Genomic DNA, 288,358 nt, shown 5'->3' on the forward strand with positions numbered 1-288,358 from the left:
ATTGATTGTTGAACTTTGTTGATGTTGGTGGTATTGCTTGTTGAACTCCTCTACCATGGCCTTAACTAAAATGCACCCTTCACTCAAAGGAAAATAATTGGTTAGGCATGCGAAGCTCTTTCTACCATACTATAAGGTTGAGGAGATGAACCCTTCACTCAAACCAAAATCATTGGTTAGGCATGTTAAACTTCTTCAATTTCTACCATATTATAAGGTTGAGCAATCCAAGCCTGAAGACTTTGAGCTAGATGATGTTTATGTAGCTCTTGTTGATGATCCCATTTCTAGTAGCGTTGAATCAATGATTTGTAGTTTTGATGTCTAGTTTTGCTACTAGTACTGCTACTACTACTATTGATGTTGCAGAGGAGTTTGAAGAGTCCTTAAACTTTGACCCAGATGATGTTTATGTAGCTCTTGTTGATGATCCCATTTCTAATAGTGTTGAATCAATGATTTGTAGTTTTGATGTCTAGTTTTGCTACTACCACTACTACTACTGAGGTTGCAGAGGATTCTGAAGAGTCCTTAAACTCTGACCCAGATGATGTTCATGTAGCTCATGTTGATGATCCCATGTCTACTAGATGATTGATGTTATATGGTATAATCCATGTTTTTATGCTTTTTATAACTAATTCATCATTCTACATGTTTTTGTTGACATATATGCATCAAAATATATAAAAATATATATTATATAAAATTCACTCCCAATCCAAAAGCCTCTGAAAATTGTCGCTCCCCGCTCCTGCTTCCACTCCTCACTTCCAAGCGGCCTTTTCTTCCTAACTCCATCCTGAATGGTACAGTTCTTATCCTTCGACTGCCTTCTGACTCTTATCACCAATTTTCACATGTAGATTAAACTCCCATTCGATCAGCCTCTCAAATACTTCTTGTGATCCTGTCATATGCTTCAACCCTCTATTATCTATGAACCAAGCACCTTCACGAATGGTGCTCCCTGAGAAATGACAAATCAAAAAGAACTCCTCTTTAACCCTTCTCCTGAAATCATCCTATTCGACCATGGTTGGCGCAACCATTGTCATCTCCTGCCTCTTCTCATTCCCTCCTTTCTTCCTAAGTGAACACTTGCATAATGACCACACTCACCACATGTAAAGCAATTCATTTTACACAAGTCTTTTTTCTTCTTACCATTGTCAAACTTCCCTTTGCCCTTCTTAGCTTGTTGGAAAAAGCCATATTCTCTTCATCAAAATTCTTCTTCTGAAGATCCTCATCCCCAAGTTCCTCCTGGATAAAATCATCCCATAACCTATTCCAATCTGGTAACTTCTCTCGTGAGACTATTCCTTTGATAATTGGCTTCGATAACTCGCCCTTCAAGGCAACCCTCACCAACTCAGGTTTTGGAACATCATTGCCAGTGGCACTAAGCTCGTCACAAACTTGTTGAACCCTTGTAAGATACGAAGTTACGTTCTCTCCATCTGTCATCCTGATTTACCTGAGCTTCTCTCTCAATACCATCTTTCGGTTCTCATTGTTGTTATGAAAAAAGTCTTGCAGAGCCTTCCACATATCCCATGCAGTGTTCTTCCTGGTGAGATGAGGTATCAAGTGGTCCTTAACTCCATCAAGAATATCAACTTGGCCTTCGCATCTGACTTCTCATACCTTGCCAACTCAACCACATCGGTTTGCTTGGCAATCTAGATGTCAACAAACTCCCATAGATCATTAACCAACAACAATAGCATGATTCTTTCCGTCCATGGACAGTAGTTGGACCATAGTTTTAAAAACTGGAACTGGGCAACAAACCAATCGCCTATCTAACCATGATTCAAACTGAAACCGGATCAAACCGGATTTAATAAACGGGGAATTGAAAAAAATACATAAAATATTTATTTTTTAATGAAAAAACTTATTTTTAAGATTACAAACCATGATTCCAAACCATTAGAGACAAAATATGGAAATTCTTCTCATCTATATACCATGTAAGGGTGCATATATCAAAATGGCACCGAGTGCAATACATATCAATGATATCATCCACAAAATATATAACCAATGAGGCTCTAAATGGCCTCTAGAGTCCAAAAACAATGCTAAAACTCAAGCTACTAGGACACTAGCCTACTACAAGTACAAAATACAAACTCAAACTGAAAGTACAAATCATTGATCAACATGATCAGTGATCAAACTCATCACCACTACTAGAGATGGGATCATCAGCAGGAGCTACATAAACATCATCTGGGTCAGAGTCTGAGGACTCCTCACACTCCTCTCCAACCTCAATAGCAATACTAGGCCTAGCAGAACTAGAAGCACGAGTTGGCCGAGTTGCACGACTACTACTCCCCTCACCAATACCATGTGCCATGCTTGGTCTTGGTGGTTCGCTTCCTCCAGCTACTGGTTCAACTACCAGATCTGCATTGGGATCAACACCCCCAACTCCATGGCATCAATATCAAAATCAGCATCAAACTCAGTGGATGAGACTCCACCCATTTTGAAGATGGATAAATATCATCCAAAAACAATGCCAGAACTCAAGCTACTAGGACACTAGCCTACTACAAGTACAAAATACAAACTCAAACTGAAAGTACAAATCATTGATCAACATGATCAGTGATCAAACTCATCACCCCTACTAGAGATGGGATCATCAGCAGGAGCTAGATAAACATCATCTGGGTCAGAGTCTGAGGACTCCTCACACTCCTCTCCAGCCTCAATAGCAATACTAGGCCTAGCAAAACTAGAAGCACGATTTGGCCGAGTTGCACGACTACTACTCCCCTCACCAATACCATGTGCCATGCTTGGTCTTGGTGGTTCGCTTCCTCCACCCACTGGTTCAACTACCAAATCTGCATTGGGATCAACACCCCCGACTACATGGCATCAATATCAAAATCAGCATCAAACTCAGTGGATGAGACTCCACCCATTCTGAAGATGGATAAATATCATCCAACACAATGGGATCTGTATCATGTCTTTTGTTCAGTAACTGCATGAAGACAAGATCATTCAATCGTTTTTGTTCCAAACAATTTCTCTTCATGTGAATCCATTCAAAAACAAACCCGCGCTCACACCCAAAAGCATTGCAAGTTTAGCTGAGAACTCTAACTGCAAACTTTTGCAGTTGAGGGTGTTGGCTTACAAACGACTCCCACCAATGTGCTACAAAGACAAAGACTAGAGTTAGTTCATTTTTCAACAATTTAGATGGTAAGTTTGAACTTTGAACAATTTACAAAATACAAATTACAGCTTCAATTTTAAACAATTGAACTTCACAAAAAAAAAAACAAAAGAATTGGAATTGCTTACCTGGTTGATCCACATCTCTTGCAATATTTGCCAGATTTTTGACAAATGTGCCTATGGCCCTACAGAAAGCAATAAGTTGTTGATGTATTTCCAATTGTTGCAACTCATCAGGTACCATGCGCTCCAAACACTCATACAATCAATCTCTGACCTCCCCAGTATGATCTTCTCCTAGCTTAGCTTTATAATGATACTTTGGGTTCAGGAAATACCCAGCTGCATGTATAGGACGATGGAGCTAATTGTTCCATCTGTTATCAAAGATCTCCCAAATAGGCCCATATTTACTACTCTGTCTTTGTAGGCTACCCATATCTGCTCCATTGCCTGATCCATAGCCTCATAGATGTAGCCCATGGCCAATTTTTCCCCATCTACCAACCGTAACACCTTAACAAGGGGCTCATCAATTTTCACAACCTCTGCTGCTTTTTTCCAAAAAAAGTTGTCAAAAACTTTCTTTTCGGTGTCTTTTTCATCTGCTCTGCGAACCCACCGAGATGAATTCCATTCATCACTGGAAAACATTTTCTGCAAGTTTTGTTGTTGGGAAGCGAGAGATCGCAATGCGAGGAAGTCAGTTGCAAATCTTGTGATGGCGGGCCTAACAAGCTCCTTGCCCCAATGCTTTTCCTCATTAGGCTCAACATTGATGAGTGGTTGTAGATGTATTTTGTGATACTCTTGGCATGCTCTACAATGTTCTTCAACCACTCCACTTTTCCTATGTCCTCAAGCATGAGGTCTATGCAATGTGCAACACATGGGGTCCAAAATATGGTCTTGTATTTGGACTCTAGCATCTTTCCAGCAAGAACATAGTTTGAGGCATTATCAATGATGACCTGCACAACATTATGTACCCCCACTGATGTAACAATGTCATCTAAAAGCTCAAATAATAGGTTGGCATCTTTCACCTTATCAGATGCATCAACAAATCTCAAAGACATGGTTCCTTGAGGGCAAAAGACAAGGAAATTTATGATAGTGCAGTTTTTCCCATCAATCCATCCATCTAACATGATGGAACAACCTAATTTGGTCCATGATTGTTTATGTTCATTCAAATATTCTCCAATGGATGCAATCTCTTTTTGCAAGTATTCCCTTCAAGTCATGCATGGTAGGGCCTTTAAATCCCTTTCCTGTAGCAAAAGCAGCATCCCACATAGCTTGGTAGTAAGGTGAGCGAGCAACATTAAAGGGGATATCTACATCATATCACCATCTAGCAATGTATTCAAAAGCAACATCTTTGCATTGTTTTTTGCAATGAGCATCCAAGGTGGGTTGACTTAGACTTGGTAGGGAGGCAGTGGCACTAGCAGAGGCTGAGGTGGAGGAAGGTGTGAAATAGCTCTTAATGTTCATCATTTTTTTACTTTTGGCTTGGTCTTGAGGTTGAGACCTGTTAACCCTACCACCTACACCTACCTACAAGTCAATGAGAAAAGCCTTCAAGCCCACAAGGTGTGGTTAGTGGAAGGGAACTACGAGAAGGGGTTGTCACACTAAATCCGCTCTCTCTGTTTAAGCTATCTCCTAGGTTAGCTATGGGGGGTGGCCCCTAATATGGAAAACTAAGATAAAAGAAATGTGAGGTTTTAAGAAAGATGTTAAAGTGAAAGTGGATTACTTTTAAGAATTATGAGCAAAATATGATATGAGCAATAAAAATCATTATAATATTAAAACCATAAAACCAGTGCCTTAAGATAAATTGCTCAACAGGAATGAAAGGTATATTTGCTCAACACAAAAGTAGAATGCTTCAAAAAATGAAAGCAAAGCAATCCTAAAATGGAGACAAAGATGTTAGCACGATAATCAATACAAAATATAAAATGATTTTAAAATATAATCAATGCCTAAATCAAAGCATATAGAGATATCTTGCAAAAGGAAAATCAATTAGTGTTCTACTTGCAAAAGGAAAATGAAACAATGTTTGCCAACATAAAATATTCAATAATGACTAGTAAAATGGACAATTGCAAGTGAAATCATAAGATGTATTAACATGATATGCACCTATACTAGATTTGAATGCAATTAGTCTTGTTTATTTTTAATCTAAAATGTCTAATCTAAATAATAAGTCCTCCTCTTGAGCTCTTACCAAAGGGTAAAAATTGGGGTGACTGCAAGAAAGAGGAGCAAGGGCACGGAGGGGTCATTAACGATACCCATCCCCTGAGTCTTACGATCTAGCGTGTGCCTTCGTTCCTACAAGGGGACAAACCACCTTCATAACTGCAGGGTCACATCGCTTTTACCTTACTTCGTACCAAATGGAATAACTTTCCAAGAAAGTCTTTTTCCATATACTTTCTATAAACCAAGCTTATGTTTGGAAGTTAATTTTAGTGAGGCTTGGGGCCTGGCTTGGAAGCCATCTTACACTAAAATTCCTAGATGAAATGCATGAGTGAATGCTATTGCTTCCAAGAAAGTATTGATACTAATGCTCAAAATAAAAGACAATGCTCAAATAAACAATACCAATATCTTTCAATGAAAAGGGAAAGTGAAACAATTATGTTGCTTTGAAAGTAAATGAAATCAATGCTAAATTGCTTCAATGGAGTGACACAAGAAAGACCCAACAATAATGATAATGCCACATAATATAAATTGACAATGATAAAGTAATGTGCTCAAGAGACTTGTGAAACCAAAGTAGATGGATAAATTAAACTAGTTTAAGCTTGCCCAGTAAATATAAAATACTTGCTTGCATCAAAAGAAAAATTGCATGTGTTGTAGTAGATTGCCCAATACAAGTATTCAAGAAATGAAAATGGCAAACATAAACCAATCTCAAATGTATGCTAAAATGAGAATGGATGTGAGTGTTATGTTAAGAAACTAATCATGCATCAGCTTAACAGTGAGATTAACAAAGAAAATTGGAGTAACTAAACTAAGAGATTAGTCCACCCACAAGCAATGATCCTCCCTCTAAATGGGGATAAAGGATACCATGGGAAAAATCCCAAACTCCCTCACAAGAAAAATAATCTTTTTATTAGAGATTGGTTACAAAGCGAGAAAAGAAGAGCCTTTTGAGAAGACTTCCCAAGGAAACCAAAGGAGTCTTTTACAACATGTCACTTACAAGGGCTATATCTCTTCAAGTAACAACTACAGGAGAGTCTTTGACAAAAACTGAAAATACAAGAAACAAATTCGCAGCAATCAAATTAGCCACAAAGAGAGTTCTATTCAGTGTTAAGAAGAAAGGCTAAGCCTCCTCTAGCCCACAGCCTAGTGAGAGAAGGATGTTGCCCTCAAAGTAGAACTCGGCCTTCCAAGAAATAATGCCTCAAATACTCAAAACCTCCTTGAATTTTCGTCTCAAAATGCTCCAAAGGTCTTGCAAACAACTTGTTAAATGTATCAAATGAAAACTCCCTCAAGCTGCCACAATGATTGAATTAGTAAATCTGCTCAAAGGGGGCTGCAAAACAGATCCAAAATGAGTGGAAGATGACATGAAAGAGTCAAAATGATAATCTACAATTAGTGTAAAAAACTAGATCAAGACATGCAAGTAGAACTCCATAGTTGTCTAGTTAAAACCATGCTCTAGGTAGCAAATAAAATCCTTGAAAGCACAAGATATTGATCAAGAAAAATATTGAATTTAAATTTATGTGATCTTAGTAAGCTAGAGGAAAGGAAACTCCCTCTTTCAAAATCGTTTGATGAGATCCTTGAGGCAAACCAATTGGGTCCTTCTATTCTTGATCTTGGGAGTTAGATCGTCTATTGGAGAGTCACCCCACGCCCAAGTAAATCCTTCAACCAAATCTAAAGATCTCTACACACTTGGAAAATGTCGGCAATCATAAAGGGATTAGATTATACAATGGAGGAGAAGATTAGAGATTTCACCAAAAATCTTCTAGTGCTCCTCTTCCTAGAGTATTTCTCTAACCCAAAAACCATACAAGATAGCTTGCATATGTTAATCCAAACAAGTGGCAAAATGATAACTAGCATAATCCAACATACACGTAGAATGTAAAGCACAACAATTAAAATAACATCACCTCAAGCAATGAAATGAGAACACCAACACAATAGTACCCCAAAGTCTTTTTATTATATGAAAATGAATATAAAATCCAATAGAGTCTCTGTAAGCCCAATAGCTCGTTCTAAAGATACAATATGAGAGCCAAAGGCTCATTTAAATAGAACTATGGGAGCCAATCAAAATGAAAAATGAAATGACAAGTGTAGCAATGGTGAAGATCCCAATGTAGAAGAGAAATGGCAAGTGGCATGCTAATGATGATCCAAAGGAAATTCGAGTTTGATAAGTGGAGCTCCAATGGCAAGTGTGTAAGTTGATTTCTAAGATGTGGCAATGTTTTTCTTAAGGTTAGACAAGATACTCATGTGCCAAATTCGAATTTCCTTTGATGGTTGCCATGTGTGGAGTGTAGGAGTTGAACAGGGAGCACATTCCCCTTGATTTCTCACCAAATCCATCAAAGGAATGACACCTCTACTCAAACTGTTGTTTGTACCCTGTTCTGGACTGCATTTAGCTGTGGGTATGGGCTGCGAGACATGCTCTATGTATCCTCTAAAATCTGAACTGTAGTGGACTGCCTCTTAATTTGTTGTGTATGATTGAGAATGAGTGCCAGCATGGGATCTCCCTCAATCATACGCACCAAATTAAGAGGCATTCCACTATAGTTCAGATTTTAGAGGATACGCAGAGCATGTCTGGCAGCCCATATGCACAGCTAAATGCAGTCCAGAATAGGGTACAAACAACAGTTTGAGTAGAGGTGTCATTCCTTTGATGGATTTGGTGAGAAATCAAGGGGAATGTGCTCCCTGTTCAGCTCCTACACTACACACATAGTAGCCATCAAAAGAAATTCAAATTTGGCAAATGAGTATGTTGTCCAGCCACAAGAAAAATGTTGCCACATCTTATAAATCAACTTACACACTTGGCATTAGAGCTCCACTTATCAAATTCGAATTTCCTTTGGATCATCATCAACATGCCACTTGCCATTTCCCTTCTACATTGGGATCTTCACCATTGCTACACTTGTCATTTCATTTTTCATTGGGATTGGCTCCCATAGTTCTATTTAAATGAGCCTTTGGCTCTCATATTGTATCTTTAAAATGAGCTAATGGGCTTACAGAGACTCTACTGGATTTTGTATTCATTTTCATATAATAAAAAGACTTTGGGGTACTATTGTGTTGGTGTTCTCCTTCCATTGCTTGAGGTGATGTTATTTCAATTGTTGTGCTTTACATTCTACATGTATGTTGGATTATGCTAGTTATCATTTTGCCACTTGTTTGGATTAACATATGCAAGCTATCTTGTATGGTTTTTGGGTTAGAGAAATACTATAGGAAGAGGAGCACTAGAAGATTTTTGGTGAAATCTCTAGCCGTCTCCTCCATTGTATAATCTAATCCCTTTATGATTGCCGACATATTTTTCCAAGTGTGTAGAGATCTTTAGATTTAGTTAAAAGATTTACTTGGGCGTGGGGTAACTCTCCAATAGACGAACTAACTCCCAAGATCAAGAATAGAAGGACCCAATCGGTTTGCTCCAAGGATCTCATCAAACGATTTTGAAAGAGGGAGTTTCCTTTCCTCTGGCCTACTAAGATCACATAAATTTAAATTCAATATTTTTCTTGATCAATATCTTATGCTTTCAAGGATTTTATTTGCTACCTAGAGCATGGTTTTAACTAGACAACTATGGAGTTCTACTTGCATGTCTTGATCTAGTTCTTGTACACTAATTGTAGATTATCATTTTGACTCTTTCATGTCATCTTTCCACTCATTTTGGATCTGTTTTGCAGCACCTTTTGAGCAGATTTACTAATTCAATCCTTGTGGCAGCTTGAGGGAGTTTTCAGTTGATACATTTAACAAGTTATTTGTAGGACCTTTGGAGCATTTTGAGACAAAAATTCAAGGAGGTTGTGAGTATTTGAGGCATCATTTCTTGAAAGGTCGAGTTCTACTTTGAACATCCTTCTCTCACTAAGATGTGGGCTAGAGGAGGCTTATCCTCTCTCCTTAACGTTGAATACAACTTTCTTTGTGGCTGATTTGATTGCAGTATATTTGTTTCTTGTATTTTCAGATTTTGTCAAAGACTCTCTTGTAGTTGTTACTTGAAGAGATCTAGCCCTTGGAAGTGGCATGTTGTAAAAGACTCCTTTGGTTTCCTTGGGAAGTCTTCTCAAAAGGCTTTTTTTCTCTCTTTGTAACCAATCTCTAATAAAAAGATTATTTTTTCTTGTGAGGGAGCTTGGGATTTTTCCCATGGTATCCTTTCTCCCCATTTAGAGGGAGGATCATTGCTTGTAGGTGGACTAATATCTTAGTTTAGTTACTCCAATTTTCTTTGTTAATCTCATTGCTAAGCTCATTCATGCATAATTAGTTTCTTAACATAACACTCACATCCATTCTCATTTTAGCATACATTTGAGATTGGTTTATGTTTGCCATTTCCATTTCTTGAATACTTGTATTGGGCAATCTACTACAACCCATGCAATCTTTATTTTGATGCAAGCAAGTATTTTATATTCACTGGGCAAGCTTAAACTAGTTTAATTTATCCATCTACTTTGGTTTCACAAGTCTCTTGAGCACATTGTTTTATCATTGTCAATTTATATTATGTGGCATTATCATTATTGTTGAGTCTTTCTTGTGTAATTCCATTGAAGCAATTTAGCATTGATTTCATTTACTTGCAAAGCAAAATACTTGGAACTTGTGGAGCTACATTGAGCTAACTGTTTCACTTTCCCTTTCCATTGAAAGATATTGGTATTGTTTATTTGAGCATTATCTTTTATTTTTAGCACTAATATCAATACTTTCTTCGAAGCAATAACATTCACTCATGCATTTCATGTAGGCATTTTAGTATAAGAAGGCTTCCAAGCCAGGCCCCAAGCCTCACTAAAATTAACCTCCAAGCATAAGCTTGGTTGATAGAAACTATAGGGAAAAAGACTTTCTTGGAAAGTTCTTCCATTTGGTACGAAGTAAGGTAAAAGCGTTGTGACCCTGCAGTTATGAAGGTGGCTTGTTCCTTTGTAGGAATGAAGGCACATGTTGGCTCATAAGACTCAGGGGACGGGTATCGTTAATGACACCTTCATGCCCTTGCCCCTTTTTCTTACAGTCACCCCAATTTTTACCTTTTGGTAAGAGTTCAAGAAGAGAACTTCTCATTTAGATTAGACATTTTAGATTAAAAATAACCAAGACTAATTGCACTCAAATCTAGTATAGGTGCATCTCAAGCTAATACATCTTATGGTTTCACTTGCAATTGTCCATTTTACTGGTCATTATTAAATATTTTATGTTGGCAAACATTGTTTCATTTTCCTTTTGCAAGTAGAACACTAATTGATTTTCCTTTTGCAAGATATCTATATATGCTTTGATTTAGGCATTGATTATATTTTAAAAGCATTTTATACCTTGTATCGATTATCGTGCTAACATCTTTGTCTCCATTTCAACATTGCTTTGCTTTCATTTTTTGAAGCATTCTACTTTTGTTTTGAGCAACTATATCTTTCATTCTTGTTGAGCAATTTATCTTAAGGCACTGGTTTTATGGTTTTAATATGTTAATGATTTTTATTGCTCATACCATATTTTGCTCATAATTCTTAAAAGTAATTCACTTTCACTTTAAAGTAATTCACTTTCACTTTAGGGACCACCCCCCATAGCTAACCTAGGAGATAGCTTAAACCGAGAGAGAGAAGATTTAGTGTGACAGCCCCTTCTCTTAGTTCCCTGCCACCAACCACACCTTGTGGGGTTGAAGGCTTTTCTCATTGACTTGTAGGTAGGTGTAGGCGGCAGGGTTAACATTTTTGGCGCCATTGTCAGGGACAAGCTTTCTTGTACCTGGGAAATTGACCAACCTTTTGGTTTTAGCATTTTTGAACTTTAGATTTAGATTCTTGCTCAAGTGGTGACTCCACTCAATCCAAATTTTGCAAGAGTCTCTACTAGGAGAAATTCAAGTGGTCTAGTTAGCCCCTCTCCTGATCTTGCAAGGGTTTTTAGAGAAAGGTTGAGTAATCAGGTTTTTAGAGAGAGGTTGAATAGACTTTCTCATAGTAGAGCTCTTGCTGGTCTTGGGCAAAAGGCTATTTCTGATATTCATTTGTTTTTTCAAGAACAAGTAGAGCCTAGCATCATGAATGATCTTTTTGCTCCTTGTGACTTCACTAACATAAATGGCTATCCTCACAATATCCCTGACAAGGATATTGAAAAGTTGTCTTCCTTTCAAGGTAACAATGCCATTAATGGTACATCACATGTGAAAAACTTTAATGTTTGTATCTTTAAATGGTGTAACACTGCTAATTATGAGGATGTGAAGATGAGACATTTTGTTTTATCTTTAGAAGAGGATGCTCTTGATTGGCTCACTGAGCAACCTGCTAACTCATATAACTCTTTACAAGCCATTCTAACTGCATTTTTAGATAAGTTTGGAGAGAAGGAAAATAGGCATTTGATCAATGCCATTACCAATATGAAGAAAAAATGAGAACGAAACCATGGAGGAGTTTAACAAGAGATTCAATGGATTAGTAAAAAGCATGGCTATTACTATTAAACCTCCTGATGAATTTCTTTTATTCTCATATCTGGATGTTTTTGGTGTTGTCACTGCTTATGAGTTGAGGAGGAAGGAGCCTGTGAATTTAAACTCAAACTGAAGCCTTAAAAATGGAAAAGGCTAGAAAGCAATCAGGAAAGTCTAAACTTCCTGGTTTCACTAGAGGGTCATCGAAACCGAATGATTCCAAAGGCAAGGCAAAAGAAGAGACTACACATGATCCTATTAAGGAGTTAACCCAACTCATCAAGAGTATGGAGGCAAATCACACTAGTCAAATGAATGCTATCCAAAATCGATTAGTAGCCATGGAAAGAAATCAAGGTGGGAGATTCCCAAATAGAGGAAATGACAGATGGCAAAAGAGAGGACCTCCCAATGACCATAGGCCACCTAATCCACTTGAGTCTACAAACTTAGTTGATAATTCCATGCCTTATTGTAGACCTTGTGATGACATACATGATGAACTCACTTGTCCTTATGCAAGAAGGATCCTAGAAGGAGATATGATGGGAACAAGTGAGCAAATCAATGTAGTTGGAAAAGAGCATCATTTGTCCTTGGAAAATTGGATGGGAGTAATGGAGAGTAGTCAGAAGCTAAATAAAAAGACTCCATCCTCCTATAGTATAAACAATTTTGAGGATTTGGATAAGATCACTAAGTTATATGGAGATAAGCCTTCATCAACTCAGATTTTAGAGATAGCCAAGGATAAGGAAAGGGGAAAGAATAAAGAAAGAAATCATAGTAAAACTTTCACTCCACCCACATCGAAGTTGAATATTGACTTGGGAGGATGGATTAATAATGCTGAGATTTTAGTTCCTGTCACTGAAATCATGAAGATTCCTTCCCAGAGATATAAATTGTTGAAAGCCAATGATGCTCCCAATGGAAAAGAAATGTCTAATTTTTCCAAGGATAGATATGAGGATGCCCCTATCACTCTGCAAAGTAGTGATATGTGTAGAGATAACAGAGACCACAAACCTTTTTTCACCACTATGTTGGTCAATGGAATGCTTTTACACAATTGTATGTTTGACTCTGGGGCATCGTCTTGTGTCATGACTAAGAAAGTCATGAATCAGTTAAATTTGAGGATTTCTAAACCCTACCACGACATTTGTGCAATGGATTCAAAGATCATTGAAATTTGTGGTTTGATAAAAGATCTTCAAGTCCACTTGGTTGTACATCCTAACATTGTGATCACCATGGATATTGTGGTGATTGATGTGCCTGATGCTTGGGGGATGTTATTGCCTAGAAAGTGGGGTTGAAGGCTTTTCTCACTGACTTGTAGGTAGGTGTAGATAGCAAGGTTAACAAGACCCAAGGGAGGGAGGAACATAACGGAAGGGGTCTTGGGGATTGGAGGAGTCTTCAAAGTCAAAATCATCATACCCACTTGCTTCTCTCTCTCTCCTAGCCATAACTTCCTCAAGTTCCTTCTTCCTTGCAATTTTATCTTGAATAGCCTTTTCCCTAGCCTTTGCCTCCTGATACTTCTCAAACTTTTTAAGGTATTCTTTCCTAATAGGCCCTATGACTTCATTTGGTGCATCACAAGGGGTTATTTGGCCTTTTATACCAGCCAAGTGTTGTTTCAACCTATAAATACACCCTCCTCTCATTGGGTGCTTGCAATATTTGCACAACATTTTGCCATCAACATCACAGTGAACCCATGCAACATCTTTGGCTTTTGGGGCCATAATGGATGGTGAAATTTCAGATTTTGAATGAAAGAGATCTGCAAATAAAATAGGAAAATGCAAAACCTATGATCAACTACTATCCTTCTAGTTCTTCCTTAATGCATTTTAACTTGAAAGTTGAAACTTGAAAGAGGGGAAAAAAATTAAAAACAAAGACCAATAAATCTGGAAATCTTTTAGGGAAAAATCATACCTGGAAGGTTGGAAATGAAAACTAGTTGATGAAGTCTCCTCCCAAAGATGCCAACTACACTAGAAAGCTCCTCCAAGATGACAAAGAACCTCCAAACTTGTTGTTGTTGCTCCAAAACTCAAGGTTGTTGCAGCACTGCCCAAGCTCTCAAACTCTCACAAACACTTGAAATCAATTGTGTGAGACAAATGAGAGCTTGGGCTTGCTTTTATAATTGTAAGTGAGCAAATTTGGAGGGAAATTTGCCCATGGTTTGGGCAAAACCACCTTAAGAAACCATCTGTGGGCCCCACAAAACAGCCCAACTCCACGCGTGTCGACCCGGTCGGTTAGTGTCGGGATTGGCTGGTTTGGCACCTAACCAGTCCTAACCGGCCAACGAATCGGGTTTTTTATTCCAGTTTCATGCCAGGGCTATCTAACCGGTCGGTTTGGCCGATTTTCGGTCTGAACCGGCTGATTTTTAAAACTATGAGTTGGACAGCCCATCCAACCGGTCCTCATACATCAAGCCAATAACCACCTTTGACAAGTTTGTCCTTCAACAAGAAGTCAACTTAAGGTTGATCCCTATGCACACTTTGATCCAACTACCCTTCAAAGTAGCTCTGATAGCATGTTGAAATTTCCTTGCATCCTAGGTCAGGTCTATGACTTAACCAAGCACATAAACAAACAAGAGATGCTCAATTATGAAGCACTTTGCACAGCAAAATATAACAGCAAAGAAATCAATAAAGTACACAAGACTTATTGGCCCAAATCATGTTTCTCATTTGTCCATTAACAAGAAAACTTCAGGGCTCTCGTCCTAGGGATCATGGCCCTTTACAAACCCTATACAAATGTTGATATACAACAAAATACAAGCATTTCCTTTGACTAATACAACTACGACTGAGGCCTAATCCTTCAGGCCCTCATATGCCCATAAAAAACACAGACAAAACAACTCAGCATACTTGTTGTTTGCATTCCTTGGCAATTAGCCCTTTCAGTACTCTTTATCCACAGAAATCAACTCCTTTAGACCTCTGTCCACAGTTGTATCCTTCAACAAACAACTCCTTCAATCCACTGATCATAACAGCCACTGATTAGCCCTTATTTGTTGTCCTGTTCTTGTTGTCCTCAGCTCAGCTTGTTTTGTTTACAACTTTACATCAAAAAGTTGCTACAACAGCCTTCAACCAACTTGGCCAACTTGACTCAGGCTTGAAGCCACTCGGTCCTCCTCAAATACCCTTCAGCCAACTCCGTCCACAATTACTAAGGCCCTCACCCTACTTGGGATGCCCTGTGACCCTTCTCCTAGGGTTAGGGATGACCTATGCGTTGATCTTTAGGCCTACAGCGAGACCTATCTAGATAAGGCCTCTTATAGAAAACTCGGCCTTCAAAACAAAACCTTCTTCACTCATAGATCACATAGAACAGTCTTGCAATCCATCCCTTACTCACTCACAGAATTCGGTTGGTCTTCAACTATTGGCAGCATCTCCCTTTAGCTCACCAAGACATAGAAAACTCGGCCTCTCTCAGTTGTCCCTTTGCTCCTGAGGCTGTACTTTTAGGCTACGGTTCTCTAGGGCAGATCTCTTGCTTACAAAAAATGAGTCCTTCCACTTTTGAGTTGGCCACTCCTTTGGCCTCTTATTTATATCTCTTGTCTAATTGTCAAGGGGGTCTTCTTTGTCCTTCAAGAAACCCTCACTTTACCACTCAATAACAAATTAGGAGAATAACATTAGTTATCTTGGGTTCTAAGCCAACAACTTTGGGTGAAATCCCCAACACTTGGGTACTTTGCCCACAAACATGTCCTTTTGTGGGTTTTCCCCTCACAAACTAGCACCCAAGGCTTGTAGGAGTACCTCCCAAGCTACCCAATTTCAACAACTTGAAGAATAAAGGAAATTTGACTTTAACCTGTATTTATTTACATGAAATTATAATATGGTTTTATTTCCCACTTTTACTAAGTGGTCACTAGAAGTTGTCTTGAACTACTTCTCGCACATTCACACCTAACATGTGCAAGAAGCCCCTGCTCGAATTATATTTATCAAAACAGATCATATTATATGGTTTCCACCGATGTTGTAATGTCCTCTTCTAACCAAATTACCCAACAGAGAACGAAGTAGCCTATACAACCCCATAAGCTACAGTCATTTGTAAAGGGGGAAACCCATTATTTAACATTTTTGGGGTACCATTAGATAATTTGGGGTAAATGGAGGGAAACTTGCAATAAAAGCCAAATTTGGGGTAAATGGAGGGAAACTTGCAATAAAAGCCAAATTTGGGGCAAATGGAGGGAAGCTTGTTAGCCCCTCAAATTAAAATTAGGAGGGAAGACCCCAAAGGGAATCTATAAAAATATGGGTGGAGATTCATTTTAATCATCATGAAATGTAGTTCTTTCTGATTTGTGAGCTGAGGCTCTTGAGGGTTTTAAAACCCCTTTTCTCTGATTGGTTTCGGTGGTGAAAGATTCCACCCTAGCCAATCTACCTTTCTCTTTACTCCGTTTAGCATAATTTTTGAGGCAGCATTCATCTATCTTGTGGCAACAAGGGTTCTGAGGCAACAAGTCTGTGACAGCAAAGATTATAAGGTATTGTATGGCAGTGAAACCTTACCTGAGACAACGGCCATCCTGGAGGTGTCTTTTCTGTGGCAGTGAGGAACTAAATGGGCAGCGAAACCCTACCTGAGATAGCAGCCATCTTGGAGGTGTCTTTTCTATGGCGAGATGAGGCACTAACTGGGCAACGAAACCCTACGTGAGGCAACAGCCATCTTGGAGGTGTATTTTCTGTCGCAGCAAAATTCCCTAAGGGATATTATAGTGTCTTTGTGGCACTGTAGTGGCAGCAGATCATTTCTCCAGCCTTGGCTGTGGCAGCAAATACCATATGGGGAATCTCCTAGGCCTGGATTGCTGGAAGCAAGAGGTTGCTAGCAAACTGGTAATTAAATGGACAGTAGCAGCAGGCAGCAAGACAGTGCAATTGAGGCAGCAAAGAAGTGAGAGATTTCAGGCAGCCAACAAGATCATAGTTGGCTGTAAGGTCAGAACAGTAGTATAGGGACAGCAAGGACTACTGGCACAATTAGTATTAGATTGTGAATTTAAACTACAGTGTGTTTTGGATGGATCATGTACTTGTAACCTACTGTTGAATTGGCTTACTTGTATAAGTTGTTGGTGTAATCAAATACTTGTCTACACTGTTTGTGCATTTAATATTATCTATGTTTGCAAAAGTTGAAGGAATACTGTGATACTAGCTAGAATACAAAATTTGTCATGTGTTATTTTCAACTCTAAGGGTAAATTCCCCTAAGGGATATTACAGCGGTATCAGAGCTGGCTCTCCTGCCAGCCTGGAGAGCTTATTTTAAAAATGTTGAAAATGTTGCATCAGGAATTAGTTTCCCCGTTGGGAAAGGAATACACAGAGTTTTGGCAATAATTCAAAGATCATAACAAGAAGCTAACAAAAATGATAGATCAAGTTGGAGCATAGGCAAAGACACATCCAGATTATTTTATATTAATAGCGCCTTCTAACAAGGATCGTACGAAGACCTGCATAAATCAACTTGGGAGGCCTTCTGTAGAAGACCATAGCCCAATCCAAACTCAGCCAAAAGAGATGCAAAACATTCCAAAAGAGTGTACCTGCAAGTCTGTTCGTGAAGATGATAAAAAGGGCAAGTATTTGGCAAATGGAGTTGTTGTACAAACATATCGAAATGAGCATCTAGATCATTTAGTAAAGAATGGTAACCTCCAAAGAGGACAGATGATTGTTGCTAGGGGCTCAAGTATAACAAGGGATAATAAATTCCATCAGAACACTAACATAGGCTCCATTTCTGCATTGCCTCCATCCACGACACTGCAAAACGAGAAGTTTGTTGCATTTGCTTCTGAAGGAAGCTCTCTTCCAGCACCTGCTAACATAAATCGTAATTTATCGAATGGAGATCTGGCATATGTGCACCCCTCTCAAATGTCAAGAGGAAGTTGGCTGATATAAAACCAACTAGTGCATCATGTATTCAACACCTACTTCTCAATCACTACAAGAACAGGCAGTATACATTGTTGAGCGGCATTCCACTTCTTCAAATTGGTCCAATTTCGTTTCAAGAGTCTATGTGTGCACTTCAGATCATGTACTTGTGCCATCACATGACCATTATATTCCAATTTCCAGGTTTACATGGAATGATTAAACATGATGTTGGAATGGTTGGAGAGTGGCAACAATCATCCGAATTTTCAGGTGTGGCTGTTCCCACTGACAGTAGCTTAGTTTTGTCTAATTTAATGCAGTTATCACAGTTGATTAACTATATATCACATGAGTCTGCTGGATCTATGGTGAATTCATCTCTGAGTGATAAGCCCGCTCCAGCAGTAACACATTCTATTTTGCATGACTTTGAAGTTTGTTGTGAGCCATCTTTTAGCGTTAGATGAGGATAGCCTGTCTGAAGCACAAGCGTCACCATCTTCTTTTGACATGCTTGGAGTTTCTCCAGCCAGATGTTCTGTTCTAGGAGGTCACTTCAATAGCAGGTCTCAGCAACAGCCTGTTCGTCATCAAAAAGTTGTTGGATCTAACAAGGATTGGAAGCCAAAGTCCACTGACCAAAATTCGCTGCCTATATGTGGGGCCGTTGGTACATCCACTAATAACATTAGAGATTTTGACGCTAGCATATCGCCTATCTCTGCAAATTCGGAAGATCAAACTGCCAAGTTGCAGGAGAAACTTGAAGAGTTAAATGTTAGGGATGAACAACATGTAATCATTACCAAATCACCTTCAAGTTCCTGAAGTCATTCGTACAGGGATCAGTTTTGGAAGCTTTGGTGCAGGCTCTGCTACAAATGGCAGTTCAAGCTTTGCTAATGATAAATATGATAAAAACAATAAACTATCTTCAAAATGGAAGACTGCACTACAACTTTCCAGCCAAGGAGCTTCCAAATCCAGATATCTGATAATGTTGGGATCCAATGTGACCAACACTGTGACGATGATTTTACTGATAGAAAATGCTCGTCCTGTATTCGAAGAGAATGTAAACATAGATAGCAGATTACAGAGTGGATTAGATAGAATATCTATAGATGATACGAAGGAAATACCTTCCAAGAAGGATCAATGGAGATTAAGAATCAGTAAAGCCAATAAAGGAAAAGTACCCTGTAACAAAGGCAGAAGGCACAGCCCAGAAACTGTTGCACTGATACAGGAAAGAACTAAACGGGCAATGCAAGACCCCATGGATAGAAAGAAAATTATAGCCTAGGGCAGTCATCCTCGGAGAGAGGATACAAAGATGACGATTGGAATAGCAATGAGAAAGGCCATCGAAAAACGGCATAAGAGGAAGAAATTACAAGAAACATGTTTGCTGAGTGGGAAGAGAGTATTGCAGAAGAAAAGATGCATGAAGATTGGTTGGTTGCAAGTTGACAAGCAGAAGCGTGAGGACAAGAGGGCCCCTAATCAGTTGAGCAGAAGAAGAAAACATCAGAGGCAATCAAAGCCAAATGGGCAGATCCTGATTACTGGCAAAGGGTGTGCTCTAGAATACAAAGGGTATATAGAAACATACCACACTCATCTGTCAGAAGAGATGTTAGGAAACAAACTCTAAAAAAGGGTGCTCAATCAACTACAGAAAAAACTTCTAAATTTTCAACAGTACTGACTAAATACAAAAAGATGTCCCCAACTCCTTTTTCAGACCCATTGGCAAGCGAAAAATTGGACAGAATAAAACAACTCCAAGCCAATCAATCATCCATTGAAAGGATGAAAAGATAAGCAGCTGAGCGGGCACGATTACTAATAGCAGAAGCTGAAAAGGCCGCAAAATCATTAGAAGCTGCTGCAGATACAGATGCTTCAACACACTCTTCTCTCTTGGAAACTAGGAAGCTGTTGTCAGAAGCAAAATGCGCAATGCAAAGTGTTGAATCTTCCAGTTATGCTGATGCGCATGTTTTGCAAAGAAACCCAGGGACAAATGATGATGCAGAAACCTTGCAATCAAATTATTACATGGACAACTCTTTCATAATTCCATCTGCAAAACCTAGACCATTTGACATTAACAGCATGCAATACTTGTCTTTTAGCAACATTAGGAAAGCAAATTAGCATGATGCTTATAAATCCATAGCAGTGAATGCCTTAAATGATATGTTGACTAGTGACATATCTCAACATGCCTGCAAATACAGTCATTCTGCAGAACCAATAGGCAGAGCAGAAGTCCTCAGTTATGGAACTCCTGATCTCACAACTGAAGACACTGCTGAAACGTTCAAGGCAATAACCAATGTGACAATCAAAAACAACACTGCCACATTCAAAGAAAAATTATCTTCCCGTTCAGTGAACCATTCTAGTATGGTGGGTGAGCATGCAGATTTAGAAAATACTGAGGAGTTTGAAAAGGGGCCTGTGCCAAACCTGGAAGACGTTACAGTGTCTGGACATGCAAAGTCTCTTGCTTCTAAGGGCCAAAAAGCTCTCCAATCCCTTGCTGCAAATGAGAGATCATATGTTGGGATATTTACAAAGGGAGTTAATGTCAAGCTTGTAGAACATTTATTAACTGAAGCTCAATCAAAATTTACTGATAGTGTTGCAACTTTAGAAGATGTCTCCCTTTGGCAGAATCATGGAAAAACATTTGAGGAATGGATTTCCCATCTTGTCTATTCTCTTATACATCATACAATGATATAACCCTACACTTGTGTCAAAATATAGTACTCTTGAAACCTTCACTTGCAGGACTTGTTTTTCCTCTTGTCCTTGGAAATCTAGGTGGAAGAAATGATACAAGCTTCCAGATCTGCCGCGTTGAGAAAAATAATTTTATTGAATCCAATGAAACCTTATGGGCAATTCAAGTGTTTTTGGATGCAACAAAATGAGCTACATGTTTGCTATGTTTTGGAGAAGGCAGGATCAACACTAAATCCATCCAGAGAGAGAGAAACTTCAAAAGTCTAATGGGTGCATTTTGAAACAGTCCTAACCCTAAGATTCTTCAAACGATTGGCTGGTCTCTCTATTTCCTGGCAAGATACACAAGATGCAGATTCATACTTGGATTCAAGTTGCGAGAAAATATTGGAAATGGATTTAGATATTCTAGACTCAGATCTATTAGGACTCATGTTTGTAACGGAAGTTGAAGAACAGGGTTCCCAAAAGGTCATGCAACCTTATCCAGGGGGCAGGGACTTGATTGTAAATAGTGAGAATTAGCATCGATATGTTAAACTGCTGATTCAATGTCATTTTGTGACACCAGTTGCAGAGCAAGTTAAATGCTTTGTCCAGGGGCTTTCTGATTTGCTTGGGAATTTGCCGCTCCAACAGTTCCTTCAAGCTTTAGAACCTGAAGATCTGGATCTACTGTTGTGTGGAAAGGGTCATGATTTATGTGTAGAGGTGTAAAGTCCCAAATGAAGAAAATTTGGAACAACCCTTCAAAAAATTATCATTCGCTTAACAAAAGATTGCCATGTAAAATATAACAGATCTACAACAATGCCATAATTGGCCTCCATAACAGAACTAAAAATCAATAAACAGCAGTCTGTGAACCCTGAATGGATCCACCAAGGGAAGAGATGGGTGCTCGCCCACTCTCACTGAATCACCCGACGGTTTCTGTCCTAGGGCAACTGCTAGAGTAGAGAACTCAGTTCTCAACCTCTCAAACAAGAAACAATATCAAATCTAAGATGTCTCCAAATGACCTTCTCCTCCTCTTTTATAGATCTCATGGATAGATCTCCAAGCCTCTAGAAGCATCTTATTTTATTATTTTATTATTATTCTAGAAGCTCCTCTATTGACTTTATCAAGTGACCTTTAATTTTATTTTATCAATGAAGTCACTTTTGGCCCTTTTTCTCCAATTAATTAATTTTCCTTAATTAAATGATTATTAAAGTCGTTTTTAACTAAGGAAAATGGAAAATCACCCACCATACTCTATTCGGCCACTGGAAGTCTCTTCTCAGCATCCCATCCTGTAGATCTTCTTGTTCCGGTTCCAACGAGATATTACACTGAGGTGTTCCATCAATTAATCTCCCTGGAATGTCAACTCGAGCATAATTAATTAAGTTATGCCCAATAATAACGCTGATTTTTAAAGTTGTTGGAATGCAACGGAACGAAAGGAAAACTGTGCGGATGATGGAATATGCCAAGCGAATGCCATAAAATCCCATAAAAGCTCCTCAAAACTCCATCGGGACCCCTGATGACATAAACCTGCTCCACTGACCTAGCCATCACCTGGAAATCCACCCTGGTTGTATTATGAAGAAGAATAAAAATGGGGACATAACAATCCTCCCGCCCCAAGATTGCTTGCCCTCAAGAATTCCAAATCTGTAGACCAATCTAGTGGCCCGACGCAACTGAGACCCAATGCCAGGTTCCTATACGAACCACTGGGTGATGCTCTGCTCCTGTGTCAACCCACCATGAACGGACTCCTCGATGCTTGGATCCCAGACCAATCTCCGACGGAGCCTGTCATCAACAAATCCTCCTAGATCCCAATGCCACCAAGAAGGAATATCAATGCTCTACGGCTCTTGTTGTGCTATAGCTCCGGCTGCGAATGTTGCTCCATCCACCACGTACCAACTCATCACCTCTCTCCAATCCAACCTCGGGCATAGGTTGAGGTCAAACCTACTTCGCTGATGTTGGGATAGTGCTACTGAAATAATGATGAACTGTTGGTCCACATCCCATTGCCCACTGAAACATATAGTAAGTCCCGCATCTAAGCACCCCTGTTGTACTGTGCCCCGAGCTAAGTTTGATACTCCATCAAAAGGATACCAACTCATGATCTCTCGCCAATCTAAGTCATGGATTCCAGTGTAGAGAACAAGTCTATTATGCTAATGTTGGTCCATGCTGAACTCATGTTGCTCTACCTATTTGGACGGCCATATCCATCGAGAAAACCCTACCTCTCTCCATGTAATGGGTACAAGTGGCCAAATTGTACTGCAAGCCTCGTCTATGTACTCCTGGAGAGGGCTGCTACCTGAAAATGCTATAGCTCGGTTGGTTGCCACTACATCTGTTTGCACCTCATCAATGGGTAGACCCAAAGATGGATGCATTGCCATCTCCCTCGCCTGATAGGAAACTCCACGCTCCTCCAGTCCACAAATCTCTTGCCAAACTGTCCTGTTATACTTCAGCATCTCCTAAGGATAAGTGTCAGCGAATACCGTCACCCTACCAGTGGTCTGTACATTTATCTACTCCTCATCAACAGTTGACCCCAAGGGTGGGTGCTCATCCTCCTTCATCATGATTTCAATATGAACCTCCAACTGGCCCTCCCTAGAAGGCTCATCATGCATACTATGCATAACTGACTCATGCTCCACCATATGCTGCTCTTGCTGAATCATCATTGGTGATCCACCATCTCGAATGTCTCTCCTAAGACCCACTGACTGCTCATCATAAGAATTTGTCCTGCTATCAACAACTCTACATGACTTGTGCCCCTCAGAGGCATCCTCGTACGAATCCAAGGGCTTGTCCAAAGAAGAACTCTCATCCTAAGAGTCAGAAGGAATCTCCTCCTGATCTGACTCATGCTCCTCTATGTGTTCTCCATGCCAAACCCTCACTGGGAGCTCATCTATCCAAATGTCTCCTCCCCTCACAAGGACAATCTGATGTGCGTCATGTTCACCCATTAAACATGGATGCACCTCAAGGTTGTTGTCAACATTTCCATATGATGGTTCAGGAGAACCAATGGAGTCCTCTATAGTAGACTCCTATTCAACTAAGGACCCTACAATCTTCTTCATAATCAATTGACTTGAGTTCCTTGTCAGCTCTGCTTCAATTTTAGCAGTCTCGTCTGCTTCTCTATTCCCTCTAATTTCGCATTTGTGATCCAATGTCCACGCTCCCTGACATGTAAAACAGATCCGCTCTCTTCTCATTTGATTTCTACTCTTCATTGGGGATTTTGGAGACTGCTCTTTCTTTGGCTCCTCATCTTTTCCAAATCTGAACCCTCCAAAAATTCTCTTTATCAAATTTATTCTTACAAGAGGGTCAGCGCTAGGGGTTGCAAGCTGCCTCAGTGACTCGTCCATGAGCCAATAAATTTGAAAATTTCAAGCCCCCTATAAAATTCCCACTTGATATTTTCAGTGTTATATGAGTTTCTTTGCCAATAGTTTTTCCAGCAACCTATGATTGTATTGTTGTAGGGGTAGTCTTGGTTTATGACATGTAATTTAATTTCAAACTAGTAAGTCAGATATTACATCATTCCCAGAATTAACATGAATCACTGGGATACATATTCCTTTGATGACAAGTTGATATATACACAGAATTATTTACTTGACCAAGGAAATATATAGCAACATGGATTACCTGGGATGATCCTTTAGCTGTCGATATGTATAACAAAACAGCTCGTCTCCTCTGAGGATATTGACTAGTGGGCACCTCCAACAAGGCAAATATCAGCAAGGAAATGTAATCTGGAATAAATGTAGAGGTTGAACATTTGCTTGAATGAGTTCATATCACTGAGTGTTCTCCACTGAGAACAAGTCGCGGTATTGCCTTTGTGGCAGCAAACGCACAACGCCTTTCCAAACCCGTACACCTCTGGAGTGTTGTTGTGGTACTCATAAATAAGCTGGGAAATACTTCAGCAAGGCAACTCAGCGAAACAGTGAGGTCTAAAATGGACTAGAAGAATGTTCAGCTCCTTGAACAAGTTCATTTCACTCTATTCTCCCAACCAAGCAAGCTTCCACGTCTAGTTCTAGCTTTTCCATGTGCCCAAATATTTAAACTGCAATCCGACTGTACCATGCATTTTATCTCAGCGGCAAAACATATGTTGGCACCTGAATACACCGCATGTGATCCTCTCGCAACCCTTTTTCAATTACAATTGCGCACTTTAACGTTAATCTAGAAAGTACACTTCAACACTCTGCAGCGAACTGCTTCTCGACTCCCTTTTTTTCACACACTACAATCACCCATGCATAGTTGTCATACTCCGCCCTCAGTCCTTGACTCGACCCAAAGAAGATTTTTCCACAAGCCTCTTAATACATCCACAAATCTTGGCAGCCTCCCTGTCTTTGATTTGATTTGTAAGTGATATCACGTTCCCCCAGCTGAAGAACTCGACTCCCACCAGCCATCCACGAATTGGGTCAACACTCAGTTTACTCCATAACAGACAATGCACTAGAAATGTTTTGATTGGATCACCATGCGCACACTTTCTCCAGACATTCGATCCACTCCATATTGGACAAACGCACTAGTGGTAGACAAGAACATGTACACATATCATTCAGGTCTACAGGGTGTATTCATCAGCTAATCACACACCATTGATCCTCGAACTTTGATGTGAATTAATCTACGGGCAAAGATATATCACACATGTGCAATCATAAATCATAAAGCTCTTAATCGCACCACTCTAGCTCTGCAACTGGCACAGGATCAAGGTAGTCATATTGTTTTTCCTTTACACTTCAGGAGAACATATAAACACCACAGTGAAAGTAATATATATTCGACCATCACACTTCAACCTCGATCCTTTCATCAGGCAATGACCACGAAGAATTCAACTCTATTCTGGGCACATATGCATTGAGTTCAGGGATGCCTTAATCACAGAGGTTATGTCCACAGGAATCGGCCACACCAAATCGACCCAGGTAGAATTATGACAGGGCCCTGATCCCACTGCCTTTGATTCGTGGCGCCTGTAAAAGTCCAACCTACCTTAAGTTTCTTGCAATGCAACTCTTTGTCACTACAGAGAAAATTAACACCTGTCATGCACGACCACAGGTTGACGCATTTTAACTCTCCCTGTGCAGATAAACCATTTGTGCAACCACGTCACAAATGCGATTTAATTGTTCACAACCACGCTCAAAGCTTTCCCAGATGAGCGTCCACAGAGATTAACTTATCCATGCACATGATCAACACGCGTAGCACATCCGCCTTTGTCCGGATGCAAAAACAAGATTGTGCTTTCGTTTGACTTTCAATGGAAATTTGACATGTATAAAGATTCCACAAGGCCCACCGATTCCTCTCAGCTGACAAGTCTGTCAGCGCTGCTCCCTCCAACGGTGGTTCTAAGCACCAAGTCGACCATATTATGGGATCAACCGCCAGTTGGCCCCCACAATATAATGTGGCTCTCCATTACACCATGATTCAGCTTTATAACCACAATTTGTGCACGAAGAATTCGGCTCACATAGCTTTTGACCCAACCGATGGATCTACTCAACAAATTATGCACTAGATATGATCCCCGGTTGCAACAATCTACTACTTAGATTTAAGCATTGTGTGTCACCAGAGCGTCACAACAAATGCGCTAGTCACACGACTTTCGTAAAAAAAAAAACTTTGAGCAGTCATAAAAGAGACGACCCCCTTTCAATAACTCGATCTTGGCAATGTCCCGACTAGCGGGCCCTTCAATGGAGATAATACGGCCTTCAAGCACTCCACGCAGCCACAAAATTAATGGACTTGTCAAATGATTTATTCAGCCCCTCTGAAATTCTTCGATGGCTCCATTAGAATTTTCACGAAATGAATCTTGGCCAAAAATAACAATTGTCGAATACTCACTAATGAGTGACAATCTCACACGGCCTGCAAGAAGATGTCTTCAGCTAATAATTTAGTTATTCAAAAAATTTGTAGAGCAATTAATATTGCACACTCTTAATATAAACCCTTGAGCAATTGCGATTGAAACCTTCAAACCATAATAGCCATAACTGAGAAACCCGCAAGTTGAGCCAAGAACTTGCCTCTAATACCACTATAATGTCCCAAATGAAGAAAATTTGGAACAACCCTTCAAAAAATTATCATCCGCTTAACAGAACATTGCCATGTAAAATATAACAGATAAAATGCATGCAATTCCATAACACGATAAGCAGAAAACAATCTCAGCTTTATTATAATATATAAACTGGGGTTTTACATGCTAGAATAACAAAATAGCTGAGATAAACTGGCCTCAAACAAATCTACAACAATGCCATAATCGGCCTCCAAAACATAACTAAAAATCAATAAACTGCAACCTATGAACCCTAAATGGATCCACCAAGGGAAGAGATGGGTGCTCGCCCACTCTCACTGAATCACCCGACGGTTCCCGTCCTGGGGCAACTGCTAGAGTAGAGAACTGAGTTCTCAACCTCTCAAACAAGAAACAATATCAAATCCAAGATGTCTCCAAATGACCTTCTCCTCCTCTTTTATAGATCTCATGGATAGATCTCCAAGCCTCTAGAGGCATCTTATTATATTATTTTATTATTATTCTAGAAGCTCCTCTATTGACTTTATCAAGTGACCTTTAATTTTATTTTATTTCACTTAAGTCAATTTTGACCCTTTTTCTCCAATCAATTATTTTTCCTTAATTAAATGATTAATTAAAGTCATTTTTAACTAAGGAAAATGGAAAATCACCCACCATACTCTATTCAGCCATTGGAAGTCTCTTCTCAGCATCCCATCCTGTAGATCTTCTTGTTCCAGTTCCAACGAGATATTACACTAAGGTGTTCTATCAATTAATCTCCCTGGAATGCCACCTCAAGCATAATTAATTAAGTTATGCCCAATAATAACGTTGATTTTTGAAAGTTGTCGGAATGCAACAAAACAAAAGGAAAATTGTGCGGATGATGGAATATGCCAAGCGAATGCCATCAAATCCCATAAAAACTCCATCGGGACCCCTGATGATATAAACCTGCTCCACTGACTAGGCCATCTCCTGCCCTGGAAATCCACCCTGGTTGTACTATGAAGAAGAATAAAAATGGGCACATAACAACAAGATTGGGAAGACCATACAAAGTATCATAAATACACTGAAGCTGACGATCAAAATATTTGGGATCATGGTATTGTGCAAAATCTACAATTGCTTGAGGGCAAGCAATATCGGGAAGGGGGAACTGTAATGTCATCTTCTAACTAAATGACCCCCAAGGGAGGACAAAGTAGCCTATCCAACCCCATAGGCTATAGTCATTTGTAAAAGGGGAAACCCATTATTTAATGTTTTTGGGTAACATTAGATAATTTGGGGTAAATGGAGGGAAACTTGCAATAAAAGCCAAATTTGGGGCAAGCGAGGGAAACTTGTTAGCCCCTCAAACTAAAATTAGGAAGAAAGACCCCAAAGGGAATCTATAATAAGAGGAGAGAAAATTCATTTTAATCATCATGGATTGTAGTTCTTTTTTATTTGTGAACTGAGGCTCTTGAGGGTTTTAAAACCCCTTTTATCTTATTGGTTTCGATGGTGAAAGATTCCACCATAACCAATCCACCTTTCTCTTTACTCTGTTTAGCATAATTTCTAAGGTAGCATTCATCTATCTTGTGGCAACAAGGGTTCTAAGACAACAAGTCTGTGACAACAAAGATTCTGAGGCACTGTATGGGCAACAAAATCCTACCTGAAGCAACAGCCATCCTAGAGGTGTCTTTTCTATGGCAACGAGGCACTTACTGGGCAGCGAAACCTACCTAAGGCAGCGGCCATCTTGGAGGTGTCCTTTTTGTGGCAGCTAGGCACTAACTAGGCAGCGAAACCCTACCTGACACAACAGTGATCTTGCAGGTGTATTTTCTGTGGCAACAAGGCCCTAACTGGGTAGCGAAATTCCTTAAGGGATATTACAGTATCTCTAGGGCACTGTAGTGGTAGTGAATCATTTCTCCAGCCTTGGTTGTGGCAGCAGATATGATCTGGGGCATCTCCTAGGCCTGGATTGGTGGAAGCAAGAGGTTGCTAGCAACCTGGTAATTAAATGGATGTTGGCAACAGGTAGTGAGACAACGCAATTGAGGTAGCAAAGAAGAGAGGGATTTCGGTCTGTTGAAATATGTAACTAGGTTTGGTCTTCATAATGACATATGTAATCATGATTTTATGTATTTAATGAAAAGAGAAAAATAAATTTATTGTTGTTATTCTTGAGGCATGGGTTTCATGCTCAAGGGAAATTTATTTTTAGGTCAAGCACCCATTGAGTGCTTCTAGGTTTGTCATAAAGTCAATTGAGTCATTGTCATGCATTGAAGACTTATTTGGGCATGTTACATATTGTAAAGAAAATTTATTTTAGTCAAAAGACCCTCCAAGACCTTGTCATGGTGCAAAGATAAGTCGGCCTACGTGAAGGGACGAATCGACCTAAAGATAGGTTTTTGTACCCCTCACAAGCCTATAAATAAGAATGACCTCGACCTCATTTGGAGACTCATTGAAGCAAGTTCAATCTTCTCAAGATAGAAGCGGGAAAAGAACGAAAAAGGAGAAGAACTAGATCGAAGTTTTTGGGCCCCTCTCTCTCTTGTGTTAGGGTTTCTACATTTGTTGGGCAGAAGAATTTGTTGGACGGGAGAATTTGCTGGGCAGGTCGAAGTTGCAGAAGAGTTTGTTGGGAAGATCAAAGTTGCAGAAGAATTTTCTAGGAAGATCGAAGTTCCAGAAGAATCTATTGGGTAAGTCGAAATTGCGGAAGTTGCTAAAAGTAAGGTTTGACTTGGTCTTCAAGGGTCTTGGTCAAAGGTCATAGGTCTTGGAATTTGTCAATTGAAGTTCTATAAGAAGAGAAGAATTCTTGTGGGTTTTCCTCTCAATTGAAGAGGTTTTGGCCCTAGTTGATCGCCTACATCTTGTGTCCTATTGTCTCCTCGATTTTATTGTTTGATAGGTGTTTGATGATAAAAAAGCACTAATAATAATCAAGTGTAAAAAGAAGTTAATCAAGTTAAGTAAAAATACATCACAAACAGTTATCAAAATAAGAGAAATAACCTAATCTAGTTGCCCCTAGATTTCTCAACATGGTATCAGAGCTAAGGTAACAAGACAAAGAAAGGCAGCTTAAAGAAGGACACTCAAGGGTCGAAGCACTAGAGAAGCATCAAGAAGAGTTTAATCAAGATAGAGAAAGAAGCCTTATACCCAGCAAAGGAAGAAGGAAGAAGGAAGAAGAGCGAAGCATTTTCTTATCCGTTTTTGGGCTAAATCTTCTCTACACGCGCAAATCTTTGGGCATCATTCTGCTGCAATTGAAGCCGAAAAATTGCAGTCACTCAAAGGAGCCAAAGTTTGGGTTAAAGAAGGACTATTTAGCAAGTCGAATTTTCAAGAGAAGAAGTCAAGGTCAAGCAAAGTCAAAAGGAGGCAAATTTGTCCATATTCTAGCCACACTTGTGACCTAGGGTTTCTGCAAAAGAAGCCTAAATTGCAGGTCTGCAACAGCTAGCCAAAATTGCAGGTTTGCAACAGCTAGCCAAAAATTCTGAGTTAGGGCCGAAATCTGAAGTTGTAAGTTTGACAAGCGTAACTGGAAGGAACTAAGAAGACCTCAAAACCCTAGCTCATCCATAGAAGAACTACACATTGAAGCATCTAAAAATCTCTACATTCTAGAGAAGCAGGAAGAAGCGTAATCATCATCATCAAGGAATCAAAGTGATCTCTCTCTCGTTGAAGGATCACTTTTGAAGGAAGACATCTTCTATCATCATCAAAATCAAGAAGGCATCAAGTTGAAGATATTAACATCAAGGAGCATCTTCACTTGACAAGTAAGTATCTTTATATATATGTCTGAATCTGTTAAAATGACTTCATTTTGCAAGGAAAGCAACAAATTGGTTGGGTCATCAAACTTTCTTGCATGGAAGAAGAGGATAGATTTGATCCTCATAGAGAATGAAGTCGTTGAACATGTTAGGGTACAATAGCTAAACCTCCAAAGGACAAAGCTCAAGCTCTAGCAAAGTATATGAAAAGGGAAGTAAGGGCTCAAAGGATTCTCACAGTATCCATCAAGGATCCCCTCGTACCTTATGTATCAAAGTTGGAGACATCAAAAGAAATATATGACAAGCTTGTAGAATTGTTCTCCGTAAGCATTGCAGGAGAAGTGATCTTGTTAAGACAATAACTCTACAAGATGAAGATATCAAAAGAAAAAGGAATCTCCTCATACTTTATGAGTGTTTCTGAAATAAGGGACCAACTACAAGAGTTGGGAGAGATAATGTCTAACAAGGAAATGACTACTATAGTGCTCAATGCATTGTCGGAGGAATGGGGTAACTTTACATCAAGCATCTATGGGAAGAAGGAAGCTACTCCATTCAATGAACTATGGTCACTATGCAAAATTGAAGAAACCAGGTTGAAGGCAAAAAGTGATGTAGGATCAAACGAGCAAACTCAAGCATATGCTACCATGGCGAAGAGGAAAGGAAAGTTTGGGAAATTTGGTCCTCAAAAAAGGAAGAAGAATATGGCGAAGGTTCAATGCTATGGATGTCAAGAATATGGGCACTACAAGAGAGATTGTCCCAAACTCAAGAAGGACAACAACAAAAGAGGAAGAGAAGCCCATGTCACCGAAGAAGTGGAAGAAGCTGAAAAGAAGAAATCCAAGAAGGAAGAAGTAAAATATCTCTACTATGATTGAGATAAGTCTTTTTCACCTAGTTCTTTTTAGTTTTTTGTAAAATATAGCTATCATGGTAGGAGACATGAGAAGCATGATAGAATGCATCTTAGTAGAAGATGGCATCATATTAGAAACATACCGTTAAAACAAGAGCTCATTAGAAAAGCTTGAAAGGATAGTTGATGTAGAAGTCTACATGATTGTAGTAGTCATCATAAAAAGGAAGTATCTCTTGGTAACCTCATTGAAAGCATAAGTAGTACTTATGGGAAAAGAAAAGTCATCTAGCATAGAAAGAACTCATCATGTATCATCATCATTAGGAAGGAGCATTTGCAGGATGAGGATAATCAAGATCCTCCGTTGGAATCTTCATTGGAAGGTTCACCTCTCTTAGAAGAAGCAAGTGTCTCGTTGAGAATTCCATCTTGTATGGGATTCATGGGATGATGGTATGATGACAAAGAAGTACAGCAGGTCAAGATGGTTGAAGTACTCTCAATCAAGGAAGTTGTTGAAGGAAGTCTAAATGACCAAAAAGAAGAAATGAGGTATGTATGCATGTATTTGATAAATGTCATCATATAGTTGTAGATAGCATGGATGAATGCTCTACCTCATGAGCATGATCGAAGAAAAGGGATCTCTTTCATTGGAAAGATGCATGAAGGCATGGTTCACATATTGACTAGATGAAATCAACATAATATGTCCTCATATGGAATATGAGGTGGTTGACAAAGATGAAGGAACTATGGATGAAAGTTCCTGGGGAGCAATATGTGAAGAAAGAAAGAAGAGATCGTGAAAGATGCAACTATGAGCATGTAGAAAAGGAAATCAACATCCGATGACTAGGAGAATTGACCATGACATCTCCATGGAAAAGGTATGAAGACTTTAATGAAGTCTGGAAAGAAAGGAGACCCTTGACATTGAATATCTTGGAGATGTGTCAATATGTGTGCAAGATGTTGATGTTGCTACAAGCAGATGTCATGATGAAGGGCCATCACAAAAGGTAACTTTGATTTGATGTTCATTTTTATTTTTGAACAACATCTGGATGGGTTAATACAGGGCTACTGGAAAAAGGGTTGTGGATGTCACCTACAACTAGCACTCATGTGGTGGGATGGAAGATCCTAAAGAAAACATGATGTGGAAGAGGTAGTTTTATGAAGGAAAGCCAGATGTGGACTACAAAATCACTTTTCGATAAGGGGAAGGATGGCATGACAGGATGGCATGACTGAGGAAAATGATGGATGGCCAATGCCCTACCAGATGAAGGCTCCATAATAATGAAGATAAAATTCATGGCATTGAAAAGAGGAGCTCAACAAGCAACTAAAGTCTCGTGATCTCCACCTAAGAAGAGAGAGTTGCTACTGGAAACAGGTCTCTAGGTAAGAGGGAGCCTGGAAGCAAGTTTTTGGTTAAGAAGAAATTTGGAAGCAAGTCCCTAGCTAAGAGGGAGCTTGGGTACATTCCTTTTATAGGAATGGGTACATTCCTTTTATAGGAATGGGTACATTCCTTCATTGGAATGGGTATATCCTCCCTAGTTGAGAGGGAGAGATAGACACATCATTATTGACTTCACTTGGGAAGAAAGAATGGAGGATTGGGTAAGCATTTGGCATCTGATACTCTTTGAGGATGCGATAGGGCATCCAAGATAAGGGTAGTCTTAGAGGACCGATATTCTTTGAGGACTGGGAATCCAAGATAAGAATAGTCTTGGAAGGACATACCCTGTGAACACCCAGGGGAGGTATGCTCCTTGAGAGACAATGATGAAGGTGTCTATAAATCATTGGTCTCGCTAGCATTGTGCTTTGATCTTGTGGAGCGATAGAGTTGTTAGTCAAGGCCTTGCTATGTGACAATGTTGGATGATATGATGCTATACAGATGGGTTACCAATCCGACTCTTGTGAGAATTCTTCAGATTGATGATGTCCAAGTACCTTGTCTGGATTATGAATACCTCCCTAATTAAGAGGGAGTGTTGAAATATGTAACTAGGTTTGGTCTTCATAATGACATATGTAATCATGATTTTATGAATTTAATGAAAAGAGAAAAAAAAATATTATTGTTATTCTTGAGGCATGGGCTTCATGCTCAAGGGAAATTTATTTTTAGCTCATGTTAAGATTAGGTATGTTCTATGCTAGAGCAATTTATTTAAATTTTCACAGTTAGCAATCACATCAGCATTATGATAAACTGCAGATAGAACATAAATATAAAACACAGAAGACAAGCCAAGACAAGAGGACACAAGATGTGGCGCAAGCCAGGGACAAACCCCACAATGTGTGGGGAAACCCTTTGATCAATCCTTCTTTTATCTTCAAAGTTCAGCAGAGAAAGAGAGAGAGAGTACATTTACAACAGAAGTCAACACTTTGACTTGTCTAGATCTGAGCATAGATCATCTCCTATAACGATGAGATCAATTGAAGACATTCTGCTTCAACTGATCCTCCAAGGTGACTCCTTCACCTATCATCATCCTACATCAGGTTCTCAAGCTGCACCGCTGCATATGCATCATGCTGCATCACACATCATCATGCTGCTCTTGATCTCATGCATCACTGTGCAGCCCATACATCATGGTGCCCATGATTATGTTGCCCATACATCATGATCTCATTCATCATCATGTTGTCCTTGCCACTTCTTCGAAACATGTTGAGCTAGATCTGATCGCAGTGATGATACGTATGCCAAGGATCTTCTCATTGAATTCTTATAGCAAGACTGTAACAAGTCTGCTATACGACTGCCACCAAAATCAGAACTGCTCCTTCTCATATCAAGATTGCCATGCCGAGAATGGATAGGCTTTAGTTCCTTAATCCATCCGAGGAGACTGAACTCACTATGGCTCCATGACCTTGATTGTAACTCCATTTGACTATGACTTTGCCTGACTGCGGCTCTCTGTGGCTTCATGCCTTTACAGTGATTCCTCTTTCTCACTGCGACTGTGTATAAAGAGTTTCCATTGCTACGTGTAATGACAACGTATAGACTGTCCACGCTGTGTGTATAGATTCTTTATTACAGCGTATGATTGACTCCCATTACAGCGTATGTAGATCATCTTCCTGCTGCTTACTGCGGCTAGGTTATCATGACTGTGGCTTTGTTACCTTGGCCCAATTCGTAGATGACTGCACCTCATACATCTCCATTTGTCTGCGTATATGGTGTCTTCATTTACGGTGGATAAGGTGTCTCCACTTACAGCGGATAGGGACCTTCATGACCTGCGTATAAACTGCTTCCTGGACAGCGTAATATCCTCATTGTTTGCTACTGTATATGTGTCTCTATTAACAGCGTATAGGGTTGCATGAACAGCGTATTGAACAACGTATCATGCTTCTTGAACTGTGTGTATGAACAACATATCATGCTTCCTGAACTGCGTGTATGAGCTGCGTATAGTTACCAGATATAACTGCGGGTTGCATATGAGACAGTGTTCCAAAAAGATTACTGTTTGCATCCCCATAAGCCTGTGGCTTACTGCGGCTAGGGCTCCATGAACAACGTTACCATCAATAGCATATAAGAGAGTTTCTGTGTGCAGCGTAATAGTCCTCTTCTTAGCAATGAGTTAGAGAATCATTTGACTGTGTATATGTGTCTTCATGACTACGTTGAAGGAGTCTCCTTGTCCCTGTGTTGGATCAGCATACGTTGGCTAGGGCATCATCAAACAAGGACAGCGTATTCTTTTTGTGACTCTCCTTCTCCAAAAACCCAACACGTGGAGAGGAGATCACATCAAGAATAAGTGTGTGAATGATATCAAATCCTCATCTATTTATACCACAATGAGGATGATGAATAGACACGTCGGTTGGGCTTCTAGAGCCTACATAAGAGCTGGTCGGCTTGATAATAATTACATAAACAAAATAAATTCATATCTCCATAAATACTTATCAGAATCGGATGATCTTTGGATCAATCCTACACCTCTCGACGAGAGGGATCCAATAAAAATATTAGCTACCATAAATAAGCCGACCCACATGGAGTTTGGCCCTAGTTGCCAATTTAACAGCTCAAGCACCCATCGAGTGCTTCTAGGTTTGTCATAAAGTCAATTGAGTCATTGTCATGTATTGAAGACCCATTTGGGCATGTTACATATATTAAAGAAAAATTGTTTGAGTCAAAATATCCTCTAAGACCTCGTCATGGTGCAAAGATCAAGTCGGCCTACGTGAAGGGACAAAATCGGCCTAAAGATAGCAATTCGTACCCCTCACAAGCCTATAAATAAGAAGGAACTTGACCTCATTTGGAGACACATTCAAGCAAGTTTGAACTTCTCAAGATAGAAGCTAGAAAAGGACGAAAAAGAAGAAGAACTAGATTGAAGTTTTTGGGCCTCTCTCTCTCTCTCTCTCTCTCTCTCTCTCTCTCTCGTGTTAGGGTTTCTAAATTTGTTGGGCAGGTCAAAGTTGCAGAAGAGTTTGCTGCGCAGATCGAAGTTGCAGAAGAATTTGCTAGGAAGATCGAAGTTCCAAAAGAATCTGCTGCATAAGTCGAAATTGAAGAAGTTGTTGAAAGCAAGGTTTGACTTGGTCTCGGTCAAGGGTCATAGGTCTTGGAATTTGTCAATTGAAGTTCTATAAGAAGAGAAGAATTCTTGTGGGTTTTCCTCTCAGTTGAAGAGGTTTTGGCCCTGGCTGATCACCTACATCTTGTGTCCTGTTGTCTCATCGACTTTATTGTTTGGTAGTTGTTTGATGATAAAGAACACTACTAATAATCAAGTGTAAGATGAAGCTAATCAAGTTAAATAAAAATACATCACAAGCAGTTATCAAAGTAAGAGAAATCAACTAATCTAGCTGTCCCTAGATTTCTCAACAGTCAACCAACAAGATCATAGTTGGCTGTAAGGTCAGAAGAGTAGTATAAGGACAGCAAGGACTGCTGGCACAATTAGTATTAGATTGTGAATTTAAACTATACTGTATTTTGAATGGATCATATACTTGTAACCTACTGTTGAAGTGGCTTATTTGTACAAGTTGGTGTAATCAAATACTTGTCTAAACTATTTGTGCATTTAATATTATCTCTGTTTGCAAAAGTTAAAGAAACACTGTGATACTAGCTAGAATACAAAATTTGTCATGTGTTCTTTTCAACCCTAAGGGTAAATTCCAGTAAGGGATATTACAAATGTTTCAAGGACAAAACATGAGAAGGGGAATGGATTCTAATGTACCTACTACCTACGGACAATAATATGGGGTACCTAGGGAGGTACAAAGAGGAATAATGCATGTAATGTGGCCAAAATCATGGAACAGACCCATTGTGTCGTTAGAGGAAATAAAATAATAAAAAGGGGTAGCTGGCATAAACCCCTAAGAATACTCATGAAAAAAGTATAAATGCACAAGTATCATTGTACAAAGACATGTTGAGTATTGTATTATAGTAGCAAGTATGAATTGCGGAGTGATCTCATGAATGGATGGTGTTACCATACCTTAAGGGTTTTATCTATATTCTTGTGACTATTATTGTGTGGATGTATTTTGGTTGTTCTCAACTTTAAGGGTTTTTATCTTTATCTAACAAGGTTTCCTATAGCCAAACGGCATCTTCGAGCTTAAAGTGATTTAACAAGGTTGTTATTAAGGCAAGAGCGTCAAGATCAACAAGAGTATAAATCACACAAACCAAGAATCATATTTAAGTTGAGTAATCTAACAAAGGTCATGCATCCAACATCAACAAAAATGCTTCAATAAAGGAATCAATTAGAGCTGACCACACATATTTTAGGGCAAGATGGCCGAAGCTCAACAAATGCTCCAAATAACACGAGAACCAAGATGGTCTTCTCATCAGAAAATGCACATGTACAAAAGAAGCAAAAGAGGTTACCATCATAAATTGTCAAGAGAATAGTCTGCATAATCAATGATCAATTAATATGAAAAATGAACATTGTATTGGTGGATATTGGATGACAAAATTGGATAATATCTCCTCAAGCAAGTGCTCAAATGTCGCCATGACCAATTGTTAATCCAATGACAATAGGCGCTAGTAGTTGATATGGATCCAAGCTTTTGCCTTCTACACCTCTTCACTACAAATTGGTAAGAAGCACTGCTAGCATACCAATAAGACTTTTGTTACTTCGATGGACAACAAGAATGCTTCCCATCTTGATGATTAGCATGTCGATACAGCTGAGATATGGATGGAAAAAAAGTTGTTGTTGGCTTAACATAAGGTGCAAGATATGAGTCCTACGACTCAACAATGGAAGAATTGTCTGAAGAGTCAAACTCAAGCTCTCACATAGATGTGCAGATGGTGCAAGATTTGGTTCCTCCAAAATAGTGGTAGATGAATCAGATTATGCAAGATCTAGATCTTGTGAAACAATATTTGCAGAAGAATCAAGGTGTATTGCATCTCATGATGAAGTCTCAAAATATCAAAGGTCTTCTCATGTTAGTCTAATCCCAAGAACAATTAGAGTAATAGTACCATATCTCTATTTCCCCAAGTCCACCGTCTGCATAACCGATGCCTTTAGTATGCCTCTTGAACTCAAGAGAAGATTGTTTATGAAAGGCCAGCAATGCCTAAGAGAGTGGCATCAAAAGAAGACTGAATATCTTTTTGCAAGGTGTCAAGCACCTCTTCCTTCTCCTCTGATTCATCAAATAGTTTTCTTTAACACACGAGCACGAGTTTATTTAAGCTTATTAAGACAACCCAATCAATTGTCAAAAATATAATTATGCTTCTCAAAAGCAGAAGCAGCCAAAATTTGCATTTCACTTACTGAAGGCCCTGATTGAGATTGTCGCAATTCCTGGATGGATTTGTATCTCTTCCAACAAAGGAGCAGATCATAATCAATTTTCAAGTCTTGATACTTATCAAAAAAGTGACATTATCCTCCTGAAGTGGAACAACCTCCTCGGGAAACTGGGAAATAGAGTCCTCCAAAGTATCAACATCAGCTTGGAGCCAAAGATTAGTTTCTATCAAGGCTTGGAAAACTCGGAAGCCAGAATCACATGAAGAAAAAAACTCAGAAGCCATAATCACTCAATTGGGAAAACAAAGAAACACTAACCAAGATGGTGTTGCAGGTTATGGGACAAGGTACAAGAAGGAAGAACGTACTTCAGAATCTAAGTATGAAGAGGAGCATGTTATGCATGAGGATACTGAAGGAAAGAATCCTGTCATATTTCTAATTCCTGTCTAAGATATAGTTACTGCAATTTCTGGTGCTCTTGCTGTTATTCCACTTAATCCTTAATTGGGCTCTTGGAGCACAAATCAATCACGTCGGAGACACTAAAGGCGACTGATTGCTATGATATCTTTGTGATAGTTATATTATCTTTAAAGGCACATTTTAGAGCTGCTCAAGCTAGAATCCAAGCTTGCAACCATCATGTGATTAAATATAATGGGGCGTCAACAAAGAGCACAAGGGGGATCGAAAGGAGCAGCGATCCTAAAGTAACGAAAAGTTGCTATGTTTTCAAGTTAAGCCTTAGTAAAAGCCACCAACAACATTGTAATATTTAAGCCAATGCCATGGGACAAAATTTCTGCCTCATACCAGTTGGCAGTAACCAAATATAATCAGAGTTTAGGATCTGGGGGATTGGAAATGGGTCAACTACCACAACAAGTAGAGGTCTCAACTGTTGTAATATCAAATCAGGGTACTTTCTTGTTTGTAAAGCAGACGGTCATTATATGGTCGATGCATTATTTCCATCGAGGCAATAATAAACGAAGTAACTTTCATAATTTCTCAAAGTTGGCAGAATTATATTTAATATCCGATCACCCCATGTTACGAGGGAAAAATATCTGCGCAAGTAGGGAAACTCAAATTAGCTTTCATGAAATGCCGTAAGGAAGAACTGATTATCACTTACCCCGCCTGGATCTAAATCGTCAACAGCAAGGAGATGGCCCTGACTAGAGTTAGTTCTTAACTTGCTAAAATCTGTCCTCGCCCTAAGGCTTGGCTAAATTGGTCGAGTTCTTGTTGCTGAAGCACTTCGCTATTGGGAGATCACGGGTCAATTTTCCTGGAGCCTCTCGGGGTTAGGGTCTGCTAATGGATCTGCCCAGATATTTCCTTGAAAAAAAACTTGCTAAAATCTGTCTTGCAAAGCAAACCCGGACAGGGTGTCCAGAAACCTGACAATAGTAGTGTGAATGCCCGGGAGCTTTTCTTCTAAAAGGACTCGAGAGCAATTTGGAGAAAATTAAAGCTGAGGAAACGCATTAGCTGGTAGAAGAGGATATGTTTAGACTGCAGTTATAGCTAGCTCCTGAATGTGAGCGGGTCAATTTGGATTTATCATTTGGCAATGGAGGAGAAGTCACAGTCAAAGAAGCTACTTTTTTTATAAAATTTCCAGGTCTAGGTGCCCATATTTGCATTATATATTTATTCATTCTATGATGTATGTCACAGTGACAGTCAGACATCCATCTGTCCTCTGGTCTGCTCAGGTCTAATAGCTTCATTTTATTTAACATTTTGTAATATCTAAAAACGGGCACAAACTGACTTGACCGATCATCCTCCTACCTTTTTTATTTATGAGATAATATTCCGTTCTTATCCAAGGCGCGAGATAGCAGCGTTTTCGCTCTGTTATTAATCCTCCTACCTTTTTTATTTATGAGATAATATTCCGTTCTTATCAAAGGCGCGAGATAGCAGCGTCTTCGCTCTGTTATTAAGGGGGCAAGATAACAGATTTTGTAATGCAATCGGGTTTAAGTAGAGCTACAGCATGTTTCGGCAAATCATTGGCTTTTAGCAAATTCACCAAAATTGTTATATATATATATAACCGCATCAATGTAAATTATCAGTATTAACAAATTATTCCATCTATAGGATGCATGATATGATTCTCTTTCATAAAAATAAATAAACAAATACTCCAATATAAAAATCATAAAAATAAATAAATAAACTAGGAAAAAAATTCGAATTCTTCTGTAACAGATATTAATTGTCTATGCAGTTTCTCCATTAAATTCATGCAGCGTGGCGAAAAATAGTTCGATTATTACAGCTCAAACAAGCAGACATACATAACGATTTTCTACCAAACAGATCACATCTTTCTTAAGGAAAAATAAGGGTTTCGCGGAGAGAACGAGACGTAGTGGCATCATCACCTATACAATGCAATGCATCGTTGTCAAAGCAGTAATGATGAGGAGGAACGTTTGGTGCAAACAAAAACCTGGGGAGGCAATCTCCAAGCTTCTGAACTGCTGAAGCATGCATCGTCAATATGTTCGCTCTTGCACCACTCACAACTACTAAAATTTTGCCTCTTCCTTCTTTTTCTGCTCGAGGATAAGGATGATGCTGCAGAAGCAGCAGCAGAGTAGCATTCCTCCTCCGATGTGATTCCTCCGCAATCTTTTATTATGATTGCTTCCTCATCCTCCTCCTTGTCCTTGACCTTGACCTTGCCCTTACCTTTGCCCTTCTCATCCTCCTCCGTCGCCATCATGTTTGCTGTAACTGAAATAATCATCATCATAACAATGAGTAATAAGAATATCCGTAATGCCATCGCCAGCGTTGCCGCTGATTCTTCTGGTTGCAACCCTCGAATGATTCAACCCAAAAGCTGCAGCTTCAAACTTGCTCAAACGTCGCTCGGTGCCATTAAGTGGCAAGTACAATAAAAAAAAATTGGACAGTTTCCGTGTTTAGTAAGGTTGCACTCTAACAAGTTTACCATGCGTTTGATTTTTAACTTTAATACTTTTAAATTTGGATATATAAATTTTGATATAAGAAGAAAAAATTATTTTCAAGTTTATGAGGCTAAAGATAGCCTATGGGACAGATTGCTTCTTCATTGCTTGATGCATTTGGCCCTTTTTTTGGTGAAGCTTCAAAATAAATGTTCCCAGCTTCTCGACAAGCCCCTCGCTAAATAGATTATCCCAAGAGCTCGTTGTCAGCATGTCTATTAATTTTCTATGTTGTCTTTAAAGGCCTCACATACTAAAATGAAATGTTTTTATGTTTCCACTTTTTCGGAAGAACAAAAAATGCATACTCTTTCCTCCCACACTTCTTTTGGCCTTTTCCAGCGGCGCCCTATTTCACAACAGAGTTGATGAGAATTAGTCTTTAACTGAGCAATAAGAATTTTGGCTCTCTGAGAGATATTAGTCTCTATGTATGTTTTTGGTTGATGACTATGAGTGGGATTAAACACTTCAATATAGTACATTTTATTTCTTCCTAGCTCCTTATCCCAAGTACACTTGTGGAACTTTTCCATAACAAAGCTTTTATCTCTTTGCTATTTATGGAACACACGTTCAAGCAAATACCCCATTTACTAAAACATTTGTTATTTTGTTGCATCCAAGTTCTTTTGCTTTTGCACAGTCTATCATTAAAGACAGCCTTAGGCCATCTACCCTCTTACATTTGCTCAAATTTTTTTAAATACCTTATGACTCGCACCATAGCAATTGCTTCAATAGGACTAGTCCTTGTTTCACTTAACAAAATAACATAAGGAACAACACTTTTAATCTTGAATTTGTTTGTAATCAAACGCTTCTGAATTTTCTCAATTTGTCTCCACTACACGTCAGATGTACTGTTGGCCCATAGTTCACAACCATAGATAATCACCGGAATCACTAGAAGACCAAAAAGAGTTTGAGTGGTTTTCCAGTCCCATAACTCTACCTCTCTACACCTATTTTGAAAAACATAAAATGCTTTCCAACCCCCTAAAGTTCTTTTCTTTGTACAACCATTCAAGCTTAGATTTTTGTTGAAGTCAATTCTGAGGTATTTGTAATCCGCAACTTCTTCCACAATGTTGTCTTCAAAGTAGAACTTATGTTGGTTATGTTTTCTTTTCTTAGAGAAAACCACTACTTTCGTTTTGCTGATATTGACTTACATCCCCACACTTCTACAAAAATGCTCAAGGGATAGTATGTGCTCCTGCAAACCAAGAGTCGATTTAGCAATCAGAATAAGGTCATCTGCATACAAAAGAAGCCTTATAACAAACTTGCCCAAATAGATACCATCACCCCCTTGTGAGTTTAACCACTCCTCAAGCTTGTCGATATATAAACCAAAAAAGGTAGGAGACAATGGGCAACCTTGCTTGACCCCGATATCGCTTCTAAAACTTTCAAAAATGCATGTTGAAGTTCTAATTTTGACTTTCACCTCTTCATACAGCATATGCACAGCTGCTCTCAAATGTTTAGGAACCCCAAGTTCCTCTATTCCGTGTCAAATCTTATCCCCAGGAACCAAGTCAAACACTTCTCTAAAATCAACAAAGCAACAAAAGACTTCTTCTTTTTTCTCCCAAAATTTTCAATGATGTGCCTTAAAGTTATACAATGATCAACTGTGGAATGTTTAGGTCTAAAACCTACTTGTCCTTTAGCACGCTTACTCTTTCTTCTGCCCACTTGCTAATTTTGTTTTCTAACATGCTTCCAAATAGCTTTGCAAACAAAGGGTTTATCATGATGGTCCTATAATTGGAGGGATTATTGACGTCACCGCTCTTGAAAAGAGGTATTGTAAGACTAGTTGTCCAATCTGTGGGGAGCCCCTGTTGTATGATGTTGTTGAAGATTTTTGTAATGTGAGGTGCAAGAATCTTTGAGCCCCACTTTAGATATTCTGCTTGGAGTTCAGCTAAGTCTTTTGCTTTTCCAACACCCAACTTCTCGATATCCATCACTACCTCTTGTACCGTGAAGAGTTCAGTATCAGTGTTGACCAAGGGGGGAGGGTCAACCTTGGGAACTTGCTCATAGAGTTGTCTTGCATAGTCTGACCATTTAGAAGTTGTAATACTATTTCCAGTTTGTATCTTTTTGAGTTGGAGCTCCTTCCAAAATAATTTGGGATTATTTTTCCCAAGGAAGATTAGTTCTTCCCTCCTTGAAACCATGAAATCAGTCTTTTTCTAGCTTAATAATTGCTTGTAAATTTTGAGCTTTATGTTATCCTTGTTTGACTCTTTCCACATTCTCCTTGCCTTTTTGCATTCCTCGTCAAACCAAGCATTAACCGGAAAGCAATTTGTTTCAGACTTCTTAATTTTTTCTCTTTTACACTTTGCAAGTGTGCATTGAATTAAATGTGTTAATTCATGACTATGAAGGCTGTGAACTGTGATTTTCTCCTTCTCGAAGAGCCTCTCTAGCGTCATTTTGAAGGTATTACAATTTTCTAGGGTCAAAAGAATTTTGCTGTGTGGGAGATTTTGTTAGACATGCTGAATTTTTTACTCTAATTGTTTATTTCCAATCCAAGAGAAACATAAATAAATTGGCTTGTGATCTAATTTTAAGTCTCACAACTGATCTCCAATCAAAACTTCCACCATTTTCTCACACAAACCATGCGAGCAAATTACATAATCTACTACACTTGCTCCATTGTAAGTATTGCAAGTGAAATTACCGGACTTTGCCCATCTAGTCAAGCCATTACAATTGACTAAATCAAAGGCCCCACATAAAGTAAGCAATTGTTCACCAAAGAGATTGCAGCCCTTGTCCTCTGAAGTTCTTTCCCACTGATGATTACTCTCTTATGTAAGCCAAATAGGGTCGCAATCATCTTTACAACAAAGAATGCTAGCTTACTCACTTGCAGTCCTAGCATTGAAATCATCCACTATAAGGACTTCACCTAGCTGTGAATATGTTACAATATCCGCTTTAAAGGCTGCAAATGGATCTTTGTGGTCCAACCCTCTACCTTTGTAGATTTTGAAACTTGTGGCGCAAAATAGCATGCTGCAATTCTGATGTGGTTTCCATTTTCTGATATTTTAAACCAAATGAATTGCTTATTTGAGTCTTCTTTTTCTAACTGAATGAGACGACCTTCTTTCCCCCTTACTAAAACCATGATACCCCCGTGCCCTTTGCCAATCCCTCTTGCCTTGTTCCACACTGCCATCTTCCAGTATCCTTCAAACAGAGGTGTCTTGCACCCTTCATGCTCATGTGTTTCTATGAGGCAAATTATGTCTCTATCTTCCGCAATAGGCCCTAACCCAAGTCCTCGTCTCCATGGGTAACCTCTGTAGTTTCAAGAAACTAATCTTAAGGAAACATGGGTATGACTTGATTGCTATTTATTTTGACATGCAAGACTCACATTTGAGTCTTTGTCCCCTCTTTCCCATACTGACCTTGCTTTCTGATTTCCTGTTGAAGAGTTTGTTGCCTCTTCTTTATTACCATCTTGCTGATCTGTTTTGGAAGGAGGTCCAAATCGCGCTATGACAGTTTTTCTTTTATAAATCCGTGATCTCTTGCCTTCGTCTCTTGCTGCCCTAACCTTTAAAATTTCCTCCTGTTGTTTTATAGTTAAATCTTCTTCTAGGAAAAAACGAGAACCCCTCAAGAGATGTTTCTTGCTTAGAATGATATATTTATCATGCAAGCTAGGCATGATGACTTTTATGGGCCTGGCTCTCTCCCTGTTAAACCTACCCACCCTCCACGCTTGGCATATTTGTCCTTGCCATAACAACTTGTCTTTCAAGAAGTCTCTTGCAAGGTCAAGAGTACATTCATTTTTCCTATAGTCCTTCACCCCTTTAATAATTATGTTCACTGCCCTATTTTGTCTTTCCTTGCCTTCATTATCTTGTATGTTGTCAACCTGAATATTTGTTTCTCCTTCCTTATTAGCAGAATTGCTAATAACTTGAGGCCAAGTTTTGGAAGCTTTGGTGGAATCTCATTTTGTTTCTTCTCTTTCTTTCTCTTCATGGTTGTTTATTTGGGCAATCATTTTCCCTTTTTCCTCAAATGATTTCACATTCACCACCTCTGTACTTTCCACTACATATTTCTTTATGTTTTTCACATCCACCTTCATGCATTGCCATTCTGTCTTCCCTATCAGGAGAGCTTCCTATAGCAATGCCACTTGTTCTTTTAAAACTTTATTGTTTTCTGCTAAAGCCTTGTTCTCAATTGTTATTATATGAATTTTATGATCTCTTTCCTGCTCTTTAGCTTCTAAAACCTCCAACCTTTGTTTTGCATTTAACAATTCTTTCACATAAAGATCAGATGACCAGGTGAGAGGTGTGGATGTGGGACTATATAAGGCAGAATCATCAATGACTTTTCCTCTGGACTTTTTGTTGCCACGTGCTTGTAGAGGGGACTTGTTTGAGTGCTTCTTGCGAAGGGCTCGAGTACTTTCCTTTTTAGACCGTTTTTTCCTTGTTTACTCCCATTTTAGACGGGCTAGTCTTCGTTTTAAAATGCCCTGATATTGTTTGGCATTGACCCAAACCCACTTCCTAGCTTTGGCGGATGAGGCAATTTTCACTTGTCCTAAATCATTTGTCTCCACATGTTCTGAAATTTCTTGTCCCTTTGTCATGTTTGAATGCATTTGTTGTCCAACCTGTTTCGAGAAATATGTAGGTCTATAAAATGCCAAGATTACTTTGCACTACTCCCTGTTGTTCAGGTTATCGCTGCTCCTTGCTCGTTGCTCGATATTTCTGCTACATAAAAGCTCCTTGCTCTCACACTACTCACTGTTCATTGCTCGTTGCTCTCATTACTAACCACACTGCTCAGACAACAGCATTGAGCAAACGAGAACTCATTGTCACTCCAAGAGAAACCTGTCGAAGAAAGTTGCAGCATAAAAGTTCCCACAAAATTCTTTATGCAAATTCTTAAAATAATTGTTGTCGTGCTCTCCTTTTCTGAAATTCTGCAAAGATCTTTGAAATGTGTTTGAACCATGTCTTACATCGGGCAAACTAGCTCAATTCTCAGGAAATCGTGTGCCATTGCCCGTTCTTACGGGAAAGGCCTCTAGTTTGTGGACTAGCTTAAGTCATGGTGTTGCCCAGGTTTGAACTATTTATCCTTTGCTCAGCATTCCGCAACAACATCAAATCAACCTACTCCAATTCAAACAATCACAATGATGGTGTCGTTTAAGCTTGTACGAAATCCCTCTGTTCATCCTCAGAAACCCGTGAATTCAAAATGTAGATGAAAAACGTATGCTCCCTTTCTTAACTGTTTGGTGTGGAATGTAATTTAAAACCTTGAGACACAACTCCCCAACTTTTAAGTATTTTAAATTGGAGTTGTCTTTAGTGTCATTTTTTGGACTTTCCGGTGTCACGGCAAAAAAACTTGAGGTGAAATCTTGATTTGTGTTATTTAAACTGGTTTTTTGACTATATATGGATTCAGCACCCTCAAAAACCCTAGGGCACTTAGATTATGCATGGGTTCTCCATCAAACTTGTGATTTCGATCAATTCCGCCCAGATTTTAGAGAAATTAGACCAGAAAAACCCATCATAAAAGTATCAAACTTGTGATTTCAATAAATTCCTCCCGGATTTTAGAGAAATTAGACTGGAAAAACCCACCGTAAAAACATCAAACTTGTGATTTCAATAAATTCCTCCCAGATTTTAGAGAAATTAGACCGGAAAAACCCACCGTAAAAGTTTCCAAAAAACTGCACCAAAGACAACTCATTTTAAATTTGGATTTGTCAAATATAAATCAAGTTTGAAATTAAGATAGATTACTTTTATATTTTATAATAGATTTCCTCGCATTTTTAAATAGTCGACATCATAACAAAATACTATGGGTGGGTAAACCTGCAATCTAAAAAAAAATCCATCAATAAATTATTTATTTTATTTTATTTTTGTTTTATTTGACTGAATCAAAATATTTACACAACTTAACAAAGGATAGCATAACCTCAGACTAGATCTATCTTAACTCTGGATCCATCAAGCACCAAAAGGGATCAAATCTCTCATGGTGTAAACATCATTTTTTTAGTGTAAAACTTGAGAGATTTAATCCCTCTCGACACTTGATAGATCTGAAATTAAGATGAATACACACATACACACACACACACACATATATATGGGCGTTGTCTAACTTATAGACAAAATAACCTTTTTCACAATTATTTCAAGGAAGAATGTGATTTCTTGATGCTTAAAATACATTTTTGAATGCATAAATGGATTAAGCACTCTGAAAAACCCCCAAGACATTCGAATTCTACAGATTAAATAACTTAAACTCAAGTTTTAAAAATCTCTATCGGATTTTGGTTAAACTTTAACTACAAAAAATGTCGTGAAAAATATCATTTCGTTTATAAGTTTATATATATATATATATATAATATATATATATATATATATGTATATATATATACATATATATATATATATATAATATATATATATATATATATATAAATTATATATATATATATATATATATATATATATATATATTATAAACTATATATATATATAGATAGTTTAATTTAAACTATATATATGTAAACTATATCTATATGTATATATATAAAGAAAATTAAAACTATATATATGTAAACTATATATATATAGTTTAAATTATATATATATATATCCTGGTTCATTTTAATCAAATTTCGACAAAGATTTTTAAAAACTTGAGTTTAAATTGTTTAATCTGCATAATTCTAGTGCTCCATGGGTTTTCAAGGGTGTTGAATCCAATTATGAATTCAAAAATGTATTTTAAACAACAAAAGATCTTGAAATTGTATTGTGGAATTTTGGTGAATTCCAGTGAAATAACACTTGAGTTTAAATTGTTTAATCTGCATAATTCTAGTGCTCCATGGGTTTTCAAGGGTGCTGAATCCATTTATGCATTCAAAAATGTATTTTAAACAAAAAAAGATCTTGAAATTGTATTGTCAGATTTTGGTGAATTCTAGTGAAAAAGGTTATTTCATAGTTAGACTACGCGTATATATATACTCCATGTCTTTAATTATGTTATATTACTTAAGAATACCATTGGCAAAACTATGGATTGTCAATAAATGGAGCCCAAAAACCACCAACACTATTTTTTTTTCTTATTTTATTTTTATTTTTATGTAATTTGACCAAGTCAAAATATTTACATAACACCATACTGGGCCAAAGAGCAACTTTCGGCACAAAAACATAACATTACAACTTATCTTCTATATTAGGTTGGAGAGCGCCCAAAGCACGACCAAGAGATTGAGGATAAAAATGCTTCATTGAAACTCTCGTCTATATTATTTTCCTTTCTTTATATAGTAAGTTTAAATTGTATGAGATTTGTGGCGATGGAATCACTAAATATATGGAGTTATGGAGCATTTTCTAGGTTAGGTAGCGATTAAGTGTGTTGCACTTAGTTATGAATAATCTTATGAGAAATGTATATGTGGTTGAATCAAAATCCATTCCAGACCTTCATAACTTTTTTGCTTTTAATGAATAAATTGATTTGAGTATATTGAGTTTTTGCTAATAAAAAGGTTGGTTCATTAGATCACTCTCATTGAATAATGTTGTAAACTCCAAACGAGTTGCCACTTTAAATGTGTGTGTGCTCGAAAGATTAACTCAATAATTGAGTCAACTGCCCAACATATTTTGTCACAAGAATCCATAAGCCATTGGTTCAAATCTAATCAAGTCCTCAACTTTATTATTCATTGGTAATTGAGAGAACCTCCTCCTAAATATCAAGGGGAGAAGGGGGATTATGTAAGATTTTACTTCAGGGAAAAAAGGTGTTCACCTAACTTGTTGATGCTAATGGGCATTTGTCTAATTTTGTGCCAACATGTGCTCAATTTGAATTCACGTGGGTGAGATGCACTAGTTTATTATGGTGAATTCAATAAGAAAGTTATCCACCAATGTGGGGAAGCATCCCTTAGGTTTTCTAAGGAAGTTTTCTCTGGAATATATATATATGTATGTATATATTTTAGCATACTCTCAAGGTGAGTTAAAGGGAATGGAAAAGTGGATTAGGTGATGGACATGTAAGACAAGGAAAGAAGGAGCTTGTGTTATCTTTGTTACAGTGTTATTTAGGAAAAAAAATTGTGGTGAAATTTCCCATAAAAAATTAATATAAATAAATAAATAAAATCATCCATTTGGTTTAAAATTCACCTATGTTTTACATATATATGATTATATTAACGATATTCACCAAAACTTTAGCATTTTTGAAAGGTAAATTACAAGTTTTTTAATTGAATCTTCGTCTATATTCTGTATGTATGATTTTCAATCCTCTAATGAGGGTGAATCCCAAGAATGTTGATGGGTTGGGGGAGCATGCTTGCCACCCCGATATGACGTAGGGAGTTGACAAGGGAGTGGCATGGTGACCCCCTTGATTGTTATTGCAAGTGCATGGGAGGCATGAAAATAGCAAGGGACTTTGCAAAGATAGGAATTTTGAGTAGGAGTTTTAGTATTTTGGGCATCGTTGTCAAGCCCCAAAATGTGCTTTCGCAGTAGAAGCGTAGGTTAGCAAGGAAGGTTGAAGTGTGTTGTTGAAAGACACTTGGGCCTCGGTGCAAATGATGGAGATGGGTATGAATTTCCTTTAAGTGCACAAGTGGTTGGATTATCTCCACTTTTTGGAGTGATATTTCTCTAGTGGAACAAGACGACTATGAAGGAAAAGGAGAATGCCAAACTAACTTGCATTGATTGTTGCTCCTTGCTTGCTAGTCTCTACAAACATTGGTAGGGCATCCTTAGACCTGTCTGAGGAGTTTCTTTTGGCCAACAACTCGTATGTTACTTCTTTATTTGGTATTTTATGTATCCATCCTCAAGACTCTTTTCTAATAGCTTTCTGGTTTGATTGTGCCCGGTTTGAGATTAGTTATTATAACCTCAGTTTTTGGTTTGGTGTGTAACCTAGGAGGTGATCCAGGTTTAGTTACGTGTAGCTTTAATTTGTTGAGACTTATCACTATCCTTGGTCATCCTATTCAGGCTAGTGGCCCTTACTGCCCTCTGATACCCTGGGGTTTATTGGTTATTTGGGCATTAAAGGGTCAGGGTTATGTTTGGTGTTTCCTTTCCAGATGTGGTAATTATATTGAAAATTTTGTGCTCCCTTACTAGTGCCATGGTTCTATCTGTTATTTGTCATTTGGCCTGTTGGAACATGTGCTTCACCCAGGGTGAGAATTGCAGTTTTATTGAGTCAAGTTTGTATTTGGGGTGTCATTACTATAGAGGTTATTTCTATCAATCAATAATGCAACAACAAAGTATGCATAGCAAGCAAGGAGGGGGAGTTCATGGCCCCCGAGGCCACAACCAAAGTTAATAGCAAGCCCAAAATGCCGTTGATTCCTACCATGTCGTTTCTCCACCTCAAACTCAAAGGGATATTCGCTAGTTAGAGACTCTTATTTTTCGAGATAGGCAAGCCCTATCAGATTATGAAATTATGGAAGACAAACCACCATGGATTCTTGACTTGGGGACCATCCAGAGAAGCACGAAGCACTATTTCTTGGCATTGGCTTTATATTGGCAGACAAATACCCTGTTAGGGAGGGTGCTAAAGGAAAAACAAGAAGAAAATTACAATGTCTAGCTTGCCAGATGTCAAGAGAATTCAGCGTAACTATCAGACTTTTTTAGAAAGCATTGATGTGAGGTTAGCACACATTGAAATCCACTTGTGTGGACCTGTTGAAAATATGTTGGCATTGATGTCAAAGAAGTGGCACAACCCAAGTGATTGCAAGCATATTGGTGAACAAGTGATTTTATGGAGCCTTATATTCTAACCTACTTTTGCCTTAGACAAATAGTCAAGTGATTGTGCAAATGGCCTAGATGGATACTACTCGAAAATAGTTTTCCAATGGTATATTGAAGTCTAAAAAAGGCCTCCAAGGTCAAAAGCTATGGTCGGTCAAAATTCTAAAGGTAAAAGTCAAATTTTGGTGTTTTTGGCTAAGGGCCTCATAGTTGAATCAACATACAATTCGTAAGAGCAGCCACGTGGGCACAAGGGTGGACCAATCATAAGATCAAGAGGGAAAGCACATGGTCCAGCCCGGGACATGTAATCTTGGTAGATATTTTCCCCGATAATTTATAAAGTGTGCCCAAGGTCAAAGTCCTCGAGACTGATGCAATGGGACGGTGTGACAGAGCACGCAAGTGTTGATTGGTGGGGGGACTCCACTTGACATATCACCCCAAAGGTTCATCCCCGGCAGGATATGGAGGACATGCATGTTTTTTTCCAGGGAGACGGTGTTGAGGAGACGAGAATGTTTTTTTCGTTTGCAGCATAAACTTCCCAACTCAGTCAAAACTTTATAACATGAAATCAACGGAAAAACCAAGGATCGGTAACCTATTTTTGTCATACCCTTAATAGCATCGACCAGTTAACGGAGGATAATTGGCATTGTATTATTAGATGAAGGAGACATAATGGTAATGTGATGTCAACACAACATGTACCTATTAGAGGGTGACATGTGGAATGCATTTTTGGTGTTTTTGGGTGTCCAAGGGGGTCGAAAATGGGTGGCACGTGGCAGTTGCATAGGGACACATTAGCCCAATGAATTAACCCCAATAGTTATCATGTGAGGCAGAAGTTTGAAGTTCTGGGGTGATGGGGCAGCGGGAGGAGGTGGCAAACAAGCTAGCACATGCATGGAGCGGCGGACCAATCAGAATGGTAGAATGAAAGTCTAGTGGACCCCATCATGACACATGACCCCAAATTTGGTGGATTCCACCATAACTAGAAGTGCATCAAAATGCGCATGAACGAGTTAGAAACTATTTGGAAACATGAGCAGATTTTGTGGCTTATTTGGCAGTTCAACCAAATTTAGGAGTTAGCTAAAGTTAGAACTGGAGACAAATTCAGCGCTAAATCTTGTAGTGTACCAGAATTGTAAAAATTAGCAGAATAACTCATAGTTTGAGATCAAGAGAGCAGAGTAAAGATTTATGACAACATGAAAACATGAAGAAGTCTTAATAAAAGTGAAACATGAGTGAAAATATGAACTCATGCATGTTAAAGCGCTGAACTTAATTAAAGTTCTAAATCTAAAAATATTAGCTCTAATTCTTTATACGCAGGAATTCATTTACCAAGAAGGTTGTTTTTGTTAGTGTTGTAGCTATTGTTGTCGTTGTTTTTGGTGTGTGTGGTGAACTGATCAGTGACCAGAGACTGTTGAAGGTGGATTTGTGGTGATTAGGATGTGTGATTGAGGAGAGTTTTATGTTTTTTATGAAAGAGAGTGACCTTCATGATTTGAGTTTGAAAATGGAAGGAAAGATGAATCAAGGAGGTCAAGCAAGTGGTAGCTTGCAAATCAAGGGTTGTAGTTCCTTCCATTAGTGGATGGCAAATAATTAGGAGTTGGAGCTCTTTCAGTAGAAATTGATAAACTAGGGGTAATAGCTTTTTTCAGTGGTAGTTGATAAACTAGGGGTAGTAGCTCATTTCAACAGTAGTTGATAAATTAGGGAACAATAACTTGCTTCTAGTTGGAGCCAAAGAACATTGTTAAAGCAAGTTGAAGCTTTCCTTTGCGAAAATAATTGTAGAAAAAGGGTTGAAAATATATATGTGTTTAGTATGTGCTTCTTGTGTTGATTCTTGTGATGCTTATATGTGTGGTATTTGAAGTGTTTGTTGGTGTTCAAATATTCTTTACTTTGTGAAATAAAGTTTTAAAATTCTCACAATATTTATTCCCCCACCCTCTTAGTATTGACCTAGTTTCTAACAATTGGTATCAGAGCAAGGTTATTTCAGATCAATTTAACAACTAGAAAAAATATTGGGGACAATGGCAAACTGGGAAGGAGAATTCACAATTAGGGCACCTATGTTCAATGGAACAGACTATGTGTTTTGGAAAGTAAGGATGAAAACCTATATTCAATCTCTTGGTGCTAATGTATGGGATACAATGGAAGAAGAATATCAAAAGGCTCCATCTATGATTACTATAGATCACAAGATGAAATTTACATGCAATGAAAAAGCTATGAATGCTCTACTCGTTGGCTTACCTGTTTCATAAATAATCAAGGTCATCGATTTCACTATTGCAAAAGCAATATGGGACGAGATGACCAACTACTATGAAGGTGATAACAAGATAGCCAAAGTTTAAGGTTTTACAATGAAATTTGAGTCTTTGAAGATGCATGATGATGAATATATTGTTAAATACTTTCTTAGAGTTCATGAAATTGTGAATACAATAAGAGGTGTTCATGAAGAACTAAAAGAGCCTGTAGTAGTTCAAAATGTGACGAAAACTCTTCCTGAGAGATTTAATCCTAAAGTTTCAACCATTGAGGAGATGATAGATCTCAAATCTCTCATTTTGGATCAACTACTTCGCACTCTTACTGCCTATGAGATGAGGATTTCTAATGGCAAGTCTACATCAAAGGAATCAACCTCCAAAGCAGACAAGAACCCCAAGGAAGAAAACAATGACTCATGTTGTGAATCGTATGAAGAGGAAGCTAAGTTCATTAGAAAGCTCAAGAGAGGTTCGGGCAAGTACAAACATAAGCTACCTTTTAAGTGCTTTAATTGTGGTAAAGTAGGTCACTATGCTTCTAAGTGTCCTGAAAAGAAGAAGAATGAATATGACCCTAGAGAGAACTTTAGAAAAGTGAAAAAGGGAAAAAAAAGTACAAGAATAAAAGCTTCTACACCCAAGATTGCAACTCCTCTAAGAGCGAAGGCATCCAACCTTCAGATAAAGACAAACCCTATGAAATATCAAAATAATTTATGCTCATGGCCATAGAAAATTTGGAAGTAGAAGTTGTTGACTCTGGTGGAGAAGAGGCTGAAGTTAACTTAAAAGGAAAGTTGATCAGTGCTCTTGAGAAAATTTAAAGGTTGAGAAAGAAAAATAAAACAGAAAATAAATTTTTGAACAAAGACAAAGTTTGAGAAATTGAACCCCTGCTCCTGTAAACTGAAGAAGGCAAAAGATTCAAGAAACTCTTAATCAATGACTCAATGAGAAGAATCAAGCATGTGAAAGGCTTGAAGGAGAAATTGTTTCTATAAGGAAACAACTTGAAAAGGAAAAAATCCAACTGAGCTTTAATGAAAATTTTGGAAAAGGGACTGAAAGTTTAAATGAACTTCTTGATGTACAAAGAGTTTCTAATGACAAGACATGTATTGGATTTGAGCTCGAGACAAGCTTAACAACTGATATAAAGGGAAATAAAGTCATTACTTTTGTGCAAGCAGTAAAAAATTCAAAAACCAAAACAACCAAATCTAACCCGACACAACAATAGACATAAAAAGGGAGCACACAATCCAAATTGCAGCGAAAGTCAAATCAATAGTTGCAAAATAAAAGGATGAATTCAACTCAACAAAAGATTAATAATGCAGAAGAGGCAAATGAATTCCTCAATAGAGAGGTTAAGGTCTTAGACAAGCTTGAATATCTCAAAGAGCAGCTCGACCAATCTTCAAAATTTGTTTTTCTCCGAGGTATGAAGACATTTTTCCAGGCAATTGTTTTACTTGTACTAATTATGAGCACAAGGTAGCAAATTGTGGGGTGAATCTATCATTTAGACAATTCAAGCCATGAAGAATAAATTATCAACCTAATAACCAATTTGTTAGGCAAAGGATGAGAAGACCTAGGTATAACAATTCATTTTCTCTAGTGAATAACTTGTTTCAATGCTACATCTATCAAAACTATGGCCATAGAGCAATTGATTGCAGACTTAAAGGCAAAGTCTTCATCCAAAAATCAAGCAAACAAACCAGCAACCCAAGGTTTGGAAGAAAAATAAAAAATGAAGAAAATTATAATGTGGTTTTATATGCTCAAAATGAAGGGAGGCAATGGTATGTTGACAGTGGTTGTTTCGGGCATATCTCACTAGATAAAAGCAAGTTTTTGTCATGGAAAACTATCAGCAAACGTAATGTGACCTTTGGAAATAATGCACCTGGTAAGATTGTGGGAAAAGGAATTGTTAGCCTAGCTAATGTGAGAGGTAAGGAAGACGAAGTATTGTTTATTGATGGCCTAAAGCACAATTTATTTAGTGTTTACTAGATGTGTAACCAAGGCTAAGATGTGTTGTTCAAATCAAAATTGTCAAATCAAGTCTAAAGACACAAGAGAGATAGCAGTTGGAGTTGTTAGAACAAATAATAGTGTATATGCTCTAAAAGAGAAAACAAAGAAGCTTTGTTTGAGAAAGATTGATAAAAGGTAGCTATGACACCAAAGGTTAGGACATTCAAACTTTGATCAGATTGTCAAACTAGGCAAGAAGAATGTTGTAAGAGATTTGCCAAAAGTTTCTAAGCCAGGGAACAATATTTACAAGTCCTATCATATTGGAAAACAAGTGTGAGTGTCATTCAAATCCAAGGAAAACTCATCAACCAGGCCATTGCAATTAGTACATATGGACTTATGTAGTCCTTCAAGAACTCAAACACCCACAGGTAAAATGTATTTCATGATTATCATTGATGATTTTAGCATAATGATATGGGTGGAATTCTTAAGAGAAAAATCAAAGTCCTTTTAAAAGTTCAAAAACTTTAAGGCCATGGGTGAGAATGAGATAGACTGTTAAATAATGTGCATAAGGTCTTATAATGGTGGTGAGTTTATCTCCAAAGAGTTTGATGATTTGTGCAAAAAAGCAGGGCACCAAAAGACAATTTACTATAGCAGAGACTCCATAGTAGAATAAATTAGCAGAAAGAGCCAACATATCTATCTAACAGTTGGCAAGAGCAATGATGGGAGAAAGAAGTGTACCACTGAGATTTTGACCTGAAGCCATTCACATAGTAGTGGTGATTTTAAACAAGGCACACTTCAAACCAAACAATGACAAAAATCCATATGAGCTCTAGTATGGCCAAACCTGCTACAAACAAGCATTTCAAAGTATTTTGAAGCAAGTTTTATAAGAATGATGAAAAGCTTGGTAAGTTTGATGCAAGATCCTATGAAAGTATTTTTCATGGGTACTCCCTGAATAGCAATGGCTATAGATGCTACAATGAGAATACACGAAAAATAATTGATTGCATTGATGTTAAAGTTGATGAGCACATTGAATATGAAGACAATCAACTAGTGAATATCAGGTCCAATGATCCAGTCAACAAGGATGAGAAAGTTGATGAGCCATTTTTAGATGAAGTGATTGAAGAATCCATGAGTCCAAATTTCTTGGCAGGTATGTGCAAAAACACCACCTAGCTGACCAAATTGTTGGTGACTTGAATAGAAGTGTTCAAACAAGAAGAAGGCTAATAAATCCCCTACTAAAGCGCATGTAGTTTTGTTATCTATGATGGAAACAAAGGATCTTTCTCAGGTCATCCAAGATGGAAATTGGTTAAAGGCCATGAATGAAGAGCTTGATCAAATTGAGAAGAATTGGATTTGGCAGCTTGTTCCAAGGCCAACAAATAAGAATGTTATTAGCATGAAGTGGGTCTTCGAGAGCAAATTGAATGAAAATGGAGAAGTGGAATTAAACATAGCAAGGTTAGTTTGCAAGGGTTATGCACAAGTTAAAGGTTTGGATTTTTTATGAAACTTTTGCTCCTATTGCACGATTAGAAGCAATTCACATGTTCTTAGCTTTTATTATTTTCAAGAAATTTAAGATATATTAGATGGATGTCAAATCTGCCTTTTTAAATGGAGAATTGTAGGAAGAAGTCTATATCGAACAGCCTTATGGTTTTCCATTGTCAGATAAACCTGATTATGTTTGCAAGCTAAAAAAATCCTTGTATGGTCTTAAGATAGCCCCAAGGGCTTGGTACTCCAAGTTGGATAGTTATTTGCAGAAGTGTGGTTTTAAAATAGGCACAATTGATAGTAATTTGTATTTGAAATCATATGATAAAAAATTATTAGTGGTGGTTGTTTATCTTGATGATATTATTTTTTCCCAATGATTCAAAGCATTTAACTTGTTAGTTTGTAGTTGATATGAAGGTATAATTTGAGATGTCTATGCTTGGAGAACTTTCTTATTTCCTTGGTTTGAAGATTGCACAATATTCAAAAGGAATTTTTATCTCACAAAGCAATTGACTCAAGGAAGTTTTGAAGAAGTTCAGGATGGAGGAATGTTCTTTTGTAAGGATTCCAATGGTCACTGGATGCAAACTGAACAAGGTTGATGAGTCATGAGAGGTGGATCAAACTTTATATAGATCTATTATTGGGAACCTATTGTACTTGACAACCTATAAACCAAACATCATGCCAACAATTGGTATTGTTGGAAGATTTCAAGTAGCCCCTAGATAGAGTCAACTCTTAACAACCAAAAGGATTCTCAGATATCTAAGAGCCATAATGGACTATGGTATTCGGTACCCCAGGGGTAAAGTTTTTTCACTAACTATTTTTATTGATATTGATTGGGTAGGTGATGTAGATGACCAAAAAAGCACTAGTGGTGGTGCTTTCTTTCTTGGTGAATGCCTTATTTCATGGTTAAGCAAGAAAAAAGCTTCAATTTCTCTCTCTACTGCTAAAGTAGAATATATAGCAACAACTTCGTGTTACACTCAACTATTATTGATGAATTCTTTAATTTACAAGATGTGCAAGTGAAATATGACCAACCAATACCAATCATCTGTGATAACACAAGTGCAATCAACATGTCCAAGAATATTGTTTTTCACTCCAAGGCAAAGCATATTCCAATCAAGTACCAATTCTTATGAGAGCAAGTTACAAACCATATTGTAAAGTTGGAGTATGTACCTAGAAGAGAGCAGGAAACTGATATATTCACCAAACCTCTCCCAACAGATAAAATTGAGTACTTAAGGCAAGGATTATGATTAGTTCCACTTTCCTCCCTCCACTAAATATTCCCCAAGAGGAAGAAAGGCAACTAACAAACATTGATCATATCAAAAGGGAGTTGTCAAGTCCACAGGATCAACAAGAAAGGGGGACACTGGTTGTAGGGGGAACATATTATTTTCTTTGCCATTGGTGAAAATGGGAGAGAAGTAAGAAAAACATTGATTTTATGATTGTTTTATGATTAATTTCAATGTTTGTGGTGTTTCCATCGATGCCAAAGGGGGAGAATGTTGAAAATATGTTGGCATTAATGTGAAAGGAGTGGCACATGTTATGTTATTGCAAGGAAATTAGTCAACAAGTGCTTTTATAAAGCCTTATTTTCTAACCTATTTTTGCCTTAGACAAATAACTTAGATGTATGTGAAAAAGGCCTAGATGGATATTGCTCAGAAAGAGTTTTCCAATTATATGTTGAAATCTAAAAAAGGCCTTCTAGATAAAAAGATATGGTCGGTCAAAATTCAAAAGGTAAAAATCATATTTTGGTGTTTTTGACCAACGACTTTACAACCAAGTCAGCATACAAGTGGCAAGTGGAGCCACGTGGTCACTTAGGTGAACCAATTGTAAGCTTAGGAGGGAAAGCACGTTGTTGGGTCCCTATAATATTAGTGATTACCCCATTACTATTGTAGTTATACCCCTTATTAATATTGTTGTGCCCCTATTGCCCCCATATTGTTATTACTGTGCCCCATAGAATCCCTCTATTGTTATTTTTGTGGCTTTATATTATTATTGTTAGGTCGGTTGGGTTATATTGTGACTCCTTAGACTCCTATATATAGAAAGGAGGTTTTGTCATTTGAATCATCCAAGAATTGTTCATTTATGTAATGTAAAGGAGGTTGCCCCCTCGAAGAGGCTGAATTCTAAGGCGTTGATCTATCTTTTCTATCTTTTCTTGAGCTGGTTTCATAACATTTGGTATCAGAGCTTTGGATTCTAGGGTTTCGCTGCTCCAAACAGGTCATCGTGGCATTTTCGCTATAACTTCTTCTTCTTCTTCTTCTTCTTCTTCTTTTTTTTGCGACGTTTCAGAAGTTGCAAAAAGAAACCCATTTGAGAAGAAATCGTGCTGAACTTCGGGTCCAAAATTCAGAGATTTTCGCGCTATATTTACGGAGATATGATCTTAGGAAGTTGGTCTTTTTGCAGATTCCTGATTTACATTCCAAACAGGTGACCTGGGGAAAATCGTCATAACTTTCTCTCTGGGGATCGGATTGACATTTCGTAAGAAGGTACAGAAAGATGACGGACTATGGTTTCTTGTATGCATTTTTCAGATCCAAAGGTCGAAACAGTGACTCGTGGCACGTCGTACAAGTTCGATCTACTGAACTAGTCTATAATCAAGTCACTGTGGGAGATTTCGCATAACTCTTCCTTAGAGAATCCAATTTGGGTCAGACTTGTGGCATTGGAAAAAGGACACAGAGGGCTACTGCAGGTCACAAATTTAGAACTAGATGATCGGAAAGTACAGAGATACATCAGAGGCAATATCGAGCTCCTACAAAGTGAAAAAAGGTGTGTAGATTCTTTTAAATTTTTGCTTAAGAGTGTTTTGAAAATTTATTTTGAAGGAATTCAAAGGGCTAGTAGAGCATTATTATCGGTAACTGATGCCCCGAGGAAAGAAAATGCAAACACCTAGTAAGGAACCTGAAATCTCTAGCATGACTCATGAAGAAGAAGAAGAAATGCTATATGATATATCAAAATTACAAGAACAAGTGCAACAGGTGTCACTTGCACGAAAAGCAACAGAATCTAAGATGGATGGTTTAAAGAAAGGTGTAGAAGCTAAGATGGATTGTTTAAAGAAAGGCGTAGAAGCTAAGATGGATGGCATGGAAGCTAAGGTGAATGGCATGGACGCTAAAATTGATGGCATGGATGATAAGATGGAAGAATTGAAGATAAATATGAATAAGTTGCTACAAGAAATGGTCACTAATGGTGAAAGGGTACTAAAGGAAACTCATGATGAGAACAAAAGAAATGTTAATCACGATTCCATAAACTCTAATGTTGGATCGAAGACTCACCATATTCCAAAAATCGATATGAGGAAGTTCGATGGCAAGGATCCCGCCACATGGATATTACAGATGGAGCAATTCTTCGATCTCAATAATGTGCAAAACACACAAAAAGTACGTATGGCAACTTTATATTTGGAACCAAATCAGTTTGTATGGTATCAATGGCTTTGCTCTCGTAAACAGTTTATCACTTGGGCAATTTTTACGGAAGAATTGATAACACATTATGAGAATACAAAAAGCAACACTTCTTTTAGCCAATTGATAAGTCTCAAACAAAAGGGTTCAATAATGGAGCACATTGAGGAGTTCCAAAAATTGAACATAAGGGTAAAAGATATTCCAGAGGAGCATAGGATTGATGTGTTCATAGGGTCTTTAAAGGATAATATCCAACATGATGTTCACCTCTGGGAACCTGATTCGTTAGAGAAGGCATTCAGGTTAGCAAGAAAAATGGAAAGAAAAATTATGGCAACCAGGAAGCATACCACTCACAACTATAAAGAAGGAAGTGTTGTTGCCCCTAGTCTTCCACAACCTATAAGGTTGACATCACAACAATTGGAAGAAAAAATATCAAAAGGGCTTTGTTACAGTTGTGATAGCAAATACACTAAAGGTCATAAGTGTGCTGAGAAGAAAGTATTCTACATAGATTGTGAAGAGGAAGAAGAAAAGGAGCAAGAAAGGTCAAAAGAAGAGGATATACTCCAGGAACAAAGCCTAGATGAAGAACAAATAAATCCGACCATATCTTGTAATGCATTGGCGGGAATTACCACTCCTCAAACCATCAAGATAGAAAGACAAATCAAGAAGAAAAAGGTAATAGTGTTGATTGATTCAGGAAGCACCCACAATTTTATTCATTGTAAGGTAGCAAAAGAATTGAATTGCTTCCTATATCCAGCACCAGAGTGTCAAGTGATGATTGCAAATGGAGGAACAATAAATTGCTCTGGAAAGTGCCATAATATCAAGCTATCCATGGGAGAATATGTATTGACTAGCCCAATGCTTTCCATTCCAATGGGAGGTGCTGATGTTGTACTAGGAGTCCAATGGCTACAATCCTTGGGTACAATAGCTTTTAATTTTCAAGAACTTTTCATCAAATTTTCTACAGAAGGAAAGGAAGTTGAATTAAGGGGTATTGCAGGGAAACCAGGAAAGATAATCAGCTCTAATGGTATGACAAAGCTTCTAAAAAAGAAAAAAAGAGGTGTAATTGCACAATTATGTTCGCTAGATGTTTCCACATCGGAATCATCTATTTCTCCAGATCTCCAAAAAGTCCTGGAAAATCATTCCAAGGTATTTGAGACTCCCAAAGGTCTCCCACCTATGCGTGATCATGATCATGCTATTCATCTGATTCCAGGAAGTGTTCCTCCAAACATCAGGCCGTACAGATATCCCTATGTCCAAAAGAGTGAAATTGAACGTATGGTTGCAGAAATGCTAGAGGCTGGTATAATTCAACCGAGTCAAAGTTCTTTCTCTGCTCCGGTAGTATTGGTGCACAAGAAGGATGGATCATGGCGCATGTGTCCGGATTATAGGGAGCTCAACAAGCTCACTATTAAAGATAAGTTCCCCATTCCTGTCGTTGATGAATTACTGGATGAATTGCATGGATCAATTTACTTCACCAAGTTGGGTCTTCGTTCAGGATATCATCAAATCAGAATGAAGACTAAAGACATTCCGAAAACAGCATTTAGAACTCATGAGGGTCATTATGAATTTTTGGTCATGCCTTTTGGCCTTACCAATGCACCTTCAACATTTCAAGGTTTGATGAATTCAATTTTCAAACTATTCCTTAGAAAATTTGTGTTAGTATTTTTTGATGATATACTAATCTACAGCAAGTCTTGGAAGGATCATGTTGAACATGTTGACAGGGTGCTACAACTATTGGAGGAGAAACAATTATATGCAAAAAGATCCAAATGTTTCTTTGGAGTCCAAGAGGTGGAATATCTGGGTCATATTGTATCTCATGAAGGAGTTAAGATAGACCCTAGCAAAATTAAAGCCATTAAAGAATGGAAAATCCCCACATCCATAAAGCATCTGCGAGGATTTCTTGGGTTGACAGGGTATTATCGCAAGCCTGTTAAGAATTATGGGAGAATAGCAGCACCTCTAATAACATTATTGAAGAAAAATGCATTTTCATGGACTCCGGAAGCAACAAAGGCCTTTGAACATCTTAAAGAGGCAATCTGCCAAGCACCGGTCTTAGCTACACTGGACTTCACAAAAACCTTTATTGTGGAGTGTGATGCTTCAGGAAATGGAATTGGTGCTGTTCTAATGCAAGATGAAAGACCCATTGCTTTTGAAAGTCGTCCAATCAAGGGAAAGTTTTTAAGCAAGGCTATTTATGAGAAGAAAATGTTGGCAATACTCCATGCACTTATGAAATGGCGACCCTACCTAATGGGAAGACACTTCAAGGTAAAAACAGATCATGATAGTCTTAAATACTTTTTAGAACAAAGATTATCCTCTGAAGAGCAACAAAAGTGGGTCACAAATATGTTGGGTTATGACTTTGAAATCATCTACAAAAAAGGGAAGCAAAATGTGGTGGAAGATGCACTCTCAAGAAAGGATGAGGATGTGGAAGCATTGTTGTGCACCATTTCTATTATCCAACCAGATTGGATAAACAAAGAAAGGGAGGAATGGAAGAATGACGAAGAAGTGTGGGCACTTATTTGAAAGTTACAATAAGATTCCAGTACGTCTGATACATTTAGCTGGCAAAATGATTCGTTATGGTACAAAGATCGCTTATACCTCTGTAAGAATTCCCAGCTAAAACAAAAGATTCTTATGGAATTGCACACTTCTCCCTTAGGAGGGCACTTAGGATTTTTAAAAACTTACCACAGGGTTAAGAAGGAATTTTTTTGGGATGGCCTTAAATTAGATATTCAAAAGTTTGTGGTGGAATGTTTGGTTTGCCAACAAAATAAAGTTGAAACAATTAAGACACCGGGTCTATTACAACCTTTATCCATTCCAAGCCAACGTTGGGAGGAGGTTTCAATGGATTTTATCACAGGTTTACCCAAGTCTGAGGGAAAGAGTGTCATCATGGTCGTAGTTGACAGACTTAACAAGTATGCACACTTTTGTGCGTTATCACATCCATTTAAAGCCAGTAGAGTTTCTACTGCATTTATGGAAACAATTCAAAAGCTACATGGAAACTCAAACATTTTGTAAGTGACAGAGATCCCATTTTCACTGGAAATTTTTGGACAGAATTATTTTCTTGTCTTGGTACTCAGTTAGCTCATAGCTCATCTTATCATCCTCAATCTGATGGGCAAACTGAGATAGTAAACAAATGTTTGGAAGGATATCTTCATTGCTTTGTATCTGATAAACAGACACAATGGGTCAAATGGTTGCCTCTGGCTAAATGGTGGTATAACACTTCCTTCCATACAAAAACAAAAAATGACCCCATTTATGGCACTTTATGGGTATCAACCACCATCCATCACATCATATTTAAGAGAAAATTCTAAGGTTTAGGCAGTGGAACATCACATCGAACATCAACAACAAATCCTCCAACTCTTAAAGGATAACCTCGTGTTGGCACAGAATAGAATGAAACAACAGGCAAATCAACATCGCAGTGAAAGAAGTTTTGATGTAGGTGATTGGGTATTCCTATGGCTACAACCATATAAGCAAATGTCCCTCAAGCAAGCTAAGAAGGATAATAAATTATCACCAAAGTATTATGGTCCGTACAAGGTGTTGCAAAAGATTGGTACTATGGCATACAAATTGGAGCTTCCTGCAGCTTCTCGATTGCACCCAGTTTTCCATGTTTCATGTTTAAAGAAGGTTATAGGTGACAAGCTCCCAGTTCAAACAATATTGCTAGAAATTGACGAGGAAGGAAAAATTATATTGGAACCGGAAGCAGTCATAGAAACAAGAACTCGACAGCTACGAAATTGATCAATTTCGGAGTATCTTATCAAGTGGAAGAACTTATCCGCTGAAGATTCCACATGGGAGGATGAGAATTTTATATAGAAGTATCCAGAACTACTCAAGCGTTGAGGACAACACTTTTTTGAAGGAGAGGGGCATGTTGGGTCCCTATAATACTAGTGATTACCCCATTACTATTGTAGTTATACCCCTTATTAATATTGTTGTGCCCCTATTGCCCCCATATTGTTATTATTGTGCCCCATAGAATCCCTCTATTGTTATTTTTGTGGCTTTATATTATTATTGTTAGGTCGGCTGGGTTATATTGTGACTCCTTAGACTCCTATATATAGAAAGGAGGTTTTGTCATTTGAATCATCCAAGAATTGTTCATTTATGTAATGTAAAGGAGGTTGCCCCCTCGAAGAGGCTGAATTCTAAGGCGTTGATCTATCTTTTCTATCTTTTCTTGAGCTGGTTTCATAACACACATGGTCCCTCCTCGGACACGTAATCATGATGAATATTTTCCTCGAGAGTTTCTAAAGTGTGCCCAAGGTGAAAGCCTCGAGCACTGGTGTAGTGAGATGGTGTGGGAAAGCACATGAGTGTTGATTGGCAGGAGTCATCAATGGGGGGACCCACTTGATAGATCACCTCAGTAGGATACAAAGGACATGCATGTTTTATTGTCAAGGAGATGGCGCTAGAGAGACCATAATGTTTCTGTCATTTATAACATAAAATTATCGTCTCGACCAAAACTTTATAACGTGAAATCAACAGAAAAACCAAGGTTAAGGAACCTTTTTTGTCGTACCCTTGACAACATGGACCACTTAATAGAGGAAACTTTGCATGATCTTATTGGATGAATGAGACTAAGTGGGAGTGTGACGTTAGGATGACATGGACCTATCGAAAAGGAGACACATGGCGCACATTTTGGGGTTACCAAGTCGACCGAAAATGGGTGATACGTGGCACTAGTCAACGAGTGACATGTGGAAAAGAAGGACAGTGTGGCGGCACCACATGACACATCACCCTGACGATTTAACCCCGATGGTTTTCAAGTGAGGCTGAAGTTTGATGTTTCGAGGTGATGGAGTGTCGGGAGGAGGTGGTAGAGAGGTTAGCCCAAGTGTGGAGTGGTAGACCAATCAAATTGGTACAACAAAAGTATGATGGACCCCATATCAACATGTAACCTCGAAGGATTGACCTCAGTGGTATTCCCCGTAGCTCCATTGTATTTGGTCGAGGAAATAAGGTTGAGGGTTAAAGGTGAAGCTTGAGGACTTGGTTTTGTGCAGGCGTGTAGACCAAGGGTACAAAAGGTTGGAGTAGTTGTTTAAGCACCTTGAGGGTGTAATGTAATGGGCCCAATAGGAGATTTTTTATGGAGGTTTCATGTGTTAGTGCTTTGGGCCTTTGAGTTATGTAAAACACACTACAGTATATAAAGGGCTTAAACAAAGGGTGCAGGGCGTAAGTTTTACAAACATCAACGGGTCGACATCTTTGGCCACTGTGTGCCAAATTTGGTGGATTCCACCATAACTAGAAGTGCATCAAAATGTGCCTGAATGAGTTGGCGACTATTTGGTAGCATGAGAATATTTAGTGGCTTATTTGGAAATTCAGCGAAATTTAGCAATCAGCTAAAGTTAGAATTGGAGACAAATTCACTGCTAAATCCTGTAACATACCAGAATTGTAAAAAACAATAGAATAACTCAGAATTTGAGACCAGGACAAAATGAAATATCAAGAAGACATAATAGAAGTGAAACAATAGTGAAACTATGAATTGAGTTCAAGTTAACAAAAGTTCTAAATCTAAAAATATCATCTCTAATTCTTAGCAAGCAAAAAATCAGTTACCAAGAAGGTTGTTGTTTTTACTAGTTTTGTAGTAGTTGTTGGTGTGTGTGGTGAATTGATTAATGATCAAAGCTTGTTGAAGGTGATTTTGTGGTGATTAGGGTGTGTGATTAAGGAGATATTTATTTATTTTATAAAAGAGAGTGGCCTTCATGATTTGAGTTTGAAAATAGAATGAAAGATGAATCAAGGAGATCAAGCAAGTGGCATCTTCCAAATCAGGGGTTGTAACTCCTTCCATTAGTGGGTGGTAAACAACTGATAAACTAGGGGTAGTAGATCCTTTCAATCATAGTTGATAAATTATGAGTAGTAGATACTTTCAATGGTAGTTGGTAAACTAGGGGTAGTAGATAACTTAGGGAGTAGTAGCTTCTTTTTGGTTGGAGCCAGAGAACATTTTAAAAGCAAGTTGAAGCTTACCTTTGTGAAAGTAATTGAAGAAAATTGTTGAAGAATCTATGTGTTTAATATGTGCTTCTTGTGTTGATTCTTGTGATGCTTATATTTATGGCCTTTGAAGTGTTTGTCAGTGTTCAATTATTATTTACTTTGTGAAAGAAAGTTCTAAAATTCTCACAATATTGATTCATCCCCCCTTTTCAGTATTGTCCTGGTTTCTAACAATTGGTATAAGAGAGAGGTTACTTCAGATCAATTTAACAGATGGAAGAAGCATCAAGGACTATGGCAAATCGGGAAGGAGGATTCAAAAATAGGGAACCTATGTTTAATGGAATGAACTATGTGTTATGGAAAGTAGGGATGAGTACCTATATTCAATCTCTTGGTGTTAATGTGTGGGATGCAATGGAAGAAGAATATCAAAATCCTCAAGCCCTCATTACTAAAGATCAAAATATGGAATTTACATGCAATGCAAAAGCTATGAATTCTCTACTCATTGGCCTACCTGAATTATAACTAGTCAAGGTCATGGATTTCACTACTGCAAAAGCAATATGGGACAAGATGAGCAGTTGCTATGAAGGTGATAACAAGGTAAAGCAAGCCAAACTTCAAGGTTTTAGAATGCAATTTGAGTCTTTGAAGATGCATGATGATGAAGATATTGCTAAATACTTTCTTAGAGTTGATGAAATTGTGAATACAATAAGAGGTCTTAATGAAGAGCTAAAAGAGCCAGTAGTAGTTCAAAAGGTGTTGAGATCTCTTCCTGAGAGATTTAATCCTAAATTTTTAGCCATTTTGTTAAAATTTGGTAGTCAGGGAGAAAATCCCTAATGAAGAAATATTAATTACATTCTTTTTGGGATTAAATGAAATTGTTCTTATTCATGTTGGCTTCAATTCTTGGAGGGAAAATTGTTTAAATTCAAATTCAAATTCCTATCTAAGGTCGGCCTCAAATGGTTAAGTTGACTCTCCTCTCATAGAATCAACTATATAAAGGTGTTTACCTTCTTCCAATTTGAGAAAGTGAAAATCACACTTTTTGTGGCTATGATTTGGGGTCTCTTAGGTTTAGTGGTCACTCGCATCTATTCCAGAGGTTTGATATATTTATTTTATGCATTAATCTAGTAGTAACATCATTGTAGTTGGCTCGTATAACGAACATTACATGGTAGACATTATTTGGATCTCTATTGATCGTACAACAATTTTTAAATGAATCTCACATGGCAATACACACACACACACACACATATATATATCTGGTTCACTCCTTAGCTTGCATGGTAGAAAAAAAAATGGATCACACCATGGCTCGCATGGAAAACAATCCATGGACCATATAAGCTCCATATTATGGCTCATTTGGCATGTAAACTATGATACGTATACATTGGCTCACATAACAATCTTAGTGGCATTATATGTATGGCACCTCTGCATTATACATGGCACCTTCCGTTCAGTTCAATTTTATATATGGCATCAGCCTATTACATCATTTCTCTACTATATAGTTAACTCTAATTCACATTTGTATGGTAAATTATATAATCATATTATATGGGATTATTTGTGGTTCTCAAGAATGTCCCATGTCTCATAATCACGCTGGTCTCTCTACAATATGGGCATCACATTGTTGTTTCTTATATTCACAACATTGCTTTACATAATCATTAGATACGGGATCAAATCTTTAGTAAGTATGTTTTTTCGCTCCAATAGAATGTATGGTATGGTTTCCAGTAGTATATGTATGATATGATTTTGATATGAAAGATATCACTCCAGCATCACATGGAAGTAGGTTTGGCATTATATGTAGAGAAACTATGGTCATTTATATTTAGAACTTAGCGTTGGTATGTCAATTACATTTAGAGCAGTATCATTGGTTTATGTAGAGAAATTCTAGTATGCATAACAATGATATCATTACAATGTCTTAATAATTAATATAACAGAGTTATGACGACAATATTGGCATGACTGTGATAACAGTGTTGAGAGAAAAGATGGTAATTTGTATGACAATATTGACATGAATGAGATGGCATTGTTGGCATCAAAGAGATGAAAATGATGCATATGACAAGGATCTATATTGCAGTGACCTTGGCATACATGATAGTGCTCTCGGTGATAATTTTTCTTATGTTGTCAACTCTCTCAGATGTGCCGCGTATTGTTCACAAACGTAGTTGTGAACCACTTTGGATTGGCCCTAGGCAATCTGATATGGTTTATGATGTCTCAAGGTGATGTACGTTGTATCTCAATTGAACAATTAATGAATATCTAATAGAAGAAGAAGAATTGAATTTCATGTTTTCCCCCTTGTGGGTCTTGCCCTAGTCTTCGACTAATTCCGATGTCTCTGTGTATACTTGCTTTTTCTTTTTTTGTTCCTTTATGTTCCGCTACATTATTGTTAATATTGTTCTTTCTACATAGTTGCATATGATGTAATGTTGCTATAAAGTTGTGGGGTGAATTCAATGTATAAGTGAATGATGAAAATATATAATGTAATTATCTATAACAAAGAACAATATAGCCCTAAGAAAAATTAACATGGTATTAGAGGTGGGTTGAAGAAAAGCCATGGATATCACTCCTATGAAGACATCGTTGATGGAAGCAAGTAAAGATGGTGGAGACCTAAAAGAATGCTATGGTTTGAAGGAAACCCTAGGCACCCTAGTTAGGGTTTGGTGGATAGCATAAGATTAGGGTTTGGAAGAAACCTTGAAGCATGGCTTGGAGATGTTAAAGGCCTGAAGTCTTGAAACCCTACTTTGATAAGTACAAGAACCTTGCTAGATTCATAATAACTCTAGATCCACTCTAGGAGACAATATGTTTGGATTGTTTGTTTATAGTTGCGGCATCTCCTCCCCTATTGATGTTTGTTGATGATCTGTGGCACCTCATGATTAAGAAAAGGCTTGGAATAGTGATACTATGAATGATTGCATTTCTTCTGTAAACTTTCCGTGACAAAATCAAGAGGGAGTTGAACTCTTCCTTCAACCCTCGTTAAAGATAAGTAAATTCTAGAATTATTTCTTTATGACACTTCTCTTGTTTTAAATTTATCGTTTTGATTATTGTTTATCCTTCCTGCATGTTTGAGTATTCACTTCTTGTTGGGTGTGGAACCTGATTATCTTCCTGATTGTTTTGAGGTTTTTTGTTTCAATTGCGTTGGATCCCTGTTCCTAATGGGGTGGCAATGCCGTCCATTTAGTCATCATGAAGGGGGGTCTAGGGGGGGCAACGACAACTTTTATGAGCCTCCACTTGGCCTGGGTTTGGGGGTAGCGCCCCCAAAGATAAAAATATATGAAAATTTTGCCTTGTAAAATATTGTAATTTCGTAGTCAATCTGGGTCATTCATTAAGCGGATGATCTAACGGTAGAAGTTATGTTAATTTAGAGTTTTTGTTTTTTCCCGAGAAGACAACCCTTAGTTTATATAATTGAATTGTATTGCGGTTGTGGATTATTATTATTTTGAGCGAGAAAGAGAAAGGAGGTTGTGTGAGAGCAAAGAGGAAATTACAACGGATCTGTTGTATGTTGTATCTATTCATTTTGTTGGATAATAAAAAAGGAAGGATTGGATGTATCTCTTCATTTTGTTGGATAATAAAAAATTGAAGGATTGGATGTATCTCTTCATTTTATTGGATAATAAAAAAGGAAGGATTGGTTGTTTCTCCGTGGACATAGCCCAAATTGGGTGAACCACATATATTTGTGTCTCTCTTGTTTTATGCATTTTTGTATTTGTGTTTCCGCAAAACTTTGTGTGTTTCATTACTTTGTTATTTAATTTCAAACACTTCTAACTTCTCGATGAAGATATGATAAGTAGATCCTTCTCAAGGATCATCTGGATGCTAAATGATGTAGGAAAGTAAATTTAGTCTAGGAAGAGACAAGTTAGTATCGGAAGAAGCTAGTGTTGGGAGAAGTTCGTGCAGGGAAGGAAGCTAAAGCAGTATGAAAGATTTACATTTGTTGATGACAAATCATATATTGCTAAAGGTAACTGAATGTTATAAGGTATGTATAGTATATTGTTTCAGGGTTATGATTTAGTTGTAATGTTGGTCGGAAAATCAAACCTTGAGGTATGACAAGAAAATCACCCTTTGTAATCACTTCATTCATGCAAGTTTGATTTTTGGTACAAGTGATATATTGTTGCATTTTTTACATTTGGATACATGTCATATGATTTTGTAAAGTAAGGCCAAAAATATTAATTTTGATGTACAATAACTTGATACTTTTGTCAATGCTTGAAATGAGTATGGTAACCTTGATGGAAATGATGTGGTTGTATATTTATATTTTACTTACAATCTTCTTGTTGATCTTGATAAGGCTTTGACAAGTTGTAACTATTATGATAACTTAGTAGGATGACCTGACTTAATGATGTTTAAAATCTGATAATGTTTGTATATTGTGATAAAGAAGTGATGACGTGACCATTAACCTTTGAGGACATGTTCATATGTGACATGAAACAATTGATGGTGATTTGTCATGACCATGGTGTATATATTTACGAGAACCTAATATTGTTTAAATCTATGATCTAACAATTTTGTTGATACATGATAGTAATACGTAAGACAGGTTGATGTCTTTATGGATGATGATTTAATAGGCTTCCCGTTCAGAGGGAGAAACCCTTGATGAGATCCCAACGCCTACTATTTATCTACAGTGGATGATTGGAAGTCCTGTGATTTCAAAATGAAACAAGTCTTCTATTAATGAAAATATGATATTGTATATTAATTTTATGAGCTAACAGTTCTTTGTCAACAACACTGGTTTATTGTGGATTGCATTAATGGATTATTATTGTTGGATTTATGAATCATTTTATGCACTCAGAGTTAGACAAAGTCTATTCATTGTTGGGACAAAGATATATTCATGAATTGTGATAATGTTTGTGTACGAGACAAGCTTAGACTTGTGGTTACTGTCTCCCCATGTTAGAGGGAGAAAGGATGAATATGTTATAATTTTCTTTGTTTCATATATTTGATCTAACATTTGATGTCCTATATGAACAAGAAAATAGAGAATTATTTCTCTTGATAATGTATGAGGTAGTATGATTGAACTCTTTTGTGAGTTGTTGGAGTCGGTACTAGATACGAGCACTTTGATATGTTTCTGATCTTCAAAAAGAAACATGGATTGATGGATGTGACCCTCCTAGGAAAGGGTTCAAGTTGATCGAGGACACTAAGCTAGCTATTCCCCCCTGTTTGACCTCCTATGGTGAGGAATTGAGCCAAATAGCTCCTGGGGTTGAGGGAACTCATGGAAAACAGGCGTGTTTGATCCTTACCTCATGATAAGTGTGTATCCCCCCTGCCGAGTATACCCCAGTTGGCATTTTTCTTTCCCACCCATCTGGCCAATTGGTGTTGGTTTCTTGAGTTAGGTGTGATCCTTACAATTTATGGTAAGTGGCATTTTGCTCAAGCTAGAGATGTAGGTTTTCTACCACTTGACTATTTAGCTTCATGTTGGGAAGATCAACAGATAATAGGATAGGCGTGAAACTTACCATTTATGGTAAGTGGTATCCCTCATATTATCACCAAGCAGTGGGATATGCATGATCCTTACCTCATAAGGTAAGTGTCATCCCTCTTATTGTCTATAGATTCTAGGTGGTAGAATTGGCTCCTCGATGACGAAGTTCCTAGGTTGTAGCATTGGCTCCTCACTGGAAAATGGTTCCCGGGTAGTAGCATTAGGCTCCCTGTTGGTAGATGTTCGGGTTGAGTTGGGATCCCTGATGTGGTTTAAGGTTGAGCAAGGCTCCCTGATGTGGTTTCAGGTTGAGCAAGGCTCCCTTATGTTGTTTCAAATTAAGCTTGGCTCTTCTATGCTGTTGTGGGTTGAGTTGGGCTCCCCCATGATGTCAAATCATTCTTCTTCAGTTTTGAGATTGTTTATCAGATGGATGTAAGCAAGATTAGTCGAGATGAGAGGTGACTTGATGATGATGATGATTCTATTTCAAATTAAAGTATTGATTATTGGATGTAGGGTGGAAGGTATATGCTCCCCTATGACGATGATGAGAGTTGAGATAGACTTCCCTATTATGATTCTTCTTCTACTTTAGATCATAATTCTTCAACTGATGATCAAAGGACGAGATGTGATGAGATGGATGTATTATTGATATAGCTATGGGATATGTCTTCGGGACTAGTAGGGTTTGAGGGTTGATCTCCCCTACCATTGGTTATAAATTCATCTTATTTTATGAGATGATATGAGATGGGTCTTGTTAATGATACAACTGTCTATCTTCCTTATGATTGATATATGTTTGCTCTAGATTCATCATAATGAAGCATCCCATATAAGGGTTATGATACAGATGGAAATTTCTACCTAAGTGTTAAAATTTGGCAGTGAGGGAGAAATTCCTTAATGAATAAAGAAATTGTTCGTAGTCATGTCAACTTCAATTCTTAGAGGGAAAATTGTTTAAATTCAAATTCAAATTCCTATCTAAGGTCAGCCTCAAATGGTTAAGTCAACTCTCCTCTCATAGAATCAACTATATAAAGGTGTCTACCCTCTTCTAATTTGAGAAGGTGAAATTCATACTTTTTATGGCTATGATTTGGGGTCTCTAAGGTTTGGTGGTCACTCACGTATATTCCATAGGTTCAATATATTTCTTCTATGCATTAATCTAGCAGTAACATCATTGTAGTTGCCTCGTATAATGTAAATTACATGGTAGACATTATTTGGACCTCTTTTGCTCGCAAAACATACATTACATGGATCTCACATGGTAGACAATATATATATATATATATATATGGTTCTCTCCTTAGGTCGCATGGCAAAAAAAAAATATATGGATCACACCATGGCTGGGATGGAAAACAATCCATGGACCGTATAAGCTCCATACAATGACTCATTTGGCAGGTAAACTATGGTACGTATACATTGGCTCACATAGCAATCTCACTGGCATCTATGTATGGTTGGCATTGTATGTATGGCACCTCCAAATAATACATGGTACCTTCCATTCAGTTCAGTTTTGTATATGGCATCAACCTATTGTATGTATGACACCTCTGCATTATACATGGCACCTTTTGTCCAGTTTAATTTTGCATATGGCATCAACCCATTACATCATTTCTCTACTATATAGTTAAATTTAATTCACAATTGTGTGTTAAATTATATAATCACATTAAATGGGATTATTTATGGTTCTCACGAATGTCTCATGTCTCATAGTCATGCTGGCCTCTCTACGATATGGGCATCTTGTCGATAGACCAACATGACTATGAGACATGAGATATTCGTGAGAACCACAAATAATCCCATATAATGTGATTATATAATTTAACACACATATGTGAATTAAATTTAACTATATAGTAAAGAAACAATGTAGTAGGTTGAGGCCATATGCAAAACTGAGCTGAACGGAAGGTGCCATGTATAATGCAAAGGTGTCATACATACAATAGGTTGATGCCATATACAAAACTGAACTAAATGGAAGGTACCATGTATAATGCGGAGGTTCGATACATACAATGCTAACCATACATACAATGCCAATGAGATTACTATGCGAGCTAATGTATACATACCATAGTTATATATATATATATATATACACACACACACATAGTCCATGGATATGTACACACACATATCCATGGACTATGTGTGTGTGTGTATATATATATATATATATATCCATGGACCATATGAGCTCTATATTATGGCTCGTTTGGCAGGTAAACTATGGTACACATACATGGGCTCGCATAACAATCTCAGTGGCATCATATGTATGGTTGGAATTGTATGTATGGCACCTCCACATTATACATAGCACCTTCCTTTCAGTTCAGTTTTGCATGTGGCATCAACCTATTACATCGTTTCTATACCATATAGTTAACTTTAATTCTTAGTTGTGTGGTAAATTATATAATCACATTACATGGGACTATTTGTGGTTCTCATGAATGTCTCATGTCTCATAATCACATTGGTCTCTCTACAATATGGGCATCAAGTTATTGTTTCTTATATTCATAACATTGCTTTACATCATCATTACATATGGGATCAAATCTTCAATAAGTATGTTTTTGCTCTCCAACATAATGTATCTTATGGTTTCCAATAGTATATGTATGATATTATTTCGATATGAAATATCTCACTCCAGCTTCACATAAGAGTAGGTTTGGAATTATAAAAGGAGAAATTCAACTAAAAAAAAACTAATAACGCAGGAGAGGAAAATCAAACTCCTTAATGGAGAGGTTCAAGTCTCAAACAAGATTGAATATCTCAAAGAGCAACTCAACCAATTTTCAAAAATCAATTTTCTCCTAAGTATGAAGACATATTTCCATGCTACCATTTTACCTGTACTAATTATGGGCACAAGGCAACACATTACAAGGTAAACCTATCATTTAGATAACTTAGGTCACGAAGAAGAAATTATTAACCCAATAATCAATTTGTTAGGCAAATGATGAGAAAATCCAGGTATAGCAATTCATTTTTGCCACTAAATAACATGTTTCAATGCTACATCTATCAAAACTATGGCCATAGAGCAACTAATTACATACTTAAAGATAAACGGCCTGATCCAAAAGTCAAGTAAACAAACCAGTAGCCCAAGGTGTGGAAGAAAAAGGAAAATGAAGAAAATCACAATGTGGTTTTATATGCTAAGAATGAAGGGAGCCAAATGGTATGTTGACAATGGTTGTTCCAGGCATATCTCAGGAAATCATATCAATTTTTTATCATATAAACCAGTCAACAAAGGTAACGTGACCTTTGGAAATAATGTAGTTGGTAAGATTGCGGGAAAATGAATTGTTAGCCTAGCTAATTGCAAAGGTAAGGAAAATGATGTATTGTTTATTGATGGACTAAAGCACAATTTACTAGTTTTTCCCATACATGTGACCAAGGCTATGATGTGTTATTGAAATCTAAGAATTGTCAAATCAAGTATGCAAGCACGAGAGAGATAGTAGCTAAAGTTGTTAGAAGAGATAGTGATGTCTATGCTCAAAAAGAGAAAACAAAGAAGCGTTGTTTGAAATTTGGCTATGGCATCGAAGATTAGGACATCTAAAATTTGATTACATTTTCAAACTAGGCAAGAAGAATGTTGTAAGAGATCTGAAAAAGCTTTTTAAGCTAGAGAACATTATTCGCAAGTCCTGTCAGATTGGAAACAAGTGCGAGTGCCATTCAAATCCAAGGAGAACTCATCAACTAGTCCATTGAAATTAGTACATACAGACTTATGTGATCATTAAATAACTCAAAAACTCACAAGTAAATTATATTTCATGCTTATCATTGATGATTTTAGCATAATGATATGGGTGCCATTTTTAAGAGAAAAATTAGAGGCCTTTGAAAAAGTTCAAGAAATTTAAGGTTATGACTGAGAATGAGACATACTATAAAATAAAGTGCATAAGGTCTAATAATGGTGGTGAGTTTACCCCCAAAGGTTTTGATGATTTGCTTGAAGAACAGGGCATCAAAAGATGGTTTACCATAAAAGAGACTCCATAGAAAAATGGAGTAGCCTGAACGAGCGAATAGATCTGTCCAAATGTTTGCTAGAGCCATGATGGGAGAAAGAGGTGTACCACAAATATTTTGGGATGAAGCCATTCACATAGTAGTGGTGATTTTAATCAAGTCACATTTCAAACCAAATAGTGACAAAACTTCATATGAGCTATGGTATTGCAACATTTCTATAGTCAAGCATTTCAGAGTATTTGGAAGTAAGTGTTATATGAAGAAGAAAAATGAAAAGCTTGGTAAGTTTGATGCAAGTGTTTATGAAGACATTTTTCTTGGGTACTCTCATAATATCAAGGGTTATAGATGTTGCAATAAGAATACTTGAAAAATAATTGATTACATTGATCTTAAAGTTGATGACACATTGAATCTAAAGACAATCATCCAGTGAATATCAACTCTAATGATTCAGTCGGAAATGATGAGAAGGATGTGTTGTTGCAAATAAAACCCTCTAAATTTTTTCTTATACTTGAATTTTGGAGCCTACTGTGGATCTTGTGATCGACCTTTCCATAGTAACTTCTAGCTTTGTTAAGTCTTTGAGCTCCCTTTTGGATTGTAAGTGTCGAATTCACCTTCTTGCACATGCTCAATTCGAAATGAATTCATGAGTGCACTCCCGTTGAGTAGGTAAATCCTCTCTATAGACAAAGATGATCCCTGTAGCCCAATGAGTGGGTCTAGCAACAAACGAGACAATCTATAAGATACTTTCCTAGATTACAATCGAAATAATAGAAGAGGAAGGAGACCTTCCTTGCTCTGATGTTATAATATAGTACTTTGTCAAAGATCTTGATCACTTGCTCCTCAGGCTCAATCTTTGCTGCTTATAACATTTGAATACCTGCACAAGAGGCCAAAGATGCAACAAAACATAAAAGTGCAACAAGCATAATTAAATTTAATCCACTTAACAGATTAAGGAACATTAAGATAAATGAAGCATTGACACAAGCATTTATGGAAAGTGAACCAGTGGTTGTATAAATTAATAAACAAAAGGGGAAGCATACAACCTAGGCCTTGACGTTAGTAGCCCTCCTTGAGTGAATGTCCAAGTCCAAGCTCAAGCTCTCTAAGCACTCCTTCTCCAAGCCAAAATGAATAACATGTAAGCACTATCTCAGCATAAGGGTGCAAATAATCAGAGACCAACCATTTTGGAATAGAGGGGGATGAAGTTATAGGGAGGGAGAGGGAGTTAGGATCTCACCAAAGATAGGGGAATGTCCTCATCTCAAGGAAGAATCTCATAGGGATGAGATCAAAGGGTAATACCGGGAGAATTCGACCACATCCACAATGAACAACATCCAACTCGTCATTCTGGAAGCCTCTGGATCACGAAGCTTCTCCTCCATTTTGGGAAGACTTGCCTTTTAAGGTTCAGCCTGAGTATCTAAGAAAAATATGCGCTAGCAATGCGAGGCTCATATGGTACAACCTGCCATCAGCATGAGAGGGTAGTGTCACAGGCGCGCTAACCCATAAATTAGGGTTTTGAGCTCATTTTTCTTAGGAAAGGCTCAAGGCAACTTTTCATTAGTTCTTCAGGGAGAATCTAGACTGCATATCAAGATGGGTACACTACATAGTTGTCAAGGTTTTGGCGCTCCGGGGTATGACACAAGGAAGTGTAGGAGGTGTGACAAAATACTGTGTAATAGATGCCCCTTAAGCATGAAGGCAGAACACGAAGTGATGGCTCAGATGCTTTACGAGCTAGTGCAAGGACTAGAACAAACACTGCCAAGAGACTTGCAAATCAAGGACACATATACATATACATATCTGATACCTTTATCATATATATCAAAACATGAATCCATGGTATGGACACAACTATCTGGATAGAAAGGACCATGTGAAAATATCCACGGTATGGACGCAACCACCCGATATAAAAGGATCATCATCATCATAGATATAAGGTCCCATGGTATGGTCACAACCATCCGTATGGAGGAAACATATATACAATCATGAATAATACATAACTCCACGCAACCTAAGTTATATCAGACAAAACTCAGGATCTTGCGCTCCATCCAAACCTGACAAAGTACGAATTTTAATATGTGAATGAATGTGTCGAAGTCAAACATACTAGAAAACCACCTGATTACCGGCCAACGATGTGAACCCTTAACAGGCATGAGAGAAACCACCAATAATGACAATGGCTCTCAAGGTACGACAATACAATCCATGAATGTGAAAATGAAGTTGAAGTCGAACACTCATGGAATCATCCGATCGAAGGGCAATGATGAAAACCTGTCGTCAAATGTGAATAAATTGTCATTAAGGCATGCAAGCTCTAAGATATTGAAAGGGATTTTCTAAGTCATCTTCTTGGATAATGAGCTGAATTCGATAGGAAATGACCCATCGAAGGAGGCCATAATGATTCCCTCATCATCGACACGAAACAAGAAATAGAGTGGAATAAACAGGTATGATTCAGGAGTGTGGAAAAAGGTAAGACAATGCATAGGTAGTAAACTGCAGATAAGACTTCTCTTGAACATACCGTCGACACGACTCCGGAGTGTGGCAACATTTGACTCAACATAGGACCAAGGGTCATGATGACGAAGTGGAATAGTCAGATGAGAGGTAAAATGGATCACCCAAACCTAGAAGGACAAGTGAGTGAGTGAGGATATCCCAAACTCGACACGAGAAACCAATGAGTGTCATGTTCAAGAGCGACATGATGCCTATACAAGAGATGTTTTAGTTTCAGTTTCACTTTTCCCCACTATTTCTAGTGAGTACCCCATATTTTTTTTATCACAAGCTTGAAGGGGATAACATATGCTTGCCATATAGGTTCATTCTTCGAATGAATCCATCCTAGTAAGTTTTACGAGTCCTAAGAAGGAGAAACTCAGTCTCGTCGTGGTGACAAGTCTTTTGTCGTTTAATTTTTATGAGTCTGACGGAAGAGTAACTCATTGTCTTTTTCATATTTAGAGAATTTGAAAAAGAGATGAAAAAGAAAACTCCATCAGGTCCCTTTTCATAATTTGTCTCTCAAACCCGAAAAGGCAGAAAACAATATTCGAGAGAACCTCTTAGCCATGTTCGACTAAGGTATTCCTTTTTCGTACAATAGTCTATCTTAGTCCAGAAAAGGGTTAAACTTATACTAAGTAGATGTCATTTCATTTACTTTAGTGAGTTTGAAACAAAAAGTACTTGACAATCTTTTCATTTTTCGAGAGTCAGAAAAGAGATTAAAGATGACTATTCTTGGAAGAACGAGTGGTATAAAAGTATAGCAACTGGTTCCGATAATGATGGAATTGCTCAAAACATGTAATGGTCAAGAGGCTAGTTAATAAGATAACTCATCTTAGATGTTCCTTAGGCAAGGGTAAAACAACCGAGTGAAACTGTATGATTGGCCAAAGAGATGGTGGCGATGGAATGAAAAAACCAAGGCTTATCTAGGAAAAATCGGCTGATAAAAATGACAATCATGAGATATAAAGTGGGAATGGTTTCATTTTTAAACAAGCTTGAAACATGGGAAACTATGCTTAAGTATACTTGAAGATGGTTTCATATTTCACAAGCTTGAAACATGAGGAAAACTATGCTTGGATTTGGTTTCATTTTTACTCAAGCTTGAAACAAAAACAAACTATGCTTGAGATAAGTTTGCATGCCCCTAACATAATGACTCAATTTGAGGGACACAGCCCCCAAGCTTCATTTTATTCACCTAAGTAGACTACCTGTTACTAACAGGTGGATGGAATGAAGGTTCACTTACGAGATCAAGTGAAAGACTCAACTGGGATTTTACGAGATCTAATCAGAGACTCGAATTGGAAGGGGATTTGTTTCATTTTTAAATGAGCTTGACACAGGAAAAGAACCATGCTCATGACACCTTGTTTCATTTTTTAACGAGCTTGACACAAAGTAAAATAACTTTGCTCATGGAGACCTATTTCATTTTTTAACGAAGTTGACACACTAAAAGAACTATCCTCATGGCCCTTGTTTCATTTTTTAAGGAGCTTGACACAAGACAAGGAGCTTTGCTCCAAGCACTTGATCATAGATTGAAAGAGGCCATGTCTTCTAAGAGGTTCTCATCAAATGGGAGAACACTTTGGAAGGGATACATGTCCAAGGATCCAAATGAAAATTTGGGCTCCAATGGCCCCAGTACATGGTGTACTACGTCACCTACTTGATCATCAGTAGATGTGGGCATGGAACAGGTGGCCACATAGTTAACCTGTGGCAGGGGTGATACCACTTGCATATAAGAACCATTTAGGGATGATGGTTGATGGGGAGTTTATTCAGGACCAATGAATGTAAGTTGATTAATGATCACAATGCTTCCTTAGTGTGGGAAACACATCACTTGAAAGAGGGAAGAAACAAGAGCTCCCATGACATAAACATAGTCACGACCAAGGAGTAGATTAAAATTCAATGGGCCTTGGACAACCATCACGTCTATATAGATAGTCTTTCCTCCCAAAGTAATAGGCAACTTAGGAAGGATCCCTAAAGGTTTACTGGTTCCTTTGTTAAAAGATAACAAAGTATGGGTGACGGGGACAAGCTGAGGAGAACCTAAAGCTTTCCAAGCAATTAAGGACATAATGCTAATAGATGCACCCTCATCTATGACTATGCTAAGTACGACCATATTGTAACCCTGTACTGCAATCTGGAAAGGCACATAAGATGGAAGACGATATCCTACCAATTGACTACAATCAAAAGAAGTGACTAAACTACTTGGAGGGGGCGTCGCAGGAATGTGAGAGCTGCCCTCTTGCCCTATGGGAATAGGAGAACTGCTCTCATGAACCTCGGGAATGGGAGGATTCCCCTCTAGTTCATTTGAAACTAAAGAAACCAGAAGAACTTGAGTAGTACGAGGTTCACTCTCTACTAGAAAGGTAGGGTTAACTGAAGGTGGAGTCAGGTCTACCATTTTCTCAACCAATGGTTGGGCGAGAATGGACTCACAAGACTCACCTTTAGAGAGAATGGGGCTGACCAAAGATGACCTTTGATCGATCACTGGATCAACTAGCGAAGGATCAGGGGAGATCTTCTGATAACCAACATGAAGACAAGGATAGGAAGCTGTAAGGTTTTCCAACTCTTTGGAAGCCTCATCTAGAAGAGGAAAAAGGTGAATGGGATGAGTACCTTCACACAACTTACAGGGAAAATTGATTTTTCCCTTTTTCTCATGGACCTTATTATTACTAGTTGAAGGTTTATCACCAATATGATCTCCAAAGGTTGATGACAAAGGTTGATGTGAACCTGTGGACCACACTCCTAAGACCTTGGGAATACCAGGACAATTCCTAAGAAGGTTTTCACCCTTACGTAACATGCAAGGGAATTTTACTTTCTGGGGTTAGTTGGAAGATTTTTCTACATCAGTTGCATCCGTAGCAATGGCTGCTTAGTTTCCCACTTGCTTATTTTTCTTCTTCTTCGTCCTCTTCTTCTTCTTCTTAGCTTCTTGGTTACTAGAATCCAGACTTTCACCAGGCGAAGAGGAAGAATGAGGTGAAGAAGGTGAGGGGTCAACTTTAGGAGCAATGTGAGGTTGATGTTGTTCAGGTGGAGGAGAACTCAGTTGAAAAGTAGTTTGGACACTCGGAATCACTGAGGTTGAAAATAACCAGACTCGCAGACCAATGGTCAATCTAGGAAGAGACAACGTTACCATATATGGAGCACCAGTATTTCCAAAAGAAAGAAAAGAACCGGGATTCCCGTCAGATGGGTTTCCTTAACTAGTAGACTCAGGAAATGTTGCCATCAATATCATCCTAAAATCTACTAAGAAGTATTTCCACAGGAAGGATGTTTTTCAACTGTCAATTAATTGATTTTAGAAATTAACAAAACAAAATAAAAGAGGGGTAAGCTAGGCAAGAGGGTTTACCAAGTATCCGTGAACCGCAATATACACCTTAGCCGAAGCCAAGGACTTAACGTACGATGACCAATCTTCCTGAATGTTGTGTTTGGTGTATCACGTTTACAAGGCGACTGACTCAGTAACCTGTGGCTAAAGGATATAAGCCTAGTGGGGTCTCCCAATATATACTCGACAGTACGAGGAGCACAAGTCTGGGTTAGCACTGTCTAATGCATGACCATTCGGTGAGAGAGTTCCCATATACTTGCCATACTGAAATGCCTTTGATATACCCAAAAGTATTGGAGAACCTCCGATATACTTATGTACTGGAATGATATTTCACCTCCGGGATACAATGCAAGCAGTTAACGACAACTGCTAGGATTATAGATGCAAGAACACGTCTCTAGCCTAGACCTCTAAATGCTTGCGTTAAGTTCCAAATGCTCCTTAGGTTAATTGAGGTAAATTTTAAGTTTATCTTCAATTAAGTTTTGGGTTTAAGGCTCAAAACAATGTCACCTGAATCCCTAAGATGCAGCTATATGAGAAAAGGAAACTTTCCACTTCAATGAAAGCTATACTAATCAAGGGAAGAAATTTCAATCAATAATGCATTAAACAACATGCCTTCCAGTAACTTTCACTTTTGTCTTCCAAATGCAATGCCAAAAGTAAAAAAGATTTTCACTTTTCACTAATGAATGCAATGCCAAAATGCAATCTTATGAGAAACAAAATCACTTTCTTTCACTAAGATGCACTAATATTTTTGTTCTTTTTCTTTCACTTTGATTCAAAATGCAAACTAATGCATAAGCAAAGGAAAAATGGATTTCAAAACAACTAAAATGAAAATTTCATTCACTTTGGTTTCGAATAAAACAAAAATCATTTCAAAAATACTTTAAAGAAGAGATCCTTTCACTTTTCTTTTCGAAACAATGAAATCAAAATAAGCATATATTCAGTTCCACCAAAGCAAATAATTGTACTATATATTTGACAATGGAGAAAAAGTAATTTTCAAAGTACAAAAATGATCCAATACTAATGAAAACAATTTCGCAAATATGAACCGAAAGCAACTTGAAAACGATTTCCTGATCACAATAGAACTTGTAAATGGAGACAATCTATCTTACAAATACAAGCCAAGTGATAAGTGAAGGGTAACCTAGACCTAAAAACCCTAGAAGACAATTTAACTTGAATCACACACCAACATAAGAAAAGAGACAACTAAACCATTGAAGGACAACAATCAAGGCCAACACAATGAGATCACACTGGAAAAACACTCACAGAGGTTGAGACGCACTGAAAATGAGAAGAAACCCTAATTTTTTCTAGCCTTTGGGATCAACGCACCTGTGAAAGGAAAAGTAGTGCTGAAAGGCAAAGCAACGCGACTATTAGTCCAAAATTAGCGCTGACAGCGCTTCTATAAAACTAGAAAACGCATTGGGGGAGGATAAGAAAGAAAAAACAAAAAGTTTCAGAAATCAGAGCAAACTCAACAATCTCAAGCAAAAACTAGTGACTGTATAAACCTACAGTGATGTAGAAAAGCCGAGAAATCGACGGTTGGTCAAACTAATCAGAGGATCAGATTGAAGAAATGGATGGAAAGGTTATAGCTTCCCTAATGGAGTCACCATTTTGTTGAGTAGGTAAATCCTCTCTGTGGACATAGACGATCCCTCTAGCCCAATGAGTGGGTCTAGCAACAAACGAGACAATCTACAAGACACTTTCCTAGATTACAATCGAAATAAGAGAAGGGGAAGGACATCTACCTCTTTCTGATGTTATAATGCACTCCTTTGTCGAAGATCTTGATCACTCGCTCCTCAGGCTCAATCCTTGTTGCTTATAGCATTTGAATACCTGCATAAGAGGCCAAAGACATGACAAATCATAAAATTGCAACAAGCATAATAAAATGTAATCCACTTAAAAGAAAAAGGAGCATTAAGATAAATGAAGCATTGACACAAGCATTTATGGAAAGTGAACCAATAGTTGTATATATTAATAAACAAAAGAGCAATCATACAACCGAGGCCTTGATGTTAGTGGCCCTCCTTGACTGAATGTCCAAGTACAAGCTCAAGCTCTCCAAGCACTCCTTCTCCAAGCCAAAATGAATAGCATGTAAGCACTATCTCAGCATAAGGGTGAAAATAATTAGAGACCAACCATTTGGGAATGGAGGGGGATGAATTTATAGGTAGGGAGAGGGAGTTAAGATCTCACCAAAGATAGGGGAAGGTCCTCATCTCATGGAGGAAGCTCATAGCGATAAGATCAAAGGGTAATATTGGGAGGATTCGACCACGTCCACATTGAACAACATCCAACTCATCATTCTAGAAGCCTCTAGATCATGAAGCTTCTCCTCCATTTTGGGAAAAATTCCCTTTTAGGTTTCATCGCGAGTATCCAAGCAAAAGCTGCGCTGGTAGCATGAGGCTCATATGGTACAACCTGCCATCAGAGTAAGAGGGCAGTGTCACAGGCACACTGACCCATAAATTAAGGTTTTGAGCTCATTTTTGTTAGGAAAGGCTCAAGGCAAATTTTCATTAGTTCTTCAGGGAGTATTTGGACTGCATATCAGGATGGGTACACTACATAGTTTTCAAGTTTTTAGCACTCCGGGGTATGACCCAGGGAAGTGCAGGAGGTGTGACAAAATACCGTGTAACAACTCCTACACACAAGCTGGAATAAGCCTAGCACATTCTATCAAGACAATGCTTATGTTATGTTCAATCCATGTCGATAGTCAGTGCACATGACATTGAAATTTTCTCACTTCTAGCTGCGTTTGTACATCTATTTCGGTGAATTTTTGCAAATTGTAGCCTATGCACACCCTTGTTTTCGCAAGTGTCTTTTTCATGCGTTTGATTGTCGCTTTTTCTTGCTCTCACTCTAATTATTGTCGTTTTCATGCTATCTTCACTCCGGCATGTATTTCTTCTACTGTCGTTCGCATATTGCAAGCATCATTCACACTTTTCTTGTCATATCGCAAGTGTCATCTTTTGGCGTGGCAATTGTTTCTTATTGCGTAAAGTGGAGTTTTTGGTTGTTTCAAGGGTAAATATTGGTGATAATGAGTTGTTCTTATCATGTATTCATGTTTTGCACTCATTCCAAAAGTTTCAAGCAACGTCGCACAAGTGTTGTCGCTTTCGTTGCAAAGTGTATCTTTTGTGTCGCACTTGGTAGGAGCCGTCGCAAAGTTGTTGCATTGAGGAAGGTATGTTGTTCATATGTTCTAAGTGTTCCTTGTCATGTCAAAAAGTGATCTTAAGTGTGTGATCATTCTCAAAGTCTCTCTTTTTCCCGTCTTCATCTCACTGATCGAACACTTAATGTACTTAGGAAAACTCCTTAATCGAGCCACTCAGCCTCCTTATGCCCAACCTAAACTGAGCATTGCGCAATCCCAACCCTCAAGAAGCACCCTTGACCCTTGGAACTATGCAATGCATAGTCTCTACTTTCTATGACTTCACACTATGCAATCACAGTGCTCAAGCTCACCCTTTGACCTCCAAAACTACGCAATCTCTCTCTCTTGCCCAGACATAACTGCACATTACGCAATCTCAAAGCTCAGGTCTCAGCCTTGAGCTCTTGAATTGCACATTTGCATACTCACCCAGTCTCCTCTGCCTTCCAGAACTGCGCAGTTGGCTAAATCAATGGCCAATCCCTCATCATGGCTCACTGAGCTCCCAAATTGTTCAATCTTCATCCTCAGTTCAGCCTAAACTGCACATTGATCAGTCTCAAGGCTCAATCCTGACCCTTCAATGCCTGAGTCGCACAATTGTATAATTACTAATCCTCTCCCTCAGCTTGTCAACCAGTTCTAACTCAGTCAGTGGATCATCATGTAGCATCTTAAGACTAGGGGTTTATCAGTTTGATGTCGTCTTTTCATGAGTGAATTGCAGATGCAGGTACTCTGTCATGCCATGAAAATATCATGATGAAGGAGACGGAGAAGGAGGCCGTGACAAAAGACACTTTATTAGCTACAAAGACAAGTTGATCAATTAGGAGAAATAAAAGGGACATCAAATTAAGACAACAACTGGAGATAAAGTTCCATGGAAGAGTCCTTATCTCTAAGCCATTTGGCGGACAAAGAAGAAGATCATAATCCATTTTTTAGAAGACACAAAGTAAGCAACAATAAATATTGGCTTGACATTGCCATGCCATCATGCAAGTCCATGTTATCAGTGTCTGTCATGGCATGAGTCATAATGCGCCACATCATTTTGTGGAATATGTAATTCAATATTGGAGAAATATAATGTAAATTGGAAGTGCAAGAGTCATTCATGTAAGGTGAAAAGTCATGTAGGAAGTCAAAAGGTCATAGAGAAGTCGAACAATCATGAGGGTAAATTGAGAGTCACAATGGAGGTGAAGAATCATCGCATTTGTTATATATACACCCTCATGGTACAGGCAAAGGACTTCTCACCTTGGCTTCTCCCATAAGGCATCAAAGAGACATAGTTAGTACTTTGGGGAGCAAGTCGTGGCTCCAATGCTCCACTACTGGAGCTGGTGATGCTTGTTGTATTCATGTATCATGGGACTTTTACTTAATACTTTAATCCTAATGGCTGACATGTTTTCTTGCATGGATTGTGAATATTTAAAGATTGTTCTGTGAATATTTATGATTCATGTTTGCTTTCACCTATACTAAAGTAGTTGAACTATTTCAGTTATTTTAGTACTTATCTAATTGAATATGTGTTGTAATGGTTGTAACAATCATCACATCTATATGGACTATCTTTCTTGATGTTAGGTGGTTATCGTTTCACTTGTGTGGTCCTCTACTAAGGTGGTACTATTACCTCTCTTTTAGAGACTCACCTTTCGTCCCACTGTAGTAGAAGAACCTGTATACACTTGCAACCAAACATTCACCAGGAACACTTAATTAATTTTCTCAAAGGCTCATATATGCTTCTCTCTCTTGGTGACAATTAAAGTCAAGGCAAATCTATAAGAAAATATGGCAACCAAGACGATACTCTGGATGGGGCTCCTATTCCAAATGGTGTGAGGTTTGTTGAGAATTCAATAGGGCAATGAATATGTTAATTATCTTTACTTAATAACTGCTTGTGTGACCTTTTACTTATTATCTTTATTCGTTATTATTCCAATGTGCAATACATCAAAAATCTACCAAAACAGTAAGAACAATGGCACATTATATAGGCTGCAAGCCAGGGCCAAAATCCATCCTCTTGAGGTGAAAACCTGAAAATATCTTCTTATCTTTCATATCTTTCAATTGAGGAATGCCATGACCTAGACTCCAACAAATACCCTCCAAGATCAAGTCTTCCACGACCTCTTGGTAGATCCAAAATTCTACTCCCCAGCAACTGCTACAACTGTTGTTGCTTCTCTAGGAGACTTCGATCTCCCTCTAACAACCTTCCTCTTGACTTTGCTTGTGTTGACTTGAGTCCTAGGGCTATTAAGATGCCCTAAGAGACCTTCACTTACCTTCCCTTCTCTCTTACTTCCAAAATCGAACCTCAGACTATCCCAGTGCAGAAACCCTAACTTCGCACCTCCAGAAGAATAGAGAAATACCAAAACACTTCGACTTCTTCAACCTCCCCTTATTCACACTTCTTTCTTCGAATTTCTTTTCTTATGTCTTCTTCGCATAAGAGATGAGAGAGTGATTGATTCAAATGGAGGACAAGTTCCTCTTATATATAGGCTTCCTCAAGGGTGGATATGACTCTTCATGTAGGCTGACTTGACAACTCATTAGACTGACTTGATCTTGGAGGTATTTTGACACTTTCAAGACAAAATAATTTTTTCTTTACAATATACAATGTGCCCATAGGGTCTTCCATATATGAAGATGACTCTTATACCTAGGATAAACCCTAGAAGCACTCAATGGGTGTTTGACCTATAAAATAAAAGAACTTGACCATGAAACACATGATTGAATAATAATAATAATAATTTATTTTTCATTTTACATTTACAAGAAGACATTTCATACTAATGAAGACCAAACCTAGTTACACATTTTTCGACACTCCCTCTTAACTAGGGAGGTATTCATAATAGGTACATGGTAATCCTCAATCTGAATAGATCTCATAAGAAGAGTCGGGTTGGTAACCCATCTATTTAGCATCATAATAATTAGCATTGTCACATAGCAAGGCCTTGACTAACATCTCTATCTCTCCATAAGATCAGAGCACAATTCTCGCGAGCCCAATGATATGTATATACACCATCATCATTGTCTCTCCAGGTAGATACCCCACATGGGTGTTCATAGAGTATGACCTCCCATTGGACTATTCTTATCTTGGGTAGCTAATCCTCAAAGAATATCGGCCCATGACTACTCTTGTCTTGAATTCCCTACCACATTCTCAAAGAGTATCAAATGTCAGATGGTTACCCAATCCTCCATTCTTTCTTCCCAAGTGAAGACATGAATGTCGTGTCATAATAGGTACATGGTAATCCTCAATCTGAATAGATCTCATAAGAAGAGTCGGGTTGGTAACCCATCTATTTAGCATCATAATAATTAGCATTGTCACATAGCAAGGCCTTGACTAACATCTCTATCTCTCCATAAGATCAAAGCACAATTCTCGCGAGCCCAATGATATGTATATACACCATCATCATTGTCTCTCCAGGTAGATACCCCACATGGGTGTTCATAGAGTATGACCTCCCATTGGACTATTCTTATCTTGGGTAGCTAATCCTCAAAGAATATCGGCCCATGACTACTCTTGTCTTGAATTCCCTACCACATTCTCAAAGAGTATCAAATGTCAGATGGTTACCCAATCCTCCATTCTTTCTTCCCAAGTGAAGACATGAATGTCATGTCTATATCTCCCTCTGAATTAGGGAGGAAAAATCCACCAAACCAAGCTTGTCCCTTAAGTATACAAGCTTGTTTTTTGGAAGTGATTTCATCAATATGTTAGCTACCTGCTCATCAGTGGAGATATACCATAGCTTCAACACACCATTTTATACTAGCTCTCGAATACAGTGATACTTGTTGTTGATATGATTTGTCTTCCCATGAAACACTGGGTCCTCAAACAAACGAATACAACAGGTGTTATCACAAAGTATCACTGTAGGGTTCATCAGTCCTTTAAATAAGTCAGATAGCAACTTCCTTAACCATAATGCTTTTCCGGTTACTTCACACGCTGCAACGTATTCAGCCTCATCACTACTCAAAGCAACGATGTATTGCTTTCTGCTCATCCATGAGACCATGGAGGATCCCAAACTGAAACATCCTCTTGTAGTGCTTCTTCCATCCCGTTGACTACCTCCCCAGTCAGAATCTGTATACCCAATAAAATGGACATCATTCCTTCTGTCATACTTCAGATAGTAGTTGACGGTTCCTCGTAGATATCTAATAATATGCTTTGCTGCTATCCAATGATCATTCTTCGGCTCTACTTGGAATTGATTGAGTACATTTACTGGAAAACATATGTCTGGTCGAGTATTCACCAAGTACATCAATGAGACAACAAGTTGTCTATACCTGGAAGGATCCACAGGGCTTGATTCAAAACTCCTTAGTCTCTTCAAGTTTATGATCATCATAGTGGTCATATTTTTATAGTCCATCCTGTCAAACTTCTTTAGAATCTCGATCACATAATTTCCTTGACCCAGATAGATTTAATTTGGTCCCTTCAAACTTCTAGTCCCAAATAGTAATGCATCAGCCCAAGATCCTTCATGCCAAATTATGTTTCCAGTTACTTTTTACATTCTTTACTTTGACCTTCAGCACCTATCAAGAGAAGATCATCTACATACAAAAGAATTGTAGCAACGCTGGTGAAAATTCCATGTAATAAAAGTTAATAAAGGCAAATTAAGACCACGCTTAAGGGACACTTATTCCAAGCTGAATGTTGGGCAACGATATCCTAGTGGGCATCACTGGATGTGTGTTTTGGCTAAGGAAAATTGCCAAAGGCTAAGGCAAAGACATTAAAAGGCAAAAAGGCATTTTTGGCACATTTATTTATGAATATAAAGGAAATTAGGAAAAGTAAGGTGAAAGGTCACTGGTTGCATGTGAAGAGGAAATTGAAGGAAAATAATGGAAAATGAATAAATTATAGGTCACATTAATAAAAAGGCTTGTGAGGATCAATGTTGGGTGTGGAGCTTGATTATCTTCTATATTCAAAGGTATTTCCACATAGGACCCCAGTTCGAAATGGGGGCGGCAACGCCGCCCGTAAAATATTCGCTGCAGGGGGGGGGGGGGGGGTTTCGAGGGCAGCGCCCCCGAAGCTAAAAACAACGGTAAAATTTCCTTGTAAAAGTATAGTAATTTCTAGTCAATCTGGGCCGTTCATTAGGCGAATGATCTGACGGTAGAACTTTTGTTTAGTTTAGGGTTTTTTGCCCTAGAAGGCAACCCCTCTCTTTGTATGAGGGTATTGTATTTGAGGCTGTGAAATAGATGTGTATTATGTGAGCGAGAAACAGAGAGGTGAGACTGTGAGAGAAAACAGAGGATATTACAACGGATTTGCTGTAGGTTGTGTCTCTTCATTTTGCTGGATAATAGAAAGGAAGGACTGGCTGTTCGGGGTGGACGTAGCCCAAACTGGGTGAACCACGTATATATGTGTCTCTCTTGTTTTGCGCATTTTCTGTGTTTATATTTCTGCAATATTTTATGTGTTCCATTGCTCCGTAATATATAATTTTCTAACAGATCAATTGGTAACATTTTGTTAGTTCAAGTTTGGAGTTCTCTCATTATTCTTGCTCTCTCTCACTCTTGGTCGCTTAGAGTTTTATTGGAGCACTCTAGCTTTGGATTAAGGAAGGAAAATCAAGCAAAGGGAAAGGAAGGAATGCAAGAATCAAGGAAAGGAAAGCAGGATCAAGCAACTTCAACAGGAATAATTGCAGGTAACATATTGCATGCGTGATTTCCTAACTGGTTTGGACATGCATGGATTTGCATGTTGGTGTATGGTTCTCTTGCTGTTGGTGGCACGGTTTTGTTAGGCTATGATAGTGGTTTTCAGCCTAGCCTTGCCTTTTTCCTGATGCTACGGTATGTTGGGATGTTTATCTTGATTTTGAGCTTTGGTTTGTAGGATGGATTTCGAAATATGGGGTGAAGGTGGTCTCAAGTTTCATTCCCAAAGGCCTAGGAATCCCTTGACTGGTTTTGGCGAGATACACGGTAAAGCCTAAAGGAGAAGTCTCAGTTTAGGGCCTAGTGATCCAGGTTTGGATTGTGGTAAAGCCTGAGAGTCTGATCTCGGTTTAGGGCCTAGTGATCCAGGATTGGATTGTGGTAATGCCTGAGAGACAAGGAGACAGAAATTCCTCAAGGATAGTGATGGATTCTGGATGAAATTCCAAGTTCGGTTTGGTTGCGATTGAAGCACCATGATTGGTGTGATCACGGTTTTGTGAGGGTGGAGGTGGTGTAACCTCTGGATACCCTTGGTTGTTCCGTGAGATCCCACATTCATGCTTGGAAGATGGCACGAGGGGACTGGCTGAAAGAGAGATTTGTTTCAGCCATGTCTATGGTCGGGTGGTATGTGGAAGTCTCGAACCTCGTTGGATTTGACTATGATTAATAAAAGCCAAGTTATCTTACTTTTGTACTGGTTTATATATGGATTTAATGGTTGTCATATGTATGATATTTATATGGTTTTATGATGGTTATAAGAATGATTAAATGACTGGTTCATGTCATGGTTATTTCATGTATTTACTTGTAATTGTTAAGTGGATGGATGAAAGACCTAATTGATGATATAATAGTTCAATGGAGAAGGAGATGATCCTTCTGGTTATGTTTCATAAGTTCTTTAGGTCATTTATTCTATGTCTTGTATCCTAGACCTATAGGTTTCATTGATGCTAAGTGTTTGACAAAATGCCAGTCCCGGTTGGGGATGCTCAGACCTAGTCCTGAGGTTGATTTTTGATTTGTTTACATTGTTATCATGTATTTTATGGATTCTTAAGGTTATAATAAGTTATGGGTAGAGGCCAGGATTCTGGGCTAGAAAAGTGGCTCAAATCTTGGGGACGCTGGCACAGGTATGCTGGAAAAAGTCCAGGGACACTGCCACACATGCTTGTGAGAGCGACTTTGGCTTGTAGTCATTGTCTTACCTATAGCATGAGAGCGACCAGGGGTTAAAAGGATTAAATCATTAGCGAGACTCAGTGACAAGATGTCTGAGTGGTTGACATGTCTCCTAAGGGTGTTGTTGCTGATGTGGATGGGTTGTTTAATATGTTTCATTGATTCCACTTCCTTAAGGTCACCAAGGAGGTTGAATCCCTTATAGTGTCCTCTCTCATCGCATGTTTACCCCGATTGGTTGGTTTCTTGGGTAGACCTTGGAGGAGGGGGTGTCATAGATTGGTATCAGAGCATGGTTGCACTCTCCTTGGGTGAAGGTTCTTGGTCATGTATGCATGTCAGTTGCATGTGTGTCTCTTACACTTGCATTCCATGTGCTTGTTGCATTTCATCATGTTGATCATGATTGTAGTAAGGTTATCATGAGGAACTTGATGTGATGTTGTGGGATGCATAGTCAAAAGTATATGATTGGTTGCATTTGGTTATATGTCGCTTACATGTTGATTATATGTCGCTTGACTACATCCTTGTATGTCACGTGCATTCTTGAATGTTTTGATTACATGTATCAGTCTGGTAGGTTGATTACAATAATTGATTGCTTATGCTAGACTACATGCGCTCATATGTATGTGTAGTTGATTAGGCATTGCTTATGCATGTTGATAGTTGCATGTGGCAATGTATGCAATGGAGTAAGCATTGTTGATATGGCCTTGCATTGATGACTACACCCTAGCTAGAATGATGTTTATGTGTTGATACATGTATTCGATATATGTCTATATGTTGTTATGATTATGTTATACATGTATCACATTGATTTGATGATCTTGCATACAAGGTATCCTCCCCGAATTATGCTAAGGTACATTGGTTTTTATGATTTGGTTTATGACATAGTATGCCTTACATGAAAGAGATCAAATGGTTAGCAAGGTGGTAGACTACATAGAATCTCCCTATGCATCAGATGGGCAACATGGTGTGGGGAACTCTTTTGAATTGATAGACGCATTAAGAAGCCTGAAGGAAGAAAGAAGGAGTTGCAAAGCAGACAATGACAAAATCATGCAGGCACAAGAGAAACAAGCAAAGGTGAATGCGATACCACTTCAACGTTTGTCAGGTTTGTAGCGACAGGGACCACTTCCGATAGGCCATGGACATGAGGATAGAACTAATGGGGCATATGGTAGTAGGTCTCCTAGTAGACACACGTTGGATAGATCTGACACGATCAGAGATGGAAGTTTGTTGGATACTCCGGATAGGAGAGGTGATCGACACATGTACTATTCCAATTCTAGCTTTGATAGGCATCATGATAATCATCATTATCATCCTTACAGGAGGAGTGATAGGGGATACTTTCTAGATGATTTTAAGAAGGCAAAGCCACCTACTTTTGATGGAGAGATGAAGAAATCACAGGATGCAGAGGTATGGCTGCTTGGTATGAAGAAATTCTTCTGATTGCATGATTACTCAGAAAACATGAAAGCAAAGATAGCCACTTTTAGTCTCAACGACAAAGTGGATATTTGGTGGGAAGACGTGAAGAATGTCAAAGGTATACATGAGCAAGATTTGACTTGGAATACATTTGAAAGGATTTTCAAGATGATGTACTTGTCTGAGAGGTACTATGATGATAGAGCTAAGGATTTTTATGAGTTGCGGATGGGTTCTATGACAGATGATGAGTATACTAGCAGGTTTTTGGAGTTGTTGAGATATGTGCCTTACCTCAAGGAGGAGAAGGCCAAGATTCATAGATTCATCAGTGGATTGCTAGCTGCATACAAAGACCAGATTGAGTTCGATGAGCCTAGATCATTTGAGGAGGCCATCCGAAAGTTGAAGCATTGTTATGAGTAGTCGAAGCGCAAAGTTGAGCCTAAGCATGACTTGAAAAGAAATGAGAAAGCTAAAGGAAAATGGTCGTCAAAGAGAGGAAGACCTCAAGATGCAAGTGAGAAAGAAAATGCATTTCCTTACAAGAGATTCGATACAACTTAGAAGGGACATGGAGAGAAAGCTAGAGGCGGTGGTAGGGAACCATTGCAGTGTTGTATATGTGGTAAGGATCATCGTAAGGGGGATTTTTCGCAGTATCGAAGTGGTGGTAGACCCCAGATCTATAGTGCTTAGGAGGTGCATACAGTTGGTGATGTTGGTCATAACATTCCTCGGATATATGCAGCTGTGGACAATAGGTAGGCGGACCATCAGGCATCAATCATTAAGATAGACGATAAGCTTTGTGATCAAGTTGTTTCTATTTTGATTGATCCTAGATCTAACTATATTTATATTAATCCTCGCCTGGTGGATAAGTGTGGTTTGAGAAAAGAAGTGCATGCAAAATCTTGGTTGGTACAGTGGGCTACCAGTACAAAGAAGCGAGTTCACCATTGGGTAAGAGCTTGTGCATTTGAGTTAAATGATATGCCTACATCATCACATTTGAATATATTGCCATTGGGATCGTATAATATGTTTTTTGGTATGGATTGGCTATACCTTCAGAGAACCAAAGTGGATTATTTCGACAAGGCCATTGAGTGTGTGGATGATAGTGGAGAAAGGAAGACTTTGCAGGGGAAGAAGAAGCCTACATCAGTGAGGATGGTTACCGCTATGCAGGCTAAGCGTAGTTGGCAAAAGGGTTGTGTGATGTTTGCGGTACACATTTCTAGTCACAAGGGTAAGGAGGTTGAGGATGTTAATGTGTTAAGCAGTACCCAAGTTTGTAGTAGTTTCAATATGTATTTCCTAAGGACATTACAGAGTTTCCACCTCACAAGGAGGTAGACTTTTCTATTGAGTTGGTGCAAGGGGAAACCCCAACATCAAAAGCACCTTACAGGATGAACACACCTGAGTTGGTTGAGTTAAAGTTGCAACTGAAGGAAATGTTGGACAAGCAGTACATTGGGCTAAGTGTATCACCTTGGGGTGCACCAATGTTGTTTGTGAAGAAGAAAAATGGCACTCTTAGATTATTCATTGACTACAGGCAGCTGAACAATAAAATGATCAAGAACATGTACCCATTGTCGAGGACCAATGACTTGTTTGATCAATTGAAGGGAGCATCAGTGTTCTCTAAGATCAACTTGAGATCGAGATACCATCAAGTACGCATCAAGGACGAGGATATCCTCAAGATTGTGTTTAGGACCAAGTATGGGCATTATGAGTTTGTTGTTGTTCTATTCAGTTTGACTAATTCTCCAACTAAATTTATGTGTTTGATGAATAATGTGTTGTGCCCTTATCTGTACAAGCTTGTTATTGTATTCATTGATGACATAATGGTATATTCTAAGAATGAGGAAGAACATGTTGAGTATTTAGCAGCAGTGTTGAGATTGCTAAGAGAGAATCAGCTGTATGCTAAACATAACAAGTGCAACTTCTTTCAGACTGGGGTACATTATTTGGGGCATGTTGTCTCCAAGGATGGCATAGCAGTGGATCCATAAAAGATAAGGACCATCATGGAGTGGGAAACTCCTAAGAATGTGGATGAGGTGAGATCATTTATGGGATTGACAAGTTAATACAAGAGTTCATGAGGAACTTCTCACACATTGCATATCCTATCACATCGTTGCAGCAGAAAGGTAAGAAGTTCGAATGGACAGAAGAATGTGAGGCTAGTTTTGAGTAGCTTAAGCAGTTGTTGACACATGCACCAGTGCTAAATATTTCAGATCCAGACAAGGAGTTTGTAGGGTGTACAATTGCTTGCAAGAGAGGACTTGGTGGATTTCTCATGCAAGAAGAACAGGTAGTGTACTATGAGTCATGGAAACTGAATGAGCATGAGCAAAACTATTCGACGCACAATCACGAGCTAGCAACGATCATACATGCATTGAAGATGTGGAGGCACTATCTTCTTAGCAGGAGGTTTACATTGATGAGCGATCAGAGTGGGTTGAGGTATTTGTTTGATTAGCCGAATCTAAATACCAAGCAAGCTAGATGGTTGGTTACCCTTAGTGAGTTTGAGTTCGAGATCAGATACATCAAAGGGAAGGAGAACCAGGTTGCAGATGCTCTTAGCAGGAAGGTGCAGATAAATCATATAGCAACTATGAGCTATTATGGGACAGAGTTACAGGATAGGATCTTGCAGGCAGGACAATGGGATGAAAAATACATGGATATTATGCATAGTTTACAGCAGAGCATAGGCACAGGTATAGGTGATCGGGATCTAGACTATCATCTCACGACAGATGGTTTGGTGAGATTTAGAGATAGGATCTATGTGCTGAATCACAGTGAGCTCAAGAATCTTATCTTGAGGGAATTTCACGCCAATCCATACTCGAGTCATCCATGATATCAAAATACATTCACAACTGTAAATAAGTTCTACTATTGGCTGAATATGAAGAAGGAAGTGGCATATTTCATGGCTAGATGTTTAGATTGTCAGTAGGTCAAGGTGGAATGTAAGCATCTAGGTGGTTTACTACAGCCTATAGCGATTTCGAAATGGAAATGGGAGGTCATTTCCATGGATTTCATTATAGGTCTTCTGAGGACACTAAAGCAACATGATTCTATTAAGGTCGTGGTCGACAGGTTGAGTAAGATAGGTTACTTCATTCCAGTGAAGACAACATATTTAGCCAGTGAGGTAGCACAAGTGTTCATGAGAGAGATAGTGAGACTGCATGGTGTTCCAAGGAATATTGTGTCAGAAAGAGATGCAATGTTCACTTCCAAGTTTTGGAAGGAGCTATTTTCAAGCTTGGGTATAGAGTTGGCCTTCAGTACAACTTATCATCTGCAGACAGATGGACATACAAAGAGGGTCAACAAGATCTTGAAGGATATGTTGAGGATGTACGTGATGCACCAACATAGGAAATGGGAGGAGTATCTTCCATTGGCTGAGTTTGCATACAACAATAGTTATCAGGAGTCATTGAGGATGAGTCATTTTGAGGCATTGTATGGGCGAAGTTGTAACACTCCCATTAGCTGGAGTGATCTAGTGAACAAGGTACTTATTGGACCAAACATGTTGGCAGACATGGAGCAGGAAATGTAGGTTATAAAGAAGAATCTAAAGGCATCATATGATATATAGAAGAGTTATGTGGATCAACATAGGGTATTCAAGGAATTTCAGGTTGGGGAGCATGTGTGTTTGTGCATCAATCCCAAGAAAAGCTCTTTGAGGATTGGTTCATGTGCCAAGTTGGCACCACGATATTGTGGGCCTTTTGAGATACTTGAGAGGATTGGACCAGTGGCATATCAACTTTCAATGCCTCCAACAGTGAAAGTCCATGATGTTTTCCATATTTCATTGCTTAAGAAGTATATAAAGGATGTTGATCATGTTATTGATTGGTCTGTATTGCAGGTGGAGAAAGAAGGAGAGTTCCAGCTAGAGCCTTAGGGCATATTCAAGCGAAAACATCTCATGCTAAGGAACAGAGCCATAAAGAAAATTAAAGTGCAGTGGAAGCACTTTGGGCCTGAAGAAGCTACACGGGATGATGGCAGATCAGATGCTTAGGCCTACTCCGCATGGCATTCCAAGTTCGGTTTAGTTGTGATCAGAGAACCGGGCTTGGTGTGATCACAGTTTGGTGAGGGTGGAGGTATTTTAGCATTTGGATTCCCTTGGTTGTTCTTGGATTGGTGGTTTTATGAGATCCCACATTTATGCTTGGAATATGGCACAGGGATGACTAGCTGAAAGAGAGATTTGGTTCAGCTAGGTCTATGGTCGAGTGGTACGTGGAAGTCCCGAAACTGGTCGGATTTGCCTATGATTAATGAAAGCTAAGTTCTCTTACTTTTGCACTGGTTTATATGTGGATTTAATGGCTGTCATATCTCTGATATTTATATAGTTTTATGCTAGTTATAAGTAAGGTTAAATGACTGGTTCATGTCACGGTTATTTCATGTATTTACTTGTAATTGTTAAATTGATGGATGCAAGACCTAATTCATGATATAATAGTTCAATGGAGAAGGAGGCGATCCTTTTGGTTATGTTTCATAAGTTCTTTCAATCATTTATGGTATGTCTTGTATCCTAGACCTGTAGATTGCATTGATGCCAAGTGTTTGACAGAATGTCAGTCCCGATTGAGGATGCTTAGGCCTATTCCTGAGGTTGATTTTTGATTTTTTTATATTATCGTCATGTCTTTGATGGATATTGAAGGTTATAACAAGTTTAGGGTAGAGGCATGGATTATGGGATAGAAAAGTGGCTCAAATCTATGGGACGCTAGCACAGGCCTGTTGGAAAAATTCCAGGGACGCTGACACATAGGCCTGTGAGAGCGACTTTGGCTTCTGGTCACTATCTTGCCTATAGAATGAGAGAAACTAGAGTTTAAAAGGATTAAATAATCAGTGGTACTGAGGGACAGGATGTTTGAGTGACTGACATGTCTCCTGAGGGTGTTGTTGTTGATGTGGATGGGTTGTTTGATATATTCCGTTGATTCCACTTCCTTAAGGTCACCAAGGAGGTTGAATTCCTTATAGTGATTTCTATCGTTGCATGTTTTCCCCGATTGGTTGTGTTAACACCCAGGTTGTTCCCTATGACTCCCAAGGGAATACGGCTGGGGTAACCACTAACCAATCTTTGGGTTGCAGTTAGGCTAGGAACTGTAACCCAAAGATTGGTTAGTGGTTACCCCAGCCGTATTCCCTGGGAGTCATAGGGAACAACCTGGACTGTTGGATACCTATACCAATAGGTTTCATTTTTCATGATTGGCAAGGGAAAGTCCAAATATGCTCTGCTTTGATATCACAAAGATCCCATATTTCCTAGACAACAAGAGGTGTGTAAAGTGTTTCAATGTTGATGATCTTATTTCAATTTTGGTGGATGATCCAACAGTTTAACCTGGATCATGCCATGTTTTCAATTTTCAGTTATAGAATAGAGAAAGAAGTCTGTCCAAACTGCTTAATCTTGGCAGACAACTAGTTCAGGTAGAGAAGAAAAGGCTCCCAACAGCTTAATCTGGGACCTTGGAAGAGATAAGGGTAGAAGTAGATAGAAAAAGCAAAAGAAAAAAGCCAAAGAAAAGAAAAGGCAAGTCAGGGTTTGCAAGTCCAAGTGCACCCTCCAAGAAGAAATAAAAATGCTAGGCAAGTAGCTGGGTAAGTAGTTGGGGTTGCAGAAAGGTTATCCCTACCATTGCAGAGATGGTAACTGTGGGTATCAAAGCAAAGTCAATTAATTGACAAAGGTGTTCTTTTCATGGAATTGCAGCAGGAAGCATGACTAATTTCCCTCATTCCCCTCCAATTTCATTTCTAACATTCCCCCACTAGCCAAGATTCATGGAAAAGACTAAGGTTTCATGGTGGTTCTTAATCTTTAGAAGCCACATTTCTTGTCTAAAAATCTTTTCATTTTGATCTACTCTCAAAACCAAGTTTGTTTCACATAAACTTAAATGGTTTCCCCTCCACTTACCCTCTCATCCATACTAACTCTAATTCTACTATGTAAATCCCCTATATTACCTTTTCCCCTATTAGTACTAACACCATGGTGTATAAACCCCAAGCATTATATAAATACCCACCCCTTGGTATTATAGCCAATAAGTCTTGAGTCAGGGATCGAATGACACCTGGTCATGTTGATGAACCTAAGCCAAGTACCTCTTCCCCTTCATGAGCTAATTCCTTCATTTTGACCCCCTTTTGCACATAAAAACCCCTAAAAAGCCTAATTTCTACCCTCACCCGCTTCAAATGGCCAAAAATCATGAAAAACCGACATATTCTCTTTATGCTAAGTCTAAAGGGCGGAGCTATTTTCAAACAAAACGTGAAAACCCACTTTTACATAGTCTCCGCCATCGCGCAAATTCCCAGAAAAAACATTATTTTAACCCTCCCCTTCCCCGTACTTGGTTGTCACTTTGCTTGTCCCGACAACCGTCCGATCAAATATCTCCCGCTCCAACGGCCCTGATCGCGTCGGAGTCCTTCCGACGTCCCAGATTTAAGCGCGCTATCTCCCTGTCACGTCAGTGTTCCGATCACCGTCCGATTTGGCCCCTCCAGATCTGACGGCCACCATAGCGTCGGAGCTCATCCGATGCCCGAAGGTTACCTCCCGACGGCCGTATAAAGGTTACGTCACGCTGTATCCACGCGTCGGCTCCACAATCCGTCGGAGGTACTACTGCTGCAAACCGCCATCGTACCGTAGGCGGTGCGATATCAAACCGCCGCGGTTTCTGGTTTTGCCGTTCCCGCCTACGTGACCTCAGCAACCCGTCATCGCTCCGTCACCCCAGGTACGCCGTCTTGTCATTTCCTTGCCCAGCCATTGGTCCACCTGTCCTGCCATCTCACTGCCCCAGTGGACCAACCAGACCCCGCCACCTGGCCCGATGACGTCCTGCTGACGTCATCCGGCCCCGACCCCACTCATGACGTCATGATGACGTCAGCACGAATTCGCGCCAAAATCACCAAAAAGTCTATTTTGGCCGAAAATTCGTGTTTTTTGCCATTTTGAGCGCATTCATCGTTGTTTATCCTGCATGCATAATTACGACCAAACCTGCACCAGCCGCGGAAAAGTGTTTCCTGACCGCCAGAACGTCCATCTCTTCAGCGCCAGCAAGCTCTAACCAGTCCAACTCTACAGGTATTCCTCATTTGAGCTCTGAAACTCCATTTTCACTGCATTTCGCGTATCAATAAGTAACAGACCTTAAGACCCGAAATTCACCGTTAAATGCCACTGAATTGACATTTAGACTGAACCAGAGCCGTCACCACACTTCTGTCGAACCACTGTGGGTAATTTGAAAGAAAACTGTCGCTGGTTCGCGCAATCGTGAACCCTTCACCTGCAGGAAACAAATCCACCACAAAAAGCATACTCTGAGCATTTCTGCCACCCACCTAATCACTCAAAGGCAGTATTTCAACTGCTGCAGCCTTTACCTTCACCCTTCACTTATAAAACCATCATTGTCTGCAAGGAAACTTTGTCAGTGTTACTCTGCATAGTAACAGCAGTCTTCAAAGAGAACCACATCCCAAGAAGAGTCATGGATCCCCCTGTAGCTCCTATAGCCCTCAATGTAGCTCCCCTGAATGCCCCTAATAGAACATTGGACACAAGAGCATTAGCAGACCTGGACTACAAGATATCAGAGGAAATGTTGAGCAAAAGCAGGTTCCATTTACAAATCCTAAATGAAATAAAGATCAAACATGAGAGGGGGACAGACATCCTGGGAATTTGGGATTCATTTCTCCCAATATTCAAGCTTCCTCAGGTTAATCAATTCCCTGAGCTTATCCACTTAGTTGCTGACTACTATGATGCATCCCAGAGGGCAGTGCTGGACTCTTCAGGCTCAATTCTGTTCCTCATTACCCCTGAAGCCATCAGGGAGATGTTGCAGTTCAAGACAGATCAAAAGTTGGTCCCTCTATCATTAGCTGATTTAATAGTACAGGGAGCCAGGATAACAGAGGCACAAATCACAAAGCTTAATCAGATTTTCATCAAAGCTGATACTGTGCAAGCTCCTCCCATCCATTTTGCCTACCTCAACCAGTTGGGCTTGGACCTTGTTGACATGATCAGTCCCATCTTGGGATATGATTCAGTGGAGTATGTGGATGAAACTGTTCTACAAATGATGCTTATGTTTTCCCCAGGAAAGAAACCAATCTACTATGATTATGCCACATACATATCAGATAAGATGCATGAGCAGTTGATGAATCTGTCAAGAGAAAGGGTATTTAAATACACCTCTTACCTATATCATCTGCTCCTATACTTCCAGCATGATAAGTTCTCCTTCCCAAAGAAGAGAGAAGATGCACAGGGCAATCTGAGATCAGTAGTGTATTGGACATCCGTTTTTCACATAGTAAGCTGTTCTCCATACACCTACTGCGAATTTATTGATCTTTTCATCCATCCAGCCTTGACTCTACTGTTGGGTTCACCTCCTCCCAGATTGACAGACGAAATGCAAAGACTCCTGCATTTATCAAAAGCATACAGTATTGGGGATTGGTATTTCTACCAACACCACACCGTTATCAGACTATATGGGTGTGAGTTGCCCCCATTTAAACTACCTAGATTTGTGCCTATGAGGCTACTTGCCTTGGAATACTTCAGGCAGTTTGGTTATGTGGATATGCTCCACTTTTCAGGAAAAGGTAAGAAGGCACAGTTAAAAGTCAGAAATCAACTTGGCCATTTCCTTCTCAATGAAAGGGATGAAGGGTGGAGAGAGGCAGATAGAATACTTGGGTGCCTTGGTCTCAAATACAGCTTCATATGGAAACCCTATGACCCCAACAACTTCATTACAATGAGGAGGCTCAAATACAAATTATCTGCTTATGGTCATTATAGCCTTCCTCACTTAGAAAAATATGCCAACCAAAGCAAGTGGAGAAGAGGAACTTTAGAAGAAAATGTGACCCAAGAAGAGCTTAATCAAAGAGCTCTAAGAAACCTTAAGAAGATGGCTGACCTTGAGTTTTATTCACAGGTCACCTCACTGCCAAGCACACAAATTGGAGCAGCAGCGTCCTCCTCAACTGCCCAACATCAAGCTACAAGAACTGGTGAAAACATCTCAGAAAAAGGCAAAGGCAAAGAGATGGAGCAGGAACAGCAACAAGAACAACAGCAGCAAGCAGAAGGGCTGCAGCAAGGGCAGCAAGAAGAATCAGAACAGCAAGAGCGACAACATCAAGAAGAACAAAGGCAGGAGCAGTCTGCCCAGCAAAAGGAAACAGTGGAGACTCCTCAGACCACTGAAAGAACGGTGCCTACAAGACAAGACACTACCTTTGATGCCTCGGTCCTCCAAACCCCTCAAAAGGAGGATACATTTGTCTTTAGAAAAAGGGACAGAGAAACTCCCCTGACATCCTCTATAAACCAGGGAGAGAAAAGGCAGAGACTAAATGATTTTCCAGAGGAGGATATAGCAATAAGAGAGGCATTGGGCATGGGCCCACCCAGCAGAGAAGCTTCAGCAAGTTCCTTCCAGCAGGAACAGGACAGGACCATGGGAGGGGAGGTTAGCTCCTCCAGCCAGCAGAAAGAAGGACAAGTAAGCATCAAGCAGCAATTTATAGACATCAAGAGGAGGAGTGATCCTATCAAAGTACAACTGTACAATCACTTGCTAAACATGGCTCCTTCCAATCAACAGAGACTTATGTCTGCTTTTGATGTAAGTGAAGGCAAAATGATAATGAGTCACTTTATGCCTACGGCACTCCAGCCACAATCCACTGCTGACTATCTTAGGACTAACCTAGAGGTCCTCGCCAAGGACATACACCCTATGGACAAAATTGAGCTGCATAAGCAAACTGGCGAAATGGTGTATGCTTCATTGGCTGACAAGACTTTGGAGAATTATAAATTAACAAGCAGTCTGAATGCCACAGCTTCTCAGTTAGAACTGGAGAGGGCATCTTCTCAGGCCAAAGACAACAGGATAAAATCCCTGGAGGAAATCATTGTAGAAATTGGGCACAATCCCAATGACATCAAAGGGATACAAGAGATCCTGAAACTTAGAGATGCTGACATGGCTGCACTAAGAAAGAAGATCAAAATTCCAGCCACTATCCATCCACAGACTGATGAGATAGCAAAGCAAAGGTATGAGCAGGATTCTACTGCCCTGCTAGTTTCCATTTACAAAGAGCTTGTGAAGGCACAAGAAAAATTGGGGCAATATGAAGCTACACAAGCAGCTCTACAAGCATCATTAAAACAAGCACAAGAAGGGCAGACATCTCAGCCCCCTCCTCAAGTCATCAATCTTGAGGAGACTATTCCTACTACTGTGCCTCCACCTCAGCAGGCTGAACAAACAGCCACATCTACTTCAGCAGCACCCATCAGCACAGATCAGAGCCTAGATATGCAGAAGCTAAAGAATGAAATACAAATTTTGGAAGCCCAGATGACAGAGCTGAATGAAACTAAGGAAAAGCTGGCCAAGGTAAATGAAAGGCATGATAAGACAAAAAGAGAGGTGGGAGAAAAGGCCAGGGAAATCAAAGCCCTTAAAGACAGGATCAAGGAGCTTGAGAATGAGCTCAAGCTAGATAAAATCATATCTGAGATCAGAGCAATGATATGGTCCAATATTGGTCAATCCATCAACAACCAATGGCCATATATCGAGACAATCCATGAGCAACTAGAGCTCATCCCAAAGGCACAGAAGGAAATCCGAACATCAAGGGCCTTATTAGGAAATATGCCTGAAGTTGCTACAAGAATGATCAATGTGCTTAACCACAAAACAAGTTCTCAGTTAGCCACCATTGGAATCACAAATAGAACTGAGACCATTCAAATGATCAAGAGGGTTCTTACTCTTAGAAATCTGGTGCAGACATTGGACAGAAGAACCCAGGATATGCAGACAGAGGTAAATAGGTTCATGGAGAAATTTCAGGTGTTGCAGAGTAGAGGACTCCCTAGCTTACTGAACAGCGGAGGGAAATTATTCACCCATGAACAATATGCTAAAAGAGTAAATGTTTTTGCCTCAGCACAGGTCAATGAGAAGGCCAGCACTTCAGAAGACACAGGGCCTATTACAGGACAGATTTTCTATAGTAAGATAGAAAATCTACTTTTTATAATGAATGAAATTAATCACTTGTTTGATGTGGCCCCAAATTTTTTCAAATATACAGAAGCTGAAGAGACAATGGAGGCCATCCTCAAGCATCAGCTCCCTACACAGGAATGGTGGACAGATGCAATACACAGAATTTTGTAATCAGTAAGGCATTCACCAAATTTCTGTTTTATTACAAATTTTTATGAAAAACACAGTTCAGCAAAGTCAGCATGCAGCATAAATCAAAGCTGAGCCAACTCAGCGGATGTAGCGGCCAACAAAGCAGAAAAAGGAAACCACAGCTGGCAAACCCGAGAATGCACTGCGCAGCCAAAAGTAAATGCGTATCTCCAGAATTAAAACAGAGTAATGCAACCGACTCAGTGACTCTCAAAAGTCAAAACAATCCTCTGACAGACATAAAGGGCATTTACGCTGCATTTAAAATTGTAATAACTCCTTGCCTACTTTCTGAACGTAATAATGAAGATATTTTCTCTCTCAGATGACTCAATGCCTGAGATATTTTGTATACAAATTTCTATAAAGTCCCCTTCGCATAAGATTGCAAGGGTTGTTGTTGATTTCTCCTGAAGAAGTTCTTATGCTGTAATCCTTTTCAGAAGTTAATAGAGCAAAGCAATGGAATTTCTCGGATTTCTGAGGTGTTGGATGCGTTCTGGTGTCTGTTGATAACTACTGGATCCCTGTGTATTTCATCATACAATAAGTCTCTGTATCTCTCTCTGTTAATTAGTTGTTCTGTTAAAATCCATATATGTTATCTGTTTTCAATACTAAGCAACAAGGAAAAAGAATAGCTTTCAGGATTTATTCATTGAGTAACCTGAGTTCAATCTGCGTTGTTTATCAATGTTTTCCTCAGCTGTAATCTAGTAAAGTGTAATTCTTAAATGCTGCACTTTTCAGAATGCATCTATCACAGTGACCTTTGTCACAGGAATTCAAAGTTTTGCTCCTGTGCAGTGTGCTCACCTTCACCCACCAGTTCAATAGGAAATTCTTAATTGCTTTCTGTTGAATCGACATACATCACCATTTGATCTAGTTTGTCTGTTTAAAATACACAATAGGCCCTGCAGTTAGAACAACACCAAACCAGCGTATCAGATCATTTCATGGCTCCAGACTCCATTGCCCAATGGTATTATACTATCTAAACACTGCCTCATAAGACCTGAAAGAAATCCTTCAACCAAAACATAAACCAAAACCTGAGCATAATAGCTAGCCTAAAACACCATCATAACAGAGACAAATCATAAAGAGAGAGCCCTCTCTGGTTGCAGTTAGGCTAGGAACTGTAACCCAAAGATTGGTTAGTGGTTACCCCGGCCGTATTCCCTTGGGAGTCATAGGGAACAACCTGGGTGTTAACATAATTGGCGACTCCGCTGGGGACTTCTTAGGATTTTTCAATTACTATCTGTTTTCCAAAGCTACCATCAAACCTGAAACCAGCCAAGAGGCCTTAGAACTGTTTCTGCATCACATTAACAGCTTTAAGGAGGAGCTTGTTTGGGAAATCTTCGTCTCAGCTTTGAGAATATATAGCCATTCCAAAATCTTCATCCGGTCCTTCCAAATATAAAAACTTCCTACAAAATCCCAAAAAACAGGTTGGAAGCTGGCTCCTAAGAAAAATCCACGGCATACTAGGGCAAATCCTGACCCTAATCCACCCATCATTGTTGATAATCCAAATACCATCCAAAGAAACATTCGGAGACAGCAAAAGCAGGAGGAGCCTGCTGATGCAAATATAAGTTCGGATCATCCCAGCCTCATTCCCACTCCTTGCAAAGTTCTTTTCCGGTCCACCCCTAGTTCCCCTAGTTCACCATCAACATCGCAAAGTCCTCCTCTCACTTCTTCATCCACTGCACATACTCCTTTAACTAGTCTCCCACTAGCTACTCATCCCATTAACCCTGTTATACCAGTGATCCCTGCTGTCCCGTTTGTTCCTATTAACCCTCTAAACCTCATAAATATGGCTAACAGGTATGCACCTCTGCAGATACCAGCTAATGCTGCGGCTTTACCTCAAGATTATCAAAGCAAAATCTCATATTTTGACTCAAATGGCTCTCTAACAGCTATCCAGCATGCCAAGAAGATGCAAGACCACTTTGAGACCTATGAAATAGATGATGACACTGTCAGAATGAGAATTTTTGTTCAAAGCTTAACTGGGGATGTTAGAACTTGGTTCAGATCCCTCAATGCAAACTCCATTACAACTCCTGATCAGCTTTACGAAGCTTTTACTGACAGATGGGAGAAGAAGAAAGATCCTCTCCACGTACTTGGTGAATATGACACTATTAAGAGAGGTCCCCAGGAGACAGTCTTGGAATATTGTGCTAGGTTCAACAATGTATATAATGCTATCCCACAGAACTTAAGGCCTCCTCCTGATTTAGCCCTGTATAAATTCCCTGATGGTTTTGACCCTGATATGGCCTATCAGTTGAAGGAACGAGACCCTCCAACCCTTGAAGAAGCTCAAAGGGTTGCTGTCACAGTGGAAGCTAACCTAATTGCCAAAAGAAACAGGGCAAAGTTGGAGAAAAGGACTGCCTTCAAAGAAGAACCCTCGGGCTTTGATCAAAAGCTGGATGCAATACTTAATAGCATGAAGAGATTGGGTGAAAGAGTGGAATCGGTTGAAAGAAAATCATCATGGGAAGCACCACAAAACAACCCTCCTATAAATCCGAATTTTAGGAGAACCCAAAACCAGAACATTGGTAGGACAAGTGCTGACCAAGAAATTAGACCCCCTTTCCAAGAAAATTACGCAGAAACTTCAACATCAACTGAACCCAATGAAGACCCTGAGATTAATCTAATGGGTCTAGATGGTAAAAGCCAAGTTTTCTTAACACAAGAGGATCATGAAGATGATGAAATCAAAATATTCCAAACTAAATCAGGAGAATCCTTCGATTTTAAACAAGGATATGATAGTGCTGTCTATGAAGTTCATAAACAGTACAAGCTAAGGAGTAGGACTGTAAATGTAAATCAGCCTGAAAAGATAAAAGATAAACAGCAGTCTAAAGGAACCATAGTCACAGAACCTAATGACAAAACAAACTTGCCTACAGAAGAAGTAGTGGTTGAAGAGGTCACCACACCTTTGTCACCACTACACCAGCCTATAGCAACGTCGTCCTCTCACCCTGATTTAGATATTACCCCCCCAGACATGAGTAAAAGGGGCAGGTCTCAAAGTCAAGCTGAAAACCAACAAGAAGATGTAATGAGCAAAGAAAGGGCTGCTATCCATAACTCCAAAACCCAAGCTGATAAACCTTTTGACCTAGGCACAGAGATTGGCAAGCTAAAGATAGCAATTCCCCTCTCAGAACTAGCTAAGCATGACATCTATAAACAACAGATTAAGAAATCCCTTCAACTCACTAATAGCAAAGATGATGTAAATGTGTTAGATGACACTCCGGAATTACTGTTTGGCCCAGAGGTAGATGGAAAAACAGCAGTTACAGGGATATTACCTTTTTATGTCAGCTTGCATATTCATGACAAAATTCTGCATAACGCGATGTTTGACTCAGGTGCCTCTCATAACCTCATGCCAAAAGCAGTCATGGAAAGATTGAATTTGGATATAACAAGACCATACAAGGACCTGTTTTCCTTTGACTCCAGCCAAGTCAAGTGTTTAGGTCTAATAAAAGATTTATGTGTGTCTCTGGTTCAATACCCCAACAAAACCATTCTAATGGATGTTGTAGTCGCTGATATCCCACCTAAATATGGGATGCTGTTATCAAGGTCATGGGGAGCCAAACTCCAAGGCTCCCTGCAATTAGATATGTCATATGCCACCATCTCAGTCTTTGGGCAACCAAAGAGACTCTACAGAGAAACACTCATGAAATACATGGTCAGCAGTGAGGAAAAGCCTCAAAACTTTCCTGTATATGCTGTCCATTCAGACATAGATTCGTTCATTCTCTTCAATGACAGTACAAGCTTCTCAAACAATGACATTAGGACCGAAACACTCATGCAAGAACAAAACATTAATCAAGGAAGTACCACCCATAAAATATCGATCAGTCAAGCACTGGACACGACCCCTCCTCTAGTTGTCAAAGATTTTCAATCCAGTGATGAAACTGTCCTAGAACACAAGCCAAAGAAGAAACCCCAACTCCTGCTTACATTGCCATCCCATGAACAGATCTTTAAATCTCCTGTCAAGCAAGATATCCTGTGGGTCTTAGAATTTGATGGCTCAGTCAACAAGTTAGGGGCAGGAGCTGGAGTTTGGATACATAACAAAGAGAAAACCCATGCAGAAGGCAGAGCTTGTAGGTTAAACTTTAGATGCACTAATAACATGGCAGAGTACGAAGCTCTGTTACTAGGTCTCAAGCTAGTAAAGGCATTACAAGCTCCTACGGTATCGATCATGGGAGACTCTGATCTAGTGATTCAACAAGTGAAAGGAAGTTTTGTCACCAATGACAAAAGGTTGAGGTCTTACAGGTCTGCTGTAATTGAAATATTGGACACTTTCTCTGAGTTCCTTATCACAAAAATTTCAAGGGGCCACAATCTCCATGCACACAGTTTGGCAACATTTGCCAGCACTTTCAAATTTCCAATGGAAACCAACAACTGCTTCACAGCCGAGGTCAAGTACAGACCCTCCATTCCAAACAATGTTAAAGAATGGCAAGTATTTGAGGATGATATGCAAATAAACAATTTTCTAACCTTACAACAAGAGTTTGCAGGATTAAATATTGACACTGAGTCAGCAAGTCAATCAGAAATACTTGAGACAGCAAGTCAATCACAAATACTGTTTCAACAAATGGTTCATCCAATATCACCTAGAACAGCAAAACAACTACTGAATCCAACCATCTTCAACAACGAAAACATTCAGCAAATTCACCAAATTGACTGTGAAGAGGTGACCAGCGCTGAAGCTGAAATCATACAACTCAAAGACAATTTCCTTCCAACAGGCCTTACCCCGCTAGAGGACATTTTTTATTCAAATGACATCCCTAGGAAGCCAAAAATGCAGCCATTAAATGCTGCCATTGAAGAATGCAATATTGGTACCATTCACAAGCCCAAAATAATAAAACTGTCTGCTTCTTTGCCCCCTGATCAAAAACCCAAGTACATTGACCTCTTTAAAGAGTTCCAAGATGTCTTTGCATGGGGCTATGAGGACCTAAAGTCCTATGATACTTCTGTCATTCAGCATACCATTCCCCTCAAGCCTAATCAAAAACCATTCAAACAGAAGTTGAGAAGGATCAATCCTATACTCCTTCCTTCCATTGAAAAGGAATTGCAAAAAATGTTCAAAGCTGGCATCATAGCACCAATCAGATTCTCTGAATGGATTTCCAACTTAGTCCCTACAAGAAAAAAGACTGGTGAGATTAGACTTTGTGTAGACTTAAGGAATCTAAATCAAGTATCACTCAAAGATAACTACCCTTTACCCAAAATGGATCACATTCTCCAAAGAGTGGTGGGGGCTTCAAGGATGTCATTACTTGATGGATTCTCAGGCTTTAATCAAATCCTAGTACACCCTGATGATCAAGACAAAACTGCATTTACAACCCCATGGGGAACTTTCAAATATGTAAAAATGCCCTTTGGATTGAAAAATGCAGGGGCAACATTTCAAAGAGCAATGGATATTGCTTTTGCAAAAGAGATTCATGACTTCCTAGTCATTTACTTAGATGATCTTACACCCTTTTCAAAATCTGACCAAGAACATCTGAAACATTTGAGACAGATTTTCCTAACATGCAGGAAATATGGTATTTCCTTAAATCCCAAGAAGTCATTATTTGGCTTGGAAGAAGGTAAACTCTTAGGACACATTATTTCAAAAGATGGCATAAGAATTGATCCAGATAGGATACAAGCTATCCTACAAATGCCCCACCCAAGGAATGTCAAAGAGTTGCAGGGATTCTTAGGAAAAATCAATTTCTTGAGAAGGTTCATCCCAAACTTAGCAGAACTAATCAGATTATTAAACAACATGCTAAAAAAGGATTCAAAAGTAAAGTGGACTGTTGAAGCAAAACAAGCCTTTGAAGGTATAAAATTGGCCTTGACTCAAACCCCAGTGTTAACCAATCCTCAGTTTGATAGAGACTTTATCATTTTCTCTTTCGCCTCCCAGCACACTATTGCTGCTGTTTTATTACAGAAAGATGACCAAGGGAATGAGAAGCCTATTGCCTTCTTCAGCAGGGCTCTTAGAGATGCCCCTCTAAAATATCAAATTATGGAGAAACAAGCCTATGCTTTGGTCAAAGCCATTAAAGACTTTAGGATTTACATCCTTTATTCCCATGTTGTGGCTTATGTACCAAATCCTATTGTCAAAGACATTCTCACCCAAGAAAACTTAGAGGGCAGAAGAGGAAAATGGATTGCCAACATACTAGAATTTGACATTGAAATAAAACCTACAAAGCTAATAAAAGGGCAAGGCTTGGCCAAATTAATGACAGAATCAAATTTCCAAGCCCTAGATATCAATCAGCTGGACAGTGAAATAGAGCTGGCGACTCCAAAGATCAATGTAGCCTTTGAACAATCTCCTTGGTACTCTGATATCTGTTATGTGTTACAAAACCTGTGTGCTCCCCCAGGACTGTCCAGAACTAAGTGTAGATTCTTAAAAATGAAAACATCAAGATTTTGTGTGATGGATGGAAATCTGCTTTGGAAAAACCATGAAGGAATATTGCTGCACTGTTTAATGGAAAATGAAACTAACAATATCATGCAGGAGTTTCATGCAGGACACTGTGGTGGACACTTGTACTGGAAGTCCACTGTGGATAAAATACTAAGGGCAGGATATTACTGGCCCACCATGTTCTCGGATGTTAAGAGATTCACCACCTCATGTCATCAATGTCAAGTATTTGAGGGCAAAAGACAGTTGCTGCCACTCCCCTTAAGACCTAGTGCAACAGAGAGACCTTTCCAACAATGGGGCTTGGATTTCATTGGGGAAATTCATCCTTCATCTTCAGGCCAACACAGATGGATTTTAACAGCCACAGACTACTTCACCAAATGGATTGAAGCTGCCCCATGCAGACAAGCAAATGACTCAGTAATCATTCAGTTTTTGGAAAACAACATACTGGCTAGATTTGGCTGTCCAGACAAAATAATAACAGACAATGCTGCTGCTTTCAGATCCAAGAAAATGGTGAACTTCTGCCATAAATTTCACATCACTTTGGGCCATTCTACTGCATACTATCCCCAAGGAAATGGCCTTGCTGAATCATCAAACAAAAGCTTAATAAATATCATAAAGAAGGTGCTGGAAGAGAACAAAAAGAACTGGCATAAGAAACTAGTCAATGCTTTATGGGCAGATAGACTAACAACTAAAAGATCAATTGGGACCAGCCCATATGAGTTAGTCTATGGATTAGAAGCCAAATTTCCTTCATCACTAGGAGTGCCGGTTATGAAGCTTCTGCAAGAAAGTCAAGCAGAGCCAAATGATATGCAAAGGAGGATCAATCAGATAATCTGTTTACAGCAAACTAGAGAACAAGTTTTCAGCAGAGTGCAGGTATTACAAGAAAAATTAAAAAAGGCCTTTGATAGAAGAACTAAGGCAGAAGATTTCAGCATCGGTGATAAAGTCCTCAAGTGGGATGCAAGGAGAGAAGAAAAAGGAAAACATGGGAAATTTGATTCCCTTTGGAGAGGACCATTTGCTGTCCAAGCAGTGCAAGGTAACAACACTTACTTCCTCAAAAGTCTAACTGAAACTGACTTGGATGAAGGTCCTGTCAATGGCAGGATGCTGAAGCATTATTTTCACTATTTCCCATGAGTGCAACCTAAGGTTCCCTTGTATATATGCAGATGTACATATTATTTTCTATTTAGATTGTAAAAATGCAGTTTTTTAAGTGATTCACCAACCAGCAAAAGGCAAATAGAATCAGAGGTCTTTCAAGAAAGAAGCACACAGTTTTGACACATCAAAGCAGCAAATTTCAAGATTGATATGGGCAGTCAAAGAGCAAGGCAATCTGACCTGCTGTTCTTGGTCTTTCAAAAGAAAAACCATCCCCATGTGGAGCCACTGTTGGATACCTATACCAATAGGTTTCATTTTTCATGATTGGCAAGGGAAAGTCCAAATATGCTCTGCTTTGATATCACAAAGATCCCATATTTCCTAGACAACAAGAGGTGTGTAAAGTGTTTCAATGTTGATGATCTTATTTCAATTTTGGTGGATGATCCAACAGTTTAACCTGGATCATGCCATGTTTTCAATTTTCAGTTATAGAATAGAGAAAGAAGTCTGTCCAAACTGCTTAATCTTGGCAGACAACTAGTTCAGGTAGAGAAGAAAAGGCTCCCAACAGCTTAATCTGGGACCTTGGAAGAGATAAGGGTAGAAGTAGATAGAAAAAGCAAAAGAAAAAAGCCAAAGAAAAGAAAAGGCAAGTCAGGGTCTGCAAGTCCAAGTGCACCCTCCAAGAAGAAATAAAAATGCTAGGCAAGTAGCTGGGTAAGTAGTTGGGGTTGCAGAAAGGTTATCCCTACCATTGCAGAGATGGTAACTGTGGGTATCAAAGCAAAGTCAATTAATTGACAAAGGTGTTCTTTTCATGGAATTGCAGCAGGAAGCATGACTAATTTCCCTCATTCCCCTCCAATTTCATTTCTAACATTCCCCCACTAGCCAAGATTCATGGAAAAGACTAAGGTTTCATGGTGGTTCTTAATCTTTAGAAGCCACATTTCTTGTCTAAAAATCTTTTCATTTTGATCTACTCTCAAAACCAAGTTTGTTTCACATAAACTTAAATGGTTTCCCCTCCACTTACCCTCTCATCCATACTAACTCTAATTCTACTATGTAAATCCCCTATATTACCTTTTCCCCTATTATTACTAACACCATGGTGTATAAACCCCAAGCATTATATAAATACCCACCCCTTGGTATTATAGCCAATAAGTCTTGAGTCAGGGATCGAATGACACCTGGTCATGTTGATGAACCTAAGCCAAGTACCTCTTCCCCTTCATGAGCTAATTCCTTCATTTTGACCCCCTTTTGCACATAAAAACCCCTAAAAAGCCTAATTTCTACCCTCACCCGCTTCAAATGGCCAAAAATCATGAAAAACCGACATATTATCTTTATGCTAAGTCTAAAGGGCGGAGCTATTTTCAAACAAAACGTGAAAACCCACTTTTACATAGTCTCTGCCATCGCGCAAATTCCCAGAAAAAACATTATTTTAACCCTCCCCTTCCCCGTACTTGGTTGTCACTTTGCTTGTCCCGACAACCGTCCGATCAAATATCTCCCGCTCCAACGGCCCTGATCACGTCGGAGTCCTTCCGACGTCCCAGATTTAAGCGCGCTATCTCCCTGTCACGTCAGTGTTCCGATCACCGTCCGATTTGGCCCCTCCAGATCTGACGGCCACCATAGCGTCGAAGCTCATCCGATGCCCGAAGGTTACCTCCCGACGGCCGTATAAAGGTTACGTCACGCTGTATCCACGCGTCGGCTCCACAATCCGTCGGAGGTACTACTGCTGCAAACCGCCATCGTACCGTAGGCGGTGCGATATCAAACCGCCGCGGTTTCTGGTTTTGCCGTTCCCGCCTACGTGACCTCAGCAACCCGTCATCGCTCCGTCACCCCAGGTACGCCGTCTTGTCATTTCCTTGCCCAGCCATTGGTCCACCTGTCCTGCCATCTCACTGCCCCAGTGGACCAACCAGACCCCGCCACCTGGCCCGATGACGTCCTGCTGACGTCATCGGCCCCGACCCCACTCATGACGTCATGATGACGTCAGCACGAATTCGCGCCAAATCACCAAAAAGTCTATTTTGGCCGAAAATTCGTGTTTTTTGCCATTTTGAGCGCATTCATCGTTGTTTATCCTGCATGCATAATTACGACCAAACCTACACCAGCCGCGGAAAAGTGTTTCCTGACCGCCAGAACGTCCATCTCTTCAGCGCCAGCAAGCTCTAACCAGTCCAACTCTACAGGTATTCCTCATTTGAGCTCTGAAACTCCATTTTCACTGCATTTCGCGTATCAATAAGTAACAGACCTTAAGACCCGAAATTCACCGTTAAATGCCACTGAATTGACATTTAGACTGAACCAGAGCCGTCACCACACTTCTGTCGAACCACTGTGGGTAATTTGAAAGAAAACTGTCGCTGGTTCGCGCAATCGTGAACCCTTCACCTGCAGGAAACAAATCCACCACAAAAAGCATACTCTGAGCATTTCTGCCACCCACCTAATCACTCAAAGGCAGTATTTCAACTGCTGCAGCCTTTACCTTCACCCTTCACTCATAAAACCATCATTGTCTGCAAGGAAACTTTGTCAGTGTTACTCTGCATAGTAACAGCAGTCTTCAAAGAGAACCACATCCCAAGAAGAGTCATGGATCCCCCTGTAGCTCCTATAGCCCTCAATGTAGCTCCCCTGAATGCCCCTAATAGAACATTGGACACAAGAGCATTAGCAGACCTGGACTACAAGATATCAGAGGAAATGTTGAGCAAAAGCAGGTTCCATTTACAAATCCTAAATGAAATAAAGATCAAACATGAGAGGGGGACAGACATCCTGGGAATTTGGGATTCATTTCTCCCAATATTCAAGCTTCCTCAGGTTAATCAATTCCCTGAGCTTATCCACTTAGTTGCTGACTACTATGATGCATCCCAGAGGGCAGTGCTGGACTCTTCAGGCTCAATTCTGTTCCTCATTACCCCTGAAGCCATCAGGGAGATGTTGCAGTTCAAGACAGATCAAAAGTTGGTCCCTCTATCATTAGCTGATTTAATAGTACAGGGAGCCAGGATAACAGAGGCACAAATCACAAAGCTTAATCAGATTTTCATCAAAGCTGATACTGTGCAAACTCCTCCCATCCATTTTGCCTACCTCAACCAGTTGGGCTTGGACCTTGTTGACATGATCAGTCCCATCTTGGGATATGATTCAGTGGAGTATGTGGATGAAACTGTTCTACAAATGATGCTTATGTTTTCCCCAGGAAAGAAACCAATCTACTATGATTATGCCACATACATATCAGATAAGATGCATGAGCAGTTGATGAATCTGTCAAGAGAAAGGGTATTTAAATACACCTCTTACCTATATCATCTGCTCCTATACTTCCAGCATGATAAGTTCTCCTTCCCAAAGAAGAGAGAAGATGCACAGGGCAATCTGAGATCAGTAGTGTATTGGACATCCGTTTTTCACATAGTAAGCTGTTCTCCATACACCTACTGCGAATTTATTGATCTTTTCATCCATCCAGCCTTGACTCTACTGTTGGGTTCACCTCCTCCCAGATTGACAGACGAAATGCAAAGACTCCTGCATTTATCAAAAGCATACAGTATTGGGGATTGGTATTTCTACCAACACCACACCGTTATCAGACTATATGGGTGTGAGTTGCCCCCATTTAAACTACCTAGATTTGTGCCTATGAGGCTACTTGCCTTGGAATACTTCAGGCAGTTTGGTTATGTGGATATGCTCCACTTTTCAGGAAAAGGTAAGAAGGCACAGTTAAAAGTCAGAAATCAACTTGGCCATTTCCTTCTCAATGAAAGGGATGAAGGGTGGAGAGAGGCAGATAGAATACTTGGGTGCCTTGGTCTCAAATACAGCTTCATATGGAAACCCTATGACCCCAACAACTTCATTACAATGAGGAGGCTCAAATACAAATTATCTGCTTATGGTCATTATAGCCTTCCTCACTTAGAAAAATATGCCAACCAAAGCAAGTGGAGAAGAGGAACTTTAGAAGAAAATGTGACCCAAGAAGAGCTTAATCAAAGAGCTCTAAGAAACCTTAAGAAGATGGCTGACCTTGAGTTTTATTCACAGGTCACCTCACTGCCAAGCACACAAATTGGAGCAGCAGCGTCCTCCTCAACTGCCCAACATCAAGCTACAAGAACTGGTGAAAACATCTCAGAAAAAGGCAAAGGCAAAGAGATGGAGCAGGAACAGCAACAAGAACAACAGCAGCAAGCAGAAGGGCTGCAGCAAGGGCAGCAAGAAGAATCAGAACAGCAAGAGCGACAACATCAAGAAGAACAAAGGCAGGAGCAGTCTGCCCAGCAAAAGGAAACAGTGGAGACTCCTCAGACCACTGAAAGAACGGTGCCTACAAGACAAGACACTACCTTTGATGCCTCGGTCCTCCAAACCCCTCAAAAGGAGGATACATTTGTCTTTAGAAAAAGGGACAGAGAAACTCCCCTGACATCCTCTATAAACCAGGGAGAGAAAAGGCAGAGACTAAATGATTTTCCAGAGGAGGATATAGCAATAAGAGAGGCATTGGGCATGGGCCCACCCAGCAGAGAAGCTTCAGCAAGTTCCTTCCAGCAGGAACAGGACAGGACCATGGGAGGGGAGGTTAGCTCCTCCAGCCAGCAGAAAGAAGGACAAGTAAGCATCAAGCAACAATTTATAGACATCAAGAGGAGGAGTGATCCTATCAAAGTACAACTGTACAATCACCTGCTAAACATGGCTCCTTCCAATCAGCAGAGACTTATGTCTGCTTTTGATGTAAGTGAAGGAAAAATGATAATGAGTCACTTTATGCCTACGGCACTCCAGCCACAATCCACTGCTGACTATCTTAGGACTAACCTAGAGGTCCTCGCCAAGGACATACACCCTATGGACAAAATTGAGCTGCATAAGCAAACTGGCGAAATGGTGTATGCTTCATTGGCTGACAAGACTTTGGAGAATTATAAATTAACAAGCAGTCTGAATGCCACAGCTTCTCAGTTAGAACTGGAGAGGGCATCTTCTCAGGCCAAAGACAACAGGATAAAATCCCTGGAGGAAATCATTGTAGAAATTGGGCACAATCCCAATGACATCAAAGGGATACAAGAGATCCTGAAACTTAGAGATGCTGACATGGCTGCACTAAGAAAGAAGATCAAAATTCCAGCCACTATCCATCCACAGACTGATGAGATAGCAAAGCAAAGGTATGAGCAGGATTCTACTGCCCTGCTAGTTTCCATTTACAAAGAGCTTGTGAAGGCACAAGAAAAATTGGGGCAATATGAAGCTACACAAGCAGCTCTACAAGCATCATTAAAACAAGCACAAGAAGGGCAGACATCTCAGCCCCCTCCTCAAGTCATCAATCTTGAGGAGACTATTCCTACTACTGTGCCTCCACCTCAGCAGGCTGAACAAACAGCCACATCTACTTCAGCAGCACCCATCAGCACAGATCAGAGCCTAGATATGCAGAAGCTAAAGAATGAAATACAAATTTTGGAAGCCCAGATGACAGAGCTGAATGAAACTAAGGAAAAGCTGGCCAAGGTAAATGAAAGGCATGATAAGACAAAAAGAGAGGTGGGAGAAAAGGCCAGGGAAATCAAAGCCCTTAAAGACAGGATCAAGGAGCTTGAGAATGAGCTCAAGCTAGATAAAATCATATCTGAGATCAGAGCAATGATATGGTCCAATATTGGTCAATCCATCAACAACCAATGGCCATATATCGAGACAATCCATGAGCAACTAGAGCTCATCCCAAAGGCACAGAAGGAAATCCGAACATCAAGGGCCTTATTAGGAAATATGCCTGAAGTTGCTACAAGAATGATCAATGTGCTTAACCACAAAACAAGTTCTCAGTTAGCCACCATTGGAATCACAAATAGAACTGAGACCATTCAAATGATCAAGAGGGTTCTTACTCTTAGAAATCTGGTGCAGACATTGGACAGAAGAACCCAGGATATGCAGACAGAGGTAAATAGGTTCATGGAGAAATTTCAGGTGTTGCAGAGTAGAGGACTCCCTAGCTTACTGAACAGCGGAGGGAAATTATTCACCCATGAACAGTATGCTAAAAGAGTAAATGTTTTTGCCTCAGCACAGGTCAATGAGAAGGCCAGCACTTCAGAAGACACAGGGCCTATTACAGGACAGATTTTCTATAGTAAGATAGAAAATCTACTTTTTATAATGAATGAAATTAATCACTTGTTTGATGTGGCCCCAAATTTTTTCAAATATACAGAAGCTGAAGAGACAATGGAGGCCATCCTCAAGCATCAGCTCCCTACACAGGAATGGTGGACAGATGCAATACACAGAATTTTGTAATCAGTAAGGCATTCACCAAATTTCTGTTTTATTACAAATTTTTATGAAAAACACAGTTCAGCAAAGTCAGCATGCAGCATAAATCAAAGCTGAGCCAACTCAGCGGATGTAGCGGCCAACAAAGCAGAAAAAGGAAACCACAGCTGGCAAACCCGAGAATGCACTGCGCAGCCAAAAGTAAATGCGTATCTCCAGAATTAAAACAGAGTAATGCAACCGACTCAGTGACTCTCAAAAGTCAAAACAATCCTCTGACAGACATAAAGGGCATTTACGCTGCATTTAAAATTGTAATAACTCCTTGCCTACTTTCTGAACGTAATAATGAAGATATTTTCTCTCTCAGATGACTCAATGCCTGAGATATTTTGTATACAAATTTCTATAAAGTCCCCTTCGCATAAGATTGCAAAGGTTGTTGTTGATTTCTCCTGAAGAAGTTCTTATGCTGTAATCCTTTTCAGAAGTTAATAGAGCAAAGCAATGGAATTTCTCGGATTTCTGAGGTGTTGGATGCGTTCTGGTGTCTGTTGATAACTACTGGATCCCTGTGTATTTCATCATACAATAAGTCTCTGTATCTCTCTCTGTTAATTAGTTGTTCTGTTAAAATCCATATATGTTATCTGTTTTCAATACTAAGCAACAAGGAAAAAGAATAGCTTTCAGGATTTATTCATTGAGTAACCTGAGTTCAATCTGCGTTGTTTATCAATGTTTTCCTCAGTTGTAATCTAATAAAGTGTAATTCTTAAATGCTGCACTTTTCAGAATGCATCTATCACAGTGACCTTTGTCACAGGAATTCAAAGTTTTGCTCCTGTGCAGTGTGCTCACCTTCACCCACCAGTTCAATAGGAAATTCTTAATTGCTTTCTGTTGAATCGACATACATCACCATTTGATCTAGTTTGTCTGTTTAAAATACACAATAGGCCCTGCAGTTAGAACAACACCAAACCAGCGTATCAGATCATTTCACAGCTCCAGACTCCATTGCCCAATGGTATTATACTATCTAAACACTGCCTCATAAGACCTGAAAGAAATCCTTCAACCAAAACATAAACCAAAACCTGAGCATAATAGCTAGCCTAAAACACCATCATAACAGAGACAAATCATAAAGAGAGAGCCCTCTCTGGTTGCAGTTAGGCTAGGAACTGTAACCCAAAGATTGGTTAGTGGTTACCCCGGCCGTATTCCCTTGGGAGTCATAGGGAACAACCTGGGTGTTAACAGGTTGGTTGCTTGGGTAGACCTTGGAGGAGGGGTGTCACAAGAATAATTACAGGTTCATTGTTTACAACCTTAATATAAATGTTTGAGTCAGTAGAACTTTTTGTGAAGGCTATTCCCTTTAGGTATGCATCCATTCTAGCATGCCATGCCCTTGGTGCTTTCTTGAGGCCATATAATGATTTCTTCAATCTTCAAACATATGCCTTCCTATCTTTGACTTCAAATCCCAAGAGTTGTTCTATATAGACTTCTTCATCTCAAATGCCATTCAGAAATGTAGTCTTGACATCCATTTGGTGGATGTTCCATCCCATAGATGCTTCCAGAGAGACTAATGATCAGATCATTGTATATATTGTTGTTGGAGCAAATGTTTCTTCATAGTCGATGCCTTCAAGTTGAGAGAATCCTCTAGCCCCAAATCTTGCTTTATACGTATCTATACTTCCATCAGTTTCATGATTGATCTTATAGGTCCACTTGGAACTAACCACAAATTTATCTTAGGACCTAGGTATGATCTCCCAAACTCCATTATTTGTTATTGACTGATATTTTTCATTCATGGCATCCTTCCATTCTCGATGTTTTACAACCTATTGAAAGGTGGATGGTTCTTCTTCTATTAATTTTGTCATCTATGCAACATACCCAAAATATTTCTTGGGTCTCTTACTTTCTCTAAATGATCCTTGTGACGCACCATGACCTTCTGCATTAAGTAGTGTATATTTCAACCAATTAGGTATTTTCCTTGTTTTAGGAATGACCATGGGTTGAACAGGGTCACTTAGCCCTTCTTCTTCATGATGTCATCCTTCTCCTCCCTTGTCAACTTCTTCCTCAAATATTGGAAGTTATTTGTCATCAGAATCTATAGAAATTTCTTTTGATTTATTGAATGCTATACTCTCATCAAATATGACATCATGAATAAATTCAATTTGACATCCATGATATAGATTCTATATGCCTTTGATGAGTTACTATACCCAACAAAAGTTCCCTTTATACCAGAAGGATCTAGCTTCTTTATTTTGTCCTTTGGTATAATAATATACATAGGACACCCAAAGATTTGGAGATGATTTGCTTCTTCTAGAGGTTTTTTTTGTCTAGAGATATGTGAGGAGATCGATTTTGTATGTACATCGATATCCTGGTTGCCTTTCCCTATAGAAACTTAGGTAGATCTTGATCGTGTAACATTGCTTTTACACTTTCTTCAATGGATCTGTTCTTTCTTTCTACGACTCCATTTTGTTAGGGATTGTATGGGAATATCAACTCCCTTTTAATCCCACACTCCTTAAAGAATGTTATAATCCGTTTAGATGTATATTCTCCTCCATTATCAGATCTTAGTATCTTGATTCTTATCTCTGTAAGGTTCTCCACTTCAACTTTGAATTCTTGAAATTTTATAAATTCCTCATCCTTGGTTTTCATTAGGTAAACCCAGGTCTTTCTTGAATGATCATCTATGAATGTGACATAGTATAGATGGCCTCCAAGTGATTTTGGAGTCATAGGGCCACATACATCAGAGTGGATAAGATCCAAGATTTCTTTCGACCATGAAGCACTGCTTCGAAATGGTCTCTTGGTATTCTTATCCAATGCACATCCCTTGTAGACACCTTCATGATCTTCCTTTAGATTTGGGATACCATCTACTATGGAATTTAAACTTGGAATAATTTTGAAATGTAGATGACCAAACCTTCAATGCCAAAGTTCACATGGACTAATCTCAGTGTGAATTAGGGCTTGGTTTACAGGAGATATTAATCTTTAAAGACTTGCTTCTTGGATACCAATAACTTTAGCTTGATCTATGCTTGATTTCTTTCCCCAAACAACTACCTTTCCATCAATGAAGGCTAATATATCTCCTTTATCTTCTAAACTTGAAATAGGAAGTAAAATTTTGTGCAAACCTGGAACAAATAAAATGTTGTTAAGGTGGATGTTGCTTCCATCCTTGATTTTTAAGGAAGTTTATCCAATGCCCTCCACCAGATATCTTTTATTTTCTCCAAGTTCCACAGAGTAAGCAAATTTTCCTTTTGATAAGGTCTTCAATTAGTTGGAGTGACTAGTCATGTGCCTTGATGCACCACTATCAATTACCCATATGTCTTCGTCTTGGAATGTACCAGAGGGAGCCAAAAAGAGACCTTCATCCCTTTAATTGATTGATGCCTTCTTTGAAGAAAATAAGAGACTCCATGCTTCCTTGATACATTTCTTGATATGGATTGAAATATTCTTGATGAAATTCTTCATTGTAGAGGAGATCCTCAGGATGCCCTTAGAGAACCAAAGCTCTAGTACCATGTTGCGAATTCAACAGGTCAATGAATATGTTTATTCTCTTTAATTGATAACTGTTTGTGTTACATTTTACTTATTAGCATTGTTCGTTATTATTCCAATGTGAAATACATGAAACAACTACCAAAACAGTAAGAACATTGACATAGTATATAGGCTTCAGGCTAGGGCCAAAACTCCTCCTCTTGAGGGGAAAACCTGAAAATATATTCTTATATTTAAAATATTTTGATTGATGAATACCATGACCTAGACTTAGAAAAATACCCTCCAATATCAAGTCCTCCGCGGCCTCCTGCTGCAATTTCTTTGACCTCCCAGTAGATTCAAAATCTTGCTCCCCAACAACTGTGGTTGCTTCTCTAGGAGACTTCGATTTCCCTCAAACAACCTTCCTCTTGACTTCGCTTGCCTTGACTTGAGTCCTAGGGCTATTAAGGTGACACAAGATACCTTCACTTCCCTTCCCTTTTCTCTTGCTTCCAAAATCTAACCTTAGACTATCCCAATGCAAAAACTCTAACTTCACACTTCCAAAAGAATAGAGAAAGACCCAAACACTTCGACTTCTTCAACCTCCTCTTCTTCGAACTTCTTTCTTCGACTTTCTTTTCTTATGTATTATTCGCATAAGAGATGAGAGAGTGAGTGATTCAAATGGAGGATGAGTTCCTCTTATATATAGGCTTCCTCAAGGGTGGACGTGGCTCTTCATGTAGGCCGACTTGACAGATCATTAGGCTGACTTAATCTTGGAGGTATTTTGATACTTTCAAGACAAAACAATTTTTTCTTTGCAATTTACAATGTGCCCATAGGGTCTTCCATATATGAAAATGACTCTTATACCTAGGATAAACCCTAGAAGAACTCAATGGGTGTTTGACCTATAAAATAAAAGAACTTAAGCATGAAACCCATGCTTCAATAATAATAATAATTTCTTTTTCATTTTACATTTACAAGAATACATTTCATACTAATGAAGACTAAACCTAGTTACAAATTTTTCAATAAGGTTTGTTACATAGTATTTTATCACACCTCCCGCACTTCCCTGTGACATACCCCGAAGTGCTCAAATCATGACCATCATGCAGTGTACTCATTTAGATATGCAGCTCAGATCCTCCCTAAAACATTGATTGGAAAATGCATTGAGCTTCCCCGGAAGGAAATGGCTCTAAAACCCTAATTTTAGAATTATCGCTCCTATGATACTGAGAACCGCGATGGTCTCTAGTTGCACTATACTAGCCACACGACGCCATCTCTTTTTTTGTTTTAATACTCACAATGATCCCTAAAGGGAAATTTTCCCAAAGAGGACTAGAAGCTTCCAAAGCGATGAGATGGAGGTTGTTCGGCGTGGATGAGGTCAGGTTCTCTCAACTTGGCATTTTGGTCTTATCCCTATGAGCTACTTCCTTGAGATGATGGTCTTCTCCTATCTTTGGAGAGATCCTAACTCCCTTTCCTTGCCTATATATTCATCCTCTCGCATTCCCAAATGGTTGGTCTTTGGCTATTTGCACCCTTATGCTGAGATTGTGCCTACATGCTACTCATTTGGCTTGGAGAAGGAGTGCTTGGAGAGCTTAAGCGTGGACTTGGATATTCATTCAGGGAGAGCCTATTGACATCAAGGCTTGGTTGTATTCTTCCTCCTTTATTCTATTAATATACAATTGTTGTTTCATTTTCCATAAATGTGTATGCTTATGTATCATTTATCTTAATGCTCCTTGATCTGTTAAGTAGGTTACTTTTGATTATGCTATTTGTATTTGCATGCCTTGTTGTGTCTTGATCTCTTGTGTAGGAGTTTAAATGTTGTGAGCAGTAGGACCGAGCTCGTGACGCAGGTGAGTCAAGGTCTTCAACAAAGGAAGATGTGATAGCATGAGAATGAGGTAGCCCATCTTCTTCATCTCTTATTTCAATTGTAACTTAGGAAAGTTGTCCACTAGATTGTCACGTAGGTTGCTAGTCCCACTCATTGGGCTAGCAGGATTGTCTATGTCCGCAAAGAGGATTGCCTAGAAAACAAAATAGCGACTCCATTGGGGATGCTATAACCCTTTCCATCCAATCCTTCACCCTAATTTTGTGATGAGTTTGACCAACCGTCAGTTTTATGGTTTGTTTGCTTCTCTCTAACTATTTTCACTTGATGGTGATTACTTGAGGACACTCAATTTTGTCTAGTCTTGAAGACTTTTTATTTTTCCCTCATTCTTCTCGCCCATCGCGGGTTTGGCCTTCACAATCATGATGTCATTGCTGATTTTTTAATTATAGTCATGATTATTACTCTTTCATCACCCTTTTGCCTATAACATGTGTGATAATCCCAAAGGATAAGAGAAATTAGGTTTTTTCTTCTTGTTCTCATTCTTTTTTCCCTCTGTCGGTGATTTTTCCGGTGTGTTTATGGTGTTTTTGTCTTGATTGTCATGCTTGACTCATTGTAATTGTCTCTTGATTTTATTTATGTGTGTTTGAAGCCTGTTTGCTTTCTATGGTTTCTAGGGTTTCTAGGTCAGCCTCCACTTATTGATTGGTCTGCTTCTTAGATATCGATTACTCCTGTTCAAGAGTCTTCTGCATCAGGACATCTTTTACAAGTTGCTTTTGGTTCTTTGGTGTGAAGTTGTTTTCATTAGTGTCGAACCATATTGATGCTTTGAAGATCGCTTTACTTCCATTGTCAAGCATAGATCACAAATTGTTTGCTTTGGTTGAATTGAAAGAATGTGCTTGTTTTCATTCTTATGTTTTGGAAAGTGAAAGTGTTTGTCATTTAAGTATTTTCGAGACATTTCTTGCATTCAAAATCATAAAGTGAAAGAGATTTTCATGTTCAGTGAGTTGTTTGCATTTCCCTTACTTTTTGCATTCGTTTGCATTGATTGAATCAAAGTGAAAGGAAAATCATTATTGCATCTTAGTGAAAGGAAAGAGATTTTCATTTCTATAGGATTGCATGTTGGCATTGCATTTGTTAGTAGAATGAAATATTAGATTTCATTTTTACATATTGCATTGGAAAGAATTGTATTGATGCATTTTGCTTGTTTGATGCATTGCTTGATTATTTCTCTTCCTTTGTTAGCTTAGCCTTCATTGAATGAAAAGGTTTCATTTTCATCATTTAGTTGCATTCTAGGAATAGGTGACATCGTTGAGCCATCAAAATTGAAACTTAATTCAAGATTAACTTAAAATTTACCTCAATTAACCTAAGGAGCATTTGTCACTTAACGCAAATATCTAGAGGTCTAGGCTAGAGACGTATTCTGGCATCTTTAAACATAACATCTGTCGTTAACTGCCTGCAGTGTATCCTGGGGGTGAAATCCCGTCTCAGTATGGAAGTATATGGAAGGTTCTTTAGTACTTTCGGGTATATAAGAGGCAATTCAGTATGAAAAGTATATAGGGATGCTCTCATCGAACGATTCTACATTAGACAATGCTAACACTCACTTGTGCTCCCCGTACCGTCACGTATATATTGGGAGACCCCATTAGGTTGCTATTCTTTAGCCACAAGTAACCGAGTCAGCCTCCTTGTAAACGTGATACACTGAACACAGTATTCAGGGAGATTGTCGCCGTACGTTAAGTCCTTGGATTCAACTAGGGTGTATATTGCAGTTCACGGATACTTGGTAAACCCTCTTTCCTAGTTTTTACCCATTTTGATTTATTTGTTGTTTTGTGTCAATAAAATTAACTACCAATGCTAACATGTCAAACCCATGCAGTTAATTCTTGGCCCAATATTGAGTAAATACTTGTAAATTTTAATTTTAATCAGCCCTCAAAAAATCATCTCTCCTTCTTCTGCTCTTAAGAAAAAGTCATCATGGATGAACCATTGAGTTCACCCCAAAGTTCCCCTTCGTTGTCGGATACTGAAGGGTCTTCACAAGGAGTTATTCGGAACTTCCTCAGTCACTTGAAGCTCAAGGCTTTGAACTTGGGATTGTCCCAATCATCCAACCCCTTATTTCTCATCCACCACCTTCAGATTCTTTGTCACCCCAAGAATCTGATCCAGAAACCCCTGAGAGTTTGCATAGGTTTGTCTTATATCCGTTGAATCTGTTATTTGATCTTGTTGTGATATCTCCTCAGCGTCCTTATAATCCTTACAATTGACCTGGTGTTCCTTAGGAGTTATATCCTTGTACATCTCAGATTCCTCCTCATTAGTTGTTTCCACCCATGGATTCAAAAGGTGAGATCCCAAACTCTCCTCAATGTCACCCGTAAGTTTTCGCTACTCACACTCCTCATGTTGATGAAGAGCAAGAATATGACTTTCCTCCAGAAGGCTTTCCTTTTACGGGAAGAGTCCCATCTCACACAATTCTTGAAACTAGTGCACCTATGATTCCATTTGGTTATACAACCTTGGCTAAATTAGTTTTAGGAACTCCTGGTGCTTCATCTTTGTATCAAAATCCTATTTGGTCGTCAAATGCTATGCTCACTACTGGCTCGTTCATCCCAAATGCTACCTCTCCAATTACTGTACAAAATGTTGTCACGTTAGTTCCCATTCAACCGACGATTCCATCACAACCTGTACCATTGTTTAAACCTTCCATTCCGGTTCAACCGAGTGTTTCGGGTCATGCCTCTGTAAGTTCCTCCACCCCTTCGTCAAGTGAACAGAATGTACCACCACCTGGGGGGGAAATCCGAACATTCCTCTTGTGTCAGGTGGAAACCATGTGAGTGGATCACAATCTCACATGGTTGGAGTCAATCAAACTTATTCTACTGGTATTCCTAACCCTGTTGGTCCATCGGGGGCAAGTAATATCCAGTATCAACAGCCTTACATGGCTCAGATACCACTCCAATAGGCTTATGTCCAATATGGTTCACAAGCCTTTCAAAATCCATCTTATATTCCACATGTAGGACCCTATGAGCTTCCTAGTCAATATTCTATTCCTGGTGCATATGGTCAAAACCCATACGAAACTTACCAATACCCACAGGGTGTGACTCAAGGAACTATACAATAATTCCTGCAACAGCAAAGGCAACCATTAGAGCAACAAGGGCAACGTTTGCAACAGCAGGGGCAACCTTTGCAGCAGTTTCAATAGCCTTTGCAACAACAAGTACAGTTTGTTCAACAACCTACTCAACCCTTGTATCCGTAAGGCTAACCTTTGCAGCATCAAGGTCAACCTTTGCAGCAGCAAGGTCAACCCTTGCAACATAAATCTCAACTTGTATATCAACAAGGTCAAACCTTGCAGACACAAGGTCAACCCGTGCAGCAGCAAGACCCACCACTTTACATCCAGGGTCAACAGGTGCAACAACCTTACAATCCATATGCCACATATAATGCTTATCAACGACCTGTGGTAGGTCAATATCAACCTTACCTTGGACAAAATCCACCTTATGATCAAGGTACCCCTCAGTGGGGGCAAAATCAGATCCTTATGGTCAAAATCCTTCGCTTTGGGGGAAGAATCCTTACCAACAAGGTTGGGCCGCAAGTTGGGCCTCCTCAACGACCTTACATGCCCTTTAATCCGAAATTTCCATTTTTAGCTACATTGGAACTACCTGATGTCTCGAGGCTTACTAATGATCCCATTTTTCATTCGCATTACTGGCCTTCAGTTCCTACTAAAATTCCGAGCGATTGGCCTAAGTTCAAAGGAAAATCTAAAGAGGGTCCTCAAGCCCATTTGATGACATATCACTTATGGTGTTCTTCTAATTCTTATGTTGACAATTCTATTCATCTCCACCTCTTTCAACGAACCTTGACAGGTGCTGCCGCAAAATGGTATATCGAGTTGCCTCGAGCTACATATGCTAAATTTAACTCTTTGGATATGGCCTTCCTCACCCACTTCCAATTGTCGGTTCGATATGAAAATGGCACTCATTTTCTCATATCTCTGAAGCAAGATACTGTGACCCATATTTCTGATCATATGCATGAATGGAGACGTTAGCATCACCTCATTAAATTCGAAGTTCCTAATGAGTTTTTAACTAAATGGTTCACCAAGTCATTCGTAAACAAAATTTCCGCATATATAGCAATGGGTGGATGTGTTATCGAGGACTAAGCTATTTCCCGTGCTCAGTATCTAGACTTAGTCTATTCCCAATCTGGCATGCTATATGTGATGTTCCCTGATGCTCTAGGGCCATCTTCAGATCCGAGATCTTCAAAGTCTCCCGATGCACGACCTGCTAATGGCATAATTGGATCAATGTCTCAAACTTCCACTAAGACTTCTTTGAAGCAAAAAATATGTTTCAGGTACTGGTTCCCATCATCCTTCGAAAAATCCATCAAATCTTGGTAAAACCTCTGAGGTCCATGCCATTCAGTCTACCGTGGCAGATAAAGTCTTGAAAGGTAAGAAAAAGGGTAAAGGTAAAGCCAAATCCGATACCTCGAAACAGGATCCTCCCAAGTCATTTGCTGATGATGCTTCCAAACAAAAGTCGAAATATCCTTGCCTCATTTGTGAGGAAGACCATTATACCAAGGATTGTCCCCAATGTGCTAAAGTTAGTTGTTTATTGAAAGGGACTACAATTTTTTTGAAAGAACCATTTCTGTCTCAGTAGAATCAGTTGGTAGACCAACTGCAATCCTATACCTCCTCCGATTCTCAAGCTTTCATGATGCAAGGTTCGTCGCCTATCTCTTTCGCTACTCAATCGAAAGACTATCAAACCCCTCAAAAGAAGACGGTGGAGAAAGAAGTTACTGACATACCTTCTACTTCCACTCCATCCAGTTCTGGTCTGCTCCATATTGAGTGACCTAATAATGAATTCGCGATCCGACCACCTCCCAAAGTTGTGCTTTAGAAATCATCCTATAATATGAATGCTAGAGCTGCACAACATTATAATATATTCGAAGATCTAGCTCAAGCTCCTTCAATGATGTATGCTTTGGAAGTTCTCCAAACATGTCCAACACAGTGGAAATCGTCGTTGTCTGCTATAGGAGCCATTGATCCTGCCGATTCTATTTTAATTACTTTTGATCTTGAAAACCATGTTCCTCGTCTTCCTCATCAGATTGTTTTTCTGATTCAAGTTATTATAAAAGGAAAGACGATCCATCCGACTGTCATTGATGAAGGTGCTTCCACCTGCATCATGTCTGTTTTGTGTTGGAAGGCCATGGCTCTCCTCCCCTTAACAATTCCTCAAACACTTTGGATGCCTTTGATGGCAGAGGCTCCCATCTGTATGGTATTTTCACAAATTTGTCTATCACATTGGAAGGAAAGACTATTGAGCTAGAAGTGGAAGTTGTAGATGCGAATCTCAATTACAACCTTCTTCTCAGGCGAAGTTGGACCCATGCTATGTTTTGTGTGGTTTCTTATTTGTTCTAGGTGCTTTGCTTTCCTCATGAAGGAAAAATTGTCACCGTTGACCAATTGTCGTTTTTCTCTTCTAGTGCATCGAATGACAACGTGCCACATGTGGGAAATACCGAAGTTCCATATGAGTGCATGGGAGCAAGTCTTTTTAAATATTATGATTTAATGGGTACTTTTTCTCTCCCACCTTTGAATATCACTTCGATCAATATGATCTCTATTTCTACAGATCCTTGGATTATTCCTTCTCCAGATCATATTGATCCATTCGGTGATTCTATGCCATTAAGTGCATTGGAACAAGCTTATGAAGAAATTGTCTCGGTTTCAACAACTGCTTTAGAAATTCATGTTGTTTTCAGTATGAACCTGGATACTTATGCGCAATCTCCTTGGCTTGGTTCTTGGGATTCTCCAGATCCTTTGAATGAGACATTCCCCACCGACGAGAGTATTGTTGAGGTTATGTCTCTTGATGAAACTCCTTGGAATGATATTCATCATCGTTCTTCGTTTCTTCCAAGCCTAAGTGAGATTCCTTCGTGTCTTGAAGCTTTCATTTCTCATAACTTGATGCATCCACTTCAAATGCCTGTTTTGGTGCATGAAGTCTTGTCTGAAGGTAATATGGGGAATATTACTGCCACCATGCCTCTCGACATTTCCATTAAACCTGTAATTGTTGAGAATGTTCATATTGGGGTTTCCTATTCTCTCGATGAGATCAGGGTTTACATCGAAATTTTAAAAGGTTTTCGCGATGTCTTCATTTGGTCATACAAGGAAATGCCTGGGATTGATCCAACTATTGTGGTGCATGAAATACCCATGTATCCTAGTGCGAAGCCTGTTCTTCAATGGATTCATCCCGTGCATCCTAGGAAGGGTGTTGCTATTAAGGCAAAAGTTGAAATATTTTAAAATGGTTTCATCTATCTGATCCCATTGACATATTGGGTTTCTAACATTGTACCTGTTACTAAAAAGCAGGGTACGATCCAAGTTTGCGTTGATTACCGCAACATCAATCGTGCATGCCCAAAATCTAACTATCCCACTCTGTTTATTGATGAAATCATCGATGAGTGTGTTGGGAGTGAGATTTTCTCTTTTATGGATGTTTTTTCCAAGTTACAACCAGATCAACATCTCACTCGCTGATCAACACAAGATGACATCTCACTCGTTGATCAACATAAGAAGCTTCCTTTCGGCTTGAAAAATGATGGCGCTACCTTTCAAAGAGAAATTTCCTATGCATTTCATGATATTCAATACATTGTTCAACCTTATCTAGATGACTTACCAACCCATTCTGCTAAGCATCATGACCATCTGGACCACCTTCGATCCATCTTTTTACGATTTCAACACTACAACATCCATCTTAATCCGCACAAGTGCGTTTTTTGCGTAGAATCTGGTCGGCTTTTGGGTTTCGTTGTGTCCTGAGAAAGTATCTGAAAAAATCCTCTAAAAGTTGAGCCTATTGTAAACTTACCCCCTCTTGCTTCACTGCTTCAATTGTAAAGTTTGAAAGGAAAGACTAATTTTCTTCGTCATTTTGTTCCTAACTACGCTGAACTCGCTAAGGGATTTACTCGCTTGTTTAAAAAGGGGATCCCATTCGTTTGGGATGAAATTTCCCAACAATCCTTTGATGCATTAAAGAACACACTCATCAGTGCTCCTTTATTGCATCCCCCTGATTATCGACACGATCATTTCCTCTTCTTGGCTGCGACTGACAATACCATTGCTATGGTATTGGTTTAGGATGATGATGATGGTAACGAACATGTGGTTTATTATTTAAGCCGAAATCTTATTGAAATTGAAACTCGATATGCTCATGTCGAGAAACTTACCTTGGCAGCAGTCCATGCTGTTCAAAGGTTTCATCATTATAATCTTCTAAGGGAAGACCACAGTGATTTATGATTGCAACCCCATGACTTATATTTTGAATCGTCAATTACTTGGGGGTAAATACTTTAAATGGATTGTTATACTGCAAGAGTTTGATTTGGATTTTACTATCACCAAATCAAAGAAATCACTTATTTTTTCCGAATTGATTTGCATCCTTCCTTTAGCAAGCACTTCCACCGATTTTACTAAGTAGATTCCTAATGAAACTTTGTTTCTCATCAACACTCTTGACCCATGGTATGGAGATATTATTGTTTATATTCAAACCCAAACCTTCCGATCCGATTTGTCTCGATCCGAACGACGCCGCATCCGGCATCAGCGTCAACCCTATCAGGTTCTTGGTGATACATTATATCGAGTCGATGTTGACTATGTTCTTCGCAGATGTCTAACGCTTGAAGAGGATGAACGAGTCTTGAATGATTGCCACTTTGGGGCATGTGGTGGTCACATGTTAGGCTACACTACTACTTAGAAAATCCTCCATGCAGGTTATTTCTGGCCTTCCATTTTTAAGGATTGTATTCTAGCTCTTTAGAAGTGCCATGAATGTCAGATTTATAACCGCAAGCAGCATACCCGTGAGCACCCTTACACCCAATTGTTACCGCTGGCCCATTTTCTAAATGGGGATAGACTTCATGACATCTAACCCTCGCTCAGCTAGGGGGCATGACTATATCATTATCGTCATCGACTACTTCACTAAATGGGCAGAGGCGATGCCCGCATATAATGTTGACGGTATCACTTCTATTCAGTTCCTCTTCAACCATGCCATAGCTAGTTTTTGCGTCCCTCAAGCCATTGTAACTAACCATGGATCACATTTTCATCAGTACATGATGGTAGAGCTCACTGCTCAGTTAGGTCTTCGCCATGACAACTCAACTCCTTACTATCCACAGGCCAATGGCCAAGTTGAAGCAATTAATAAAATTGTGATTACTATGCTTCAATGAACCATTGGGAAACACAAAAAGTATTGGAACCTTATGTCATTCTCGGCTCTTTGGGCTTAGGGCTTACCGGACTTCGGCTAAGACAACCACTGGATTTACTCCATTCCATCTAGTTTATGGTTTAGAGGCAACACTCCTGATTGAGTGCGAAATCTGTTCACTGAAATTAGCTATCAAACTTCTTCCCAATACCTCACTTGAAGAGGAGAGGTTACTCTATCTTGAAAGGTTTGTTGAGACCCGTCGCATTGCTGTGATGGTGATCGAAGTGAAAAAGAAACATGTCAAAGCTCATTTTGATCAAACCGTTTCTCCATGCACGTTTGCTGAAGGTGACCTGGTCCTCATTTATGATCAGGCTAACGATAAGTTGGGAGCTGGAAAGTTCGAACCTATGTGGAATGGGCCATATATCTAAAACGTGCCTTGCAAAAAGGCGCCTATGAACTAGTTGATTACGAAGGAAATGCATTGTCACAGCCCCACAATGGGTTGTATTTGAAAAAGTATTATGCGTGAAATCTGTGTAATTAATTTTTGTACATTAGTGTGTGAATTCATTGGTGTGCGCTTTTTTATTTTTGGTGTGATTGTTTGCTTTGCAAACATGTGTTTTCTTCTTACCTTGTGTTCCACTCAGTTTGCAGATGTTGTCAAATCATTATGTTGGTTTTGCTGATGGTGCTTGTCATAGCACACAGAACTTGTCTTTCGCAACTTGGGCACTCTTTGCCCCTAATGGCGAGTTGGTTGATTTACAAGGTATTTCTTGGGATGGATAACTAACAATATTGTTGAACACAATGCAATTATTGAACAATTGTGAGAAGCAGTTGCTCTTGGCATTAGAGATTTAGTTGTTAAGTTAGATTCACAACTCATTGTGTTACAATTAAACAATCATTACTCAGTAAGAAATCCACAAATTTTGCGTATGTATCTATGTGTTCGATTACTGGAAAGAAATTTTGATTTTATCACATTTCAACATATTCTAATAAATTTGAATACATTAACAGATGCATTAGCAAATTATGTTCTTGATAGACATTTGCGTAATTTATAAAACTAATCATATCATCATGATACACGAACACATAAGTAGAAAATAAAACATGCATATGTATGTATGTATCTCTCTCTCTCTCTCTCTCTCTCTCTCTCTCTCTCTCTATATATATATATATATATATATATATATATATATATATATATCATGTCTGTCAGAGTGTTTAACATCAAAATCTCAAAAAATAAAGTGTTTCGAGACACATGGCTTTCAAAGCCTACAACATGTGAAAAAAATAGCTAGAAAAGCTACGCATCTGCATGATTCTCACGATAACATGAGAGTGCTCTAATCACTCGGCCTAATAGCCGATGTAGTCTTGCAGATACCCCTACTGTGTGCCTCTGGTATCGCAATGGCACATCATCTATAGTTGCATATTCTAGAATCCCTCGAGTGATCACATCCATATTACATTCCATCTCTACTATGGGGTCTGCTCCTTCCTCATAGGGAGCATCTGCTACCTGTTGGGCTACTCATCGTGCTATTGGTGACATGTCAGGCGGCCTTTTTGGTCCAACATATACACATTTATCACAAGTTAAATCTCAGTTACACTTTCACAAAAAAATCATAAAAACTTGAAAAATACAAAAACAAGTTTTACCTGCATCAGTCCACTGTTCACCTAGTGGCAGAGGTAGATCCGGGTCCCATCTAAAATTTGTGCTTACATAGGCGTAGTCGTCCACAATGATCAGTTGGTGACACAACAAAATAAAAAAATGCGGAGAAAAATTCATCTACTGGCCCCATCCTCCTCGAGGCATGAGTTCACTCCATTTAACCACCCTCACATCTTGTGGAGTAGGATATGGTACCTTTGTCCACTGATACCAAAATAGGGGCACATGCTCCAGAAAGAAAGTAACCAGAATCAACCTGAAGCCAAACTGTTTCAAGTTTCCTAGCTTATCTTTGGTCAGTTGCCTCTTCCTATTGGTCATTAATCCCAAACACCAGTTGAATACTATTGTAGTGAGGCATTCTATTGCATACTGGAATTGGGATTTCGAAGTCTCATGTAAAGGCTACGTTCCAACTACATGAGCTATGGTGAATAGGATCGTTCTCAAGGGAAGATTTTTTACTATCGCTATCTTCACCTTCCCACCCATTGTAATGTTGGCACTCAGGAAATGTCTCGTGACTAGAGTACTGGTGCTATCACCTCCACGATGAGATCCGAAGTGTTGCACTCTTTCTCCTCTTCTAGACAATCTAGTGATGAAGTAAATATCCGTCTCCTCCAATTCCAACTCCTCGTCCCCAATAATCAAGATTTCCCTATCAATATCCCATAGACTAATCAAGTAGTGCAACAACTCATTTTGAGCTCTTAGTCCTGTAGTTCTGAAGAACTTCAACAACCCACAGTTCCTCAAAGCATTTACACATTCTGGATCTTGGACTGCATGATGGTTTTCTGCCTCATGGCCTCTTTCCTTCCATTCAAGGACCATGTTGGCAACAAATATCCTACAAAACATCATTAAACATCAGTTAAATGTTTTTCCACAGATTAAAACTCAAGATTTTGCCCGAAGAGGAAGATTTTTCCCAAATAATTCCGTCTCGCAATCATTGCGTCTTTTTTTATTAAATGCGCAATGCCATCGTGTGGGCCTTTTGGCTCACAGGCGACCATCGCAGGTTCGATGAGCAAACCCACGATGATCGCCGACGTGGTTAAAAATTAAAATACCTCCTTCTAGCAAGCAAAAATCCGATGAAAATGCATAAAATTGTAATGAAATGAAAAAGCAAAGGCATAACTCCTACCTGTTGCTAACGGTTCAAGAAATGATGCCCTGGATCTCCCACACTGTTCACCTGGATGCCCTGGATCTCCCACTCTTAAACTTACTCCAGTGAAATGGTAAAAATGTTTTTACTTGTAGTCTATTTATAAGTTTTAATTTCATTTTACCCAATATTTTATTATTTTTTCTCGATATCAGTGATCGATGCTTATTTTTGTGCAATTACAGGTACTTTTTGGTGGATATAGTGATTATTCTTGACTGATTCAACGAGTTTTTATTTTATCTATTTTTTGTACTCGTTAAAAACAAACAAAAAAGGAACCCCCTTGGAGTCATCTTTAAGCTCTTTTATGACTCTCGAAACATGAAAATATCGCAGAGTACTAGTCTTTTCGAACTCTTTAAATTAAATGAATTGATGTCATCTCAGTATACGTTTACTCCTTTTTCGGGCCGAGATTGACTATTTACGAAAAAGTTACACCTTGATTGACATGGTCAAGAGGTTCTCTCGAATATTGGTTTCTACCTTTTCGGGTTCGAGGGACAAATTACGAAAAGGGACATGATGGAGTTTTCTTTTTCGTCTCTTTTTCAAAATCTCTAAATATGAAAAAGATACCGAGTTATTCTTCCATCAGACTGATTAAAATTTTTACGATGAAAGACTCGTCACCATGATGAGACTGAGTTTCTCCTTCCTAGGGTTCATAAAACTTCTCCTAGGATGGATTCATTCGGAGAATGAACTTATATGACAAGCATATGCTATCCCCTTCAGGCTTGTGATAAAAAAATAATTGGGGTACTCGCTAGAAATAGTGGAGAAACATCATTTGATAGGAAACATGTCGCTCTTGAACATGACACTCTTTTGCTTCTCGTGTCGGGTTTGGGATATCCTCACTCAGTTACTTGTCCTCCCAAGTTTGGGTGATCCATTGACTATTCCACTTCGTCATCATGACCTTTAGCCCTATGTTGAGTCAAATGCTGCCACACTCCGGAGTCATGTCGCCAATGTTCAAGAGAAGTCCTATTTGTGGTCTATTACCTGTACATTGTCTGATCCTTTGCTACATTATTGGATCTTATTCATTTCATTCCACTTTATTCCTCGTTTCGTGTCGATGATGGGGGACTCATCATGGCCATGCTCCGATAGGTCACTTCCTGTCGACTTCAACTCATTATCCAGGAAGATGACTTAGAGACTCCCTTTTCAGGACCTTAGAGATTGCATACCTTAATGGCAAGTTCTTCACATCCGACGACAGGTTTTTATCACTGGCATTTGATTGGGTGATTCCACGAGTGTTTGACTTCAACATCTTTTTTCACATTCATAGATTGTATTATCATACCTTGAGAGCCATTGTCATTATTGGTGGTTTCTCTCGTGCCTGTTAACAATCCACATCATTGGCCGGTAATCAGGTGGTTTTCTAGCATGTTCGACTTGGACACATTCATTCACATGTTAGAATTCGTACTTTGATCAAGTTGGGATGGAGCGCAAGACCTTGAGTCTTATCTAATATGACTTAGGCTGCGTGGAGTTATGTATTATTCATGATTGTACACATGTTTCTACTATATGGATGGTTGTTACCATATTGTGGGACTTTACATTTATGATGATCCCTCTATATCGGGTGGCTACGTCCATACCTTGGATCTTAGATTTACAGATGATCCTTTTCATTTGGATGATTGCGCGCATACCGTGGATCCTTTCATAGTCCTTATTATCCGGATGGCTATGTCCATACTGTGGATTCATGTTTTGATATCAGATATGTATATGTATATGCATCCTTGATTTGCAGGTCTCCTAACAATGTTTGTTCTCGTCCTTGCAAAATCTTGTAAAGCATCTTAGCCATCACTCCCTGTTCTGCCTTCATGCTTTAGGGGGAATTTGTTACACAATATTTTTTCAGACATCCCGCACTTCCCTGGGACATACTCCAAAGTTCCCAAAACATGACCATCATGCAATGTACTCATTCAGATATGTAGCTCAGATCCTCCCTAAAACATTGATTGGAAAATGCCTTGAGCTTCCCCTGAAGGAAATGGCTCTAAAACCCTAATTTTAGAATCATCGCTCCTATGATACTGAAAACCGCGATGGTCACTAGTTGCAATATACTAGCCATGCGATGGCATTGCTCTGTTTGATTGAATACCCATGATGATCCCTAAAAGGCAATTTTCCCAAAGAGGACTAGAAGCTTCGTGATCTAGAAGCTTCCAGAGTGACAAGCTGGAGGTTGTTCGGCCTGGATTAGGTCGAGTTCTATCAACTTGGCCTTTTGGTCTTATCCCTATGAGCTTATTCGTTGAGATGAGGGTCTTCTCCTATCTTTGGAGAGATCCTAACTCCCTTTCCATACCTATATATTCATCCTCTCCTATTCCCAAATGGTTGGGCCTTGGCTATTTGCACCCTTATGCTAAGATTGTGCCTACATGCTACTCATTTGGCTTGGAGAGCTTAAGCTTGGACTTGGACATTCATTCAAGGAGAGCCTATTGACATCAAGGCTTGGTTGTATTCTTCCTCCTTTATTCTATTAATATACAACTGTTGTTTCATTTTCCATAAATGTGTATGCTTATGTATCATTTATCTTAACGCTCCTTGATCTGTTAAGTAGGTTACTTTTGATTATGCTATTTGTATTTGCATGCCTTGTTGTGTCTTGATCTCTTGTGTAGGTGTTTAAACATCGTGAGTAGCAGGACCGAGCCTATGATGCAAGTGATTCAAGGTCTTCAACAAAGGAAGACGTGATAACATCAGAACGAGGTAGGCCATCTTCTTCGTCTCTTATTTCAATTGTAACTTAGGAAAGTGTCCAGTAGATTGTCACGTAGGTTGCCATTCCCACTCATTGGGCTAGAGGGATCATATCTGTTAGCAGAGAGGATTTCCTAGACAACAAGGTCTAATTGGGACTTCACATTGGGGAGACCCCCTTGATTGACATATTTCTAGCACCGTTAACAAATGGTGCTAAAAGGAGGGCGAGATGATAAGCTGTGCTCGTGGAATCTATTTTGAATCTCTTATCCTAAATGGATCATCCTACAATCATACTCTTGGGGTGTTTTTTCTAACCTATCCCCTCGTGAACTTTCAATACCCAATGAGCCTCTTAGTCTCTTCTCCCAATTGAAGTTTGGTGGTGATCATGGAATATCCATAACCGAGCACATTTCTAATTTTCTTAAATTTTATGAATATGATGAAGTTTATAGTGAAGATGTGGCTTGTATTCTCTTCTGCCTAACCCTTGAAGGTCGAGTTCATCGATGGTGTCATACTTTACCATCCACTTCCATCCATTATTTCATCGTTTCCTCCAGGAGCTTCATCAAGCTTTTCCTAGGTATGATTACCGAGATGTTGTTAAAAGAATTAAGCCTAATGAATCAATTGAGGATTTATTTGATCGATTCCTTCACCTTTGCTATGAATTTCCTGAAGAAGATACAGATTGGGATTTATGGAAATAAATTTTTCAATGCTTGGTTCACATTTATTTTTACGGTGAACCTGAACCCCCTAATGTTTCTACTTCCCCAACTCTTGTGAATTATGAGACATCTCTAATTTTAGAGGAGGAATTTACTGCTCCTTTTGTTCCTTGTCCTCCTCCTTTTCCAGTTCTAATGAGGGTGCCTCCGCACGATGATAACAAAGTTGGGAAATCTCTAGATCAAATTCATAATCCATCTCTTCATCCTCCTTTCGCTCTTCATGATTCATATCTAATGGAAGAAACCCCGAAATGGCTCATGGAGCCAAGGGTGAGGGTTAATTGTTTCATTCCTTAATATGACATTAGCAATCTTAACATCAATCTTGAATTTATTTCTGTTGAAAGTGTTACTTCATCAAGGGACATCTATCATCTACATGTCATGACTCTTCATATGATGATCTGCTTGATCAATCTGCTCAACCAACTAGCTCTTCACACTCTCTTGATTTTCTAGTTGCTGGTTCAAATTTTGATCAGATGCAAGGTAGTCACATTACACTGGTAGAGGAGGAGGAACGTGAAGAGACTCTTGATCTCTCTTCCCTTTTTAAAAGTCCCCCATGTCAAGATAACACGCTTCCATTCTTGGATGATTTTTGGCTTGCTAATCTCGATAGTGAATCAAATGCAATAAACTATTTCAATCAAGCTATAGCCTTGGGAAACAATCATTCTCATGATGATGATTCTTTTGATGTATGCGACCACGAATTCCCAGATACATTAGCTAATTTTTTAGTTTCTCATGAAGATTTTGATTTAGATCTAGAATATGATTTGGTCAAATAAGATGTCCTTATGAAAACTTCCTCTTCATCTCACTATCCCTTGTTCTCTACTTCTTGTGATGCATCTATTTTTGATGGAGACACTCCATGCTCTTCAAGTTCTTCACCAGGTGAGTTAACTTCTCAATTGACACAGGGTGGTGAGATTATCCACAATGAAAACGAAAACAATAAAATCATTGAGTATTATTTCCATCCATCATCATCACTTCTCTTTCATGAAGATAGCTCTTCTAATCAACTTGCTCATGAAATTTCTCCAATCCGTACGTCTACATATTTGCGATCAGAAGAATCTTTCAACTTGAGTAATCTGGTTGTTGAAGTTGAATTTTATTTTTCAAATCAATGACAGAGATTGCCGCCATCTGGTGAGAAGTCGTCTTATTGAAACCAGTGGTAGAAACTATCCTCACAACATGCACAATCTGGTTCAATCTTCAAAATGCGATTTTACAATCTTTAAAGGTTCTGGGACTTGTGAGCAAGTCGAGGCACTTCAACTTTCGTTGATGGTTATGTCAGGATCTTGTGACTCTAGTAAGCCCCTCGAACTAAGTCATATTTGGTTTCTCTCTCACAATCCTTCTATTTTCATGGTTTCACTTGATGTAAATTTGTTTTGAAAGATGTTTGGTATTTTCGATGTAATTTTTCAAATTTTCAAGATTTCACTTCTAATCGGATTCAAGAATCGTCTTCAGTTGATTCATCTTCATGCAAATATCTTGCATAAAACTCAGGTTTGGAATGTGATCACCCTAAAGGTTATATTTGGCCGAAGGAATCATATCTATCAGATTTATTTCATGATGAGAAACTATTGGTTTTTCTTTTCAATATCATATCATGAATCTTATTCTCCATCTCACCGAAAATACTCTTGAGTGAAAATGACTACAGGATCTATTGTGAAAATTAAATTCTTCTCCATTCACCATATTATGATTGGTCTCATGTGTTTGTTGTACTGGCATCCCTTTTCACTTCTTTTTATGATTATGATGCTAGTACAATATGTTACCAGCTACAAAGAAATAATTTGTTATATTCATCACGCAAAGAAGATGATTCTATTATTTAGAGCATTTGTGAAGATGTTCAAACTAATCTATATTTGTTATTTTTTAATTGAAAATCTCATGCCAAAAATGATCCATATGATCATGGTATTAACTGTCATTCATTTTATCATTTTCCCACCAATATACCAAATGACAGTTGTTTTACATCCTTTGATCTTCATGGTTTAACATCTTACTACGCGAGTACTTGTCGAGAAGTTGAGTTAAACCTTCACTAATGGTTATGTTAGGTCCTCACTATCTTGGAATGCTTGCTGAATGTGGTTAGATCCATTTTTCCTCGGAAGATTCTCATCCTAATCCCACACTTTTAATTGAATATTTATTATTTCAAAGTTTTCAAGAGGATTGTTTCAAATTTCATGATCCAATTGCCGAATGGTTGGAGCAATATTACTTGGCAATATCCATTGAAAATAATAGGTTTTTGCCTTTTGTCATGATTTCTAAGCAAGGTGACACAGAGGAAGGTGCATTCATAAGAAGTATTCAAGGTTTTTATGATTATGGAATCTGTCGAAAAGGTAAGAATGTGAGCTGGTTAGAAGTAACAGTTGTGACACATCCTTCTACCCACATGAAAGACCTTATTTTTGTTGTGCAAGTTCTTCAAGCTCTTATATTTTCTCTTGCACATTACTTTATATCATTTTTAATCAATTGTATCTTTGTCATTACAGGTCAAGAAAAACTATGGTGGCTTCATTGGAAATTTTGTTATACGTGACCCCAAGCTTCTAGTTGTTAGGTTAGGAGTAAGATTAGTTGCATTCTAGTTTCCCCTCTCTTGCACTCATTTTCCACTTGTCCTCTTTAGCATTTCTTGTCTTTTCTTATTTCAGTCTTCCATCATGTTTGGTTTAGCCTCCTTATTTGTGCTTTGTTTTCACTTTCTTGTTGTGTCATGTATTTTCTTTCTGTTATGTTGATAAGACTTTGCATGAAGGGTGCACTATTTGGGCTTGAAAGACAATGTGGAAAAATAGAGGACTTTGTGACATTGCAACATTTGGCTAACCCTCCATCCTTCGTCCTTGTCTTGGTTACACCTTTTGGTCGATGATGTTCTGACGAGAGATAGGATCTTTGCATTAGGAAAGCCTTGTGTCAAACCATGATCTTCATGTCTATTCTAGAAACCTCATGCCTACACTCAGTCTTTATGTTTCGATGTTTTCAGGCTAATCCAATCAAGTAGAGAAGGACAATGGGAAAATCTAAACGAGTAGAACAATATCAAAGGTCTTATATATGTTTCTTTGAAGGGACAACTTTTCCTGTTATCAATAAGTCAGGATCCCTCTTCCACCCATGAAATAAATAAATGTCGATGCACAATCCTATATAAAATAAATAAATAAAGGCGAAAGAAGAGAAAGGATTCCTATGCAGACAGGTGAAGCAGGAAAATCTTCTGGGGTACTATCGAGGCTCGCTAGCAGTGCAACAATGTTTTTGCTCCTGAAGTGACTCTGTCGGGGTATTGTCCAGGCCTACTGGCAGTGGAACAACACCAGATATGAAAAACTCTACTCTGAAAATCTAAAGCTCGTGAACTTCATTACCCTATCTTGATTTGAAACATTGTGTGATCGTTGATCTTATGTTTGTGTTTAATCGATTAAAGGAATGAACGAGACTATGTTTATGCATGGGGCAAGTGGGGAATCCATGGTAATCTGAATGATGAATCAATACTCCCTGAAGAACTAGACCCTGCATGGAAGAATTGACCAAGGAAGAGAAGCCAGATTTCTACGAGTGTGTCGCCAAGTGTTGTCGTTGCAACAAATACCCTTCAAATTTTTTCCTACACTTGAATTTTGGAGCCAACCATGGATCTTGCGATCGACCTTTCCATATTCACTTCTAGCTCTATTAAGTCTTTGAGCTCCCTTTTCGATTGTAAGTGTCGAAGTCACTTGCTCGCGCATGCTCAGTTCACAATGAATTCATGAACACACTCCTACACGAAAGCTTGAATAAGCCTAGCATATTTTATCAAGACAGTGCTTGCACTATGTTCAATCCATGTCGACATTTAGTGCGCACTGGCATTGACAATTTCTCACTTCTAACTGCCTTTGTACTTTTATTTCGGTGAGTTTTGCAAACTATCACTTATGTACACGCAAGCTTGAATAAGCATAGCATAGTCTATCAAGACAGTGCTTGCGCTATGTTCAATCCATCTTGACATTTAATGCACACTAACATTGACAATTTCTCACTTCTATCTACGTTCGTACTTTTATTTCGGTGAGTTTTGCAAACTATCACTTATGTGCACCACCTTTGCTTTCACAAGTGTCATTTTCATGCTTTTTACTGTCGCTTTTACTTTCTCTCACTTTAATTAGTGTCATGTTCATGTTATCTTCACTTTGGCATGTGTTGCTTCTACTATCATTCACATATTGCAAGTGTAGTTCGCACTTTTCTTGTCATATCGCAAGTGTCGTCTTTTGGCATGGGAACTGTTGCTTATCGCGTAAAGTGGAGTTTTGGATTGATTCAAGGGGAAATATTTGTGATAATGAGTTGTTCTTATCATGTAGACATGTTTCACACTCATTCCCAAAGTTTTATGCACTATTTCACAAATGTCATTTCTTTCGTCGCAAAGTGTATCTTTTGTGTCGCACTTGGTAGGAGTAGTCACAAAATTGTTGCATTGAGGAAGGTATGTAGTTCATATGTTTTGAGTGTTCCTTGTCATGTTGAAAAGTGATATAAGTGTGTGATCATGCTCAGAGTATCTCTCTTTTCCATCTTCATCTCACTGATCCAACACTTAGTGTAACTGAGAAAACTCCCCGAACGGGTCACTCAACCTCATTCTGCCCATCCTGAACTGCGCATTGCGTAGTCCTAGCCCTCAAGCAACACCATTTTCCCTTGGAACTATGCAATGTGAAGTCTCTACCTTCTATTACTGTGCACTACACCATCACAGTGCTCAAGCTCAACCTATGACTTCCAAAAACTCACAATCTCTCTCTCCTACGGAGTGAGAACTCCGCATTGCATAGTCTCAAGGATCAAGCCTCAACCTTGAGCTCTTGAACTAAGCAATTTCATAGTCACCCAACCTCCTCTTCCTTCCTTCCAGAACTAGGCAGTTGTCTAAATCATTTCCCAACCCCTCAGCCTGACTCATTGAGCTCCCAAACTGCGCAATCTTCTTCTTTAGTGTAGCCTGAACTATGCATTGTGTAGTCTCAAGGCTCAAGCCTGACCCTTGACTGCTTGAATTGCACAATTGAGCATTTATTGAGCCTATCCCTCAGCTTATCACTCAGTTCCGGCTGAGTCAGTGGATCATCATGCAACATCTTAAGACTAGGGCTTTATCAAATTTATGTCGTCTTTTCATGAGTGAATTGCCTATGCATGTACTTTGTCATACCATGATAAGATGATGATGAAGGAGATGGAGAAGGAGGCCATGCCAGAAGAAAATTTATTCGCTGCAAAGACAAGATGATCAATCAAGAGAGAGAAAAGGGACATCAAATTGAGACAACAACTGGAGATCAAGTTCCACTAAAGACTCCTTATCTCTAAGCCATTTGGAGGAAAAAGAAGAAGATCATGGTCCATCTTTTAGAAGACACAAAGAAAGCATTAGCAAAGAATGGCTTGACATTTCAACGTCATCATGAAATTCCATGTTATCAGTGTCATGTCATGCGTCATCATGTTCCACATCATTTTGTGGAATATGTAATTCAATATTGGAGAAATATAATGTAAAGTGGAATTCCAAGAGTCATTCATGTAAGGTGAATAGTCATGTAGGAAGTTAAAAGGTCATAGAGAAGTTGAACAATCATGAGGGTAGCTCATGAGTCACAAGGGAGGTGAAGGATCACCCAATTTGTTATATATACACCCTTACGGTATAAGAAAATGAATTTTCACCTCGGCTTCTCCCATAAGGCATCATAGAGACATAGTTAGTAATTTGGGGAGAAATTAGTGGTTCCAATGCTCCACTATTGGAGCTAGTGATGCTCGTTGTATTCATGTCTCTTGGGAATTTTAATTAATGCTTGAAGCTTGATGGCCGACATGTTTTCAAGCATGGATTGTGAATATTTGTAAGATTGTTATGTGAATATTTATGATTCATGTTTGCGTTCACCTGTACTAAAGTAGTTGAACTATTTCGGTTATTTTAATGCTTATCTAATTGAATATGTGTTGTAATGTTTGTAACAATCATCACATCTATGTGGACTATTCTGCTTGATGTTAGCGGTTATATTTTCGCTTGTGTGTGCCTCTACTAGGGTGGTACTATTACCTCTCTTTCAGAGGCTCACCTTTCCTCCCTCTGCAGTAGAAGAACCTGGATACAATTGCAACCAAACATTCACCAGGAACACTTGTTTTTTGCAAAGGCACATATATGCTTATCTCTCTCGCTGACAATTAGAGCCAAGGAAAATCTATAAGAAAATATGGCAACCAGGTCGATACTTCGGATGGGATTCCTATTCCAAATGGTGTGAGGTCTAATTGGGACTTCACATCGGGGAGACCCCCTTGGTTGATGGATTTCCAACACCGTCAATAAGTTGATGAGCCATTTTCATATGACGACATTGAATAACCCATCAATCCACTATCCAAAGATCATGCAAGGTATGTGCAAAAGCACCACCAAGCTAACCAAATTGTTGGTGACTTGAATACAAGTGTTCAGACAAGAAAAAATCTAGTAGAACCCCCTAATCAAGCACATGTAGCTCTGTTATCTATAATGGAACCAAAATATTTTTCTCAGGCAAACCAAGATGACAATTGGTTAAAGGCCATTAATGAAGAGCTTGATTAGATTGAGAAAAATAAGGCTTGGGAGCTTGTTCCAAGACCAACAAAATATGAATGTTATTAGCATGAAGTGGGTCTTTAGGAACAAATTGAATGAAAATGGAGAAGTGGTATGAAAGAAAGAAAGGTTAGTTTACACGGGTTATGCACAAATTGAAGGTTCTGATTTTGTTGAAACTTTTGCTACTTTTGCATGATTAGAAGCAATTCACATGTTCTTGGCTTTTGCTAGTTTCAAGAAATTTATGATCTATCAGATGGATGTAAAATCTGCCTTTTTAAATGGAGAATTGTAGGAAGAAGTCTATATTGATAAGCCTAATGGTTTTCAATTTCCATATAAACATGATTATGTTTGCAATCTGAAAAAGTCGTTATATGGTCTTAAGCAAGCCCCAACGACTTGGTACTCCAAATTGCATAGTTGTTTGCAAAAGTTTGGTTTTAAAAGAGGCACAATTGACAGTAATTTGTATGTGAAATAAAATGATGGAAAATTGTTAGTGGTGGTTGTCTATGTTGATGATATTATTTTTTCATTGATTTAGATAATTTAAGTTGTCAGTTTTCAACTTTATGAAGACCAAATTTGTGATGTGTATGCTTGGAGAACTTTCTTATTTCCTTGGTTTTCAATTTGCACAATCTTAAAAAGGAAATTTTATCTCATAAAGAAAGTATCTCGAGGAATTTTTGAAGAAGTTCTAGATGGAGGAATGTTCTTTTTTAAGCACTCCAATGGTCACTGGATTCAAACTCAGCAAGGTTGTTGAGTCACCAAAGGTGGATAAGACTTTATATAGATATATTATTGGAAACATCTAGTATTTAATAACTTCTATACCTGACATCATGCATGAAGTTGGTATTGTTGGAAGATTTCAAGTAGCCTATATACAAAGTCATGGCTTAGCAACCAAGATGATTCTTAGATGTCTAAGAGCCACAATGGACTATGGTCTTTGGGAACCCAAAGTTAAATATTTTTCACATACTGTTTTTACTAATATTGATTGGGTAGGTGATTTAGATGACCAAAAATGCACTAGTGCTGGCGCTTTATTTCTTGGTGAATGTATTGTTTCATGGTTAAGCAAGAATCAAGATTCATTATCTCTTTCTACTATTGAAGTAGAATATGGAGCAACAACTTCGTGTTGCACTTAGTTATTATGGATGAAGCAAACTTTACAAGATGTGCAAATGAAATATGACCAGCTAATACTAGTCGTCTGTGATGACATAAGTGTAATAAACACATCCAAGAATCATATTTTTCACTCCAAGATAAATAATATTCCAATCAAGTACCATTTCCTATGATAGCAAGTTGCAAATCAGATTTTCAAGTTTGAGTATGTACTTAGAAAAGAGTAGGTAGCTGATATATTCAACAAACCTCTCCCAAGAGATCAATTTGAGTACTTAAGGCAAAGATTAGGAGTAGTTCCACTTTCCCCCCTCCACTAAATCTTCCCCAAGAGGAATAAGGGCATCTAGAAAACACTTAGCATATCAAAAGGGGGCTTCCAGGTTCACAAGATCAGTAAGAAAGGGGGAGATTGGTTGCACAGGGACATATTATTTTCTTTGCCAATTATGACAAAGGGAGAGAAGCAAGAAAATAATTGCTTTGATAATTGTTTTCAATGTTGTAGTGATACCATCAATGTCTAATGGGGAGAATATTGAAAATATGTTCACATTGATGTCAAAGGAGTGGTACAGGTCAGGTGATTACAAGCATATTGGTGAACAAGTGCTTCTATGGAGCCTTGTATTGTAACCAATTTTTTCCTTAGACAAATAACTTATATTATCGTGCAATTAGCCTAGATGGATACTTCTCGAAACGGGGTTTCCAACGATATGTTGAAGTCTGAAAAAGGCCTCCTGGATCAAAATATATGGACAGTCAAAGTTCTAAAGGTAAAAGTCAAATTTTGGTGTTTTTGAACAAGGGCCCCGTAAATGAGTTAACATATAAGTGGAAAGTGCGAACACATGGGTGAATAGGTGGACCAACTCTAAGCTCAGGAGAGAAAGCATGTGGTTCTGCCTAAGATACGTAATCCCAATGGATATTTTTCCTCGATAGTTTCTAAAATGTTCCCAAGGTGAGAGTCTCGGGGATTGATGCAGTGGGATGACGTGGCAGAGCATGTGAATGTTGATTGGTGGGAGTCATTGAGGGGTGGACCCCACTTGATAAATCACCCTGGAAGTTCGTCCCATGGATACTTGGGAGTGGAAGCAAAAGCAAGGAGCGACGTTTTCAAAAGTTCCCGGGTCGGGAGTGAATTTTATAATATATATATATATATATATATATATATATGCATATATGTGATGCATATATGTCAAAAAAATCATGTAGAATGATGAATTAGTGATAAGAAACATAAAAACATGGATTAAAAGATATAACATCATTCATCTAGTATTTATAATCTTCATCAACCTCAGGTCCACAAATTACAAGTTCTCATTTATATAACATGTAAGGATGCACATAACCAAAATAGCATTGAGTGCAATCCACCTCTGAACCAAAAATAGATAAAAAAATGTGCTCTAGACGACCTCTAGCATCCAAAAAATCATGCTACAAAAAATGCCTACATATCATCAAAATCAATGCCTATTTTTGGATCTTTGTCATTAATATCACCCTCTAAGAATTAACATAAGATAAGAATAACATATCATGTCAAGTCAAGATTTTGCTTGAGTGATTGATACATTTTTAGTAGGGTCATCATAGAGGAGTTAGACAACCAATGTCACTAACATCAAGGTACATATAGGGCTTGGTGCTCTTTATTAAATACAAGTTCCATACCTTTGTACATGACAAAATTCAATGGAAACATTGCAATCCCCCAATCCTGAAATCCTGAAAAAAATGATAAGTCTGCTGGATTTTGAGTGAGATCTAAAATTCTACTTTCTCCATATGAAATCCGATGAGGTCGGAACCACTCTCAAACATCCTGAGTCATTTCATGGTAATGTTAAAAATTTAAGTAAAAGGATGAAAATGAAAGACAAGGGAGAATGCCACTTTTACTTTAAGAATTTAACATTACCATGAATTGAATATCGATACTAGGGCCATGGGCTTGAATATTAGGCTGCCCAACTCAAAAATTATTGTTTCTTTGAATTTTTTGTGTTTGAAACGTATTTGCGAATTTTTTTTCTTCACAAGAGCGTGCTCCCGCTCCCAGGGTCGCTCCTTGGGCGCTTTCCTCCGAAAGCACGTTTCGAGAGTGGGAGCAAGGATGGGGGGGTCACCACTTTTACTTTAGGAATTTAACATTACCATGAATTTCATATAAATGCTAAGGCCATATGCTTGAATATTAGGCTGACCCACTCAAAAACTCTTGTTTCTTTGAAAAAAATTGTGTTTGGAACATCTTTGCAAAAAAAAAAAAAATTGTGAAGAAAGCTAGGGAGTGATTTTTTGTTGTTGTTGTTGTTGTTGTTGCAGGAGTGTGCTCCCAGGTCACTCCCACTCGGAGCATGCTTCATGAGCGGATTGAATATGGGGGGGGGGGGGCGCACTCCCCTGCAACCTTAGTTCATCCCTGACGAGATTTGAAGGACATGCATGTCTTATTATAAGAGGGATGAGAATGTTTCTGTCATTTACAACATAAACATCCTGTCACTACCAAAAATTTATAACAGGAAATCGAAAACAAAAACCAAGGATGAGGAACCTATTTTTGTCGTACCCTTGATAACATGGACCACTTAAAGGAGGACACTTGGAATGATATTATTTGATGAAGGAGACACAATGGAAACATGACATCAACATGATGTGGACATATTAGAGGGTGACATGTGGCATGTATTTTTAAAATTTTTGGCTGGCCAAATGGACCTAAAATGGTGACACATGACACCAATCAGTGAGTAACACATGGAAGAGAAGGACAATGTGGTAGTCCCACAAGGACACATTAACCTGAAAAATTAACCCCGATGGTTTTCAAGCGAGCCATAAATTTGATGTTCTAGGGTGATGGGGCACGAGGAGGAGAAGGAAGATAGGCTAGCGTAGGCGTGGAGTGGTAGACCAATCAAAATGGTACAACAAAAGTATGGTTAACCTCATCGCGACATGTAACCCTAGAGGATTGACCCCAATGGTATTCCCTACAACTCCGGGATTTGGTTATGTGTAGACTGAGCATAAAAAAGGCTGGTGCAGTTCTTTAAGCACCTTGATGGCTTAGTACATTGGGCCCAGTAGGAGATGTTTTGTATAGGTTTTATGTGTTAGCACTTTGGGCCTTTGAGCTGTAAAACACACAATTGGTATATAAAGTGCTTAGCACAAAGGGCGCAAGGCGTAAGTTTTACAAACGTGAATGAGTTGACAAATTTCTCCATCGTGTGCCAAATTTGGTGGATTCCACCATCCATAGAAGTGCGTGAAAACATGCATGAACGATTTGGAAACTATTTGGCGGCATGGGTTGATTTGGTGGCTTATTTGGCAGTTTAACCAAATTTAGCAGTCAACAAAAGTTAGAAATGCAGACAAATTCACTGTTAAATCCTTTAACATACCAAAATTGTAAAACGTAGCAAAATAACTCAATGTTTGAGATTAGGACAACATAACAGAAACTAAAGACAACATGAACACATCAAGAAGACTTAACTGAAGTGAAACATGAGTGAAAATATAAATTTGTGCAAGTTAAAGTGTTGAACTTAATTTATAAACCGAAAAATATCAGCCCTAATTCTTTATAAGCATAAATTCAATTACCAAGAAAGTTGTTGTTTTTGCTGGTGTTGTAGTTGTTTTTTGTGTGTGGTAAATTGACCAATGATTAAATATTGCTAAAGGTGATTTTGTCATGATTAAGGGGTGTGATTGAGGAGAAATTTATTTGATTTATGAAAGAGAGTTTCATGATTTGAATTTGAAAATGGAATGAAAAATGAATGAAGGAGGTCAAACAAGTCGCAGGTTTAAAACCAGGGGTTGTAGCTCCTTCCAACAGTGGATGGTAAACAATTAGGAGTTGGAGCTCCTTTCAGTAGCAGCCGATAAACTAGGTGTAGTAGCTCCTTTCAGTTGGTAGATGATAAACTAGGGGTAGTAGCTTCTTTCAGTGGTAGCTGATAAATTAGGGAGTAGTAGCTTCCTTCTAGTTGGAGCCAAAGAACATTGTAAAGGCAAGTTGAAGCTTTCCTTTATGAAAGTAATTGAAGAAAAGGGTTAAAGAATCTATGTGTTTAATATGTGCTTCTTGTGATTCTTATATGTATGGTATTTTAATTGTTTGTTGGTGTTCAAGTATTCTTTACTTTGTGAAAGAAAGTTTTAAAATTCTCACAATACCAATTCACTACCCCTCTCAATATTGTCCTAGTTTCTAACAAAACTTGCACAACATGACCCTCCTGGCTCTGGTTCTAAAGTCCCTTCTCCCATCACCTCTAATTCCAACAAGTGAATGCTTTTGTTAACTTTTTGCTTTTCGAGTACTATTGTAGACACTTTAGTGATGCTAAAATGGTCGATACTCTTTAAATTTTGGGCTAATTACTCTATTGGTAGGTGGTAAAAAAAATATGGTTTCCCAATGGGAAGATTGAGACCACCTACCTATTGACATGGATGATGAAGTTTGATGGATGTATGTACTGCATGATATTCTGAGGTCATACAACCTTTAACTTAAAAAAAAAACATGTATGATTTTCAATGTAGAATAGTCGCCTATAATACTATATATAAGCATAATAATTGAATCCTTAAAAAATACCGTGGTGTTATTACAAAAGCAAAATCTCATCATAAATATAATTAAACAATTGCTACCAAAGCTCTCATCCCTGGTCAAATTTAGCAATGTTAATAACATATGAGAAAAAATGTAAATGAGAATGTGATTAATTGAAAGGGATTTAGGTCTAACATGGTAGTGTTGGTTGAAAGGATCAAAGAATCATCCTCATGAAAGTGACAAGGTAGGGCACCATATAGAATTTGTTGCCGCATTTATCTTGTTTAATACCTTTTTGATCAACAGTAAGAAAGATAGGATGAATATCTCAAACATCGGTCCTTGGTTATAAGATAACCTTGCTTCAACTCTCTATAAATGTGATCATGCTTCAACCCAATAAAATAAAGGGTCCTTAGGAAACTTTTATAGGTCAAACTTTCATTCTCCCCCATGGAATTTTGGAAGGATATTTTTAAGGTTACATGTGACAATCTCGGGAAGGTTTCTAAAAATAAATGTCGCTACTATGAACTTTTCCAATTAGGTTGTAGAACAAAATTGCATTGAAATTCACCTCATTAAGGGTCTTCCATAAGGTATTAGTCTCATTGTGAGAGATAAGGAGTTCTCACATATTTTGATTTGTCAAAACATACCCCTTAGATGTACATAATGTTGATCACATGGCCATATTAGAAGTTCTTTCCTTGGGAATAACTTTTTCGAACCAATGGGGAGATGCACTTTCCAAATGTTCCTTCAAGGTCCAAAATGGCTTTTTCACAAGGGCGGCCCAACAAAACAAATGAAAGAGGAACTTCGAGGATATAGGAACTTCACAAGGCTATATTTAATCATCTTAAAGGCAACATCAATTTTCAAGGTGAACTCTAGGAAGCCCAACATAAAATGTGTGAGTCAATTGATCAGTTAAAGGAAATATCAATTTGTAAGGTGAAATCTAGGAAACATGAGATAAAATGGGTGAGTCAATGGATCAATTAAAAGATACATTTATAAATTGAAGCCATAAAATAAGGTAAAAATAAAACCACTGACCCCTACACATTCCTTATTCCTTAAGTAAGACATTCTACCTTTCCCAATGGTAGGATAAAGCATTTGACTCCTTGGCATTCTTCTCTTATTCATGGTGATGTTGAACTCCTCACAATATTCTAGCACACCAAAAGTTTGGATATTGGATACATTACTCTTTTTTAGGATCAGGGTCAATTCCTTCCAAAATTCTAACACATTAAATTTTTTGACGTTGATCCTTCTTGTATTCAAAGGAAAAACCTCCCAAGCTCTATATTTAAATGTGAATCAAATGAGTAAATAACCCCCACAATCGGGAGGTTTTCAATCTATCTAATTGGATTTGTCGAACATAGGAGTTGGAAGGAAAAATATTACAATTTTGAAATTTCAGTGGTCATATTCAGTAAAGTGCAACTATGTAAGTGTAAAGTTCTGTGGTCATATTTTGTTGGATAATGAGTTGGAGAGTACAACTACAATGAAGAACTTATATATGAGATGTATGGACAAAAAGAGGAAACAAATTGACAACTATTGGGTGTGGAGCATGATTATTTAGAGGTCTTTGTTTCAGCTGGATGTATACCCCAGGAAGTTTGTACACCCCTCCACGCAGGGGGGTGCGGGGGGGACTTGTCCCCCCCGCGGGGATTTGGGGGGGCCCATCCCCCCCGGCTTGTAAAAGTATAGTAATTTCTAGTCAATCTAGGCCGTTCATTAGGCGGATGATCTGACGGTAGAACTTATGTTTAGTTTAGGGTTTTTTGCCCCATAAGGCAACCCCTCTCTTTGTATGAGGGCATTGTATTGAGGCTATGTAACAGATGTGTATTCTTTGAGCGAGAAAAGGAGAGGCGAGACTGTGAGAGAAAATAGAGGATATTACAGTGGATCTGTTGTAGGTTGTGTCTCTTCATTTTGCTGGATAATAGAAAGGAAGGACTGGCTGTTTGGGGTGGACGTAGCCCAAACTGGGTGAACCACGTATATCTGTGTCTCTCTGGTTTTATGCGTTTATATTTCCGCTATATTCTATGTGTTCCATTGCTATGTAATTTATAATTTTCTAACAACTGGTATCAGAGCCGAAGGTCTATTTGGCTGAAAAACTCGCAGGAGAGAAGGGTTCCTGGTTCAAGTGGGAACAATGGCAAAAGATGGTAAGTTTAGGGTCGAGAAATTTAATGGCCAAAACTTCTCACTGTGGAAGATGCAGATGGAAGATTATCTGTATCAGAAAGATTTGTACCTACCATTGGGTGGAAAAACAAAGTTGCCGACGAGTATGACAGATGAAGAATGGAACCTTCTTGATAGAAAGGCACTTGGAATAGTATGGTTGTGCCTCGCAGCGTCGATCGCCTTTAACATTTCTAAGGAAACAACAACAGAGGGTTTGATTAAGGCGTTGGCGAAACTATATGAAAAACCCTCGGCCTCAAACAAGGTATTTCTTATGAAACGGTTATTTAATATGAAGATGTTAGAAGGTGGATCTGTTGCAGACCATTTAAATGATTTTAATATTGTTACAAGTCAGTTAAGTTCTGTAGGGGTAAACTTTGATGATGAAGTTAGAGCTCTGTTATTCTTGTGCTCATTGCCAGAAAGTTGGAATGGTTTAGTAATGGCCATTAGTAACTCTATTTCTGGATCTAGTACTTTAAAGTTTAATGATATTGTCGGTGCTATCCTTAGTGAGGAAATGTGACGGAAAAGCTCTGGTGAGACATTAGGTAATGCTTTGAGTGCAGAGTCTAGGGGAAGAAAAATGGAAAGAGGAAAGAGCTCAGGATATCGCAGTAAATCAAGGAAAGGCAGATCCAAGTCCAGATCGGGGATAGTGTGCTGGAAATGTGGAAAGAAAGGACACCTAAAGAAAGACTGTAGATCTCAGAAGGGAAAAGAAGGAGATGCACAACAAGAAAACAATCATGAAGCAAATGTGACAGGTGAGGTGTTACAAGATGTTTTCATTCTTTCTTTCGAAAATATTATTGAAACCTGAGTGGTAGATTCAAGGGCCTCATTCCATGCCATACCTGATAAGAAATATTTTCATGACTATGTTCAAGGAGATTTTGGACAAGTCCATTTGGGTGATGATAAACCCTGTAAAATTGTTGGAATGGGTAAGGTTCTTGTAAAACAGCAGAATGGAAACCAATGGCTACTAAAGGAGGTAAGGCATGTTCCAGATTTGAAGAAAAATATGATTTCAACAGGGCAGTTAGGCGGTGAAGGTTGTGTGACAACTTTCACAGATAAAGCTTGGAAGGTCACCAAAGGAGCCCTGGTAATAGCAAAAGGCGAAAAGGTTGGTACATTGTCTTTATGTAATGGTATTTCTAACTCTATTAATGCTTTAACTTCCAAAGGAGAAAATGCAGCATTATGGCATCATAGGCTCGGACACATGAGTGAGAAGGGGATGAAGATTCTTCACTCAAGGAATTTGTTGCCGGGTTTGAAGAATGTTGATTTGGACTTCTGTGAGAATTGCATTTATGGAAAACAGAAGAGAGTCAGATTTCCTAGAGTTGGGAAAGAAAAGAAGAGCGAAAAATTAGAGCTTGTGCATACAGATGTATGGGGACCTGCTCAGGTATCATCTCTCAGTGGCTCTCATTATTATGTTACTTTTATTGATGATGCAGCTAGAAAAACTTGGATATATTGTATTAAGAACAAATCTGATGTATTTGATACTTTCAAGAAATGGAAAGCTTTGGTTGAGATTGAGACAAGAAAGAAATTGAAATGTCTTAGATCAAACAATGGAGGTGAATATTGCAGCAAAGAGTTTGATATGTACTGTTTAGAGCATGGAATTCACAGAGAGAAGATAGTTCCAAGAACACCACAAGAAAATGGTGTGTCAGAAAGGATGAACAGAACAATCATGGAGCGTGCAAGGTGCATGAGATTGCATGCAGGATTGCCTTTACAATTTTGGGCAGATGCTGTAGATACCGCTGTTTATCTAATAAACAGAGGGCCTTCAATTTCCTTGGATGGTGGTGTTCCAGAGGAAGCATGGACAAGTAAAAAGGTAAACTACTCTTTTTTAAAGCCTTTTGGTTGTGAGGCCTTTGTCCATATTAATAAAGAAAATAGAAAAAAGCTTGAGGCAAAATCAAAGAAATGTACCTTTATTGGATACAGTGTTAATGATTTTGGTTATCGCTTATATGATTATGAAAATCACAAAATCATTAGGAGCAGAGATGTAATAATCAATGAAAATGTCTTGTATAAGATTCAGTTGCAGGAAAAGAAACAGGAAAAAGAAAACAAGGAATACACAGTTCTTGATGAGATCACTGAAAAAGTAAAGGTGCCTGAAAATAATAATAATCAACAACCACAACAACAACAACCACCACAACAGCAACAGGCACCCCAAACACCTGAAAGTGGTGTTAGAAGATCTACCAGGATAAGTATACCCCCTGAACGATACTCTTCTTCATTATATTATTTATTGTTGACTGATTCTGGTGAACCTGAATGTTATGAAGAAGCAATGCAGGTTGAAAGCAGGAAGAAGTGGGAGCTAGCCATGGAAGAAGAGATGGACTCATTAATGCATAACCATACTTGGGACTTAGTCAGGTTGCCTGCAGGAAAAAATGCATTGAAGAATAAATGGGTTTACAGGCTGAAGGAAGAAGATGGAGGAAAACAAAGGTACAAATCTAGACTTGTGGTGAAAGGGTTTGCACAGAAGAAAGGTATTGATTTTGATGAAATATTTTCTCCTGTTGTTAAAATGACTTCAATCAGAACTATTTTAAGTCTAGTAGCAGTTGAAGGTTTGCATCTTGAGCAGTTAGATGTAAAGACAACCTTTCTCCATGGGGATTTGGAAGAAGAGATATATATGCAGCAGCCACAAGGATATGAGGTGAAAGGGAAGGGGAAACTAGTGTGTAGGTTGAAGAAGAGCTTGTATGGCTTAAAACAGGCTCCAAGGTAGTGGTATCTAAAATTTGACAAGTTTATGTTTGAACAAGGTTATACTAGATGTCACTCTGATCATTGTGTTTATCTAAAACAGAAAAATGATGGCAACGATATTATATTGTTATTGTATGTGGATGACATGCTTGTTGCAGGGTCTAACATGCAGGAAATAAATGTGCTCAAAAGAAAATTGGCAAATTCATTTGCAATGAAGGATTTGGGAGCTGCAAAACAAATCCTTGGTATGAGAATAACTAGAGATAGGAAAAATCGCTAATTAACATTGTCTCAGAATGAGTACATACAAAAGGTGTTGAAAAGATTTAATATGCACAATGCAAACCAGTTAGTACACCTTTTGCTAGCCATTTCAAACTTAGTAAGGAAATGTGCCCAAAGACCCAAGAAGACATGGATTATATGTCTAAAGTTCCATATGCATCAGCAGTTGGAAGCTTAATGTATGCAATGGTCTGCACAAGGCCTGATATTGCACATGTAGTGGGAGTTGTAAGCAGGTACATGAACAATCCAGGAAAGGAACATTGGATGGCAGTGAAATGGATTCTCAGATATTTGAAAGGTACCACAAATCAAGCATTATGCTTTGGTGGTTCAAACATTTCTCTACAGGAATATGTTGATGCAGATATGGTAGGTGATAGAGATAACAGGAGGAGCACTACAGGATATGTATTTACTGTAGGTGGAACAACGGTCAGTTGGGTTTCAAAAATCCAAAGTGTTGTTGCGCTTTCAACAACAGAAGCAAGTGTTGCTGCTACAGAGGTTAGTAAAGAAATGATTTGGTTACAAAGGTTTATGGGTGAATTGGGTAAGAAGCATGATATGGGCACGTTATACAGTGATAGCCAAAGTGCCATTCATCTTGCAAAGAACTCAGCATTACATTCTAGGACTAAACACATACAACTCAAGTACCATTTCATATGATCAGTGTTGGAGGATGGAGAGTTGAAGCTGGAAAAGATACACACTAGCCAGAATCTTGCAGATATGCTAACAAAAGTTGTAACCATGGAGAAACTGAGAATATGCTCAGTTTCAATTGGTCTTCAAGGATGACGATGAAGATGAGAAATAGCCAGGTCCAAAGAGGAGTCATTGTCCAGCAAATGAAGCAGCAGTTGAGTTGCTACAATCATTCTCCAAGTGGGAGATTGTTGGGTGTGGAGCATGATTATTTAGAGGTCTTTGTTTCAGCGGATGTATACCCCAGGAAGTTTGTACACCCCTCCACGCGGGGGGGTGCGTGGGGACTTGTCCCCCCTGCGGGGGTTCGGGGGGGCCCATCCCCCCAGGTTGGGGGGTCCGAGGGCCAGCGGGGGTTTCGAGGGCAACACCCCCGAAGCTAAAAACAGATGTAAAATTGCCTTGTAAAAGTATAGTAATTTCTAGTCAATCTGGGCCGTTCATTAGGCGGATGATCTGACGGTGGAACTTATGTTTAGTTTAGGGTTTTTTACCCTAGAAGGCAACCCCTCTCTTTGTATGAGGGCATTGTATTGAGGCTGTGTAATAGATGTGTATTCTTTGAGCGAGAAACAGAGAGGCGAGACTGTGAGAGAAAATAGAGGATATTACAACGGATCTGTTGTAGGTTGTGTCTCTTCATTTTGCTGGATAATAAAAAGGAAGGACTGGCTGTTCGCGGTGGACGTAGCCCAAACTGGGTGAACCACATATATCTATATCTCTCTGGTTTTATGCTTTTTCTGTGTTTATATTTCTACTATATTCTATGTGTTCCATTACTCTGTAATTTATAATTTTCTAACAACAACCAGATAATTAAAAAAAAAAGCAACCTACACAATAAATTCAATAATAATCATATTAATATTATTATATAATATTAATAAAATGTTAGAATTTAATATATATATATATATATATATATAGATTATGGTAATAATATATAAAGATAATGTTAAATGCCAATAATAAATATATAAAAAACAATACAATAATAACATAAGCATAATAAATAATGTAGAATTAGTACTATTATAATTATTAAAATACAGATGTTTTTTAATATAGTATCAATACAATATTTATCTTATTAATATAATTATTATGAAAAATACAATATTTGTGTTAAATATTAAAACAAATATTGTATTCTTTATAATATTTATATTAATACGATAATTATCCTATTGATACTTGTACCTCTACTATTATATTAATTACCTTTATTTTAATACTATCTGTATTGTAGCACTTTAATATTTATTTTCTATCATAACTACTATTACTATATTGTATTAAAATAATACTTGTATTTAGAGGCGATAGGTGGGGGAGGGGCTTTGTCCAACTCCAAGGATTATAGAGTGTTTAGGTACACATGGAAACTAGGTATAATGACGAACACTCAGACAAAGATTCTAGGCCTCTATAGAACAAAAAGTGCAAAAGCTCACCATTTTGGGAGATTCCCTCCTAATTCTACAACACTTAGTCAAGGCATCCTGCCAAAGGAGAAACATTAGAGAACATAATGAAAAGAGTATGGGGTATGATCAAAGCTATATCATTGATAACCTTCTTCCATGTTCTTCGTGAACTCAATAAAGAGGTTGACAAATTAGCTTATGAGGGTTGTAAAAAGAAATTTGGAGATATAGTTATCAATGGCCTTCTTAGGCCATCAATCCTCCCCCAATGAAGAAACAACATACTAAGCATTTTTTCTCCTAAATAATTAATTCCATCTATGCCAAAATTTTGGAAATTAGGTGGTTATTTGGCCTTGTGGCAACTAGGTGTGAATCAACACATGTAGAATAACCACACATACTTGCATCATCACAACATACCTTGGAATTCAGCTAAGAGATTATCACAAGTACATAATTATCATTCCACAACATACAACTTCAGGACTTCATACCAAGGATATGGAGTTTTGCGATTATGAAGAGTTATGATTTGGGGAGGGAGAGCGGATATGGGATATAGTTATGGTGGATGTAGGAACCACCAATCTCCTACATTGTGTCAAGTAATCTACATAGAGAGAATGGAGAGGGAAGGTGGTTTGGGAAATCCTCGAAGGTGATTAGTGCTTTTCACATTACCTCAAAACCTTTCAATTTCAACCTTGGGCCTCAAAGCATTCTGCTTCCTTATTTGTAGCATTCTCCCATGGATGTGGCTTTATTGTCGGTTTGGAATATTTCCAATTAGAAATTCATGGAAATACGAGTAATTCCTCTATTTTAGTAAAAACATAAATTGAATTATTTGCAAGAATTACCATTCTGGTTCCTTTGCAAGTTTTAATTATGATTAGACAATTGAATCTCTACTGAGCCCTGACATATGTTAGGGTGCTAGCTTTTCTAGTAATATTGGTGGGGCAGTTGGGAGCCTCAGGGAAGTCTCATAGGTAGACTCTCAACCCTCTACTAGCTGATGTGGAGACAATCCTTTGCAATTGCTATAAGAGAAAGGGAGGTGTTTTGGTGGTTACTGGGATCATTTATACCATCCTCCTAGTCATTCTTAGTGTTTACAGTGTTTGGACAACTCTCAATCTCAATGTTCACAATGATTGGATAATGTTGATCTTAGTTCCAATTTCTCAATATCTTATGTATGTTCTTCTAGGCACCTTGCATGTTGTGTTAGACATCGTAAGTATATAATGCTTACACTCTGAGGTACCCCATATTGGTGGAGTCTCTAATTTTGAAGGTACCTTATTGGAATCGCTTCTTTGGCTTAGGCAGAAAAACAAAAACAAACATTGGCAAATGGATAAGCCCGCTTTTCTATCTCGATTGAATATTGTCAAGGTTGCAATAGTAGGACTCTCACAACCAACCTAGCTCAGAGAGTTGATGCAATACAAATAGATATCTTCACCCTTAATTTGAAACAAAAAGATCAAGGAGCATTGATAAACCATGGAAATGTTGAAATCCATAATTTGAAAGATCACTTAGGGTGACAAGAGGACGAAATGGATACATTGCGTAAGGAAAAAATTGAGTTAAAGGAACAATTCAAGCAGAGGAAAAATATCGTCAATGAAGAACTTAATGCAAGTCCTCGATAACCAATGAAAGAATTATATTTGAATAAATTCCCTCAAGATGTTGGCATACTCAAAGGAGGCAACGATAGTGGATTTAAATAACATCTATTTTTTTCAAATCTTGTCTTTTGATGGTCTTTTTATGTAAGGTTTACACCTACAAAAAATCCAATATTACAAATATGTGGCATGTTCTAAATGTATTTTTTGTCTATCTCTTGATCACGAGACACAAGATTGAAGATGAAAAGATCTAATTACTGATGTATTTAGCGTGACCATGTGCATATTTATTGTGCAAATATTGTTTCTTGTTTAAAATAAAATAAATAAATAATACTTGTATTTTAATAACTATATTATAACTCTTTTACATTAATTTTTTATGCTTTTTATATTATTCTCGTAGTATTTATTACATATTCATTATTATCATTTATTAACATCATTTGATATTACTTTATTGATCCGTAAACTACTGTGGATATTCCACTGGACAACTCCTCACAATAGATCTGATAATATTATATTTAAAATATGAGATTCTACACTATTACAGTTTTATTTAATTTCTAGATCTGTAAAATTAACTATAATTAGTGCATGCATGTAAAAGTAAATCAAGCATAAAAGTGGAGAACGACAAAATAAGCTCACACACACAAAATACACAGGATATGCTCTCCGGGAAACTCTTTCGGGAGAAAACCCAGCTAGAAAGTGAGGTCGCTTCGCTCTCTTTCTCTGTCTGGAAATATGGCTGCAGATATAAAGAAGTAATGCATGTGGCCTATGGGCTGCTTCAATGCACATATCCTCTCTATGTGCTCTACCTCCTATTTCTCATGGCTATATTTTCTTAGCTATGGAACAAAATGCTCTCCAAAGAATGGAATGCCTCTACCTCCTAGTGGCTCGGTTATAACACAACCCGATAGCCTACCAGTGGTTAAATTTGACTGCATCAAATCTTAACTAGAGTTACAACTAGACTCTTCTAGAGTATTTTACATAAAAAGCAAGTTTCTAGTCCGTTTTCCACGAATAATGGGGTTGACACAACATCCTCCCGAACTACAGGTGTGAAAACGGGAAGGTCAACTTCTGAGTGGCATAACTTTTGCATACAAACTTTGATTCACACGATTATTGCACCGTTAGAAAGATCTCTATGTGTAGAATAGCATGAAAATGTGATTCACATAAGTGGAAAATATTTACCCCCAAAAGGCGTCACTTGATGCCTTAAAATTCTACCAGAAGGTTTCAGACCCTGTTTTGCCAAACTGGATCTTACCAGTAAAAACGGTCTCGTGAGCTAATTCCTCCACTTTTTCCACTCAAAATGCATCGAGATGGATGAAAAACAATATAATGATCCAATTCAGGTTACACCTCCCCATTTTGGGAGGCTTTTGGTCCCCAAAATATTTTACTGAATTAGGTGAGGAAACTTTTCCTCCACCTTCTCTCTGGTGTACCATTTAGCTTTGCCTAGAAGTTGTCCCTTCAACCCAATCAGACAAAGGTCTTTTTTACCTTGTCTTATAGTTTTGGACCTCTTCTACAAAACTATATCTTCTGTCAACTCTGCCCGAGCATCTGGTGCTAAATCATCCACAGGGGGTAGGACCTGTTCCTCTTCCTGATCTCACATAGAAGGCTCATAGAGTTTCAAATTCTCCACATTTACAACTGAGTAAATGCTCATATATGGTGGTAAACCTAGTCGATAGGCATTATCACCAACCTTTTACAGTATCTCAAAGGGACCATACCTTAGAGCCTTGATTTTATTACCACACCCCTGCAGCCTCTCCTTGTTCAACTCTAGCCATACTATGTCTCCCATCTTAAATGATTTGTCAGTTTTGTGCTGATCATGCCAGGCCTTATACTTCACCTGTGACTTCTACAATATTTCCTATATTGGTCAATGGATATGTGATCTTCTCTATCAAATTTTCAACCCTCAAAGCATATCCTGTAATGTCTTCCTTCACTCCTCCTCACTGCCCATATGCAATATCCAACGGTGAAGGTGGAAAATATCCAAAACAAGTTTCAAATGGGGACTTTCCTATAGAAGTGTGGACTACTATATTATAATAATGTTGTATATATACCAGATTTTCATCCCAAGTCTTCAAATGCTTCTAGTTGTAACCCCTCAGAAGATGCACCAAAGTCTTATTGACTACTTTTGTCTGCCCATTTGTTTGTGGATCGAATGTTGCAGATCTCTTCAACTTCATGTCCATCATCTCCCACAATGTAGTCCAAAATGCAATAAGAAATATTGTATCCTTGTTTGAAATGATCCTCCTTGGTATCCCAAAGTGTACCCAAACCTGTCCAAAGAACAAGTTTGATGCTTCTTGTCTACTGATGGTCTTTTTATAGAGCATTAGAACACACATATTGCTGAACCTATCAACTACCACAAACAGGTAGTCATGTCCCTTCCTATTTTTCGGTAAACCTCCCACAAAGTCCATGGAAATGCTTTCCCAAATATAAGTAGGTACATGTAAGGGATGATACATACCCTATTTCCTATTTCTAGGCTTGCTAGTACAACAAAGCATGCATCCTCTTATGAACCTAGCTATCTTCTCTTGCATCTTGGCCAATACACATGCCTCTGCAAGTTAGCCACGATCTTCCCTACACCAAAGTGCCCTACAACCTTGGAGGCGTGAGCCTTTCTAATTGGCTACAAACACTCACCTTTAGAAACACATAGCTTATCTAGCCTATAGAGTAACCCATCATGGAGATTCTAGTCAACGACGTTGTCACCATCGCGCACATGACACTGAATCTACAGCTGTTGATACACCTACTTGAAGTCCTTATCTTCTGAATATGCCTCTATGTATGCATCATGGGTGAATGGATCCATGTGCATAAGAGTCCTGTTGGTATCATCCTAAGCCCCTTTTTCCTTCCCAGTTTCACATCATTTATCCATACATTTTCATCATTTACCCCTCAAAATCCTTGAATATTGATTATTAATTGTTCTATAGTTATTAAATTGCATAAGAATTAATTTAGGAGTTTTATGTTCCAGAATTAGAGGTTTTTGATGACTTGACTACAGGAAGTACCCACAACCTGTAATGAGTTTACCGTTTGACATGTGGTGCAGCGGATGAGCGAGAACGAAAAGCATGGGCGAGAAGTGGAATGTCCAAGGATGGACAAACACCTATCTTCCATCCAAATCGAGCCTCCTATGCATGCGGTCAACTTCAGTCAAAGCAGGGTACTCTGGCGCATAAAAGCAGCAACAACATTGTTCTATTTTCATTTTGATTTTTGTTCTTTTTGAAACTTATGGTATGGAAACATTTTGCAAAAAGACTATGTAAAAACGCGGCAACAACACTATGTACATTCACTGCATCGATGACATGACTATATGTACGCATGTGTAAATACAGTTAGTTAAATGTTTTGAAGGTTAATTAATCAGTTGTTGAAAACATTTGCTCAGAACAGAGTTTAGTTAATACACAGAACCGGTTACAGTCCCAACGTGTGTTCACTCTTTTGCATTGGTTGATTGCTGAACGGTGGTAGTCAGTATACCCTTAGGCGCGGACGGGCCCTGCGTCCTTTGTTTGGTATACTGCTCTTCGTTTTGTTACATTTCATTCAGTTATATATATATATATGTTTGTACAGCGTTGTATTAGTTTCAATCTATATGCTTACACAACGTTGTATTGGTTTCGATTTATGTATCACACAGGTTGCATCATAGTTCGATTTACATAACTGTTGATTCACATAGTATATACGCTGCAGTCATCTGAGCTTTCGATTCCTTTATGTTTTGAGTTTCATTACATGTATATGGTGTGCGCATCCGAAGGGTTTATTGTTATGTTGAATGGTCAGTACTAGGATCTGGAACGAGAATCTTGTAAGGGATTTGGTCCTTGTGTGATTTACAGATGCATGCTCATAAACTCTGCCTTATTTCACTGTCTATTCATGTTCTTTTTATATAGTTTCATAGTGTCAATATCTTGCATGCTGTGTGTGTTTTAAGCAAAGGTTTTCTGAGTGATACCTCTGTAAGGGGGTTAGAATCATTGCCACAATCATACATAGTCTTTAGATTCACAGTTTGCTTTGATAGATGCATGTCATAACCAACATTGTAGTCAGGTACATCAGTAGGGTAATCTAGGTGTGTGAAGGATAGGCTGCATATCACGGTCTTCCGTAAAGAAGCCTTGCAATTTACCTCATAATCACCTGGGCGGTAATTCTTTATGTCTATATATTTTAGACCACGCCTCTAAGCTTACGCACCTCGGTCGATATTAAATATAGAGTCCAGTCTAGCACCCTAGCTGGAACCACTACATTTTGGCGCCGTTGCCGGGGAGGCGTACGTGAAGAATTCAAACAAAAAGGAAAAAAATTTCAATACACAAAAACAACCAAAAACACAGTTAGAATCATGTTCATATATGCCTAGACTTAGGGACAATCAAGGGAGATTTGTGAAACCCCCCCACCATCTTAACACTAATCCATCATCATCAGGAGCAGACTCAACACCAACTGAGGAGGATATTCAAACATTAGCTGAGAAATTTTATTCAGGACAGCACATTACTCTTGCTGAGAGAGAAATTCTGTTTGCACATAAATCACAGCAACAACCTTTTCCTAAATCTTCTACCCAAGGGAAAAGTAGCACCATTACCAAACAATATTCCTTTCTCTCTTTTCCACCAAGAGACACTAAGAGACCAAGCAAAATGGCTGAGGAGGGATCTGGATCAGTTCCCCATCAAGAGGAAGAGGAATCCACTTTTAAATTCCCTATACAAGAACCACAGGAGGATGAGGAGATTAAAATGAAAAATATACCCCCATCCGTGTTACCCAATTTCTATGGTATGGCATCAGAGGATCCGGACTCATTCTTATTTGAGTTCGACATTGTGTGTCGTACTTATGGTTATACAGATGATGCTCACAGACTGAGATTGTTTCCAGCCACATTAAAGGCAGCAGCCTTGAAATGGTTTATGGGGCTAGGGGAACATGCCATAGTAGATTGGGATGGCATGAGGAGGATATTTCTGAGGAAATATCAGCCTTATTGCAGATCCAAAGACTCTAAAGATGACATCTTTATAATGAGTCAGCAGGAGGATGAAACCTTAGAAGAATATCTAGAACGGTTTGTTTATAACTTGCAAAAATCTAAACACCGAACCATGCCTCCTGATCTAGTCCGCACAATCTTTTTGAAAGGTATCAGGGAAGAATACATGGATGATCTCAACTTAATGGGCAAAGGTGATATCTCTGCCCTACCCTTTGAAGAAATAGCTGAACTGTGTGAAAAATATTCAAGAAGTAAAGCCAAAATGGGAAAGAGGACCTAGTCATCTAGGGTCATAAAAACTGCCTCTGCTAGTGTCACCCGGGCTGAAATTGGTAATCTTTTAGAAGAGTTCAAAACATATTTGTTGAGTACTCTAGGAAATCAAATTGATACCTTAAAAGCCAAAAAGAAACAAGAGGAAGAAGACAATATCATGGCCATTTTCTGCCCCAAGTGTCGCAAGAAGCATGCATTAAAAGACTGTCCTTTAGACAATATACAAGTATGTGCTTTCTGTACTGAGCATCATGATATATTTGACTGTCCTAAAGTTAAAATTGTGCAGAACTGTAACATGGCAGCCAGCACAGAGATGGAGAACGTGTACGACATGGGTGCAAAGCGACCATGGCAACCAAGGCAAGCACCCCAAGGTATGTTTCCTAATCAAAATATGCAATTTCCTATGAATGATCAGATGTATGCACAAAACCCATGGAATATACCTATGCCATGGCAGCATGGAAACCAATCACAAAATCAATGGAGACCATCTCAACAATATCCCCAATCCTACCATCAGTATCCTCAATCATACCCACCTTACTCACAGCCATATCAGCAGTACCCTCAGTCATATCCATCACATTCACAGCCATATCAGCAGCACCCTCAGCCAGTTGTTTATCAGCCCCAACAAACTTTGCCTGCTCCTCCACAAATAAATGTCCCACAACTTCAATTTCCAACTAATTCACCACCTCCCAGACCCACGCAAATACCTGCTCAAACTGTCCCAAATCCGAACAATAGAGCAGAGAGGCCAGCTTATAATGTAGAGGAAGGAACTTCCTACTCCACACTGCCTTTACAAAACATTAACCTGAGGTCTGGTAGGGTCCTCCAAAAGGATTCTCCAATAACAGATCAGCAAGGAGAAAACTTAGAAAAAGAAAATGAAATGACAACTCAAACACAACCAAGCAGTGAAACCAGAGACAAACAAATGCAGTCACTACAACCACCTTTTCCGGACCGTTTGGTCCAAGTCAAACCACCATTGCCTCCACCACAATTTGATGTCTTGGATGAACTTAAAAATGTCTACATAAAAATCCCTTTGCTGCAAGCTATAAAGGACATTCCTATTTACACCAAAGCCATCAAAGATATGTGTCTAAAGAAACCTGCTAGGAAGAGGATTGATCCTCAGACCATTCATGTTCTAGGAAATTTAGCAGGCCTTATGACCAATACCATCTCCATGGAGAAGTATGTTGATCCGGGCATTCCAAAAGTGACCACCATCATTAACAACATACGGATCCCAAACACTTTGATAGATCTTGGAGCTGCAATTAATGTCATGACCCTTGAAACTATGAGAACACTCCAGCTTGTGAATTTGCAACATACCACAATTGTTCTTGAACTAGCTGATAGGTCCAAAGTCATTCCTGAGGGGATTTTGGAAGATATCATTGTTTCACTGGACTCTTGGGAGTATCCGGTGGATTTCCTAGTCCTTCAACCCAAATCCAATCTAGGAGGACATCCTATCATTCTAGGCAGACCATGGTTAGCGACTGCTGATGCATTTATTGGATGCCGATCAGGTAACATGATTATCTCTAGAGGGACCGAAAGGAAACAGCTCACCCTCTATCCATCAGCACAATCACCTGCAATCACACATAACTTGTGGCTTGATGACAAATTTAATGACAAAGAGGAGGTACAATCTGTTTTTAGCATTGACCAGATCTATGATTTCCATGAAGATAATACTGATTTGGTAGAATTATTTCTCTCACAGCCTGATATATCTGAAAACTTGAGAAATGAACAATATAATGCTGCAGATGTACTTCTAGCTCAAAACTTTCAAGAAACATGTACTATCCACTCCTTGCAATCTACATTTCATGACATCTTTCCAGTTCAATCCGTCACCAATACTCAGAGTCAAGTCATAGAGATCAGTCCAGGCAAAACTTTAAACATAGGCAACCACCTTGACTCATCTCAACAAGAAAAATTGATTAGACTCTTGACAAAGTACCAAAAATCCTTTGCATGGGATTACACTGACATGCATGGGATTCACCCCGACACATGCACTCACCACATTTACACTGATAGCACCATTAAACCGGTGAGGCAACCGCAACGAAGAATGAACCCCATGCTCCAAGACATTGTCAGAGAAGAGTTGCAAAAACTCTTGAGAGTCAACTTTATATATCCTATTTCTGACAGTCAGTGGGTATCCCCATTGGTTATTGTGCCTAAGAAGAATGGCAAGTGGCGTATCTGTGTTGACTACAGACAGCTGAACAAAGCCACACTCAAAGACTACTTCCCACTGCCATTCATTGACCAAGTGTTAGACACCCTAGCCGGCAAATCATCGTTTTCCTTTCTTGACGGTTTCAGTGGCTACAACCAGATCCGGATTGCCTCTGAAGACCAGGACAAAACCACCTTCCCCTATCCTTGGGGCACCTATGCCTACAATGTTTTGCCATTTGGACTTTGTAACGCTCCAGCTACATTTCAGCGAGTTGTGTTAGCTATCTTTGCTGATTTGATTCATGATTGTGTTGAAGTGTATATGGATGATTTTTCAGTATATGGCAATTCTTTTGAACATGCATTAGAAAATCTAGAAAGAGTTTTGAAAAGGTGTATTGAAGCTAACCTGTCCCTCAGCAACGAAAAGTGCTTCATGATGCTAAATGAAGGGATAGTGTTGGGCCATTATATCTCTTTTCAAGGCATCCAGGTTGACCCAGCCAAGATACAGATTATTGCCGATTTGCCTATTCCATAGAACCAGAGAGAGGTAAGAAGTTTTCTTGGGTATGCTAGCTATTACCGCAGATTCATTGAACATTTTAGCAAGATAGCCTTACCTTTGTTTAAACTTCTTGCCAAAGATGTACTTTTTAATTGGACTGAGAACTGCCAACATGCATTTGAACAACTTAAGAAGAAACTATCTACTGCACTAGTCCTGAGAGGGCCTAATTGGAGTTTACCATTTCATATTTTTACCGATGCATCTGACACTGCCATAGGTGCATGCTTAGGCCAAAAAGAAGAATCTTGTACATATGCAATTTATTTCATTAGTAAAAATCTCACACCTGCCGAGCTTAACTATACAGTTACAGAAAAGGAAACACTTGCCATCATTTATGCTGTGAACAAATTTCGCCATTACATAACTGGTTATGAAGTCTTTGTACATACTGATCACTCTGCCATTCGACATCTCATGAATAAACCAATAACTAGTGGCAGAGTTACCAGATGGTTACTATTGCTGCAGGAATTTAACATCACAGTGCTAGATAGACCAGGCAAAGAAAACCAGGTGGCAGATTTCCTCTCTAGACTGCAAAATCCAGGTGAGATTGTTCCTGTTGAGGACTCTTTTCCAGATGAGCACTTATTCGCAATTTCCATAGTAACTCCTTGGTTTGCTGATTTAGCTAATTACTTGTCTACAGGTAGGACACCTCCACATTTCACTGCAAAGGAAAGGAAAAGACTCAAACAAAGTGTTAGATATTCATGGCTCAATGGCGATCTCTTTTACACTGGTTTTGATATGATCATTAGGAGATGTGTCCGAAATGATGAGGTAATTGACATTTTAAAATCTTGCCATGATGAACCGTGTGGTGGGCATTTTGCAGCGAAGCGGACAGCCTTCAAAGTTCTTACTCTTGGATACTATTGGCCATCCATTTTCAAGGATGCCAAGAAGTATGTAAAGAGTTGTGACAGCTGCCAAAGGATGGGCAGACCCACAGCTACGGATCAGATGCCCCTTCAGCCCCAAGTTCACTTAGAACCATTTGATAAGTGGGCTCTGGACTTCATAGGACCAATCAACCCAGCCTCTAATGGTAAGAAGTACATCTTAGTGTGTACTGATTATGTCACAAAGTGGGCAGAAGCAAAAGCACTGGTAAGAGCAACCGAACACACAGTAGTCAATTTCCTTTTTGAGGAGATCTTTGTGAGGTATGGAGTGCCAAGAGAAATTGTCACTGATCAAGGTACCCAATTCACCTCCAAGCTCATGAAGGACATCACAGACAAGTACCAGATAAAGCATAGGAAAAGTACCCCCTACCATCCACAGGCCAATGGGCAGGTGGAATCAACCAACAAGACTTTGGAGGGGATCATTACCAAAACTGTTGCAATGAACCGCAAAAACTGGGAGGAAAAGCTCAAGGAGGCACTCTGGGCTTACCGGATTACTTGGAAAGATACCACCGGATTTACACCATACCAGTTGGTGTACGGTAAGGATGTCATGCTTCCTATTGAATTCCAAATTCACACTTTTAAATTAGCTGCAGATTTACTAATTGATTTGGATCAAGCACAGAAAGAGAGAATCCAGCAGTTGAACCAGCTGGATGAGATGAGGCAACAAGCAGAACAAACCACCACCCTCATGCAAAAGCACAGGAAGCAATGGCATGATTCACACATTAAGAAGAATCACTTCAAAGAAGGTGACTGGGCTCTGCTTTTTGATTCAAAATTCAAGGATCATAAAGCTAAGTTCACCACCCATTGGATGGGCCCTTATGAAATCGTTCAAGCTTATGACAATGGATCAGTAAAACTCCAAACTATTGATGGCAAAGGTCATTATTTCACAGTCAATGGTCATCGCCTGAAGCTGTACAACAAGCCCATCAGCAAACAAGATTTTCTCAATACATTATCTCAGCAAGAAGAGGTTGAGGTACTGCAGCCCTCAGCTGCAGTATCACTGCCTTAGTTTCATTTTCTTTCAATTTCAAAATCAAGAAAAAAAAAAATAAAATAAATAATAATGGGTTAGCTGTGAAAACCAGTATCTGGCACAATCTAACCCCGAATTCCTACCTGAAAACCAATTTATTGGCGGGTATGAATTCTATTTCTGTTGTTTATTGTTTCATTTCTCAGTTGCATCATGACTTGAGGACAAGTCAAACTTTCAGTCGGGGAGAGGGAGACATCTGTTCTGTTACTTTTATCTCTCCCTTGTAAATTCTTCAGATTTCTTATTCTATATTTCACTGTAAATTTCCAACAGCAGCTTGTTACCAGCATTCTAGACTTTAACAAATAAGCTGTTCTGTCATGATTTTCAGAGGGACCTGGTTATAAATAGTTTGCAGGGGGACCTGTTTTGTTCAGACACCTATGCTATCAACACCATCAGTGTAATGGGACCTGTTTAAGATATTCAGAAGGGACCTGTTTTAAGCAATTGACACCTGTTTGAGACATTCCAGCCAGCAGTAGGGACCTGTTTAAAACATTCAGTTGGGACCTGTTAAAAATTTCTTGACATCAAAGGCTACTTCAACAGACTTCCACCAACACTCCAGCAAATTGCAAGCTCAGTAAACTTGTAATAATACAAAGAGCTGCATGAACATCTTCAGTTGTTCAAGGGACCTGTTACAGTTTTCTCAAGGGACCTGTATCTTCAAATCTTCCTAAGGAACCTATTGCATCTTCAGTTTTCACAAGGGACCTATTACATTTTCAGTCTTCAAAAAGGGACCTGTACATTCAAATTTTTCAAAAGGGACCTGTTATATCTTCAAAACTTTTCTCAAAGGACCTGTGTATTCAACCTCCCTCAGAGGACCTGTCAAAAGAACAGTCAAAAGGATTAGCAACTCAGCATGTCAAATGATCAACAAAGGAGTAATGTATTTCTATTCTTGGGCATTTAATTTCCTAGATTAGTTTTAATGTAATTTTGGTGACTATAAGCTGTTGTAATTAATTTCAAGGACACCTTCATACATCCACTTACCACCCTTTATCCCACCAAGTTTCATCATTCCCTACATCCACCTATCCCTAACACCCATCACCAACACATATACCCTCCAGGCATACCAACATTCTCTACATGATTGAATATAATTGAAAAGGACACGTGGTGAACTGTGTGTTTGTTAAAAAATACAAAGGATGAGATAGAAGCGGCCTATATATATATTCTTTACTCCATACAGTCGAATCATAACAAACGGCCTATATGTTTTACACCACACACACACCCGAATTATAACCTCGCCACCCAGCATTATAGCTCAGCCCTTTCGGTACGCTCTCAGTGTCCTTATGCTAATATGCATACAAGCGTACAACCCTCTGTTTTTAAATTGTATGATTACATTGTAAGGCGAGTACAAGGTATTTCACATCCTCGGTTCCCATAACTTACAAAGCGAAAGTTTGAAGCAAGGGACGCGAGGAGATTGTCATCATATGGGTAGAGTTACAACGTAAAGGAGTGAAGCAAGGAACGCCGAGGCGATTGTTACCATTTGAGTGGGGTTACAAAGTGAAAATTTGAACAAAGAGCGCAGAGGAAAGTATCACTGTTTGGGGTCGGTTTACACAGTGAAACCGGTGAGCGCCGAGAAGGGAAGCATCACCATTCTACTTCTAACACCCATAGCAGTCATATCGACCAGCTAAGCACCATAATTGAAGATTGAAGGAAGCTACATATACCAGGTAACCGACTTGACATCTCTGTGTTTAAATTCTAAAAGTGTAGACAGAGAAGGGTTAGAGGCATAACCCTCTGCCATCACCATGACTAATAGAGTTGAACCTAGTACATTCGATAGCTCGCAGTACCATAACGATTGCATTGAGATTCTTCAAGAAGCACAGTGGTTACCTTTTCTGGAAAAATTCCATGGGAGCAATGAAGAAGTCACAAAACAATTTGCCTTTACCTTCAATGGAGAAAAGGCCCTAATAGGCACCTTCTCCTTCAGAATCTCAGAGGATACCATAGCTCAGGCAATTGGACTCAGCCCTGAGGGAGAAAAGTACTTTAAAACTAAACAATTCAAAGAGAAATCATGGACACAGTTCATGTCCAGGTCTAGAGTTTCCTCAGTAAACTGGAAAAAGGGAGTTCCAAGAAGCTGGTTAGTTCATCCTTGGGATGAAATGGTCTACATTATCCAAAAGTTTATAACATGTGAAGGTAGATACAACATTGTTTATCTCTATCACATCAAGCTACTCCTCCATCTAAAGAAACAATGTGTAATCAGTGTGCCATATTTTCTGCTGCAAAGTTTAACAAAGATGGCCAAAACTATCCAGAAACAAAAAGGGAATGAGGACAAAAGTCTATACCATTTTGGCCTGATTAAAATCCTCATTGAACATGAGTTGCAGAAGCGAGGGAAGCCATGGAAAGAATTCTTAACTGACAACCAGATCAGAGATGAGGAGGAAAAAGAAGAGCTGCAAGAAGATTCTGGGTTTATGAAGGATATAGATGAGGAAATTCCAGTGTCCAAGGCCAGCAGAGCACCTCAACCAGAAGGCAGCATAAGGACCAGAAACATGCAAAAAGAGGATGTCAAGAGAGCTGAGAAAGACAAAATCTTCACCACCTACTCCCGAAGATCAAGGAGGACATCAAAAACTCTGCTGCAAGAAGACCAATTTGAATCTCCTGCCCCTGCCCATTTGGATGTTGAAAGTGGTGATCATTCACCACCAGCACCAGAAGTTGACATAGAGGTGGAAAGCCATAACCAGCAGGAGAAATGTTCACCACCTCCTACCAAGAGACAAAAGAAGTTAGAAAAGCAAATTGAGGAATTAAAAGAAGAGCTCATGGAAGCTAACATGTTGGAAAAGGTTATCAAAAGAGAAAATGAACTGCTCAGGGCACAAAGCAAAGAAGTACAGAAGACAAATGAAAAGCTAAAGGAAAGGATCAGTGAGTTAGAGACTGAGCAATCTGAGATTTCCAACTGGGCCACAAAATGGTACAACCAGAAAAAGGCTCTTAAAGAGAAATATAAAAAGCTGAAGCAAGAGCTCAAGGGACAGAAGGATCAACAGGTGGAGAAGAATGTAGATACCCTGCTTAAGGCAGCAGAGATCCATGCAGGCACAGAGTTCAAAGGGAGTACCTCTGGGGTAGCATGAGGACATGCTAAGTCCTTAAGTCGGGGAGAGATGTTGGTATCATCCTAAGCCCCTTTTTCCTTCCCAGTTTCACATCATTTATCCATACATTTTCATCATTTACCCCTCAAAATCCTTGAATATTGATTATTAATTGTTCTATAGTTATTAAATTGCATAAGAATTAATTTAGGAGTTTTATGTTCCAGAATTAGAGGTTTTTGATGACTTGACTACAGGAAGTACCCACAACCTGTAATGAGTTTACCGTTTGACATGTGGCGCAGCGGATGAGCGAGAACGAAAAGCATGGGCGAGAAGTGGAATGTCCAAGGATGGACAAACACCTATCTTCCATCCAAATCGAGCCTCCTATGCATGCGGTCAACTTCAGTCAAAGCAGGGTACTCTGGCGCATAAAAGCAGCAACAACATTGTTCTATTTTCATTTTGATTTTTGTTCTTTTTGAAACTTATGGTATGGAAACATTTTGCAAAAAAGACTATGTAAAAACGCGGCAACAACACTATGTACATTCACTGCATCGATGACATGGCTGTATGTACGCATGTGTAAATACAGTTAGTTAAATGTTTTGAAGGTTAATTAATCAGTTGTTGAAAACATTTGCTCAGAACAGAGTTTAGTTAATACACAGAACCGGTTACAGTCCCAACGTGTGTTCACTCTTTTGCATTGGTTGATTGCTGAACGGTGGTAGTCAGTATACCCTTAGGCGCGGACGGGCCCTGCGTCCTTTGTTTGGTATACTGCTCTTCGTTTTGTTACATTTCATTCAGTTATATATATATATGTTTGTACAACGTTGTATTAGTTTCAATCTATATGCTTACACAGCGTTGTATTGGTTTCGATTTATGTATCACACAGGTTGCATCATAGTTCGATTTACATAACTGTTGATTCACATAGTATATACGCTGCAGTCATCTGAGCTTTCGATTCCTTTATGTTTTGAGTTTCATTACATGTATATGGTGTGCGCATTCGAAGGGTTTATTGTTATGTTGAATGGTCAGTACTAGGATCTGGAACGAGAATCTTGTAAGGGATTTGGTCCTTGTGTGATTTACAGATGCATGCTCATAAACTCTGCCTTATTTCACTGTCTATTCATGTTCTTTTTATATAGTTTCATAGTGTCAATATCTTGCATGCTGTGTGTGTTTTAAGCAAAGGTTTTCTGAGTGATACCTCTGTAAGGGGGTTAGAATCATTGCCACAATCATACACAGTCTTTAGATTCACAGTTTGCTTTGATAGATGCATGTCATAACCAGCATTGTAGTCAGGTACATCGGTAGGGTAATCTAGGTGTGTGAAGGATAGGCTGCATATCACGGTCTTCCGTAAAGAAGCCTTGCAATTTACCTCATAATCACCTGGGCGGTAATTCTTTATGTCTATATATTTTAGACCACGCCTCTAAGCTTACGCACCTCGGTCGATATTAAATATAGAGTCCAGACTAGCACCCTAGCTGGAACCACTACAAGTCCCAAAGCTGTAATCTTTGATTTGGGTGGCCTTGAAATCATATTGGCCAACTTGTTTGTGACGCCCTTCTTATACTTGATCACCAAATGAAACTATTGTAAAAACCCCATCCATTTGTAGTGCCTAGTCTGTTGTAGCTTATTATGGGCCTGCAAGTATTGTAATGACAGGTGACCTGTGTGGATTATTATCTCCTTTCCAATTAGATAGTGCTTCCACTTCTTCACAACTTGCACCATGGCATAGAGCTCCTTATTGTAGGTAGGTTAGTTAAGAACTGCCCCATGAAATACTTCAGAATGGTAACAAACATGCCTTCCTCCTTGCATCAAGGCAACTCCGATAGCATACCCATTCGCATCTATCTCCACTTCAAAGAGCCGTTGCAAGTTTGGTAATGCCAGAACTAGTTCTTCAATGATCTTCTTATTTAACTCATCGAAAGCCTTTTGTTGCCCTTTTCCCCACCAGAAAATCTTTCCACTTGATACTATGGCGTGGAGCGATGCTGCTACCATTGAAAACAAGGCTATGAATTTCCTCAGGTACTGTGCTGCTCCAATGAAAATCCTAACCTCAATAACATTATTAGGCACCGACCATTTAATGATGGCCTCCATCTTGGAAGGATCTATCTTCAATTATCCTCCACCAATCACATATCCCAAATACACCAAGGACTGTTGCGCAAACTCACACTTATTGAGATTTGCCAGTAGTTGGTGCTTCTTCAATGTTTCCAGCACTTGCGTCAAATGTGAAATATGCTCCTCCCAAGTAGCACTATACACTAGTATATCATCCAAATAGTTAATAACAAGTGAATCTATAAAAGGGCACAATACATCATTCATTAATCTCATAAATGTAGTTGGTGCATTACATAGGCCAAATGGCATAACTAACCACTCATACAAACCCTGCTTGGTTTTGAAGGCGGTCTTCCATGTATCTTCTTCTTTGACTCGAACCTAGTGATATCCAAACTTCAAGTCCAGATTGGTGAAATACTTTGCTTGCGGCAACTGATCTAGTAGATCATCTATCCTGGGCAGGGGGTATTTGTTCTTGAGCATGATTTTATTCAATACCTTGTAATCTATACAGATCCTCCAAGGCCCATCCTTCTTTGGCATAATGATGATGGGTGACCCACATGGTGATGTACTCGGTCGAATGACACCCTGTTCTAGTAGCCGTTGCAACTTTTTCTTCACCTCACTTGCTTCTATAACAAACTACCTGTAAAACCCAATATTTGGTAATGGGGAGTTTGGCAATAGGTGGATCTCGTGCTCCACTTCTCTCTTAGGGGGTATCCCTTTAGGCTCTCGAAACACATCCTTGTATGCCTGTAACAACTCCTCCAATTGATGTTTTTTTTTCTTAGTAAACCCCTCTAGGGATGCCTTGCCTCTTATTAAATCATCTACAGACCAATTTTCCCTTAAAAACAATAAAACATACTTCTTGCTAGAATTGATCAATTTCTTGGGTTGGTTGGCACTTACCAGTGAAATCTTGACTTGCCTTTGTGCGTGTTGATGATGAATGATTGTACATCCTTGATGAGCCGGTACTGGTTAGCTCTCCTCATGAATGTTGCTTCAAGCATGTACATGTGTGAACTCCCAAACACGACTCCACATACATCAAGGGGAACCACATCCAGATCTACTTCATCAATAAAATCAGCACTGATAGCAAATCTAATTTTACTGTTTTGTTACCTTCATCTCTACATCCTTATGTACCCATCCTAGTGGATATGGGTTAGGATGATCATGAACTTCCAGCCCCAACTTTTTGACCAGATCTGCTGCAATGAGATTTTCTGCGATCCTGAGTAAAACAGAGCATTAATATTCGTCTTCTTGACCTGTATCTTTACATGGAAGATTTGGTCATTTCTTTCTTGTCCTGTTGTTGAAGGCTACTCAGATTCACCTCCTTTTTCACCGACGTACAATCGATCTACTCATCCACATTGGAGATGCTTTCAACTTGGTTTCTCAAATCAGTGGCCATGAGATTCTTCTTCTTATTATCTTTCAATATCTATACAAGCTTTAAGTTTACTAGATGATTTCTGAGGACACTTTCTAGCAAAATGTCCTTCCTTTTTACAAATGAAACAACAATTGTTGTTTCTTGGAGCTGTTCTCTTTTTCAAATATCTGAATTTTCTGAAAGGTCTCTTTGGGTTCGATACTCTTTTGGGTTTGTATCTACCATACCTTTTATATTTCTTCTTCTTTGATTTAAAAGGCGTCCATGGTAATACAGTTATGCAGACATCTGAACTCGGGGTGATGTCATGTGCCTTCTTCTGCCAACACAAATATTTGACCTTTTCTGACACTCTAAACAGAAGATCAACCCAATAAACTGGTTCTAAACTTCTCATCTGAACCTCAAGATCTTTCATAATCAGATCTCCTAAGTTTCCTGGCAACATTGACAAGAAAGAAACTTTTTGAGCAATATCATTAAACAGATTAGCTTTAAAGACTTTAGCCATAAATTCTTTGCCAAATTGATCTAAATATTTGAGATCTTTAAGTTCCATGCGGCTAAGGTCAGTCAATAGCTGTTTCTTTTCATCTTTTGGTTCTGGAATAAATTGAGTTTTTAACAGCATTTCAAATGTAGCTAATCCTGCTTCCATGACTGCTATTCTTTCTGCCTCTGATCCTGCCATCCACCAATCAAACACTATCCCTGCCATCCTCTTTTCTGCGAATATCATGATAGACACATTGTCTATCTTGTTGTGACCTGCATTTGATATAAGGCTCCTATCCAGATTCTAATAGACTCACCAGGATTGGATGAGTTATCTAGATCTAGAATGTAACCACCAGAATTTGTAGCAAACAGATCTTCTTCAACTCTAGGGTACTTAGCTTCTCTCAGGATGTGAGCTTTATTTTGATTTTTTATTGATGGCATAATAAAGGATGGAAATTTTATTGCAGCTTGTTCTAAAGACATGACTTCCTTTTTTGATTCGAAAGGTTTTTCTGCTTTGAATGTTCTAGAAGAACCACTGGTTAACTTTCCAGTGTCTCTGGAAGTCCCTTCTCCATCACTTGTTTCTGGTACTTCTTCCTCTAAATCCCAGTAATTTGGGGCTGTCATATCTACATGAAATTTTGGGATTTTCTTACCCTTCTTCTTCATTTTTCTTTTTCTTCTCTGCTCTCTTTCTCTCTTTTCTTCCTGTTGTTCTTCATACAACAATTTTAAATTTTCATTTATAAGATCTGCTTGTTGTCCTAAATTATCTAGAACATTTTCAGCATGAGAACACCAAGTAGTCAAATAATTTCCTACTTGATATACTTGTTCCAAATCATTGGGCTCTTGTGATTCATGTTCTAGGAGAGGTGCACAATCTGCTCTGGTAGCAGGCTGTTTAGACATTGAAGAAGAGACACAGAACTTTGTTTTTGGTGGCCATTTTCCTCCTCTAACAAATCTTTTATTTGCATATCTATATTTTTCCATAGGTGGATAATTCTGTACATGAGTTCTAAACATCTTATTTACAGCGAGAAAAGGTTTCTCTTCAGGTATATATAATTGCTTTTCAGACCAGGGTGTACTTGTGGAAGTAGACGACTGTTCTTCTGGTATAGATAACTGTCTGTAAAAAGACCTTCTTCCACTTTGGACTAGACTTTCTACTAGTAATACATGTTTCTCTGGCAGGACTATTGGCTTGGGAATCCTAGGGTAAATGGACTGATTTGGAATAATTTTTACCCCTCCATCTTCAAGAGCCAATCTTTTAATTTTTCTGCTTATATCATCGGAAACCAAAGACTTATATTGGATATACCAGTGATCGGCTAATGTTTCTTTGTCATAATGCACACCTTCAATCTGTGCATTTCCTATCCCGACAGTCACACATTCTTTCAACACCGGCTGTTTTAGTTTAGGATGTATGGTATTTGTTAACTGAAAGGAAGTTTGAACAATTACAGACAAGAATTCACTCTCATCTGCCATAGATAGTCCTTGCACTCCTATTAAGGCTTTCCAACAATCTTTAAGATGTATGTCTGTCAAACTGATAGCATAATCAGGATAAATTGTTCCATGCTGACAACCAGACATCAAATTTCCTAGTATTGTTCCTATTCTGGCATGATCATACTCATTGTGCCTTGAATCAAACAATTCTGCTATGCAGGGAGTATTTAAACCATGTCTAAATAGAGGAGCCAAACCAATCCTTATAGCTCCGAAATGTAAGTAATAAAATCTTCCTTCCTTAGCATATTTCCTAAACTTTTTTATCTCATCTTCTGAAAATATATTGAGTCCTATTATTTGTACATGTGGACCATTAATTCTGATCTTAACTTCAACTTCTTTGAAATAATATTTTTTAGAAAGCTTAAACATCATAGGAACCGGATAGATCTCTTTAGTATCTAATGCAGGGGGATTCCAGCTTTCTGGGTCTTCTACTTGTTCATGTTCATTTATATCAGACTCAACAGATCTATTTTCTACTTCAGATATTGATCTTTTATCAATGGTAGAGAAAGATCTTAGAAATTTGGCCATCTTGGAAAGGTATAATTCTATTCCAGAAATTGACTGATAAAGCTTTTATTTACTCAGCACAATGTAAAACAAAGATGCCTTTCAAATGCTCCTGGCTTGTCTCAGGTTCTGTCTATAGAATTATATAGGGTCGTTACAGGGCTCTGATACCAAAATAGGGGTGACCATTCAAACAGAGCAATTCAGCATTCAAACAAGATGAAGCTATTGGTATACAGAACTTACTTCTTAATTTCTCGCAGCTTTCTGGAAATAAAAGTCTGACTCTCTAGTTCTTATCCTCAGGGAACATGCACGAGTCTTCAACGACCTCTTTCCACGGGTCTTTACTCCAGCGCCTTACAGTTCAACCTCTCTCGGAAAACAGAAACTATCCTCAGATGTGCAGAACTGTCCTCAGACAGACGGCCCAGAAGGCTTCGATATTAATAAAAAGCAAGAACAGAATACAAAGCTTAATACAACAGAAGTGTCTCAGAGTTCATTACAACACACATGCTCTCAATCGAACGATGCCTGAACTCATGTAGACCCTTTCTTAAATAGCCCTAAAATGAATCTAAACTTAGCTAAGACATGACATCAGATAGAAATAATTGAGGGTCATGTCGGTATCTTTTTCCACCGACGGTGTCTACTCAATCTTTCTTTTGTACAAAAGATTCCTGTCACAACATGTAACCAACATTATTACATTGCTGACAAGAGATTCTTATGCTACGATCTTCTTTTACCAAGGTCCTGTGGGACTCCTTGTCTCCCATAAATCTTCTTCGGACGATCCGGCAGATGGCTCGTACTCATCGATGAGCTGTTGATGGTATCTATTCATAAGTCGGTTGTACTGTTCTTCGATTCCTTCGTTTGGATCTTGTAAATCTGTCATTTCTCCTTTTCCTTTTGGCGATCTTGTCATACTGTGAGATGCTGCAGATGACGATTCTCCTTTTATGATATTTGTTTTGATTTTGTGAAGTCCTAGTTGTAGTGGTGTATACATCAACTCCTGTTTTTCCCACTTGTTCAAAAAAGGAAGAGCACTTATTCCAATCTGCAAACTTCTCAAAAATTTCATACTAAGGAAAAGTATCAGTATTTGCATAATTGTCATCTATCCTTTGGAGGAAAGAGGATTCTAGTTCCTCAAATATATCTGGAATTCTTAGAGAAAGCAGATATTTTACCATTTCTTCTTTTATGGGAATTTCTTCTAGATCCAGAATTTTGGAACCTGTAAAAATACTAAGGGCAAAGTCAACACTGCCTATGATCTGATAGTAATTCAAGACTCTGAGTGTCCAGATCATTTCATCTGTGTAGATGCTAGACCATAAATCAGATAAGCTTCTGAAGAAAAGCTTAACCTTCATATTTGGTAAAGAAAATACTTTCACCAAGTTTTCATCAAGGCCTAGAGACATACCCAGATTCTTTGACTGCCATGCTTGGCATTTTCTGATCCACCAATTCCTTCTTAGTCTAAAACCAACCAATTTCTTGATTTCATCTGTGACAGAACTTGCATAATTTTCTAAGATTCGAAATCTATCTACAAAGGTTGCAAAACCATCATCTGCAGGGCCTTTTCCTGGGATCTCAAAAACTAAATATTTACAGGTTATGAACATTTTTCTCATGTCTCTGGTTAGAACGTCTGTCAAGAAATTCGAGTTACCTGGTATCCACTCGACGTCAAACTCAAACTGCTGAAACCAAATTTGCCAGGTTAAAATCCTGCCCTTTGCAAGTTGTCTTGAAATCTTTGCTGTCAGAAAATATTTAAAATTTTTGGAGTCGGTTCTTATTAAAAACTTGACCGGGGTTAGATATACCTCAAACCGCTGAATCCCGTTGAAGATAGCTAATGTTTCCTTTTCAGCTATGAAGTAATTTTTCTGACTTGCTGTAAACTCTCCAGAAGCATATCCACACAGGTTTTCTTCAATCTCTCCTTTACAATTTCTTCTTTGTTCTAACAATACAGCTGACCAAAAATTAAGAGAAGCATCAGTTTGCAAAATTAATAAACCATCACCTGGTGGTTGAAGCTTTGGTAACCGCTGACATTCTTCTTTAAGTTTCTTTACTGCTTCAGTTGCTTCTTCTGACCATCCTTCGTCGCTGTGTCTCCTTATAGCAGCTGTCTTTTCTGAGAGTTTTGGAATGTATTTGTGCAAGTAATTCAGAACTCCAATAAACCTTTGAATTGCCTTTTTGTCCTTCAGTTCATCAGGAAACCGTGTTAATTTTGTTAACACATGGGGTTGCATTTGAATAGAACCATTTGCAACATTTATCCCCAAAAAATCAATGCTATCCTGAAATAAGGACATCTTTGTTTCTGACAAGACTATACCATGCTTTTTAACTTCTTCAAGAAAAATTTCTAGATGTTTCAAATGAGTATTTACATCTGGACTATGAATCAAAATATCATCTATATATGTAACTATAAAATCATATTTAGAAAAAATATAATCCATCCTTCTTTGGAAGAAAGCTGGAGCGTTCTTCAACCCAAATGGAAAACCTTTCCACTGATAAAATCCTGCTGGACATATGAAGGCTGTTTTGTGTCTGTCCTCTGGCTGAATCTGTATCTGATAATAACCTGACTTCATATCAAATTTACTGAACACCTTACTATGCTGAATCTTTTGCATAATTACTTCTGGTCTGGGCAATGGGTAATTAAAATTCTGAGTAATTGCATTAAGAGGTTTGTAATTGATAACCATCCGTGGTTTACCTCTTACTATCTCAGAATGATTTCTTACTAGAAATGCAGAATAGGCATAATGAGATTCACTGATTTCTATTAACTGCATCTTTAGTAGTTCTTGAATTTGATTCCTCATTTCTTGTTCATCTGATGGTGTGCAAGGAATCACTTTACCTTTTACTCCATTGTCATGTAAGGTGACTATCTCCTGCATCGGACTTTCAGTTTCCCAAAACTGTTGTGGGTTGTTCGAACAACTTTTCAGAAGTCTCTGGTATATATCTCTCTGTTTTGTAGACCAGTCTTCTTCAATGCATGCTGATTGTTTATTTATCTTTTCTGCTCTGGCTTCATAGATTTGTAGGACCTCTTGCCAATCATTTGAATCTTTAGTCGGCCTTCTAGTTCCTACTTTCTTTTGTCTATTCTCATGCCTAGCTTCAGAGTTTGCAATGCTTAGTCTAGGCACAGATATAGCCTTTTTCTTCAGATTTATTATCAGCTTATCTTGGCTGATAGTTACTGGAAGCACAGAATTTATAAATGGCATGCCTAACATCAAACTTGCTGAAGGGTCATAATGTTGGATTGCTGAAATTTTTACAATACTCCCTCCAACTTTTAAAGAAATATTGTCCACATAATGTGTGAGCTGGACAGATCCTCCAATTGTTTCTGAAACTAGTATATTTTTTAATGGTTTCCAGAGAGATTTGAACAAAGATGGTCGAGCTAGATTGTTTGATCCTCCAGTGTCTACAAACGCATCTACTGAAATCCATTCATTTCTGACTTGAACTTCTACTGGAATATAAATCAAACTTTCTGTTTCACAATCTTTTTCAACAAAGTATTTTGTTCATTTCTTGAAATCTCTGGCAGAGGTATACTAGTTGATGGGGCAATTTTCTTTTCAAATGGACATAAAGAATTGAATTGAGGTAAAGGTGATGCAATTTGTTTACCTCTATTTGTCTTCTCTGATACTTCTGTTCCTTCTGATCCTTCTTCAGAAATTGATTCTGAGTCTGAAATATCTTCTGTCTCACTTGATGATACCACAGTTGAAGAACTTTCTATATCACTATAGTGCTGTTCACTATAAAAATCATCATCAGAACAATTTGTACAAATATTCATTTTCTGTACAGGTTCTTCCTCTTCATTATCTGAAACTTCTGTAAGAATATATACATCAGAAATTTCTTCATCTGATTCTACTATAGACCAATCATCTTGAAACTCTTCAATATCTATACAAGCTTTAAGTTTACTAGATGATTTCTGAGGACTCCTCTTTCTTTGATTGGTGGATGGCAGGATCAGAGGCAGAAAGAATAGCAGTCATGGAAGCAGGATTAGCTACATTTGAAATGCTGTTAAAACAAAATAGGGGTGACCATTCAAACAGAGCAATTCAGCATTCAAACAAGATGAAGCTATTGGTATACAGAACTTACTTCTTAATTTCTCGCAACTTTCTGGAAATAAAAGTCTGAATCTCTAGTTCTTCTCCTCAGGGAACATGCTCGAGTCTTCAACGACCTCTTTCCACGGGTCTTTACTCCAACGCCTTACAGTTCAACCTCTCTCAGAAAACAGAAACTATCCTCAGACGTGCAGAACTGTCCTCAGACAGACGGCCCAGAAGGCTTCGATATTAATAAAAAGCAAGAACAGAATACAAATCTTAATACAACAGAAGTGTCTCAGAGTTCATTACAACACACATGCTCTCAATCGAACGATGCCTGAACTCATGTAGACCCTTTCTTAAATAGCCCTAAAACGAATCTAAACTTAGCTAAGACATGACATAAGATAGAAATAATTGAGGGTCCTGTCGGTATCTTTTTCCACCGACGGTGTCTACTCAATCTTTCTTTTGTACAAAAGATTCCTGTCACAACATGTAACCAACATTATTACATTGCTGACAAGAGATTCTTATGCTACGATCTTCTTTTACCAAGGTCCTGTGGGACTCCTTGTCTCCCATAAATCTTCTTCGGACGATCCGGCAGATGGCTCGTACTCATCGATGAGCTGTCGATGGTATCTATTCATAAGTCGGTTGTACTGTTCTTCGATTCCTTCGTTTGGATCTTGTGCATCTGTCATTTCTCCTTTTTCTTTTGGCGATCTTGTCATACTGTGAGATGCTGCAGATGACGATTCTCCTTTTATGATATTTGTTTTGATTTTGTGAAGTCCTGGTTGTAGTGGTGTATACATCAACTCCTGTTTTTCCCACTTGTTCAAAAAAGGAAGAGCACTTATTCCAATCTGCAAACTTCTCAAAAATTTCATACTGAGGAAAAGTATCAGTATTTGCATAATTGTCATCTATCCTTTGGAGGAAAGAGGACTCAAATAGGGGTGACCATTCAAACAGAGCAATTCAGCATTCAAACAAGATGAAGCTATTGGTATACAGAACTTACTTCTTAATTTCTCGCAGCTTTCTGGAAATAAAAGTCTGACTCTCTAGTTCTTCTCCTCAGGGAACATGCACGAGTCTTCAACGACCTCTTTCCACGGGTCTTTACTCCAGCGCCTTACAGTTCAACCTCTCTCGGAAAACAGAAACTATCCTCAGACGTGCAGAACTGTCCTCAGACAGACGGCCCAGAAGGCTTCGATATTAATAAAAAGCAAGAACAGAATACAAAGCTTAATACAACAGAAGTGTCTCAGAGTTCATTACAACACACATGCTCTCAATCGAACGATGCCTGAACTCATGTAGACCCTTTCTTAAATAGCCCTAAAACGAATCTAAACTTAGCTAAGAAATGACATCAGATAGAAATAATTGAGGGTCCTGTCGGTATCTTTTTCCACCGACGGTGTCTACTCAATCTTTCTTTTGTACAAAAGATTCCTGTCACAACATGTAACCAACATTATTACATTGCTGACAAGAGATTCTTATGCTATGATCTTCTTTTACCAAGGTCCTGTGGGACTCCTTGTCTCCCATAAATCTTCTTCGGACGATCCGGCAGATGGCTCGTACTCATCGATGAGCTGTCGATGGTATCTATTCATAAGTCGGTTGTACTGTTCTTCGATTCCTTCGTTTGGATCTTGTGCATCTGTCATTTCTCCTTTTTCTTTTGGCGATCTTGTCATACTGTGAGATGCTGCAGATGACGATTCTCCTTTTATGATATTTGTTTTGATTTTGTGAAGTCCTAGTTGTAGTGGTGTATACATCAACTCCTGTTTTTCCCACTTGTTCAAAAAAGGAAGAGCACTTATTTCAATATCTAGAAAAGGATCTTTAAATGCATTTCGTGCTGCTGGTGATCTTTGTAATGCCAATTCTATCCCATCTAATGATTCCCATTTAAATATCTGAAACATATTAGTGGAGCTTTCAATAGAGTGCTGTACCCACAACCTGCAGTTTTCGCTCAAACAGTCTTTATGCTGCCATCCTAACTCAAAAATTATTGAAGTGCATATTCTTTTAGAGATCATCAGACTAATGATGTGGATGACATTATTGTTCCAATTTGGAGATATGATTGAGATGGTGATTAAAGCCCTTTGATTAATTGCAAATTTTAAGGCTTTTGGTTGTCCTTGCAGGCTATCCATTTTATTAAGAATTTGAATTTTTTCAGCCAACCTCAGATTTCCAAACTCATGAAACCATTCAGCATGCTGTTTGATTAACTCTTGATTGTTACCGGATTCAGAATTACCAATCGTTTCATGACTGAATATTTGAGAAAAAGGATTTGGTTCTATGCTGTCTCTCATTCTCAAACTATGAAAATCCCACTGATAAGCATATGTTTTTAAATACTGGAGGGATCTTTGTATGCATTGAGATACTCTGGTGACTTGAATTTTTCTGCATTTTCCTTCTTGAAATCTCCAATCTGCAAACTTCTCAAAAATTTCATACTGAGGAAAAGTATCAGTATTTGCATAATTGTCATCTATCCTTTGGAGGAAAGAGGACTCTAGTTCCTCAAATATATATGGAATTCTTAGAGAAAGCAGATATTTTACCATTTCTTCTTTTATGGGAATTTCTTCTAGATCCAGAATTTTGGCACCTGTAAAAATACTAAGGGCAAAGTCAACACTGCCTATGATCTGATAGTAATTCAAGACTCTGAGTGTCCAGATCATTTCATCTGTGTAGATGCTAGACCATAAATCAGATAAGCTTCTGAAGAAAAGCTTAACCTTCATATTTGGTAAAGAAAATACTTTTACCAAGTTTTCATCAAGGCCTAGAGATATACCCAGATTTTTTGACTGCCATGCTTGGCATTTTCTGATCCACCAATTCCTTCTTAGTCTAAAACCAACCAATTTCTTGATTTCATCTGTGACAGAACTTGCATAATTTTCTAAGATTCGAAATCTATCTACAAAGGTTGCAAAACTATCATCTGCAGGGCCTTTTCCTGGGATCTCAAAAACTGAATATTTACAGGTTATGAACATTTTGCTCATGTCTCTGGTTAGAACGTCTGTCAAGAAATTCGAGTTACCTGGTATCCACTCGACGTCAAACTCAAACTGCTGAAACCAGATTTGCCAGGCTAAAATCCCGCCCTTTGCAAGTTGTCTTGAAATCTTTGCTGTCAGAAAATATTTAAAATTTTTGGAGTCGGTTCTTATTAAAAACTTGACCGGGGTTAGATATACCTCAAACCGCTGAATCCCGTTGAAGATAGCTAATGTTTCCTTTTCAGCTATGAAGTAATTTTTTTGACTTGCTGTAAACTCTCCAGAAGCATATCCACACAGGTTTTCTTCAATCTCTCCTTTACAATTTCTTCTTTGTTCTAATAATACAACTGACCAAAAATTAAGAGAAGCATCAGTTTGCAAAATTAATAAACCATCACCTGGTGGTTGAAGCTTTGGTAACCGCTGACATTCTTCTTTAAGTTTCTTTACTGCTTCAGTTGCTTCTTCTGACCATCCTCTGTCGCTGTGTCTCCTTATAGCAGCTGTCTTTTCTGAGAGTTTTGGAATGTATTTGTGCAAGTAATTCAGAACTCCAATAAACCTTTGAATTGCCTTTTTGTCCTTCAGTTCATCAGGAAACTGTGTTAATTTTGTTAACACATGGGGTTGCATTTGAATAGAACCATTTGCAACATTTATCCCCAAAAAATCAATGCTATCCTGAAATAAGGACATCTTTGTTTCTGACAAGACTATACCATGCTTTTTAACTTCTTCAAGAAAAATTTCTAGATGTTTCAAATGAGTATTTACATCTGGACTATGAATCAAAATATCATCTATATATGTAACTATAAAATCATATTTAGCAAAAATATAATCCATCCTTCTTTGGAAGAAAGCTAGAGCGTTCTTCAACCCAAATGGAACAACTTTCCACTGATAAAATCCCGCTGGACATATGAAGGCTGTTTTGTGTCTGTCCTCTGGCTGAATCTGTATCTGATAATAACCTGACTTCATATCAAATTTACTAAACACCTTACTGTGCTGAATCTTTTGCATAATTACTTCTGGTCTGGGCAATGGGTAATTAAAATTCTGAGTAATTGCATTAAGAGGTTTGTAATTGATAACCATCCGTGGTTTACCTCTTACTATCTCAGAATGATTTCTTACTAGAAATGTAGAACAGGCATAATGAGATTCACTGATTTCTATTAACTGCATCTTTAGTAGTTCTTGAATTTGATTCCTCATTTCTTGTTCATCTGATGGTGTGCAAGGAATCACTTTACCTTTTACTCCATTGTCATGTAAGGTGACTATCTCCTGCATCGGACTTTCAGTTTCCCAAAACTGTTGTGGGTTGTTCGAACAACTTTTCAGAAGTCTCTGGTATATATCTCTCTGTTCTGTAGACCAGTCTTCTTCAATGCATGCTGATTGTTTATTTATCTTTTCTGCTCTGGCTTCATAGATTTGTAGGACCTCTTGCCAATCATTTGAATATTTAGTCGGCCTTCTAGTTCCTACTTTCTTTTGTCTATTCTCATGCCTAGCTTCAGCGTTTGCAATGCTTAGTCTAGGCACAGATATAGCCTTTTTTTTTAGATTTATTATCAGCTTATCTTGGCTGATAGTTACTGGAAGCACAGAATTTATAAATGGCATGCCTAACATCAAACTTGCTGAAGGGTCATAATGTTGGATTGCTGAAATTTTTACAATACTCCCTCCAACTTTTAAAGAAATATTGTCCACATAATGTGTGAGCTGGACAGATCCTCCAATTGTTTCTGAAACTAGTATATTTTTTAATGGTTTCCAGAGAGGTTTGAACAAAGATGGTCGAGCTAGATTGTTTGATCCTCCAGTGTCTACAAACGCATCTAATGAAATCCATTCATTTCTGACTTGAACTTCTACTGGAATATAAATCAAACTTTCTGTTTTCACAATCTTTTTCAACAAAGTATTTTGTTCATTTCTTGAAATCTCTGGCAGAGGTATACTAGTTGATGGGGCAATTTTCTTTTCAAATGGACATAAAGAATTGAATTGAGGTAAAGGTGATGCAATTTGTTTACCTCTATTTGTCTTCTCTGATACTTCTGTTCCTTCTGATCCTTCTTCAGAAATTGATTCTGAGTCTGAAATATCTTCTGTCTCACTTGATGATACCACAGTTGAAGAACTTTCTATATCACTATAGTGTTGTTCACTATAAAAATCATCATCAGAACAATTTGTACAAATATTCATTTTCTGTACAGGTTCTTCCTCTTCATTATCTGAAACTTCTGTAAGAATATATACATCAGAAATTTCTTCATCTGATTCTACTATAGACCAATCATCTTGAAACTCTTCAATATCTATACAAGCTTTAAGTTTACTAGATGATTTCTGAGGACACTTTCTAGCAAAATGTCCTTCCTTTTACAAATGAAACAACAATTGTTGTTTCTTGGAGCTGTTCTCTTTTTCAAATATCTGAATTTTCTGAAAGGTCTCTTTGGGTTCGATACTCTTTTGGGTTTGTATCTACCATACCTTTTATATTTCTTCTTCTTTGATTTAAAAGGCGTCCATGGTAATACAGTTCTGCAGACATCTGAACTCGGGGTGATGTCATGTGCCTTCTTCTGCCAACACAAATATTTGACCTTTTCTGACACTCTAAACAGAAGATCAACCCAATAAACTTGTTCTAAACTTCTCATCTGAACCTCAAGATCTTTCATAATCAGATCTCCTAAGTTTCCTGGCAACTTTGACAAGAAAGAAACTTTTTGAGCAATATCATTAAACAGATTAGCTTTAAAGACTTTAGCCATAAATTCTTTGCCAAATTGATCTAAATATTTGAGATCTTTAAGTTCCATGCGGCTAAGGTCAGTCAATAGCTGTTTCTTTTCATCTTTTGGTTCTGGAATAAATTGAGTTTTTAACAGCATTTCAAATGTAGCTAATCCTGCTTCCATGACTGCTATTCTTTCTGCCTCTGATCCTGCCATCCACCAATCAAACACTATCCCTGCCATCCTCTTTTCTGCTAAGATCATGATAGACACATTGTCTAATCTTGTTGTGACCTGCATTTGATATAAGGCTCCTATCCAGATTCTAATAGACTCACCAGGATTGGATGAGTTATCTAGATCTAGAATGTAACCACCAGAATTTGTAGCAAACAGATCTTCTTCAACTCTAGGGTACTTAGCTTCTCTCAGGATGTGAGCTTTATTTTGATTTTTTATTGATGGCATAATAAAGGATGGAAATTTTATTGCAGCTTGTTCTAAAGACATGACTTCCTTTTTTGATTCGAAAGGTTTTTCTGCTTTGAATGTTCTAGAAGAACCACTGGTTAACTTTCCAGTGTCTCTGGAAGTCCCTTCTCCATCACTTGTTTCTGGTAATTCTTCCTCTAAATCCCAGTAATTTGGGGCTGTCATATCTACATGAAATTTTGGGATTTTCTTACCCTTCTTCTTCATTTTTCTTTTTCTTCTCTCCTCTCTTTCTCTTTTTTCTTCCTGTTGTTCTTCATACAACAATTTTAAATTTTCATTTATAAGATCTGCTTGTTGTCCTAAATTATCTAGAACATTTTCAGCATGAGAACACCAAGTAGTCAAATAATTTCCTACTTGATATACTTGTTCCAAATCATTGGGCTCTTGTGATTCATGTTCTAGGAGAGGTGCACAATCTGCTCTGGTAGCAGGCTGTTTAGACATTGAAGAAGAGACACAGAACTTTGTTTTTGGTGGCCATTTTCCTCCTCTAACAAATCTTTTATTTGCATATCTATATTCTTCCATAGGTGGATAATTCTGTACATGAGTTCTAAACATCTTATTTACAGCGAGAAAAGGTTTCTCTTCAGGTATATATAATTGCTTTTCAGACCGGGGTGTACTTGTGGAAGTAGACGGCTGTTCTTCTGGTATAGATAACTGTCTGTAAAAAGACCTTCTTCCACTTTGGACTGGACTTTCTACTGGTAATACATGTTTCTCTGGCGGGACTATTGGCTTGGGAATCCTAGGGTAAATGGACTGATTTGGAATAATTTTTACCCCTCCATCTTCAAGAGCCAATCTTTTAATTTTTCTGCTTATATCATCGGAAGCCAAAGACTTATATTGGATATACCAGTGATCGGGTAATGTTTCTTTGTCATAATGCACACCTTCAATCTGTGCATTTCCTATCCCGACAGTCACACAGTCTTTCAACACCGGCTGTTTTAGTTTAGGATGTACGATATTTGTTAACTGAAAGGAAGTTTGAACAATTACAGACAAGAATTCACTCTCATCTGCCATAGATAGTCCTTGCACTCCTATCAAGGCTTTCCAACAATCTTTAAGATGTATGTCTGTCAGACTGATAGCATAATCAGGATAAATTGTTCCATGCTGACAACCAGACATCAAATTTCCTAGTATTGTTCCTATTCTGGCATGATCATACTCATTGTGCCTTGAATCAAACAATTCTGCTATGCAGGGAGTATTTAAACCATGTCTAAATAGAGGAGCCAAACCAATCCTTATAGCTCCGAAATGTAAGTAATAAAATCTTCCTTCCTTAGCATATTTCCTAAACTTTTTTATCTCATCTTCTGAAAATATATTGAGTCCTATTATTTGTACATGTGGACCCTTAATTCTGATCTTAACTTCAACTTCTTTGAAATAATATTTTTTAGAAAGCTTAAACATCATAGGAACCGGATAGATCTCTTTAGTATCTAATGCAGGGGGATTCCAGCTTTCTGGGTCTTCTACTTGTTCATGTTCATTTATATCAGACACAACAGATCTATTTTCTACTTCAGATATTGATCTTTTATCAATGGTAGAGAAAAATCTTAGAAATTTGGCCATCTTGGAAAGGTATAATTCTATTCCAGAAATTGACTGATAAAGCTTTTATTTACTCAGCACAATGTAAAACAAAGATGCCTTTCAAATGCTCCTGGCTTGTCTCAGGTTCTGTCTATAGAATTATATAGGGTCGTTACAGGGCTCTGATACCAAAATAGGGGTGACCATTCAAACAGAGCAATTCAGCATTCAAACAAGATGAAGCTATTGGTATACAGAACTTACTAGAGTCCTCTTTCCTCCAAAGGATAGATGATCTGATAGTAATTCAAGACTCTGAGTGTCCACATCATTTCATCTGTGTAGATGCTAGACCATAAATCAGATAGTTTAGTGTTAGATGCAATTTCCAACAGTTCTCCTCTGTATGGCCATCAATGTTGTAGTGGTTGCTAGGATCTTTGCACTGGTGTGTTGTGGATGTTGTCTTTTTATATTTTCTCCCTTTTTTCTTCTTCTTCCCCTCCTTATAAGCGTCTTGTTCCTCCTTTTGCTTCAATCCACTTGATTGTGCTCTTTTCAGGCGTATGTTCTCTAGGTATTGTGCCTGTACACAAGCCTCATCCACTGTTTTGGGCTTGAACAACATCACTTTCTCATGCAGATGGTGGTGCAGACACCCTAAATACTTGAGGAGTACATATGGGTTCTTTGGAGAGATACCCAACATTATAACCATCTTTCTAAATTATGTGGTGTACTCCTACATGCTTTGGCTCGACTTTTGCTTGAATTAATGCCACCATATTAATTGGTCTTCCACGTACCCAATGGGATAAAACTATGACTTAATGAGGGTTTTGAAATCCTCCCACTTAGTCACTAGAGGTTCTCCCTCCAACCTTAGGGTTTCCGTGTGCCTCTCCCACTAGGTCAGTGCATGGCCCTCCAATTTCAGTCCCGTGAATGAGATATTCTGCTCTTCCTCGATCTGATGGACATTGAAATAAACTTTCAGTTGTTGCAACTAGTGATTCAGCTTCAGAGCGTTGATCTCGCCATGGTATGGCTTGATATTGACTTTTTCTTCGACTTTAAACAGGGATTGGTTCACGACACTCGAACTGGGTTGATATTTTCAAGGTTCTTTCTTCGGCTAGTTATCTGCATCTTCTCGATCGCCTGATCCCCCTTCTGATTTGTCCTTTGCATTTGAACCCCCTTCTTCTTCGAACATCCCCATCTTATTGCTTAAGGCCGCGATGAGGAGGTTTACATTGTGGCTTATATCCGCGACTTGTTCTTCGAGCTGCAAAAACCTCACCTTTTCAGGATCACAAGGTTCGTTTACAGATTCGTCACCTATCTAGATCCCTGCAATCTCCACAAAATACCCAAAGAAACCTCCTTTCATACCAAATTATCTGTAAACTTCCATGAATATTCCACTGGACAACTCCTCACAACAAATATGATAATATTATATTTAAAATCTAAGATTCTACAGTATTAAAGTTTTATTTAATTTCTATATCTGTAAAATTAACCGTAATTAGTGCATGCATGTAAAATTAAATCAAACATAAAAGTAGAGAAAGAAAAAATATGCTCACACACTCATAATACACAACATATGCTCTCTAGGAAACTCTTTTGGCAGAAAACCCTACTGGAAGGTGAGGCCGCTTCGCTCTCTTTCTCTGTCTGGAAAAATGGCTGCAGATATAGAGAAGTAATGCTTGTGGCCTATGGGATACTACATTGCACAGATACTCTCTGTGTGCTCTACCTCCTATCTCTCCCGGCTATCTTTGCTCAGCTATGGAACAAAATTCTCTCCAAAGAATGGAATGCCTCTACCTCTTAGTGGCCGAGTTATAACACAACCTGATAGCCTTCTAGTGGTTAAATTTGACTACATCAACTCATAACTAGAGTTACAAAATAGACCCTTCTAGAGTATTTTACATAAAAAAAACACGTGTCTAGCCCATTTTCCAGGAATAATGGGGTTGACGTGGCATCCTCCCGAACTATAGGTATGAAAACAGGAAGGTCAACTTCTGAGTGGCATAAATTTTGCATACGGACTCCGATTGACACAATTCTTGTGTCGTTGGAGAGTACTTTGTGTGTAGAATAATATAAAATGTGCTTCAATCAGGAAGAAAAAATTTTACCCCCAAAAAACGTCATTTGATTCCTCAAAATTCTCCCAGAAGGTTTCATACCTCGTTTTGCCAAACTGGGTCCCGCTAGTAAAAACGGCCCCGTGAGCTGATTCCTCCACCTTTTCCACTCCAAATGCATAGAGATGGATGGAAAACAAGATAATGATCCAACAGATAATTTATATACCAATTTATTAATATTTATATATTAAATCCTACCATGTTATTAATGATTCTAATATTATTATGACTAAACTTAGGGTAGGGTTTTTTGCTTTTTGTTTAAGGGTTTTTTAACCAACTATTTTCTTGCTCCTTTTCCACGTATCTCATACATATAGGTTATTTTTTGCACTTGTACTCTTTGACTCACTATTTTGAAGATGTATCCCTATTCAGATTCAAAACGTCAATAATCAACATGACAATTATAAAAAATTTGAAGCACGCTAAGGAAAAAAGATACATCAAAGGCTATCCAACATGGGGAGATGGAAGTGTAGGTAGGTAATGCACTGATTGAAAATTCTCAAGGAACTTGGAGTAGGAAATGCCCCTAAATGGTTAAAGAAATCAAGTTGATATCCTAGAATATAAGGTGACTAAGACCCTCTTAAAGATCTAAGCAACAACAATACGAGGCCTAAACTTTATGATCACCCATATGATCTATGTGAGGTGGGAATATTAATAGAACAAGAAGGACAAAAATTGATAGAACAAGAAGGATAAAAATAGAATGAGTGGGAATATTAACACTCATTTGAATTGCACCCAAAAAATTGCCTTCAATTGAAGTGATTGTGACGAAGCATGAGCATGCACATATACTCTTTCTTCTTCTTCTTCTTTTTCTGACTAGGTTGAGCCTAGGCCAAAGCCAACCCATTTACTAGATGAAAGAATAGGGATCAACCCGTAGTGGGATTTTATCACCTAGATTGTGTGAGGCTTTATCGAGCCTAGATGCCTATTGGGATAATTTAATTCCCACAAAGTGGCTTCCATCCTCAACCCCTCCCTGTGAAGTTTGAACTTGAGACTTGGCGAGAACTGAACCCCACCCAAACCAAGGGATCTACATCTCATGGGTCAACATGCACATATAATTTAAGTGAGTTGCAAAGATTCCTTTCCTCATTCCCAAGGGGTTTCTAGTGATAAACAACCTGATCGTCTCACCCCTATAAATATTAACTGAAATGATTTTTCTTTTAGGTTTATTCTGATAATTTAAATTTTTAATTATTGTTTATATAGAGGAATCACACTATTTCTTCTCATAATACTTATGTTTTATGTTTATACATACATACATGTGTGTGTGTGTGTGTGTGCATCCACACACACACCCAAAAAAACAAAAAAACTAGTAGAGTTGTCGACTTTTGCCTCTAATATTTAACAAACTCACTTTCATTAACTTCCTTGTGACTCTTATTATGTATGCACATGAGGTGCTCCTATGAGACAAAATCATATACTAGTTTTTACAAATACGCTTTTTTTATTGGCATCATTCATCATGGAATCCTGTAAGTGTGCCTTGCGAAACTACTCTTGCAAATGCCTTCAAACCCATTTTAATTTACTTGACTCAATCATAATCTCTATTTGTAATTAACCCAATAAACATACCTATAAATCCATGTTCCACAACCTTCATGATTATCACCCATTTGTTAATGGGCTATAAACCAATCTAAAACTATGTAAAATGAACGCAACAATACAAAACTCACACAACAAAGACTGGAATGGTTAACAAAATAAAAATTAAAACTTTCCTTGAAACACATCTCAAATCCCCTTGCAAGTCCTCCAACTACTATTGTTTCATTGGTTGTTATGCTTTGATCCTCCCTTCTTCCCATTGTTTATGTTACTTAAAATCATGGATGGTTTTTATTCCAAAATAGATCAATTCCTAAGTCATAATTTTGGGTGTTGTACGATGCAGAAAAACATAGCTAAGGAATCATCGATCTCATTTTCGTGGTCATTTAAGATTTGATGATTTGGATTCATGAAGATTTAAAAGCCAATTATAGGCATTATATGGATGTTATATTGATCAAAATTTAGTCAACATGGTTCATAATGCCTTCGCCTTGTTCTACTCATCCAAAGCTTTCCACCAATCCAATGAACACCTTAAATACAATTTGTATGAGAGAGTTATACCCCTAACAAGTTAACCTATGACGTGGCCATTGATACACCAAGTAGATGACATGCAACAAAAAATACATGCATATGTGGAGCTATTCACCTATGGACTTTTAATAAGATTCTGGAGGGTACAAATTCCCAACCTTCATAGGAAATAAAGGAGCATTAAAACCTTGACTCTAACCCAAATACCTAACATGACATGTTAAACATAGATTCGTAATGGAAGAAAGGGTTACATTCCTATTGTATTGATCCATTGTTCTATAGTCAAGCATAGCAAAAAAGTGGGATGTCAAAGCACAACAAAGAAATAAGGTGACTATGTAACAACCTTTTCAAGCCACATCGTCCATCCACTCTATGGAGAGTAATTATCTTTCTTTGTAGGCATAAATTTAAGAATAAAGGAGCAATGCACAAGCCTTATTTATTGTTATATTTTTCCCAAAATGGGTTTTATTCGGGGAACATCACATGTTCAATGTGTTATAGTAACAATAACAATAACAATAATAGTAATCTCATTTTAAGGTCACAACCACGTTAAACATTAAATTAATGTATTAGATCCCCTTGTTTATGGGATAAGGGATCACCCTCCATGTAGTGACTTGACTCCTCAATATTATGAAGGTGCACATATTCTAAGCCCCTATGGATTTGAACACAAGACATCTTAGGAGGAAACACATGTTCTTAACCATTAGGCCCACTTAATCTGTTAGAGTGTTTTTTATACTATTGCGGATTTTTGTCTCATTTTCTCAATTAATTCACTACTACATTATAGGATTTGAACATCACATCACAAGTTCATCATCATCATCATCATTATTTTATATAAAAAAATCAAGTTTGTATGGCTAGAAAATAGAACATATGCCAAGAAATCATATTTTGTGTCAAATTTGTGTCACTCCTTCTGACACATACTCTTTTAAGTGTCATTTTAGTGGCAAAGGCTACAATTCACTTCTATAATTGAGTCAATTTTGCATATATGTTTTGTTATTTATGTTTGAAAAACAAAATTTCAAAGTCATGGTTCTATTATTTTATCGTCAAAAATGAGTTTTCGTGTCAATTTAAAATCATTATGTACTATATTAGCATGCACTATATTAACATCATGGTTAGTGACAATGTATATATATGTTTCTTATTTTACTAAGGGTTAATGCTACACAATACATTTTATTTTTTACACTGTGGTTGGTGGACTTATGAAAAACTTCATGCAATATACATAAGAGGCAAGTCCCTCATGTTGTTTTGATGACCTAAACAAGAAAATTCACGGGGATTCAAACTCAGATAGGAGGGTGTGCTTAAGTGTAATTCACTACTCTACAACATGGCGCCTCAAACATACAATTGTTTTCTATGGGTGACTAGCTCAATGTCACCAGACGGACATGAACCCAAGCAATTCTACAATATCCAGTTTTGTAGCATTTGTTGATAAAGTAGGCGGGCATATACCCAAAACCACTAATATATAAACTTGAAAAGGCATAAAATCACACAATCTCTTCAATATAAGACTACATAAAAATTAACTAAGCGTAAAGTACTTGAAAGCAAAGACAACAATCTAAATCTACTTACAAATCAAACGGGAAAGAAATTGACACAAAACCGCACCTTGAGTGGACCCCTGCTAAAGGTTATCCTGTGCCTCAATACTTCTGAGTGATAAACACAAGATTTGAATTAAACTTCTATATTCATCCATAACAACACATCAAAATGTGATTAACTCGATAAATATTACACTCACAATTTATAGTCCTAATTATATATCATAATAGAGCAATCATTACAGATTTCATATGCCAGTCTCTATATGCACTACAAGGTGCTCATATATGTATATGAAAGTTTGGCAATCTTAACTTATTATTGAAATAACAACATCAATCCACTTGGTAGACCAAACATAGATAAAAATGACAGTTGCTAACAATAAATAATGGATAACAATAGATTCCAATGATGTGATCAATATGAATTCTATCCATGGATGCATAGTCTGCACACTGAGCCAATGCGGTTGATTCATGTTGGTGCAACTGTAGGTATGACCATTCCTGAGATGCTAGGGATAGTCGGAGCTGACGAAATACCACATGTGTAAAGAAGCAATTACCTAATGGTTTTAAGATAGCCCGCATTACTGAAATAAATATGTTCTCATGCAGTTTGACCCACTAGCCCATGATACCTGGTGCCAACACACAGCCTAGACTTGTCCAACTATCCCTATGATATTGATCCTCGTGGCTGAAAGAGAAGTGAGATACCTTTTCATATCTAGCTTCAAAACAAGAGTAGTGGTATAGGTATTCAATCCTTATCACAAGTTATTGATGTCGATTAAAATAATAATCCTATATAAATCACTCAGCCTCTAGAAAAGATCTTTGAATCTTCATTGAAATGGCAAGGTCCTCAAACCTATAATTGGAATTGATTCCTTGATGTTTGACCAAAATCAATATAGTTATTGATAGGCAACCTGAGAACTCAAGAGAATCTTTACTGTGGTGAGACCACCATTTAATATATGCACACCATGCTAAGCATAAGCACATGCATATATTCACTGAGTCACACAATACCTACATCTTAATAGTTATTTAACAATTGTTAATTCTAAACAAAGAAAAGAAATAGAGAGTAACCAGTGTGTATATATACCTATGAATATGTAAGTTGTAAATGATATATATAATGGTAAGAGATTGGAAAAAGAAAGATAAAGCAGGAAAAAGGGATGGTTTCATGAACAAATAGAGTGCTAAATCGGCGACTCATTATCTCCCCCTAACTTATTCGGTTGCATGACCTCATGAAACCTATTCTACTTAAGAAATATTGACATGTAGGTCACCCCAATTGTAGGCGGGGTGGTCAAATTCCCCCGGATTATAATATCCCAATGTGTTATCAACCTCTGTCTAGTTGTATCTCTCTTCCTCCCAATCCCATTGAATGAGAGCTCGGTAAAATATTATAGGTCACCAAATTATGAGGTAGTGAAAGTGGAGTCCTACCCCACATGAGCCATGCTTAAGTAGAGAGTAAGTGTGGAGCATTTCCCAGTTAAGGGCAAGCCAAGATAGGGGTAACACATGGGATGTCTATCTCGTAAAAATGGTGGGATCCCATCCCAAATGTCATGTGCCACTAAAAGAGCTTCCAATGAATAAGTCCATGCCAACTCATGATATGTTGTGACATCATAATGCTAATTATGTTGAACAATGGCTGAGTCACTAGAATATTCTCTTAGTCTCAATAAATCATTGGCAACAAGGCCAATAAGTGGATATTCCTCTCGAACCATCAACCTAGCTTCATTCTTTGTATGAGCATAAAAATGAGAGGCCTTCTTTCATTTGACCAAATTAGAGATATAAGACATAAAGGCCCTTAACCGGAGATCCCCAACAAAGGGGTTAGGATTCCATTGGGAGTTATCTTGCAAGACAAAGTTAAATAAATACAACTCACAGAGTAAATTTTGGTGTGTTGTATATGAGTTATGATATACCTCAATAAAGGTTTGTGGTTGATTAATATTATAAGGTTGGTCATCCTTAAGCTGCCTAAGTTGAAAGACAATTCACAAGTCATGTAGGTAGATGGGGTATACTCAGGAGGGTCCCCGATAAGTGGAAGCTTTCACACCAATTTCACATGTTGCCTTTCTAAGCCTTTATTCTCTTTGGTAAAAGTCCTTTCATTTAGTAATATAAAAATTCTATTTCTCTTCTTGTGTTAAGTGCACGGAGAACGATCACTGCTTCATTTTTTCTATGACTTTTCAGTGACTCTCTTTGATGATAATACCTTATTCAAAGAGGTCATATTTGGTCTTCCATTGAAATATATGTGGCTACAACTATAGGAACACATAAGTGTTTGTCAGAATATTATCCAAGATAATATTAATGATCTACTGAGGCTCTTTTGTACATCCTTATGAGAATGTTTTGGCCCTAGACTTAGGGTCTTCTTCACACTCGATAACATCAAGAAAGGCACATACTTTGTCAAATTTAGGTTTATTTTGATGCAATTTGGCTTTAAATTTCTAATTTTGTAAAATTAACTTTTATTTTTCTTAACTTGAGCTTCAAAATCAAAATAATTTTGGAGCCAAGGCCTTACCTTTACTCTGCTTGGCCTTCTTGAGTTGGCATTTCTAGTCTTGATCGCAAAATTCGGCGGTGGCTCTTCAATAGTAGTCTTTGTAGCATCTTCTATATGTAACAGAGCCACAATCTTGATATCCTCATCGCTTATGAAATTTCCAAGTCCATTTATGGAAACTTCTAGCATACTTGAATCTACATCATCTAGTGGTATATTTCCTCAATAGAGCTTGAGGTCTAAGAACTATGTGTAGAAGCTTTATCTTTCGAGGTGTAACACCCTCCTCCCACATCCACCCAAGTAACCATGCCAACTAGGTAAACATGAGACAAGAAGCTACTATGATCAGATTCGATCTCCTAGATAACCTTAAGGAAGTGGAATCGACAGAAGATAACGCACAACTTGTCCCTGGGTCCAACTACTGTTCTGGAAAATTTAAGGCTCAGTCGCTCTCATGTTATGGGCAAGGGAGTGACTAGAGACCTAAAGTCTTTCTCATAGGTCTCCATTCCAGCGACTGTGGATGAAACTTGCAAGTTCTGTGCTAGCGACTCCGGGATTTGAGCCACTTTTTCAGGCCCAGAGCCCAGGCCACTACCTAGAATGGAATGAAAGCTCATTATTAAGTAAAGTACAAGGAAACAATAATGCAAAAGTAAATAGTTGATCAAGGCCTTAACCAAAACCCTACTAGCCACGACATGCATTTCATCAAACATATCATCGACATGTAATCTACATGCGTAAATAACAAAATTAAGTGTGGGGATCTCTTACTTATTTGAGAATTAACATGAACCATTGTTCCCTCATGTCATTTGCTTCCTTATCACTTATTAGGTCATAGATACAATATCCATTGAAATGTAGGTAAAAGCATGCTGAGAGTCAAACATAGTTGCTGCCATAAAATGAACATATAACCAACATAATAGGAACAAAATTAAAATAAACATAAGAGCCATAAAAATCCATATATACACCAGTATATTTACACATGAAAATCAATGGATTACGAGGCCATCCGAGGTAACACAAAATCTGACTTTACCACAACCCATAATCCAGTTCAGGGGTTACTAGGCCATGTGTTCTATCATTTCGTAGATCCACCTCAACCAGTTTTGAATCCATCCGACAATCTAGCTTAACCAAAACATGAGAACCCCATCACACCATGGTTATCTGGAAATGGCAAGGATATGTTGAAAAACATTCTTACACCTGGAAAAACCCATGCCATGATAGAAAAGAGCCACATGCAATGCCATGCATGCCAAATCTAGAAAGGAAAATAAACACGCAAGTCGATACCTGCAATGAATCCTGCTGTAGCTTCTTGATCCTGTCTTTCCCCACTTGATCTTTGCTTCCCCTTGCCTTCTTTTCCTTTCTTTCTCCAATTCCGAAGTGCTCCAAGAAAAAACTCTAAGTATCCAAGAGTATGAGAGAGAGAGAATAATGAGAGTTCTACAAAACTGAGCTGACAAAAGGTTACCAACTGATCCTCAGAATCCTTTTTATGAATGAGGCCTCTATTTTCTTCATTTTCCATTATTTTCCTTCATTTTCCTCCTCACATGCAACCTGTGATTTTTCACCTCCTTTTTCTCCTAATTTCCATTATTTTCATAAATAATTGTGCCAAAATGCCATTTTTTCCTTTCCAAATACTTATCCATTGCCTTTGCTAATTTCCTTAGGCATAAACAACCAAATGAACACCCCCTAGGATGTCTTGTCGAATATTCAGCTTGGAATAAGTGTCCCAATCATCCGTGGTTATTGTTTTAACATTTATTACATGGAATTTTCACCAGGGTTGTTACAGGACCATCCCCCTTGTGGGACACCGTCCTCGGTGTTTAATCACACATATACCTCAGCAACCTGCTAAAAAGACATACTACTTATGGAGCTTTATAACACAAATCGATGCAATATTTACAATGAAAGATCTGCTCAAGAAAAAACAACATCATGACAACATGACCACATACCACATAGTGGATCTTTATAACACAACTCATTACGGTGTTTACAATGATCATCATGCTAATGCCAATCCATATGACATCATAACATCATGATAACATAACCACTTGATAGCATGATAACATGACACCCATACCACATAGTGGAGCTTTATAACACAACTCGTTATAGTATTTACATCCATACACGGGTGTACATATAACAACATCATCGAAATTATATATACCAAAACATATGCCAAATCGTATATCAAAACATATATCAAACATATACTAACATCATATAGCATATCAAAACAACATAAAACATATATTGAAACATCATATAACATATATCAACCATCATAAAGCATATATCGATCACCGTAAAGCATATACTAAACCAACATAAAGCAAATACTAAGCCACCATGAAGAATATACCAAGCCATCATAAGCAAATACTAAACCACCATAAAGCAATTACCAAACCACCATAATAAATCACCAAACCACCATCAGAAATCACCAACCACCATATCAAGGCTACTTTGCCTCAATCGACAAACAAGGAAGGATACATAGCCCGCATCTGATTCGCCATCTCCCATGTATCTTCATCGCACCCAAAGTGCTTCCATTGCACTTTAACTTTCTCTATTGCTCGGTTTTGGAGCATGAGCACCTTTTTTTCTAATGTACACTGAGGCTCTAGTTGGAATTATCCATCTGGTTCCACCTACAATACAGACTAGTCAATCACATGATCAACATCCTTAACATAATTCTTAAGCAAAGATACATGGAAAACATCATGGAATTTCATTGTCAGAGGCAGTGCAAGTCGATAGGCTACTGGTCCAATCCTCTCAATGATACTGAAGGGTCCAAAAACTGTGGTGCCAACTTGGCACATGATCCAATTCGCAAGGATCTTTTCTTCAGTTTGATGCACAAGTACACCTGTTCCCCAACCCGGAACTCCTTGAACAATCTTTTCCTGTCTGAATAACTCTTATTCCTATCTTGTGATGCCTTGAGATTCTTCTTGATCACCTACATCTCTCGTTCATGTCTGCCAACATATCTGGTTCAATCAATACTCTGCTAACCGAATCACTCCAATTAATTTTTAGTGTTACAACTCTGCCCATACAATGCCTCAAAATGACTCCTAATAACCATTGTTGTATGCAAACTCGACCAAAGGGAGATACTCTTCTCACTTCCTTTGCTGATGCATCACATACATCCTTAACATGTCCTCTAATATCCTGTTGACCCTCTCTATCTGTCCATCTGTCTACTGATGATAAGCTGTGTCGAAGGTCAACTTGGTACCCAAACCTACAAATAAATCCTTCCAAAACTTGGAAGTGAACTTCACATCCTGTCTAACACAATCTTCTTTGTAACACCATGCAGTCTAACCATGTCTTAGATGAATACATGTGCCACATCACTAGTTGTGAATGTAGACTTTACCAGAACAAAGTGCGCAACCTTTGTTAACTTGTCCACAATGAACACGACAAAATCATGCTACTTCACTGTCTTCGACAACCATGTGATGAAATCCATGGAAATGAGCTCCCATTTCCACTCAGGAATAGTGATTAGCTGTAGCAGTCCACCTGGATGTTTTCACTTTGCTTTCACTCGCTGAAAGTTGAAACATCTCGCCACAAACTCTGCTACATTTCTCTTCATATTCAGCCAATAGTAATACCTCTTCACCATTGTTAGTGTCTTTTGATAACCTAGGTGACCTGAATAAGGTTTCACATGCAACTCCCTCAAGATCACCTTCTTGAACTCACTACTATCCAGTACATAGATCCTGTCTTGGAACTTGACCAATCCCTCTAGTGTAAGACAATATTCCATGCCCTATGCACCTGTACCTATATTTCCACATGTACCTGTAAGATCACTTGTACCTGTTGTTAGTGTCGGTCTTAAGCCCTCCATCGGTGATCAATAGCTCTTTGCATATGCATTTGTAGGTGTCTCATCAGCATCAGTCTTGCATCCCGTTAGGCATGCCATAACACTGATGGAGGAGCTGGTCTTGTTCCCTTCTTGGCTTTGCTGGAATCAGGTCATACCATTTGAAAAAACCTTGTGTCACACTTGTTTCATTTTTGTCTTGAAATTCCAAGTCTAGGTATAGGGTTTCGGTCAAAATCATTGCCAGGTCATGAGTCAAAAGTCTGATGGTCTTTAGCAAGCCAGAAGGAGGTTTGTAATTATGTTTTATTGATAGTTTTCATTTGCTACAACTTATTTTTACCTTGGTTTTAAAAACTCTGTTTTTAAACTCAAGGTCATGTGAAAATGGCAACAATAAAGGAAATTTTCAAAAATCTTCAGAATGCCGACAACAACCCTGGTTTCTTCCTCAGAATCCATCAGAGAATCAGCCTGCAAAAAGAACCAAGTGAAAACACTCAAAAGATCAATTTCAGGCAAAGTGAAACTTAAAAAACAGTGTTAAAATGAATGTCAAAACATACAACATTATAAAGTGGGTTTGATGATTTAATTTTTTCTAATGTGGACCTATAAAGATTAAAAAAGCCCTCTTCATGGCCTCATTATGCATTTGCAAACTTGCATGACACAAGAAAGAAGCAAAGAAAGGCGATTTTGCAGCGATTTTGGTCATTTCTGGAGGAGCGATTAGTTGAGTTTGAGGTGCGACTAGTTGGGCAGGTGCGACGAGTCAGAGCTGCTCTCACAGTGTAATTTTTGAACTGGAGCGACGAGTCAGAGGGGTGCGACTAGTTGAGTGGGAGGTGCGACTAGTCGAGCTGGGTTTGCCAGAAACGTGCCAAATCACCCAAATCGCTCTCCCAACTGCCAAATCGACCAGGTAGGCTCTAAATTCATCCATGATGGCAAGGAATGATTGAATGATGATATGTCTAATGGTTTTCTCCTTTAAGATTTGCAAGAGAAATGGTGAATTTAGCTGTTGTTAATGTAGGCAAATGTGCTAGGGTTTGTTTGTTTTTCAAGGTTAAATCCTTCTTATCCCATCCTTGTTTCCTTTTAAATTAAATTCACAAATGTTGCTACATGTTTATCTTTTATTTCACTTATTTCATTTGCAAGAAATACAAAGTTTTCCATCCCATATTCCTACAAAATCTATCCCTCCCCAAATCCCTTCACAAAACCCTAATGCCCTTCATATTCCAAACAAACCCTAAATGCCCTTCCCACTTCCCACAGCAAACAAACTAAATGGACCAACAGCAAGGAAACAAAACAAAAGAATATATATAAAAAATTGATGTGAAAAGAAAACTAAAAATAAAATTGCCAAAATGACCCAAAAATAAAAAAAAGATATGGTTGGGTATATATAAAAAAAAGGCAGGCTGCTGTTATGTGATTTATAAAAAGAAACCTTAAAGAATGCAGCTGTGTATATATTCATAATGGACATATCGCTGTAGTTTTGGTCTATAAAATTATGTTGCTGTGCTTCCCGAAAATAAACTCTGTTTTCCCTTTTTTCCCTTTGAAGCTGTCAAATCTCCTTTTGATAAAAATACAAATGAAGCCCTCTTTCCTTTGTCACCAAATGTATATAAATCCCTTTCAGATAACAGAGTTTGCTTCATTTAAAGGACAAAAATCAAATGGACAATGTTGTCCCATACCCCTGTCATAACATATGTTCTTTCCCTTGGTCCCTATCATACATGGTTTCGTTGCAAATGATTTCTTAAAAATGATAAGATGATATGTGTTACATTTTGTGAATTTTCCCAAAATCCCTGTTTTTATTTCCCATTCCTTATTAAAAATCCCTCCCCTAACAGTTCCCTTATGATTTTTCCCCTTGAAAACAACATACTTCTCAGCATTTTGCAGGCAGGGCAGCAGTCATCTTTGCCTATTTGTTCCACCTTGCTCAATAACATCATGTCAACCACTGAGACTAATGAGCAAGGTGATGACCGATCTTCATCCACGGAGGTTGAGACACAGCAGAAGCCTCGTAAGGGAGGCAAAGGTGGTCATCATAAAAGAGAGGAAGGATGCAGGTTTGCAAGGCTAGAATGAAAATTCTCCAACGAAAGCTGTCAGAGGCCCGGAAGAAGAAGAAAAGGACAAATCCACTCCGCATCTTGGCTGAGGCCTCTCTTACTCACCATGATACTGACTAGCCTTCTTCTAGCAGCAAAACCAAGAAATTTTGAGGATTTTGAGGCATTTTTGGCATTTTTTAGAATTTTACAGGTTTTGGCCACTCGACTCGTCTCACCCCGTACGAGATGAGTCGTCGATACAGCTCAGAACGGGGAAAACTCTACATGGTTGGATTTGTATTGTAAAAGTACAATTGCCTATGGAAGGGTTTCAAATTTTGTGAAGATTTGGGCAGCCAAAAGCTCAAAATACAGCCAAATTTTGACTTTCTGCCCCTTTTTTGAGTTGCAGAAAGAAGTCTTGGGAGATTTGATTTTTGAGGGGTAAAATCAACTCCAAATTCAGAAATTCCGGTTGGGTTGGAACGTATACTTCCATACCTTTCCAACGAGCTATCCTGCACTTGATTTGGACTCCGGGAAGGCCATCAAACAGCGCTGCCAAAAGGTGCGACTAGTCAAGCCAGAGGTGCGACTAGTCAAGCAAAATTTGCCAGTTTTTGACCAGTTCGGCCAGCTAAGCACAGTTTTCACTTGGGTTGATTATTTAGGCATGTAATTGATGGATTCTTGTGTAAATTTCATGGCATTAGATACTTTTACTCTTCTTTACCTCTTCTAGAAGCTTTTTTGATGTAAAAAGTTAATATTTAATGCATGGATAGGCTTCCTAACTTTTAGAGGCAAGTTGTTGTGCTGGCCTATTATCTAGTGACTGATTTAGAATTAGTTGTAACAGCTCCTAGGAAGCTGAGCTCGACCCCTAGAGGTGGGGGAAGAGGTTTGACCTTCTATATTATGCCTTCTCTTTCTCATTTTGATGGTTGGACTCTTGTGGGAGAAAGCTTTATTGTATATTGTACATCTATCTCTGCAATTTAAGGAAAGGAAAGCCAGGGTTTTGCAGACTTCATTGTGGATTCTTGTGGATCATTGTGTTGATGGTGTGTCTTCTAATTGTTACTGTAAGTTTGTTTATGTGTTACATCTCTCTTTCTTAGCTGCTAATTGAACAAGATGAAGTGATAAAGTTTGAATTCATGCATGCCATGCTCAGCTTTTAATTCTGTTCAATATCTATGTTTTCCACTGTTTAAAGAGGATTCAAAGTCCTTGTTTTCCCTCTTTAACCTCCTCTCTTTCTTCCCTGATCACTCATCCAAGCCAAAGGCATCAGCACAAGTTCCTACCTTGCCCCAAAGAACCCCCTGCAAAAACTGTGCTCCATCCCCGCACCCTGAATTGCACTCCCTCCAATTGCCACCAAAAACCCAAAAATCTTTAAATCAACCCCCCTTATCAATTTACTAGCCTAATATCTTTGATCCTAATTGGTCAGCTTATCATATTGAAAGATCTACCGAATCTGACCCGAGAGAGCCTTCTCATACCTCGTAGGGCTAGCTACGAGGTGAAATGGTTTGATGTAGCCTTGAGAGTTTGTCTATCTCAGCCTAGGTGAATTCCAAGTGCTAACACCTGTACCAGCACCCTGCTGCAACCTGTGCACAATCTCCATATACCTGAGATCCTACTGTCTTGCCTGCAAGATCCTATCTTGTAAGTCCGTCCCATAGGAGCTCATAACTGCTAAGTGATGTACATGTACTCGTCTATTGAGAGCATTTTCCACCCTATTCTATTTACCCTTAATGTACCTGATCTCGAAGTCAAACTCTCTGATCGTGGTCAAACGTCTAGCCTCCCTGGCATTCAAATTCAGTTGGTCGAACAAATATCTCAACCGAATGTGATCACTCATATGCACAAACTGCCTGCCAAGAAGATGGTGTCTCCACATCTTCAGTGCATGTATAATCTCTACTAACTCAAGATCATGTGTCGGGTAGCTTTGCTTGTGCTTGTTTAGTTTTTGCGACTCATAACCTACCACCTGTCCATCCTGCATAAGGACTCCACCAAGTCCTCTATTGCAAGAATATGTACATACTACGAACTCTTTGTTCGGATCTGCAATCTGTAGCATTGGTGCATACCTAAATATCTCCAGAAACTTGGTCGTGTACTCTTCATCTGTCATTGATCCCATCTTTAACTCATAGAATTATTTTGCCTTACTGTCATAGTATCTTTCTGACAAGTACTTCTGCCTGAAAATCCTCTTGAATTCCCACCAACTCAAGTCATCTGTCCTGATGTCTCTAACCCGCTTAACATATTCCCACCAGATGTCTTCTTTACCTTTCAAGCTAAAGATAGCTATCTGGGACTTCATGTTATCTGTGTACTCATGTAACTCAAATAATTTGTTCATGCAAAGTATCCAAGCCTCTACATATTCCAACTTCTTCACATCTCCATCAAAAGTAGGTGGTTTTGCTTTCTTGAATTCATCCAGCATGTATCCCCTATCATTCCTCTTGTAAGGATGATAACGATGGCGATCATGATGTATATTAGAACCATTACTAGAATAATACTTGTACTCACTGCCCCTCCTATCCAAAGTATCCAACAACATACCATCTATCACCGTGTTAGATCTATCCGACCCATGTCTACTAGGAAATCTACTTCCATATGCTCCATTAGTCCCATCCTCATGTGCATCGCTAATCTGAAGCAGTGCTTGTTCTACAAGTCCGACAAACTCCGAAGAAGTATAACATTAACCTCTACTTGCTTCTCTTATGCATGTATGATCCAGTCATTATCTTCCTTACAACTTATTATCTCTTCCTTCAATCTCCTCAGTGTATCGACCAAATCAGAAGTATGCCCCACACAACGTTGTTCATCTGATGCATAGGGAGATTCTACGTAGTCTACCACCTTGCTAGCCATTTAATCTCTTTATTCATGCAATGCATAATATGTCAGATAAACCAAATCATAGTAAATTGACGTACATTAGTATAGCTTGGCAGGATACCTTGTCTGCAAGATCACCAAATCAACATGATACATGTATAACATAATCATAACAACATATAGACATACACAATAAATGTATCAACACATAAACATCACTCTAACTAGGATCCAGTCATCAATGCAAGGCCATATCAATAGTGCATGCTATGACCTCATGCATGACAACAACCATTACTCCATTGTACACATTGCTACATGCAACCGACAATATGCATAAGCAATGCCTAACCAACTACAAATACGCATAACCGCATGTAGTCAAACATAATCGATCAGTTCTTGTAATCAACCTACAAGACTGATGCATGTAATCAAAATATTCAAAATGTAACCTAACATACAAGGATGTAAGTGAAAAATAACCATATATAGATAGTCACATACCCATGTCAATTACTCTTCATGAAATCAACATCAAATTCTTTGTGATAACCATACTACAACCCTAATCCATCATCAAGCAAATGCAACAAGTATATAAGTGTAAGAGACACACATGCAACTGACATGCATGCATGACCAACACACATTCAACCCATTCAGTCCGAGAGTTGAACCATGCTCTGATACCACTCTGTAACACCCTCCTCCCACATCCACCCAAGTAACCAAGACAACTAGGTAAACATGAGAAGAGAGGCTACTATGATCAGATTTGACCTCCTAGGTAACCTTAAGGAAGTGGAATCAACGAAACAACACACACAACCATCCAACATCACCAATAGAACCCTCAGGAGACAAGTCAGCCACTTAGACAGCCTGTGCCTAGGTCCCATTACTGTCCTGGACAATTTAAGGCCCAATCACTCTCATGCTATGGGCAAGGGAACGACCAGAGACCTAAAGTCGCTCTCATAGGCCTGCATGCCAGTGACTGTGGACGAAACTTGCCAGTTTTGTGCCAGTGACTCTGGGATTTGAGCCACTTTTTCAGCCCCAGAGCCCAGGCCATTTCCCAAAATGAAATGAAATCTCAGAATTAAGTAAAGTATAGGGAAACAATGATGTAAAAGTAAATAGTTGATTAAGGCCTTAACTAGACCCCTACTAGTCATGACATGCATTTCATCAAACATATCATCGAAATGTAACCTATAGGTGTAAACAATAGAGTTAAGTGTAGGGATCTCTTACTTATCCGAGAATCACCATGAACCATTGTTTCCTCATGTCATTTGTTGCCTTATTACTTATTAGGTCATAGATACAATGTCCATTCAAATGTAGGTAAAAGAAAGTTGAGAGCCAAACATAATTGTTGCCATAAAATGAACATATAACCAACATAATAGGAGAAGAATCACAATAAACATATCATCCATAAAAATCCATATATATACCAATACATTTACACATGAAAATCAATGGAATGAATTTCTCATTAATCAATGCAATGAACCGACCGGAGATGGGACTACCATGTTCCACCTGACCATAGATTGGCTGAGCCAAGTCTCTCTTCATCCAATCATCCCCATGCCATATTCCAAGCATGAATGTGGGACTCAAACCAAAATAATTCAGCCAGGGAATATCGAGGCTAAACCAACTCATTCTCATCAACAGAAACTAGGCTTTACCATAATCCATCCCAGATCACTAGGCCAACATAATGAACACATCATAACAAGCTTTATTGTGATCTCCACCCGATCACTAGGCTAAACAAGCATGGATGCCACCAGATTTCTCCACCTACATCGTGAGGAATTTTCCCATCTCCTAGTCTCTCAGGCTTTACCACAACCCAAACTCAGACCACTAGGCCCTAAACCGAGACCCTCTCCCTAGGATTTACCACATATCCCAAACCTAGGATTACTAGGCCCAACGAGAGAAAACCACCTCTAGGATTCACCAAATATCCTGCCTTTTACCGACAAGGATTCCTAGGCGATCTGAGGCAACACAAAATATGGCTTTACTGCAACCCACATTCCAATTCAGTGGTTACTAAGCCATGTGTTCTATCATTTCATAGATCAACCTCATCAGCTTCTAATCCATCCCGCAATCTAGCTCAACCAAAACATGAGAACCCCATCACACCATCGCTATCTAGAAATGGAAAGGCTAGGCTGAAAAACACGGTTACACCTGGCAAAAACCATGCCATGATAGAAAATAACCACATGAAATGCCATGCATGCCAAATATAGCAAGGAAAATACACATGCAAGTTGATGCCTGCAATGAAGCCTGTTGTAGCTACTTGATCCTGCCTTTCTCCGCTTGATCTTTGCTTCCTCTTGGCTTCTTTTCTTTCTTGCTCCAATGCTAAAGTGCTCCAAGAAAAAAATCTAAGTATCCAAGAGTATGAGAGAGAGAGAGAATAATGAGAGTGCTCCAATACTGAAGTGACAAAATGTTACCAACTGATCCTCAGAATCCTTTTTATGAATGAGGCCTCTATTTTCTTCATTTTCCATTATTTTCCTTCATTTTCCTCCTCACATGCAATCTGTGACCTTTCACCTCCTTTTTCTACTGATTTCCACTATTTTCATAAATAATTGTGCCAAAATGCCATTTTTCCTTTCCAAAGCCTTAGCCATTGCCTTTTCCAATTTCCTTATCCATAGACAACCAAATGAACACCCCCTAGGATGTCTTGCCCAACATTCAACTTGAAATAAGTGTCCCACTCATCCATGGTTATTGTTTTTAACATTTATTACATGGAATTTTCACCAGGTTTGTTACACGAGGTTTATGGAATTGTCGAGCTTCAAGTTGAGTATCAACATTTTGATACAAAAGGAACTTTAGAATTGATCTATCTCATGTGTGGTAAAACCCTCACCCAAGGTTTGCATTGAATTCCCAAAACAAAAATGTCTCAGGGTATAACTAACCAATGAAACTCTGCATCAATCAACATCTTGATTAATCCCTGATGGCATAACTGTACTTCATGGTTTTCCCTTTTTCACTTTACCAATGCCACCATCTTTGTTAAACACTTTAGCAAGTAAGATGACATATTGAGAGGTTTATTCCCCGTAAAATGCATAAGGATTCTTACATGGTAATGGTACACCATATTGTACCTTCCTTCACAATTTGCAAAATTTTGGACACAAACATGACATCTTTTTTTTTCCGAAGAAAGAGAATTCATAATTTCCATTAAAAGAAATTACATGCTGTTGATGCCATTGGCATATGCTGTAGTGTGGTTTTCACCACTGTTCAGAAAACAAAATTACATCAAAGTGCCCACAGAGATACGGTGGTTCTGTATCCCTCAGAGAAAGGTGCAATGTCTCAAAATTACAAAAAAGCAGGTCTGAAAAGTATAACCACTATACATATGCAAAAGGAAATAAAACAACTGTGCTGAGTCTGTTATATACAATATATATCAATGTAGAGCCAAAATTTAGATGGGTGCATTGTCACCCTGTGGGAGGCCATCCATATATGGGCGATGGAAAAATCTGTGCATCCCTTCCAGCTTGTGTTCCTCGATCAGCCAATCTCCTAGAGGAAGATCCGCCGCTTCTTTCGAGAGTCGGTCAGCAGTTGAATTTCTTTCCCTGAAAATGTGAGAAACAGTGATCTGGTCAAAATGTGTTTTGAAAAAAACAATTTCTTCCAAGATATGTTTCAATGAATATGCATGACAAATGGATTTGTTGTTAACCCAATCAATCACAATCTTTGAGTCCCCAAAAATTTGTAGATGCCGACAGTTTTTGGACAATGCAAAATAGAGGAGATGTCTCAGTGTAATTAGTTCAGCATGGTTGTTTGTGCCAGGGCCAAGTCCCATTCTCAGGTGAAAAAAGTGTGAGTCTGATAGATGAAATAGAATGCCCCCCCCACATCCTTGTCTCGGAGCTGCCCCATCAAAATATGCCCACGGTATATTCTTGTTTATGATTTCTGGTGTAATGTTCCTGGGGGTGATCTGTTTATTTTCAAAGGGGATCTCCGAATATGCCGCACAAATGGAAGGTGGAAGAAGGTTCCAGTTTTTAATACAATCCTCAAATATGATTGCATTCCGCCGATTCTAGATGTGCGAGGACACCAATAGCGGTAAGTTCCTGGACTTGCCTGAAGCCACTGCGTTCCACCACAGCTCCCAAGTCGTTGGTATATCATCCCCCTGCCAAGCTGTATTGATATTGAGAGCCTGAGTGACCTGGTTCCATATATCCTTAGTGACTTCGCAGGTAAGAAATAGATGTGGAGTTGTTTCTTCCTCTTTCCTGCAGAGGACACACCAAGTCGGTCCAGCAAATGTTCTTTTCTTGAGATTAGATCCAGTGGGTAATTTATCTGCAAGGATGTTCCACATGAGAAGATGAGTTCTTGGTTGAGCTTGAAGGTGCCAGAGAGCTGTCCACCAGCTTTTATGCAGGTTGGGGTTCTTTGCCTCAATCAGTTTATAGTAGCCTATCTTCGGCGCATAGTTACCAGATTTGGCAACCGCCCAAATAAGCTCATCCTCATCCTCTTTTAGCCTGACATGTGATTCTGTTAGAGCTTGAATGTAGTCTTTCCAGTTTAAGTGCCATTCATCTGTCAGTTGCCACTGTCGGTCTGATATCCATGCCTGGGTGAAGATGGAAGAGTGTTGCTGATCCCCAATCTGCGCTAGATATTTAATGCCTCTGTTATTAAGATGTCGAACCAGCCCCTCCGGCAGAATGTGCGCATTTCCCGAACCAGGCCAAGGGTCTAAGCCTATGCGGACTTGTGAGCCATTTCCAATACGCCACAAAAGATTGTCTCGAATAAGAGGCATGGCATTAAGGATGGCCTTCCAGATCGCAGATATGCCTTGTCGGTTCCAATGAGGTCTACGGATCCAATCAATGATATTTGAGGGCCAAATATACTTCTGATGAATGACTTCCGCCCAGAGACTGTGCTGTTTGAGTAGAGACCAGCCTTGCTTGGCAGTTAGCGCTTGTGCAAATTCCGAGAGAGCTTTAAGTCCCCACCCTCCCCATCTCTTTGGAGTAGTGACTGTTGACCATTTCGTCCAGGCAAATATCTTCCCTTTTTTGTTCCCATTCCAAAGGAATCTGTTTCATATTTGTTGGATTTTTTGGAGGATGCCCTTTGGGATCCATGTGAGGGACATCCAGTACACTGGGGTAGCCTCAAGAACAGATTTGATCAGCAGAAGTCTACTTGCTTTAGATAGAAGACGATGTTGCCAGCAATTTATTCTTTTTTCAATTTTGTTGATGATCCAAGACCAGTGCTCGATTTTGTACCCATTCGGCCTTAGTCTAAAGCCAAGGTATTTGAATCCATCCAGAAGATTGATTTCCAAGAAGGGGAAATGCTGTGACGCCAGTAGAGATTCCTGGTTTGTGCACCCCGCCGTTGACTTGGTAGATTTCTCCCTGTTGATCACCATGCCCATAGCCTTACAAAAGAGTTGAAGAATATCATTTAGAGCAATGGAGTCCCGGACACTTCCATTCAAGAAGATTAGAATGTCATCGACAAACAGTAGATGAGTAAGATAGTATTGCTCAGTGATTTTAAGTCCACTGAAGTCTCCATTTCTTTTTGCAGATGCTATGAGTCTGCTGAGCCCCTCCATGACGATAAGAAAGAGGAGAGGGGAGAGAGGGCAACCTTGTCTGATTCCTCTGCTGATGTTGAAGCGAGTGGAGGCCGAGCCATTTATGAGGATAACATATGAGACAGATGATATGCAACCCATAATCCAGTTAATGAGAATGTGGGGGAAGCCCAGATGTGTGAGTATCATCTTCAAATAGAGCCAGTTTACCTTGTCAAATGCCTTAGCAAGGTCGATCTTCAGTGATATGCCTTTGAGGTTCTTTTGCTTGATGGAATGTAAGGCTTCCTGGGCAGTGCCTATGGCCTCTTGGATGTGGCGATTTTGGAGGAAGGCAAATTGTTCAACTGAGATATGTGCGGACAGAATAGGCTTTATGCGATTTGCAATAATTTTAGCGATGATTTTGTATAGGCAATTACATAATGAAATGGGACGGAAGTCATTAAAGGATGAAGGGTCATCGGTTTTGGGTATCAGGGCAATGAGGGTGTAGTTCATAGGGGGGTGGATGTGCCCAGTGATCCGACTCTCCTCAATGACCTCCAATAAGTCCTCGCCCAGCATATCATAGAAAGCAAGATAAAACTCCACTGGCCAGCCATCCGGCCCCGGACTCTTATCCTTCTTGAACCATTTGAGGGTGCTTTCCAACTCCTAAATGGTGACTGGTTGAATGAGATCATCAATATCCTCTTGACCCACAAATCTAGGAAAATGACCTGCAAGATTGATGATGTCCGGTAGATTGATGTCATTCGGAGCAGTGAATTGTTGCTTAAAATGTGATACTCCCAATTTGGCAAGTTGTTGATGCGTGGATGCCCATCCATCTGGTTCAACTGGCAATTTCCAGATAGTGTTTGCTGCCTTTCTGCCATTGGCAAGATTATGGAAGTATTTGGTATTACTGTCGCCAGCTTTGAGCCAAATGGCTCTGCTTTTGAGCCTCCAGAGCTCCTCCTTTTCTTGTAGTATCTTTGTTTTTTGTCCAAGCAGCTGGTTCAGTATTGATTTCGAGGCATCAGTGAGGTAGCCTGTCCCTTTTTCGTCTGTCAATAGGTCTATCTGTGCTTCAGTGTCAATTAGCAACTGTTCATCGCTGTGACGCTTTCTCCTCGCCCAGGTCTCAGTCAGTTTTTTTAACTGATTTAGCCTATCACAAAAATCCGCTGCCTTCCGCTGCTCTCTCAGGGGAGGTTGAGATGCCCAAAAATCCGAGACCATATTAATGAATTCCGGCTCTTTAAGATATCCAGCGAAAAATTTGAAAGGGGAATGGGGCTTTATTTTTTTATCGCTGACCTGTAGAAGAATCAGATGGTGATTAGAGAGACCACCAGTGCTGACCCATTGTCGATATAGGGGAAACAAAGGGATCAGATCTTCATGCATCATAAATCTGTCTAAACGCCTCCCCAGAGCTGCGTCACCAGTACGCTGATTGTGCCAAGTTGGGATCTTCTTGTTCATGGGAATATCCACTAGTCTGTGTGCGTCAATTAACATATTCATTTGATCCGCAATAGGGTCAGTCTGAGCATGATGTCCCCAGGATTCTCCAACCCCCAGGGAGAAATTGAAGTCGCCCCCCAGAACTGTGTGCTGAGTAATGTGATTTCCATTCAGAAAGTCCTGCCAAAATGATAGCCTATTCTGGTTGGGTCCATATATGTTGATAATCCTGATAGGGAAACCCAAATCGCCCATGTGGATGTCCATACCCAGGAAACCCCTGCCCCCCCATATGGAGAGGGGCCTGCTTTTTCTTGGATTTATGCCGATGGCCAGACCACCTGAACGGCCACAAGCATCCAATCCATGGAATATCCAGCCCGGATGAAGAGCCTGTAGGCTTCGCACAGCCACCTCAGATGTGCATAAGGTTTCCTGAAGGAATATTATATCACATCTTGATTCATACAAAAGTCTTTTCAGAGCCAATCGTTTTTTGGGGTTGGCTAATCCCCTGCAGTTGAAGGAGAGCCAGATCATGGGGAACCACAAGGCAGGGGCGCAATTGCTCTAAGTGCCCGTTCAATGGTATACTGTCGCCCCTGGGCGACAGCAGCAACAACATTTTGAATGGCTGAGTTGATTTGAGATGGTCTACCCCTTTTTGGCTTGCGGTGACGACCAGGGGATGGTCCCAGACCAAGCAGCCTGGATCGAGCCCGGGGTCTGAGATGGTAGGGGTGAGGACTGGAGCCGACCGGGGAGGATGAGGGTTCGGGGAGGCCTAGCTCCAATTTGTGAGAGGAGGGTGTGGTGGAGAAGGTGGGAGGAGGGGGTGCAATGGTGCAGGGGATGGAGGGAAAGGGATCATGATCAGTATGAGGGGACCGCAAAGATGAATGCATAACAGAATGCAAGACATCAGTAAAATTTTGAGAATTGATAGGGACAGAGACATTACCCGGGTGAGATGTAGCAGTCTCCGCGGTCTTTGAACGAGTGCGCGGCGGGGCTGGTGTAGATGAAGCCTTTCTTCTGGCGTCCTTCTTGGCGCCTTCAGTGGCCTGCTCTGTAGGAGTCTCATGTTGCGTCGGCTCCCCGTCCATAGGAGGATTTACACCAAACACCCTTCCTTAGGTCTGGTAGGGAAGACAACTTCTACAAGAAATAAGACCAACATTCACTATCAATTTTAAATTTCTTAGATCATGCTTCTCCATATCATGAGAGCTTAGTGACAATATAAATCATTGCCTCATTGACCATTATTGTGAGCTCATCATAAGATCTTGAGCCACATTGAATGTCCATGCATATTCTAAAGTTATGGTTGTATCATGTCCTTGAAATTGACCAAGAAAGTCGGCCCATCCAACTTTTACAAAGATATCCCAAACCTATCACTTTATATGTATGGCACCTATATTCTCTAGTTCCACCCGATTGATTACCCCCCCATGGCATCTGATTATTCCTATAACTCAACCTCAACCCCTGTAATTACAACCCCCAGCGGACATCCGTTTGAAACTAATCAAATTGATGAGGCATGCTTCCTTTGGTTGCCAAATGATTACTCGCATGCTACAAAATAATGTTATCATAAGGTGGAAAATTGTTTCATTATTAAATATGATCGTACCATCCACTATTGTTGATTGGGTGTTGATGCGGCTTAAGAGAACGTGAAGTGTGTCCTTCTGGCCTAATATGACTTATGACTGTACACACTATGGCATCGACCTGACATGTCGGTTCGACTCAAAGTTTGATTAGTCACTTGTGATATAGCAATGAGAAATGTTTTTATGAGATCAGGTTATAAAATATTATCCTATATGAAAAGTAATATTCCATTCTATAGGGAAATAAAATAGCCACCCTTACACATACACATACATTTATAAAGTATGTGGTTGAATAGTATTGGGTTGGGTAAAAGTTATGGGACGTGTTATAAATATATAGTTGGATAAAACTTTGGATAAGTTACGGTACAAGTTATTGGTGTATGGTTGGATAAAAATTTGGATAGAGACTAAATTAAGCTTCCCCCCCACCTTTTTTCAATATAAAGTTGAGTCCTTAGGTTAGGGAAAAAATAAATAAATAAGAATAGGTAAACTTGTATAATACAAATTTTCCTTTTTCTTATAAGTATTAACTAAAGGATAACGAGAGGATATCGAAAAGGGGGAAGGATTTAAAGCATAAATGAAATGACAAAGATGAATCCATGTACATATTGTTCCTCATTAAGATTCTTTAAAATCTTTACTAGAGAAAAGAAATGGAGGGATTGTGAAAGAAAACACCTAAATTGTAGGAAGGGTTGCAACATCGTCATGTTTGACTAACATGTCTTGTGCGTGCTCTGTACTCAATTTTGCAGCCATGCTGAAAACAACCTGTATATTCTCATTAGGTGCTTCTTGTAGAGAAGGAAAGTACAAATAACTTAGTAAAACTTTATTACATATGTACATGTATTTTTTCCTTCTTTTTTTTTTCAAACCTTACTAGCTAGTTACCTAGTTTTCTGGCATAAGTTTGTCCAACTATGCCTTCCAATAAGGTTCTTATAGTCAAAAAGTTTTTATTCCTAGTGATTTTGGTAGAAAACTAGTTTTCCAATATCACGAAGTGCCCAAAGCAGCCAAAACTAGGTTTTCGTTGGCAGAACTTTTTTTTCTTTTACTTAGAAACAAAGAAGGGTCAAAGGGGTGTAGAATTGGGTGGCAAAGCCACCTTATCGATAATTTTCATATCGACTTTTTTCTCTAAGGATTGGATGTATTCCTCTTTTGATTTACACTTTTGATATAACCTTAATCACTATCCATTAGCCATCAATGGAGTTTGATCATCAATAATGGTGCACAATTTAATAGAACCATTGTCATTGACTGTGTCAAATTCATATGGCCCCAACCAACGTGTGTATAATTTAACCTTGAAGTACTTATATCTTGAATTGAACAAAAGAGTGTAATACCCTTATTTAAATTTTTTCTCTTTAATGAACCCATCATGCCATTTCGCCCGTTGTTATTGAACAAGGATTGTTTATTGAAGGGTGTTCAAACATAGTTCATTAAGCTCATTAAGCTTATCTAGTCAATGTTGTATTGCTTCTGTTAGATCCATCCCCAATTGAAGTGCAATATTCAAAGTTTTGACTTTGAGTTCGATTGGAAGTACCACCCTATTCCCTTACACAAGCTCATAAGGGGTGAGGCCTGTAGTACTTCTTGAGGTAATTCGTTAGGCCCAAAGTGCCTCACATAATTTTTCCACCCAATCCTTATGATGTTGTTGGATTACTTTTATTATATTAGGTTCTAGCACTTTATTAGTGACCTCCACTTTTCCATTCACCTATGGATGATATGGAGTGGACATCCAGTGCTTGATCTTAAATTGTTTAGTAATGGACTTAATCAGTCAAGAAGTCAACTAGTTTCCTTGATATGTAACAATTTCTCATGGAACTCCATAATGAACAAAGATTCCCTGATACAAAAAATCAATCACTAATTTTTCTTTTTTTTAACCTTTGACAAGGTTTTTGCTTTAACACACTTGGTTACATAATCCATGCATACCAAGATATTTGTCTTTTGTCTTGATGGCAGGTTGATAAGATGTATAAAATCAAGGGCCCATTCCTCGAAAGTCTTTATCATGACCTATGATTGTAGTGGCATTTTGTCTGTTTTTACAGTCCTTCCATCCGTTGACACTTATCACAACTGTAGACATACTTCTTGGTATCCCTAAAAATGGTGGGCCAATAGTATCCTAGTCACAAAAGCTTATTTGTAGTTCTTTTATTTGCAAAATTTCCTTCGCATGGCTCATCTTGACATGTATTAAGGATGTCATATATCTTATCTTCCAGCACACAATGTCAAATCAAAAGATCATCTTAGTGCAAAATAAGTACCCTTAAACCTAGGAATACATAACATTGTGTCGAACAACTTTCCGATGTTCTCTTGGTGATAAATGTTGTGGAAGCTTCCCTACAATGAAATTAGAGATATATGTCTACCAAGGCATATTAATAGATAATGAAAAAAAATGTTCATTAAGAAAGACATCTTCTACTAGAACAAATTTCTCCTCATTATTTAGTCTAGAGAGAAAGTCAGCTACAACATTTTCTTTCCTAGGCTTGTCTAAAATAGTTATAGAAAATCCCTGGAGAAGAGGAAACCATTTTGTGGCTCTACCATTAGTGATAGGTTTGTTGATAAGATAATGTATTCAAAGTGATAAATGTATACAAATATTGGGTATTCGGTGATATGATGATGAAATTTATTAATTGCATGTGCAACAATGAGTAATTCCTTTTCAGTCACCATATAATTCTGTTTAGGCTGGGTAAGGTTTAAAATGCTATAATAAATGGCATAATGTCGTTGTTCCTCCTCATGTCCTAAAATAACCCCAATAGTTGTATCATAAGCATAGATACATATATGAAAGGGAAGGGACCAATTAGTTCCCCACAATATAAGGGTTGTAGATAGTTTTTCCTTTAAAGCTTCAAAAGTTAAATGACATTTATTAATCCAAAAGAATTCCACATCTTTAGTTGATAAACAAACGAGGGGTGATGCTAACTTAGTACATTTTTCTATAAGTCAATGGTAGTACCCCACATATCCAAAGAAATTATGGACATATTTTTGAGAAGTTGGAGCAACAATATTGCAGATAACCTCTATTTTAGTAGGCTCTACCTTTATCCCTTCACAAGCCACATGATGTCCTAACACTATGCTCCTAGTAAGAAGCATTTGACACTTTTCACTGTTGAGGAAAAGGTTAGTTTTCTTGCATCGGACTAAAACATTTTCAAGATTACTTACAACCTCCTCAAATGTATTCCCATATATAGTGAAATCATCCATGTAAAATTAATACATTCATTTGTAAGGTTAGTAAATATATTGAGAATATCTCTCTGGAATGTAATGGGAGCATTACATTAGCCAAATGGGAGAAACCGATAAGTGGATTTCCCCTAGGGGCATGTTGATGCCATTTTTTCTTGGTCTTCAAGGGCAACCCAAACCTAGTTATAGCAATGGAATCCATCAAGAAAAGAGGAATTTTTCTTCGCAGGTAAGCTATCAAGGACCTAATCAATGAATTTTAAAGGGAAATAATACGTCAAGGTATCCTTGTTTAAATCTTAGTAATTTACATACAATCACCACTTACCATTCCTTTTAGGCACAATAACTAAAGGTGAAATCCACTACCTATAAAAAATAGGGTATATGAAACCCACACTAAGCAACTTTGGAGTTCTTCTTTAACCACATCTTTAATTGTGGGGTTTATCTCCCACTAGGGTTGTCAGATAGGTCAACCATATTCCTTAATGTATATGTGATGGATACATAAGTTCATATGAACTCCCTTCATATTAATTTAGTCGCATGCGAAGGTATTGTTATGTTTCTGTAACATTTCAATAAGATTATTTTGTTGAGCAGGTTGTAATATACTACTAATTTTTAAAGTTTTCCCTGGATAAATTTCAGCAAAAATAGAATGGTCTTTGGAAATGATAGCCACTTGTGCCATATTATCCCTATGCTGAATTAATTCAGCAGGTGAGTAGTTTTCTTGAGAGTGGCTTTCGAAGCAATGTGCAAGAGGTAGGCGGTTAGGTATGTGACGTTGAGTTATGAAGGTACAAATCACATCATATTTAATCTTCCCTTTAAGAAACAAGGCTTTGTCAAGAGTAAGGAGGGGCTGAAATTACCCTTCATCATTGTCTTCAGGCCTGAGGGGAGTTTCAAAATCATGAATGGTCTTTGCAATGGGTAAAGAGTCAATATCTTGGTGGAATTACCATGCAAGATAGTCATACCCATGAATCTACAAATATATATGCATCAATTGTAGCCAACCACGACCTTCCAAAAATCAAAGGAGATTCTCCAAGATTAGTCTTAGGTTTCAAAATGATAAAGTCAGTAGCGTATTCCCATGTACCTATAGAAACGATTATATCCTCTAGGATACCTTCTTGCTTCATATTGGACTGGTCAACCAGTTGAAATACTATTGGGGTCGGTCTCTGTTCTCATAGTTGAAGCTTTTCCATGGTTTCCTTAGTTATAACATTAATAGTTTCCCCCAAATTTATTAAAGTATTAGGTATGGAGATGTTATGAATGTTGACACTCACAACTGGAGTTCCAAGATCCATATATTTGGCTATCAAAATTTTCCCCAACATTAGGTCACCTAACTTTCCTGTTAGAAATTAAATAATAGATAAATGAAACGAAAATATTGGGAACACAAAAAATCATAACAATAGAGACAAATATATACATGGTTTACTGAATTTTTTCTACGTCCACAAAGAAATAAACCAGTCCTTCCTTTTATATTATCTAGCAAATTAAAGGGATACAACCTACACCACATTTGTTGTAACTTCCTCTTGTATCCCACAAAGTCTCCTCTCTTTTTCTCACAGAAAGAAACACAGTCGCAATAGAATTCCCTCATATAAACCAAGGGTTCCCTTATAGGGAAAAAAACCCTAAATTAGCATAACTTCTACCATTAGATATTTCGCTCAATGAATGGTCCGAATTGATTATGAAATTACAATATTTTACAAGGAATTTTTCTCAAAAAAATTGCTTTTAGGGGCTCTTTCCCTGAACCCCCTCTAAGGGGGTAGCAAAAATAGTGAGGGGGCAAGCCACACCCCCCCCCCCCCCCCCCACCCAAAACATCCCCCGTCAGGGACTGGGATCCAAACGTTGCTAAAACAAGACATCTCAAGCAAGAAGATAATTAGGCTCCACACATAGCGTTTCCAATTACTTGGACAATTTTGGGATCCTTCTTTTTCCTCCCCAGATTCTTGACACAAATCTCCCTGAAAACCTTTGCGTGAATTGAAACGTCTTTTATGGATTGGAATAATGGAATTTTGATTAAAATATTTTAAATTTCCCCTAAAAAGTCAAACTTCGTTTGTAAGGAAGGCTTTTCCAAACATAGCCTCTTTGGATATGGGGAACCAACTCTTTTCTTGATGCAAATTTGTGAGATGAAGAATTATCACCAGAATTGTTGATATTTCAAGATCTTATTCATCCTCCTATTCCTGAATCACAGGAGTAACCAAATAATTGATTACTTTCCCTGATTGTAAGTGGATATCTTAACAATCAACATAAGTAATAGTATATGTAGGAAAATGAGGTAGTTCAAAATTGTAGGTGGTTGCTACTACTTTATTATTCAGGTTAGGTATGGGTTGGGTGGGTAATTGAGGTTAATGAGGAGTTTGAGTAGATTGATTGGATGGTAGTTGAAGTTGTTGTGGATGTGCTTGAGAAGGAGGGTATTGTGGAATCTATGGTCACATGTTCTTAAAGAGGGGAGGTCCTCTCCATCCAGGGACACAATTTTGCATTTGAGTGGGCCATTGTGGCCATGGCATTGGAGGGTACCATCTTGGTGTTGGAGAAAAATATTGACAAGAATCAGGTGTTGAACCAAATGATCAAGGGGACCATGGTTTCTTTTGAGCCACATAACAAATTTGTTCAGTCTCCTCATTAACTTCCTTAAAAATTTCCTCAAGTCCTAGTAGGGAAGTGAAATAATGAGTGGAATGTTTCTATTCAAATGCTACATGTCTTAACACTATTTAAAGGACATTCTCGAATAGGGCATTTCTTCTAGCATTTGGAACAAAATATAGCCAAGGCCAACTCAAATTCTTCCTTATTTTTTGCTTGGAGGGTATCTAATTGGGAGTTTTTTTTTTTTTTTTTTTTTTTTTTTTTTTTTTTTTTTCTAGTTAAGACTAACCTAAGTACCCACAGGGGATTTGAACCAGTGACCTATCACAAGGAGTGCCTTAAACAATGCACTCATTCACCGTCAATCCAAAGCCCCGTGGGCATATCTAATTGGGAGTTAAGTGTACTAAGGATATCCTTTTTGAAGTTGTCCAATAAGTTTCCTAACTCAGAATTAGCCACTATTATCTAATTGACCTACTATCCTAGATATGGCATCTTAAGAGTTCTTCCCATATTTAGAGCTCCCTCTATAATATCTCTTACAAAAATCACTAATTTCCTCATATGTTAATAGGGAAACATCTCCTGCTTCCATGAGATTCAATGTATTGATATCATCCTCTCATATTACTTTAAGGAAGAGGATTTGCAGGGTTTTCTGATCCAAAGTGTTTTGTTTTTTCCTTTATAAATTATATTGAAACCTTTCTAAATAATCCTTTAGACCTTCATCGTCTTCTTGGAACATTTTTAATATTTCTTCTTTGATATATCAAACTTTATAATAGTCCTGATGTTTCTTCAAAAATGCCTTCTTCATTTCGTCCCAAGTTCAGATGGAGTTTCCCCAAGTCCCGAGAACCATTAGAGAGGTGCATCTTTCAAGTTAGTGAGAAATAATTTCAATTTTTGTGCATCCGTGGAGTAGTCATAACTATGGCAAAAGACGTCAAACTCGAGAAAAAAAGTATTTGGTTATTCCTTTGCAAGGCCATGAAAGCTTGGAAAGGTGGAGGGGAATATTCTTCAATTGAACAAGTCCATCATGATATTGAATGGGGAATTCGAAGGTAATATGTTCCTTTTGCTTCAATTTGTTTACTTCTTCATTCCCCATCTTTTATTCACTTGATGTTCATCGTTCTAAATCTTATCGAAACCTACAAAGTTTTCCATTTCCTTGTTGATCTAGATCTCTCCAGCTACCAGAATTAACCAAGATCTTTTACTTCTGTGATGTTAGCAAAATTGCATTCAAAAGAGCATGAAAAGCCACATGTGCATACTGTAAATAAGATGAAACATAATAACAACCATAAAATCACAAAAAAAACACATTGATAATGGAGTTCACCCAGTGTGGGTTACGTCTTCAGGGCATGATGTTAAGAGTGGGGAGGCCGCTTCATTAAATGTTGCAAAATGATGATGATGATGTACATGGCATATTTTTTGTCATTACAAGGATAAATACCCTCAATCAGAGTGGCATGTCTCTCCATGAGACGTTCTCAGGAACTCTCACTCATATGGGCAAATTCCCTCAACAAGAGTGGCATGTATGTCCACGAGACATTCTCCCTATAGGAAATCTCACTCATATATGCATTCATTCAACATGAAAAGCTAATAAAATCTCACATGATGTGGCATACAATTATCCCTCAACATAATGGTAATCATGGATCTCAATAACAAAAACATCATCTCATCAAATTAGAAGAAAAGCATAACATAACTGCATCATATATCTATACTTTCGGAGATGGCAGAAAAAATCAAAACTTAGCTGCTGAAATGGACATCATTGCTGAATTCGTGGCACAAAATCATGCCAAATGACTATAAATTTTTCCCCTTTCTGATACTGTCAAATTCTGGACCCTCGGGCATCTTGAAGATCCCCAAAGATTCCTTCTTGAATATGGCCGAAAAATCTGTTGTTAGGATGAAAATTCAGAGCGCACCATTTCGATCCGTACGAAATTCTGTGAAAAATGACTATAAAGTCGACATCATTCTGCCTTGGTAAAAATTCAGCCTCTAAGGGAATCTTTTAGATTCCACAAGATTCTTAAAAGATTCCTTACTGCTTGACACCTAAATTTTTGCTGCTCAGATGGAGATTCTAACTACACAGTTGGACTCCTGGTGAGAAATTGTGCAAAAAATGACCATAGGCCTATCAAATTCTGTCACTGGCACCTCTGGCCCTCCAAGGGAATATTTTTAGCATCTTGGTATATTCCCCATTCATGGTTCCACATCTCTGAAAATCATGGTTCTCCTCTGCTCTCCACCATTAGGCTTTGTCGGTTCATTGGGAAAAATGGAAGAGGTTAAATACAAGTGAGTTGACGGACTTAACAAGGGCCTGGCCTAACGATGGGCGCGTTAAGTTTGGTGTGGGTGGTTGGGGGTTCCATCCCCATTGACCCCCAATTGGAAAGTGCTTTAGTTCTTTTTTTAACCAACCGTTGGTTGCTCTGCTGTCGGTCAAATAACATAGCAAACTGTTTTATTAACCAACAATCAAATGGAATTACATTTTATTTGAAATGGCGCATTAACATATGCGCTTTCGGCTGTCAGTCGTGATTGCAATGTATAACAATTATGGAATGAGGGTCAGCGGTGATATATATAGTTGCGCTTGTGGTTTAACATAACAAGCTGTGTTGACACTGTTACATATGGAATGTGGTTGGAATTTTTTATAACAGTTTTGCGTTGGTGCCATATTGGGCTGCCCGTTGGGGGCCGACCCACGTGGGTCGGGCGGGTTCAATTCCTGCTGATTCCACATTATATATATATATATGTGTGTGTGTGTGTGAATACACCATGTGTTATGGTGTGGGGTTCAGCAGGGGTGACAACCCACCAACCCATTTTTTAATTTGACTTTTTTAATATTATTACGATGTTTATCGGTGGGGTGGGCCCACCCCCTATTTTTTTTAATATTTTTCATTTTTTTTTTTAAATCAAATATTTTTGAATTTGCCGAAAATAAGAGATATTGGGAATATTAAGTAGGCAATAAATTCGCCCGTTCTGGTGACCATATTCTGTCCGCTAGGTCACTGCCAAACTGTTGCCTCGTTAAGGCTACCACTTGGCCAAGTTTGACCCGAACTTTGACCGCAAATATTTGGAGCATACAAACTCAGATTTGAGTGTCGTTTGTACCATTGGAATTAGAGCGATGAGGACTACGATCTGATCATACTTTCACTTCAATCTAAGCACTTTGAATTTTGATCTTTCCCATAACCATTGCTGAATTTTGAGCATTTTTAGAGCCACTTGGATCATTCCTCCCCACCAAGGAGCTTTTGTTCCTCCATAAGCATGAACATAATCTGCAACTACTGTGTTACATTTTTTGCACCACAAGTGTCCTCATAGGTCACCCTTCCTTCTCCTTCACCTTGGTCCTTCAAATCCATAAGTGATGAATCGACACCTGCATCCCCTGCAAATCTGTAGTACAATCTTTCCAAAAAACATACTTAACTACATGACCAATCATGACCCAAGCATCCCCATACTTGCAACGAGTTTATAACAAACATTATTTGGTCAAGTTTACATCAGAATAGAAACAAATACCTGAACTATCAATAAAAGGCCAAAACATCATTGTTTCTTTAATAAGCAATGGAAAACACATCATCACTTTTAAAATTTAAATTGAAACACATGATTTCTAAAATGTGGCCATGACAAGCTACTATAACTAGTAAAACCATCTCTCACTCATGAAAGTGAATGGATCATCATCCTGATGCTGATTCGCTTGTTGAACAATCTTTCAACCAGTTCCTGCATGGGTGCTCTGCCTTTGAGTAATTGCTCTGGATGGAGCCTCTAACATGTGGCTCTTTTATGTCCACCTCTGTTACAATCACTGTGAAAGTATTCTTCCTTCATACCTGCTTAATTTTCTTTCTTCCCTGATGTGGAGAAGGCTTTTCACGTCTCATCCTCTTTCTTGCTTCCATTCTCTTACAACACTCAACAACCACATGGTTATGTAAACCACAAAAAACTACATGGTTTTCTATGCCATGATTTCTGCTCATCATTAACAATAGGATTGTAATGAAAATGAATTTTAGAGTACTAAGATTGTTTATACCTCTCTTGGATGTCTCTAGTGAAATCCTAGCGATCAGAGCTTTCCTTAGCTCTTCCTCTGCGATGTCCACTGTCATGGGAGGATTGTGATGTGTTCTAATAATTGTCTTTCTCTGATGGCTTTGACAATGTCTTAGAAGATTATGATACCTTTTAGCACTCTCCTTCAATGTATCCCAAACCTATGAATCGAGGTCTTTGTACCACCTCCAATGGCTGAGTCATTCCTTGGCCATTAACACCAAGTCCTCCTCCTTTATACCCCATATTGGTAAGGAGTCTCATGCCAGTTCCTGAAATGGGTACCTCCATATTTCCAACAAAAATAGTGTCATGTGAAAATGAAACTGAAGAATGATCAACATTGTTTACCTCAGTTGTTGATTCTAAAACAGGTGATGATGGCTTCGCTAAGCCTTCGTTGCGCTTCAATTCTTCCAAGGCCTCTTCCGTGGCTCGTAGCTGAAGTTGCAATCTCTGCTTCTCCTCTTTCTCTTCTCGTAGGAGTCTCCTCAATTCATCATTCTCTGCTTGAAGGCTCTAATTGATATCCTCATCTGAATGACGAGAAGACGATGAAGAATATGAATGTACACTCGAGGGGGTAGATGGAGCATCGTCCTCTGCTCTTTCTTTCTCTCGTTCCTCTCTTGCCATCTTCTCCTCATAAGTTTCATACATTATGTCTACCATTTTTGACATCATGTAAAAGGCCTTGTACATATCTCTGTCATCCTCCATTTTCTTTCTTGTTGCACGTTCAATCGTTCACACTCGCAATTCACATAAGTTAGAAGATCGCTCTGATACCAAACTTGATCCGGATCTCTTCAACTACCAGAACTAACCAATATCTTTTACTTTTGTGCTGTTAGAAAAATTTCATTCAAAAGAGCATGAAAATCCACATATGCATACTCTAAAGAAGATGAAACATAATAACAACCATCAAATCACGAACACAAACACATTGATAACGAAGTTCGCCCAGTGTCAAGAGCGGGGAGGCCACTTCATCAAATGCTGCAAAATGATGATGATGTACATGGAATATTCTTTGTCATTACAAGGATAAATACCCTCAATCAGAGTGGCATGTCTCTCCACGAGACGTTCTCAGGAACTCTCACTCATATGAGCAAATTCCCTCAACAAGAGTGGCATGTATCTCCATGAGACGTTCTCCCTATAGGAAATCTCACTCAAATGGGCATTCCTTAAACATGACAAGCTAATAAAATCTCACATGATGTCTCATACAAGTATCCCTCAACATAATGGTAATCAGGGATCTCAACAAAAGAAACATCATCTCAACAAATCAAAAGAAAAGCATGACATAACTGCATCATATACCTCCACTTTTGGAGATGGCCAAAAAATGTAAATCTCATCTGCTTAAATGGACATCACCACTGAATTTGTGGCATGAAATCATATCAAATGATTATAAACTTTGCCCCTTTCTGACATCGTCAAATTTTGGATCCTGAGGCATCTTGAAGATTCCCCAAAGATTCCTTCTTGAAGATGGCCGAAAAATCCACTCCTTGAATAAAAATTCTGGGCACACCATTGCGATCCCTGCAAAATTCTATGAAAAATGACTATATAGTCGACATCATTATGCTTCAGTCAAAAATCAACCTCCAAGGGAATCTTTTAGATTCCACAAGATTCTCTAAAGATTCCTTGTTGCTGGACACTTGAATTTTTATTGCTCAGAGGGATATTTTGACTGTTGGACTCCTGGCAATAAAATGTGCAAAAATGATTATAGGCTTGTCAAATTCCATCACTGGCACCTTTAGTCCTCTATGGGAATCTTTTCAACATCTTGGTATATTCCCTGTTCATGGTTCCACATCTCTGCAAATCATGGTTCCGCTCTACTCTCCACCGTGAGGCTTCGCTGTGAGAAATGGAAGAGGTTAAATACAAGGGAGTCAACAAACTTAACAAGGACTTGGCCATTTTGCCTAACGATGGGCGCGTTAAGTTTGGTGTGGGTCGTCAGGGGTTCCAACCCCATCGACCCTCAATTGGAAAGTGCACTAGTTCTTTTTTTAACCAGTCGTTGGTTGCTTCGCTGGCGGTCAAATTACATAGCAAACTATTTTGTTAACTGACGGTAAAATGTCGTTACATTTTATTTGGAATGGCGCATTAACATATGTGCTTTCGACGGTCAATCATGGTTGCAATGTATAACGATTATGGCATGAGGGTCGACGGTGATATATATTGTTGCATGTAGAAATTCTCACTGTAGATCACTTGATAATGCAATGTAACTAAAGCAAAATACTTGATCTACTTCTACTATCAAACTTGCGGAAGCTTAATCAATTTGAGCAAGATCAAACATAACACATATAACAGAGAAGAAGAATCAATCACACATGAAACACAAAAGAATACTCTGGGGAAAGCCTCAACTAAAAAACCTCGTTATCTGTATTATCATACAAGTGGAAATATCTCAGGATTACACAAAGCTTTAGCTCTCACAACTATCCAGCTCTCAGTACAATCCCTCTCACTGCTCATAGACAGACCAGACAACTCATATGCCTTTCCCTCTGTCCTCTAAGCCTCCTATTTCCTTGCGCTGTTTTCCCTGGGTGCTCCTGCTGTAACCTTGTGTGACACTGGTCTCACACACTGCTCCAACACACTGTAAAACTGCACAATCCTCAAGGAATGAATTCCTTCTGCATGCAAGAGATATTCTCATAGGAATATTCTAGCAACTGATAGTACACTGTCCCTGCCTTTAATCTCAACTGGGTCTTTGTCTGAACTGACATGCATGAGTTATTTATGAGAGAATATTTAGTTATCTGGAGAACACTAGTTGCATGGATGCATGCATTAACTGATTGAACTCACAATTAGTTCCACAAACTGTTTGGAACTAATCTAATTGGACTTAACTCAGTTAACTGAGCTAACTAATTACAACTCAAATACAACTCATCCTTATCTCCTTAATTAAGGAATAACTTCCTCAATCAAAGGGATAACTGTTGCATGTCTTCACAAAGACTTCATGTTTGATTTTCTCCAACTAATTAACTCAAGATGAATTAATTAATTGTTTTTCAAACAACTGTTGAGACTAAATTCGAATTTTAATTCTCAATTTTAATTCAGGGACTAATTAAAATTGGAATATATCCTGAAATGCTATCTATAGCAATGCTATTTTTAGCATTTCTTGTTGCTATTTTCAACATTGCATTGGCAGTTTAACCTAACAGGTTGCGTTGAAACGGTTACATATGGAATGTGGTTGGCATTTGTTATAATAGTTTGGCATTGGTGCCATATGGAGCCACTCGTTGGGGGCCGACCCACGTGGGTCGGGCGGTTTCAACTCTCATCGACTCCACATTATATATGTATATATATGTATACATATATATGTATACATATATATCTATATATATATATATATATACATGTGTTATGGCGTGGGTTTTGGCGAGGGTGGTGACTCGTCGACCCATTTTCGAATTTGATTTTTTTAATATTATTACAATGTTGACCAGTGAGGTAGGAGGGTCCGGCGGGCCCAACCTGCCCCCTTAGTTTTTAATATTTTTCGTGTTTTTTTTTTTTTTAAACAAATCAGAAATTTTTGAATTTACCGAAAATAACCGATATTGGGAATATTAAGTAGGTAATAAATTTTCCTGTTCCGATGCCCGGATTCCATGCATCGGGTCGCTGCTAAAATTTTGCCTCATTAAGCCTACTACTTGGCCACGTTTGACCCAAACTTTGATCGTGAATATCTGGAGCATACGAATTCAGATTTCAGTGGCGCTCACACCATTGGAATCAAGTAGATGAGCACTACGATCTGGTCCTAGTTTTTCTTCAATCTGAGGACTTTTATTTTTGAGCTTTCCCATAGCCACTTTTGGATTCTAAGCATGTCTGAAGCCACCTGAATCACTTGTCCAATATAGTCTCTTCTTTTCTTGATGGCGTTTCTTCCTTAGATGGCTACCCTATTGCTCTATTTTGGACTTTGGTGACTTTCAAAGGATTTCTCTTTCCTCTTTCACTTACCATAATGTTACTTTGAGTGGCTCCTACTGCACCATGGGAGGAAGTAACAAAAAATTTCTTTTTTGTACTTATGGTGTTTTAATGCATCTATTGTTGGGTATGTTTTATATTCTTTGCACAACTAGCAAAACCAAGGATGGTGGGCGAACCCACACATGGTTTTGCGTATGGTTTTATGCATAATGTTTTTGCCCATTGTATTTTGTAGATCCGATCAAGGGAACTATGGTTATGTTCTAATCCAGGGTTAATGCATTGGGGGTTTATGAATGCTTCACCATGTATATAATGTATTGTAACATTGAAAGGAACAATAATGAAAAATCATTATGGTTTTCCTAGTTTTGGGTTCCACGATAAAAATCTCTATGTATTTTGAGGAGAGTTTTCAGCGAAAATCACATCAAAATTCATTTGTGATGTGTTTCGAACCAGCAAGTGTGGTTCCCCGGTCACCATTAATCCTTTTATGGAAGACTTTGAGTCCAAGGTTCTAGCCTCAACCCATCCCCGGCCCAAGCTTTGGAAGAGATTTGTGGACGACACTAGTGTCATCTGGTCTCATGGCCAAGAAGAGCTGGGTTCATTTTTCCAGTATCTCAACAATCAATTCTCATCCATAAACTTTACTATGGAGCAAGAAATTGATGGGTGCCTACCTTTCCTTGATGTCCTCATTTCGAAGAATGATGATGGCTGTTTCTCCCACCAAGTGTTCCGGAAGAAAAGTCATACTGAGCAGTATCTTCGTGCCAACACTCATCACTTCCCTGCTCAGAATTTGGCTGTTCTCAACATGCTAGCTACTCGTGCGCTGAGAATATTTGATATAAAGAAACTTGATAAAGAGAAAGTCCATCTCATTAATGTTTTTATTAAGAATGGTTATAGTAGACACCAAGGTTTGAAAGCTTTCCTTAAGGCTAGCAGAGGTCCCAAGATTAAGAAAGACCCTAAGGATCGAATCTCAGGTGTTCATCTCCCTTTCATCCAGGGGACCACTGACAAGATTGCTAGGATCCTTAGGAAGCATAATGTTCCCTCAACCTTTAGACCCCTTAACGCCATTCGTATCTCCCTTAGATCGGTAAAAGACCTTGTTGACCCCAAGGACATGAAAGGTGTTTATGTTATTCCATGTTCATGTGGGACCCCCTAAGTTGGGGAAACTGGGTGCTCTATTAATTAGAGGATTCATGAGCACTCAATCGACATCAAACATGGAAGGACCTGGTCTTCAGCCTTGGTAGAGTATGCGAAGAAGACTAAGCACCATATTTGTATTGAGGAGGCCCAGGTAATTTCCAAAATTGCACACTTTCATCACCGGAAGTTTAGGGAGGCCATAGAAATTGAAAGGAGGCCGAAAAATCTCAACAGGGATGACGGATGGAAGATCAATAGTTGTTGGATCCTTGCCCTTTCCTCCTAGGTCGCCCCCATGTTTCTCTCTCTCTCTTTTTTTCCTCCTCTTATGGGTTGTTGTTTCCCCTTTGCTTCTATTATATATATATATATTTAATAATTACCTTACTTGCTCTATTGGACTTGTTATATAAATAAATAATATTCTATAACTAAAATAATTATAAACATATCAAATAATTATTTGATTGATTATTAAACATTAGTTTTAATCTCCCTTACTTGGCTTTATTGGACTTGTTATATAAATAAATAATATTTTATAACTAAACTTAACTAAAATAATTATAAACATATCAAATAATTATTTGATTGATTATTAAACATTAGTTTTAATCCCCATTCATCCCATTATTAGAATAAAAAATATATAAATTTCATAATTGAATTTTCTAATAAATTAAAAATAGCTACATATAATAGAATTAACTTTCATTTTTATTTAAGAAAATACTCCATATTTAGTTACTTATATAGTTAAATAGATAAACTAAGTTTATTAGTCAACTATATAACTAACTTAGTTATCTAATTAATAATCATTTAGTTTATATAGGTTTAAATAATATAGAGTATATTAGGTTTAAGATTATATAAATTAATAGATCTATCAACTAACTAATTAATTAATTAGACAATTAATTTCTCCTGTCCCTATCTCCTGGTCAAGTCAATTATAGTTATTGCCAAGTCCATTTCCTTGGTCAATAGTAGCTATTTTTTCTAGCCGTTGATTGATCTGCTCTCTCTATTTAACTTGTAGCCATGATCTGGTTCTTCATCTTGTCCTGACGATGAACCACACTTGCTGGTTCGAAACACGTCTTTTTTTAAATCTCTTTCGGTCCTGACGATGAACCATACTTTCTGGTTCGAAACACGTCACAAATGAATTTTGATGTGATTTTGGCCGAAAACTCTCCTAAAAAAACTTGATATGGATCACAGAAGCCTAATGTCAGGAATCGCGTCTCAGACGATTTGTTCACGAGCCCCTCAATTCTACTTTTTTGGCTTTAATTCCAAAAATTGATGATCCTCAAATTTTGATGACTTCAGATCTATCTCACTTTGTAATTGCACTGATAAAGTCATCGCCAAAATCATAAGAAATCACCTCAAACCAATCCTCTCTAGAACTATTTCTAAGGAACAGTTTGGCTTCCTTGATGGCAGGCAGATCCATGAGGTCATTGAGGTGGCACAAGAATCTTTGCACATCAGAAAAAAACTCAAAAAAAGGGAATGATCATCAAAGGCCTGTGATAGGATTAGCTGGATGTATCTACGTCTATTGTTGACTCACTTAGGGTTTGGCATTAGATTCATAAAATAGGTTATGGGATGTATAACAAACGTGAGCTTTTTTGTTCTCATCAACAGAGTTGCCTCTCAGTGAGGACTAAGAAAGGGATGCCCTCTATCTCCCTTACTTTTCCTCATCATAGTAGAAGGGCTAAGACAAATAATTCTTGCATCCAACAGAAGGGGAGAGTTCAAAGGAATTGAAGTAGCAATAAATCTTTTTATTATTCATCTCCTTTTTGTTGATGATATTATTCTGTTCTATGATGGATCAAGGGTTGATTTACATCACTTGAAATTAGTACTGGATTTATTTCTAAAATCTACAGGGATGAGAATCAATGATAAAAAATCTACGATTGTTCGTAATGGTCTTTTAGGTGTGGAGGTTAATACAATCCTATTGTTTTCCCCTTCGAAGTAAAACCAATGACGAAGAGTTTTAAATACCTGGGCTTCTATCTCAAGCTATATTCCTACAGGAAAATTGATTGGAAATGGTTGGTAGCAAAAATCGAAAAGTGAATCAAACACTGGAGCTTTAAGTGTCTATCAAGAGATGGGAGGCTAGTCCTTATCAAATCAATCTTAATTGCAATCCCACTATACTGGATTGCTCTTACCGGGGTTTCGAAAGGTATTCTAGCGTAGATTAGAAAATTATGTGGGTGCTTCTTGTGGGTTGGATTGAAGGTAGATGATGTTCTTCCATGGGTTGCATGGGAGAAAATTTCTCGCCCAAAGGATTGGGGAGGGTGGGGAATAAAGGACCTTCCATCTTTCACAAACTCTCTGGCGGAAAAATCAGGGTTGCACTTATTAACCATGTATAATATTTGGACATCAATGATAAAAAGGAAATATATAGATCCTATTCCTATGGATCACTGTGTTAGCGCTTGAAATTTCACCTCAGGCTGAGAAAGGTAAACTTCAAGGCAACATCAAACCACTTAGCCTCGTAGCTAGCCCTACGGGGCAGGAGAGGGCTCTCTCCGGTCTATCTCGGTAAAGATCTTCAACGGGCGAGATAACCAATAAATAACACTAATTTTAGGCTAGTAAACTAATAAAAAGGTTTGATTTGGAATTTTTAGGGTTTTGGTGGAAAATTGGGGAAAGGCAATTTTGGGTGCAAGGATTGGACACAGTTTTTGCAGGGGTTTCTTTGGGGCAAGATAGGAGACTGTATTGATGCCTTTGAAAGATTTGGATGGATGAGAATGACTGGTGAGGAGCTAAGGAGAGCAAGCAATTCACCTTGAGTTCTCCTTAAACATATGAAAACATTGATATTAAGCAAACTTAAAAGCAGAGCATGGCAATCATGAATTCTACTTTAACACTTCATTTGCCTAATTTGCAGAAGGAAAAGTAAGAAGATGATTCACATAAAAAAATTACAAGTACAAAGAGAAACACACCATCAATACATGTAACCACAGGAATCCCAAAAAGGACTGCAAAACCCTGGTCTTTCTTCCTTTGCCAAAATTGCAGAGATACAATGAGTAATACAATAGAAGCTTCTCCCTCAATAGTCCAACCATGAAAATGACCAAGAAAGTACATAATATAGGCAATCTAACATCTTTCCTTGCCTCTAGGGGTCGAGCTCACTATCCTAGGAGCTATCTCAACCAATTCTAAACTGAGCACTGAAAACTAGGCAGTCAAAACAACTTGCCTCTATAAGCTAGGAAACCAATTCATTCATTAAATTTTTGCCTATCTCATGAATGAATCTTCTAGAAGAGATAAATGAGTGTCAAAATATCATAAAATTACATTATTTACAACAAGGAGGATCAAAATCCACTCCAAAAAGTCAAATCCAGTCAAAACTGCGTTTTGTTGAGCTGTAGGTGCATTTCTGTGAAAATTGCCCAACGCGTAGCGCCCTGATTCTGAACGCATAGCGCGCCTTTGGAGCAACTTTTGAGGCACTTTCAGGTATCCAAATGAGGCAAAAAGGGGCTTGTTGGAAAGGTATGGATGTCTACTTTCCAACCCAAGTGGAATTTCTGAATTTGGTGTCCATTTGCCCCTCCAAAATTGCAATCTCCCAAGACTGCTTCCTGTGTGTCAAAAAAGTGGCAGAAAGTCATTTTTTGCATGTTTTTTGACCTTCTGGAGGCTCAAAACTTGGTGAAATTTCTTGGCAATTGCTGAGAAAGTGTATTTTTGCATGAAAAATCCAAAAATTCTGAGTTTTCCTGAAATGGAGTTGCCCATCTTAAGGGTCGCGCGCGGCGCGCTACGCGTTGAGGGCAAAAACCTGTGTTTGGCACAAAAAATTCACAATTGACAAAATTTTCTCCAAATTTCTTGAAATTTGGGCTGGGAGTCCCCAATCAAGTACCATGCTCAGTCAAAGAGGCTTTGGCCAAAATTTGGAGTGGATCAGCCTTTTTTCTCCATTTTAGTGCCTTGCTCAACCTCCTTGGATCTGGCGATTGTATTTTTGACATTTCTCTAAAACCATGACACCTGTGCAAAAATTGAAGGAGGTTTTTCTTATTTGGAATGTTGTGGACAAAAACCTCTCTAAGTTTTCAAAATTCATCTTTTATTGCTCTGAAAAATCTTTTGAGTGAAACTTATCCCGATGTGTGAAACAAGGAATTTTGTCGAAATGAAGCGAAATGAAGGGGATAAGAGGCTTCTAAATTCTTGGGGAAATTTTTGGAAGTAGGGAGGGATGTTAGGAAGCAGGGGAAAGTGGAATCATGGAGATCGAGTGAGGGGAAGGGGTCCAAAAGGGCAAAACACAGGCCCAACCTAGAAAATTGCCAGGTTGTAGCAAGAAACTAGGGTTTGTGCGAAAATGAGGAATTTGGGGAATCTCAGTGATGGGAAGTGTTTGATAAGGTACATGAAGGATATGGGAAGGCGTATGAACATCTGGATACAAGTTTTGCCGATGATTTGACCGTCCAAGAGAAATTGCCTTCAAAACCCTAGGAGAGGGAAATGACCTTACCTAGGCGCAACTGAAGCATGAACAAGGTGTAAAATGACTCATTCAACACTGACATGATAATGAAAACCCTATGAATGATGATAGACTCAGCTGAATAGTGACATAGATTGGCATTTGGACAACTTTAGAAGGAGTGAAAGCAAACCCTAGATCTAATGCCTAGTGACCAAATTTTGCTTGAAGACTCACTGAAATGACAAAATTTGACCTTGACACTTCAAAATCACTTTGTAAGAGCACGTTTGATCACTAGAGGAAGGCTGGAAAGACTGAAACTAACATTGGCTCCAATGGGGATGGTAGCTCCTTGGAGGTGCCAAGAATCGCAGATCTCTGTAAGAGCTAGACAGTGCCTTACAATCATTGGGCAATGGAGTCAAAAACTCAAGCTGAAATGCATGACTGAAAAACGATGACTTGACAACACAAATTGACTCTCACTCAACTAAAAACTGACTCAATACTTAAACACAACCGACAAACTGGAAATGATGCTCAAAGTGGAGCTTATTCATCAAAACCTACTCTAACAGTTTCATTCATCACCTGATCAAGTGAAATGAAACAACCAATGCAACCAAGTAAGTATCCCGTCTGCTGTTCGAATTCTCTGCAAGTGCTCACTTATGAACAACAAGAGAGAACTAATGAACAGCAACTCCCATGATAACTTAGAAAAAGATCCATAGAATGATATGAATTCTCTATCCACCTCCAAAAACACTGCATAAGGATCTTGAAATTCAAGCACACTGGAACTTAGCTCATCCAATGGATTACTTCTCGTTTCCTCATACCATGAATGCAAATTTTGATTTGAGCCTTGTGACGAGACCTCTGCTGAAAAGGACAAAGAAACCGGCTGCCGGATCAAATTCATATCAGCACATGTTTCAAGCTCACATGTAGTCAATGGAGAAAAACTTTCACTGCAAACCTCATCCAAAACATCAGCTATTGGATCATGAAAAAATTGAAAAGACTATTGTAATGTATCCATTGAAAATGTATGACATCCTTCTAGCTGTTCATCTTTTTCTTGAGAGATTTTATGAATATTCTGCCTTATAAACTGAAATGCTTCGAAACAAAAGGGTATAGAATCTTCCTGCTTCATCAAATCATGTATTTCGTCTTCCATAGCTTCATCTGTAATCTGCCCTTCAATTTCATTTGGTGGCTGCAAATCTGATGCTACAGGCTGCTCAAGAATTTTGTTATCTGTCTCATCCTCAACATTAACACTGAGAGATTGCTGATTTGTTATAGGTTGTTCATTTGAAGATCTACTATGCAATCTACCCTTCAAAAACTGAAATGATTCAAAACAGAATGGTACGGAGTCACCTTGAATCATTAAATCATGTGTGTCCACTTCCAAGTCTTCGGCTACATCTTGACAATCAATGGCTTTCGGGGGTTGCTAATCTGAATATGAGAAGTCTTGAAAAAAATTTTCATTGCTCTCAAGATGCTTCAAATCAAGACTTATTGACATTTGATTTCTGATTGCATGGTAGTTATCTCTGATGAACTGAAACGAATCAAAACAAAAAGGCAAAGATCCTTCACTTACTTCAAACTTTGCTGCACTTTCCTCGTCAATGTCATAGCTGATATGCGATGGCCGAACATTGTATTCGAGCTGATGAAAATGAACTTCCTCCTCCCACAAACTAGCTGCTGATTTGTCTGCAAGATTAGCTTCTGTTTGGAGAACATAATCATCATCATACTGATCAAACTGAGGCAAATCATCAGTATAAAAGACATCATCAAGCATACATGTCATATCAACAGATCTCTCTTCACCAAGGTGATCTACAAAACAATCATTATCAGATCTATGACAACTAGGATAAGAAACAAAATGTTTTGGATCAACAACTTGTTCTTCTTCAATCAACGCGCCATGAGCTTGAACATCATAATCATTTCTTGCGTTGATCTTGTCCATCATCTTTTCTACTGCACTTACCAAAATGTCAAGCTTCACCTCTAGAGATGTTGATTCGGTCGGATCTATGTTTTTCATCTCTTCTTCTTTCAACCTTGCCCTTCGGATCAACAGATGATCCTCTACATTTACTGCACTGTTTTGCATCTCGTGAAGTGTTGCAATATCCCTTTATCTCAGCTGAAACTCCATCTCCGGATCAAAGGCACCAGGATAGTGCAAGAGAGCCGATCTAGGAGTAGGCCTTATATCAACTGGCATCAAATAATAAACTTGGTTAAATCTGGTTGAAAACTGTTGTACTGTCTCCCCTGGAAATCTTTTCAACTGGTTATACTCTTCTACAATCAAGAAAAGGTTTTGCCCGATCATCCACCTGTCGAGAAAAACTTTGACAAACTGCTGGAAATCTGAAATTCTTGCATCAGGCAGGGCTTTGAACCAACTCTTCACTTTGGCTTGCAAAGAAAGAGCAAAAAACCTTATACTAACATCTTCGCTATCAACTTCAAAAAGGTCTAGAAAAGACTCAAAATTCTGCACATGTTGCTCAGCGTTGACATTCTTACATTCACCATCAAACCTCGGCAAGTATAGATCATAGTTTTTGGGGAAAGCATGGAGAACAGAAGGTAAAACAAGAGGTTTATACCGATCTGGAATTTTACAAGGTGTAGGGATATGTACAACAGGTATAGAATTAGTCTTGGTCTCTTGAGATTCATTAATTTGAATATGGTCATCACAAAATTCGGAAAAAGGATCTTGATCAAGCTCAAAGGCATGCAAATCTTTGGTATTCACGATCTTCAAAGGGAAAGAATCAACTACAGGCCGAGGATCTCTTCTCAAATACAATATACGTTGCAAAGCCTTCTTGACATTCTTGGGAAAAGAGAAGAAATAATTTATGACAAAGAACAAAATGTCTTGGATGAAATTCCAACTTGAATACCTGGTCTGTCCATGTTGTCCTTTCATGTTTTTACTGGTCGAGATCATCCTCTAGTGGAGTCTTTGGATCTGATCTCAAAAATGATTTAGAGTCGCCAAGTGAATGATTTCAGCCTTTCAAGTGTCTGATCGTTGTCCACCATCAACAATTAGATCTGAACTTGATACATGTACTAGGGCAATTAACAAGTTAGATGTCACGATTACAAGCTAGACCGGAGATTGACTGAAGCAACGTTTATCTACTTTCACTAATGCAAAGAAAAAGCGTTTCGAAGGCTACCTAGCATAACTTCAGGCTCCGTCTGTAGCTTATAAAACAAATGACATCAACTGGCAAACCATTTGTTCTTCCCCAGTATGGTCGCCAATATGTTAGCGCTTGAAATTTCACCTCAAGCTGAGAAAGGTAAACTTCAAGGCAACATCAAACCACTTAGCCTCGTAGCTAGCCCTACGGGGCAAGAGAGGGCTCTCTCCGGTCTATCTCGGTAAAGATCTTCAATGGGTGAGATAACCAATAAAGAACACTGATTTTAGGCTAGTAAACTAATAAAAAGGTTTGATTTGGAATTTTTAGGGTTTTGGTGGAAAATTGGGGAAAGGCAATTTTGGGTGCGGGGATTGGACACAGTTTTTGCAGGGGTTTCTTTGGGGAAAGATAGGAGACTGTATTGATGCCTTTGAAAGATTTGGATGGATGAGAATGACTGGTGAGGAGCTAAGGAGAGCAAGCAATTCACCTTGAGTTCTCCTTAAATAGATGAAAACATTGATATTAAGCAAACTTAAAAGCAGAGCATGGCAATCATGAATTCTACTTTAACACTTCATTTGCCTAATTTGCAGAAGGAAAAGTAAGAAGATGATTCACATAACAAAATTACAAGTACAAAGAGAAATACACCATCAATACATGTAACCACATGAATCCCAAAAAGGACTGCAAAACCCTGGTCTTTCTTCCTTTGCCAAAATTGCAGAGATACAATGAGTAATACAATAGAAGCTTCTCCCTCAAGAGTCCAACCATGAAAATGACCAAGAAAGTACATAATATAGGCAATATAACATATTTCCTTGCCTCTAGGGGTTGAGCTCACTATCCTAGGAGCTGTTTCAACTAATTCTAAACTGAGCACTGAAAACTAGGCAGTCAAAACAACTTGCCTCTATAAGCTAGGAAACCAATTCATTCATTAAATTTTTGCCTATCTCATGAATGAATCTTCTAGAAGAGATAAACGAGTGTCAAAATATCATAAAATTACATCATTTACAACAAGGAGGATCAAAATCCACTCCAAAAGTTCAAATCCAGTCAAAACTGCGTTTTGCTGAGCTGTAGGTGCATTTCTGTGAAAATTGCCCAACGCGTAGCACCCTGATTTTGAATGCGTAGCGCGCCTTTGAAGCAACTTTTGAGGAATTTCCAGGTGTCCAAATGAGACAAAAGTGGGCTTGTTGGAAAGGTATGGATGTCTACTTTCCAGCCCAAGTGGAATTTCTGAATTTGGTGTCCATTTGCCCCTCCAAAATTGCAATCTCCCAAGACTGCTTCCTGTGTGTCAAAAAAGTGGCAGAAAGTCATTTTTGCATGTTTTTTGACCTTCTGGAGGCTCAAAACTTGGTGAAATTTCTTGGAAATTGCTGAGAAAGTGTATTTTTTCATGACAAATCCAAAAATTCTGAGTTTTCCTGAAATGGAGTTGCCCATCTTAAGGGTCGCGCGCGGTGCGCTACGCGTTGAGGGCAAAAACCTGTGTTTGGCACAAAAAATTCACAATTGACAAAATTTTCTCCAAATTTCTTGAAATTTGGGCTAGGAGTCCCCAATCAAGTACCATGCTCAGTCAAAGAGGCTTTGGCCAAAATTTGGAGTGGATCGACGCTTTTTCTCCGTTTTAGTGCCTTGCTCAACCTCCTTGGATCTGGCGATTGTATTTTTGACATTTCTCTAAAACCATGACACCTGTGCAAAAAGTGAAGGAGGTTTTTCTTCTTTGGCATGTTGTGGACAAAAAAATCTCTAAGTTTTCCAAAATTCATCTTTGATTTCTCTGAAACATCTTTTGAGTGAAACTTATCCCGATGTGTGAAACAAGGAATTTTGTCGAAATGAAGCGAAATGAAGGGGATAAGAGGCTTCTAAATTCTTGGGGAAATTTTTGGAAGTAGGGAGGGATGTTAGGAAGCAGGGGAAAGTGGAATCATGGAGATCGAGTGAGGGGAAGGGGTCCAAAAGGGCAAAACACAGGCCCAACCTAGAAAATTGCCAGGTTGTAGCAAGAAACTAGGGTTTGTGCGAAAATGAGGAATTTGGGGAATCTCAGTGATGGGAAGTGTTTGATAAGGTACATGAAGGATATGGGAAGGTGTATGAACATCTGGATACAAGTTTTGCCGATGATTTGACCGTCCAAGAGAAATTGCCTTCAAAACCCTAGGAGAGGGAAATGACCTTACCTAGGCGCAACTGAAGCATGAACAAGGTGTAAAATGACTCATTCGACACTGACATGATAATGAAAACCCTATGAATGATGATAGACTCAGCTGAATAGTGACATAGATTGGCATTTGGACAACTTTAGAAGGAGTGAAAGCAAACCCTAGATCTAATGCCTAGTGACCAAATTTTGCTTGAAGACTCACTGAAATGACAAAATTTGACCTTGACACTTCAAAATCACTTTGTAAGAGCATGTTTGATCACTGGAGGAAGGCTGGAAAGACTGACACTAACATTGGCTCCAATGGGGATGGTAGCTCCTTGGAGGTGCCAAGAACCGCAGATCTCTGTAAGAGCTAGACAATGCCTTACAATCATTGGGCAATGGAGTCAAAAACTCAAGCTGAAATGCATGACTGAAAAACGATGACTTGACAACACAAATTGACTCTCACTCAACTAAAAACTGACTCAATACTTAAACACAACCGACAAACTGGAAATGATGCTCAAAGTGGAGCTTATTCATCAAAACCTACTCTAACAGTTTCATTCATCACCTGATCAAGTGAAATGAAACAACCAATGCAACCAAGTAAGTATCCCATCTGCTGTTCAAATTCTCCGCAAGTGCTCACTTATGAACAACAAGAGAGAACTAATGAACGACAACTCCCATGATAACTTAGAAACAGATCCATAGAATGATATGAATTCTCTATCCACCTCCAAAAACACTGCATAAGGATCTTGAAATTCAAGCACACTGGAACTTAGCTCATCCAATGGATTACTTCTCGTTTCCTCATACCATGAATGCAAATTTTGATCTGAGCCTTGTGACGAGACCTCTGCTGAAAATGACAAAGAAACCGGCTGCCGGATCAAATTCATATCAGCACATGTTTCAAGCTCACGTGTAGTCAATGGAGAAAAACTTTGACTGCAAACCTCATCCAAAATATCAGCTATTGGATCATGAAAAACTTGAAAAGACTGCTGTAATGTATCCATTGAAAATGTATGACATCCTTCTAGCTGTTCATCTTTTTCTTGAGAGATTTTACGAAGATTCTGCCTTATAAACTGAAATGCTTCGAAACAAAAGGGTATAGAATCTTCCTGCTTCATCAAATCATGTATTTCGTCTTCCACAGCTTCATCTGTAATCTGCCCTTCAATTTCATTTGGTGGCTACAAATCTGATGCTACAGGCTGCTCAAGAATTTTGTTATCTGTCTCATCCTCAACATTAACACTGAGAGATTGCTGATTTGTTATAGGTTGTTCATTTGAAGATCTACTATGCAATCTACCCTTCAAAAACTGAAATGATTCAAAACAGAATGGTACGGAGTCACCTTGAATCATTAAATCATGTGTGTCCACTTCCAAGTCTTCGGCTACATCTTGACAATCAATGGCTTTCGGGGGTTGCAAATCTGAATATGAGAAGTCTTGAACAAAATTTTCATTGCTCTCAAGATGCTTCAAATCAAGACTTGTTGACATTTGATTTCTGATTGCATGGTAGTTATCTCTGATGAACTGAAACGAATCAAAACAAAAAGGCAAAGATCCTTCACTTACTTCAAACTTTGCTGCACTTTCCTCATCAATGTCATAGCTGATATGCGATGGCCGAACATTGTATTCGAGCTGCTGAAAATGAACTTCCTCCTCCCACAAACTAGCTGCTGATTTGTCTGCAAGATTAGCTTCTGTTTGGAGAACATAATCATCATCATACTGATCAAACTGAGGCAAATCATCAGTATAAAAGACATCATCAAGCATACATGTCATATCAACAGATCTCTCTTCACCAAGGTGATCTACAAAACAATCATTATCAGATCTATGACAACTAGGATAAGAAACAAAATGTTTTGGATCAGCAACTTGTTCTTCTTAAATCAGCGCGCCATGAGCTTGAACATCATAATCATTTCTTGCGTTGATCTTGTCCATCATCTTTTCTACTGCACTTACCAAAATGTCAAGCTTCACCTCTAGAGATGTTGATTCGGTCGGATCTATGTTTTTCATCTCTTCTTCTTTCAACCTTGCCCTTCGGATCAACAGATGAGCCTCTACATTTACTGCACTGTTTTGCATGTCGTGAAGTGTTGCAATATCCCTTTCTCTCAGCTGAAACTCCATCTCCGGATCAAAGGCACCCGGATAGTGCAAGAGAGCCGATCTAGGAGTAGGCCTTATATCAACTGGCATCGAATAATAAACTTGGTTAAATCTGGCTGAAAACTATTGTACTGTCTCCCCTGGCAATCTTTTCAACTGGTTATACTCTTCTACAATCAAGAAAAGGTTCTGCCCGATCATCCACCTGTCGAGAAAAACTTTGAAAAACTGCTAGAAATCTGAAATGCTTGCATCAGGCAGGGCTTTGAACCAACTCTTCACTTTGGCTTGCAAAGAAAGAGCAAAAACCCTTATACTAACATCTTCGCTACCAACTTCAAAAAGGTCTAGAAAAGACTCAAAATTCTGCACATGTTGCTCAGCGTTGACATTCTTACATTCACCATCAAACCTCGGCAAGTATAGATCATAGTTTTTGGGGAAAGCATGGAGAATAGAAGGTAAAACAAGAGGTTTATACCGATCTGGAATTTTACAAGGTGTAGGGATATGTACAACAAGTATAGAATCAGTCTTGGTCTCTTGAGATTCATTAATTTGAATATGGTCATCACAAAATTCGGAAAAAGGATCTTGATCAAGCTCAAAGGCATGCAAATCTTTGGTATTCACGATCTTCAAAGGGAAAGAATCAACTGCAGGCCGAGGATCTCTTCTCAAATTCAACCCTATGTGTGATCTACAACAAAAGAGTTCATTGGAGCTAGCATTTTGTGGAGGGAAAAGGTTCTTATTGCCCAATTAAGGACCAACTCGCATCAACTTCGGTGTGAAATATAATTTAAAATATTTGAGAAGAGGTCCTCGGCAAGTATAACATACCTCTCTTTACTTCTAAAAAGTCCTTTCCTCAATGGCCTCTTACACCTTTTGTAATCTCCTCGCAATAAGTTACAAAGAAACTACTTTCCTTTTCTTTGAATTTATCTAGCTAATTTTTTTTAATTTAAGGAGAAGAGGACTTTTGGGGAAACTTTTATAATATCTTATTTATTTCAAGTAAGTGGGGTCCCACTAGGATCATTTCCATTTAATATATAATCTAAAATATCATCTTGTGACTCCCTTAAAAATTAAATATAAGTGGTATCATGATAAAACTTTCAACATCATCTACCGTCATTTACTATATCATCATAATGCATCATCAAACAATGTATACCATTATCATAAAATATAATGGGAGGATTTATCAACAATTTCAAAATGACATGTATGACAAAACTTGTGTGGCTTCCTTTTGCTTAAAATATCAACATTACCAAAAATGATACCACTATCATAAAACATGTCTTTATCAAAGTCTGAAAAGTAGGTAGTCATAAAGTCAAATGAATGTCACAGTCAAAATATCTCTTGATGCATGCCTAAATTAGTGACCTTACCTTTCTCATCACTTTTCGTTTCTATACACAGCTTAGGATGCATGTCCACTAAGGAGATCTCTCTTTTTCCTTCATTTTTAGTTATAGGTGTGCTGGTATGTGTCTGAGTTGAAGTGGCTAATGTAGATGAGAAGACATGAGAGGTAACTGCAAGTTGTTTATCTTTCTTTACACGTGTAGGGGAAATCATAGGCTCTTGTCTGGGATTATGATCGACGTGAGATACAACAGATGGGACCTATGGGTCTATAACAAGTGATGAGATAACATGCCTAGAACTGGAGGGCCAATAAGCAATGTTGGAAGTTAGTCTGATGGGATTTGGTTCCCATTCATGATGCCATTGAGGGGATTACTGTGGTGGTGGATGGGGCTTCCGAATTTTCATTATGCTAGGATGTCGTTGAGGGGTAAATTTATGTGATGCATGAGGATTAGGCAGAGCAGCACCTAGATATAGATGCCTAGTTTGAGTTAACTAGTTTAAATCACTAGAGTATGCATCTAAGTGAAAGAAAACCTTATTCTCTTCTTCTTACTTCTATTGGGAATCATGATTGCCATTAGACCAAACCCTTCAAGTGTTAGTCAATGATTGCATCACCAGAGATAAGGATCCATGAGAGGTAGTTAGTCCATGTCACGAAACACATGAGGATCGTTGGTTTATCCAATTTCCAAAAATCACCCCACCAACGCGAGCTGGGTGTGTATCAAACTTGTGACCTACGCTTTGATACCACTTATTGGGAATCATGATTGTCATTAGACAAAAACCCGCAGGTGTTATTCAATGATCACATCGCCAGAGATAAGGATCCACGAGAGGTGGTTAGTCCATGCCACGAAACACATGGGGAGAGTTGGTTTATCCAATTTCCAACACCTTCACCCCAAAACATGTTTGACCTTCTCCCTTTACCTCTCATATTCCCACTGGAACCCTTGCTGAAGAAACTCATATATAGCAGAGATAGAAAATCTCATTGTGACATGATTTACTTCAATCGCATGATAATTAAAAACTAAAACAAAATAAATAGTAAAATGCATAACTCTTATCTAGTATAACAATTCAAGTGCTTGAAACAAATGTTATGACATAAATGGGATAAGCAAAGCTCTTTCAAAAAATTCATGATTGGCTTCATCATGCATGTATATTAAAATAGGTTAAACCATGACCTACCACTTATCATTTTGCACATGAAAACTAACGAAAAATTGGGATCTATAACCAGGTTGATTGAATGTACATAGGTAAGAGGACTATTGTAAGTTCTCCAAAGTGAGAAAAATATGGTTGTGCAACGAAAAGAACAAACCCATAGTCATTTTTTATGGCTCATCAAAATACTAGTCCCCAAAATATTTCATTCATGCTCTGATAATGAGGTGGGAAAGCATTGAGATGAGATGGAATTACTATTAATGTATGAAATTGACAACAATGAAAGGTGATATTTTCTAATCAAATAAAATGTGGCTAAGTAGCATAGGTTTGAAGGCATCGCATATCACTCTTAAATCATTTTCTTTTAACCGCGGGAATAATTATATGACTCTTCATTTCTCAAAATACTATTAAAAGTTAACAAAGAGTTGCATGAATCATATACAACAATAGAATTTGAAACAATGTCGTAAAATATGGTGATGATTTATTCATGACTGTGGATAGCTGGTCAATTTGGAATTTAACTCGAGGCATTAAAGGATTTGGGAAATATTGAACAAATGTTCAGGGTAGTCATGTCACTGATTTCCCAAATCCAGCTCGAACCATGTTAATGGATTTGAAAACACTTGATTGGCATGCGTCTACCCTTGAGATTTTGAAAATTCCTACAACTATTCTTCCTCGGATTTATAATGACGCTGAAGTTATTGGATAAGTTGTTTAGGGATGGCCTTTTACCATAACTCCAGTTTCTAGGTAATTGTTAGATGCTGCCATGCTTGGTCAATATTGTAGGAAATGTGAAGCAAATAACACTTATGGCATTAAATGATTCATTATTTTGAAAACAGGTCAAGAAGTCATTGCCTTCACTAATGGCTTATTGAGTACAATAGCATTCAAACTTAGACCAAATTACCTTACAACTTATGCTTTAGAAGGATCCAGGGCCATTGTGGGGGTTGTCATACAGTGGTTGAGGGATAGCCTTTGTGTAATCCAAAGTGTATGTGAAATCGAATATTTGGCTAGATTAGTGGAGGATACTAGGGGTGTTTATTTTGTTCCAGCTTTTAATGTTTTCTTTGCTCCCTGGAGGAGAGATGATTCCAGAGGAGTTTGTACAACTATATCACATTATACAACAAAACCCCATATAAATAAGGGTTATTAAAACTATTTGCATGCATGGTGATTATAAGCTAAATGATTGTCAAAACACAACACTGGGAGGTGAAATAAAACATGAACATGCAACGAATTAGGGGATTAACCCAAAAATGTCACACAGATAGAGCTATAACAAATACACTACTTAGTCAACAAGTTTTAAAGCGAAACTATTTTTCCAAGGAGTTGAAACTATGCATACTTGGGTTGTTGAATTCTTATATCGTCTGCTAATATCCCCAAAACTATTACTATGTAGTTGCTAGCCACAAATCCTCATGATTCTTCCTTAATATGCTAGGGTTTTAGTAGAGCTAAGAACGAAGCTTCAAATGTAATGTCAAAAGAATGAGGAGGTGGGTTGTTGACTTGTCTTCAAGGCTCACCAAACTCCATAAACGAGGCATGCATCCCAAGGCATGTCTTTGGATGCACCTCATCAACCATATTGAAATATATACCATATTAACATTATTAACTCACTAAACTATGGATCAACCATATATCATTTTCCTCATGTGCCATCCAAACATCAATTAAATGCACACCATATGATATAATCCAAGGTCAATTATATTCCACCAACAATCTGTATCATAAATCCCAAACTATTTTTGTGTCCCACCAATGAAGCATGCTAAAGATAAGCCAAGGAAAATCACATGAAACAAAACATTATGCAACTATATGAAAAATATTCCACCAATGTTGAAACTAAAACTCCGTCATGCGATCAACTAAACATTTTGATTGCCACCTTTTATAACATATGCCATCAAAAGTGAAATGCACTTTGTCATGTCAAACCATTTTTTTTTTTGCGTGCCACTCATAAGGAATGTGCTAATTGTGCCAATTTGAAACATGATGGAAATTTCTAGAAACAATAGTTTTCTCACTTATTTATTGTAGTAGTTTTCCAAGGGAGACAAACAAAGAGATCACTATATAAATCAATGTGATTTCTTGCCAATAATTGTTTTTTTTTGTATTTTTTTTCCTGTCATGGATTTCATAAATCATAGCACATGTAAATAACTAAATTGATTATACAACTATGTCTAGCATGTAATTTTAACAAATATGAGAGGCAATACGTCCTTATTTCCTATGGTGACCCCACCTCAATATTTTTCATTATATTAAATTTTCAGAAGAGAGTCAAATTGCAATGGTTTGCACATGTTTTTAGTAGGGGTGAGTAATTCATGAGGCAACATAAGGAAATTATAAAGGGAGGTTTGTGTCAAATAGGGCATAACTTCGAGTCTCTGGTTTGTGACAAAGAATGACATGTCATAGTAAAAGAATGCATGCTAAGTTGCCATGTTGGGAAACAGAGAAAAAGGAAGAAAGAGAAAGAGAATAACACTACTTATAAAGTTCCCAAGAAAATAAAGTCCTATAGAAGTGATATGTATTGAATCGATTAAAAACTTATGGAAATTCAAATATTATGTATTTCATTATGCTTCTTCAAATATTTAAACTAGAAACCATTGGTAAACAGTTTGCAAAGAGAAAACATCACAACTGTCTTATAAGAAGTGGTCCAAGATGAGTTAAAAGCAACATTCATGGCTAAAAACAAACTGTAAAAGAAAAAAAGTTTTGAATCATAAACGCAGAGAATGAAATAAACAAAACAAGGAAGAATTTTTTAACCAAAAATATATATACAAGAAAACAAAGTTTTCAAACAGGTCAACCTTTATCTACCTCTGTGAAAGGCTTAAAATGTGAACCATTAGTGGTATAGGAAAGCAACTTGTCATTTTAATTCTTTAGTAAGAAATAATTACTTCTTATAGTAGCAACAATTATGAAAGGTCCTACCCACAACTTTTGAAACTTATATTTTTCCCTCTCTACATGAGTAGAGTCCCATAACAACACTTTTTTTCCAACCTAGAAATTGATATTTTTGGATTTTTTTTATCAAAGTATTTGTTTGTAGTTTGTTGCCTACATTTCAGATTATTTAAAGAATGATTCCTTTTTTCCTTTAAATCTAACGAAGCATGTACTCTCTATGGAACATTAGTCGAATTTAACTCTTGTATTTGCAATGATAACTAAAGAGAAGTCAGTCCTAATTCTACAAGCATGATGACCTCTTGATCATAGAGTAGTTGGAATGGGGAGAGTCCTATGCTAGAATTAGTAGTGGTTTGATCAAACCTTAGGGAAAAATTTAAAAGAGTATGCCACTTGCTACACTTATTATTAATGATCTTTTTTAATATTTTCACCGTATTCTTATTTGTAGACTCGCCTTGACCATTACATTGGGGGTAATATGTTAAGGAAGTAAAATGTTTGACCCCGTGCTTAAAGAAGAATTAAGTAAAATTTCCAAACATAAATGTTGGTCCATTGTCAAAAATAATTTCAATAGGTAAACCAAATATAGAAAAGATAGTGTTTATAAAAGAAACGACTTTTCAATAAAATCTAGACACCATTTTGAAAAGGGAAAAATAAATATGATTGGCTACAAAGGTTAGGCATGGAACTTTTCTCTACCTAAAGCCTTCTAACATTCATCACCACTTTCAAAAAACTTGTACCAATCCTTGAAGATTGAAGACCAATAGTAACCAACCCTTAAACTTTTATGAACAACAGACTTGGCAACAAAATGACCACCAATATGAATATAAGACTCGATAAAACCATACAATTCTCTTAATAAATTACTAGCAACAACTTCATCAACAAATCACAATAGTAATCCATCAAAATATTTGTGAAACATAAGCGTGTTAAGAATCAAATATTTAGATGCTTCCAATCACAACCTTCTTCTTTAATATTTTTCAAGATTATTAGGACATTATTCATTCTAAAGATGCAAACAATATTGTTATACCATGGATGCCCTATAGCCTCCACATGATCGCAATTAATAAAAAATAAAGCAGATAAAGAATCATCATTTTTAGAACTTACAGTTGGCTTAGGATGTCATGCCAAATGTTAAGCAAGGTCACATACCTTAATTGTCTTGGTTGTTACTATATTGAAGTCATGTTCCTGGATTTTAGCAAGCCAATGAGCTAATTTTCCTGATAATAAATTCCGTGATAACAAAAAATTACAATATGCAAAGGGACTCTTGCCTCTAAATGCTTGATTAATATGTAGTGACAAAAATTTTCAACATCCTTAACAAGAGCATAAGTATGCTTCTCAATTGGTGAATATTTCAGTTCAACATCAAATAAACTTTGGTTCATGGAAGCTATAAGATGCTCTTTTTCCTTATCATCTTTCTAGAGAAGAATTCCAAAAATGGCTTCCTCAGGGGTGTTTGTATAGATGATAAAATCCTTAATGAAATCTGGTTTTTCCAAGAGTGGAGTAGAGCCTATAGCACCTTTAATGGCCAAAAAATATTTTTGTATAGTATTATTTGAGTGAAATTCTTGATCTTGCTTCAACAAATTATGAATAGGGTTAACCATTTTAGCAAACTCATAGATGAATTTTGGACATAATTAATTGTACCCATATTGAAGACTAAATTTCCTTTTTTGACTTGGGGGCCTGGAAATTTTTTATATCTTTAATCTGGTCTCAGTCAATACTAATACAAACCTCTGAAACTATATGACCAAGCAACTTTCCTTTAGTCACACCAAAAATTGACTTTTTGGATCTAAAGACATACCAAATTTTCTGCAGCATTGAAAAACTTGCCTTAGATTATCGAAATGATATTTTCAACATTTGGAATATACAGTTAAATCATAGAGATACATTGATCTAGGTGGATGTTGGTGGCCACCCACCTATCCCACTTGGACCTCCACAATTGTCTCTTTCAATTTTTTAGTTTCCTTATTATAGCACAATTTACTAATTTTAGCATTTTTTTGGGTCCTGAACTTTCAGAGCCGTTTTGAGGCCCTAAACAACGTTTTTTGGGGAAAATGGGAGCAAAATGGGTCCATGGACCAATAATTTTCTTCCCAAAGTTGTATTCCTCGGATAGATATTTCTAACAAGATATTGTGCGCGTCAAACAGAGATCGTATGCCAAAGTTATGACCCCGGGAAGTTGATGTACCATTTTACCCAAACGGGGCCCACAGTTTGGCGTTTCATCTTCTAGGGTTAAGTTTTTGGATGTTTAGGGTTTTCCATTGTTTCTCAACAATAAATAGGCCTTCGAGCCTCATTGTAACACAGTTCATAGGCATGTAATCGCCACATATCTTCTCAGAGATAAGCTACCATCGCCCTAGCTGGTTTATTTCCATTTCTGTTTGTAAACATATTTCAATATTTTACATTAATGAAATGAAGTATTATTTCCGCAACATCTCTGTGTTTATGGTTATCTTTGTAATTTATTGCATTCCTGTTTAAATCCGGATTAGTGGTTTAAGAGCGGTCTGTTTTTCTTTGCATGTCCCTAACGAGGTCGGGATAGAAGGAGTTAGGGCTTGAACTGGTCGAACCTTTGCAAGACCAGCCTCGCAAATCCGGACGACCTCCCATGGTGGATGAAAAGAAAGATGAGGGGGCAAGAGATCTTATCAAAATATTGCTCATAGAATCCCTTGAGTAGCAAAGGAACCCGATGATGGACAACTTTTCCCAGATCCTTCAGTGACTACTGAGAGGCAACACATTGGCTTCCAACAGCTACTTTGGAAACACCACACCCTTTAAGGTACAAGTTAATTTTGAAATCCCCATATTCAAGGGTAAAATAGACACATATGTCGTAGATAAATGGTTAAATCCGCTAGAAGGGTATTTTCCTGTTCATGATTTTTCCAGTCGGGAAAAGATTATTTTTGCTCTTCTCAAAGCATCCCCCCACGTCAAGGACTGGTGGGAAACCTACTGCAAGCAGAAGGATGAAAGTACGAGTTCACTATTTTCAGCTTTGCCCACTTGGAATTCATTTTGGGATGCCATTAAGGAGCAATACTACCCCGTCCAAAGCTATGAGGAAAAATACATAAAGTGGACCACACTATGGCAGGGAAGGGACCAAGATGTGCCGGAGTTCACAAAATTTTTCATACCCTTCACACACATTTGGGTATCAAGGATTCTGAGCTACATTTGGTACTCAAATACCGTGGCTACCTACACAGATACATCCAGGATGAGATGGAGTTCCTAAACATCTCTTAGCTCGACACGACATACCAATACGCTACCAAAATCGAGCATAAGTTCAAACAAAAGAAGCGAGACTTTGGATCTACGAATCCGAAGAACAAAGGAAAAAGCCAAGGCAGGGTGACCCAAGACAACCTGCCGAAGCCGCAAGAAAAGAACAACACCACGAAGTCAAAGAAGGACACAGGAAAGTGGTGTGAGTTCCATAAGAGCCCCACTCACAACACAAGTGATTATCGGACCAAGCAATCGCTGGTGGCCGAGTTGAAGGCTTCCGAATCAGATGCATGTTCCAACCCTGAGTCAGAACCCGACAAGGGGAATGACAAAGGGAAGTAAATCATTGATGTGGAGCCCAACACCACTGTTGCTACTGCCAAGGTCTAGAATAATGAGCTCGGAGATCCAGAGGAGGGGGAGCGTCTTTTCCACTCACAGATGTGGGTGAAGGGTTTGCCGCTACAATTTGTTGTTAACAGTGGGAGCCAAAAGAACCTCATTTCAGCAGAGGTCGTGAAGCGTCTAGGACTACCAGCCATACCACACCCACAACCATATAGCATCGGGTGGCTTCACCAAGGACGAGATCTCTAAGTTCGCTAGCAGTGCCGCCTTCCCTACAGCATCAAGCCCTTCACAAACGAGGTATTGTGTGATGTTGCACCTCTGGATGTTTGTAATGTATTATTATGCTAGCCATACTTGTGGAGGCGACATGCTGTGTATGAGTCAAGGCCTCGCGCTGTTATTATTACTTTGGGTAATTCATTATATAGGATACCAGAGGTAGCCCCACCTACCGCCACCTCTTTAATCACTGCTAAGAAATGCAACAAGCTCATCTCCCAGACTAGGAAATTCATTTTCTGTCTGGTTCACTCCCAAAGTAAGGGGAAGATCGTCGCCACATCCATAACCCCCACGAAGGGTTCATCCACGCAGTAGTAGCAGCAGAGGGATACAATCATCCTCTCCTCACTCATAGGGGTACCGTTGCACTATCAGGTCAAGCATTCGTCTGATCTGACTTCCGGAGCACCTCTACCCAACGGGTTGATCTATCACCACTCCATTCTAGAAAATGCCAAGTACAAGCAGTGACATGATCAACATCAGTTACCACACAAGTTTTAGGTGGGCAACCAAGTTTGGTTACATATGCAGAAAAAACGCCTTACAAGAGCCCATCAGAAGCTCAGACCACTCCGACATGGTCCTTACAGCATTACCAAGGTTGTGGGAAACAATTCTTTGGAGCACAAAATTCCTCCATTCCTTCTCTTGCATAGAGTGTTCAATGCAAAACGCCCTTGACCATGCTTCCCCCATTACTAGACACATTAGAGATTGCAAAACAGCTCACTAGGGACCAAGTTCAGCAGATGGAGGAACTCAACGCAATGGGGACCATTGCTTCCTAAGGGGGGAGGAATGATCTAGGTAGATGTTAGTGGCCACCCACCTATCCCACTTGGACCCCCACAACTACCTCTTTCAATTTTTCAGTTTCCTCAATTGTAGCACAGTTTACTATTTTTAGAAGTTTTTCGGGTCCTGAACTTTCGAAGCCGTTTTGAGGCCCTAAACAACGTTTTTTCGGAAAACTTGGAGAAAAATGGGTCCATGGATTGATATTTATCTTCCCAAATTCGTAGTCCTTGGATATATCTTTCTAACGAGATATTGTGCGCTTCAAACGAAGATCGTATGCCAAAGTTATGACCCCGGGAAGTTGATGTACCAATTTACCCAAACGGGGCCCACAGTTTGGTGTTTCATCTTCTAGGGTTAGGTTTTTAGATGTTTAGGGTTTTCCATTGTTTCTCAACAATAAATAGGCCTTCGAGCCTCACTGTAAACAGTTCAGAGGCATGTAGCCGCCACATCTCTTCTAAGAGATAAACTACCATCGCCCTATCTGGTTTATTTCCATTTCTGTTTGTAAGCATATTTCAATATTTTACATTAATGAAATGAAGTATTATTTCTTCTACATCTCTGTGTTTATGGTTATCTCTATAATTTGTTGTGTTCCTGTTTAAATCCGGATCATACATTTGGATAATTTTCCCAAAAAGATCATCAAAAGCTAATTGCGTAGCTCTCCGAAAAGTGGCACCCACATTTATCAACCCAAAAGAAATGTGTTCATAAGTTAAGGTGCCCCAATGAGTAATGAAGGTAGTTTTATATTTGTAGCCTGAGAAGTTGTCAAGAAGCAACATCATTTCAGATCTTTCGACCTATTGTAAGAATAGGTCCATATTAGAAAGAGGAAAATTTTCTTTCACACTTGCTTTGTTTAATGCTCAAAAGTCAATACACAAAAATATGCCATTATTTTTCTTCCTAACAAACACAAGGTTTTCTACCCACTCAAAATATTTAACTGGGAATATAATGTGAGCAACAAACAACTTTTCTAATTATTTTATAATTGTTGCTTCAAGTGCAAGATTGACTGATTTTTGCCTTTGCTGAACAGACTTAGCATTTTCTTTAACAAGAATCAACTGTTGAATGATATTAGGATCAAAACCACGTACATCCTTATAAGACTAGACAAAGACATCTTTGAATTCATCAAACAAATCAACTAACATTTGTTTTTCACTTTCAAAACATTGGGACTCAATTTGTACAATCTTTGGGTCTTCAAGAGTCATAGTATTCACAGGTATAGTTTCACCTATATTTCTCTTTGAATCCTCCTTATTTTCTTCCTTCCTATTAGGAACATCACTAGACAAAAATGAGTTCTCTAATGGGGAAAAAATTGGGTACCTATTTTCATTAACAGAGGTAATCTTCTTTTATTGAGAGGTTCATTTTTAAAAAACCCACAAATGATTTCATTATCCAAGAATACTGCCAATCTTCTTCATTATTTGAAAAGGGAGGTCGATATAAAGATTGAAAAATAAGATTGGGCCTTTCAAGAAGAATATTCCTTTATGGGTTTGCTGCAAACACAATTAGATGATCAACTAAAGCATTCAATTCCCCACGTACATGTGTGATATTGAACGAAAGTAAGCTAGAAATGAGTTTATTTGAAGGAGATTAAAATTTCTTGATTAATTTTATGACAAGCTTAAGATTTCCAAATAATATGAGATGACTACATCTTAATCCAAAAGCGCGTTCAATACCAAGCAACAAAGCCTTGAATTCAACTATTTTATTCATACATCCAAACTCAAGTCTGTAAGAGTACTCATATATCTTTCCAAGGGGTGAATATAGGACAATTCTCGCACCATTTTCCTAATTTGAACATGCACCATCAAAGTGCAAATGGTATACTTGGTCATCATGATCAATGGGAGAAGCAGGTGACTGTTGTTCATCCGTGAATAAAGAATAAACCCCCAAATCTTCTTCAACATAGTTAACATGAGGTTGAGGAACAATTTCAATGTATTGTGAGGTTCTTCCCTCTCTAAGGATAATGATATTTTTGTTATCCTTAGGCAAAGACATATGTGTCCATCCATTAATGTGTAACCAATAGTTTTGGATTGCCAATCTCTTCCTAGAATAATTGAATAATTATTGACTGGCATGTCGATTGCTTGTATATTGCACATGGTTCTTATTTTAGGGTGTGCACACAATACTAACATGACATCTTTAACCTCACATATGGTTGGATGTTATGTATTGGTATAGGCCAACATCTTCTTAGATTTTCCCTCGGTACACTGAAGTTGTAGCTCCTCCATTACTATTTTCGACATTGCATTCGGGCTTGACCAACCATATATCAAACAACAATGGGCGATTTATCCAAAATTTTCATTGAGATGTAAAAGGGAGGGTTCTTAGCGACATTTTTAGGATTATTTATAGAAAAAAATTGTTTTTGGAAGGTTCTTCTTCATGCCTTTCCTCAAGTAATTGTACAAGAATAGGAGTTTTACCTTCCAATAAGATTTTCAATTGTTTTCGTTGTTTAAGGATAATGGTTGTATCAAGTAATGAAGTGACAACTTTAATATTGGACATTTTATTTAAGATATAAAAATGAGATAAAGTTGAAGAAGAAGAAGAAGTGGTATTTACATTCGAATGAGACTACGCAATGTTAGATGTGGTGTTTATATTAGAAAATTTCAAGTTATCCAACTCTTTGGATGGTAGACTTTTGGCTAGAGTGTTCTTTGAGGTAACATTCTTGCCATCATAATATCTTCCTCTACTACCCAATCTAGAGTAGCGATTGAAGAATCCTTCCTTTTATTGAAATTCATTTCCCATGCGTTCTTCTCAAGTTCACATGCTTTTTTTTCATGGTAATCTTCACAGAAGTTACATCATCGATGGAAAAGGAGAGCATTCAATTGAAAGTTTGAGATGTATTTCTCGTGAGATCTTGAGATGAACTCTCAGCATGCAATTGGATATCATATTCTTTCAACAGAGATCATGTGATTACTCATGTCATGCACAAGTTGAAATACATAAGAGATTCCAGCGTACTTACTTTCATCTTATAAGGGAAAACCAATTCTATGCAACTATTCTTCGTACTTGACACACATCTGCAAAGCAGAGCCAAGGCTATTTACGTTATTTTCTTCTAAACTATGGCAACAACGAGGAGGTAATGCACTGTAAGAGCGCATCATAGCTGCTTGATTATGTGGTCTAACAACTCCAGGAATTTGATTATATAACTTGGTAAAACGAAGATTAAATGACTTGGTAGTTTCACCCTTTCAATAAGTTACATTGTTATATTCTCAAAGTAAGTCCATAGGACTTAGAGGTTAAAAATATGTCAACTTAAACCAATAACATAATTCAACCCAAGTAGAGAAATATTTTGGAGGCAACTCAAAGAAATTAGTTGCAACTTTAACTTCTAAAGAGTTAACAAAGAATTGAACACAAGTGCCATTATCATTCGTCCCCAATATTATGACAATCATTAGAGAAAGAAATCAAGTGCTCATTTGCTGTAATAGTAACATTTGTTGAAATTTTTAGCAAATGATCCTTGAACTATGGCAAGGGATTGTTGGATGCTGTCAAATTTAATGGAAAAGACACATGCCAAGGGATGGTGTTGTCATCCTCTTCAAATTGAAACAACCCATACTTAAGAACAATTGTTTTCTAGTGGAGTTGCCAAAAAAAAGTGAGGGTGAAATTTTGATGCTTCGCTAACAATCATTCAAATCTCACAGGCAAAGTGAGATAACCAGAAGTAAGCTCGATTGATTAAAACCCTTGTCTAATTCCTACTAATATATGTTACATATTTACAAATATTTGAACTCAAAAAACAAACTTTTCAATACAATTAAACAAAAACAATACTTCATAATTGCAGAAAGTAAATATAATTCATCATATGTACAGTAAAATAAGAGGAATTATAGGTAGATTTGAAAGTTTACATCAACAACCTAAAAATATTATGCATGCATTAAATTTATGACATATGTCAGCTAGAGGAACAAGCAACACATGTTGCATATATGATCAGTATTTAAAAATAATATTCCAAAAATCTAAAGAGATATGTTGCAAATATGAAAGAGTCAATAAATTAATTTTACTTGATCAAACATTAGTGTACAACAAATTATCTTTTCAAATTTCTACAAAAATTTGGACTTGAAAATTACTTTAGAAGTTGAAGATGTTAAATATCCAAACAAAGGCAACTGAGTCCCATGAAAGAAGCAAGAAAATAATGTGTTTTGGTTTGAACCACTATGCCAAGATCATCCGAGTTAGAGCTATCCAAAAAGTGCGCTAATAAGCATTGAAATTAATCATACCTTATAAAAAGGACAAGAAGTTGCAGAAAAACTAAAACAGTCTTATAGACACAAACGAAAAAATGATGAAATCACTCCTCAAGAAATTTCTACTGTCAACAAGACAATTAGGCTCATTAGTCAGAAAAATAACTATATGATAAGAAAAATGACCATTCAAAAGTCTATCATATTTTTCATTACTTCTGAAAAGTCCTTTCCTTAGTGGCCCCCTTTCTCCTTTTGTAATATCTTTCAATTAATTACAAAGTAACTACTCTCCTTTTACTTGAATTTATCTAGTTAATTTTATAAATTTTAGGAGAAAAAGACTTTTGAGGAAACTTTTATATAATTTATTTTAAGTAGGTGGGATCCCACTAGGCTCATTTCCAGTTAATATATCATTTAAAGTATCACCTTGTGACTCCCCCAAAAATTAAATATAAGTGGTAGAATGATAAAACTTTCAAACATCATATACCATTATCATAAAATATAATAGGAGGATTTAACAAAAAATTCAAAATGGCATGTATGACAAAAACTTGTGTCTTCCTTTTGTCCAAAATAGCAACATTATAAAAAATGATACGACTTTCATAAAACATGTCTTTATCAAAGTTTGAAAAGTAGGCAGTCATAAAGTCAAATAAATGTCTTAGTCAAAATATCTCTGGATGCATGTCTAAACTAGTGACCTTTCCTTCTCACAACTTTTATTTTCTATAAACAAATCGGGGTGCATGTTTAGGAGGGAAAACTCTCCTCCTATTTCATTTTCAGTCCTAGGTGTGCTCGTATGTGAGTGAGCTAAAGTGGCTTGTGTAGATGAGAATATAGGAGAGGCAACAATATGTTGCTTCTCTTTTTTCAGCATTTTTAGGGGCAATCAAAGGCTCTTGTCTAGGATTATGATCAATGTGAGATACAACATATAGGATCTTTGGGCCAATAACATGTGGTGGGATAACATGCCCAGTATTGGATGGCCATTGAGCAATGCCAACTGCTGGCTTGATGGGATTTGGTTCCCATCCATCATGTCATTGACGCTACTTTTGTGGTGGTGGTTGGGAATTGGGAATTTCTATTATGTTGGAATGTGTTTGAGGAGGAGCGTTAGTTAATGCATGAGGATTAGGCAGAGGACCACCTAGATATATATGCTTAGTTTGAGTTAACTGGTTGAACTCATTAGATTATGTTGGGTGTGGAGCCCGATTATCTTCTTTATTCAGAGGTATCACCGCATTGGACCCCAGTTCGTAATGTGGCGGCAACGTCGCCTGTAATATTTGCACTGCAAGGGGGGTCCATGGGGGGACGGCTGTAATCTTTGGGAGCCCCCCCTGTTGGGGGATCGAAGGCAGCACCCTCGAAGCTAAAAATAGATGTAAAATTTCCTTGTTAAATATTGTAATTTCGTAGTCAATCTGGGTCGTTCGTTAGGCGGAGATCTGATGGTAGAAGTTATGTTTAATTTAGGGTTTTTTCCCTAGAAGGCAAACCATTGCTATATATGAGGGAATTGTATTGTGCCTATGTAGATATGTACTCTGAGCGAGAAAGAGAGAGGAGATTGAGCGAGAGAGAAGAGGGAATTACAACGGATCTACTGTAGGTTGTATCTCTTCAGTTTGCTGGATAATATAAAAGGAAGGACTGGTTGTTTCTCCGTGGACATAGCCCAAATTGGGTGAACCACGTATATCTGTGTCTCTCTTGTTTTATGTATTTTCTATGTTTATATTTCTGCAATATATTTTATGTGTTCCATTGCTCTGTAATATATAATTTTCTAACAGATTCTACACCAAAGTGAATAGAAAACCTTATTATTTCCTTTGTTTGACCTTCTACCCTATCCTCTCATGTTACCCCTAGAAACCCTACTGAAGAAACTCATCTATAACATAGATAAAAAACTCTTATTATGACATCATTTAATTCAATCACACGATAATTAAAAACTAAAACAACTTAAATACTAACATGCATAGCTCTTATCTAGTATAACAATTCACGTGCTTGAATATTTAATGTCAGTGGAATTGAAATCATGTCAACCAACCTATATGTGCTACCTTGTCTATAGCTACTATAGTAGTTGGTGATATGTGTGGAATATTGTCTCCTTCACCATTAGATAGTTCTTTCACTTCATCACAACTTGCACTAGGGTATATCACTCCTTGTCGTAGGTAGGGTAGTTAAGAACTGCCCTATGAAATACTTCATATTAGTAGAATACATGCTTTCCTACCTGCATCAAGACCACCCCCATAACATACCCACTCGCATCTATGTCCACTTCAAAGGGTTGTTGCAAGTTTGATAATTCCATAAATGGTGCTTCACTGATTTTCTTCTTTAACTCCTCAAAGGCCCTTTTTTGAACCTTTCCCCACTAGAAACTCTTTCCACTTGTTGTTATAGCATGAAGTGGTGCTCCTACTATTAAAAATGAGGCAATGAATTTCCTCAGGTTTTGTGTCGCCTCAATGAAACTCCTAACCTCAAAAATATTAATAGTCACTAACCATTTCATGATGGCCTCCATAGTGGCAAGATCTATGTTTAGCTCTCCTCCACCTATCACATACCCTAGATACACCAAATATTGTTGTGAAAACATACACTTCTTGAGATTTGCTAGGAGTTGGTGCTTCTTTAATGTCTCCAACACCTGCATCAAATGTAAGATTTGCTCATCCCAAGTAGCACTATATACCAGAATATCATCCAAATAGACAATAATAAATGAATCTATGAAAGGGTGGAGTATATCATTAATTAACCTCATAAATGTAGTTGGTTTATTACATAGGCCAAATGCCATGATTAACTACTCATACAAACTTTGCTTAGCTTGAAGGTTGTTTTCCAAGTATCTTCTTCTTTGACTTGATCTTAGTGATATTCATACTTTAATTCTAGCTTGGTAAAGTGTTCTGCTTGCTGCAACTGATCCAATATACCATCTATCCTTGGCAGGGGGTACCTATTCTTGAGCGTGATTTTGGTCAGTGCCCTGTAATCTATACACATTCGTCATGTCACAACCTTCTTTGCTACAATGGTGATGGGTGACCCACATGGTGATGTACTCGGTCGAATGACACCTTGTTCTAGTAGTTGTTACAACTATTTCTTCAATTGACTTGCTTCTATAACAAAATACCTATACAATACAATGTTTGGCAATGGGGAGTCTAGAAAATAGTTGGATCTCGAGCTCGACTTCCCTCTTGGGTGCTAACCCTTTAGGCTTCTGAAACACATCCTTGTATACCTATAAAAAATCTTCCAATTGTTGTTTCTATTTCTTAGTACACCCCTTTAAGGATGCCTTTCCTCTTACAAACTCTTCTACAAACCAATTTTCTCTTTAAAAAAGTAAAACATACTTCTTGTTAGAACTAATAAGTTTCTTGGCTTTGTTGGCACTTACCAGTGAAATTATTTGACTTGCCTTTGTACACATGGTTGGTGAATGATTTTCCATCCTTGATGAGATGGTATTGGTCGATTCTTTGCATAAAGATTGCATCTTGAATATACATGAGGGACTTCCAAACACCACCCCACATACATCAAGGGCAACTACATCTAGTTCTACTTCATCAATAAAATCAACACTAATAGTGAACCTAAATTTGCAATGTATTGTCAACTTTAACTTTGCATTATTATTTACCCATTCCAATGGATATGGGCTTGGATGATCATGAACTTTCAATCCGAATTTGTTTACTAACTCTGCTACAATGAGATTCCTCTATGACCTTAAGTCAAATAGAGCATCAATCTTTGTCTTCTTGACCTGTATATTTATGTGGAAGAGTTTGGTCATTTTCTTCTCTTATTGTTGCTCAAGGCTACTCAGATTCACCTCCCTCTGCAATCATGTATATGTGATTTTATCATCCATTTCCGAGTTACTTTCAACTTGATTGCTTGAATCGATGGCCATGAGATTCTTCTTCTTAGTTTCTTTCTTTTTGTTCTTCGGGTTAAGCCTCAGATGAAACTTCCAACACTTATCCTTTATATGACTCTCAACGTTGCATTGTTGTAGTGGTTGTTAGGATCTTTTCACTGGTGTGTTGTGGCTGCAATATTTTTATCTTTTCCCCCTTTCCACTTCTTCTTACCCTCCTTAGAAGCGTCCTATTTCTCCTTTTACTTTGATCCAGTTTATTTCCCTTTCTTGAGGCCTATGTTCTCTAGGTATTGTGCCTGCACGCAAACCTCATTCACTTATCTAGGATTGAAGAACATCACTTTCTTTCACAGATGGATGTGTAGACCCCCCCAAATACTTGAGGACTACATTTTGGTTCTATGGGAAGATACCCACCATTATAACTATCTTTCTGAATTCATGTATGTACTCTTGTACACTCTACCCGTGCTTTGCCTAAAGTAGTGTCACCCATCCACTAGTCCTTTACATACCAAATCAGGTAAAATTGTGAATTTATGAGGGTTTTAAAGTCCCGACACTTAGTCACAGGAGGATCTCCCTCCAACCTCAAGTTATCCATGTGGATTTCCCACCAAGTTAGGGAATCACCCTCTAATTCCATTCGTGTAAATGAAATATTATGCTCTTCTTTTATATGATGAACAGTAAAATAAAATTATGATAGCTACAGCCAATGATTTAGCTTGAGAGTGTCGATCTCACCATGGTACGACTTGATATCAACCTTCACTTCCATTTTAAATACGGATCATGAATAGTTCACGACACTTGAACTAGGTTGATCTCTTTGAGGTCTTTTCTTTTGCTCGTTCTCCATTTCTTCCTGATCTCCTAATCTCCCGTCTGATATGTCCTTTTAGCCTGAGCTTATTTCTCAAGGTTGACATGAGGATATTCACATTACAACATATATCTTCAAATTGTGCTTCTAGTTGTGAAAACCTATCCTTCGCAGGATCAAGAGGGTTATTCACGAATTCGTTGGCCATGACTATGATTTTCGAACTTTTTGGCTTAATCGATCTTGATTCCTAGCAAATATCCACAATATACCCAAATAAAAGTTCTCTAATACCAATAAGTTATGTAAAATGCAGTGTATATTACACTAGAAAGTTCGTCACAACAAATCTAATAAATTATACTTGAAAAATACGAAATCTACACTATGAGGGTTTATTTCTCTTTAGATTTGTAGATATGTAAATTATTATTTATTGCGTATCAATGTGAATTATAATTATGCAGAAAATAGAGAACAACGAAATAAAGACTCACAAATCATGATTTGACACAAGATATAATCTAGGAAACCCTTCTGAGAGAAAACCCAACTGGAATGTGAGGATGCTCTGCTCTCTTTCTTTGAATAGAAAATGGTTGTGAGTACAAATAAGTAAGGCTTATGGATCATGGGCTACTAAAATTCAGAAATCCTATCTATATGCTCTATCCCTACCCCTCTGGGCTACTTTTCTCATCTATGGAACAAGAACACTAAAAAAAGAATGGAACCCATTTTCCTCTTAGTGGCCCGATTATAACACAATTTGATAGTCTATTGGTGGTTAGGCTTGATTCCCTCAACCCTTAATCACAGTTACAATATGGACTCTTATAAAGTCTTCTTCATCATAGTCACATGAATAGGCCCTTTTTCATGAGTTATGGGGGTTGGCGTGGCATGCTTTCAAATTATGGTGATGAAAATAGGAAGGTAAACTTCCAAGTAGCATAACTTTTGAATATAGACTCCGATTGAGGCAATTCTTACATTGTTGGAAAGGTATATCTATGTAGAAGAATATGTAAAAAAGTTGCCACATTAAAGCAATAGATATTTACCCCCCATCCCAAATTGGTACTGTGAGTTGATTCCTCCACTTTTCCCACTCTAAAAGCATCGATATGGATGAAAAACAATATAATGATCCAATCTAGATCATCCCTCTTTTAGTTTCTAGCCATTTCAAGCTATTCAAATAAGTAAAATTACTTGTCTCTAATTGAATATTGATGGTGAAATTGAATGATATTTCATTGGATTATTTATGGTTTAACACTACCAATGATAGGTTATTGTATTTAATACATTTTAATAGTGGATAGGCTGTCGTATATGCCTTCATGGTCATGTTGAAATTTTGGAATTATATGAATGTTGATATCTTCATGAAATTTGGGGTTGATTACATGAATATGACTTAGTGTATGAGGTCACTTAGTCAACATGTTATTACTTGTGTTTCAATTATTTGACATTTTTGTGAATAGGATGGCTCAATGTTATACTTGAGAATGTATACTATCTCACAGATGAAGTAGATAACTTATATGTCGTGTTTTAAATAAATATTTAATTAGAGTTGATAGTCACTTATTTTAAGAGTGACGTGAGTATTCTATGGTTATGCACACCTGTATATTGTTGTGATGTCTCGAGCTTCGTCGAGTAAGCATGGTTTGTGGTTTTCTTGTGAAATTTGGCCTTTGGATCCATTTCTCTATTTTTCTTAGGATATGATGTAAGTTAGACATGTTGGTACCATTGAATCTCTTATGATCATGGTATAATACTTTTGAAGGTTGATTCTGAGAACTTGGTTCTAGTCCTTGAATTTGGTGCTTTGGGAAAATGTCTTGCCTTAAGGAATTATGATAAAATTCCTTGAATTTTCCTCCTTGCAAGTTTTGGTATAAATATAGATCTCATCCATGTCTGGATGGTTTTCTTGGTGGACTTTATATCCTGGTCAGATATCTTTTTGTCTTCCAAGAGTTATTTACGTTCAAATATGCGAGGGGGAAGATTTCCAGTTTGACTCGTGGATGCATCCAGGTATCCAAATAGACAAGGCATGTGCACATTGAGAATGGTCTGGATATAGTTAGGATTAGATCAGGGGCCCTGCTTTGGTGGACCACTTGTGCAAGGGCCGAATTTTATTGTAAGTGGATGTTGCATCTGAAATCCAGAGAATCTAGTGGTAGTCGAGTTGCACACATATGAAAAGTCCTAGATAAGGTTAGGATTGAATTTCCATTAAGCATGCACATGATCCGGGGATTCGAGAAATCAAGGCATGCAAACATTGAATAACTACATGCACCCCATAATGGATATAACACGAAATTATCGCATAAAGGCGAAGGGGAGGACCTGGGGGACCCCACACCGAAGTCCACGTGGCAGTGGCCACATGGAGCCCTAATACTGCCCACTTCTCATGACCTAGATGTGGAGGTGGGAACCTTTATGATGACTTTTTGGAGTGATGTGGAGGTCGTGTGGGAGCTATGTGACCTTACTATCACCCACCATTGTAATCAATGTGCAATGTAACACATAGTGAATGGTGGTGATGGCGCAATGATGGTAATTGTTAAGACCACCTACCACTCATTGGATTAACCTTTTTATCCTTTTTAATGTGCGAGCTACCTTATATGGTGTGATAGCTGAATGCCTAGATTATGGTCCATGTTAATTTATGGGCCCCTTTGGCCCATCATGAGTTAAAGGGGGGGTGGGGTTCAATCAAGAAATTCTTGCCATGGGATCCATGTTAAAAGTGTGCCACCTTGTGGCGACATGATTAGGTTATGGATCTAATCAATGACCCTCATTCACCTCAAGTCCCCCTGGTCTACCATGAGTTAATGGGTTGGGGTTTGAGAAGGGAAACCACCCATGACAAACCTCTTTGGTTTCTAGGAACTTGGAACCAGGGGTAACATGGAATCACTACATAACTCCTGGGGCTGAGCCTTGTGGAGCCCACAAGCCTAGGTTAAGGTTGCAAGTGCCATGGAGACCTGGTAATGGCCACGTGGATGCCACATAGGGGACATGGGTGATGTGGAACTGCTTGCGGTGACATGGAAGAGATAGAAGTCGGTGTTACGTGGATGACACATGACGATCCAATGCTAATGTGGCCTTATCTAATTGGTAAAAATTCAAGGGGGCATAGCTTCCAATCCATGAGTTGGATTGAGATAAAATTTATATCATTGGAAAGATCTCGAGAGCTTGAGAAAATGGTGCTATAAGATTTTAATTTCACAAACATTGAAAAAGGGGGATTTTTATAGCCACATCTTCATAGAAAACCTTGAAGGTCCAGTTAATTATCTAGTAACACCTTCCACATCCTAAGTTAGCATAAGGGGAGGGAGGGATTATTACAAAGTGGTATCAAAGCAAAGGTTCAACACTAGATGTCGCACGGAATGTGTCGATCTTGCGGACAAGATAGACCTTCCTAGAATCTAAAGAAGACCTAACGACACGCAAACCAACCAGACACTATCTTTCTCTAAATATGCTTTAATAAACAATAGCAAACAAGTGTTTTTAGGGCCTACCTTTGGTCCAACACAAGCTTGTGGATGCCCTCGCTCCTTTGATCCAAATGAGCTCCTCTTCGCGAATCTGCAAACACAAACAAGGCAAAGAAATTAAATAGCACCTGAAAAACCAATTGCATAAAACATATTTAACATGAAAGTCAAGGAGTCCATGAAACAAATAACATAAGATACTTGTTGAGAAAAATGAGTTTGATTGTATTAATTCAAAAGAAGAAGAACCTTACAACCTTTGCCTTGAGCTGTACAAGCTCCTCCCAGGGTCCAACAAGATGTCTCCTCTACTTTGACAAGTTTCACTCACTCTCCAATGGAACCAAGAGGTATGTGATCTCTCCTCTCAAGCTCAACCAAAGAGTCTCAATTTCACCAGCATTTACCCTCAAAATGTTCAGCTTCTAACCTCTCTAGTCCTCACTCCAATGCCTGTATTTATATTGCAATGGAGGGAAGTTACTAGGTCCTCCTTCAAAGGGATAAATCCCTCCTTCAAAGGGATAGCTCCTTTAGTCAAGGGATTAGCTCCTTCTCTTTTGGGATGCATGAACCACCTCAGAGCGAACAATCCACGTCAAAATTCCTTCTAGAAAACTCTAGAATTAACCCAAAGTGAGTTTTTTAAGATAAAACTTGCGCCTTTTGACTTTCACAGGGGTCCGCACCTACACCGTTAGGAACAGAGCGGGTAGGTACGCAGCTTTTGTACACAGAAGGTGCGGGACCGCAGGTGACCATGAGAGAAAGTGCGGAACCAGAGTCACATTGATATTTAATGTCTTTCTCCCACTTCTAAAGCTTGATTTGAAGAGCTGAGGTCTTAGACTTGCTTAGGAGGACAGTACAAGTGATGATAGACCCATACTGACTGCAAATAATCATGGTGACGATATTTTTGTGTAACAGATTGCCCCCAAAAGTGCGAAGTCTGTAGTAGATGAGGATTTCATTTATCATATAGGAAGAGTGAAGTACTTTATCATTTCGAGGATCATCTTGTGGAGAGCCCGGTCGGAACCTGTAAAAACATTCAATGCAAGATATATATGAGATCATATCATTGCTGAGGTAGGCATTCCCATACTCAGATCAAAACTAACTAGAAAACTATCTACTGCTCTGATATAGGAATGATCTTGTAAAACATCATAAGTATAGACTCGTGTGAACACAGTATGGACGCAGCCATCTGTTTATGAATAGTCCGCAACATAGAATACAAAATTCCTCGTAGCCTGGATAGTGGAAACTAGATCCAGGGTCTTCATTTCTTCTTCCCGAAATAGTACGATTCTATCCATGCGAATAAATGTGTTGATGTCGAACATGGTTGAAACCACTTGATTACCAGTCAATGATGTAAATTGTTAACAAGTGTGAGAGAAACCACCAGTGATGTCAATGGCTCTCAAAGTACCCAGTACAATCCATGAGATGTGAGTAAATGTGTTGATGTCGAACATATCACGGAATCCTTTGATCGAAAGTCAATGATGTAAACTGTCGTCGAAGGCGAGAAACCTGCCATTGAGGCATGTAGATCTCAAGGTACTGACGATTTCTAGATCATCTTTCTAGATAATGAGCTGATGTCGATAGAAAGCGATCCTTTGTAGGCAAGCCCACAACACGAAATCATAGATCAAGTTGAAGAAATTTAGTTGCAAGGACTGACTCAGGGATGGTCAAGATGGATGATAGATGTTTTGCAGATGAATGGCTTATTGGCAGTGACCTCTTGAACACATAACGACATGACAGATGGCTTGGTGACAATTAACCCAAAGTTAATACCCAGAAACTGGCTGAAGACTTTCAATGTGGTTTGATCAACTATTAGGCAAAGGATTTCCAGCCCAGGTGAATAAAAGTGTCGTGTTCAAGAGTGGTTACAAGGTATGACAAACAGACTCATTTTCCTCTCTTTTCCCCCACCATTTCTGGCAAGTACCTCTTTATTTTTGACAAGCTTGAGGAGGATAACATTTGCTTGATTATAAGCTCATCCTTCGGATGAGTCCAACTTAGTCTAGATTCGAACCCTAAGAAGGAGTGGTTCATTCCTTTTTGTAATTGAACAGGTCCTTTACTGTGAAATTTTAACGAGTCCAGTATAGGAGAAACTCGGCGTTTTTCAATTTTAGAGAGTCTGAAAAAACTTAAGAAGACTTCAGGGTTGACCTTTTTAGTAAATTTGTGTCTCCCAAGCCTGAAAAAGTATAAAATAATTATTGAGAGAACCGCTTGATCTTTTACGACCAAGGAGTACTTTTCGTTATTAGTGTCACTGATCCGAAAAAGTAAAAAAGCGATCAACGACACGTCATTTTATAACCAATATCGAATTTGAAACGACAAAAATCCGGCAATCTTTTCATGTTTTTACGGTCGGAAAAGAGCTGTAAGTGGACCGTCTTTTAATTCCGTTTTAACGAGTGTAAAAGAAACGCTCGGCAATATTTTCATATTTTAGGAGTCAGAAAAGGGCTTAAAGATGACTCTACTTGTTTTTTCGTTGAAAATGATAGATTTTGCCTGAATAATCCTTTATTCTGCACAGAAACACAAACATTACTCATACCTGCTTGAAATGGATAAAAGCGTTGCAAAATACCTTTTCAAAGTGAAACATAAACAAATTTGCGATTTATTTACTCAAAAAACTTATAAAAAGGGCCTTTGTCAATTCATTTTTACCGTTCGAGTTTGGGTGAGAAAATAGTGCTTTTGCTTAGAAAACTTCCCGTGAAGATTGTGGAAAATCCAACCGTTGGAATCGAGCGCCGTCTTCTCCAGGTAATCCACATCATCCTACTCTTCATTTTCAACTATTTAGTTTTTTGATTTAGCCCCTCATTTTATTTTTTGGGAGGGTTTTTAGGTGCAAAACCCGCGCGCGGGGGTCTGCAGGTTTACCATTGCGGACCCGCGGACCCCGACTTTTTCTCCATTGGGAAAAAGCTCGGGGTCCGCACCTTCCATGTAGACAAAGTGCGGACCCACGCACTGTGTCTAACGTGGAGGGTGCGTACCCCGCAGCAAGGGTTTTGAACCTAAAATTTCTCAAAAATGGACCAATCAAAATGTTTTCTAGCAATCTAATTAATCTTTATACTTGATGCAGAGAATATATCATGCTAGATTGGCACGAACGGGAGCATGAGGACGTGGATACCGCCGCATGGAATCATCAGCCTTCACTTGATGCTTTGAGGGCATGCAGACTGTACAAATTCTGGACCATTCCTGGCATGAGGGCTCAGGTGGATTTCTTACAGTGGCTGGTTGATAGATGGAGCATACAGGAACAGTGCTTTTTCATTGGCGGGCACCGGCTCGAAATCGAGCCGGTGGACATTTATTTCTTGACTGGTTTGCTTAAGAGAGGCGAGGACTTGACTCTATTCGGGACTAGGCCAGGTGGCCAGTCTGTCGATAGCCTCCGGTTAGAGTACTGCAACATCCAGGCTAAAGACAAAGGGATAGACATAAAGACCATATCCCGTCCTGAGCTCATGGTGATTGCGTTTACCGTCACCAGACTTTGTGGAGCTGCCGCATTACATGTTGCCACCGGATCCCAGATGCGTATGGCAGTTGATTGCTTTCGAGGCACCATCTTCAACTGGTGCAATGCTGTGCTGGCCAATGTGAAAGGCCAACTGACCAGGGCCAAGAGTGGACGACTAAAGACCTTTGGTTATGGGGCTTTGGTTGTCAGTTTTGGCCTGGAGAGGGTTCCTATGCTGATCCCACAGCATCTTACTGTTGGAGCTGGGCTTCCTCGAGAGCCCAAACTGATGCGATGGGTCGCAGTCATGGTCCATCACCCGGACGAGAGGACAGAAGTTGCTCGGTTCAAACTTGAGTATTTCCAATGGTTGGAAAACCAGGTCTTTTCCATTCAGGATTTCCCTTACGCTGGGATAGATTTCCGTGGTGACCCAGACATGGCTCTTCCACCAGGAGAGCAGTGGGACGAGTCAGGTAAAATCCTTTTCAACTTTTCCTATTTTAATATTTTTTTATATTTTTCATCGTCTCAAAACTGATAGTAAAAATTTCAAATGCAGATGTGGGCCCACAGCGACCAGCTGCTATCTGGCCTTTCGAGAGGAGGCAACCAGTTGCACCCGCGCCAGCCCCACAGGACGAATCAACAGAGGTTTTGGCCGAGTTGGAGGGTCATCTTGAGCGCTTGACAGGGGATATTCCTGAGACCACTATAGACGACATTCTTCGTCGACTTCAACGCTATGTGATTGGAGTCCCGGGACCTTTTAGGAGGTTCCTTTGCAAGGTGGCTCGGGCAGTGGTTTCTTATAGAGATCATCACCAGTGATAGAATGATCGCCTTTTGTGGGCACATGTGACATTTTTGTTTTTTGTACTTATCATTTTTGCCGATCATAAGGTGTTTTTCAACCTATGATCGAAGACGATGTATTTTTTGACACACTCCTATATATATATATCACTATTACCAGCTTATCTTGTAAATCATGTTATGGAATGGTTTTAAATTTACATGTATGATTATTGCAAATGTCTATTTAACATTCGAGAAGCAATTACATCTGCCAATGTATTTAAAGACCTTGGAATATGCTGATATTCAATGTAATCAAACTAACGTTCCAAGAGACGCACTCTCAAAAATAATCTTAATAACACTAGATTTCTAATGGCATACACTCTATTAAGCTGTAATACAACGAGTTCAGAATCCAACCTCACTATCAAACTCTGAATCCCAAATGAAATAGATTCAGACAATAACTCAATCACTGCACTGTACTCTGCAATGTTGTTTGTTGTTTGACCGAGGCTTACCCCATGCATAGAAACTAACTCGTCAGAGGGCGAATAGATAACCCAAGCTGCGGAAGAGATGTTCCGTGTATTACGACAAGCACCATCAGCAAATCCAATGTATGTTTGGAGAGGCATCGACATCTGCAATATCCAGAGTAAAACCAAGATAATCAGGAATAATGACAGAAAAAACACTCTCTAAACTAAGCACACTTTGTAAACTAAAACACAACAGCTAGAAAGAAAAACTATCCTAACTAAAAATCTCCATACCCCATTCTTTTAAGCATAGTACCTCTTCAAGTAAAGGCCATTTCTGGGTTTACCCAAAGAGTCCCCATCAAAGTCTACCAATTCATAGGCCCCTTTTGCTAGCTTTCGCTTAACAATATAGGGACCATGCCACATAGGAACGAATTTCCCAGCACCTAATTTATCATTAGCTTGATCATACAATAACACTAGGTCTCCTTCCGAAAAATTTCGAGGGGTCACATTCTGATCATACTGAGCTTTCATACGTTTTGCGTGAGTCTCGATCGCCAATGCAGCATCACGTCGATTCTCATCTAATTGAGCTAAGTATAACAAACGCTTTTCCTCTTCGGAAGTAGCTGGAAGTAACTCGATGGCCATTTGCAGTGACGAGATTTCGCACTCAATGGGTAACACAGCTTCCAAACCATAGACTAGTTGGAAAGGAGTGAACCCTGTTGATGTTTTTACTGAAGTTCGGTACGCCCAAAGCGCTGAAAATAGCATGTTGTGCCAATTCGACCGATGAATCCCAATGATTCGTCGGATCATGATAACTAAAACTTTGTTGATGGACTCAACCAGACCATTCGCTTGTGGATAATAAGGAGTTGAACTATCATGATGTAAACCAAGCTGGCCTGTAAGTTCGGTCATCATAACGTTTCGAAAATGTCACCCATGATCAGTGATTATCGCTTGTGGGACACCAAACCTAGCAATTATATGATTGAACACGAAAATTGTAGCTGTCTTGCCATCTGCCTCGAATGTAGGCATCGCCTCGGCCCACTTAGTAAAATAATCTACCGCAAGGATGATATACGCATACCCCCCGACCGAGTGAGGGTTACATGTAATAAAATCGATACCCCATTTGGCAAAAGGACCAACGACAATTATAGGGTGGAGAGGAGCAGGTGGAGCGCGCATCTTACGATAAAAAATCTGGCAGTTGTGGCATTTTCGGACCGCCGTAATATAATCTTTAAACAAGGATGGCCAGAAATAGCCAGCGCGCAATATCTTTTGGGCTGTGGCATACCCATACATATGACCGCCACATGCTCCAGAGTGACAGTCATTTAGAACCCTTTCAGCCTCTTCGTGAGTTAAGCAACGTCGAAAAATAGAGTCCGCCCCACGGCGATAAAGAGTATCTCCAATAATTTTGAATTGTTGGGACTGGAAGCGAATTTTCCGACGTTCCGACTTTGAAATTTCTGGCCGAAAGGATTGGGTTTGGAGATAGAGGATGATATCCCCATACCACGGATCTAAAGTGCTGATTAGAAACAAAGATTCGTCCGCAATGGGCTCCTCTGCCACAGTTTCTGTGTCAGCACGCGGGAAGTCACACATTAACTCTGCAAAAACTACAGATTTCTTAGACTTAGATTTCTCAAACTCCAAGTCGAACTCCTACAGGATAACGATCCATTTAGAGTACTTGCCCCCTAGCAATTGTTTGGTCAAAATGTAGATCATAGGGTTGCAATCTGAAATTATCGTAGTTTTACGTAGTAAAATGTAGTGACGAAAACGTTGGACAGCTTGAACGGTTGCCAATGCCAATTTCTCCACATGTGAGTATTTTAGCTCAGTTGGATTTAACGTGCGACTAAGGTAATATATCACATGTTCCGTTCCGAATTCATCTTCCTGAACTAAGACCATTCCAATAGTGGAATGGGAGGCGGTGAGATACAAAAAGTAATCCTGGTTGTAGTTGGGAGGATGCAACAACGGTGCATGGGTCAACGCGTGTTTGAGTGCATCAAAAGATTTCTGAGCTATCTCATCCCAAGAGAATTGAGTGTTCTGTTTTAACAACCGTGTAAAACCCTTTGTAACCTCGGCGTAGTTAGGAATGAATCGTCGTAAAAAGTTTGCTTTCCCCTGCAAACTTTGGAGTTGGCGAAGACTCGAAGGAGGAGGCAAATTGATGATAGCTTTGACCTTCGAGGGATCAACGCAAATGCCGGCTTTCGAAACTACAAATCCCAGCAATCGACCCGTTTCTATACAGAAGACACATTTGTGTGGGTTCAACCGAATACGATAATGCCTACACCTCATAAAGATTGCTCGTAAATGGACGAGGTGATCAGCTCGATGTAATGAATGAGCAGGCAAGTCATCGAGATAGGGTTGCACAATGTGCTTGATGTCATGAAACGCATAAGACATCGCCCTCTGAAAAGTTGCTCCGACATTCTTAAGCCCAAAAGGTAATTTGCAATAAGCAAACATCCCCCATGGACAGATGAAAGCCGTTTTTGGTTGATCGGCAGGTAGAATGTTGATTTGATTGTATCCGGAAAAACCGTCCATAAAGGAAAATATTTCGCTGCCGGCACAATCATCAATGATTTGATCGATATAGGGAGTTGGATAATTGTCCTTTGGAAAGGCTCGATTAATGTCCCTATAATTGATGCATATTCTTATTTTCCCCTGTTTTTTGTTAACCGGAACAATATTCGATACCCAATCCGTTAACGGGATCGGATAAATGAAACCTACTTTCAACAGTTTTTCAACTTCTGCTTTGATTGCAGCAGCTTTTCGTGGGTGAATTTGACGCAAACGTTGCTGGACGGGTTTAGCGTCCGGGTAAGTCTTGATCTCATGAACAATAATCGTGGGATCAATTCCTCGCATTTCCTCATAGGACCAGGCAAACACGTCGCTGAATTCTTGAAATAGGGCCTTATATAATTGAATTTCGTCAACTGTACACGAGGCACCTATATGAATGTTCTCAACAATTCCGGGCTTAATCGAAATGTCAATGGGAATAGTTCAAGAGATGTTTCCCAAATTTAACTTTGAATCGGGATGTTTCATTGGATTCTGAGGTTCATTGACATATTCAGTCGTAAAGATTGATGAGAAATCATTTTCAAAACGATCATCCTCAGGTAAAAACGAAGATCTCTGATGGAAATCTTCCCATGGTAAATCATCTACACATAGGATTTCACGAATTTGCTCATTAGAGTGAACAAGTTCAGAAAACGTAGTTAAATCCTAGGTTGATGTGAAAAGTGATTCCTCACGGACCACATTCATTAAGTCATTTTCGGTTGAACACGGGTCGGAAAAAGACTGCACGGCTTCATAGGCAATTTCATATGGACTCAAAGGCATGAAATTACCAAATGAGTCTATTTCAGATTCAGAAGGAACGATCCAAGGATCGTCATAAAAAATAGTGTCTGATGTAATCATATGAATGGTTGCAAATGAAGATGATGCATTGATTGGAGGAAAAGGAAAATTTCCCAGTAAACCGGAATATTTAACTAATCCTACTCCAACATCCTTATATGGGATAGTCGTTTTACCGACATGCTGAATACTCTCCGAAGAGGCTGGGTCGGATGAAAAGTAAGCCAGCTGGTCTATTGTTATGATCTTTCCATTATGTGGAAACTTTATGACTCTAAAGACCGATGAAACGACCGCTGTCATAGCGTAAGACCAACTTCGACCCAAGAGAAGGTTGTAGTCTAGAGGGGCATCAACCAACTCCACATCTAGACTAACGGTTTTTCCTTCAACCCCTATAGGCAAATCCTGTAGAATGCCAAAAGGATGAAACCCACGGCCATCAAAGGCCTTAAGAATTGTCGGGGATTGATTTAGTGAAGGAGAACTAAGCGATCTCCAACACTGTATCGACATAATACACGTTGAGGCTCCCTCATCAATTACAGTCCGATGAATAGGCCTGTTTTTGACTATCACTGGGATCTGGAAAGCCATTTGATGAGGAAAACGCGATGTACTATTTTCTAGATCAAAGATTATTAGGTTCGGGTCCTGAACATCAACAACTCCTATAGCTGACAAAAGTAATTTACGCTGTGCTGGGCATGATTGCAGCACTTCCAAAGCCGACATTGCTGAGGGTGAAACAGCTAAATCCTCAACAATGTTATAATTCTGAGCCGCTCTCGCATGTGGATTGAAAGCTGACTTTCGAAGTATACCCTTGGCGGGCGGTTTGATTACTAAGTCTGGATTAGGTTTCTCGATCTGTAGTGGATCGGAACCGGGAGCTGAGGTTGATGGATTAGAATGAGAAGATTCTGCTTCTTTGCCATCAACAGGACTTTTACTACCATAATCTTGCGATCGAGTCGCAATCCTTACATGGGACATCATCAATATGGGTTCTTCATTGGCACTCGAGGAAGAACCTATCATCTTACTGTCTTGACTTGGAAATGGATCCTTCAAGACAGCAGGAGTTTGGGAACCTTTGACGATCTCCGCAACCTCTGTTCGATGAGGGCAGTCTCTTGTAAAATGTTCTTCGTCACAAATGAGACCTGGATAACGAGGTTTGCGCTTTTCATCATTGGATTCCGCCTTTTCAGGTTTCTCCTTTGAACTTTTGTCCGTTTTATTCTTCTTCTTTCCTTTCTTCTTCTCACTGGATTTCGATTTAGCCGTAGATGACTCTACAACGTGAATATCGGCGGAAACCTCTGCAGAAGAATCTCCTGTCGGGGAATCAGGCAAGGTTATGATAGGAGAAGAATTCTTGGAAGACTTCTTCTTACTTTTAGTGTTAACCGTACCAATCATACCGTCAGCGGCATGAGATCCCGAAGGAGCTGCAGTGATTTGATTTGACTTGGGAAGATCGGGGATCTTTTCGTGTAACGTACCTAACTGAGTATAGACCAAGTCAAGGTACTGTGCTTGAGCAATCACTTGCTCCTCAGTAACAACTCCGGCTTTAGCAACATCTTCAATGATCCTTGGAAACAAAGATTTTACAAACCACTCAGCCAAGATTTGATCCGGAATAAATACCTTCACTAAACGTCGTCGACGTCTCCACTCATGAATATGATCTGAAATATACGTGGATGTCGATTGTTTTAGCAAAGTTAACAATTCCGTTCCATTGTCATATCGGACTGGCAACTGGAAATGAGTTAAAAACGAGGTAGCTAACTGACTAAAATTATAAAAAGTGCCTCGCGGTAACTCAATGTACCACTTGGCCGCGAGACCAATTATAGTGCGCTGGAAAAGTCTAAGACGGATCGAATCATCTGTGATGGAGTTAGACGCACACCAGAGGTGGTAAGTCATCACATGGTTCGACGGGTGCTCTCCAGATTTACCTTCGAACTTGGGAATGTCACTGGGCAACTTATTCGGCATTGGCGGCCAAAACAGAAGATAATTAATCGGATCGTTCGTTAGGCGCGACAAGTCTGGTAAGTCCAAAGTTGTGATAAACGGTAACTGCCGATTAGGATCCCTAAAACTCTGGGTCATGAGACCAGCCCCAGGAGGAGGATATCCAGGATAACTAGGAATAGGAATCGCGTTCGGGATATTGTATCCTCCCGGAAAACCAGGATTAACCGGACCGTACTTTGTTGAGGTTGTTGATAAGTGTACCCAGGATATGGTTGACACTGATAAACTGGCTGCTGGACAGCAGGACCGAATTGGTACTGTCCCTGGTACAGTTGATAGGTGAATTGTGGTTGACTTGTGACAATCGTACTTAAACCAGGTTGTCCTACAGGCATCTGAACCATAGTTTGAATCATGGATCCAGACGGTGGTAAAGATGTCTGAGGAGTAGATACAGGAACAGTAGAAACCAGAGCTGTCGATACTCCAGAAGTAGGTGGGGTAGATTGAACAGACGTTGCGGCAGTTGCAGCAGTCGTTGGAGATGGAGTTCGAGGCGCAGTAGGCCCAGACTGAGAAACTACCGAAGGTACAGAAGTTTGAATATTAGACTGGACTGGTTGTTGGGGTGAACCAGAAACTAAGGGTTGTCCAGTTTGAGATGACAACTGTACACTTGGCTGCAACACCTGTTGAGTTTGCGATGGATCCCACACTATGTTCATTCCGGGGTACTGACCCATAAAAGGTTGAGAATATTGAGGACCATAACCAGGTTGAAGGTAGTATTGATAATTGAAAGGTACATTTCCCATTCCTTGAACATAAGATTGACCTTGGGGTGGTTGGAAACCTTGGTTCGAGTACTGACCTTGGGGTAGATACCCCTGAGGTACGTATTGATACTGGGGTTGACCTTGAGGTATAAATTGATACTGGGGTTGACCTTGGGGTACATATTGAGTCTGGGGTTGACCTTGAGGAACGTATTGTACCGTAGGCACGTATTGTCCTTGAGGTTGCCCCCCAGATGCAAATTGTATACCTTGAGGTTGCCCCCCAGGCATTAATTGAGGCTGCCCCCCAGGCGGTAACTGGCCACCTTGAGGTTGAGAATTGGGAATAGAACCTGACATCATAAGAATGTCTTCTACGCTCAACGGCTTTGCACCATTGTTTCCAGTGAATAACCCTTGTTCAATGGGTTGAGGAGATGCTCCAGAAAAAGTACCAGAAAGTGACTGATACCCAGAGGGAACAGAAGGACCGCCGTACAAAAAAGATTCAGGCAATTGAGTAAACATGGACGACTGACCTGACATATTTACGAGAGTATAAAAACCTTTAGGGTGATAAGGAGCACGAGGTGGTGAAAAACTTAACATTGGGTTTTCCAAATAATTAGTCAAAGAAAGATACCAAGTAGTACTTCTGGGTGGACTGTAAAAAATTGATTCACGCTCCCTTAGATCAATAACAGGTTGATTTTCAGGGATATGGATGCCTACTTCTTCTTCCGGAGCAAGTTCTTCAATAGCTATCAAACCAGAAGGAAGATTTTCGATGATTACTCTTTCTACCCTAGGTGAATTAGGAGCACTAGAAGTTGGAGAGACAAACCCTGATGTTGGAGTAACAGGTTCAGATATCTCAAGTTCTTCACCTATATCACTAGTAGATGAAAAGATACCAGCGAGTTCGGAAACCGAAATAGATTCAGGATTATAACCTGTTTCTAGAGTTTGGTAATCAGGATGTACAACCAACGAAGACTCTCCTTCTTCAGGTGACCCAACTTTACTGCCACTAGGAGTTACGAGGACTTTCAAGCCTTCAAGATGGCTCGGGACTTCTTCAGGAGGTTGGCCCCGAAGTCTACAGGACTTCCTCAATAAATCAGCCATGGTTACAAACTCAGGAGACTGGCCCCGAAGTCTACGGGACTGTCTTGGTAATTCAGCCACAGTTAAAAACTTTTAACTACTTCACACGCAAACAAAGTAAAATCTCAATGAAAACCACCTAAAGCCTCTAAAGAACCAAACAAATTTGCATCACACGCCTAAAGAATCTAGAGATCAAACACACACAAACAGTAACTTTCCGAACCGAAAACACTAGTTGGTGATGAAATCCAACGTCGCAGAATTCAATACAGAAATGGCGGTTGGAACAGTTACCCCGTCAACCTGCTTAATGAATAGACTGGACCAAGTTCCTCCACTTAACCGTCTCGAGTGAAGTGAACCCCCCAGAAAATCCAAGTGAGTCTAGCCGACGTCTGCTCCAGGTACAGTGGGATCTTCCCACCACTGTCACCTTAGGAAGAATCCTAAAGAATATGGTCACTAAGGCTACCAACTGAGACAAATACACCTGGGGGAACAGTCTACGATCCGATACGCATGCAAGGGCAGAGTAGCAAGCACATAATCCAAGGTTTACCAACAAGTGACCCCAGGCTCCTCGACAATGGTTAATCCGAGGTTTACCGTTTTTAATACGTGAATATCTGGCGTCGTTCCCAATGAGGAAGGATTGATTCCCACACTGGTTCGGACACGATCTCGTGCTTCTCCTTTAAGAGGAGCTTTCCAGAGCATAAATGCAACAATTGGATTTCTTCCTACCATAAGATACAACTATTTTTTTGTTTTTACTGTCTTGGAGAGTTAATTACTCTCCTACTCCAAGACACTAGCCTAAGCTGAGTTGGTGTATCAGAGCCCTAGAAATAAAATGTTACTAGGTGAATTTTACTTTAAGCGTTAATTTTAGTGGTTGTTGTTTAAGTCAAGAGGTGGCGGAGATGAAACTCGTGGTGTAAAGACTCGACTCAAAATCACTAAAAAGATGCACCTAAGATGATTTAAACAATCTTTTCTCTTCGATGAACTTCTAAACTAAGAAAGAGTTTGAGAATGCAAATACTTTGTAAACACAAATCTTTCTCAATTAAACAAATTAAAAGAAGAGCTTTTCCTTTCCAAAGCACTCAAAACGAGACAACTAGCTATTTCACACAAATTTCCCTTTTCTTTTCAAAGCACTCAATCACTACAAAAAACAAACTTTTCCAAAAGAGATTTTGTTTTTTTTATATATCTTGTAAATAAAACACTCAAAACTAATGAAAACGACTAACTTTGAGAGCTACAAACGATATAAAAAGCTACTTGAAGTGAAAGCCTACTGAAAGTCTTTTTGAGGATGTTTTACTTAGCTAAATGTGAGCTAAGGAGTAATTTATGCAGAATCACAATTAGTCAAAAAACAACCAATCTTTCGTTTTCTTTTTTTAAAAATGAAAATTCCAAACTTTCAACTACAAGCTTTTTGAAATTTTGAAATGAGAAAACTCAAAACGAATTCCTCAACAAGGGGAGATTTCATCAATGGTCAGACTCATAAGAAGACTGGTAGACACCAAGGTAATCTGAGGTCCCTACGACTTCTAAGCTCAGAGCCACTACACAACCAAAAACGAAAAACAAACCCAACAAGCAAAATTCCTAGGAATTCCACATAAAACCCTAATGCTAATGAAATTAAACCAAGGAAAGTTTTTGACAGGGAACAAGCAGGTCTGGGCAATGGCTAAAACCTATAAACAAATTCTAAACTGATAAAAAAGAGAAAAATTTAAAATTTTTCAAATTTTTGACAGGGTACGCAGGCAACCTGTTTACACAGGTGCGTCCACGCTCTGTGCACAAAGCAAAAGTTCGTACTAGTACGCACTGTGATTAACTCAGAGGGTGCGTACCTCTCCCAAAATTATGAAAAATGAAAACTAACTCAAAATTAACTAAATTCACCCAATCCCACAATCATCAAGTCAAAAACAGAAACAGAAAATACAGTTTCTCAGGTCAAAGTATAGACAAAGAAAACAATCAAGTCCCCAATGGAGTCGCCATTTTGTCACACGGAATGTGTCGATCTTGCGGACAAGATAGACCTTCCTAGAATCTAAAGAAGACCTAACGACAAGCAAACCAACCAGACACTATCTTTCTCTAAATATGCTTTAATAAACAATAGCAAACAAGTGTTTTTAGGGCCTACCTTTGGTCCAATGCAAGCTTGTGGATGCCCTCGCTCCTTTGATCCAAATGAGCTCCTCTTCGCGACTCTGCAAACACAAACAAGGCAAAGAAATTAAATAGCACCTGAAAAACCAATTGCATAAAACATATTTAACATGAAAGTCAAGGAGTCCATGAAACAAATAACATAAGATACTTGTTGAGAAAAATGAGTTTGATTGTATTAATTCAAAAGAAGAAGAACCTTACAACCTTTGCCTTGACGTTGTACAAGCTCCTCCCAGGGTCCAACAAGATTTCTCCTCTACTTTGACAAGTTTCACTCACTCTCCAATGGAACCAAGAGGTATGTGATCTCTCCTCTCAAGCTCAACCAAAGAGTCTCAATTTCACCAACATTTACCCTTAAAATGTTCAGCTTCTAACCTCTCTAGTCCTCACCCCAATGCCTGTATTTATAGTGCAATGGAGGGAAGTTACTAGGTCCTCCTTCAAAGGGATAAAGCCCTCCTTCAAAGGGATAGCTCCTTTAGTCAAGGGATTAGCTCCTCTTTTGGGATGCATGAACCACCTCAGAGCGAAAAATCCATGTCAAAATTCCTTCTAGAAAACTCTAGAATTAACCCAAAGTGAGTTTTTTAAGATAAAACTTGCGCCTTTTGACTTTCATAGGGGTCCGCACCTACACCGTTAGGAACAGAGCGGGTAGGTATGCAGCTTTTGTACACAGAAGGTGCGGGACCGCAGGTGACCATGAGAGAAAGTGTGGAACCAGAGTCACATTGATATTTAATGTCTTTCTCCCACTTCTAAAGCTTGATTTGAAGAGCTGAGGTCTTAGACTTTCTTAGGAGGACAGTACAAGTGATGATAGACCCATACTGACTGCAAATAATCATGGTGACGATATTTTTGTGTAACACTAGACCTAAAGAGGCTCACAAACACACAAAGGATAAGCATTTAATTTGCTAGTTTAATTGTTATATACACATGTACTAATTTTAGATTTACATCTGATATAATTGTTGGTTTGACAAATATTTGATATGTTATTTTGTTCTCTAACTTTCATACTAAATTGAGATTTGATGTTTCAGCAAATTTTAGATCAACATGCTTTTTACAAGTATACCAAGGTGATAAGTAAATATATTTATTTGTGTTTGACTTAAGTAATAGTGATGTATTTGTAACAACGTAGATACAAAGATAAGAAGAGACAAAATTCCAGCAAAGAAATAGAGGAATGAGAGGAATAATGGTATAATGCGACATAGATAAGTCCCATCATGATCAGGAAGAGGACTCAGTTGGAAAGAAGTCAAAGGAAAAATCCCCTGATTGGATGGATACTCTCAAGAGCTTGAGAGCTTAGTTGAGAAGGGTTAAAGCAGACAATGAAAAGATTTCCAGAGCACAAGAAAGGAAAGTAGAGGTGAATCTAGTGATTTTGTAGAGTTTGTTAGACCTTAAAAGGCATAAGAAACATGATCTCAATGCCAACTATCTAGGCATGCATAAATCGAAGAGAAGCACATCATAGGTCCAAAATAAAAGATTGGAGAGCAATAGGGTAGAAGGTAGCAGTCAAGGAAAAGACATAGGCAAGCAATTGAAGACAGAGTGAGAAGAGACATCCCACTTAGTTATATGGAAATATAGTCAAGTAGCCATATTCATAGAAAACCCTCAAGGTCTGGTTAATTATCTAGTAACAGCTTCCACATCCTAAGTTAGCACAAGGGGTGGGAGGGATTATTACAAAGTGGTATCAAAGCGAAGGTTCAACACTAGACCTAAAGAGGCTCACAAACACACAAATGACAAGTGTTTAATTTTCTAGTTTAATTGTTATATACACATGTGTACTGATTTTAGATTTACATATGATATAATTGTTGGTTTGAAAAATAGTTGATATGTTATTGTGTTCTCTAAATTTCATACTAAATGAGATTTGATGTTTCAACTAGTTTTAGATCAACATGCTTTCTACAAGCATACCAAGGTGATAAGTAAATATATTTATTTTTGTTTGACTTAAGTAATAGTGATGTATTTGTAACAACGTAGATACAAAGATAAGAAGACACAAAATTCCAACAAATAAATAGAGGAATGAGAGGAATAATGGTACAATGCGACATAGATAAGTTTCATCATGACTAGGAAGAGGACTCAGTTGGGAAGAAGTCAAAGGAAAATTCCCCTGATTGGATGGATACTCTCAAGAGCTTGAGAGCTTAGTTGAGAAGGGTCAAGGCAGACAATGAAAAGATTTCTAGAGCACAAGAAAGGAAAGTAGAGGTGAATGTAGTGATTTTGTATAGTTTGTCAAACCTTCAAAGGCATAAGCAACATAATCTCATTTCCAACTATCTAGGCAGGCATAAATCGAAGAGAAGCACATCATAGGTCCAAAATAAAAGATTGGAGAGTAATAGGGTAGAAGGTAGCAGTCAAGGAAAAGACATAGGCAAGTAATTGAAGACAAAGTGAGAGGAGACATCCCACTTAGTTACATGGAAAGATAGTCAAGTAGCCATCTTCATAGAAAACCTTGAAGGCCTGGTTAATTATCTAGTAACACCTTTCACATCCTAAGTTAGCACAAGGGGTGGGAGGGATTATTACAAAGTGGTATCAAAGCGAAGGTTCAACACTAGACCTAAAGAGGCTCATAAACACACAAAGGATAAGCGTTTAATTTTCTAGTTTAGTTGTTATATACACGTGTACTGATTTTAGATTTACATCTGATATAATTGTTGATTTGACAAATAGTTGATATGTTATTGTGTTCTCTAACTTTCATACTAAATGAGATTTGATGTTTTAGCTAGTTTTAGATCAACATGCTTTCTACAAGTATACCAAGGCGATAAGTTTATTTATTTTTATTTGTGTTCGACTTAAGTAATAGTCATGTATTTATAACAACACAGATACAAAGATAAGAAGACACAAAATTCCAACAAAGAAATAGATGAATGAGAGGCATAATGGTACAATGCGACATAGATAAGTTTCATCATGGTCAGGAAGAGTACTCAGTTGGGAAGAAGTCAAAGGAAAATTCCCCTGATTGGATGGATACTCTCAAGAGCTTGAGAGCATAGTTGAGAAGGGTCAAGGCAGACAATGAAAAGATTTCCAGAGCATAAGAAAGGAAAGTAGAGGTGAATGCAGTGATTTTGTAGAGTTTGTCAGACCTTCAAAGGCATAAGCAACATGATCTCAGTGCCAGCTATCTAGATAGGCATAAATCGAAGAGAAGCACATCATAGGTCCAAAATAAAAGATTGGAGAGCAATATGGTAGAAGGTAGCAGTCAAGGAAAAGACATAGGAAAGCAAGTGAAAATAGAGTGAGAGGAGACATCCCACTTAGTTATATGGAAAGATAATCAAGTAGCCATGATTAATCGTTGAATACTGAAACTAGAAGTCACCATCACCAAAGAAAAAGTGAGAAGAGCTCAATTCCAAAAGAGTTAAAGAAAGCAAAGCCCCATATCATTGATAGAGAAATAAAGAAGGTTGAAGAAGCAGAACCTTGGATTTTAGGAATGAATAAATATTTCAGAGTGCATGAATACTCTGAAAACTTGAAGGCCAAAGTAGCCATTTTTAGCTTGAAGGGTGATGAGCATGGTATTGCAAAAAGGATGGTGCAAATACCAAGACTCTCAGCTTAAATTATCAACCCGGAGTTATGTTGATCGGAAAAAAAATTCGTCGTCAACATTAAGGGAGATCACCCAATCAAGAACTTAAAGCAGCTCCTTTTTCGTTGAATCTAGTGTTTCCGACTGGTTAGGGTCTAATTACCCTTAAACATAAATCTAATCTAATCTAATATAAAACTAATATAACCTAAAATAATAATTAATCTATTTACAACTATATTACATCATGTTACATTTCCTTTTTATTTATCTTTAAGATGTGGGTTAAAGAAGTAAATCGACACAAAGGTTTGATCAATTTAAAAGGGTTGATAAAACCAATGATTTAATGATTTTATTTTCCTCTTAAAAAAAGGACTTGATGCAAACTAAGATGTAAATGCAAATCTTAAACATGAAAAAAGTTGTCTCGAACTAGAATGGGATAGCCCTCTCCTAATCTGAGAGAAAGTTAAATAAAACAGGGGGAAAGACTGGTTGAATGAATTCACCATATGATTTTCATTTCCTAAAAGAAATATATCATTTTAATTAATGAAAGAATAAGAAAAATACACTTGCGAATAAATAATAATTATTTATCATTTATCACATATATACTTCAATGGATTCGTGATGATATCAATCTCGTTCTACCTCTTGGAGATAGCTCCTGCAAGAATTCAACAACATATCACAATATGAATCAACAATAGTGCTAGAGATCAAAGAAACATACTTCTTAGAATGTAGGTTAAAATCAATTATAAAACCTTGACATAAATATAACAAAAAAAATCATCATTCTGGTAATAGTACACAAGAATGGAAATTTATTAAATAGTGCCAAAGATTATTACAAAATATGCAGTCCTGTAGTAGCTTAGACCCATACCTACAATAGTACTACGCAATGAGAACAGAGCGAGAAACCAT

General features: G+C 38.5%; 1 pseudogene; it reads left to right on the forward strand.

The window, feature by feature from the left end:
- The first annotated feature begins 17,607 nt into the window (after positions 1-17,607).
- On the forward strand, positions 17,608-20,730 carry LOC149167843 (uncharacterized; annotated as a pseudogene).
- The last annotated feature ends 267,628 nt before the right edge of the window (positions 20,731-288,358 follow it).

The sequence above is a fragment of the Pinus tabuliformis genome, chromosome 5_1 (assembly GCF_031772625.1).
Source record: "Pinus tabuliformis cultivar Carrire ecotype Pingquan chromosome 5_1, CPIR1, whole genome shotgun sequence".
Taxonomy (NCBI): domain Eukaryota; kingdom Viridiplantae; phylum Streptophyta; class Pinopsida; order Pinales; family Pinaceae; genus Pinus; species Pinus tabuliformis.